This window comes from Pezoporus wallicus, unplaced genomic scaffold, assembly GCF_028554395.1.
Source record: "Pezoporus wallicus isolate ANWC-B61680 ecotype Strahan unplaced genomic scaffold, APGP_CSIRO_Pwel_v1 scaffold_6446, whole genome shotgun sequence".
Lineage (NCBI taxonomy): Eukaryota > Metazoa > Chordata > Aves > Psittaciformes > Psittacidae > Pezoporus > Pezoporus wallicus.
The window spans coordinates 9,213,332-9,469,219 of NW_026636264.1; the positions used below are offsets into that span (position 1 = coordinate 9,213,332).

General features: G+C 44.4%; 2 protein-coding genes and 1 long non-coding RNA gene across 7 annotated transcripts; 2 read left to right on the top strand and 1 right to left on the bottom strand.

Moving 5' to 3' along the window:
- Positions 1–719: 719 nt before the first annotated feature.
- On the bottom strand, positions 720–2,920 carry LOC130594102 (uncharacterized). The gene is made up of 3 exons (XR_008970978.1): positions 2,826–2,920; positions 2,240–2,348; positions 720–1,544 (listed from the first exon to the last, which is right to left on the bottom strand). It is a non-coding gene; the product is annotated as an uncharacterized LOC130594102 (long non-coding RNA).
- Positions 2,921–6,474: 3,554 nt separating this feature from the next.
- Positions 6,475–23,501, top strand: CCDC82 (coiled-coil domain containing 82). Of its 3 annotated transcripts, XM_057399805.1 has the most exons (7): positions 6,482–7,086; positions 7,747–7,969; positions 9,091–9,183; positions 11,224–11,348; positions 12,220–12,390; positions 19,554–19,739; positions 20,301–20,566. In XM_057399805.1, exons 1-7 carry the CDS (start codon positions 6,544–6,546, stop codon positions 20,364–20,366), a joined length of 1,407 nt encoding a protein of 468 aa, XP_057255788.1. In that variant the 5' UTR covers positions 6,482–6,543; the 3' UTR covers positions 20,367–20,566. The 3 variants fall into 3 exon arrangements, with proteins under 3 accessions (XP_057255790.1, XP_057255789.1, XP_057255788.1); XM_057399807.1 differs by lacking the exons at positions 19,554–19,739; positions 20,301–20,566 and adding an exon at positions 23,094–23,501 and having other exon boundaries at positions 6,475–7,086; XM_057399806.1 differs by lacking the exon at positions 12,220–12,390 and having other exon boundaries at positions 6,476–7,086.
- Positions 23,502–26,704: 3,203 nt separating this feature from the next.
- On the top strand, positions 26,705–237,093 carry MAML2 (mastermind like transcriptional coactivator 2). Of its 3 annotated transcripts, none has more exons than XM_057399811.1 (6): positions 26,705–27,183; positions 27,854–29,020; positions 172,366–173,826; positions 226,553–226,756; positions 228,285–228,396; positions 235,934–237,093. In XM_057399811.1, exons 2-6 carry the CDS (start codon positions 28,610–28,612, stop codon positions 236,911–236,913), a joined length of 3,168 nt encoding a protein of 1,055 aa, XP_057255794.1. In that variant the 5' UTR covers positions 26,705–27,183; positions 27,854–28,609; the 3' UTR covers positions 236,914–237,093. The 3 variants fall into 3 exon arrangements, with proteins under 3 accessions (XP_057255794.1, XP_057255791.1, XP_057255792.1); XM_057399808.1 differs by lacking the exon at positions 26,705–27,183 and adding an exon at positions 27,302–27,546 and having other exon boundaries at positions 27,783–29,020; XM_057399809.1 differs by lacking the exon at positions 26,705–27,183 and adding an exon at positions 27,302–27,546.
- The last annotated feature ends 18,795 nt before the right edge of the window (positions 237,094–255,888 follow it).

A 255,888-nucleotide genomic window follows, 5' to 3' on the forward strand; every position in this document is an offset into this window, starting at 1 on the left:
TAAACACTTTTGCCACTACAGTTTATTCTGAGAGTTGGTTGATTTTGCTGTCCCAGGTCAAATATATTGTAGTAGCTAAGCACAGTTTTACAGGTGGAACTCCATCTACTCTTGGCAATGTTAATAGCACAGCTACTCTGGTCACATATCATGACTCATCACATTCTTCCTGGCAAAAGTCTGTACTCCAGCTATAGAACTGCTGCCAAGCAATTATATGCGGTTTGTGACAAAGAGAAAAGAAACCACCCAAAAGTTAACAGTAAATTCTTAAAGAAATATCAAAATGAAGATGAAAACATCTGAAAGTAGGATGAAATACCACTCCTTTCATTGCACAAAACCCCTGACCTTTGCTACACAGTTCTTGTGGATGTTCTAATTTATGCCTTGGATTGTTCTTGATCAAAAGTCAGCATTAATATGGCCAAATTATGGCAAATGCTATGTAAACATCAACCTCATTCAAACAGAATCTTTCCAGTAGCATTGTGTAGGAATGCTTCAATCTTATCCCAGCACCAGATAAACATCAAATCCTATTTACTCTTCAGTCTCCTACTACAACATGGAAGGATGCAATTCATACTCCTTGTGATTGTGAAAGACCAGGCTATTCCTGAAATCTTATGGCAGTGAAAACAGAATAAACTGAGTTTTACTGGAGTGGAACTGGAGCAAAATACAGGTGATCTTCAAATAGTGACAAGCAAACCTTAAGCCTTGTACTTTCCTACTATTAGACTGTACGTACTTCAGGAACTGAAGATAAAAGATTTTAACTTACACAATGGGAAAGTAAACTACACATTTTATCAATTATTAGGATGTTTAAATAGCAGGAACAAGAACTCCCAAAGGCATTGCAAACAACATAAACATGCAAGTCATCTACCATTGTGCTCCAGCCTACAGGACACACAAAGAAAACTTTTGTATATGGAACATGATTTCAGAATCTCATGAGACCAGAAAGCTCTCAGTGCTTCAGAAAGAGATTAAATACTACCTCTACTGGTCTCTTTTGTCTGAAAATCACTTTCTATGAAATTCAACCCTGCACAAAGAGCCGGAATCAGGATTAAGGATCTCATAAACCCCATTTAATTCCCTAAAAAGGCTTCTGTGCAGAAATGAATTCCAGTCTCTGAGAAAAGTTGTACTATTAATGAAAGTATGAAAAAAAGGTATTTAGAATTAGTTTGAAAACTCTATGCTCTGGACTAAAAACTTTTTAATTAAAAAAAAAATCTAAATGGAGATGTATGTTCTTTAAAATACACATTAAAATAGAATATTAAATATTTTCTTCTAAGAAATTGAAACTATTAAGGACAATTCCTCTGTTGCAACTGGCTACAGAGTAATAGCAAGAAATGACAAGGATCATGTCAAAGTCAGCCAGCAGCTGCCAGGGCTTTTGAGCAGGCTTGCCATTTTCAAGGATTCTGCCTAAAATTAGGGAAATGGTCTTCCATTGATGAGGAATAGGAGGCAGAGAAATGCAAGAAAATGAGTCTCCAATAATATTCTCTTCACATACCCTGTAGGAAGTTGAATTCAACAAAGAGAGAAAGAATGAGAGAAAGAACAAAAGAATGAAAGAAAGGAAGATGATCCTGTATTCAATTTCTACACTCCAGGCATAGTCTTAATTTGGGGCCTCCCTATGTGTCCTAGCAGCTCTTTCTGGTGATAAAACAGTTATTGTCTGGTTAATTTATGTCTCTATTTAATGCATGACATAAATAGACTGACCAGTGTGATTGGTGAAAGGACAGGGAGTCCCTACTGATATAAACTGGTGAACAGTAAAAAGAACAGTCCCCTTTTAAGGACCTGAAATGATGAAATTCTTCGTGCTGGCTGCAAATGCATTTCAAATGCATTAGAGCTCATTGTTGTGGGTTCCCTTGGCTAAACCTCTTGTTGTCAAACTCAGAGGTGGCTTGCCATTCCGGCTCTAACAACCTGTTGAGCTATTCTTATCTATCAGTCAGCAAGAGCCACATCAGTTGCTGTGCCAGTTCCAGACAGGCCTAACCTCTTTGTGAGTTTGGGTGCATTCCTCTTTAAAAAGGATTTTTTTTTTGTTGGTGGTGTAAATTCCAGCATTATTATTTGGGCATGAGCCAGCCTAATGCTAGTATGCCTGGGAGTCACAGAGGGCTTGCAAATGCTACACTGCTGCAGGAAACAGTCCCTGGGAAATGTGGGCTCTGAGCTTCCCATTGCTTACCTTTGGGAAAGGAGAATACCCCAAGCAGGAAGCGCCTGTTTTATTGGAAGGGATGTCTATATAATCCTGTACATCACTGAACCCCAGAAGAGCTCAAGCCTCAGAGAAACTGCAATATGGACATAGCAATAGTCAGACAACTAACAAATTGGTTGGAAAGCAGCATAGCAAATACTCAGTGAAAGCAGCTAGCAACAGAAGTGGCTAGTAGGGGCTGCTACTTATAGTAAATTCAAGTTTCCAATACACTAATTCCTCTATTATTTAAAATCGTAGGGAACCAGAATAGCCCAATAAAATAGAAAGCTTGGTACTAGGGAGACGCTGTAGCCATTACATGGCACAGTGATTCCACAAACCCAGTAAAAAGGCTATGGTATACATGAAAATCACCGGCATTTATTTGTGATGTAACAGATGAGTTTGCTTAATGTGTAGGGAACATTTTGAGAAATAGGAGCTTTGAGGAGAATCGGCCTGTTAGGAAAACTTCTGTCTATTGACTGAAAATCCGCTTCTGAAACCTGAGGACACAACATGCCTTCACACTTCACACACTGCAGGCTCCTCTGGGACTGGGACTCACCCAAAAAGTTACCAGAAAAATCAAGACAAGACCTTTCAGTGTTGTGCATAAGAAAAGCATCTCAGCTGTCCCTCAGAAGCCCGTATTCATAAGTGGAAACCTTCCTGTCATTTAAGTAAAAAAAAACAAAAAAAACAAAAACCCGTATTTATTATTTTATTTATCTTCTTCAGTCACATACAATATTCTCCCTGCAACTACCTCATTCCCGTCTCCTGCCCTAGACAGCTACAAGGTTTTCTTCACGCCTTTTATCACTAGGTGGCGACGTTGGAAGCAAGAAACGGGATGAAGACCAGGGACAGAGAAACACCCGAAACGTTAACTTCCACCACAGCTTGGAGGAAACATTAAATCCTGGGCAAACTCTGATCCGCTTATTTATCTGAAAATTCACGTACTGACTTTAAATTTAAAGCAATTAAAAGCAATCTCAGACCAGGGGTATAACTCCCTTAATGCAATATAATCCTTTATTATAACCATTGTAATCCTTGCAATATAAACCTTTTGGTGGGAATTCAACCCACCATAACACCTGGCCACACCTCTTCACCATGTGAAATCCATTGCATTGCTATGCAAATAAAGTGGGAAAGAGCTGTGCTTCACTTACAGATATTTCCTTTCCTTGTGGTTTTGTTACCACCTATTTTTAAAGAAATACATGGAAATGCTTACAAGATCTTGTTAAAACAGTACAAAAATGTTAGTAGAATGAGTTCCAAGGTAGCAGCAGTTTTCTGCCATTCACCAAGCAAAGCAGAGCAAATTTAAGACACGAATCTTGTTATTAAAATTCATCTGTACGAGTATTAGCTCTGAACAGAACCCAGCATCCTATTCCATAAACATTTCAAGCAGAAAACCAACAGAAACTCATTATTGTAAATCTTGTTTCCTGCATATACTCATCCACAAAATGTCTTGTTCTTTGAGCAGTGAAAGTACTGCAACTTACTTCCTTATGAATTTATTGTTGAGGGATATTAGTTATTCAGCTTAAATAGCTTTTAAATTGTTTGAGTCAGAGTTATAGTATTTTGTGGTTTAGTATGCTATTTGCTTAGCTTTACTTGTTTAGCATGAGCAGCTAGATTTGCTGCAGCCTCAGGCTGTAAGCTGTGGTCTTTCACCTAGATATGCTTTCAGCTGGAATAAAGTTAGTTTTCTTAGTAATTTTCCTGTTAGCTGGTACAGTGCTGTCTTTTGTCTTTAGTGTGACAAGAATGATAACACACTGATGGTTTAGCTGTTAAGTTTATGTTCGTCTGAGGTCTAGGACTTTTTTAGTGTGCACAAGAAGCACAAACCAGAAAGAGCTCCTATTGTCAGCAAAAGCTGCAACTCAACAAGGTAAGACAGCCTGTCTCTATGAACACAGAGAAAGAATCCAATAAGGTGTTAGAAGACCCCAGACCAAAAAAATCACTATTGGACTAAAAAGACATGTGAGGGGTGGGTGCATAAATCATAAGGGCATAACTGCCCAGGGATTTCTTTCTTTGTGTCGTCCTTGTTCCCTCCCCCCCGCCCCCTCCCCTGAGGCAGAGGGACCTGTCCCTTTTGCTGCATCACTGTTATTAAGCAGTTTTTTCCTGGAATCGAACAATTGAGACTCTGCAGTAGGAAACATGGGGTTGAGCCTGAAGAAGGAGGATGTGTGCTTGTGAGTGTGAGTGAGTGCGTGAGTGAGTGAGTGTGTGAGTGAGTGAGTGAGTGAGTGAGTGAGTGAGTGAGTGAGTGAGTGAGTGAGTGAGTGAGTGAGTGAGTGAGTGAAGAGTTGAAAGGGGCACCCATCAGCTCTGTGGAGCTGCCCGCTGCAAAGGGACTCCAGTTCTAGCAACTAAGTCTTGGGTGCTGCGTGAATGCTCATGCAGCAGCTTCTCCCCTAATATTATTGTACTCTCCACCCTCCAAGCTCCTCTGCTGCAACACTCCCACTTTCCCCCGTGACTAAGACAATATCAAGGCCATCCTGAATCAAGCTCCCCATTCCCTCACCTCCATTTCTGGGTGTCTCCACATGAGGGCCAGCCCCAGCTGAGAACAGCACACGTGTTCAGCAATTCAGTGCATGCTGCAAAGCTGCTGTTAGCAGAAAAAATAGCCCCGTGCTGAAGGGCAGGTGTCTCCTTGAGGACCAGCACTTGAAGGACCTCTCTGTGTCACCCAGCCTCTGATTTTCCATGCTATATTGCATGAACCACAGAGAACCAAGGCCCTCAGCATGCTCCTGCTTCTGGTTGAGGCCCAGTGAGGAGCTGCTGGTACCATACCCAAAATGTGCTTTACAGACACCAAAGTAAGAGGTGTTTTCTTCTAAGAGGCCCACAGAGGCAGCTGGCAGGGGCTCTCCCAGGAAGGGACACTGCTGGAATTCCTGCTCCAGATGCGCCCAGCCAGACACCCCCACCACATCCCGCAGTTACAGTTGCCACAACCCACTTTCTTGTCACCCATCATTTGGGGTTGAGCACAATAAATCTAGCAGGTTTGTCCCCATCAAAGAGGTGAGATTCAGGTTGGATGTGAGGAAGAAATTCTTTACAATGAGGGTGGTAAAACACTGGCACAGGCTGTCCAGAGAGGTGGTGGAGATGCCATCCATCCCTGGAGACATTCAAGGCCAGGCGGGATGTGGCAGTCCCAGCTCATTGCCGGGGGGTTGCACTAGATGACTTCCAGCACAAACTATTCCATGGTTCTGTGGTAGCTCTAAAGAAGCCGCTTTAGCAGGGTAAGCCTCAGGCCAGGCCAGACACCAGAGGTGTTCACCCACGATTTGAGGGGGCCTACACCGATTTTACTCAAGAACGCATCTAGGGCGAGACAAAGACGCTCACAACGAAAGTTCCACACCCGAATACTGCCGGAAGGGCGGAGAGCGAAGCGTGCTTCCTCATACGGCAGGATTAGGACTCGAACCCGGAACTCCGGCTCTCCAGCACTGCCCGGCACCCCCCGCACACCACATGACGCGCCTCCCGCCAGCACTTCCGTAAACATCACGACTGCTGAGTGGCAGAGGCGGTGGCCAATCGCGGCGCGCGGAAAGGGGGTGGGTCGGAGTCTCGCCTCAGCGGCTGCGGCAGCGGAGCGCGGGAACGCTAACGGTAAAAGTAACGGGCGCTGAGGGACGGCGGCAGGTCTGTGTGCGCCGGGGCGGCTGGGGCGGGAGGAGCTCAGCTCGCCTGGGGCCAGCACTCTTTGTGCTGTCGCTTCGCCTCAGGGAGCCTCTGGGCATAGCGGCGGGGGCGGGAGAATCGGGCCTTACAGCTTGCGTGGGGAGGTCCCTTACAGATGAGGACGCTCCCCTGTGGGGCCTGGTGAGGTGGGCTTGAAGGAGCGGGGTACGGCTCAGGGGCAGGGAATCCCTCTGCCTCAGGTGTAGGCTTCCTGCCCGTGTTGAGCGGATGATGGGGCCTGTAGCTGCACTCCATGCCTGATTTTTACCGTTCATCCACCCTGGGTGTGGGTAGTTCTGCTCTTCATCTTCCTTTTGAGTAAGGCATGTCGTCTACAGAAGTTACTGTGCATGCTTAGTTTTGGTTGGTGCTGATTTCTGAGTGTGTCTGTTAATGATAGTAAGTCATAAGTATATGTGGCAAAATACATATGCCCTTTTACTTTTTTTTTCTTTCTCTTTTTAATGGCATAATGTAGTAAGTGTTCTATTTTACTTGTGTATGTTTAAGTGTGTTGTTACAGCCTTCCAATGGAGATAAAAGTAGTCAGAAGGTATGAAACAAGAAATAAAACAGCAGCAACAGAACTGTCATCATCCAAATCCCGAGTTGATTGGAGACGCACTAAGAGGGAGCTCATACTACTTGACAGTAATGATGAATCCTCGGGTACCTCTGAGGAGGAAGAGCCTAGTACATCAGAAGATGAAGTAGATGACAAAGATGAAACTGCTGTGAAGAACAGCCTTTCAGGTCACAAAGAGAAAAGTCACAATGGGGAAGTAACAGACAGTAGTGAGGATGAGGAGTGCATTGTGCCTGGAAAGCGCAAAAGGTTGAACTCATCTGTCTTGTATGACAGTGATGAAAGTGAGGACAGTGATATACTTGTTAGAAAAGTTTTTGCCAAGCGCCACTGTATAATAGATGAAGATGAGAATTCCAGAGAACTACAACCTGATAAAACCTGCTCTACAGAAAATGGTTCTACTAATAAGAAAGTGTTTGCAAAATTGAAACAGCTTGCAAGACAAAGAACAACCTGGAGATCTGGCAGAAGTGAAAATTGTGAGGTCTGGATTTTACCTTTGAAATTCAGTTAGAGAAAATATTGAATGTAAGGGAAGACAAATCATAGAATAGGGTATAAAATGGATATAAAATCAAGTTGATATAAATCAGTAGGATTTTAGTTATTTTGAGGTTTTTTTTTATTTCTGACAAATCAGTAGTTCTGTCACATTTTAACAGTTGTCACATTAACAAGAAAACAATATTGACTGCTGAAAACCTTTCTTTGGTTTAATTTTAATCACTGAAGAGTTAAGAATTTCATTTGCTCTTTCAGGCATTCTGATGACTAAGCAGCTTAGAATGCAGGTATCTTCTCTACGTAGTCAGAAACGAAACACTTCTGTATCATGAAAAGGACTCTCCTCTTTAACGTGAAAGGACCATCAAGTTATTTTTATCAAGAAGCAAAATACCGGCTGAAGTAACTTAGAGAGCTCATGTTAGCTTAATTCGTACAAATAGCCTAAAGAGGGGTACATGGAGATGGCCAAGTAATTGTCCTCTAGCACGGAATGATGTATTTTTTGGAAGCAGTATTTCTGTTAATTGAACGGAAGGTGCAATTAGAAGGGCAGAAATCTTATCCAGTATATGTAGTATTTCGTCACTGCAAATACTGAAAATTCTTGTGTTTGAAATACTTTTTTAAATTTCCTTAGGACTCTAGTAGTGAAGCAGAAATGGAGGAGGAGCCGTTCTCTCACTTGCCCCTCACGCCCACAGAAGGTAGTGAAACTGACTGCAACAGCTTGAAAGATTTTATAGTAGAGGAAGAAGAAGATGATGATGATGATGACACAAAGCATGTAATGGGTGAAAACGAGCCACAACACAAGGAACTGAATGGATCAAATAGTTTGCTGGCAAACTATGTCCCAAACTGTAAGATCAAAACTAGTGACAATTCTGTATGTACAGCTTGCTTGTAGTGATGTAATAAATACTAATGGACTGAAAATAATTATAACATAGGCTAGCATAGTTTAAAAGCAGATCCCTAAAAGGCTTGAATTTGTTGTGGAAGTACTCTGATTTCCACAGTAAACTTTTACAGTCTTTCTGTATCTTATTAAAGGGAGGGTATGATTTGGAGCGAAGAAAAGGAAACCCTATTGCAGTTTTTTTAAGTTGATCTAATTTAGGATGAAATAGGCTACCTATGAAGCAGTCATTCCTGTGGAGGCCTAAAAGTGTCCTCCATCTTAAGATATATGCTGAGAGCAGCTGTGTTAATTCTGGCCATATTCTGTTCTGGAGATTGATGTAAAATTCTTGCCATGGTTTTGGGGACTTGGGATTTTTATTAATTTCTTTTTTTAATGTATTTTCATTTGATGGCTGTTGAGATGGAGGAGCACAAGTCTCTGGGGGGTAGTGTTCTGAATTTAGGAGACGTTTTCAGCCAAACTGCAGAGAGTGAGATAAATGTTTCAAGTTGTTCTTTTGTAAAAACTGGTATCTAGATGGAGCAGAGGGATCCGAAACACAACTTTATGCTAGTCATCTTCTTGTGTATCTTGTTATTCAGAAGCAAGTATGTACTGACAGAACAGTCAGCACTGGTGTGGATGGTCACAGCCGTGTTATTTTGTCCCCAGTAAAGACCTGAGCAGAATATTTGTATTTGAAAGAAAATTAGAAAACAGAAAAATGAACAAAAAAAAAAAGCAATAAGCCTGGCCTTCTCTGGTTTGCATTATTTCCTGCTATTCATAGAATTACTTTCTTCTTTTAGTGCTTGTAGCTCTTCTTGCTGAAAGGATGTGTGACTTAAAAATGCTAAAATTCATTAAGATTTTTGGGATGAGAAGCACTGTGTAAAAACAAGGTCTTAAAGATGTGGATGTTGTATATTGAAATGAGTTTTAAAGCCAGTTTTAAGTGACTTTAAAATTCTAAATTTGTGATAATGGAAGAAAGGAATTCTTCTTAAAAGACTTTTAACATTGCTTACTTCTTCTTTTCTCTTTTGGTAAACTCTGGTTATATTGCCTTCTTCCCAGTATCTCGCTGTGATCATTATGTACACTTCAAAAGAATAGTAAAGGCTTTCCTCATAAATGCAATTGATGACACTTTTCTGAGCTCATTATATGGTAAGTAAATCACATTAAATAATACAATAGTGCATTCAAAGTTATATAAAGACATTTATTCTAGGGAAAGATGTGTCTCCTGATTATAGCACTGTGAGTCCTGAGATCTGGTTTTGGTTTTGCTGCTCTCTGACTTGGGGGCAGCGGGAAATCTTTCTGAAAAGGGATAGAGTAATTGTGGAAAAATGTGTAGACTTAATTCCTTTAAGCCTAGGAGGCATTCTGATATATAGGGAAGTGTTTCTGTCTTACTGATCAGCAGTAACAGTTCTAGCATGAAAGCAAAATTAGTTTAGAAGTAGATATCTCAAGGAAAACATTGCGAGATCAGCTGATCTGTCGTAATTTCACACGCTTCATAGCTTTTTTTGAGGAATATGATAGCTAATAAATAATTTTATTTATGGAGATTATTCCATATCTGATTTTTTTTTTTTATTATTATTCTTTTCTTTAAACATTCATGCTTTCAGATAAATTTCAGTGGCAGTCAGTTCTGGCCTTGTTCTTGCTGAGGAAATGCTTTTTGGCACTTGGCCTAGTGGTGTTGAATGGCAACCTCACACGTAGTTTCAGAAGCACTGTAAAGATGGGATTAATGGGAGAGGATTATCAGCATCAGGTTGTGGAAGGAGTCAGCAGAGTGCCAAAGAGAGGAAGTTTTGGTGTCATCAGGAGCTAGAGAGAGCAGAGAAACTGAAGTATACCAGAGACTTCAGAATAAAGGCTCTGTATTCCTGAAGCTAAAAATGTCTTTCATCTACCACTGCTAGTTCTTTCACGTGTTAGTTCCGTTTTGTTTTACCAAGTAAAAACAAGCTTATGGAAAGTAATAAGTAAACTTTGCCAAACTGATGTTGTAATAGCTTCTTTCTATTTCAAATTGTATCTGCTCTATAAAGCTAACAACTTATTGCCAAGATGCTGCAAGTAGAGCAGTGTGTGGGTGAGTTGGAAGTTGTATTCTGAAGGTTGTATGTCTTTCTGAGGAACATGGTATAGTATGAACGCAACCCAGCATTACAAAGATGTATTTTATAACACAGAGTGGATTTTTTCTGAGTTAATGGAAGTGAATATCTGACAGAGTTTGAATCAAGTGCAGGCTTGCTTTTTTATTGCGAAGGATTTCTTTATGGTCTGTCACAGCCTCTTCAAGCTCTTAGCGTAGCTGACTTACTGAAAATGTGTAAAGTGTATATGGAAAAACAATTGTAATTATGGTGTCTATAATGACAGCTGGTCTTATATAAAAAGCTAGATAGCCAGTAGTCCATCTTGGTCGTGTTTCATTTGATAACAGCATTGCTAAAAGACACAGGAAAGTAACTGAATTAACTTGCATGTCTGTACGTGCTGAAGCTCAAGATAAGTATGAATTAGCCTAGACCTATGAAAGTCCGGTTTAATTCCTAGAGTCCAGCACATTTGGGAGACAGTTGTGGAATAGTGGTGGGTTTACCCATCCTCACACTCATTTATTTCTTTTGTTTAGTAAATATTTAGAAGTACTTATGCTGATTAACTCAAGGCATCTGCCTGTGCTGATGTAATGTAAAGGCCGGTTCCGGCATGCTCTTTCTTAGTGATGAAGAGAGTTCTCAGAATTTCTTCTGTGAAGCAGCTCAGAGGTGTTTGTTTTCGTGGATTGCAATCTCTTCCCTTATACATTATGAACGCTTACATAAACTGGACAAAAAGCAGGACACTCATTTTCCCTCCCCACTTTTCCATTCTTATAAATAGGATTGAGTGAATGGCTCTCCATTTGGGATGCCAGCTTTTCACTGTAATATTGATTGTAGAGTTTACTCATGTACCTCTTGTGACACAGACTTTTAAAATAATTAAATATGTCATTTTATCAAAGCTGCATGGATCACTTTTATGGATAACAGTAGCAAATGTATTCAGGGATAATCTAATAAAATAATTCCTAGTTCTTAGCAAGCAGAAGCATAACATCCTTGAAAATTTCATTTGAAGAAACTTGTACAACATAGAGTTGGCAGCAAATTAATAACAACTCTCAATTAACAGATGGAACAAGACATAAGAAGTATGCACAGGATATGTTGCTCTCACTTCATTATTTGGATGACCGCTTCATTCAGCCTCGTCTTGAGAACTTAGTCTCTGGAAGTCGTTGGAAAGATCGATACAAGGTATGCAGCTTCTACTTTCAAGAGAGACGTGGTCTCCAAGTCATACTATTACTGATGGGGCGGGGTGGGGGGGTGTTATACTGTAATTCTCTGTAAAGATACAATAAGTGCTCTGTGTGTGTGTGTATATATGTACTCATTTTTAATAGAAAGTCATTCTTTAACTTATGTAACTTGTTTTGATGCTTCTGTTATTTATTCTGATTATTTTGATATTTATATCAGAAGTATTTTATATGTTTATAACCTGATAAGCATTCAGGTAACAGAACAGAATCTCTTCTCAATTACCTGAATGCTGCTTCTGCTAATTCAGCAGATGACTTTCTGAGATTTTTTTGTTACCTGCTAAATGTTATAACAAAATTTCTTCTTCCTCTCACAAAAAAGATAAACCAGTATGTTCATAATGAACCTTCTACTGCTTAAAAAACCCTGAAGTGAATATAAAGTACCCCAGTCATTGCATACAAATTGCTGAAATAGTATTAGGGTAACCTTTGTCACTGTAATAAGTGTGGCCAGTGGAGAGATACAGTGTATTTATTTGAAGCAGACCAACTGATACAGTTGCACACCCACCCCCTCCAAAAAAAGAAAGGAGGTAAGATTAAAGTAAGTGCAAGGATGCAGAATCCATTCCTTAGGTCTGAAGCTAAAAGAAAGTATTAATGAACTAGAACTGAGTGGAGTTTTGGAAAATGATTGAGGAGGTACATGTTCACAACTTAATGGTGAAAGACTTCAAATTTTTAATCTCCTTGCTTTCACTTACACTAATCTTGTGTGAGTACAGAGTACTCAGCAGCCGAATTCAGGCGTCTTTCAGTTCAAGAGGATTCTTTAATGTTATTTGAAATCTGTTTTTCAGGAACGTGTGGATTGTTACCCGAATGTTCGCATAACCTTGAAAAGCCCAAAATACATGTCTTGTCATGCCTGTGAATTGAATCGTTATTGTAAGTTTAATGTGCTGCTCTCTGGAAAGCTTTACAATAGCAGAACACTGGAAACGGATGACTTCATGTCAGATGACAAACAGGTAACTTCAAACAAGCATCCTGTATTATTATTGTTAAGCTTTGTCTCATGTTACAGAAAATCATACAAAGAATAGAAATCTTATCAATACATCTAATGTCTGTAGTGCTGGAGACAGGAGTTAAGCCACTGCACTTCCATGTCTAAACCCTATTAATTTTTTTAACTATTATGACCATTTTGCAGTCTAGAGAAGTATATTCCTGGATTTAACTAGGAATTATGAAGGAAGTTGCTACGGAACTTGAGAGGGTGGATAAAGGCGTACGCCTCTCCCCCAACCTCTCTTATATGGTGGGAAGGCACTAATGAAAGGTATCCTTGAATAAACCTAACTCTTACAAAGAAGATAAATGTGATGAGTTTCTGTGACCTTTGTTTTTGCCTGCATCACAGTAATAGACATGCTATTTCCTTCCCACTTTTGCCACTTAATATTAGCACCTGATGCAGCACATGTACTTGCATTATGGTAAGTGCTAGCAAGTATACCCAGTTGTGAGCTGGACTTCATGATCAAAAAGACGTACGATAGGGTTTATTGATATCTCTCACCCTCAAGTCAAAAACTGACATTTGCCTCAATTTTTTCTCTGCTTCAAATTTCTCAATTTCTAATCTCAAATCTAGTCTGAGTGTTATCCAGGCCAAGGAAACTAGGTACCTGCCATCCTGCACATCCTACTCAGCATGCTTGTCTTTTGCGGCACATGGGGAGGCAGTCTGAAACCGTGTGTCAAAGAGGCTGAAAGCATGCATGAAGTTTCACATACTAACCAGAGCGCTGATAGAGCACCCAGTCAGTTATTACTAAGTAGCTTTTTGTTTGGCCAGAGAACATTTAATAGAAGACTCAAAATCCTAAAGTGAATGCAGATCTTAAAGAAAGGAAGACCAGAAGAAATTATACAACCGTGATGCTCTGAACATGCCTGGAATACCAGGTTTCACCCAGGAAAAATACTGCAACTTTTTTTTTATCTTGAATAGATCTGATGCCTGAATCTGGGATTTTAAATCAAGAATGACATTTGCCTCAGATTGACCTATATTTTAAATATCAGAATGCCTTTTCACTGCAATAGGATCATTTGAAAGCCCTTTACCTTTGTGTAATGCCTGTAAGACTTTCCCAGCAGGAATCTTGCATTGATTATCTTTCAGAAATATTATAAAATTAACTTTCTGTATGACAGTCATCTCCATTGAATGATTGTGTTTTCTGTTTTGTTGCACGTGAGGTTTGTTCTGCATTGGGTCACTAGATTTGCTAATTCTGTGCCTGCTGTGCCTGTAGCATTTGGAGCACCCATGTGCGCTCCAGTAGTTCTTGTTTGCTGTAGGTCAGAGCACTGAGTGAATAGAGCACTGTCATTCTCATAGTCCAGTTGCACCTTAGTCAGAATTTATGGCTTCGTGGTTTGGATTTTTTCACATCCACTCTTTACCATGTATCTCTTCACTCAGGACAAAGTATCTTGACATCTCAGTTGCATTTACACTTGAAATTCACAGAATAATTAGGGTTGGAAGGGACCTCTGGAGATCATCTAATCCAACCCCCTGCCAAGGCAGGGCCACCTAGAGCAGGTTACACAGAAAAGTGTCCAGGCGGGTTTGAATGTCTCCAGAGAGGGAGACTCCACGACCCTCCTGGGCAGAATTACTGATCTCCTTTTGAGAAGACTTGTTCCTAACTACTTCAGTATGTTTTATTAGAGCCTTTTTCTTATTACTGCATTATCAGAATTACTTGTCCAAACTAGAAGGTACATTTTTGTCACTCAGTTGTCTCTACTAAGGCATTTTGGATTAAATTTTGTTCTGGGAATGAAACACACCTTTTCTGTTGTTACATAATGGGTGTTCCTAATATTTAGGGATCTTCCCTTCAAATTTACAGCTACCAGTAATTGTTACGATTAAGTATGCATATGATCTTCTTACAATGTAATTCATGACCTTACGATAACTCAAAGCACACAATTTGTCAAGAATAAAATATTGCTAGTTGTGTACCAAGCTGATACCCAAGTTTTGAGAAGCTTTAGAAGATATATTTCTTTTCTTTGTGAGTGTAAATAATTTTTGAATACAGCTCAAGTTCCTCACAGTATTTGCTAAAATAAATGTCAGAACAAGTTATATTTTGAAATGTTGTATAATAGGATTTCTTATATACAAATGAAGTGAATCCCGCATCAAATTGGAAGTACACCTTGCTGAAGCTCATGCCTGTCTTGTTTAGATCTTTGCAAATATTCTAACTTAAGAGATCTGTGGGGTGCCAGTGTGCTTTTCACAATATTGTCATACTGGGCTCTGTGTGTAATGCAGAATCTGGGAAAATCTGTGCTCCCATTTTTCTTAAATAGATGACAAATCCTTCTGAGCAGCAGTTGTTCATACTCTGCTTTAGTTCGTCTTGTGCATGGTAGTTAAGAGAGTTAGGCTTTTCCAGCAAGGCTTTTCCCCACAATTACTGCAGAAAAACAGTAAGTCTTTGGCACATATACTAGCACTGATAACTGCATTCCATTGTACAGTCATTATTCCTTACATATGAGTCTCTAAACTTAGATTAGGTTTTCATGGGGAGGTGCGTGCCTTACCTAACCAGAAATAACAAGTGAACTAGCACAAGAATTTAATCTTAAGTGTGGAAATAACAGTAGAAATTCCGTCTCTGCTGTCCAAATGTTGTCCTACATAAAGCAGTAAGTATTTTTCACTTTGGAAAAAAAATTGAAATATCCTACTGAATATTGAACTAACTTCCTAGTTCATTTTTGTCCTCTTCAGCTTAACAGTGGAAAATGAGAGCTTTTTCTTACCCTGCATACCCCAGCATCTGGTAAGATGCCTGTCAATATAGATCAGGGGCTGTACAACAGATCCAGGAGATGAAGTTACTGAGCACTTTCCAGTAACTTTCTATTGTGCCTTTGTAATGCAACATTCATGTTCTTATGATGACCTGTAATTTAGACTGCTAAAATCACTGTTCTTAAGTAGTGTTTGAAGTTCTGCTGGCAACACATTGATCAACTCATCCTGCCAACTGAGAAAAAAAGGAGGAAATAAAGAGAAAAGGCACAGAGCTATATGAAACTGGCATTTCAGGAACTTAATTGACTGAAAGAGGAGGCAGTTCAGCACTGGCAGGTCAAGTTGAATGGAAGCACGTAGTTGGACTGTTTTCTAAAGTTTTGTTTGAAAATACCCAAGAAAAGTGGATGCAGAGAGAACAAAAAACAGACGTCCAGCCCTCCTCTTCTGCATAAAACTTTCCTTTTCTCTCATCTCTCAAGTATTCTGTTTTGCCAATAGAAAGAGAAGAGAAACAGCTGTTCCAGTTTTGCTTAGGCTTGCAGTGATTGTTGTGTGTGGCTGCCAATTCTCATTCCTCCATGGTCAGGAAGAATTCAATTGTTTAGAGGTATATGTGTCCCCCACACCTCTTTGTTCCTGTGTCACCTGGATTGTAAACCTTTTTCTACTCTTAGTCTTGGTGTTCTGTTTCTGTTTGTAATCATGCTTAGAGGACATGGATTCAGTCATTACATGTTGTGCTGTTGTCAGGCTGTGCTCCTGCATTCCATACAAAGTGATTTAACACAACTTTGGCTGATATGGCCAGCTTGAGGAGATAAGTTAAGCATTAGGACACAGTCACTGAGAGGAAAAAATTAGCATGAGTACAGTACTGAGATTCTTTCCAAAGCTACATTCAGAAATAGCATTGTATTTTTAGACAGTCTTTCTTGCTTTAAAAACACAATACAATTACATTATACAATATTTAGCTATTTGGCTCTGGCATTTCTCCAAGGTGGAAATACTTTACACCTCATGCATAAATGAACTATAAAATTCCTTGCCATAAGATGCTTTGGAATCAAAAAGTGTTAGTGAGTCCCAAAAGGAATTAGACAGGTTCTTGGAGAAGCTTTTTCCACACTTACGGAACTTGATAGTTGGGATGATACAGACTGGCTTAACTGTTGACTCTTAGAAGCTGTATGGTAATGTTGTGATTGATCTGGTGTTCATCCTGCATCTTATAGTAACTTCCTAAATATCTCCTGTTAGCTGTTGTTGCAGGGGAAGTACTGGGCCATCTGCTGAATGCAAGATGGTATCTTCTATTTTACATCACGTAATGTTCAAGATGCTGCACCTCATGTTTGGGATACTTGAAAAGTTATGAAATGCCCTATGAAACACCACAGCTCAGTTCTTGTTTGTTTCAGTATTTGGAATGGTGTTACTGGAAATCTGAGTGAATCAAGGTTATGTATTGGTTGGTAGGTCTTGCACTTTTGGAAGCACCTGTAGCACCAAACACAGCTTTTCAGTTTTGGGCAGAGTAGAAAGTGGAGCTGTACCTAAGTACATGCACATAAGCAGTAGAGGTTTTCAATATAGTGATGGGATTTTTTATTCAGAGCAGCCCTGCGGAGAGGAACTTGGCGGTGTTGGTTGATGAGAAAATGAATATGAGCCAGCAGTGTGCTCTTGCAGCCCAGAAAGCCAGCCGTATGATGGGCTGCATCAAAAGGAGCGTGACCAGCAGGTCGAAGGAGATGATCCTACCCCTCTACTCTGCTCTCGTGAGACCTCACTTGGAGTATTGTGTGCAGTTCTGGTGTCCTCAACATAAAAAGGACACGGAACTGTTGGAACAAGTCCAGAGAAGGGCCACGAGGATGATCAGGGGACTGGAGCACCTCCTGTATGAAGACAGGCTGAGGAAGTTGGGGCTGTTCAGCCTGGAGAAGAGAAGGCTGCGTGGAGACCTCATAGCAGCTTTCCAGTATCTGAAGGGGGCCTATAGGGATGCTGGAGAGGAACTCTTCATTAGGGACTGTAGTGACAGGACAAGGGGTAATGGGTTAAAACTTAAACAGGGGAAGTTTAGGTTGGATATAAGGAGGAAATTCTTTCCTGTGAGGGTGGTGAGGCACTGGAATGTGTTGCCCAGGGAGGTTGTGAATGCTCCATCCGTGGCAGTGTTCAAGACCAGGTTGGACGAGGCCTTGGGTGATATGATTTAGCGTAAGGTGTCCCTGCCCATGGCAGGGGGATTGGAACTGGATGATCTTAAGGTCCTTTCCAGCCCTCACGATTCTATGATTCTATGACTCTAAAACATGTGATCTAGATCACGTTAAACCACTGGTTCTTTGTTCTAGAAAGAAGCACCTCCTATATGAAGACGGGCTGAGAAAGTGGGGGCTGTTCAGCCTGGAGAAGAGAAGGCTGCGTGGAGACCTCATAGCAGCCTTCCAGTATCTGAAGGGGGCCTATAGGGATGCTGGGGAGGGACTCTTCACTAGGGACTCTAGTGATAGGAGAAGGGTTAAAACTTAAACGGGGAAGCTCCATCCCTGGCAGTGTTCAAGGCCAGGTTGGACAGAGCCTTGGGTGACATGGTTTCGTGTGAGGTGTCCCTGCCTATGGCAGGGGGGTTGGAACTTGATGATCTTAAGGTCCTTTCCAACCCTAACTATTCTATGATTCTATGATCTCAAGATGGTTAATATTCCAGTTAATAACCATCTGCTGAAGATCAGATCAAAAGGTCTTTTAAGTGAGTGTGACTTAACTTCAGTGATGTTATGCCTGCTTATATCAGTTGAGCTGCTGGTTGATGTATTTAAGAAACGAAGCATATTCATATATTTAAGAACATATATAACACCGATAAATATCAATGTAGCTTATAAAATCATTATAATTATGCTTTTCTGTTGCTGTCATTGTCAATAGGTCTAGATACCAAGTAGATTGGGTGTTTTGGGGAACTGCTCACAGATGCAAACTTTTGATCATGGACCCTTTTTTTCTCAGTAAAACTACATCAGTTTCTCCTGTGTGTATCAGGAGCTGATTTTCTTTACACATGTATTAATCATGTTGCTTTTGAGTGTAGAAAACCTAACCTCTGAAAACCAGCCAAAGGTAGATTTCTTACCTGATAGGCTTTGTCTCCATGGGTAGGAGTAGTAATCAGTGCACCTGTGGTCATTCACAGGGAACAGATTTCCTCTTCTGATTTGCCATTGTATGTACTTGAACTCCTGCTCTTGTAGAAATGGAACATAATTCACTCTTGTGAAATGCAGAATATCTGTCCTTAAGTGCAGATGAACTTTTATTCTTTCTCCCTCCCCACACCTCCAATTTCACCCACTCTTTGTGAAGATTTAGGATGGCCAAAGATTCTTGTAACCAATTAGTATATTGCCCAGTATTTTCAGGTATTTCTTACTTCTTAACGTCTTTGAATAACATCTGAGCTCAAGATACGTGCAAACACTTGCCTGTATTTAATGTTAGTGCTGAGAGATGATAATGAATCTACTCTAATCCATGCTCTGATTATGTATTTACATGCATATTTACCACTTGTTTATCTATAAAGATTGCTGTAAGAAAAACTATTAAATGAGACAGTTGTGTCTTTTCTGCATAGATATTGTACAAGTAAAACTGGTGATAAGTAGGAGATGCAGCAGAGGCTTTGACTTCTACAGTGTTATGGCTAGCTATACCTCCCAGGCAGTTGCAGGTTAACATTTGCATTGTATAAAACCTCAGTTTTCAGATTTTAATTTTATGAAAGACAATCTTTCTATATATTTATTAAATACATGTTTCTAGGTGTGTGTCTATTTGCATTCATATGTATTTCTTGAAAAAATATTGAATACTATGACACTACAAAATGCTAAAACTGGTATTTCATGTCTCGGGGAAGTAGCACATACTGAGCAAAAGTAATCAAATAATTTCTCTTCCTCTGCTTTCACAACATGGTGGTTGCCTAAATTGTTAATGATTTTGTAATGAAGTGCCACCAGGAGATAGGAGAGATACTACCAACTATGAACATGTTGTGTGTGCAAGAAAACGGTACCGATAAGCTGCCATTGCACAGACTCGCTGGCTGCCTGCTTGCTCAGAAATTATTCTGCTGTGGCTGTAAAAACTACATGGAGTTTACGCTGATTTTATGTGTGTGGTGTCATTCTGTTTATTTCATTATTCAAAGCATTTTCCTAGACTGGCATAAAATCTTACTGGACTGACTTAGCCATTCTTTATATTGTCAAGAAAATCACAGTTCTATCGCAGAGTGATTTGTTCGCTTTGGCCTAGGTTTTGGAAGTTGGCATGGTGTGTGCAGATCGGACAAGAGTTTACCATAATTTGAAGCACTTCAAATACAAGTTGTACCTGCATTGTAGCTCCATTACCGAGTTAGATGGTTTTGAAGATGAACCAGTCAAAGACACAGTAGAACGTCTTTTCAGCCAGCTGGAAGACAGTGGGTGGATTCAGAAGGTACAACTGAGTTCTTTGATGTATCCTTTTCCAAGTAGATAAAAGCAAGCTGAGATAAAATGTCTGATTTAATTGATCAGTTCTGAATTACAGGGTTTCAGTAATACAACTCAGCTTAACCATTCATCCACTTCTGCTGACCCTATCTCTCTCACGGTGGTATGTTGCTGCGCTCACGCAGAGTTTGTGTCAGCTTGTGACATGAAGCTTTCTGACAGCTGCATGATCTCTGGGCTGTGGTGGGCAGGCTCCCATTTCATGTGGCAGCAGCAACACCACAAACTCAAGCTGTAACTTAGAAGCACTGGGAACGCATACATGAGGCACAGCAAGACTAATTTATTCTTCTGTTTAGGCTGAAGTACTTTGAATTATTCAGAAACACTTTATGAACTATTTTAAGACAACATGTAGTGCAATTGTATTTAGCAGGTTTTCAGATATCATTACATCTGAATTGTTGGCATGCTTGTTAATGTATTGAAGTACAAGAAGAAGCAGTCTTTATGTAATTCACTTATGAAACATTGATAAAATAATAAGTTTTTATTTTATTTGCAGAGATACAGTGATCTTGAAGACTGTATGAATGCTGCAGACAATTTCCAAGAAGAGAGAATAGATTAAGTGGTCACATCACATTTTGAAAGACATCTATAAAAAAATTGAATGACCTGCATTATGTGTGCACTTTATCTCTGCTTGGTCTTCAAGATTCTTTCTAGGCTGTTACGTTTAAATCCATATGCCTTCAACCGACTGTTTGAGAATTTGCTCTATTTTTTGTCTTATTTGCATCAATAATAACCCAAAGTTATATCAAATCAGTCCCTCCAGCCTTACTGCATAGGTCACTATAGGCTTCCTTCTGTTCTTAAAAATAACATCTCAATATCTGTTTATTTGTGAAATGTCCACCTGTTTATATTGAGCTGCATCTTAGGGAAGGTAGGAGATCATAGAATCATGGAATAGTTAGGGTTGGAAAGGACCTTAGGGTTATCAAGTTCCAACCACCCTGCCATCAGCAGGGACACCTCACACTAAACCATGTCACCCAAGGCTCTGTCCAACCTGGCCTTGAACACTGCCAGGGATGGAGCATTCGCAACTTCCCTGGGCAACCCATTCCAGTGCCTCACCACCCTCACAGTAAAGAGCTTCTTTCTTAAATCCAGTCTAAACTTCCCCTGTTTAAATGTTAACCCGTTACCCCTTGTTCCATCACTACAGTCCCTAATGAAGAGTCCCTTCAGATACTGGAAGGCTGCTATGAGGTCTCCACGCAGCCTTCTCTTCTCCAGGCTGAACAGCCCCCACTTTCTCAGCCTGTCTTCATACAGGAGGTGCTCCAGTCCCCTGATCATCCTCTTGTCCCTCCTCTGGACTTGTTCCAACAGTTCCATGTCCTTTTTATGTTGAGGACCCCAGAACTGTACACAATACTCCAAGTGAGGTCACTCCAGCACCCTGGCACCCTGGTAAGCCCTTTCAGATATTGGAGATGCTGAGATCTTTTGAAGAAGGTGCATTTGGAAATGGAAGGCTGCATTATGCGAGAACGTATGGCTTGCATCTACCTTCCTTGTTGCTCGTTATCTGCAAGTAAGTCCAACCACTTAGAATGGTAGTTCTAATAAACAGGACCCAAATGCAAAGATCTGTTTCCCCTCTGAGGAGTCAGTATAGACTGTTGCAAGGCAACAGAGGAAATATGCTGCAGTCCCAACTCTGTTTGCAGCACAGCAGTCATCCTCTCTTTAGAGAGTAGGTGATGAGTCACATTATAGGCGTCAAACAGACTGAGTCTGGCTTAGCCTCTAAACGAACACTTGGGCCCACGTTGCTGCCTCTGATAAGCAGCTGGGGCAATTTACTGAGATTTTAAACATCAAATTACATTGTGCAAACTTAATGGCAACAACTTGCAGTAACTAAAAAAGAGAATGAATTAATGTGGCCATGCAAGATAAGAATTTTTCCAGGATAGCTTAGCAGAAAATAGGAGTTACTCAGAAATATGATGTATGGCTTAACTGGATCACATGAAGCCCAAATCAGACTTTTTGGGGGCCAGGGGAGTAGATTTTTGAGGATTTGGGAAAGGTCAAGTACTGTATTGTCCGATTTAAAAGCTGGACGTTACCTGGCAGTGTGTACTTGCAGTCCAGAAAGCCAACTGGATCCTGGGCTGCATCCAAAGGAGTGTGGCCAACAGGTTGAGGGAGGTGATTCTCCCCCTCTACTCAGCTCTCATGAGACCCCACCTGCAGTCCTGTGATCAGCTCCAGGGCCTCCAGTATAAGAAGTGTTCTTTCAACAAACTACTCTCTCAGAAGCAAAGAAATTGAAACCTTATTTCTCATGGATTTGTCCAGAAGAAATCCCTGCATTTGCTCTGCCCCTCTACTGGTAACAGATACACTGATTTGCCAGGCAATGGTGAACATGTGCTGCATTTTACCATAGAAACTGTACCTTTGATTCATTGTTCAGTGCCCTTCTTCCAGCATTCACTGTAAGAAATGAACTGCTCTTATATTTTAGCAGTTCAAATGCAGCAATGGTTTGTGCTATTAGTGTGAGCAGGTATCATCAGTTCTCCCTTGCCCCCATACAGATACAAGATTTATAAAACTGAGATAAAAAATCCCAGTAAACAGATTCGAGGCCTACTCTTAAATAAACTTATGTTGCAGAAATTATTTCCATACCTGAACTGCAAGATATGTAAATATTCTGAGATTTGATATATCTTATACCTATCTCCCTGGTTACCAAAGCAAGCACTCAGGAATCCATCTCAAATATATCCCTTTTAAGAAAGGTAATGTCCCTTGATGCCCCACTTCCTTCTGTTAACAGAACATCTGTACACTTTTGTTGACTTCTTTAGAATAATAAAATAAGATTCATGTTTGGTGTAATTTCGTTCTTACCAAGGAACAGTGTTCTGAACTAACTGAGGTTTGTACCACAAAATGGAGTATGTCCCCTCAGAGCCTTCCTGACTGATCTTAATTTCTGCTGCCTTTGGAATTTTCTGGAAACTCTCAAGACTGTACGATTTTTATGATTTTTATTTAAAATCTTTGCTGTCAAAATGGTTAATTTCTCATTTTGCCACATTTGAACTGTTTGCTGATAAATCACAAAATAAGTTTATGAAATTTTGCTTGCTGATTACTGATGCTATTTCAAGACTACATACATTGTGATCAAAAAGAAAATTCCTAGATTGTTCCAGTGATTAGTTTTACTCATCTTTTGATACCTACCGCATCCCAGATCACGTTTATCACCTCCTCTTCATTAACCTAAAAGGTGTGAGCTCTTAACTTCTTGTTCCCACAGGCATTTTGTTCCAGATCTGGGTTTTTTTTTTAAGAGGGATATAAAAGTATGCTGCTGAGCTTCTTGGAAGAAAGCACCTCCATCAGTGTATAAATCTTGTCTGTGACATCACCAGTTGGACTAAGACCGTGCCTCAAATCAACATCACTGATTCCTATTTCATTAGGAAACCAATACTCGATTTGGCTTGGCAGGGGCTGACATAGTGTTTGTGCAGGTGTAGACTTTCTTCATCTTTGATATTGCCCTCACTGAGTGTCATGGTTTAAGGAAGTATTTTATGGCTGTTGTTTTACCTGAAGAGTTTCTGCAAGACAGAGACTGAAGCATCATGACATCACATTTACATTTGTCTTCACCACAGGAAACAAAAAGATTGCTTAGAAGAACCATACATGTAAAACTGCAGATCCAGTTTTCCAGGACAGGCTGTAAATGGTGGTAATACAGCACACAGTGCAAAGGGGGCAATTACCCCTATAGAGTGTTTATATATAGAAGTACTCAGTATTTCTGGTAGAAAAAAAAAATCTGTGTGGCATTCTAATGACAGAAGAAGTCAGAAATCTGACTGGTCTTTCATACTTCCTTTTCCACACTAGAGAATTTGATGGAGTTAGGGGGTGAGAGAACATAATGTTTGTTCTGCTAGGCCATTTTTAATTGTCTTTAGTGTTAATTTTTGAAGTAGTAGTTCTAATTAAGATAAAGTACCTGTCTTAATGGAACAATGAAGAGAGCTCAGTAGGTGATTAGGCTTGGCAGGGGTGATTAATGGTCATACTTGGAAATTACCTTTGTTCCTGCAATGTTTCGATAACCTGCTTTAGTTGAATTTCTGTAACCGGAGACTGCGGTTAAGATAAAGTTCACATGAGGTATTTACGCAGAGGATCAGGGTTACTAATGTGATATACTCCTGGGAGAGAAGGCTCTCCTCAGCCTATGTTCTGTATCCAGTTCTAGTAAAATAGGAAAAGTTTTCACTGTGTCTATCAGTTTGGGGAAAGAAAGTCTTTGTGGATCAATAGTAGATAGCTGTTACTGACAGTGAAGTCATTGCCTGTTTCCCAAAGCAGCGTTTCTAGCAGTTTGTCAGGCAATTGCAGGCAATTCCCATGCTTACCTCCTCTAGTTTGCTTTTATACAGGGAGACTTGTATTTTTATCCTTTTTAAGTCTGTCTGGATAAACAGAGTGGGTGTGTTAGATAAACGTATAAATACAATACCACTCCAGTGCACACAAAACAGGCTTTATAAAGTTGACTTTCTGATTCTCCTTTGAGAAAGAAGTAGTACCAATTCCTAATCTCTGTTTAGAGGTTATACAAAAAGAATGTAAGAAAGTATGATCTACCAGCCAGGGAATAATGTGAGAAACATGTGAAATGGTATTGAAAGAACCTGGTAATAACCCCTCAGTGACTACACTGCCCTCAATTTTGGTATTTTTCTAGGTAAAAAGTGATGGTATGGGGTCATTTGGGTTATTTTTCCCTGTTTATTAAATAGGATGTAGACAGTTTCTTTAGATTGCTCCAGGGATTATATTCTTAATTAAAAACGTGGTGTGGGTGTGTAAAACAAGCCATAAGATTACTTATTTCACAGTTTAAACAGAGCAATTGCATGTACCTTGTGCCCAAAACTTAAGGACAAGAAAGCTTACTCAGGTGTAGTCAGACAGTCAGGCTCTGCCTCAAAGTTAAACAGTTCACCAGGTGAGCTGCCAGGCACGTGAGCCTGCCTGGCTGGGAATACCCCAGGAAATACATGTACATGTAACTGCAGTTGCTCAAAACGGCCAAGAACCTTTGCTGAAAGGCAAATAATGGACGTAGCTGAAGCTGTAAAGGTCCGGTTTCCAAAATCCTCCATAGGACTGATTAAGTATGTACCATTCTGGTGGAACTGATACAACTTGGAAGCGATTCTAAACACAGATGAAGAGGTGTGTGCCTCAGTTGGAGCTCATACTCAAGTTTTTAAGCAACACTGGTTCATCATAGTCTCTGTTCCATTTTTGGGAAGTTATTAGCACAATGGGATGTCTATGGTGAGAATTCCTGGCTGTGAACCCAGCACAAGTGTGTTGCTGCTCTGGAAGAGACTGCCGATGAGGGGAACTCAGATCTTCTACAGCAACAGGGGATTCACACAGAAAAAATGCTCAAGCATGACAGCTTGTGTGAGGGCGCAATGTCATGTAAGTGGTCACAAATCAGTGAAGGAAAAAGTAATGAATTATTCAGGACCTGTTACATTAATGTTTTATCACATGTATTAGAAAGCCTACAATGTGAATTGCGAGTATTGTTACAATAATGTTAGGAACTGCGTTTAAGGAAACTGACAACAAGCCAATCCAAACGCGACACCGGTGTCCAGGGCTGGGGACATTCACCAGGGTCTCCTGGGGAAAACCTGAAGAGCTGAAAAGACGGATTTGGGGCGTTTCCTCCTCGGGAACACCAGGGGCAGCATTTGCTGCGTATTGAGCCACCGCCGGGACTTGCAGCGCTGCCCTGCAACCAGCTGCCTCTCGCCTGAAAGGGCCGTATCAAACCACACAGCAAATGAGAGGCTGCTTGGCAAAAAGCGCATCCTAAACCTCTGGAGTTAAAATACAAACATCTTCGTTTTGAAAGATCATTCTCTGAGCTCTCCAAATTCATGTCAGAAAGGGAGAACTCCCACAGGTACCCTAGTACCTTCTGGAGCAGCACCACTGGTTTAATATTGAAACAGCCACTTTGAAGACCCCAGCCCAGATTTTGATTGAAACACCCTTCCTTCCTCTCCCTGAGATGTGTGTGTTACTGTTACACGTGTACTCTGTGACTGACCCTCCAAAACACAGCGCTGACATCTGAGCTGTAAAGAGCGAATAAAAGCCTAAGCGAGGCCTGAAGCAAAGGTTACATTGTCCATTATTTTACAATCATTAAAATTTCATTTTATTTTCCACCTGTGCCAACCCATTGTTCTCAACAGATGCACAGTGCTGTTGTCTATCAAATAATAACCCACTCTTCCTCAGTTGCTCAAGGCTGGACAAAAAAATCCCCTTCTCCTTCCTCTGAAGGTAGCACATCCACAAACCTGGCTTCCCCACACCTCGTCCCACAGAGAAGAATCCAAGTCTTTGCTGGGGTAAATCTGAATGCGCTGGAGGCTCTGGCTGGTGCCAACAGAGCCAGATCCTGGAGACCAACATGGATGTTTGTTCCTGCCTGAAGGAGATTAGGGTCATGGAAGGGCTTTTGCACTTCCTATATATCCAGTGCTGCAGATCTCCTATGTATTTTGGGGGCAATCTCCAGGAATGTATTATTTCATCATTGGCATTCAAAGTATTTATGTGCATGACCTTGGAAAGGGATAGAGCCACCTGAGAGGGTTATCACTAGATCCTCCTCACTCACAACTTAATGCTCCTGCTATGATGGGATGAAATTTGTAGGTTTTTCTGACTGGCTCCCCACAGCAGCGCTAAATGAGATGATGCACCCTTATTTTAGGGACTCTTAACTCCTGAAAGGCTTTCCATAGGGGCTGTGTCTCTGCACGCTTGAGGGGGGGGGGGGGGAGCATTTTTCTTCCCAGGTAGATATTAGGGAATTCTGGAGATAAAGCCACGGCAGCACGACAGCGTCTTGCTTTTAATACAGCCGACCAGCTCTGAGCTATTCCTGCCGCCTCCCTCGCAGCTCACCTCCAGCACCCCGCCGGCCACCCGTCGCAGCAAGGCCAGTTTCGGGGGCCCGGTCTCGCAGCAGCGGCCACCCCTGCTCTGCCCGGAGGGCTCGTTCAGGACAAGCGCACGGCCTGGGCTGTGCGGGAGCAGCTCCGGACCCGCTGTCCCCAGCTCCAGCGTCCCGGGGCCGTCCCGTGCGTGCGAGCGCCCGGGGAAAGACCGCTTGTTTTTCTACCGCCTGTTCCAGAGGAATCCAGCCGGTCGGGGAGCGCAGCGCCGCGACTGATTCGAGGGCTTGCTCCTTCGCACTCGCTCGCCCGAAGGTCTCGCCACCGGGAGGGAGGAGGGAGAGCGGGAGGTTGCGCTCCGCGGCGGCGGCTCAGCGCACCCAGGTACAGAGCGAGGAGGCGAAAGGGGATTTCCTTGGCTTCCTCCCATGCAAATACCTCCCGGAGAGCGGCGGCGGCAGCGGCCCGACTCCCCTCCGCGGCCGCTGGGAGGCTCCGCGCCTCGCCCCGGCCTCCCCGGCGGCCGCGCCGCCGGTGACACCCGCCCCCCGCCTCCGCGCACCGCGGACCCGCTCCGCGCCGCACCGCGCCGAGGGGCAGCCCGGGCAGGCGGCAGCGGGCGGCGGCAGCGGAGGCAGCGCCGATAGCGCACCGGCGAGCAGCCGCCCCAGCGGGTCGGGGATGGAACGTACAAAAACACAAAGGAAAAGTGGCCGGACGGTTCTGGGTGCAAAGTGCTGGAAGTTTGTAAGTGCAACTCTGCGTTTGTAATTACGGTCTGAAGAGGGGCTGGCTTTTTAGCTTGTTTTTTTCCCCCCCTTTCTTGAAACTGTACTTGAAACTATTCAATATCTGGGAGTATAAGGGAAAGTACGCGAGAGGAGTTCTTTGCCTGGGTTCGTAGATTGTTGCTTTTATTACTAAGGGGGGAAATAAGCGCTGAAAACAGTACGGATTTTATCCAGTGGCTGGATTAACAGCAGGCGAAGCGTGGTCTGGAAGTCCACTGACTGACATTGTTCCGGAGCGGGGGATCCGTCTCTCTTATTTTTAGAGGAACTACAATTTAGCGGCAGACAGTTGGACACGGTGATAAACCGAAGAGTGGCTAGCAAAGAGCGGGCGAGAGAAACGAGAAAGCACAAAGACTAAACTAAGCCGAGCAGCCTCCACCTCCTTCTCCGGCTCTTTATTTGCATATTTACTAAAGACTTTAGGAAAAAAGAAATAAATAGAGAAAAAAGAACCCACCACCAACCCCACTCCACCAAATCGGGATTTTCGGGCCGCCGGGGGTTTCTCCGTGCCGCCGAGCACGCCCATGCCTTAAATTTCCACTTCAAGGAATAAGCCCCCCGCTCCCCCGAAATGAAATAAACCCAATAAACCTGCCAAGTCTCACTCATTCCCGAGGGAGATCTCCTTCGCACAGGGATTCATTTCGGAGGCAGCGGCTCGCTTTATCTTTTTTCCGCCCCCCTTCCCCCGGCGGATCCCCCCCGTACCCCGTTCCCCGGGCGTCCCCCGACCCCTTGTCCCCTGCCCGGCCGATGCTGGCCCGACCCTAACGATCCCCCCCCTTTGCCCCGTCCTCCCGCTCTCCCCGATCTGTCAGCCCCCCGCGGGGCCGTCACCGCCCGGGGGCCGGGTCGGGGTGGGCCGGGGGCGCGAGGCTGACCGCCCTCCGCCCCGCCGCCAGCCCCCGGCTCGGGCTCCCGCCGCTGCCCCCGCCTCTCCCCCCCCTCCTCCGCCTATCTCCATGCGGCAGTGAGCACCGACCCATCCGGAGGGCCAGGACCGGCAGGCAGCGATGGGCGACACGGCTCCCCCCCAGGCCGCGGGGCTGGGGGCCGGGCTGCTGGGGGGGGGCCCGGCGGCGCCCCGTGTGCACAGCGCCATCGTGGAGCGGCTGCGGGCCCGCATCGCCGTGTGCCGCCAGCACCACCTCAGCTGCGAGGGGCGCTACGAGCGGGGCCGCGCCGAGAGCTCCGACCGTGAGCGGGAGAGCACCTTGCAGCTCCTCCACCTCGTGCAGCAGGGGCAGGGCGCCCGCAAGGCCGGCAAGCACCACAAGGCGCCCGCCGCCGCCGCCGCAGGACCGGGCACCGCAGCGGCCGCCGCCGCCGCCGCGCCGCCGGACTACCACCAGCACCTCCTCAGCAACGGCGGCATCAACGGAGAGCAGCCGGCGGGGGAGCAGCGCGCCTCGGCACTCCTGGCGGTGAGTCACAGCGCCCCCTGCCCGCGGGGAGGGGCTGCACGCGGGGCGGCAGGGAGAACCCCCCCGGGATCCCCTCAGGGCACCCGGCCCCGCAGCCATCCCTCCGGTGAGGCGCGAAGGTGTGGCCGGCTCCGAGGCCTGTCCCCACCCGAGGGCGGTCCTGGAGGGCTGTCCGTGTCCGCCCGGCTCGGCCCGCTGTGCTTCATGCCCCCTGTGTTGGGTCCTGCGAGGCGGTGGGCCCCGCTGTGGCACGGAGGGTGTGAAGAGCAGAGGGCAGGTCTGCGCGGCCCGGGGCAGGGCAGCTGAGGCACGTGTCTTCCCTCAAAGCCATTCTGGGACTTCTGGGCTTGGTTTTTCGTCTTTGAAGCAGTTTGTGGTCCTAAAAACGTGTTGTGTGCCCCTGTCATTACCCTGTGAGGCGGTGACAGCAGGCGTCCCCGAGGAGGGGCACTGGCGGTAAGCTCATAGCGCATCCCCAAGCAGGGGTGAGAAGTAGTGCTACTGCTTCGTTCGTGCTAAGATTTGCCCCCCCTGCCCCATATTATCCCATCCAGTAGCAGCTTCAGACAGTGATTTCCACTCTAGGCAACAGTTTGTTGCCACCTCCCTCAGCCTTGGCCGGTTTATATGCATGAGGCAGATGGGCAGCGCTGAGAAGCAAGAGCCAGTGTCCGGCTGTGCCCAGCCGGTGGTTGCAGGCAGCTCACAGTGACGTCCCCCTGAGCTGGCACCTCCAGAAAGGGCTGGGTTGTTGTTACCACCGTGCGGGTTCCACCGAGCAGCGTTACATGAGTTTTCCAGGTACCGCCGCGTTGTAAATGGCAGGTTGGACCTTGTTCAACTGGAAATCATTCTGAACATACCAAGGAGGCGAAGCTTTGTCTCCTGTTACTTTGTTACGAGCAGTCCGCGTACCTTGCTTTTGAAAGCGTGTGCTGCGCGGTGCTGCCGTCCAACCCCTAATTCTCGGCACACATGTGAAATATTAAGAGTGACTGCGTCCTGATAGGCCCGTGCCTGCTATTGGAACGGCTGAAAATAGATCTCTCCCTCCGCTCCAGACTTCAAACTTATCCTTCTCAGTGCCTGACGTATGCTAAAACGGGACCTTTGTGGTTGTTTCTCCCTTCTTCCCTGGGAGCTCGCTGCGGTGCGTGGATCGACGCTGGGGGCTGCGTTGCTCAGCATCATTCGTGAGAGTGATGATGTAAGCGTGAACGCGATAACATTGTGTCCAAAGGGAGCTTAGGCGATTCGACCTGACTCAGTGCTCAGATTAAATCTCCCCACGTTCCTTGTCACAATCAAGAAAGCCATTATCTTATTTTTCCAGCGTGTATTGATGAAATGCATTGCACTTGTCATGTGGGGAGAAAAAGGCCTTTTGCCTAATAATGTATGTCCCAGAAAAAATCCACTTTCTGAAATCAGGGAACAGGCCGATGTGTTTTGTTTTGGTTTGGTTTTTTTATTTCACTTGTTTTGCTAGTTGTTACTATTATCATGAGATAGCTGGAGGCAGCTGTTTGATAGTGCTAAATGAAACAGCTCCAAAGGAAATACTGGAAGATTTTAATCTTTGAAATTCAGAGAAGTTGTCCTTGTTTCTGGAATACCACTTGTGATTGTTACCCAGCTCTCTGCTGGACAGTGCCACGTAGGACCCTCACCCCTCATTGCAAGATGATAACTCCATGCAATGCCTGCCTTTGACAAGAGAAAGGTCTGACAAAGTCTCCCCCAGTTTTGCATGCTAGTGTTCAGTAATCCTGCTGACAAGGTACGTGACTTCACTGAGCATGACGTTTGAGGCCCTGAACCATGTTTTGACACTGAAGAAATCCTGGCTCATGAAGCAGTATTGTTGTAATGGTATCACTGCACATCACTGATCCTCCCACTCTGTGCTTGACACAGCCATTCCTCATTTGCTGCTCTGGTAGGACTGCCTAATTAAGCAGCAGAGAAAAGCATGGGTTCAAAGTCACGTCTCTGTGTCACAGAGGCACATGTTCCCATCACCGAGAGCTCCTTAGAATATTGTTGTGAATACTGAAAAGGAAAAGCAAATCACAGTGTCTGGGATGAGTTCAAGGGGCAAAGGGTCATACCCCAGGTAGTGCAGCACTGTGCTCCTGTACTTGAAAATGCAGAGGGTGGGGACAGGCCAGGAAATTCCAGGTTTTGGTTTTGCTCCAGCCATAGCTGAAGGAGAAATTTGCTCTACCAGTTATTCCAAGGGTGCTTGAACAAGAGGAAGGACAAGGCAGACTGAGCCTGTTGTCCTGTGTGTTATAAATAGGTGGAGAAGAGAACCATCTTAAGCAGAATTCATCTGCTGTGGGGTGTTTCCCCAGAGGAAATCCAGTAGAAGCTTTATATGCACTGTTCCTCTAATTCTAGACTTTTGTGTACAACAGACAGCAGGTCTGGGGTGTGCAGGGTCCTGGAACAAGGTGCACCTCTAAGCTTCAGTTATGGCAAGTGCAGCTTCAGCATAGGGAAGCACAAGAGGAGTGTTTGTGGGTCTCACACTGAGCATGGGAGGTTGGACACACATCTCTGACTCCATGGGGGTATTGCAAAGCTCCACCTGCCTTGCTGTGGGTCCACCAGTTAAAAAAGCCGACTCAGATAAGTACAAAGGCAGCCATAACTCTTTGGGGAGTTCTGGCTATCAGAGCACTGGCTGCAAAACCGAGATTATCCCCATGCTTCCTCTCCTGAAAATAGCTGGGTTGTTTCTTTAGCTCTGCAGGTCCCACTGCTCTTGTTACACGTGTGCCTGTCATATTTAGTGGCATTGGATGGGTCGTTTACGCAGTTGTACTCAAGAGTAAATATTTGACACTTGATAACATTTGAAACAATGTTCACTTGAACATATCAAAGAGCTTGAAGTGATTATCTAGTTGTTGATACTATTAGTTGATAATGATCTTTTCCCAGTGGACAGTTTAAAACTGAAGAGAGAGTTTTTAGTGGGGTTTGGTTTAGGCTTAATTTGGCAGCGTTACTTTGATTTTTGAGAAGGCATCTTTGGCAGCAGCATGTTCTAACTGGGGAGTGGAGACCAGATTTTTTAGGACCAATGGATGTGGGTACATGTGAAGGAGAAATTTATTCTCCAGGACATGACTAGGAAAGCTTTACTGCTTTCTGCCTCCCTGCATTTCCCAAGAGCTGACATTTGTTTATTTATATGGTGGTGTTACTTTTCATGGTGCAGAGTGGAGCAGATAAAATATTCTGTCTTTCTTTTATACATACATCTCTATGTATGTATATGTCCTCCAGCACTTAGCTGTTTATATTATTTATGTTACATGTAAACAGTTAGCTTTGGAGGGCATTCCTCAGTGGCTTAAGCGCTGAATTGGTAATACCGAAGCTCTTGCACTGCAGTTTCAAATCTCCAGCAGCCAATTCATTCCTTCATTCTTCTGACACAGGCTGAGCACTGTTCGTTTTGCTCTGTGCATGTTGTGGACCCTGTTTCATGGACATTGTTATATTAGTCTGGTCATGTTCTTTCATTGCAGCCATCACACCAGTAGCTCTGAATGTGTTAAGTGATGTTTGTCATCAGTCACATGGGATATGTTCTACTTTCACCCACCTCAAATTTGTGCTGAATTTATTGTTATAAGGATTAGTTTAAAATGTTAATTAAATATATTAATGTTTTCAGTACTCATAAGAGTGGCTGTGAAAGTGGCCTGCTCCCCAGATGTAGTCTGCAAGCTGGTGAAAGAGAGAAGGGAAAACAGTCCCATAAAGACAGTGTAGCCAAGGAAGAGGGTAATGGGTTAGTTCCCCTACTCCCCTAAATTCTCATCAATGGCAGAATAGATCTGGAAGAGTCAATGGGTTTGTCCCAGTTCCCTGAGGACCTCAGTGGAAGACAGGGCTGCCTGAGTGGGGCCAAGTTTGGCTTGTGAACCTCAGTTTAGGCAGTTATGTTATGCGGAGATCCTTTAATGTTCATGGAAGCCCTGACTTTGTTTCCTAATAACTTTTTTTATGATCCGCGCTGTACTTGCTGAGGTTTGGCCTCCCCTGTGCTAACATTAATGATCCTCAACTATTTTAAAAGGGAGGATTGTGCTCTGGTATCTTTGGCCCAAGTTTAGACTTTCCCCATCTCCCAAGCTCTTTGTTTGCTAGGTGGCTGGCAGGGTTGCCTGAAGGAATAGGTGTGTTTTCCGGTTCTGGACATAGGTGACTTTTGGAAGTGCTCTGAAGGAAGCAGTATAAGGTGAGCAGCTATGGGGTAAAATGACATTATGGAGTGGTGAGCAGAAGTGGGTTCTGCAAAGCTGGGGTGGGATCTTTTGACTAACAAAGTTTGGTGCCAGAGCAATGAAATGTTCTGTTTGTGAGGTGAAGGACCACTGTCTGCCCCTTATGCTTCTGCTGGAGCAAAGCTGGGTTCTGATAAATTCAGTGTACGTAACCAAGTCAGGTAAAATGAGTAACTTACATTGCCTGTGGGGGTACAAAACTTTGCGCTGCTATCATGGGCCCTCTGGCCTGCTGGGTGCCATTTGGTTAGGGTAGACATGGGCACCATTTAAAATCTTTGCTGCCCTTGACCGTGAGACATTTTCTGAGCCAAACTCAAGAAGACCCTGGAAGCTGCATAAAAGCTATTCCTAATGAAAAGTCCAGCAAGTTAATTTGTAAATGTATGCCCGCATAGGAGCCTTTTCAGTCCTAGCTCTCCAATCAAGTCACTTGCCTCCTTTGAAGCCTTTCAAGTTTTGAATATATTTGATGAAAGTCTCCTGCATTCTGAAACTGTTTAACACTGTTTCCACCACCAAAGTTTCTGTAGGTAACAACCAGATCAACAGTTTGTCTGACAGGACTTGACATACTCTCCAAGGCTAACCCATGGGCTCCTTAACTTCCGTGACTATTACAGCGGGTCCTCTGATAGAGCCCTTGCACCCCCTCCAGTACTCAGATTGAGTTCCTGATTTGTAGCACCACAACAAAGGAGAGTGATGCACAGCTTCTCTTCCTTTCGTGCTAGGAAGCGTGACTCCAGTAAACTGCTAGCCACTCTGTGGGGAAATCTGAACCTTAGGAAGGTACACCTGAGTCAGAGAAGCTGCTATGCTGAAACTCTGACTTCACTATCATTACTTCTCCCCTTGCAAAGAACAATGCCTGCAGAAGGTGTATGTGAGGTTTGGTTAACTTGCAGTGACCAAAAAACCCCAGCAGCTAGGTTAGTCATCAGATTAAGAAAGGCATAACATGCCTCTTCCTAACTGCTGTCAACGGTCCTGTCTACCAAGATACCATCTTCAGAGGCTAATTGTAGTCTGCCTTTCTTATCAAATATGTTGGCTCACAAAAACTTCACCCATGGCTCATTACTGGAGAAGAAGGGGGCTCTATCCTGGTCCCTTTGACAACTTTGGGAAGGGTAGTATCTTCACTGATGCATTTATATTGCACCTATGTGGTGTAGAAGGAGCTGGAAGCTGGCAAGCTGCTCCTGCTGACAAAGCAGTGGCATAGAGGTGCCAGCCCTGCCAGCAAGCTTCTCTGTGACCTTGTGCATGTCTCCTGTTGTGCCACTGTTTCTCTTCTGTGCTTGAGCTCTTCAGGCGGCACCGTATCACTGCCCAGCCATGGGACACTGGTCTCTGCTGAGGGTGGAGTTCTACATGACAGTGACCTAACACCATCACAGGAAGGTAATTAAACCACTATGCAACACTTTAGAGGGCACAAACTCAGTTACACGGTGTGCAGAAAAACTTTAGCCACCTGGCTGCTTGAAGAGAAGAGGAACAAGATCTTTGGCGTCTTTGGCCTCTTCATGGTGTCTGCATATGAGTGTTCCCAGGGATAGTAATCCCAGCAGCAGTAGCATGAAGCTGATGGGATTCACGACAGGGCTGTCTTTTCCACAAATCTGAATCAGCAGCTGTAAACCTTACTCATATCATGCTGCTACAGTTTGGAACAGCTTTGAGCAGTAAAAGAGGCAGTGGTCTTGGCTGCAAAAAAGGAGTTGGTGCCAACTTAACAGTATTAAGAGACAGATTTATTTATTTTTTTTAGATGAAAGCATAAACTATTTATGGCCCAGATTTGCCATGAAAAGCTTCCTATAGCCACTTGAGAGCCAAATTGTGAATTTTTCATGCCTTGTCAAGTTCTTCCAAAGTATTATTAGATGCAGGTAATCAATCCGTAATTGTACTAAAGTGCCAACACCAATACATAACACAAAATACCTTCAACTCTCAAGCAACAGTTCTTAGGTAAGAGTGCTAAACCCTCAGTGTTTCTACTCTGGTCTCTAGGATCTATTCAACAGATTACTCCTGTTATTTCACTTCCATAGACCTAAGTTTCCTCTATTTATCCCCTTTGTAAAGTGCATTGAGATCTGATGGTTTGATGACTTAGAAGCCAAATTCATTATTGATGGAGCCTAAGACAGGAGATTTGAATGTTTGCTTTGGCAAAGCCACAGGCAATGTTTACAAGTTGATGGATTCTTCTTATTTGACTTCTGTGTCTTCGGCCTTAGAGGTGCACTCAAATCACCTTTGACCCACAGGCATGACTACTGGAAATACAAGCCCAAATGAGTCTTTCATCTAATCAAATTACTCCCAGAGCTGGGTTTTTATGGCACCACGTTGCCAAGATTCACAGTAAAAGTGCAAGATGTGGCAGTGCCCCTTCCTTTTAGGAGAGAAAAGCGTTTTCCAACTTTTCATTCATAATCACAAATGTACCATTCATATTTTCTTGCTTTACTTGCTGTTGATTCTGCACCAGTTTGTACTCAAATTAGCCTCTCAATTAAGTTGGATGTGTCCAAACACTTCATGTTCTTGATGCTCCAGCAAAGTGGGAGCAAAGTGGGACTGGAACTGAAAGCATACACTTAAGAAGTCATCTGTGCTCCATTGAGGCTGCAGCTGCACCACAGCACTAGCAGGTGGGAGCCACCTTGTCCTGCATGTGTTGCCTCCCATCTGGTAGCAATGGAGGAAGGTTCATGTTTATGGCTGAAGGTGGGAGAAAGACTCAGAAATACTTCTTAGTGGAATACCTTACACAGAATTCCAACACACTCACTGAAAAATTCATTTTGGGATTAATTTGAAAACACGTCATGCCCATGGCTTCACATACAGGTGTTGGCAGTTCCCTGAAGAAATTCCTTTTGTTCAGAAATGGCTCCTGTAGCTGTTCTTATCTGTGTCACTCAGTTACGATTGTGCTGCACTTGCAAACCCAGATGAATCAAGGTGCAGAGATATTAGTACTGATTAAAAACGGGTGTGAAAGTGCTTCTGTCACAGTGAGGAAGCTGGTCTTGCGAACCTATTTACCTGCTGCCTGAGCCTACAGCGGGCTGAAAGACCTGCTAAGTTCCTGGGCTAACAGATGAAACCCCAGGAAGGTTCATCCTGGCTATTCTGTTTTGAGACAAAACATGCTATTGTGCAAAAGTCATCCCCGTGGTACCCTGGCTTTATTACAGAGCTCTGCAGGCACCTCCCTAGAGTAGGTGTTACACAAACACCCAGTGAGGACTGTGCCCTTCCCCACATACCTTAGGGCCTCAAGAGACAAGATAGACAAAGGATGGAAGGAGGAACAGAAGCACAGAAAGGTCAAGTGTCTTGCCCAAGGTCAAACAGCAGGTCAGTGGCAGAGCTGGGAACGGAGCCCAGATTTCCTGACTCCTAGTCCAGCACTCTATTAATCATCTCTTTGCTTTGTGTTCTGTGGCCTGTTACTGTCCATAGGAAATGTGAGGATGACTTTCCGACAGCTACAGATTTACTTCTTAGTTTTGGAAACTATTGATCATCAACAGATTATTGAGATAAAGGGGTCATGTACTGGGCATATGCACTCAAGGATTCAGAACTAAGTGCTTTAAGTATTGATTTCATTCCGTGACATTCAAAAGCTGTATTTCGTAATCCCAAATGTCTCTTCTAAGTCAGTTTTTTAGTCTTTTTCCCTTACATTGTGTACCAAGTGGTTTGTTTTTACAGAGTTACTCATCACAGTTGAACTCCACATTGGTGCTTGCCCTATAAATTATTTCTTCCTTGAAAATAAGTTACAGCAGTTATTTAGTTAGCAGGGCTTTTCTTCTCTGTGGAATTTACCGCTGAAACAGTCAGAAAAACAGAGTCAAAAGTCCTGAGACACTTCTGATTCTTACTTATTTTCATTCCTCACCATGCAATGGATTCAGTTTTCAAAGGATTTCAATGGAATTATCTTGACCACAAAGTTAATTACACCTGTGAGATTCCTTTTATTCTTCCCCAAAACTGTGACTTGAGGCAAAACTCTGGCTACTGTGGTAATGACTTACGAGAGGCTCTTGTAAACAATAGTATAATCACTTTCTTATAGTCATGGCAACAGTGCTTAAGCAATGAGCTTGCTGAACATAATGTGCGCTGTCTCCACTGAGTAGCTGTAGCAGTGCTGAAGTGTGTATGCTGCTCATTTTCAGAGGACTCGGGGACATAAATTATTCAGGAAAACAACACTGCTTCAGAATGCGTCTTTGAAACTGTTGTATTTTGTACTAGCCAAAGAAAGATGCTTATTGGTGCTGGCAGGGCTGTGTCTAATTACTGTATGACAGTGCACTCCTTGGGTCAGGTCCTCCCCTCCTGAATTTAAGGGTCTGTCTCAAACCACTTGAGAACTGTGCTACCTGTTGGCAGGGTCATGCTTCCCCTGGTAAGGTTTGCCGCAGTGTGAGATCCCTGACGGGGAGGGCAGAAGGGCTCAGGAGGATGCATCCTGCACATATGCATGGTGTGACAGGCTGTGCCTTGATGCTGAGGCAGGAACTTATTTAAATGAACAAGGGGTTCACTCCAGCAGGGCTGATGCCTTCCTTGGCCCAGAGGATCACCTGGATCCCCATTCAGTGGGTTAGGGAGGCACCTTGGACAGTGGACGGCTTCAGAGGAAGCTTCAGAATTGAACCCCAAGATGAGGAGTTGTCTCTGATGTTTCTGTTTATTTTGTTTTCACAGCTCTCTCATTCAAATAACTAGACCTGGAGGAAAGACCTTGTTGGCAACAGTTGTTGTTTTGGGATGAGTCATTCCACCAGATTTCTGAAATGCCACCCCAGTGACAGTTGGCGAAAATGCTGCATGGGCTGTTCAGTTTATGTTTTTCACTTTGGAAAATCAGACAATTTATTTAGGGTTCTGTTGCTTTAGAAACCATCTCAAGACACTCCAACATCTTACCCTTTCCCATTCCCTTTCCTATTCCCATTCCCTTCTTCCTTTTTCCTTTCCCTTTTTCTTTTCCCCTTCTTCCCCTCTCCTTCCTTCCCTTTCCTTTCCCCCTTTTCCCTTTTTTCCCTTTCCCCCCTTTTTCCTCATTGTTGTGGTAGCTCAATATCTGAGCTTCTGAGTCTTTATTTTGATCAGATTGGCCCCTCCTGAAACCGCCTATAGGAATTACTGTGCACATGGCACTGTGGATTCATGAGCCTAATGCAGGATCAGGCTCTCTATTCCTTGCCATTGTGCTAATTTATAGCTAATTATTTTGTTTTCCAAAGAAATGCACTCTCTCTGCTCCTCTAAAAGCTTTTGCTTCATCATCCTTCCAAGCTAGATACACTTGGTCTTCAACGTGGGGCTGCTTACCTCTGTGGCCCAGTTCCCGGAAACAGTTATGCATGTGGTTAATTGTGCACACATGGGTAGTCGCACTGAAATCAAGATGTGTAGAATTAAGCAAGTCTAGAACTATTTGCAGGCTTTGGTCTTTGTTCAACAAGCAGGCCTCAGCCTGGCTCAAGTCCATGACATGCTACAAAAAGGAGTCAAATTCAAAAGTAAGTAGTGTATTAATTACCAAGTGACTGATTTCCTTAAACCGGTTAATTCTATACTTTTAAAAGCTCCTTTCCATTTTTCCTGCAAATCTGATTGCCCTTCCTTTAGCACTCATTTTTCCTCCTCGCTGCTCAACTCCCAGCAGACCTGAGCTGCCAGCCACATGATCCCCTTTCATAATGATTTGAGTTCCGATGTTTCTTTTTTCCTATCAACTTTGTGTATAGCCATGATGGTTCCTAGGACGTATTTTGGCCAACTTTTAAGGAGAGAGAGACCCAGTGTTTCAGACATTCATTTCCAAGTGCAGTATTAAATATAATCCTTATAATTATAGCACTGCCACTTGGACCACTGTAGTTCAGGCTATGTCAATATGTTGTCAAAAGCTCTCTTTTTCAGGAGCTAGAACTCAGTCATGTTGCTTGAATTGAGATGTGATGGCCAGCAGCTGCAGACACACACTGGCCCCATCCCCATGCCTCCCTGCTTTTTCTTTCCTTTTACCACAAAATCCTCTTGCTTTCCCTCAAGGTCATGAGTTTACAGAACAGAGATAATGGTTGATTACAGGCTAAATTATTATGAGCCACCCTTTTGGGTAAATCTAGATTGTCCTTCCAGGGGCTCCCTGAGGCAACCTGAAGGCACAATCTGCTATCTGTGATGATGGAGCACAGCCCCAGGTGCAGCTGAAGGCCGTCCTCAGGCTATGCATGGCTATCCTCTGTGTTGGAGCTCTTAGGATGCCATCAGTGTCAGGATCAGCAGCTAAGAAAGCTGTTGGCATGCCTGCACTGGAGTCTGTGAGGCTCCTGTGTGAGCAGGGCTGGGAGCACCGCAGTCTTTTCACCTCTCATTGCCTTGGTCAGTGGCCATACAGACCTTGCTATTCATCTATGCAAAGGCATCATGACCAGGGTAATTCCCAGCAGCAGTTTATGCTGCAAGTTTAACGCACACCTTTTTAGCTCTTTGGGACCTGGGAGGAAAACCAGCTTTGAGCTGGAAACAAAAAATGGGAAAAATTGGTATCTGGTAGTTGTATAACACAATCCTGTCGGTTTTGGTACTTAAAAACCAAAACAAAACCCCAGCATTCAAAGATGAGGTATCCAGGCTTTTAAAAGTGTCACTTGCCAGTACACAGTAACTACTTTTCATAAGGCCCTTTAGTCCATGTATTTACAGGTGGACCAGAAAAGCTCTGCAGAAGTTAATCCAGGCCTTGAGTAAACAGTGTGAACTTCTAAAACATCCTGTATATACCAACCATATGTAAGGCTTTTGACGTACATTTGTACCACACACAATACATCTGAGGGGCCTGACAGAGCCAGGATGGCTGGTGAGGTCAATAACCCCCTTGCTAGTGTACTAGATTGTATGTTCATTCTGTCAAGCCCCTGAAGGGTAACTGCATTTGGATGACCAGTGTGTCGAAAGGGCTGTTTACTGAAATGGTCCATTATGTGGTTTTCAGAGCCCTCCCCCAGGATGTACTGTCTGTGCTCGGGTCTCCCAGGCTGTCTTTAAAGCAGGCTTTTTGTCACAGGTCAGAAGGACTCTTCACCACAGCTTCTTTTGGTCATAAAACTCACACTCATCTCCTTCCCCTGGTAAAGTCCTTCTCTGCTGCCCCCCTCCTCCACTTCCCAAAGCCATCAGCCATTCCTCCTCCTCCACAGTCACCACTCTGTCACCTGGTCTGTTGCCCTCCCTCCTCTCCTTTCATGCTCCTGACACTGCTTCTTAATGTTGTTTTTCTAGCTTGGAAGGGCCATAGGGCCAGGCTAACAGAGAGATGCTGAACACATGGCTTCCACATGTTCTCATCTTCCCTCACACTGCTTCTCTAGCTGTCTTTCTCTCTGTGCTTCAACTGGAGATCTAATGACCATGAGTGCATTCTCTTCTCCTCTCATTAGTTTTATAAAGGCTGAGCTGAAAGGCCCTGCATCATTGTCACAAGAAACTTAGAGCAAAAACTTCTGAGTTAGCGTGCATTTGTAGGTTCTCTGGTGTCTCGCCACAGGCCATGGTTGCTCACAAACTGGGCATGCAGTTGTGTATGCTAAGGCTCCAGTTCAGGAAAATACTTGTTTGAAGCTAAATATATGATTAAATGCTTTTCAGTTTCAGTGCTACTTCCTTGAAGTGGGACCCTGTACTGGAGAAGCCATCTTTACTGGCCTCATTCGGAGCATGCAAAAGGTTTCAGAACAGTAGTACATCCATTATTAAATTGGGCAGGGTGGTGTGGGCAAAGCAGAAAACGTACAGGCTCTCCTGGTCATCTCTTATATTTCAACACATGCTTTGGAATCTGAGAGTCTCTCAACTCTAAATATGTTTTGGTAGTGCTGCTGCCTGCATGCAGCTGTAATGGTCTGTAATGTGATTGTGTTGCTCATGTGCAGATCATTTAAGTCAATTACAATTAAATGAAGAGCAATTAAGTCTTAGAAAGGAAATGTTCTTATCAATTTAGTAGTATTTTTATGACTGTGCTTGATGGTGTGTTGGGCCCTTGGACCCTTGGATTCCTCTCCTGCATCCCCATGGTCAATCTGGGAAGTCCAAATCTTTTTGACATAACATCTAGGCATTCATCTTCTCTGTATTGAACTGAAACCAATAGGAACTGGACACCTAATCATGTTTTTGGATCTCAGCCTAAAATCTCTGGAGTGCTTTGGGAAATGTATCCCTAGGAGATTTTGCTTGAGTCAAGAACATAGACTTGAGCCATTGCTCACAAAAAAAAAAACAAACCCAATATGAGACATCAGTGCATCTGTCAATGAGTCATCCATCAGTGCCAGAGGTCAAAGTATTCTTTGTATTGACATAAGAAGTAGTCACCTATTTACTTTCTGAGATGATGCTTGTCCTACTAACATGACATTTTGGTTTGCTGTACAGTAAAACCACTATTTTTAAATGCCTCGTATAAAGACAGGCATTGTTGTTTCTTTAGAAGTTAGAAATATTAGAGTACAAATGTAAAAGGCCCATTTCCTTCCTTGCTTGCATGTGTGGTCTAGGAAAAATCCCAAATTGTGCTAGCAAGAGGCTGTCCAGTTTCGTTTCTTGCCAATGACCTAAGTGTTGCTCCTTTAGAGTGGGCTGAATTGTTATTTTATCATTGCCTTCTTCTGATCTGTCACTGTTTCTACTTTCCCTTTGCTTTGGCTTCTTGTTCTTCAAATATAATACTGAAAATATATATTTAAAAAATGAAGGCAATAATTTACTAAGAAGGCATTTACCCATAAAGGACTCAAGGCATACCACACACAGGCAGGTCCCAGCCAGGAAATCCAGTGTTAATGCTGAAACTCCCTCTCTCAGGCTCCCTGTTTCTCACCAGTGCTTGGTCCTTGCTGGGTGCTGGACTTCCCTGCACATGTGGAAACCGTCGATCTGAGTGTGGTGTTAGAGGCCAGTGCCAGGAGCTGAGGGCAGGAGCTGAAGGGCAAAGGAGGAGAGTGACATTTTGCTGTTAGTGCCCCAGTGTCTTTCTCTGTACAATCCTATGACATGTTAGCAAAGGAAGCTTGAAAATTACCCTGGGAATAGGAGAGTGAATTGTTGCAGAGCAGAATAATCATCCTTTCCAGGAGGAGAAAAAGAATTTGGCTCCTGCTGAGTTCATTTTTATATTTTTCAAGGAAAAAAGCCCTACTGATCCTATTTGACCAACTGCACAGCAGCAGTGCAACAGGCAACAAGTAGTCAGATCTGCTGTTTCATCAGCCCAATTACAAAACTTTCACATGTTTAGAACTTGTGCCCTTCCTTCTCTTGATACGCTTGGTTTCCTCAGATCAAACTTTCTCCCTCAACACTTAATCCCTCTTTAGCCATCACCTTTAAATGCCTCACAAACCTCTCTGTATGCTCACTTGGAAGCTTCTGTGGGCACCAGCTCCCTGCGAGTGCTTTGTCGGGGAGTCCAGAGCCATTGCCTCTCACAGGAGACAGTAGCTGCCTGACAGGACTTTGCTTCTTCTGAGATAGTCTGTAAGGGTACAAGATCACAGGAGCAATGCACTTGGAAGCAAAACAAAGCTGCCTATAGCAAAACAAATTTAAGTCCTGCATGAAAAACTGCTGGTCAGTGTCTCTTGTAACCCCCTCTTATCTAATCTATCAGTATCTTTACTGTGTTTATTACCTTGTTATCAAGGAATGACAGGAAGGAGGCTGGAGCCTTGGTAAAAGCTCAAGGAAATGAGATGCGCTGTTGAGCAAAGGTTAAAAGCTGTACAAGCAGGGCACTGAGCATTGCAAACAGCAGATCTTGTCTTTCTCCTATCCCACTGACTTCGTGGTGGTGAGGACATGGTTGATGTTTGGACATGGACATGGGCCTGTTTGATGGGGGAAACTGAGAGACCCTATAGCCCAGATATGGGTTGTTTAATGGTTTCCTGTTTCTCAGAGGTTTTTTCCCTGCAAAATTCAAATGCAAGGTCATAGATGTCAGTAATACCTCTGATCATTTGCCTAGGAACATTATTAATGAGATATTTTTTTCTGAACAGGTCCTGTAGCTTCTGCATGCTTGGATTTCATTTGGTTTGCCTGACAGTAATGAGCAGCAGCTACTTTCAGTGTTTATTTCAAGTTAATTTTACTTATGGCACTCCTCAGTAGCCCATGGTTACGATGCTCCAGTTAATCAATCAACCCTCCTTTTCACTGCCTCCCCCTTTCATTTGTTTGTCTGCTCTTGCATCAGAGAAACACTTCCAGCAATTCCTCTTACACAGCAGTTGCTGAGGCAAAGGACTGTCTGGTTACCCCCCAGCAGAAACTCAAGAGAGCAAATGCTAAGACAGACACACACTTTGCACAGCAAGTGATTCCCAAACCAAGCAGGGCAGTTCAGCGCCCAGAGGTGCTTATAAGGGCCCACTAAGGCCCTCAGGCTTTCAAACAGGGACTGTACTGCTAGGACACAGCATCAGAAATAGAGTGGCCTCACATGAACCTCTTAGCCAGGTTGGGGATGGGGTGGTGCCAAGTCTTTCTGCAGTAGCTAGGATGAGCTGAGCAGCAGACACAGTCAGTGCCTTCCCTGCGCACAGCAGGCAGAAGGTCTGCTTGTTCATGAAAACTGACCTGAAAAAGAGAACAAAATTAAGCAGAAGCATTTGGTTCTTATTTAAACAGTCACAGCTCACTCCAGTGATGCTGCCCACTGGTGTGTGTAGGAGCTGTGGGCCAGCAGTGAATAGCAGCACTCTGATGTGGTGGTGGGTGCAGACATGAAAACCAGAGCGAGAGGTACCTGGGTCTGCTGTGACTAATGACAAGGGACACCTTTGATGTGATGTGGGCAGGGTACACCCTGAAGTAGGACAGTGGTATGAAGGACTTAACATTTTGTTTTCCCAGTGTGAGCTAAGTGATTCCTTGGCTTGCACAGGAACGTGAGGAAAATGGTTGAGAGCTTTCACCCCATCAGCCTATGAAGAGAATGAGTACCTGGTGCTGCAGAGTGAAACTGCCTGATTTGCTGACAGGAAGTGGCTTTGTGAACGGAAGGGCGCTGAAGTGGCTGGGTACAAAGCAGAAGATGAACATGTAGACCCTTGGCTAGGGCAGGACCTTCAGTTTTATACCCAATTTCGTTATTTTCTTCTGATTAACACCAGTGAGGAAAAGAAGAGAATCTGTAACGATAGCAGCAAGGCTGAAATTTCAACTCTGGTTAATAAGCCATTTGATCTTTGCTCTTGTGGTCCTGCAGGAATCCAATCTCATCTCTGGCTGAGGCATCCCCCTGGGGCTCACATCGCAATGCATGTCTGCAGCCATCACCAGTGGCACATGAGGTAGTGAGAGGGGGAATGTCATGTCCATCCTTAAGCTCCCCAGCCTATTGAAGGGAACCCTCAGCAGCTGAGGCAGACTTAACACAAAGCTCCACACTGCTTCTCTGGGTCTGTAGGTTTTGTAGGTCCTGAGGCTGTTGTGGTAGTGTATCACACAGTCCCTGGAATCCCAGGAGGGAGTTGTTTTGTTGTGTCACTGAGGTTGTGCTAGTGACCCTGTTCACAGAGAAGACAGTCAGTGCTCATGTTGCCAGTGAAATAAAAAGGATCTGGCCCAAATCTAAAGTGAAATGTTATGTTCCTAAGATAAGGAAAAATAAAATCAAAACACATTTTATAGCAGAACTCTGCTTGGATTGACTGGCTTTGTTCAGTTCATCAGTACATAATCATAGGGTAACCTCTTTCTTTGTGTCCTTGCTCATGTTAACACAGAGACTTGCATGCTAACCACTGTTTTCACCACCACCAAATTCTAGAGGTCAGAGACCTCTAGAATTAAATTTACAAGCCATCATAGTGTGGGCTGAAGAACCAGCTTTTTTAGGGTAGTAGCTGAGAGGCTCATTTCCTCTGTGGACGAGCCACAGAAATGAATGCATAACACACGCTGACCAGCGGGTTGTATTTTGGCACCTGTACTGTGCAGATGTAACCCAGCAGCTGGGGTGAAGCAGTCTTAAAATGGCATTGAATATCCGCAGATGTAACCCAGCAGGCAGGGTCAGTGGCAGAGTGAAGCAATCTGAAAATGGCACCAAACGTATCATCAGCAGGACCTCATCACACTGTGGGCATCATTCAAAGCACTGTTGATGTCAATGAGAGTGAAACTCAGTGTTAGGGTATCCAGCTTTGTGTTAGCTGCTGCAAATCCTACCAGAGCTGTTTGTGTCTATTGTGTAGAACGCTAACCCTTAAGCTAGTTACTATCCACACCAAAATATCTCTAATGCAGGTTTGAACAAGTTCATCTTGAGGGCATGGTTTAGAGCAGTTCCGCACTAACTTGGACTGAAACCTATGTAAATTAAGTGTTGTTAGTGCACCAGAATCCTGCCCATGGTTCTTGTTTGCACCATTCACCCCAAAGGATGGATACATTCTCCAACAAGTTGTACTGGACCAAGGCAAACTGCAGACCCTCTGTAGGAGGGACCATGGCCTGGAGTGCCTCAGTGACATGTGCCAGTAAAGAAAGACCAACAGTGGTGGCATTTTGCTTTGGAGACTGGCACCCTCAGGTCACTGTTCCAGCAGCAGAGATTCATACCTCCAGGCAGGCTTACCCCAAGGCCAGGCTTGCTGAAAGCACAGTCCTACCTAAGCCTCCATTTAAGCCTGAATACTCGGTGTATTATTTCCATTTTGAACCTATTCCAGAAAAATTATTTTTTCAAATGTTATAAAAATAGCTAAATAATTTTGTAAAGCCTGAAGAACATTCTTTTGCACCAGGATTTGAATTGGAAATGGCTGTTTTGGGGTCAGTTTGCCTTCAGAATTCTATTTTGTCCACAAGGGCTATGGCACTTCCAGCCTACAAAGCTTTTTTACTTTAATAAGGGCCTGAAAACTAAACAAGGAAAATGATAGCCCAAAGAAATTATAATATTGCTTATGCCAGGAAAACTGCATCCACTCTTTGTGTTTACACTGGTGAGGTTTAATAGCAGAGAACTACCCATACTGTTATCCACACTGTCACATGTACCCTCAAAGTAACCGAAACAGAGGTAGCTTTCCTTGCACAGAGCAGGTTCTTGCCATGTCTTTAGGGGAATATAAAGCCTGTGGGCATACCTGTCAATCTTTTACAAATTGCAGATCCTCTGAAAGTTCTCCAGTGCATATGATGGTTCATTTACAGCTGATTTAAGTCTTGTGGCAATCGATTTGCTTTTCTTGCTTAGCTTTCACAGACCCTTCAGAAGTAGTCCTCAGACCCTCATGGGGCTGCAGACCACACCTTGAAAACCGCTAGCTGTTAGTTTAAGTAAGATATTTTGGGGCCTTCTGGGCCTCGTTTTCTATTGCCTCGCAGCTTGTGAGGTCTTATGTACCTATTCAAAATGCGAGTAAAACGCTACCAGATGAGGATGGTGGCGTTCTGGTGTCGGCCCTTATTTGGCCAGGTGTGAAGGACTCCAATGAAAAGCAGTAGCAGATCAGGACTCAGCGCTGTTACTGCTCCCTCTGTATGAAGATCAGCAGCAGTGCTACTCACAGCACAGAGCTGAGGAGCAGTCCTATGTGCAGAGCCATCAGCCTGCTGTTAGCCTCTGAAAGCCGGGCACTGGCCCGGCAGAAGCACACAGGGATAATCGCAGCAAGGATCAGACACCTTGGAGTGGTTCTCTTGGGCTAAGGGACTCTACTCAGTGTTGGTCTCCCCTTTGTCATGCTGTTTGCACCCCCTCAAGCCACTTACACTTTTTGGTGTTTCATGTCTTGTACATGCAGCAACAATCTTTAAGCAAAAGTACCTTAAGAATTGAGTGTTTCAGTTTTCTTCCCTTTAATCTCACCTAAAGCCGTTACAGAGGGTAAGGCGATCTCTGTCACTGTCTCCTTTCATGCCCAGCAATTAGCACAGGTCCATGGGCTGGGTGCAGTGCTGTCCTTCCCTGCACTAAGAGGGGAGACATGGAAGGGGCTGGAGCGATTGTTTGCTGTGTTGATGACTGTGGTGTTGCCATGGAAAAGCTGGAGACTTCAGGGGAGTTTGTGTTTTGTTGGGCAGGGAGCCAACCTGCTCTGACTTATTACAACTGTGTGAGTGAGCAAGCCATGCAGAACTTTATCCCTCTGTAGCAATTCCAAGGCAGGGAGAGAAGAAAAGGACAGGACTGCTTTAACAAGGAGGAACACAGTGCACTTTGCTGAGGCTGATTGCATTAAATACAGGAGATGCAGAAAAAAACCCTTTGCTATTTTCCACATTTTTTTTCTTTTCCTTTCTTTGGCAGAATGTGTCCACTCTCGTCTAAGGGCTGAATTCAGAGCGCTGCAAATAATGAGATCTCAAGCAATCTTCCTGGAAGCCAACAGGGCCATTTAATTGGCTGTATCTGTACAGAAAGGAGCATTTAGAGCTCTGCTGAGTTCGAGTCCATTAAAATCTTTGATCTGTTCCAGAAACAAAAGTGGAAGCAGACTATACTGTTCTCATTATCTATCCTGAATGAAGTGCAAAAAGTAAATACATAGAGCAAACAGGGAAAAAAATGAATCAAGGCCCCGTCAGGGCCAGCAAAAAGTAACTGCATATGAGCTTCCCAGAGCCGGAGTAGTGCCATTATTCCCTGGAGGTAGAATTAATAGTGATGCATGCTTTCTACGAGTCACTTTCTATGGGCAGATCTCAAAGCAATTTACTAAAGCAGCCAATCCCATTACTCTCACATTAGAGAAGGAGTAACAGGGGCCACAGGGCTCATGAAGAAGTTGGACTCTGCCCGAATCCCTGGTTAGCCGCTGTCTTCTCACCACACTCTGAGTGCACAGGAAAGAGCTATAGGTTGTCAGGGTTATTCTGAAGTGTTAAACCACAGCTGCATGGTTTTATTTGTTGGAAGTGCTACTTTTCTCCACAACACTGATTGCCATGCCGTGTTCTCATGTTGTGTCTAACTGAGATAGAAGTACATGCTGTGCATCTTCCCAAAATGTATTGGAGCAGGTGGGAAATGGCAGGGTTTTGTTTTAGCCTCTTCTTGCTTTCAGGGCTTATGGTTGTTTAAAATAATCTGTTTTCTATAGGAAAGAACTTTTGTGGTGGTAATGTTCTGATTTTCTTTTCTTAAATCAGAATTTCCTATCTGACTGTTCAGTGTTACAATAGATGCATCTAGGAATGCTATTTTAACATACACTTCTCAGGGAAAGGTGTCAAAAATGTTCATCATAAGTTGTCATCTCGCAAAGCTCTGATTTATGTAAGAGCAGGAGAAAGCAAAATTGCTTTCTGTAGGATTTGGTCAAGGAACACACAGGGAAATCTTGGCTCTTCAGCAGCCAGTGACTAACCTGGTGCTTGCAGTCCTCCCATGATCATGCTTAGGAGGTGAGTCCTGCAAAACCTCCCACAACAGGAGATTCCTATGCACTGCAGCTGACAGCATTACCTGGTTACTTCCAAAGGTAGAAGGCTGCCTGGATGCCATCTGATGTTAGGCTGGCTTGCAGTAGTCTGTGGTGGAGCTGGGAGCTCTAGCTGAAAAGCTAGGGTCAGATCTTGCCAACATGGGAGGTGGCAGAAAACTCCTGTTTATTTCACTGTGGTCTAGATAAGGGCTAAAGATTAGATAACACCATGGTTCACCAGTGAACCCATGGCCTCCTCCCTGTATCTCACTGCATTTAGCAGGATTTATCCTGGGAGCTGATTTTCCAGTTACTTGGTGGCTGTGATGTCTCAAGAAGCTTACCAGTGCTGCAACAGGAAGTGGGCTAACCTTGTGTTCCAAATACAGCAGGACAAATCAACTGGTGTAAATAATTGGGTTTGATGGAACTGTGACAGCTTCTACCAGCAGAAAACTTACCCAGTGAGTTGTTGCTTTAAAGCTAATCATCTGCTCAAAAGAAGTTACTTTTATCCTGCTGTTTTTCCCCCTCTTTGCTGTTTTGTGACACTGCAGGTTTAGTACAGAAATTTGTGTCCTCCCCACAGAGTTGTAGTAGCTGTGTATTCAGGGACACTCCAGATTAATGAGATCTGCAACATCTTTAATCTTTCCTCGCAGCATGCTGTGCTTGGGATGCAGCATGTGAGCAAAGCCACAAGTGAGGGATGCGAGAAATGTATTCACACAGGAAACTGAAACTGCCCTGTCATTCATTCCTGTAGTGCAAGTATCCCTTTATGTAACCTCAGCTTCCTGATTCTCGTGTGGCTGGGGACACTGCTGCAAACTGGTGCAGCACTGCTCACGTCGGCTGAGATACGCACCGGTTTACTCCAGGAGTTTGTTCCAAGTCTTTTCAGCAACAGCAGCCAAGGGGACAACAGATGCAGATGAATCTAAAAGCAGTGAGGTCTTAGGAAATGAAGGGATTGTTTTTAATATTTGATGAGGATGGAGGCTGGGCTTCTTGCTGACACTTGGACCCAGTTCTACCACTGTCTTCCAAAGGAAAAGCTTCGGCTGACTGCACAGTGAAAGTATCTGCAAAATTGTTTATCTTTCAGGGAGTCATCCTTAAAATGAACCACATCTTGAAAACACACGTTCTTTTGTATGCTGCTCCATCCAAAGAACTACTGATGTTTCCTTCTTTAAGGGCCTTAACATTTCTCACCTTTTCCTCCACTAGCCAGAGAGGAGGTGTCTGGTATAAACTGCAGCAGCAGTTTTCTGGGGTCATGCATGCTGTGGTGTCAAGAGAAGTTTGGAAAGTCAGCTTCTGGAGCTCCTGCTTTATTTTCCTTCCCCAAGGGAAAAAGTGGTCTTAATAGCCATTAAGACAGGTACAGTTAAGGAAATGGCCAACAGCAAGTCTAGCTCTGTTAGCTTGTACTATTTCCAGGCCCCCAGATACGGGTGTCACTGGTGCTTATGTTGCTCTGCAAGCATCAGGGAAGGAAAGCTGGCAGAACTGGGGTGAGGTGGACAGAAAAGGGAAGGAAACCACTGTGCACTCCTTCCTCTAGCCCCAGGGGATTTACTCTGTTTGCACTGGGCTTGCCTGAGCATCAGGGCAGCAGGCAGAGGGGAAGCTTGGGTGAAGCTGTAAACTCACTTCAAACATAACTGCATCTTTATCCTAATGCATTTCTGTGTTAGGCAGCAGTGTACAAAGCTTCCCTGGCACACACTGGAGTTTTCTCTGTTTCTTTTAGTGATGTCTTCTCCCTGAAGTCTTACCTCTTTCCACCTAGCAGCATTGCAGGCTAGCTATGTGAGAAGGAAATGTCATGGTTAAGCAAAGGCTAATTACAGGGTGCAACCAGGGGTGCTGCAGTAGTGTGGACAGGCTGCGGAGATGAAGGATGAGGAGATACCCATGTTCCCCAGCCTCCCCCTAACAGAGCCTTCCTGCTCCGATGGCTACTACAGACTTCTGCAAGGGCTGTGAATTCCTGCAGTGTTTCTTTACCCCTGCCTTAGCCAAGCAGTAGGTCTGTGGAGGCAGAATAACTCACGCTACACATCAGCACAGCTGCAGGAGCTCACCTTCCTTCTCCTAGCCATCTCCAGAGCTGAGTAAGGCAGGTTTCTGCCTCCTTGAGATCACCTAAATCTCTGTAATGGGGAGAAGATATCAAAGATAAGCTCTTGAAGTGGATATCCTGGAGGCTCCTGGGTGCTTGGGGACTTCTTTATACTACTTGGCAGTGCTTTTACTTAGAGGTTGACCCATGTGTAAACCAAAGTGCTTGAGGTCCTGCCACATTCTTCACTCAGCTTATTGCAGAGACTCTGTTGAATTCAGGGAGAGCTACACCAACCCTGCATTTCTTTATGCTGTCTTAAAAAAGGTCCTCAGCCCAAAAACACAATCTTAAGTTGATCCAAAAAGGATTTGGGGCTGTGCTGAAAGCTGGGCACAGTTAGGATGGCTTACAGCTATGCTCGTGTACCCCAGTGGGTGACTTTTTTGTTCAGCAGCTGGAAAGGGATGTTGTGTAGGACTTCATGGTGCAGGTGTGCAGGGCACGTATAGCTACGCATGAGTGTGAGGGAAGGGAGAAGAGATCAGACCACTACAGTGCCCTAGGCCTCCCTGACAAAATTGCAGAGGATTTAAAAGGAGCAATAGTCTAACATTAAAAATAACTGCATTGTGCTGCTTCGGTTGTAACCTGTCCCCTGTTCATAACTCCATCAGTGACTCGAGTGCCCTGCAGTAGTTTGGACAAGTGAAAGATAATAAACTCTGTTGCGAGGGCTGTTTGCCTCCGCTTCAGAACTGAGAGTTCATCTGCAGGTGCAGCAGGGCTACGCAGGGAAGCACATGCAGATTTACAGCTGTTGTGGCTTACTTCAGTCTCTGCTACAACAAATCACTCTGTTCAAGAAAGGGGCTCTGCTGTTGGCCAACCAAGACGTGATCAAGCATTTGAAACGCTGCTTTGTTAGTTTGAAAGAGAACATCGGCGGGGATGTCAGGGTGGGCATTTTATAGAGATGTAGTGAAATCTGCCATCAATCAGAGACTGATTGGGATGGAACAGAATGTGCCTTGTTTCCCATTGCCGTTTGCTATCTTCTTCCTTTGCCACTGCAAGGGTGAGTGAGAGCAGGGGTTTAAAGTGTTCGGCTCTGAAGGCCAGTTATTACTTCCTCCTGAGATCCTGTTTGACTTTCTGAAAATGAGTCAGTCCTTTTCTGCAAGAGTTTGGTGCAGGCTGAGCCTTTTTCTCTGAGCTCCCCTCTGCAAGACAGAAAAACATATTGCTTCACAGGCAAAGCAAGTCTGCACAATAGAAGACTTCCTTACAACTAGGCTCTGCCAAGTCTGCTCTCAGCCTTGCACGGAGTCATGTTACTCCTCAGCAAGGTCATACAGGCCTAAAATAATCACTGATGTTTATCTTTCCCAGAGGATATTAAGAACCCCCAAACACCAAGAAAATCTATTAACAACAAAAAAACCTGGATTAAAAATAGTCTACACCTCGGCTATCAGTAGAAGAGCATTATGGTTTTGCCTGTTCCCGTTAATGTTTTGTGATCTCACACATGAACTGCTGAATTACACCAGCAGTGGGGGAGGAACAGCTCTGCTATTTTTCATTGATGTTGTATCTCTGTATTTACTTGGATCAGGCTATGTACATTTCTCATCATTAGCGCTCACCTTGGCTGGTGGTTTTACTCCTGTCATGGGGAGAACCCACAGACAGCTTAGTTAGGGCAGTGCTGTGGCTACTTCACAGCCTAGACACTAGCCTAAAGATGCACTAGCTCAGTGCTTCATGGATCTAGATCTTTGCAACACCCCTTGAAGGAGCAAGGTGCTGTCAGCCTGTTTCCACAGATGGAGAAGGAGGAGGTTTGGGAGGAGCGTGCGCTGGCAGCATCGCCAGTGGCTGTCACACCACAGCTCCATCACCTTGCCACTGCCTCCTGTGCTCCCGAGCAGCCTGGAACGGCTCCAGGTGAGCAGAAAGGCTGCAGGAGGAGCTGGTGGTGAAGAAGGGAAGGGTGAGGGGGCCATGACTACAGTCAGGCTTCTAGAGAATCAGACTGCTAGATACACAGGATCTGAGCTTGTCACTGAGACTCCCAAATCACTGGGATTTTAACCCATTCAAGGGTGCCAAGAACTGTGGTTGATGATTTGTAGAGCAGGAAAGCAAACATCCAGACATTCAGCAGTCCGTATTTCCCTGCCATTCATGCCTGCACCTTCGAACACCCATTTCCTTCAGCCTTCCCTTCAACACTGTGTATTGGCACATCCTCTCATGCCTACAGCCCCGGATTCACAAGCCTCCTCTGAGTGGCTGGGGAGCGAGAGACATTTCCTCCTCGCTGTGGCGGTGAAGATGTGCGCGCAGGGGGATGCAGCGAGCTTCACGCAGGTTCTTTGTGTTCTGACAGACTTTGCTGGATGATTTCAATCCGACTTGAGCCAGACGTGGCACCGGCAGATGCTGTGCAACCTTCCCACGCAAGCGCTGGCAGGGCCCCTCCGGTCTGACCCGCGACCACCACCCGGCATCCCCCTTCCCTCTCCCTTCCCAGCCCAGGCCAGCTTCTATCTTGAGCAGAGAGAGCTCTCCCTGCCAGATTGCGTGGTGGTTTCTGATGTGAACAGATGGGACTAGGGGGGCAGGCTACATCTGTTCCCTGAATTCTTCCACCTTCGCAATTGTTTGCAAATGGGTGAGAGCTGAGGAGGGAGGCTGGGAAGCGATGGGTTTGGGCTGAAAGTGCTCTTTTCCTATAGCATGCCCAAAAGTGAACTGGTGCTGCGTAATTAAAAGTTCGTGGCTGATGAGGAAAACACCTGCTGGTGCAAACAGCTTTGCCTCCTTCCCTGCAGAAGCACAGATTCCCTGCAGGACTGGTCCACTTTAGAAAGACCCAGGTGATGAAACATGCATTGGGATGCCATCCCACAGCATCACAGCATCAGGGTGTCTTTTTCTGAGATGCACCATTGATGTAATTCCTGTTTCAATTTCTCATTGCATTTATGTAACTGGTTTTCAGAAGGGCTCAGCTCCCAGTACTAGTACCACTACTCCCAGGCTAGTACCAGGCATTGGCAGATGTAAATAGCTGAAGGAGGTTGAATACTTTGTGGAAAGTGGGTCATAAATTCTTTGCCTTTCTGATTGTTTTTTACACCCTTTAAGCATTTGCAGGTTGTTACCATCCATGTTAACTTTTCCCACTTATTTCTTGCCAGATTCTCCATGTAACTCTTCTGTTTTCACACTGTCTTGCCTCCTGGGCACAATCCCCTTTCTTCATCCTGAGCTTGCCAGGGGATGAACAGCCCCCATCCCTCCAACCCTGCCTTCTCTCCAGCATATCATCACTTTATGGACCATCAAAAGCCCTCAGGGCTGGAGCTGAATGTACTGAGCCCTAGCAAACCCACTGCATGCCAGCGCCAGGCAGGGCAGCTCTGTCAGCTCACTTGCAGCCAAGGCTGCCCCTCCAGGCACCCAGCATTGGGGCGATTCAGCCACTTGAAACTGTTCTGTGTGTCCATGCTCCCTGGGCCATGTCCACTGGGACAATGCACTTTCCTCTGGTTAGTGATGCTGTGCCGTGGGACTGATTTCTCAGGAAGACAGAAGTACCTACCTCCTGTAGAAAGGAGCTGGAGCTGAGAGTGTGGATACCTCTGAGGCTGTGGGTGTGCGTGTTTATGGCACTCATCTGCTTTTCCTCTGTACTCTCAGCTTCTCAGAATCTGCACTTGGACTCCACCTTGCTGAGTGTATGTAAGCCAAGTAATTATTTTCCGTGGGCAAAAATTTGCCATTTTTGTGTCCTAATTAAATTGCAGCTTCTTACACTTTCTAACTTCAGGTTTCTTTCTGTTTGCAGCATTCCTGTTCTCATTGTTTCTTGCAGTTTCTCCAGTTCTGTTAGCAGGATTTCATTCCTGAACTGTGTATTTCTTCTTTCAGATCATTAATAACTACTAAATAAAAAAATAATCCACCTTAATACACTGATTCATGCATTGCCTCACAGGGCAGAACTCATTACATTTACATGAACATTAGCCTTTGGTTGTGAACCTTCATCCAGCTTTCAAACCGCATCACAGTGCCCCTATTCTGGCATACTGAATTACTTCTCCTTTAAGATTTTATCCATTGGTAATAATGTGTGTTTTAACAAAAAGGGAAACACTCATTTTAAATCTATGCTGCCTATTACTGGGGTTTCCTTTTCCCTCTTCATGTTTAGCAAATTATTATGTCTTGACATCGTTTTCATTATTTTACTGTGAAGAGTGGCTAGATATAAAAGATTACAATTGCTACAATCACTCCAGGACCAAAAATCAGCTCTGTGCTTGCTTTCCATTGGTCTTTCACTTCCTTCCCATTTTAAATTGACTTTAAAAAAATTGCAAGCAGTTTAGTCAGTCCATTACCACATTCCCTGCATGCCTTATGAAGCTGCTGAGCAGGGCAGTCAGCACTGCGGTCAAGCCCGGTGTTAGGGGATTCAGAACAACAACTGCCTTTCATTCAAAGCCTGGCTCAGTGCTCTCAGTGAGCATTGTGTCAGCTCCCTCTCTCAGGAAAACAGGAGTATCCATATTTTGATCTTCCTGGTGACACAGATTCCTGTTTTGGCCCCGTCAGAATAATTATTTACTCTCTACATCTGAGTTGACTGAGTTGTGTTTGAACCTAGACCTGAAAGAGGCTGAGGTGCTGAGGGAGGTGGGGTTATTTTCTAGAGTGTGTTGTGTCCCCTAAATTCCAGGTGTATCTTTAAAACCTTTGTTCCCAGTGACTATTGACGATGGAGCTCAGTGCTGTTATGTGCGACCATATTAGACAGGAGTCACTTTCGGGAGGTATAGTAGCCACTCAGTCCACCCAGATGTGACGCAGGTTGCTTATTTATGTAGAGAACTCGTACAGACCTTAACAAAATACTCAGGACAGCAAGGAGAAGAGGCTGTGATCAAAAATGTCTTTGTCTTTTCATCAGGAAGAAACTATGGGCCCATAATTCACACAGCTATGATCAAATTCTTACTGGCTTTACTCAACTCTCATTAAAAACTGGCTGGGGACAGTGGTTTTCATGTTGTCCAAAGAGTCCAAGAGGAGACATATGACGCTCTAAATGACATTTCAGGCATAGTGCTGTTTTCTTGAGCGGAGGAACAGTTTATATCTGAGCTGGATGCAAAACATGCTTTGTTGGTGTTACAGGCTTGGCTTTCCCTGTGGTTAGGGAGTGACTGTGGGATTTGAATGCTGATGTGGGAAATGGCTATCTCTCCCTGTTCCTTAATAAGGCAGGTGTCAGTCCAATTGTAAACCCTTGCAGGAGGTTTGGCTTAAATAAGGAGGTCTTACTGTATATGCATCTATTGAGTCCTCCAATGCCCTTCTCCAAAAGACATCTGTCTACAGCAGAGCTGGTCTCCCTGAATCCCACTGTGTCCTGTGGAGAGAAATAAGAACACCTTGGCTAGGATTTGATCAATGAATACCCAAAATAGGTTAGAAAAATGATACCTTAGAAATGCTTACTTGTGTCCACTGAGTAAAACAAAAAATAGTTTAGGGTGATTAGCTCCTGCCTTGAGCAATATAAATAGGTGAAACATGCCCTGCCCCTTAGTGTTTGCCAGAGGAGGAGAAAGACAAATATGACCATTTAAGACAGAGGTAAAAGCTTTTGGGGTACTTCTATAATATAAATCAAACAGGTCCTGAGGCAGTCCTTGAGGTTTCCTCTCCATACTGGCAGCAAGCTCATGTGTAAAGGCTTGGTCTGAGCCAGAACATATTATCCAAGCTTCCGAGCTCTCACCAGCCTGATCTTGCTCCATGGCTCAGCATGCCATCATGCATGGCCAGAAAAGCTCCGTGAAATCCAAAGGGACAGGAGGCAGTCGTGGGGCACAGCATGGTCCTCTTTGCACCACACTGGAGGCTGCATGGAAGCATGGCCTGGAGCTCCCAGTCTGAGCTGCTGCTGTCCATAGGGAGAGGAGGCTACCATAGGGCTGATTTGACTGGTGCAAGCATACATATCCACCTTCTTTGGCCACACGGCATGCCTTGTGCTCAGGATTTATCCCAGTGTCTTGAGCCTGAATGCCCTCACATCCCAGTGACAGCTCCAGGAGGGCATTGAAGTCTTCACAGTTCTCCAGTGCAGCTCTTGCTCTAGATGACTCTGCTGGTGAGAAGTGATGGTTTAATAAGACAAGTTTGATCCCTGTCAAATTTAATGCACAGAGCAGGAGTTAAAGAAAAGGTGCTTTTTATGCAAAAGGAGAGTTTGTTTAGAGCCTTATGAGCAACTCAGTGTTTTTTTCCTTCCTTGCCAGGCTTTTAATGGTAGGAGAAAAGTATCACACTAGTGGTGTTGCCAGCTCTGTGATTTTATCATGAGCCAGTGTTTGCTGTTTTGCTTAAAACCCCAGCTCCTAGAAACAATGGATTATGAGAGAATCTCTCGGCTCTTATTTGAAAAACAAAGAAAATTTCTAGTGCTTTTGGTGTCAGAGAAATGGTTGAAACATGACCCCAGTTATATCCTCAGAAATCCAAAACCATATTTGGAATCGATTACATTTTTATGTGCATGTTTTGAAGCCAATTGTGTGATTTTTCTTTTGGAGGGGGGCATCTGACTCATGGTTTTTGAATGCTTGGGGAGTGGTGCTGTGGCGTTGGGGATACCGCTGATGTTTCCAGCGCTGTTGAATGATTTCTGACACAAAAAGCTTTTGCTCTTCAAAGCAATGTTTTAAATTTGTAAAATATATAGGACACATCCTGCTTTACAAATATATGGGCCACACTTTTACTTTGCTCCTGCTGAGCAGCAGAGGCATTGAGCAGATCCCATGTAATCCTTAAAGTTGAATTGTAATGGTTTTCGGTATGCACTGAAAATACCCAAGTTGACCACAACATAGACTTGACCAAAAGGTCATGAATGTTCAGTCCCTTTAGGCATGGTGCTGAGCTGCTGGGGCTTTTGTACTTCCTAAGAAGCCCTCTTTGCACCTTCCAGAATTACGGTATTTCATAAAGACTGTGTACATGCTCCTTTTGTGCAGCATAATTCATTGTCATGGCTAGGCAGTAGTGGTGCCTGGGGAACAGGTAGGGTGTGAATTGCTGCTATAGTGACTCACTTACATGGCTCAGTTCTAAAGGGGCTGTGAGCCAAACTTCTCCTATTGAACCCCTGCCTCTATGGCCAGCCCAAAGGAGACCCTGTGTACACAGTTCGGGTGGGAGCTGGGCAGGGTTGAACATGTTGTTGTGCATCAAGTGTTAGAACACAATACCAGCCTTTGAAGGCAGCAGTATCTATTCTTTCTTTGGGTGGCATTTTTCGGTTCCCGGGTTTAAACAAAGGCAGGTGATAGTAGTAGAGGACATGGCTAATGAACCTGCTCCCTCTGGGAGCCCTGTAACACACAGTGTCAGCACCTGGTAGATGATGCTATTCACTGTGATGCCAGCATTCATCCAGAACACATGGTAGACCTGTCATTGCTGCTATGCATGCAAGAGCTACTAAAACAGTCTGTCTTTTATTTACTGGGAACATATACTCACTTGAGCAAACCCCCTTCAGAATTACCCATTGATTGAGGTAAGGAGCATTTCTCTTGCTGAGAGCACGACAGGCCTTTCAGATTTATTTGGGGAACCATGCATTTGCAAAAACACATCCTGAGTGCTTGCCAGTAATAATGGGAAAAATCACACACAGGCTATAGCTGTTCCAAAGGCCTAATATTCTTTCCCCCAATGTAATCAAAAGATACTGGCTAAGTCCTGGAGCCAGACTGTGTCCCTGATTACTTAATTTGATGGGGTTATATATATGGCCCTGTAATTAAATGAGGCTGGCAAGACTAGTGCTTGGTATAAAATTCATTACACTCTTGGATCGATTATATCTAGGAAGAGTTCGAACTATATTTTCCACTCTCACCCCCTTCTTTATATACTTCTTTTGTTATTCCTGTTTATCATCATTGTTTTGGATAAAAAATATCAGAAGTTAATAAACAGGCACAAATTAGGAGCAAGATTGCTTAATATGTGATTGCAAAATCTGGGATGTTTGAATTTTGCTGTCTTGCTAACAGTTGAGGTGGTGGTTGCTTAGCACAGGGAAAAAGCAGATCTGCTGAGAGCTGTTGGAAATGAGCCTGAAGACACTGTGTGATGGATGAGAATCCTGGTGTGGCGTGAGGCACCTCTTCCTCCTCAGCATGGGGTCAGAAGAGAGGTGCAAGACGGGCAGAGGCAGGAAGGGCAGTTGGCTCAAGGATCTAGAGGCCAGTTGTGTGTCTCCTATTGAGGTACCTGACAATGGGGTGGACTTGGGTCCTGATGCCACCTTGTATTGCCAGATTTACACTGAGACAGTCATTGTGGGGGAAATATCCCCTTGAAACACATCCAGTTGTTCCATGGGCTCTGAATAAGTGAGTCCTGGTTGCCTTGAGTGGATTCACTGATGTCTACTAAGGAGCTAGTCATGCTGCAGGTTTGCCTCGGTGGGATCATCAATACACTTCTGCTTTCTTTATCTGTCTATTGACAATACCCAGGTAGTTACCTAAAATATTTTCAGATTCATTTAAATCTCAAAGTTTGGTTAAAATTGGCCAGCAAATATTTGGAGTTAACGCTAGCAGATGCAAGTATTCTTGACTAACCCAATGTATGGTGACAAGTGAGTGACCTCCTTAACAAGGTAACCCACTTAGTGGATGAAGGAAAGGTTGTGCATGTTGTCTACCCAGACTTTAGTAAAACTTTTGACATCATTTCCTACAACATTCTCCTGGAGAAGCTGACTGCTCATGATTTGGATGTGTAAAAAACTGGCTGGATGGCCAGACCCAAAGGGTGTTGGTCAATGGAGTTAAATCCAGCCGGTGGCTGGTCACAGGTGGTGAGGCCAGTTCTGTTTAATATCTTTATCAATGATCTGGATGAAGGGATTGAGAGCACCCTCAGTAAGTTTGCAGATGACACCAAGTTGGGTGGGAGTGTTGACCTGCTGAAGGGTAGGAAGGGTCTACAGAAGCACCTGGCCAAGGCAATGGTATGAGGTTCAACAAGGCTCAGTGCTGGGTCCTGTACTAGGGTCACAATAACCCCATGCAACAGTACAGGCTTGGGGAAGAGTGGCTGGAAGGCTGCTCAGTGGAAAAGGACCTGGGGGTGCTGACTAATGGAGCTGAACATGAGCAGCTTGTGCCCAGGTGGCCAAGAAGGCCAATAGCATCCTGACCTGTATCAGAAATAGCATAGCCAGCAGTGCCAGGGCAGTGATCTGGAGAGCCCCCACCTTGAATCCTGTGTTCATTCTGGGCCTCTCACTACAAAGGAGACACTGAGGTGGTGGAGGGGGTCCAGAGAACTTCGGCTGAGGGAACTGGGGTTGTTCAGCCTGGAGAAGTCTCAGGGGAAACCTTAGTGCTTTCTACAGCTACCTGAAAGGAGGCTATAGTAAGGTGGGGGTCAGTCTCTTCTCCCAAGTAGCAAGTAATAGGACAAGAGGAAATAGCCTCAAGTTGCACCAGGGGAGGTTTAGATTGGATATTAGGAAAAAATTCTTCCCCAAAAGGGTTGTTAAGCATTGGAACAGGCTGCCCAGGGTAGTGGTGGAGTCACCATCCCTGGAGGTATTTGAAAGACGCGTAGATGTGGCACTTAGGACATGGTTTTGTGGTGGACTTGGCAGTGTTAGGTTTATGGTTGGACTCAAGGATCTTAAAGGTCTTTTCCAACCTAAACAGTTCTATGATTCACATACAAGTATACATGGAGTAGGACCACATATGCTTCTTTTCCTTAGAAAACCAAGCAAAAAATATCCCACTCTAGTAAAAGAGGAGGCCAAAGAAAACTACAATGCCATGTTAAGGACAGCTTTGTAGTGGGACTTGCTGGTTCCAGGGCTCATGAGGGCCTCATCCTCCACACACAGTAATCCCACAGAGCATCAGCAGTGACTCAGCTCTTTCACCGCTCACTGTGGGTTCTGTCTGTGGTGAATCCTCCTCACCCCTGGGGTTTTTAACACTGCATTTTTCCTCCTTAGCATTTGGTATGTTGTACTACGGCAGACATTTCGGTGTAATGCCCTTTTTGAAACATGACCGAGGCCTCTTAAGCACCACATTCCATAAATGGAGACAACTAATATTGTTTTCATTCATTTAATAACCCAAAATCAGTTTTTTACCTGATATATCTTGAATAGTTCGTTAGCAAGCATGCTGCTTCCACGTTTGCATCTGATAGCTTATACTGCTGGTGTAGCTTCTTTCATTGCAATAACCAAGGAGGAAATTGTACATGTGTTTAGGAGTGCAGTTACCCAGTTTGCAGGTATGAATGCAGTCCATGACTCCCTCTACAGTTGTTGAATCTGAGCCAATATTTAAGAAGACAAGCCATTGATAAGGACCTAGTGGAGCAAAAGGTATGGTCTTCAGCTTGCAAGTGGGCGCCAGCACTAATAAATAAACCATGTTGTTTGTCTTCACTGATTTCTGTCTTGAGAAAGGTAAAAAATACTGAGTCGTGATCCTGAAACAATCAGGTGGGTAGAGTAGGCTGTCATCTAAAGCAAAACATCCCTATCCAGTCCTCACCCCCAAATTAGTTTCTAGTTAGCAAAGTTTTAAGCATATATTTAAGGAAGTTTGACAGATTTTGCTGCTAAAAAATGGTTTTTGCTAGATCAGAAACTAGATCCTTTTAGAGTGCTTGTCTTGTGTGAGAGGCACATTCAAAACTCCTTCTGTTGCTACTGTGTTTTTGGAGAGATTCTATTCCCACTCTGTCATTTTTTGCTAATTAACTGACAATTAGCAGGTGAAGGGTTTATTGTTCATTATTTTGTCTGCTTTTCCCCTCTGTTAAATAAGTGATCCAGTTAAAGTTAAACTTTGTGGATCATACCTCTTTGTTTGCCGTTGTTGATGGATCGTTTTCTACTGAGAATGGAAATGATTAAATCATATAAGAAAGGATTATGCTTGCTGCTTATTCTCTGGCATCATATATGGAAAAATACTGCAGTTGGTTGAATTGTCTAGTTGAAATTAGCCTTTAAAGGAAAACAAAACAGAAGGGAATTGTGCAAGTGGGTTCATTAGGGCTTTATCAGAACAAGGAGTGAGTGGTGAAGAGGGAAAAAAGATGACGGAGTTCATGTTCCTTCAGATTAATTTATCAGTCTTTATGGGTACATGAAAAGAAAATTATGGCTACCTATAAAGGTCTAATTAGGGCATCTAGTGTAAATTCTCTGCAGCTAATCTGGTACAGTTCATAAAAAGCTAACAATAAAAACATAATGATGTGTTGCATTAAATGGGCAATCTTCAGCAAATGAGGCTAAATTAAAAAAGGTCTATTGGAAAAGTAGACTCTTTATAGGCCTTAAATTGTGGATAACTCATTAAATACACAGCATGTCTTGCTGTTTAGCTGAATAGTGACTAACATACAGTAGATATGCATTCCTGGGAATGTTTCTGATGTTGGGAGCAAGTCAGAAACTCTGGTAAAACCAGAACACCAGTCAGAACACCAGTGACCAGGAGCATTTATCATAGAATCACGGAATCATAGAATGGTTTGGGTTGGAAGGGACCTTAAAGCTTATCCAGTTCCAACCCCTTGACACAGGCAGGGACACCTTCCACTAGAGCAGGTTGCTCCAAGCCCTTCCAGCCTGCCCTTGAACGCTGCCAGGGATGGGGCAGCCACAGCTTCTCTGGACATTGTGCCAGCACCTCAGCACCCTCACAGGGAAGAGCTTCTTCCTAGCATCTAATCTAAATCTCCCTCTTTCAGTTTAAAGCCATTCCCCCTTGTCCTGTCCCTACATACCCTTGTGAAAAAGCCCTCTCCAGATTTCTTGTAGCCTCCCTTTAGGTGCTAGAAGCTGCTCTAAAGTTTCTCTGGAGCCTTTTCTTCTCCAGTCTGAAGAACCCCAACTTTCTCAGCCTGTCTCCATAGAAGTGCTCCAGCCCTTCTGATCTGATCATCCTTGTGACCTCCTCTGGACTCACTCCAACAGCTCCACATCCCTCATGCGTTGGGGGCCCCAGAGCTGAACACAGGACTGCAGGTGGGATCTCAGCAGAGCAGAGTAGAGGGAGAATCACCTTCTTCAACCTGCTGATCATGTCACTTTTGATGCGGCCCAGAACACAGCTTTCGTTTATCCCTTTTTAAAAATGGGGGTTATGTTTCCCCTTTTCCAGTCAGTGGGAACTTCACTGAACTGTAACGATGTCTCAGATATGATAGACAGTGGCTTAGCCACTTCATCCACCATTTCTATCTGAAAGGAGTAATTCACAATCACTGTAATTTGAGTGTGTAGAGAATGTGCTCTGAAAACTCATCTCTAGAAAGCCTCCAAATAAAGGCAGTGTGAACAGAAAAACAAATGAATTTATTCAAAGTGATGTGAAAAAGATTATTTTCCTCACTCATTGCTTTGACCACACCATCATCTTTTTGTCTCATGACTGACTTCCCCCTCTCACTTGCACCAGGCATAAGACTTGTCTCTGCTTCATGGGCTCTCTGATCAGTCCCTATGTGTTCTGGGTCTGCCACCACTAACTGCTTTTTTGGCCCTTTGGCCACTAATTGATTTTCCAAGGACATCTCTTTGAAGTTTTGGGAAGGAATTTTTCAAATGCATGAAACATGAACCACAGAGTGGTTTGGGTTGGAAAGGACCTTAAGATCATCAAGTTCCAACCCCCTGCCATGGGCAGGGACACCTCACACTAAACCGTGTCAGCCAAGGCTCTCTCCGACCTGGCCTTGAACACCACCAGGGATGGAGCATTCACAGCCTCCCTGGGCAACCCATTCCAGTGCCTCACCACCCTCACAAGAAAGAGCTTCTTCCTTATATCTAACTTGAACTTCCTCTGTTTTTCTCCCTTTACCTTCAAACCCTCTGTAAAACTGTCATGGGCGGATGCTTAACTTGGTGTAACAACCACCAAGAAGCCAAGACAGTTTCCCACTTTGCTGGTCATGGTGGTCTCCTTCTTGTCCTGCCTCTGCTGTCCTTTGCTGTCAGTCCACGTTCAGCAGAGACTGTTGCTCTGTGATCAGCTTTCTTATATAACAACAACATAAAAAGTGATAATAAATACACAAAGAAATACAAGAGTTCATGAGGGTTGGCAGTGCTTGCAGGGTGAAGAATAGCTGCAAGCAAGAAGTTCTTCCCTGTGAGGGTGCTGAGGCACAGTTGCCTGGAGAAGCTGTGGCTGCCCCATCCCTGGCAGTGTTCAAGGCCAGGTTGGACGAGGCTTGGAGCAACCTGCTCTAGTGGAAGGTGTCCCTGCCTGTTGCAGGGGGTTGGAACTGGATGAGCTTTAAGGTCCCTTCCAACCCAAACCATTCCATGATTGTGTGGTTCTATGATTCTGAAGTCCTGGGCCTTGCCAAAGTGCTGTGCAGAATTGGGGGGACTGTGTGAGCCCTTCTAGAAATGCCTTTGAGAGAAAGCAGCCCCATTCCCATGTCCCTGAGCAATACAGGAAGAACATGAAAACTGCAGAGGCCAAGCAGACCTTATAGGTAGTAGTTTCCTCCCTAAACCTCTCACTGCGTACACATCAGCTTGCTGCGTGGTATAAAAATATAGGTGAGTACATTTAGGGGGAATAAAAAAAGGAAGTAGCAGAGTTTTGTGTCTGCCAACTTAGAGAATTTTTGGTTTCAGACGATTGTTTGTAATTGGTTGTAAAATAAACTGTTTCAAAGAGCTGGCACTCCTCACATCTGCCGCTCTTGTCCTGGTGTGTTTGTGATGCATTTTCTGGTAGAGAAGAATGTTGCTGGACGTGTGTGCCTTGGAAAGCTGTAAATTGTTTTTCCTTTCTTTTGTTTCTGTTTATCTTGGTTTGCAAATACTAAGCAGACGTAGTTCTCAATATGGACAAATGTGCTGCAAATGCCACTCAGCTGAGGAGATTGTAGCTGCTTTTCAATTATTAAAAGCATATGCAGAGGAATAAACTGCACAGCTAGTTTCAGAATAAAGGTTTGCAGCAGATGCATAAGCCCTGGTGAGTCAAGGTTCAGGTAACAGAAATGCTGGTGTGTTTGAATACATAGAGTGAAATCCCCAGAGACGAGGAGGGTTGTAGGTTGGCACAATCGTCACAATAATAACTTACATGTCTGAGAGCCTGTTAAATGCTACGTAGCTCAGTTCTCCCAGTTACACTGTTGACAGCTGTGGAGTTTCTTATGTGTTTAAGTTGCCCTGAAGAGAGAACATGTCTATACAGGTCATGGATAAGCATGAGTTCTGGGTGCTTTGGTGAGGAGGGACTTTTCTTTCCCTCTGGGCATACTCCTGTAAGGGCTGGGCCAGAGGAAATGCAAGCAATTCCGTGAGCCAGGTACATCTGCCAAAATGAAACTCTCAAGAGGGGCAGAGATAAGGAAGGACAAGGAAAGATGTGGCTGCATTACCACCCTACAGCCCTACAGTTTCTTTTAAACAGACTCCTTGTGAGAAAGGAAAGGGCTATCCCTTGATAAGAAACACTGACTGAAACCCAGCACTTCCAGGACACAGCCCAGTGTCCAAGAGGATGTAACTCGGGACCAGTTGGGACGATGTTCAGAGCAGCTTCAGGAGATAGACATACACAACCTCTGCTCCCTCTGCTCCCTGTGAAAATCCTGGCCTTGAGGCCAGGAGAGTCCCACAGCTTCCACAGTGTAATGGGAGTCCAGAAAAAGCTTGCCCATCCCATTTCCAAGCCCTGAACAGTAGGAGAGGATGGCTGGGCTGTTCCTCCCACCGTAAGACGCAGCTGGACCACACTCTTGGATGGGGAACCTGTCCCATCTCTGTACCTGAGGGCACTCCATGGCTTGCTCATCAGCAGGCATTGGGTGTCTCAGGGCTAGGAGTTTGGGTTGTTTTGTTGTTTTTGAATCAAAATAGGCAAGTGACGTCCTTCAGTTGCATGTGGACTACTGGTGTCTACCAGAGCCACTTTTAAGTATTTTTATTCCTCTTGTTTGATCAGTTATTTACCAAAGTAAAACAGCTTAAGAATGGCCAAATATCCAAAACCTCTGGCACCATGGATGGATAAAGGAAATATCTCATGAAATCTAGGTTGTGATATTCCCTTTATGTGCTTCTTGCGCATAAATGTGGCATCTTCAGGAAAGATTTCCAACACAGATTTCAAGGCTTCCTGTAGGGACAAAATCCTTCCTTTTGCTTGTATGACTTTGTGTGCTGCTCTTACACAGTGGAAGGGGAAGATGCACAGTGCTCCTTTCTTTGAGACCAGACCTCCTGCTTGCATAGGGCTGAGCACATCTACCTACTCCATATAGACCTGGGCCAGATTCACCTTCTGTTTGGGCTTCAGTCTTCACAGGAAGGCTTACAAAGCCTTCATTGGTTACAGGGCACCATCAGGGGAACTACACACCATCACCTTGACCTAGAAAAGAGATTATTTCAATTCTTCTAGAAATGTTTCGTCCCCCAGCCAGCCACTTAGGGCCAAATGCTGCACAGAAGGTTCTGTAGACACAACTGCAGGTATGCAAGTCAGTATTTCTCTCAGCAAGTATAAATCTTTTCCCTCTTTATGCATCTTTGGATGCCAGTTGTGGGGGTTTGGAGGTCAGTTTTGACATGAAAATAGTCAGAATCAATAACAGAAGGCACCATGTGAGCAGATAATGTATTTTTTGTGCCAAGAGACAGACAGTGTGAATAGCAAACAATGTGAGCCCCTTTTTTGACCTTAGGTATCGAAGCAGTAGGGTACTACATTAGATTACACCTAGCTAGAGCGGGTGGTCTGACTACAGCCAAAAGTATTTATAAAAAATGAATAGCCTTTGTCATGGGAACGCTATGTACAATCACCAGAAGATGCTTGCCTTTCCCAGAGGAATGACTGGAAGCTGTTGGCTGTGTTATTTCACTTCCAGGACTGAACAGGATTTGGACAGCATGGTGCCCACCAAACACTGGTGTTCTGAAAGCCATCCTGCCTTCAAACGCTGCTGCCTCACAGCTGCATTCGTATGAGATGCTCCTCTCTTCTCACTTCTTGTTCTGCATCGTCTTCACCAAAGACCTTTCTCTCACAGACCAGAGTTATTCCAGTAAGCCGGGTCTTATTGCCTCACTTGCAGAATTTTGTGGACAATTATTCACAGGGAAAATATTTATCTTGTTTTTCCCAATCTCGTTTCTACACCTGCCAAATCGCCTCACCCTTTCCAACTCCTTCTAATGCCCATGAAGATCCCATTGTATCATTTTGGTCCATTTCGTCAGCTGAAGAATGTATTGGATTGGGCAGGTCTGGCTTTACTGCCAACTATGACAGCTTCTTCAAACGTCTGCTAGTATCCCTGGGACAATATAATGTTCTAATCTTAACCAGAATGGCATCAGACTTCTGGCGTAACTCCACCATACTCAGTTTCATTATTGTTCCATAATGACCAACTTCATTTGGTTTGTGCAGTGAATTCATGCATTTACGATGGCAAGTTCTAATAATACTATTTCAGCAGCCCCCAAAAGAAAGTGAGAAAGTACAAATCTCAAGTCTGCACAGAAGTATTTGAGCCCATCATGGCTAAAGGGAAAAAATGCTGTGAACATTTAGTCAGAGTGTATTATAGCTTCAGAAACCTGGTACTGAGTAAATGTTGGGTTCTTTTCATTCTTTTCTTTCTCAAATCTCCTGGATTGCTTTTTTTTGAAGCCAGTCTCATGATTCCGTGCATTTTGAACCCTGGGGGTTTGCAGTAATAATATGTAACAAATTTTATGGCTTATTTTAAAACAAGTTTTATAAACTATGGGTCTTAGGCCAGCTGCCAGATATTAGGAATATATGGTTACTTCTTGATAAAAACTTCCTATCACTGAAGAAGATTTATGGTTGCAATGAGATATGAACTGATAGGGGTTTAAGTCCAGCCCATGCAATAACACAATTTATGTGCAGTTTCCTCCTCTTTAATCAGTGATTAGAGTAGGAATGTGATGCATTTGAACCACTTGGTGCGAACTGTGCTTGTGGGAGTTTCTTGTTAGACATGACTAGGACTAGTTAAGACCTTCACCTAAAGATTTCAGCTGCTTCCCCTGGGAACTGAATGAGGCTCCATGGTCTGATCTGTCCCCACTTGGGGTGCTACTGTTTCCCACTTAGGGATGCTGAGCCTCTTTGTTACCCAGTGACTTTGACCTCAGTGGCCAGGACTCTGAGAAGTCAGACCACACAGGGGCTTGGTACATGGAAGTACCCCAAAATAGGGCATACTTTGACTGTCCTAAGGGCACAAAGCAGCTTGGGTCATTGCCTGTGGTGCTCTGGTGTAGCTGCTGTTCCCAGAACAGGTGGTAGGGAAAGGAGCTGAGCCAACGAGAGTGGAAAAACCAAGACACCTCCAGAGGGAAGGGTCTAGTTTCCAAGCCCTTATGCTGGGACAGTGGTACAAAACCGGGGCTGCTGCCCAGGGAGGCTGGTCTGAAAGACAGGCATGGATTAAACATGATCCAGCATTAGAACACATGGAGAGGTTCACAAGCTCACAAAGCCAAAACTGTGAATGGATAGAAGTGAAGCATTGACTTGTTTACAGAAAAGAGAATTGATGAGTATGTTGGAAACACAAGAAGGTGAGATTACAATCAGCCAAAAATGGGGAGGTGTGCTGGCCCAGCAGGCTGCCCTGATTCCAGCTGCATCTTGTGGCCTGAGCAAAGCAAGGCAGGCAGGGAGACAGGAAAAGCAAGGGCACATCTGGAGGGATGTTCATGAGGGAAAGGAGGTAGTGACCTGTCTTCTCAGCTGACTTCCAAACTGTTGGAGGGAAGGCAGGGATAGACGTGTTTATCCACATTCCAGGTTACAGTTTGGTGTACATAGACTGTATGATTTAGAGACTTCCCAGGCAGCGTTCTGGAAACCAGATTATCCTTTTACTGCCTTTATCATTTTCCCTTCTCCTACACTTGCCTCCTTCTAGTCTGTATCATGCCACTGGTACTCCAAGACAGAAAGACTCTGCACTATTCCCATAAGGGCAAATCTGATGGCTGGCTGCTCCTGTGGTCCCAGGCGAGTGGGAATTAAAGAAGGATTTCGATGGCAAGGAGGAAATGAGTGGCGGGGAGGGAGAGGAGAAAAACTGCATCTGGAAGATGAGAAAGTACCAGATAAGCACAGCCACGTGAAGAGAGTATTTTATCTTCAGCACAGTGTGCATTTGCTCAAAGTACAATGGACAGGAAATCTTGGAGCAGGGTTACGAAAGCATCTCCCATCCCCGGTTATCCACGCACACGTAAATGGCTTTGGTTTCACTCCTGCGGATTTTTATTGTATCACCGCAACCTTGAACTGTATTTATAGTCCTGTAAGCTGTGGAATTGCAGACCTGCTCCTTGTGTTTTCCTGGTGTCAGGCAGCATAGCCTGGAGGCGGGATCACAGCTGAGACTGTTGGTAGAGGAGCTTGGACTCCATCTACTCTCTGTGTGGCCTTAAGCAGCTCCCTGCTGCTGTGTACCTCAGTTTCCCTGCTGATAATAGCAGGAATAGTTATCCCCAAGGCAATCGTAAGCACTTTATTATTGCTTCTTGTACCTTTGGGGTTAAACAGCTGCTGGTGGTGGTTACAATAGCCGATAATATGTGGTAGCAACAGCTTCTTGCGAGACCGTGTCTTCAGCCTCTGATGCCTGTGAGACAGAACAGCACAGGACTTTGGTGTAGGTGCTCTATCTGCCTGCATCTTCGTGGAGCCTCCAGGTCTCATGTTCACTGGGATTTCTGAAGGGAAGACACACACTCTTGAAAGGCTCCACTAGCTGCAGGATGATGGGTAAGGTGCCATATCTGTATACTTCAGGAAAGCTAATTGTCTTTCAGAGACAGGCACTAAAGATCAATGACCCTAACCTTTTCTTTTCCAATCACAGGTTATAGTTAGGACAAGGCAAGAAGGTGCCAAAGAGGGGAACAAAGGTCTCTGGTAGGTGCCCATGAACAGGAGATGGTGGCAGACACCAGAGCTTGCCCTGGGGTGGGAAGCTGTGCTGATGGAGCCAGCTGCAGAATGGGTTCACTGCTTCTTGGTTCTCTGACGCAGAGTTTTCTCACATTACATGTGGCATGACCCTGCTGCCGTCGTGCCTGGCCTTCTGCACGGAGTCTTGTTTTGCCAAGGTTCATTCGAAGTCTAAGGCCTGAAAGGTCAGAACATTGCATTGCTGTAACTTCCATCTCCCAGATTGCCCTTTCTATCACCAGCTCCTCACTCTCTCTTCTAGTTCTTCTCCCTCCAAATGTGAAGCCTACAGAAACCTGCTTTTCCTATTTCTTATGATAATTTTTATCAGGATTGCGATGTGCACTAGTGTCCTCTTTGTAACTTCTATCTCTGATGGCAGCAGTGAAGTGTTCACATGATTAGATGATCACATATGGTTATACTTTTTTTCTTCATCTTTTTTGAAAGCAAATAGCTAACTTTTTTTAAATCTTCACTCCCCTCAAAGCTCCTGTCATATCCCTGACTTCAGGGGCTACTCAGAAGTAGAGAGGGCTTTCCTTTTTCAGCACATTCCTATTCTCCACTGTGTAAGTCCATGAGCCAAAAGATGATGTGATCCTGGCAGCCCAGTTTCTGTGTTGAAAGTGTGCGTTGTGCTAAGGCTCTTTTCCCCTGGAGTCCTCTTTGTGCACTCCACAAAATGATGAAATCAGGGACCGTAAATCAGCAGCTAATTAGGATTATGATAACACCTTATCCTTGGTGGCTTGCCAGCTTGCCTGACTGCAATCTTGCCGTGGAGGATGGTCTCGCTACAGACTCCAGGTCCGCGAGTCCTGTGATTACTCCAAAGGTTTAGGTTTGCTGTCCTGTTCCACCCCAGAGCTGGAGCCCTGTGGCCTCTGTTCCTCTCTGAGATCCCTGCATCAGGCTTAGCCCTGCTCCATGGCACACTCAAGGATCGCAGACAAGCAGAGAAGCTTGAAGTTGCATTGCCATGAGAGGAAGCACTTTAGAAGACACACAGACTGCAGGGCCCTGTCCCATCACATCCTATACCTGACATCTAGATCTGCACCAAGGGGAAGACAGATCAGAGTTGTCCCTTTCAGGAGCAGAGAAGAGCTTGGGAAGAAACACAGTCACTTCAGACCTTGGAGTCCAATAAAATACCTCTCTCCTCCATTAGCAATTGTTCAAAAAAAATAATAATTAGCAATTTTTGTGCCAGTTCCTGATTGTCATTTTTGGGGGTGGGGCAGGGGAAAGGAAAGGCTGAGTCACAGGTTCTGAGCACTCAGCTCTTCCATAATGCTTCATCACCAAGGATCCTAAAGTGGTTTTGGCATATGAATGAGTTAAATTTCACCACTTCCTACTCAGGCCAGGAAAACCTTTGTTGAGTTCATTCACAGATGAAATGGAGAAAACCTTTAGGTCAGAGTTTTCCAACCTGGATACATCGCGTTAGATATCAAAGCTAGAAATAACATAAAAATAGAGTGGGTTTAAAGTGCATTTATCCATCCTTTTACCGTCACAGTAACAAAATTACCTGGATTCATTTTGGATTTAACCAGACTGCTGAATTCATTAGCCTATTTCTGTTGTGGTAACACCAGACATTGCCCCCACCCCCACCATCATTATCTATGAAAGGCTAAAGAGGAAGCAGCTTTGCTGTTTTTTGTTGAAGGGAGGGTTTTTTCACTTTACAAAGCAGTAGCATCCCCCCTTCTTTCCTCTGTTCTTCCCTCCCTCTGGTTTTCTGTCTCCAGGATCATGGCAAAAGCATTAGAGATGCTGGAGCCTTCAGCACCTTCATCTCCAGAGACATCTCCCCATCAGTCTTTCACTCCTACTTTGCAGAGCTCTTGCATTGAAGAAGTTGGCCCTGTCCATGAACATTTCTGCCCACAGAGAATATGAGAGGTGCTGTGAATCTGCAAAACACAATGATGGCTTGGACACCATTAGGCCAGTGGGAATCTATGTAAAACCAGCTGAAGTTAGATGAGTTACCCTGGGATGTTGCTGGGGATGAGCTGTGAGTGGAAGCTCCAGGAAGTCTGGAATGCTCCTTGATCTGGCCATATGGCAGGCCTGGGCTGTGCTAACCTGCTGATGTGCACTGAGCCAGGGAGGCTGCTCACCTTGGCTGGAGCACTCCAGAGGGCTGCCCCCGTTTATCCACCTCCAGCTTACCTGCCTGGACCTGCCCCAACTCATCTGGGCAGAAGCTAAGAACCCTCCTCAAAGACCATTGCAATCTGCTCAGTAGCTTCAGAGGAGTCACTCTGGGTATATAAAACCAGACACAAACCTTTGGTATGAGACCTCCTGAAACGGCTGCGTTCTTTCAGAGCATGTCCTGCAGGCAATGCTGCGCTAAGAGGGTTTTTGTGGCAGTGGCATATCACAAGGCACCACAAGTACCCTCAAGGCTATGGGCTCCGAGTTTATTTTGCCTCTATATCCTGGTTATCTGAGCAGAAAGGCTGGCTTAGCTTGTAAATGTGACTTCACAGAAACATGGCAAAAGACAGAGATACCTTAAGCCAGTAAATGTTTCCAGATGGGGGCATTTCTGGTGAACTTTTTACTTCTGCCTCTAAATGAGGCACTGTTAGCTTTTTACAAAGATTGAAGAGATTTGAGCTTTAGGGTTAAGTGTAGAAGAATTTTCTTTTCTTTTCTTTTCTTTTCTTTTCTTTTCTTTTCTTTTCTTTTCTTTTCTTTTCTTTTCTTTTCTTTTCTTTTCTTTTCTTTTCTTTTCTTTTCTTTTCTTTTCTTTTCTTTTCTTTTCTTTTCTTTTCTTTTCTTTTCTTTCCTTTCCTTTCCTTTCCTTTCCTTTCCTTTTCCTTTTCCTTTTCCTTTTCTTTCTTTTTTTTCTCTTTTCTCTTTTCTTTCTTCTATTTTTTTGTTTTCTTTCACTCTGTTACTGCTTTCTTGTTTCCTTCTTTTTCATTTACTTCTTTCTCATTATCTTTTCTTTCTCCCCCCCCCCCTTCTCATTCCCTTTATCTTTCTTTTTTCTTTCTGAGCCTCTCTCCATTTCTCTTCTCTTCTCTTCTCTTCTCTTCTCTTCTCTTCTCTTCTCTTCTCTTCTCTCTCCTCTCCTCTCCCCTCCTCTCCTCTCCTCTCCTCTCCCTTTTTTGTAAGGCAAGGCAGCTAAGAAGAAGGAAATGCTTGGGTTTTAAAAAATACAGCTTAATACATTCCTAGAAGCCAGCAAGCAGAGGAAGAACAGGCTAAAGAGGGAGAGCAAGTTTTGACAGCAATAGCAGTGAGACAGTGGAACATCTTGAAAGGAACTGGCCTTGTCATAGGAAATTAAAAAGACATGTGTGTAGCTGTTAAGAAGCCTGAGAAAAGTGTCTATGGTTCTCAAGTAGGGCAGTCCTGCAGGAGGAAGTTTACAAGAGCTAGGAGTAGTAGTATCCGTGACTTTAATCTGGTCTTGGAAATTATTAGTTGTAAGTGTGCTGGAAGGAATTAAGACCAAACAAGGGTTTTCAGTTTAGAATCTGAGTCTTTGATGCTTTATGAAAGTAATTTGATTGCATCAAATGGGTCCCAGGGATAGGAACCTTAGTCCATAAATATCACCGATCCACATCATTAAAAAAACCTCAATCTGCACTTTTTTCCTCCTTCTTTTTGCAGTGCTAATACTCTTTGGACATAAGAGGCCCACAGCTGAATCAGCAGGGAGATTGATTTCTCTCTCTCCTTTTAAAAGAGGGAAAGAAGGTCCCTTTGGGTCAGGGTTAAGGGCTTGGAAGGGGCCTAATGGGAAAGTTCATCTCACAGCTGCCAGCGGTATATAGTACCAGGCCCATGGATAACAACAGGATGTGGGTTTTGAGCACTGTCAGCTCCTTCATGATATATTTCTTTTTAATTTTCTCCTTTTAAAATAATACACCAGCAAAGAACATTCTTTATTATCATAACAAAATCTCTGCTCCAGTGACTCCGAGATGTTCCTAATTGTTTTCAATCTGTCAGGAGCGCTTTTCTGTTTGCATTTCTGCAACCGCTCAAGAGATTGCTGTAAAGAAAACAAACATAAAAAAACCTGGCCTGGGCTGGCTCGGGGGCTGGGTAATGGGTTATAGCACTTTCACCTCACTCGCTGCTGCTGAGCAGGAACCAAAAGCTGAATTGGTTGGTACTAGCTCGAGTATCAGCTTTGCAACAGCCAATTTTGAGCTGTCGCTAGCACTGGAAGTCACCAAACAGGCACAGTGACAGTCAGTGGGTTAAAAATAAGCTCTGGTGATGGTGGAAGGCATGGAAAACACCCCATTCACCCAAGCGTGGAGATGGAAAGCACAGGGGAAGAGTGCGTGGAGCTTTTCACACTGTCATCCTACGAATGACAAATAGCAACACGTTTCCCACGAAGAAAAAACACATCTGATCTAACTTTTCACACTGTTTCATAAAAAGTGATCTCATTAACGTGAGAGCAGAATGATTTCTGGGAGCACTCTTGTCCTGACTGGTTGCTGTCGAGCCTGCAAGAGCAGGCAATGCCGAGCAGCCTTATACCATCCTGGCTGCATCCTCCTCAACACATCCCGCTGTGCGATGAAGGGAGAAGAGGGGTGACAGGGAAGGCCCAGGGCCCCCCGCAGAGGTCTGCTGGCAGAGCTGGGGCACACGGGCCGTGGGAGGAGCGCCGAGGAATTTTCCCAGCATCATTCCCTGCCTGTGTGGGTGTTGCCTCCCACCACGGAGCTCCTGTTATGGCACTCGGTATTCCAGCGGGAATGGTGGGCCCCCACCCCAGAGGGAGTCCCTGCTGCGCTGCAGGCTGTACGAGACAGGTCCTACCTTGAAGAGCTGCACAACTAAGATGGGAGAAAGAGCTGGCCTGTACAAGAAGCAAACTGGGCACTGAAGGCAGCATGTAGAAATGCTCATTAGCTGTCCATGTCTGTTAGTGGTACAGGGTCCAGTGGTCTATCTGCAGACAGTTTTGATCTCTTCTTGAGCTTGGTGGCAAGATGATCAGAGGGCTGGACTGCCTCTCCTATGAACACATGTTGAGAGAGTTGCTGTTTTTCAACTTGGAGAAGGCTCCGAAGAGATCAGTCTCCAATACCTAAAGAGAAGCTTCAAGAACACTGGAGAGGGAATTTTTACAAGGGCTTGTAGGGGTAGAACAAGGGGAAATGGTTTTAAACTAGAACAGGGTAAGTTTAGATTAGGTATTAGGAAGTTCTTTGCTGTGAGGGTGCTGAGGCGCTGGCACAGGCTGTGCAGAGAAGCTGTGGCTGCCCCATCCCTGGCAGTGTTAAAGGCCAGGTTGGATGAGGCTTGGAGCACCCTGCTCTAGTGGAAGGTGTCCCTGCCCATGGCAGGGGGTTGGAACTGGATGATTTTTATGGTCCCTTCTAACCCAAACCATTTGATGATTCTATAATTCTATGCAGTGGTCATGATGACTGTGGCCCACAGATGCAGAGAAACCTGAGTCCTGACCTCAGAGACTTTGAAGACAACCAGAAAAAAACAGAGGGTCTGTGGATCAAGTCCACTGAGGTTTATTCAGGATCACCCAAGAAGATGAAGACAGGACTGGGCACTGAGCTCCTCAATCACAGCTCCGCGCTGTAACCACGTGTTCCACTGGGACTGTCCTCCCAGCGCTCTCCCTGGCCATCAGGGCTCCAGATGTCTCAGTGCAGAAGGAGCTGAAGAAGAGTCAGGGCTGGTTTTGCGTGCATAAACAGAACAGCAGAACCACAGGAACTGCCTATCAGTATGTTTGGAAGGCACCCATCACCCTGGCATCTGGTATTCCCTGAGCTGCTGTCAACTGCCAGCACTGAGAAGTCCATACAAAAACTCTAGAGCTCTGGCCGCCTCTGGAGAAAGGACTAGGTGAAGAGTGGGTCAGTACAGAGTACCCAGAGCCGAGAGCCTGAGTCAGGCCTTTGTTACAAAGGACAGGAAGAAGGGCCTATGTCGGAAAGGGCTTATCGTGCCGGTTGGGAAGTCATGGCTCCTTTTGCCCTGCCATGGACTTCCCATATGTGCTTTAGGCGCATCCTTCAGTTCTCTTTGCTGCCAGCCCCCTGCATAAAATGGGAGGTGTTGCCTTACTCTGCCTCATCAGGGAGCTATAAAAGATGTGCTATTTCCAATATGCAGCGGCTCTCGTGGTTGCTCATGCAAGTAACTAAAACCTTATGCTTAGAGCAAACCATCTTTGGGATCTCTGCTTGGTCTCTGTACCTGGGATGAAGCCCACAGTGAGAAAAACAAGGAGGTTCCTGTTCCCTGCTGCTGCACAGAGGTGGCTGACAAGTCTTTTAGTGGGACATGGTTTCCCACCTGTTTTGCACCAGCATCAGGAGTTCTGCTAAACACAAGGCAGCAGTTGGGTCCATGATTTCCCACAGGAAGCGCTGGACATGGAGATAAGCTGCTCCACATCAACGCTGACATAACAGCAAACGTCTATCAGCTAGGAACATGAAGTATGGCAGCCACAGTATCCATGGGGTATGTGGGGGCTCTGTCACAGTTTTTATGAAGAAGCAAAACTGCTTCTCCTCTCACCTTCCTGGGAAGTGGGAGACATACCCTTGGCTAGCCAAGAGCATTGTTACTACTACTCCTTGTCCTTACCTGCCCTCCCTGACTGCCTTTGCTCTCTGCAGCAGCCTACAGAGATGCACAGTGTGGCTGCGGGCAGCAGAGGAGCAAACAAGCGCTAGAACAAAACAGAAAGTATGTTCTCATGCAAACCTCATTAATAATGGAGAGTGAGCAAAGAGAAATGCTAAATATAAATTACAGTCCTTGTTGGGAAGAGAGGGAACGTACTGCACCGCTGCAAGGAGGAAACGTGAAAGGTGAAGCCTTTCAGAGTTTACATCACTCTCCCATAAACAAATTTGAAGCTATTTCACAGTTACCGCAAGATGTAGCCAGGCAGTGGGGTGACAAACATCACTAAGAAATAAACAAAGAAATCCTCTGTGTGTTGAGATTTGTACTATCTCAGTTGCTTTTTTATTCAGTCTCTTTTTTTTTCCCCAGTCTATTTCAGTTCAAAGTCTCCAATTTTCTTTCTTCCTGCTGGCTCTTCAAAGAATCCAGATTCATGCTGAAATGATAAGGCATCTTCCCAGGTTAAGACGACGTGGCCCATATAGCACTGATCAGTAAATGTATGCCTCTTGGAGACATACTGCTATCAGTGACTGTGGCTTAGCAAGTAATTTGTTAGTCAGGGCCATCAGGCTCCTCTCTGACCCAGTGATCCAGTTAGGTAAAGATGCAGGTAATTGTAAGTAGAGAATAGATGTTACTTTGCCATAAGTTTTTGCCATAGTGTGACATAAAGACCTCCTAAGATTGCGGTCCATGTGTTCTTTTATGCTGGTCATTAATCTCAGAAATGCATACGAAATTGATTTCCTTTTCACAACATTGTTTTCAAATGACTCTTCTGTTTTCTTCTGCTTGTTTTTTGGCAATGTCAGAGGCTTGGGAGCTACAAGGAATATAATTCAGAGCTTCTCCAAATGTTTCAGTGCCAAAGTCGTCAGTGCCTGCTCCCTCCTGTGCTGTAGTGGTTGTGAGTGCACCAAGGAGACTGCAAAGAGTGGGGGCATCAGGGTGGTAAAACTTAATGCAATGCAAGAATTAAAGTAGTCATCAGAATTTAGATCCTTTTGAGCTTACAGAAGTAGAACCAAGAGCAGAACTTGGATGCTAAACCTGCTAGTCCTTTGGGGGGTTGTTGGGGGTTTTTAGCTACAAAGCCCAGAAAGAGAACACAGACGAGTCAGTTGCCTTCACATGCACTGCACTTCTGAACAGCAACATTTCCAAATAGTAAAACTCCCCCAGCAGCTCTCCCTTTGCCTGCAAACAGTGAGCGTACATGCAGGGAGGGGGAAAAATGCGGCCACATTCCTTTCGCACTCCCACTCGCCTCTGAGGTTCTTCCACTTCCTTCCTATGGCTTTTTTTAGAACTGTAGTGTTTTTCTCACGTCCGGCAACAAAGGATGTTTTGTGCTGCTGCCGAGGTTGTTGGCTGCTTCTTTTTTGTTTAACTTCAGATGCAGCTATCACATTTGAAAATATCACTTTTGTTTGTGTGGGAGCGCAACTTTCCCTGCTCTCCGGTACCTTGCAAGCGTGATCAATTGCTGGGAATTTGTTTGGCTGGTAAAACTCTCCCACCAGAGTCGGCATTTGGATTTTGCTTCAACACTCCTTATTTACTTGTGAAAATGACCATGCTGTAGCCCTAAAGGTAGAATGAACTTTGGGAGATTGCAGTGATTTCTCTGCGCTGTCACTGACTAAGAAATGGAATTGCTCCAGAATTGCTATGGTGTGGCTGTGAGCAGAGCATGATGTATAAATTGGTTCATAAAATGCATAGCTCATAAACCCCACAAAACTCTTGTGATGTTTCCAGTAAAAAATCAAATCAGTGACAAGGAGAAGCAGCTCAATAACAGAATCAGTCTCCAGCCCCTGGTGTCAGCTCTCCCATTTTACAATAGCGTCACATTGTGAAATCAGAGTGGAGAAATGCATCCAGGATTAAACCTTTGGGGTTTGATATGTTCTTGTCCCCAGTCACTATAGCTGGGTCTTTGTCACAGTGATAAATGAATCATGGTCACACATGTTGGCATTACTCACTTTGGGAAGCGAAACTCCAAACATCAGCCATTGCTGTGTCAGGGACCCTGGATATTGGATATTCAAGCATTCAGTGTTTCCAATTTATTATAATTTGTAGGCAGCCAGACAAGGTGGGTGGAAAGCCCATAGACAGCCTGGAATTATACCATAAATCTCCAAAAGCCCTAACATGATCTGTAACACCACCTTCAGTTCCTCAGACAGGCAGCAGGAGTGATACAGTGAGCCTGATTTTGACCTTTTGCTCAGCAGCACTGCATAGGTATTATTACACTGTTGGCTTTGGCTTCTGCAGGAGTCACTGCATAAGTGTCTTGGAAAGGAGGTATTCAGCTTAGTGAAAAGCCTAAGGACTGCTATCTCAGTGCCTGCTTCATCTCAGTAGTTGGGGTGAAGCAAAGAGAAAATGAGAGGCCGTAGGTCTCTGTTTCCCAGCTTTCAGAGTAAAACTAATATCAGCCCTCCCAAACAGTCAGCAAAATTCAGGAGCCTGTTGGAGCTCTTACAGAGTGAGCCCTGATTAAAAAAAAACTATTTGATTGCTATTTCATGGCATGTCTGAATTCCTATCCCTGCTGCCAGGTTTCCCAGAAAAGAAGGAGGAATTCTCCCCCATTATATTGCAAAAGCCTTGCGAGAGCCTTGGAGCCTGGTGTGAGCCCTTGGGTGTGCTCCAGTGAGCTGTAATGCCATGCACACAAATGGGGATACCTGTGCAGACCAGGGATGTCCCTGTGACTTCCTGACAGCTCAGCTGTGACTCCATTGCCTGCCTTCTCCCCTAACACTAGGCTGAGTGCAGGAAGAAAAGTCAGATATTAGTGGCTTGAGTTGCCCCTGGAGTGCTACCTTCTCTGGAAGGTTAGCTCCAGTAATTAGGACTGCAGTGCCCTCTGTCCCCCCTTTTCTGCTAGATTATTCCTCTCGAGCCCCACTGAAAGCAGCACATACCCAAGACATAGGCATCCCAGCAGCCCAGGGCTGTGACAAACACACAGAAGCTGCTTCATGCTGAGGTGACAGGCAGCAAACTGGGAAGCCCAAGGTATGTTTGCTTGTTTTCTCCAGCTGGTTCTGCTACAAGGGCTGTGACTCCAACAGAGTCAAACACCCAAGGTGGTGATACCTTAAACAACCACAGCTGGTTATCAGAAGTGAGTCAGCTTCCACTGGGTTTGACTAACGCAAGGTAGCAAACCTGCTTTAACCTCAGCCATTGCCTTGGTGTAGGTACAGCCACTTGTAGCTGCTTCCAGAAAGGCATTTTAGCTAATGAGTGGCTGGATGTGAATATCACCAGCTGAAAGGTCGTGGTGTCAAATGGATGTCCGTGGTCAGACTTGGCCAACACTGGAAAACTTGACCAACAGAAGCTGTTTTTTCACTGGAGTGGGGCACGCTGGAACAGCCTGATGGAAAGTCCTGGTTGGCTTTTCTGTGACCCAAACAGATTCAGATCCCCAAGCCACTGGTTCTGTTTAGGTGGTTTCTATCCCAGCAAGCAGAATGGTTTATGCCAACTCTGCGCCTCAGGGAAAAGAGGTGGAACCTCATGGTGTAGCCAGTGTGCTGCTGTGGGATGAGGTCAGTGCTCATCCAGACAGAGAAACTCAGCGTTGTCAACAGCCTGGGAAAACAGCCTGCTAGTCTACAGTCAACTCTCATTGCAAATGAAGATAAATCAAAAAAGTAGGTAAATCTCACTAGTGTGTTAACTTATATGACAGAAATATCCTTAAATACTTGACCAAGTAGCGCTTTCAATAAACAGCAAAAGAGTGGGAGATGCTTTGAAGGCTTTACCTTGCTCCTGCACTGCCCTGTCTGCCCCCCTTGCAGCCTCCAGCCACCCCAGGTCACACGGGCAGCCTGGCCTTGCTGCTGCTATTACTTCAATGCTGCCAGCTCACGTTTATTCTGATCCCATTAGAAAAGACACAGTTTAAACCTCTCCCTAGAGGCAGCTGTGATCCTGTTTCAGTAAAGATGAGCCAGTGCTGCTGTGAGAGTGGCTGGGACCTGTGCTGTTTCCCCAGCACTGGGACATTTCCCAGATCAGGAGGTGGATGCTCTCATGGCCCTCAAGTGAGTCTGGCACAAAGAGAGGAAATGCACCTACTTTTCCCCTTCCAGTGAATGTGATTTATGAGCAGGAAGGATGCACCTTTCAAGGCTGGCAAGTGAAGTTTCAAGCCCAGCTGAGACAGCACCCTGGGCTATGGCACTCCATCCCAGCCCTGAAGGTGCAGGGAAAGGGAAGCTGGAATTATGTGAGACTTGGCAAATCTGTACAAAGCCCCAGAGGTACTGCACCTGGGAGAGAAATGAAGCTTCTAGATCTGCTCTACAAATCCCAAACAATCTCTGGATAAATTTTGGCTGAAAAATGCCGGTTTTGTGCCTGCGATAATTGCACTTGACAGCCAAACAGAGACCCTTTCATATTTAAAAATAGAAAAAGCAATTAATTATTGGAGTCAATATAAGCCGGGAGCTGGCACAGTAGCAGAGCAGTGCCTGTAGCGATTTGACTGTAGCAAAGGCCGTACCGTTAAAGAGCTCATGCACCCATCAGCCCAGGAGGACCTGATTTACGGTTACTATTCCTCACATCAGACCGCCCCCCCCAGCATTTGGAATGCAAAGCTGCTCAAACATGGGCTCAAAGCGGATTCATGCCCCACAGCAGCAGGGTCAGAGACAGCAGAAAGTGAAGTCAGCCTTTGAACTGCCCCAAAGAGCCTGATGGAGTCAGTGCTATTTTGTCAAACCCAGCCTAGCTCAGCGTTTGGGCATACTCAGTGCTGGTGTGTCTCTGGTTTACTCTCCTGCAGTGATTGTGTGCAGGGAATATCAGTGTGTCAGAGGCAAGCCTTGGTGGTACAGCCACCAGCAAGCCCTGTGAGCCAGAGCCATTGACTTCTCTTTCCCATAGCTGGATAGTTTCGTTTGGTGTGGGATGAAGCACTGCACGCCAAAGCCAGGCTTATCCTTCTGCCTTGGTGCTTACCCAGGGTAGACAGTGGTGTGAGACAGTGATGGGACTTAGGGACTGCTGGCAGGGTGCATGCAGAGACCCAGTAGCATTTGACCTGAGTCCTTTGGACATGGGTGAATGCCCCAGAAGGGAGATTTCCGTATTTTTGAGTCTATGATTCTATTCCTTATCCTTCAGGAAAATCCAGCTTTCTTTTTGTTTGTTTCTATTAAATCCAATTCTTGCCACTTTCTAGCTATGAACTGTCCTCATGGATTAGCAGATCATTGAGGTAATGAAACTCAGCTGCCTTAGACACTTCATTTTCTGCTGTAAGATACTTGCACATTACCAAGCCTGCTAATGTTTGGTGAGCCTAAACCAAGTGGAGGAATGAAAGGAGAAGCAGATACTGAACTGGAGGAGCCTGTGGCTCGGAACTTGGGGTAGTGCTGCGACGTGAACTGAGGAGAGACCTTTGAAGTGCAGTCCTTGTGCCCAAAGCAATCACTGCACAGGACTTCCACTTTGGTAATGATAATGAGAGCAGTTCCTGGAATTATTTGCTTGTCCTGACAACAGCTTGGTTTGGTTGAAATATGTACAATTGGTTAAAAAATAGGGGATAAAAGAGGAACTTGCAGAGAGGGCTGTTCCATGGACCGGCTGTTCTCACAGCCTCCCCCCCCCCCCCCCTCCCAAATTAGTGATTCACAGCAAAGCCACGGTTCAAGCGCATGGTGGCTGCTCTTTTAACATGATCAAAGGAATAATTATATGCAGTGGAATTCTCCAAACACAAAAGTCACGTGTGATGCTCCCGGAGTGAGGAACTGGCTGTGTTTCCTGCAGGGAACTCCCATTTGCTCCGCACACAGGCAGCCTCAGGCTGCAGCCCAGAATGGTCCTTGCCTGCCTCCACTGTGCAAGCTCACTCACGGCTCGGGGGATGCAGAGGTCCTTTGTTTCTCGGAGTGTTCAGGGATGAAGGGGATGTTTCCCTAGAAAGCGACCACTGCTTGCTTCGTTTATCCTGGAATGGAAACTTTATTTATAGAAACAACAGCAGCAACAGGCACCCTGGGCCCTAGCAACAGCAAAGTGAGCTCTGCAGTTCCTGATGGGAAATAGCACAAGGTGCTGTGCTTCAGCAGCAGGTTTTGCTCATGGTTTCCCCTCTGTACCTGTCCCATTTTCCCTAGGAGCTGTATATCAGAAATCCAGCCTTTTCTTCTGCTGTACAACCTTCTCTTCCTCCCCCCTATGCAGTCAGTAATCCACATCCATGGAGGTTGTCCAAGCCCAAAGCCTCCATCCTTCAGGATTACTTCAGGGGAATCCAGCCTTAGCACTCCTGTCTACCTGGATCTGCTTTCCCTGAACCACACAAGCTCAAGCCTCTAGGAAATCCCTGGAGCTGCTCACATTCACCCCATTGGTAAAGCTCACCCAAAGTCTCCGACAGATGCACACTTGCAAGGCAGCAGTGCAGACTGTAGGCCAGTCTACACTTCACCGTGTACATGTGTCCTGTCTCATCCAAACTATTTCTGGCACATCTCTCGTTTCATTCAGATACTTAGGATGAGGATCTGGGGCCAAGATTGCCCATGTAACTGATGCCTTAAATGATGATATGGAATTTTGGAGTGGCCTTGAACTCAAGTAACTCTCTACACATTGCTAAATGGACTTTCACTTTGTCAATATATATAGTTGTCACTATCCATTCATTTTTTTTCCCTCTTCATTCGGCTATGCCTTAAACTGGCCACTGTCTCAGATGAGTACAGTTAAGATGCTCTTCACTGCTTAGTGGTCCACACTGATTTGTCCTCACTGGCTTTTCGTATCAGTTTCCACATGCGGCTGTAGATAATCCAGGTTGTTTTTGTTAATAGGAGACAGATGGGAATTGGGTGTCGAGTTGTGATTCTGAAGCGTAGGAGCTTTTTTAAAAATTCATGATATTAAAAGTCATTTAAAATGAAATTAGTTTCTGACATTTAGCAATTAGTGAAGCAAAATAGATGCTCAATAGAGAGGCTGGAGGAGGGTAATACTTCGGTTTGAGCAGTCAACTCTGAACCCTAGGCACACATAATCATAGGCTGTACAAAAGGCCAGATTCTTGCATGCTCTCAATCTCCCCTGTTTGCCCTGGCATTGCACACTGTCCAGTCTGGTGTGTTATATTGCCTTTCTCAATCAGGTTATACACAGCCCAGGAACAGTGGAAGGGGAAATGCTGGCAGGACTGATGTATCTAGGACCTTGTCCATTAGACCTACGAGATTTTGTGGTGCTTTCTTTGCTTGGGTCTATCCACAAGTTTTTCTAGCTGCTGTCTTAAGTTCTGGTCTCCACAGCAGCTGATGGGTGTGAGCTCTGCTGTTTAATTTGCACTGGATGGAAACGTGCTTGCTTTGGTTTGCTTGAAATCTGCTGCCTGCTAATTGCATTTAATGGCCTTTTTTTTGGAGAATAGAACAACAAAGGAGTTGTGGGAGACTCCAAACTCGCAGGTTCCTGGGCATGAGGCATCGGTACCGGCTTGTGCCTCACCTCATGCAATCACTGCATGGCTCAGCATCCTGCCCTGGTACTCCTTGTTAACTTCAACCTTCCCACAGCAGCATCCAGCAGGCAAAGCCACCGTGCAAGACCTTGTGTGGCAGCTTGGCAGGTGAATGGGCAGCAACTGTGGCTCCCATATTTCTCCACCCTGTCTCTTATTGTTTAAAGCTTAAAGTCAAGGTGGTATGTGTCTGGGATTTTTCATATGCATACGTTAGCACTCAGTCAGCTGCCCTGCACTCCTCAGAGGCCAGGTAATGCAGTGGGCAGGAAAATGGGATGCTCAAGAAGTCCCCCAGCTTGGGTCAACTGGAACAGAAGGATATTGCAAATCTTAAGAAACTGGTTTTCAGATGCCCTCCATTACCTATTAAAATTCACCACCACAGAATGGGGCATCACAGAAATGTTACCGTGGCCGTGTGGGGATGTGCAGCAGAAGCTCTGACAGCAGCTGTCTGCTTGTTTATTTAGAGAAAATAAGTTATGCTCCTGCATTCGCTGTCAGCTCCATTTTTTCTGCCCTAATTTATACCCCCAGAGGAATTCTTTTCTCATCGACTACTAGAAACTACTAGAGACTACCCTCATGATTTAGAGCCCAAAGTTAAATAACCAAAGTTATGTAGTACCTTGACATCTCCCTGCTGAAACCACCTTTTTGGAAGGATGCATTCCACCCCCATGTTTCATATTGCGTCCAAGGGGGACCTGTAAACCATAAGAGAGATTTTTTGTATTGGTACAAAAATACCATTGTGAGCTGGGACAGTGGAGAAATGGCTCAAGGGAGACTGGAGCTCTTATCTCCAACGGTCTGGAAGAGAAGGTGGATAGTGAGGAGACAATATTGGCTATCATAAGATATTAAGGGTTGTAAAAATGAAAGCTGACTGCAAAGACTTGCAGAAGACATTCACTATAGTTAGGAGTGAGACAATAGAAGAGCAGAGGAGATTAATTTAGATAAATGTGGAGTGCTGTGCATGGGAAAACTCCTAACTCATTCCTGAACAGACACAGCTAACATGCCAGTGGATAGACTGTGTTAGCTGTGTCTGTTCAGGAGTGAGAGATCCTGGAGTTGTAAATAGCCCTGTGAAAACAGCGGTTTGTTCCTGTGCAAAACCAATCAAACACCAGTAGTTATTAGTGAAAAAGAGGAAAAACAGAACTGCATGAATTCACTCTTTGTGCTTTTCCTTCTCAGAAAGGGTTTATTACAAATAAAAAGGTATTAAAGTTATAAGGATAACCCAAAGTATACGGCAATTTCTAGATGTTTGGGACTCCCTCATCAGAAAAGGGAGTGAGAGGATAGGAAAGAGGTGCTGACAACCATGAATGCCCTCCAGCGAGTCAGCAGGAAACAATTTGGGCTGTTTCTTTCAATACAAGACCTATGGGATATCCAATGTGACGAGGTGATGCAGAACTCCAGACAGGCAGAAGGAGAGAGCACAGTTAAACCATGGAACTCATTGCCGTGACGCTGTAAGTGCTAAACACATGCAAGGTGAAAAGCAGTTAAACATATCTCAGGAAGAAAATCCATTGACAGCCATGCCATGCAAACACCCCAGCTCTTTCTCAGGAGATCCCTAAGCTACAAACAGCTGGCAGTTGGTGGAAAATACAAAGGATTTATTCCTGCGCATTGTACCCTGTTCCCATCTTCTTCCCTGTGTACTTGCTGTCAGTCCAGGCTGGAGGTGGGACACTGGGACAGACTGATCTCTGGGCTGACCCACTGTAAGAATTCTGAAGTTTGGGATAACCCTAATTTGCATCACTTTTATTGAGATTACAAACCGTGATCATGAGGTGAAGCTATATCGTAGTAAAGAATCAAAGCAAAAGTGAGGTTTTCTTGCAAGAAAAGTAACCTATACTTCAAAAATAATAATGTTAAAATAAAAAAATAAAAAAAAAATACTGTGGAAAACTGAAATTAAAAAAAAAAAAAGCTATTTGAGCATTGGAAAAGGATCATGCCAGTATCCCTAATCATTTTCTGCTCCCATCTGTCGTCAGCCTGTTCCACATGCAATCTTAGCTTTCAGTCACTTGCAAGCAGTGTCTCACATTTTGAAAGTTCGAATGATGCAAAAAGCCATGAGGATGTGCTAATTGGACTGGCTCGTTATTCCCAACTTCTCAGAATGAGGAAGAATGCTGCAGCTCCACAAGACATCATCTGCCCATACACTGCACACTTCAGTCACTCTGGGTTATCCACCCTTGGATAGCTTTACGAAGAAGCACAGGGTGGGCACACAGTGTGAGCTGTGTGCAGGCAGACCCATGCAAGTACTACTGCATCATTCTAACACAGCTGCTTCTTCTCCAGTCTTGTATTTTCCAGCCTAATCCCTGTGCTGGCAGGTTTTCTAGGAGCTATTAAGGATTGTTAGACAACTCTTTGTCTTCACCCCAGAGTTAGCTTCATTTTGATGCTGAGCAATGCATCATCAAGTTTAGAAGCAAACACCCAGAGTGCTTTCAGAAGAACTAGAGAAAGCCGGGAATCAATTATTAAGAAGTAATTAGCAAAGAAAGAGGTTTACTTCAAAGTAGGGATTTAAAATTTCGCTGGGAGAGTGGTGTTCTTCCCTGTGGAAGCTTGTAAGGAAATGCAGGGCTGCTGATAGTGCCAAACGTGAACATAACCATGTTGACTGTGGATTTGTGAGATGTTTAAGGACAACAGGAGGAGGCTGCACAGCTGATAGCCATCACTTGTACAGATTGCTGACTAAATAATGTAGATGTGAGACTGCAGTCACTGCAATGGCTGGAAATGGGAAGTTAAGAAAGGAGTTGCTCGGGGTTTCTTTCCTAACCTGACCCTCATGCCAGGAGGAGCTGCGGTTGCTCCGGGGCTGAGGAGAAAGGACCAGTGCCACTTCCCATAAGCGGATGCTCATTCATCTGCAGCTTCACATGTACAGGAGAGCACGGATATTGGAGAAAGCTCTGCCCGGGGCACTGGATGGCTGCTTGGGGAGGAAGTGGCTTCCATTTAAGGTTCCTGGCAGGGATTGCAGCAAAGCATCCCAGACGCTGGGTCTCATTGGCAGAAAGGCCAGGGACAGCTTGAACACGCGCTTCCGAAGTGCCGCCTTTTGTTAACTTGAGATTTCCCAGAATATCCAAGCAGAAAAAACGGGATGGGTACGAGGAAGCTATTAAAGATACATAAAATAAACCTGAAGGGGGGAGGAAGGCATGCTCCATTGAGAAACTGCACACTTTATTTGAGGGATGGATCGGTGAATGCTTATTGTTTTAACAAAGACTTCTTCTGTCGCGAACAAGAGAAGCAGATGTTTAAAAGACGGACAGGAAGCGGCTGTGACAAATGAAAGGATTTTTGATTGAATTCCTGAGCTGTGTTTCCTGCCAGTAATTCATCCAGCTGTAGGCTAGATCAAAACATAATATTATGGTTTAATCAGCACGCTTTTTAACATGAAGCCAGAATATACAAGCTCTTGGTGCTACAGGTAAAAAGCCATTAGTACAGTTGGCTCCAAAGCTTCTTTTTAATTCATTATTCATTCTTTTACTCTTAAGCAAGTACTTTGTCTATCAGCAAACACCTGAGCACTCCTAGAGAGCTGTGCTGGGGAGTTTGCACAAGCAGGTGTAGAAAGGGGAAAGCACTTCCAGGGCATGGCAGACAAAAGAGGCTGCCTGAAAGTACAACCCGACGTCTGTTGCAGTCTGAGAAAGCTCAACTTCCCGCTGCCTGCAGGGAACATTAGAACAAGCTGGTTATCCTTGGAAAAAAAAAAGCCTGGCATAAGGATTTCTACTGTTTTTTTTTTCCCTCAGCACAGTTCTGAAACAGCAGTGTGTGTGTGTGTGTGCACATGTTAATTTTGATGTTTTCTGCTTCTCTTCCTTCCTCCTAATGAATTCTATTTGTTTACAGCCTCAAGGAAAGCTTGTCACTAGAAATTTCCTTTTGAGTTTTCAGCTGAAGATTTCACAACCGCAGAGCCCATTGCAACACAGTGATAAACAAGCTGAGGGAGGCAACTCTGGAGAATTGAGGCTTCTCTTTTTTGCCATTTAGTTAAGTAAATAGTTACCAAATGTGCCGAGAGATAGAGAACTTAATCCCTAGATGTAATGAGTATTAGAAAAAGTGGATTTCTTTCCCATCCAAAACCTTAGAGTAGGCACAGGAACTGTTTTGAACAGCTTATCCTTACACTACTCACTGTCAGACAGAGATGCTGGGCTGTGCTCCTTGGACTCTACACTGTGCTGCAGGCTGTATGCGAGCAGGGAGAATGGAAAAGAAGGGTTGCAAAAGCTGCCTAAAGCTCAGGGTCACAGTCTCAAATGTGCACGTCCCAAGGCAAATGCAGGACCTGGCTGCATCCAGAAAGAATAACCAGGATATGTCTCCTGCACAGATACCGGCTGCCCTCCATCCCCTTGGCCAGGCTTTTGGAGCAGGGATGAGGACACTACAGCTACCTCTACCAGGTCTCCTCCTCTGCAGGGTGCAGTCAGCGTGGCCTGGCTGGGTCACGGTCTCATCCTGCATAGAGTGTCTCCTGGTCCTTGGACTAAGCACAATATCCATAGATGTGCTGTGATAACCAGGTAGGCTTTCTCTGCTGCATTTAATCCAGTGTAAAGTTCCTATAGGTGACAGGTCCCGTATAAAGATAGGCTGAGAGTGTTGGGTCTGTTCAGCCCGGAGAAGAGAAGGCTGCATGGAGACTTCATAGCAGCCTTCCAGTATCTGAAGGGGGCCTACAAGGATGCTGGGGATGGACTCTTCATTAGGGACTGTAGTGACAGGACAAGGGGTAACAGGTTAAAACTTAAACAAGGAAGTTTAGATTGGATATAAGGAAGAAGTTCTTTAAGGGTGGTGAGGCACTGAAATGAGCTGCCCAGGGAAGTTGTGAATGCTCCATCCCTGGCCAGGTTGGACAGAGTCTTGGATGACACAGTTTAGTGTGAGGTTTCCCTGCCTATGACAGAGGGGTTGGAACAAGATGATCTTAAGGTCCTTTCCAAGCCAAACTATTCTATGATTCTACGATCTATGACAGGATGAAAGTGTATTGTGGGAAGCCTTGCAGTCAGGATTTCCAGGGTTCTCTGGGATAATGTGGCTAAAAGTTGCTTTCTGGAGGTTGGGATGAAATTCTAGGACACAGGCTTTCCTTGCTGCACAGTAATAAAATCAGTAAATTTTGGATCAACCAAAACTTTTAACCAGTACTTGGTAAGTTTAGCAAGTGGTTTTGGTGGCGGTAGAGCAGGCGTATCTTGACATTTTCAAAATAACTGAAGGGGTTTGTTTTTCCATTAGGAAACCAAATTTTGTTTTGAAATTTGTGTCGGCTTTGTAATAATAAAGAACAGAAAGAAAGAAGAAATCCTGTCAGGGAAACAGAAATGTTTCCATTTAAGTCGAATGAAGATTTTTCTGTTGGACCCAAGTTGAGGAGATCTTTTCACTGCTTTGAGGAATTAAAAAATGGGCTTAAAAAAAAGTCTGTCTGAGGAGTAATAATTAAAAAAACAATTTGTCTGTTTCTGTTTATTTGAGTGTGCAGTGAATTACTGATATGAGGAAACACATCGGATGGGGAGGGCCAGATCCCTCACTCATATAGAGAAGACTGGTAGCACATTTAAGGACTTACGCACTAGGCCAGTTGAGCTAAGGAGTACAGACAGGAACTAAATGTACCTTCCCTCCCTTCAGCAGTAAACAGAGGAGCTGCTTCATCTATTCAGTGCACAACCTGATCCCACTTCAGGGCAGCTAAAGGAGGTGCTGCCAGTCAGCTGTTTGAGGCAACTTGAATCATAGAATGGTTTCTGTTGGAAGCGACCTTTAAAGGTCATCATGAGCAGGAACACCTTCAACCAGATCAGATTGCTCAGAGCCCTGTCCAGCCTGACCTTGAATGGTTGCAGGGATGAGACCTCTACCACTTCTCTGGGCAACCTGTGCCAGTGTTTTACCACCCTCATCATGAATTCTTCCCTGTGCCTAGAGGTTTGAAAATGGTTTGAGTTTTGCACCAATCCTCTCTGTGGTGTGGCTGGGGAGGAGGCTCCCCAGGTCCTTTTGTCCCATAAAACATCTTCGGTGCCAGAGCTGTGCCCAGTAAGTGGCGGCCCCTTCATAAATAGCATAATCATTAAATGTCAGCTACTGCTTACCCTTTAATTGCTTTTGAATTCTAGCAAGCAGCTCCTCATTCATAGCAAATTGGCATTTCGTACATTCAAGATTGTGCTATTAGCTGCACAATAGAGAGGCTGGTTTTCTGTAAATATTGAGATTTGGTAATTATAACCCGACAGTTATTAACACTCCATGGCAGATAAATGCTTTGGCTGCTGAATCTGCTGTGGGCAAATCTCCTTCAGGAAGGAGCGTCTTATCAGTGAGTGGAGGAAGGCTCTAGCTGCCATAGTCCATTAACACCACGTTAATGAGCCAAGAGCCCACGCACCACAATGAAAACATACCCTGAAGTGTAGCAGATGGGCTTAGAAGCCAAAGCCACACAATGGGGAAACCTAGGAAGCGATAGCTAAATCCAGTAGAAAACGAAAGCTGGGCAGCTTGCCCCTCCTTGTAGTAAATGTCCTAGAGTAATAGGCATTCTGGGATCATACTGGGTGAGACTGTGGCCATGCAGGTCTTTCCACTGACTTCAGGAGGTCTCATCTGGTTACCGGCAGTGTATCAAAACCCATCCAGAAACCACTGCTGATTGCCTGAGGTCTGCACCGGTGTCTCCAGTGAAATCCTTTAGTGATGCTCACAGAGGATTTGTGATTTAGTCCTCAGGATAACTGTACTGCTAACCCAAAGGCAGGCTTCACACATCTTGTTGCTAGAGCTGCTTAAAATAAAATAGACAAAAGCGAGTTGACAAATGTGACTGAATCAGTGTAGGGGGGGAGTACTAACACGTCAGTCGTGTAAATGATTAACTGTCTATTAGTCATATGTGAATGACACATCCCCACATACCAGTAAAAGTGTTACAGCGCCATTTGTAATCGTAATGATGTCACAGCAGAAAAAGCCCTCACACTTTAATGTATTAGCTCAGGGGCAGTGGCTATTGTACATGGGTTTTAAGACTTTACTCTTTTACAGACTAGTGTAAGTCTATAACCTTCCCACCAGCACTGCATCGTAGCATCATAGAATCCACTAGGTTGGAAAAGACCTTTAAGATCAAGTCCAAACTTTACTCCAGGACTGCCAAGTCCTCACTTTTCCTCACTGTTGTTAGTGAGGATGTTACGTGCATGAAGCACAAAATGAAAATTAAGGAGCTTTCAGTTGTACATGCCAGACAGAACGAATGCATCCTTGAGGCCCTTTGATGGAGCTGTGTGTAACTCCCCTTTCTCCAGTGCTGTGGTTTGTAGACAGATGCGTTGGTATATGAGCATTCTATGTAAGCCAAGTAAAATGTCTCCTGTTGCTGCTTGTGAACACAGACTGATTTCACATGGAGGAAGGCACTGCCTGTTTTCCAGGGGGGTTGATATGGTCAAGAATTTTGGGGAAAAAAAAAGTGGTTATTGGGAAAGGGGGGTTGGTCAAAAATGCAATTTCCAGTCATCCAGAGGGATGCTATTTGCACAGAGATGCTGCCCTGGTCTCTGTGTCAGTGTGCCCAAAGAAGAGGCAAGTGCAGCTCCCACTGGACGGTGGTCTCTGCGCCATGGAGATCCTTGACTCTGTGTGTGCCTACTCAGAAAAAGAGCAAGAACCAGGGAGCAATTGCACAAAAAGGCCTTATTGAAAACAGCATAGGGAAGGGGTAAGACTCCAATGTACAGCTGATCCCACAAAGGCGCCTCCTGCCCTGGGTCAGTCCAGAAAGTGAGGCACACGGTAGAGCAGAACTTGGCCAGAGCTCACGGTGCCAGGGCTGGCGAGATGGGAACACAGCCTCAAACACATGCTTCCAGTTTCCAGTGGCCAAGAATAGATTTTGGTTAATAATACACATGCCTGTATTAAATATATTAAAGTGATAGCTCTGTGATCTTCAGCATCAGACCTGCCAGACAGTGGCGACCGTAAGGCACCTTCACCATGCTGTTTTGATACAGGATTCATGTCAGGGCCATTTTCTGATTAAACAGAACTTTCTTTCCCTCCCTCTTCTACAAACAGGGAATGTCACCTGTTTCTCATCTATTTTCATTACAGAGGAGAAGTAATTGGTACATCTGGGTGTTATTGGAGAAATGGCTAGGCTGAAGCCATAATGCGGTAATTACAGACTGAAGTAAGCCATGCCCATGCACTGTAAATGCATTTGCCTCTGAGTGTGTGATGCTGTCACTTGTCCATTCAGATGGCTTTTCTGGGGAGGAGGGAGGAGAGAGATATGGAAAGCTGACTATGCATGAACTATCCCGTGCATGTGCGGTAAACCTCGAAGATACAGAGCGCTGCTATCGCAGCAGGAAAACAGCAGTGTGCCTCACTGTAAAATGGACCAGAGGCTCATTTTCCAAGTGGCTTATTTTCCTGAGGATTCAATTATCCTGTGTATGACAACTTGCTTCTGGTCTTTTGTAACTGCAAGGAGACACCAAACCAAAATAGCTCGTTTTCACTGTTTTGGTGGTGCTCTGTGCTAAATAGCAACACATGACTGCTGGTACACCACAGAAGCCAGTAACCTAATGTAAAGCGTGACAGCAGGCTCTGGTAGCAGCCTGCGCTCTCTGAAGCAGAGGAGAGGATAGCACAGGGAACTATAAACCTCTGATGGCTCTGTGTGTGTGTGTATGCATCTGTGTTCATGTTGAATGGGGCTCCGAGGCACATCTCCGCAAACTTCCAGCCCTCCCTCCCAGAAGTGACACTTCTAGTGCAGGAGAAAGTGTTTAAAATGGTGTTTTACATGTGCATGACACAGAGCCATATAGTGACAGAATGGTTGGGGGTGGGATGGACCTCTAGAAGTGATCGGGTCCAACCCACTGTTCAAGCAGGGCCATCTAGAGCTGGCTATACAGGACCATGTCCAGGTGAATTGACCATGTCCTTTGTATCAAGCTGGTGGCATCTGCTCTGTGCCATAGGGTTTGGGTGCAGTTCTGCATAGCCCTGGTGTATGTTAAAGTTCAGAGGGTTTTGCCACCAGGGAGATTGCAAGCACTGGTATAAGATGCTGCTGCAGCAACTGAGCTGGCCCCATAGAAACTGGATGGGTAGTGGAGCTTTTATCTTTGCTTGTCTCCTGGCATGTCATTGGTGCGCTGTAGGGTCAGAGTGGTAAAGAGAAGCCTCAGGAGTTGGGCACATTCCTGGGGTCACTCTGGCCTCCAGTCGCTGTCTCCTCCATAGTTTGGTGTACTGCATTCACAGGGAGACGCTGTGGTCGGGAATGGGGTTATCCCAGGGTGAGGTTCACCCTCCACATCCATGGTATGCCATAGGCTGCAGTTTCTCCAAATGAGGGAGATGTTTTGGGGTAGTGGCAGTTTTTGTTCATACTCTTCCCTGTTTCCATTTTTCACATGAAATCGTCATACCTCTGATCTGTAGTGAGCAACGTATTAGCAAAACTGTCAAAATAGATGGGCATAATATCCTGTACATGTGGAAAAATGAGAATGGGGAGAGGTTCAGCCATGGCACAGGCGACAGTTGCATTTGCAGAGAGCAGAAGATAGAGCAGAGCAGGGTGGCGCTGGGGCTCTGCAATCTCCACACCAGTTGAATATCCAGCTTTATTTCCATAGCCAGAGAGCACCATTTCTGTTTCTTTCTTTTTCCTTTTTTTTTTCTTTTTTTTCTTTTTAATCAGGAAAAAATTACGTCCTTTTGGGCTTGACTGAAATGGAGTGATCTGTTCATTTAGCTGCTGAGAAGGGAAATTAACTTCATTCTTATCCGTCTACCTTATTAGCACAAATATTGCGGCTGCATTATCCTATCCCACAGAAAACCCTGTACAGTAGAGCCTTTTAATTGTCTGGCTAATTGTTTGGCCTCAGAGCTGTCTATTTCCGATTGTCTAATTCTCATTAGAATGCCAGCTGACACCGAGTCCTCCAAAGCTCCCTTTAGCTGCTTTTAACCACTTCTGGACTAATTTGGTGGCGTTGAAAGCACTTACAGAAAGGCAACCAACAATAAGAAACACAGTGCAAATGTTTCTCTTCTCTAATGCATTCAGCATTTAAAATCTTGGCTATAAAGGAGTTTTGATGCTGGTTTAAATGCATGTATCCCTAAAGAGTCACAGCATTGTTGTTAGTGTTCAAAAGTGTGTAAAATACATGGACTGGAAATCGAGGCACCAATGTTTCAGTCCTTGATCTGGCAGGGTGCAGGTCCCCAGCCAGAGAAAGGATCGGTCTGTATTACAGTGCTCTTTGTTAACCCTACGTTAAGCATTTCTGAGGACAGCCTACAAAACCTGAATGAGATGAAATCTTGGGTTCGCAGTCTGAATTCACTGCTGTATATTATTGCTGTGTAGCCCTTGTTTTCATTTCATGATACTTCAGCACCCAGTTCAGACTCTAGCTTAGTCCACTGCCATAGTCAGGAATTTTTCCTGTTGTCTGTTCCTTCAGTTATCTTCTCTGAACAGCTCTCAGCAATCTAATGAGTCACTTGAGACTGGCCAAAGCTTCCTCTATGTTGCCATCAAACTGGCCAAACACAAGCAGGTAGGAAAACTCCATGGGGCAGGACTCCTTCAGGGTCATGTTCCCTAAAACCACTGCTGCCCTGAGACAATGAGGGAAAATATGAATCATAGAATGGTTTGGGTTGGAAAGGACCTTAAGATCATCCAGTTCTAACCCCCCTGCCATGGGCAGGGACACCTCGCACTACTAAACCATGTCACCCAAGGCTCTGTCCAACCCCTTTGCCAGATTTCAAGTGACATTCACTACCCTAAACCCTAGAGAGTGGTTAAAACATGACCAGTTACTCAAACTGGAGGGTAGAGAACTTCTGTGGGTTTATTGCCAGTTTCAGCGCTGTATTTCTTGATCACAAACATGGGAGAAGATGAGGCATCAGTGCTGCAGTGGTGGAGGGTTTGCTGGTTCCCTGCAGATGGGGGGAACCTCTTGGTGACTCGGGAGCCGTGGCTGTTGAGAGCCAGTGCCCCAAGGCTGCCTTTTGCCACATCCTACCACTTTGCTGGGCACAATGAAAGGTTTCAGGGAGCCTGAAAACTTGGGAGACTGTCCCTTAAAGCTTTCCCAGCTTCCAGTGCAGCCTGGTGGGCAGATAGGCAGAGACAAGGGAAGCCCTGGCAGCCTCTCTGTTACCCCATGACAACAGACATTGTACCTATGATACAGGGCAGTGGGGACACGCAGCACCCAGGTCACCCATCGCTGGCACCCATGGCAGTGTTTTGGAAGCATTGTGTTCAGTAGCGTTCAAAATGAAATACTGCAAGATTGCTGCTTCATAAACATGTGGTCTTTGGGGATTTTCCTCACAATTTTCAGGGAAGAGTTTGGAAGGGTCACATATGGAGTTCATGAAACTCCTGCATGTTGTCCCAGCCCACCCCAAGGCTTGCCTTGGGTCTCTCTTCTGAACATCTTGGAACTGCCATCCCTCAAGGTATGTTAACTGCCTGCTGCATTGCTATCTACACCAAATCTGTTGATGGTGTATCCTGCCAGCAAGGGCAGCTGAGCCCTTATGTCTGGCGTATACAACTTCTGTTTATATCTTATTCAGAAGATGTAGTAGCAAGATTTTATATCAACAGCTTCATCTAACATGAAAGATAAAAGGGGAAGGAGAATAAATCTTCTCCCATCTTTCAACTTGGGGTGCCTTTATCTAGAACAGGTCTGGGAGACCAAAGCCAGAGTGATCGTGGTTCAAGGAGCAATACAAGGCCACTGATTTAGCCTGGCAGCTCTTCCTCCCATCCTAAGATGGGGCATTTCCTCCATTTTTCCATACAGTTCCATCTGCCCTGATAGGCTTCATTTCCCAAGCATCCTTTTTTAAACATACTTGAACTGCTTTTCCATGGATTTCTCTTCCTCATGTTTTTGCTTTCTAGCAAATCACAGTGTTCTCCCCTAACATTTTCTCCTGTCTCGTGGAAGAGAAGACCGAGTTACTGGTGTCTCCTTCAGCTGTGAACACAGATGGAATTTATGGCTTTTGAGGTTGTATTTATAACTGTTTCAAAAGCATGGCAAATGTCATCCACAGAAATCCCTGTTAGGCTGTTTCTTCCGCAGGCACCGCGCGCTTTGCAACTGCTGCGGCACATGAGGCTGGGATTCTCAACTTGGTGTGAGTTCTTGCCTTTGTAGCTATTGACACTTCTATGCGTTGCTCAGGGATTTACCTGAATGTGACACTTGAATCATACACTTCGTGTGAGCCACATCTTTTCCATATAGAGGAACCACACGCACCACCACTCTCGCCTGTCTCACACGAGGATGGGTTAAAACGGAAGACAATGCCACATATTGTCTGTTGTATGCAGGTTTGTGTCTGCATTTGAACTCCTAATAGCCTTTAGGTCTCACAGCCTTGTGAACTCCCTTTGTCTTTTGTAGGTTTCTCTTATTGGTTATAACTCAGTTCTCTAGCCTGAAATTTTCAGATATCCACAAGTTTCTGATTAGTTTTTCCTTTTAGCCAAGCTTCCTAAGGAAACAAATCTCATCCAGACGTGTTTCTCACCCCTAATAACTTCTGGGCAGTTTTTCAACCAAATTTGATAGCAGGTTAAAGGTCCACAACACGTAAGTTCCTGCAGTTTCCATGAAAATTAGCCTGTTTAGAAGAAAGAGGAAGAAATAAGCTGGCACTGGAGGAAAAGGCAGCTGTCACTCAGCTTTCAGTGGCAGCAGCCAGATCCCCAGCCAGCCTGCAGGCTCTGGGCACAGCAGTTTGTCCCCCCAAAATAAGCTTGGATCATGAGGGGCAGTTGAGCAAACTGCTGGTTTGTGGTGGGATTTTGAGGACAGAGGGCACCAATCGCTGAGAAACTGGAGTTTACCAGGTCTGTTGCTGATGGAACGGCTGTATTAAATAGGAAGGCTAAACAAACATTTTCCTTCCTCCTGATTGTGTGTCATTTCTTTTCAAGCCAATGCTTCTGAAAACAAGAGTCTAATGTTAGCACAGCTTCCCTAGAAGAGGTTTCCAAGACTCTGTGCTCCCAGCAGCTCTTACTGAAATTAATGGGAGCTGGTGGGGTTCAGTGCTTCCAAAAATAAAACCACTCTGCCAGTGATACAGATGCAGATGACTAAATTTAAGCCATAGTTTTTGAGCATCTGGGGCCTAAATCCATGTCTGAGCACTTCAGAACAAGTGGCCTGATTTTTTAATAGGTACTGAACAGCCTTACCGAAGTCAAGGGACTTATGGCTGTATGGATTAGGCTATATTTGGCAGTCAAGAGGTAGTTATAGGTAGCTGAAATTCAGACACACAAATTGGAGCACATGGGCCATGCACCTGAGAGCGGGGCTTTTCAAAGCGGTCCGCCTTGGCATAAGTGATCTTATTGAAGTTGCCAGAGCCCAGAGGGAAGGAGTTAAGTCAACACAGAGCACTTCAGAAGGCTCCTGGCTCAGCTTGTACATCTGTGCTTAAGAAGGATGCTGGAATAAAAAATACTTTGCAGGTGCAACGCGGCCAAATGAGAAGAAATGTGAGGGTTTTAAGATCCGTGTGCCGGAGCAGCAGCTCTCGCAGCTTAATGCTGCACACATACTGGGGGCTTTTTGTATTTATGTTCCCTGTATGCCTTGTTGTTTTAAGAGAAAGGAACAAACAGGGAGCAGTTGGCTGGCAGAGCCCACAGACTCGGCGGGAGCTGCCAATGGGCCTTGCTGGGTCTTTGCAGTCAAAGGAGCGGGCTGTGGAGTTACAACTGCTCTGCAAAGCCCTGCAGCCCGATCCTGCCCCGCTCAATGGGGCTTTGTGTAGAAGCAGGGGCTGCCCGGGCAGAGCAGCCTACTGATTCACTGCCTAGGATGGAGACAGGCTGCCTTTAACTCTTTCCTGGGTTTACAGCAGGGGGTTTTGATCCAAGCATGCCTTTTTGGGTTTGTTTTCCTTCTTCCAGAATCAGGAAACAAACAAACAAAACCCCAACCAACCAACCAAAAACCAAAACCCCAATTCCTACCCAACCCCCCCCCAGAATAACCAAAAAGGAAGAAACACAAAAAAGAAAATACCACTTTTGTCTGGCCCCAATTGAACACAAATTAAGCAAACAGGAGTTTAGATGTTGCTGACAAGGGAGCTGATTTTTAAGTGTTGAAAAGTTCAGTCCATATCTATCCCAGCCAAAGCCAACACCCCATCCTCAGCAATGCCGGAGAAGCACCACGGTTGAGCGAAAAGAGGCAGGATTTATTTGATCAGAGGTGGATGATTTATCACCTTTTGTTTGACAGCTTCAGGATTAAATGTACTATTGAGTCAGAGGTGGCTGCCTATAAGGAGATTTACCTGTAAATGTGCCCCCTGAGTGAAACAGTCTGGATTTAATAAAGATGCCAGATTTACCACAAGCAAATGAGAGGCTACAGAGGCCCACATGATTAAGTGACAAAATGGAGGTGGAAACTGGGAGGAAATTAGGTGAAACACAAGGGAACGACAGTTCGAAAATACGGACTGAAAAGCAGGAGAGGATAAAACATCTGGGTGGGAGACCTGAGAGGCTTTTAGGTGCAAAGAGGCAGGAGAAACACTGTTCAGATACCCTTATATATAGCACTGGCCTTGAGTCTTTGCCCATCATTCACTGGAAAATGTGGCAAAACATTGCCAAAGGTTCCTAGTGCTATTTATGGAAATGAGATAAAATTGAAGCCAGGTTTGGGGTAAGCAAAACCTCCTTATTCCAGAGCTGTAAAGCCAAAACCCTGGTTTGGATTAAGGACCTGCCGGATCTGCATCTTCTGTTCTGGTGAGAGGGGAGCTGATGGGCAAGCAATCCCATCAGTATGTCGCTCTGCCTTGGTGAACTGCTGGGAGCCGGCTGTCACGGGAATGCAGTACTGCAGAGCTCCAGTGATCTATGTATTTGTTTAAACTTGACAAAAACTCAGGCCTTAATCTGCAACAGTTTATTTGAACAGGCTGGGAAGGCAAGGTTATTGTTGTTGTCGTTTGAAAGCTCTGTAATTGCAAAGCTTATAGTAAAGATCTGTGGATTCATGTCAGCCTATGTGAGGATCTGCATGAGGAGTACCAGTGTTGGGACATAAAAACTGTCCACACAGGGAAGAGCTGGTGTCAAGGTCAGAAGACAGGCACATGAGGAGTCACCTGGAAGAGCTGTACATGAGCCTCCCCCACACAAAGCCCATGGGATGTGCCCACCCCCATATCCTTCCCATAGTATCCATTGACCCAGCAGGTTGGGAATGACCTGTCCCTTTGGCTGAGTTCACCTGCATGTGTGCTCAGCGGACACATCTTGGTGCTGCCTTCTAAAATCTGGCCCTAATTTCAGACCAATTTACTATCCCAATGAAATGAATCTGCAAAACATATGGTGCAAATAGCATTCGCCTAAGTGGACTGCACGGTTCAGGTTTGATTTGTGACTTATCTTTGCATTCCCATTCACGTGGGAGTCCGTGATAGATCTTTAAGTAGAATAAACTGAAACCCGTGCACAGCTGCCTTTCATCAGGGAGAGGGCTGCAGACAGACTCCAGAGCAGAGCCTTCGTCTGGGGCAATTGCTGCAACTACCGTGGAGGACGGTGCCTGCAACAAAGGAGGCAGGCTCTGGTGTGACTTGTGCCTGTTTGTCTTTGAGAGAAACATTACAGCCACTTACTTGCATTCGATCTGAGGGGGTAAAAAAAGAGAGGAGAAAGGAAGAAATCATTAATAAAACCCCACCACCACGATGGAAATTTCGTAGGGGATTTTAAATCACATTTAGACATAAATCCTTCGAGTTCACAATTTCCATAGATTACTGGCATCTGTGGACCCCAGATAGACTGTAATCACTAAGATTGTTCTAATCTTCCTATGGGAGGGTTTTCAAAGGAAGTATTGAATTACACCAGTTCTTAGCAGAGCCGGGTTTTAACTTGCAAGAAAGTGCTTTAAACCCAAATGCATACATTAGCGCCAGGCCCATAAAGTGAGAGTACGCTTGTGACTTTCATACATCCTGATGTGTAATTTGTTATCCCGACAATAAAACAAGAGACGCACATGCTCAGCCGCATGGTAAGCATATTACAATGGTCAGGCCTCTGTTGTCATCTTGGAACCTTCTGTGTAACAGTCCTTTGAAGCACATCTCTGCTCTTTCCAAGGAGCAGTGCTTGACTCCTGCACTAAGGTTGGGTTGTGCCCTAATTTGTGCTTCAGCAGAGCATTTCATGCCGTGGCCCATCGTGCCTGTCCCTAAACCCAGCCCCCATCACACTCTGGAAGTAAGCAGTTAGAAGAGGTGCAGTTATAAAGCCATCTACTTGATATGGAAAACTCTGTACAGAGAGAGCACAACTGTGGTCCTTGCTTGTGACCAGAACATGCAGGGGAACATCAGGACATCAGCAGAATAAACCTAATTCTGCTCACACCTATACGAATCAAAGCTAGAATTGCTTCTACTGAACACACTAAAGGGATGTGGGAAGCTGGTGTGAGTTAGAAATCCTGATTGCTGTGTCAGATTCACCACTGGTACTTGAAAATGAGTGGAATTACACCAGGGATTATACTGTCCCCATACGGGTTTTTATGCCTGGTAACTCCTCAGCTTTCATGGGTATCAAATTTGCGCCTGCTATCCTGGGTTGCAGAGCTGAATGCTTTTGCTCCAGTGCTAAGGGATTAAACAGACAATTGAGTTTTCTCAGAGAGGATGTAGAAAATGTAAATCAAAAAGAGAGTCACTGGAACTAGTTGCAGTGCTGACAGCCCTTACAATACATGCTGTCTCCTACCACTCGCAGTGACTAGCTGCAGCAGTGCCCGTGATGATGCAGAGCAGCATCAGGGCTGTACATGGGGACAGTGGGACATGGGACTGAGAGCCCATGAGTGCCCAAAAGCTTGGTCCAGGGGATGCCATCTGCAAACTGGGAAGCTGAATCTGGTCTTTCTGTGCAGCCAGGAGAGCTGGGGTGTCCCTGGTGTGTCAGCTGCCAGGATTGCTGTGCTGTAATGATGGACCTGTGCTCTGCAGGACCACATCTCTCAGCTCCTTGACTCTGCTTTATTTAACTTGCTGCTCATCAGCCAGACACCAGCATGGGCAAGTATTTGCCTTTGCATTGCATTTGGATAGCTCTGAAACTTCAGGGGCTTGTCTGAGGCAGTGCTATGCCCGCCCTGAGCAGAAACATGCTGGAGGGAAGGACCTGACCTTAAGAACAAATTCATGCTGTGCTGTACTACTCTACAGTCAAAATGATCTGATTTACCGGAAGGTAAACGTTTTTGTTACCTGCTTGGGAATCAGTCAGCACTTCTTTTATGACAATGAAGTTTCCAGTTTTGGGTTTACTTAGGGAGAAAAAAAACATCTTTTTGGTTTCATTTGGTTTGAGGTTTTTATTTGTTTTGGAAGAACACTGCTTCCCTGTGAGGGACCACAGAAATTCGTTCTCCACAGCTGTGTGAAAGCCAAGCTGTACAGAGGAAACCTGTTCCAAGCACTTGTTGGTGTTCATGCAGACTCCACTTTGTGCGATGGGACAAGCAGTGACCATGACAGAAGACTGTAGTGATAACTCCATGCATCAGTGTGATGTTGTCATCACCATGGGGTTGAGCTGGTTGCCTTAAGTAGAGGAAAAGAAGATAAGGAGGCTGGGAAAGACAGTGCCAAGCACCACCACAATGTGCTCAGTGTTGGTAGCTGTTCACTGTCTGCTCTCCTATAATGGTGTGAAGTGAATCCCTGGGCTCCTTTCTGAATAGACCTGTGGAGTGCAGAGGGTGGTTTTGGTTAGTGTGGTCTGCAGTGATGTCAAGGATGCTAAGAGAAAGATGATCACACTGTGGTGTGGTTTCATGAGGCAAGAATGCCTCTGTACAGGTTTGGCAGGCACAGTTACCTGTTTTACTTTCTTGTATGAGGTTAACAAGGTGACATCCCACCATGCCCCCATGTTGGATTCCCCAGGGTACTGCAGAGCTTGGAGTGGGCTTCCTGTCCATCCCCCTGCCTGAGGATATGAGTATTGGTGTGTGCATGAACAGGGGAAGGCCGCTGTTGCTTGTGTTGTGACCTCATGTTTGTAGGAGTGCAGGGAGTTTCTCCCCTCTGTCTCCCAAGGGAAGCTTGGCCTGATTTTGTGTGCAGTGACAGTGAGACATTTCCCAGGGTCCATCAAGCTGCTTTGGCTCCAAGTGGGCTTTCTCTAGCATTCTACTACTTGTTCACCATACGTGTCAGCTTGCACGTACGTCCTGGTTTACGCAACTTGCCATGGTATAACCCTGCCTGTGATGCACATTTGGAATGGTTATCTGTGCTCCCTCCTGGCTGAAGCAGAGCAGCTTCTGCCCGCAGGTCAGCCTTCTTGGCTGGGAGCTGCCGAAGTGACCTCTTAGGAATGATGATGAGCACAGAGCTTGTTGAACAGAGATCACTTTTGAGGGAGACACTGCCCATCATGGTTACGTTCAAGTGGAGCCAGACTGGGGGGTTATGGTGAGTTCCATAGCTCTGATTGCTGGATCTCCACAGCTGTGCTATGGAAAAGCAGCATGCTGCATTTCCTGCACATGCTCTTGGCAACTTAATTCACATCCTGTTATCAGCTTCTCTTGACAGCACTAGACAAACCTAGGTGTGTAGGAGCCACCGAGCTCTGTGCAGGTGGTTTGTGCGGCTTGAGGTCAGACCTGGGGCTTCTTTCATGTGTAACCAGTCTCAGAGGTTGGATTCCTTCTCCAATGCCTCCTTGCTCTGTGGGTCTTCTCTTTTCACCTCCTGTTTGTTTCCTCCTTGCTGTCAGCAGATCAGCAGGATGCATTAGCTGAAGTGTAATTCTGGACTAGAGCTGGCTCCCATCCACGCAGTTTGCAGTGGCCTCACTTCACACAGCCATATATGCATGTACAAAAATATTCTTCAGCAAAGACCTGTGGAAGAGAAGCATATATACATGCAACAAGAGGAGCAGTGAGACTGACTGAGCTGCCCACATTGCTACAAGCTCTGTACAAACCTCTGTCAGACTGGACTACGTTCATGACTTAAATGGCTGCTTTATCTTGATTTACTGGAGGTTCACTTACAAACGCAATAGTATTATGAAATACGGGTGCCCTCAAGTAGATTATTCTTCACAGAGGTGTTGTTTTCTCTGCCTCTTACCTTTCTTAGTTTATGACCAAGGATTTAGTATCTGAGAACTATCAGGGGAAGACAGTGCTGATTTTTCTCTGACGTATGCCACAATGAATTAATAATTCTGAGGAAGGCAATGAAATGGTAATAAGCAGGATAAATACCGGTGAGTGAGAAACATATGAATGCAAGTCCCATTTATTTCCCACACCCCTGAGGCAAAACCTTTACCCATTGTACATGGCAGTATCTACTTGGATCTAGTTCAAAAGATGCTGTGGTCAGATTGAGGCCCAAATTACCATGAGTGAAGCCACAACACCTTAGCTGAGGTGTGGTATCTCCCTGTGCATGCATGCATGCTCTTAGCCTGGAGCCAATGTAAGAGACTTATTTCAACCCCACTTACAGGCTAAACTAGGACAAATTACCTTGCTGCAGTCTTCCAATATGTGCACGGTGAGTTACCATGGCTCAGCAGACCCATGTGGTAGGATCCTGCTCCAGACTGTAAACACATCATTGTTCCTTAGTCAGTGGAGACCTAGGCAATGCAATCAGAGCAATTCAGCTGACCAAATACTGCTTTTTCCTGTGTGTGAATAGAGTTATGTTCATCCATCTGAGCATGTTGTGTATGTTAGAGCCTGCCCCAAACTCTGAGCTGTCTGTTCATGGTGTGTGTAGCATGTCACTTGACTTCCATTGGGACCATTTATAGAATCATAGAATCATAGAACCGTTAGGGTTGGAAAGGACCTTAAGATCATCTAGTTCCAATCCCCTGCCGTGGGCACAAAGCTTTATACATCCTGTATAAGAGTATCAAATACTCTCAGACAGTGAGATGCAAAGGACACAGGGCACACTCTTACTTGTATTTGAACTGTTTTCAAAGAGCTGTATGCAAAAAGTGGTGACACAGTCATGTCCCAGGCTAGTGGGACTCAATTGTCTGTACAAATCAGATCACCTGTTTAAATGGCCCATGAGGAAAGGTTGAGAGAGTTGGGGTTGTTCAGCCTGTAGAAGAGAAGGCTCCTGGGAGGCATTATGGTGGCCTTTCAGTACTTAAAAGGGACCTGTAAAGAAAGATTTTTTAGCAGGGCCTGCTGTGATAGTATGAGGGGTGATCGTTTTGGACTAAAAGAGGGGAGATTCAGGCTGGATGTGAGGAAGAAATTCTTTACAATGAGGGTGGTAAAACACTGGCACAGGTTGCCAAGAGAGGTGATGGATGCATCATCGTTGGAGACATTCAAGGCCAAGGCTGGATATTGTTCTGGGCAGCCTGATCTAGTTGAAGGTGTTCCTGCTCATTGCAGGGGGGGTTGGACTAGATGACTTTGAAGGTCCATACTAACCTAAATTGTTCTTTGATTCTATGATTCTAGATTTCTGTCTCAACCCAACTGAAACATTTCTCTGGCACAGCTCACCATTCCCAATAGACAGTTTGTATGTATATGCAGGCTCTACTTTAGAAGTAGAAGAGTGAAATGATTTAGATGTCGTCTGTGGTGTGGGGTTGGTGGTGAACACCAGAGAGCAACCCCAGGGGCATTTAATTTCCTAGTAGAGACACAGGTATATGGGTTGTCCACAAAGTTGCACGAAGAATTAGTGCACAGCAAGGAACTGAACTCAGATCTTGTGGCTTCTGAACCCTTGCCTTAACAGCAGTTTCATACACCTGCAACCAGATGTAAAGAAAGCAAAGCGTGGCTTGTAGGGAGGTGGAAAAAGCCACAGCACTTCCTCCTCTTGGAGAAAAGCACAGGACTGTGGTGCTGAGGCTGGTGGGGATCTGTGCTGGTGAGTCTGCATGGCACAGCATGGAGCACTGCTGAGAGCCATGAAAATGTCCGGGGAAAATGTGGTGTTTGACCCTTCCCATGTCTTATTTTCCTAATAGAACATTGTCATTTTGTTTGATGTTGTACAGCCATGATAGCCACAGACTTTCCCCTAGGCCTTAGTGAGGGGGGATCATTCTCTGAGCTTGGCATTTATTTTGCTCACAGACAATTCATACCATATCCCCATTTAATGTGGAGAAATACAGATGAAATCTACAAGAGAGGAGAAGCACAGTCCATCAACAAAGAACTGTGCCACTTCCTCCCGTTTCATAACTAAAGTCAGGGTTCCTTAAACTTTATCCCTTGGTACCATTGGATTCCTGGCAGCTCCACTCTCCCATGGGATGAGTAAATATCAGTCTGTTCCCAGGAAGATTAACTAATAAAATGATTGAGGGAAAAGAAAACAGTAACACTACAACTGTTTAGCCTGTTGCACTTAGACTGCTCTTCAGATTTCCCTTAGACTCTCCAGGCTTTATTTTTAAGGTGCTTTAATTTGCATACATTCATAAAATCCAGGAGTGTCTTAAAAAAAGCTTTTGTATTATATTGCGAAAGCAGCTAATTTGAGAAGGGATTTAGAAGTTTGAATAAAAGCCTGTGGTCTGTTAGGGAAAGAAATTAGTAAAACTACAGTCAATGGTTGCCTGCAACAGCACAGAATATATCTTGTTTGATTTAAGTCAAGCTCCGTACTTGAACAGTAATGAAGTGTGGAGCGCCAGAGAGGGATGAAAGCAATCTCTGTCCATTGCAGCCCCATGAATGTCTGTGAAGGCAGATTTCCCCTCAGCATCCCTGGGAAGAGGGATTTACTTCTCTGGAGTGATTAGACACTTGGCCCACTTGTCTGAGCTGCTTGTCTACACTATCTCTGCAGTCAGTGGAAGGAGACAAGCACTTTCAGAAAGTGCCTTAGGCTGGGTTGAACTGCCCTCGGGAGATGCTTCTCTCCACACTGGCTAAAGGGACTGTAGTCCTGGGACCAGGATGGAAGTGAATCCCATGCTAGGGCTTCACTTCAGGGCTGTTTAGTTACGGAAAAGGGAAGTAGGAAGTAACAAAGGCAGGATGCCAACATGACAAAAGCTTACAAAAGCCTCACAGTTGCCACCCTTTCTGTAGCTCTCTTAAGGGTTCTTTGGAACTTGTGTTCTCAAAGCTGACTCCTTCTCCTCCTTGTGTAACAGTGAGGCCCATATTGTCCACCTCTGCTGAGAGGATGCTGGTCTTTCTCTTCCTCTATGATCTGCTTTGCAGAAGGCACTTAGGCAATGCTGGTCCTAGGAGAGGGAGAGGCTGTGACAGGTCTCAGGGACCTCTTCCATGCAGTAACCTATCAGTTACTTGACCAACTTGATATTATCTCACCAGCTGGGTTTTCATTAACGTGGTCCATCCACTCCTACATGTTCAGAAATCAGGGTCTTCAGACGCTTCACTTGGCTTTAAAACCCAGTTCACTGGTGCTGGTACTATGGAAACAGGAAACATTACTAAAGCAGAGGGCTTAATTTCACAGGCACTTGGCTTTCCTTTTGCATTTGCAGCAAAGACTCAGTATCCAGCCTTTAAACTGAGTTCCTTAAGTGCGTTTCACTGAACACGAATTAAAATAGACATCTCAAATACAGTGACATGATTTATAGCACCTGACTCTACGGGCTTCTGAGATCTAGTTTACATAACAGATGCTCTACATATATCAGCTAATCCCGGCCATTGACACCAGCTGAGGACTGTTTACTTCATTACCCAAACATGATAATGGCATGCTCCCACTTCCCCAGACTCTTTATCCAAGGAATGCAAAGCTCTCTTCTAATGTTAATGAGTTAATCAGTGTGACACCCCTCTGAGCAAGTTTGCCCAAAGGTAAAATGAAGCATGAAGGACCTAGAAGACTTACCTCCATTCACCCTGTACAAACTGCAAATGCCTTTTGGTCCCTGCAAACTAGGGACCTTCCTTGTCCATAGTTGGTAGGTGCTGCCTCGCCTAAGGTAACATCGCTGCATACAAAGATATAGCTCTCCATTATTTGGTGGTGGTGGTGGGTTTTGTGTGTTTGGTTTTATGGTAGTGATACTGGTGTTTAGGAAGATCGCTTTTCATCTACAAGTCAGGTCTTTTGCAGTGGTGGCTAGCAAGGGCTTGGTACACTGGAACAGCAAGCTGAGTCAATTCTTCTTAGGTTTCTTCTCAGCATGACACACGAAGTTTTGCTTCTGAAATGCATAAACCTCCCTGGGACTCAAGGCAGTGCTGGGCTTTGGGGACAAAGGAGAGGGAAAAAGAGGACTTGGGCTTTCTCTTGGGATCTAAGCTTCATGTCAGGTAGAAAACAATTTCTATTACTGCAGGAAATTCCCTGGTTTGAGAAGGGGAAGTTCAGGAGTAAAATCTATATTTCTTTTTAATGTAATGGAGTGTGAACATCTGCCTTTAGGAGCTGATCAGAAAGATGGGTGCTACCTCTCCAGTGCAGCTGGTGGTTAAGAGTGCAACAGTCTAAATGAAAACACACAGTAACCAGGGTGATTCCTTGCTGATCACAGTGAAGGTTTCCAAATCAGATTGCAAGGGAGCTCTGTGCCCTGTACAACAGATGGAAAGCTGTCTCTGCTTAAGTGAGAGATAGCAGACACAAGGAAGCGGCTCTCCCAGCAGCAGTGCTTGTTTGAGCTTGTGCCTTCTTACTGCTGAGGGAGAGTTTGAGTATTAGAAAAAGAAAGTGTTTATCCTGAAGCCATGAGACATATTGTATCTGCTGTGCAATTGTGCATCACTCTGGCAAAGCACTTAAGCATATGCTTAGCTTTAGTGGTGGCATGTGGGTTTTTTCAACCTAAATATTGCTGCTCAGCTAGAATAATAGAAGATGGGGTTGGAAAGAACCTCAAGAAGAGGCCAAACTCCATCTTCTCCCATCTTACCTCAAGTTCTGAATAAGGTACTTGGATAGCCAGTTCCTTCATACCTCTAACAACAAGATTGCTCATCCTCTGAAGGCAGCCTGTCCTATGGTATTTACTGTGCTTCAGTCCTTTGGTGGCTTGGAACCGGATTCAAGGAAATTATGGGGTATTACATTTCAGAGAGTAGTATTTTGAGTGGTTTTACTCATTCATTTATTTCACACAGAAACAAGGCTCTAAGCTTTGGTGGTTCAAAACCATTAATGTGTAGGGGTGTTTTTTCTGGGTATCCTACATTTACCTTTATCAGAAGGCACAATGGGCATCAGAAAAAGCAGCATTGACATCTAAAGTGATTATAACAAACATAGGTGTAAACTTCGTAATGAGGTCTCTCCATGGCTGGTAATTTTCCACCAGCAGCTTCCTGGACTGTACTCTGAAACTGAGTAAATTTGAGGTAGTTTTAAAAATGGGGGTATTTAGTAAGAGAGTGCCTAAGTGTTTTCAATAAGCCTTTCATGCAATATATACATTCATTCTGCAAGAAAGCTAGTTATGTGGAGAAAGTAGCAAAGGCTGTTTTAAGGAGAAAGGGGTGTTGTTTACTTTAACTGAATTACTTTTCACATTATCCTGCTGTATTACAGAGGCACTATTAGGCACCAAAAAGGAATGAGTATTCACCAGAAAATTTCTCTGTATTGAGTTAGACTGGAAGTTAGTTATTGGTCAGAAAGACAGGAGGATAAATTTACACTGGGTGTTAGAAAGAAGTTCTTTATTGTGAGGGTGCTGAGGTACTGGCACAGGTTGCCCAGAGAAGCTGTGGCTGCCCCATCCCTGGGGCAAGGTTGGAACGGGCTTGGAGCAACCTGATCTAGAGAAGGGTGTCCCTGCCCATGGCAGGGGCTTGAAACTGGATGAGCTTTAAGGCCCCCTTCTGCCCAAACCATTCTGTGATGTGAAGGCAGACCCTTCGTTCAGCCACAGTGATAGAACCTGTGCCATTCACCCTGGAATGTGCCATTCCTGAGCTGGTTTAGGGTTACAGCTACTCCTCTCTCTTGCTGAGCTATGGTACAGAGCAGTTGATTTCACTTCAGCTTCCAGTCAATCTCTAGCCTGGGTGGCCCAGATTTGGCTTTGACTGTAGATGCACAAGATGCAGATTTAACCCTTCCATGTTCAAGGATGCAGTCTTCATTTAAGTGGAGAGCTGTGTTCTCTGTCCTAAACATGTTGCAGAAAACTTTCTGTTAGGCGGTGGTGGATGCCAGTACACAAGGACCTGGAAAGGGCACTCACTGGCAGGGTGGTACCAGGATGCTCTATCTGTCCCATCCAGGTGTTGTCCTGCTCGTGAGGGGCACCAAAGCCCAAGTTGTCCTTACTGCAGGAGCATGTCCGGCACCTCAGGTATGGCAAGGAGAGCTGATTGGATTTATTGTCCTGATGTCAATGCAGTGGTCAGACACAGGGATCCCCCACGAGGATCTCCAGACAGCACTGCTCACAGAGCTTGCATGCCTCTTGAAGCCTTTTCCCGTTTCTTCCCATTGTCATCATTGTTTCTCATCCCCACTCTTCTCCCAAATAAACAACCCAACCTTAGTCACTTTTCCCTTCTTTGGTCCCTTCCCACAGGGGCAGACAGGCTTTGTAGGCAGCATAAGTCTGGAGATGGTGCGGAGCTGTAAGCTGAGGTATAAAGCATCACCGTTTTTTGATGCACAAAGCCAGACTTTGCTCAGTTCAGGATTTGTCAAAGCATCTAGAAAATGACTCATTTACTTTTCCATTGCTCTAAAGAAGCCACTGTTGGACAACATCCCTGTGGTGAGTGTTGGCCAGATCCTTCACAATATTGTTTATAGATCTTTTTTAGGCTCGTTGCATGCAGAGAACGCTCGTGTCATTTCAGGCAGCAGCAGGTGAAGTACTGAGCAGAGGAAAAGATTAGAACTTCTGGAGGAGCACTCTGCAGCATTGTTGCTTAGCCATGCATGCGGTACATCTAAAAATAACAGCTAATGGAATGGGAAGCCAAGACGATCTGTTGATTTATAATGGCTTTTTTCCTGGTTTATTGCTTGAGTGCCCTGCCCACTGAAATTTGACATTGCAGCCAGACTGCCATTAGATAATCAGCCAATGCTCTTCTCTTCGTTACCGTATGGCCCTCTGAATTTCTTGGCATGAGCTATTCTTTTCTAATATCATCCAGACAAATTAGAAAGATGACTTCTAAACTAATCAAAAACATTCTGTCCTCTTCCAGTGATAGATACAAGAGGATGTGTATAGGCTAAGAACCAGTGTGAGAGATACACGTTTGAATCTCACTTGGATCTAAGAGAGATGTGCTTTGGCTGGATTTATAGCTCATTTTAGATCCGAGTTTGTATCATTGGTCTGCATCAGGAAACATGGGGATAATAAATGTAGGTGCCCAGACTTTCTTCCTTTCCTGTTTCAGAATTAGTACTTCAGTTTTTCTTTAGAAAAGGATTTTACCACTAGTAAAAGAAAAATACTCAAGCCTATTGATCTCTTTGTATATTTTATTTTACTTTTAAAGGCACAGTAGAGCATGCACTGAGAAAGTAATATTTTATATGGTTTGTAGAAAATAAATCTGTTTTATCACTGCAGTAAAAAAGGAGCCAGATGTTTAGAGGAACACATTCCATATGGAAGAGGCTTAAAGTTGTGGAACTTGCTAAAACCATGCAAAGCTGCAATTATGGAGAAAACAGGAAGACAGCTTCCTCCCTGAACATACACCATTTCCCAAGGAGGAAGCGAGCCTTTTTTCTCTGCTCTTTGTTGATTTTGAAGCACAGACACAACTATTAAGTCGTGACCATAAAAGGCTTATGCTGGCAATGACATCAGTAGTAAAACCGCCCTCCTTCCCTCCCCACAACAACTCTAACTACACTTTGGAGAGACTTCTGCTTCCCCTATAAAAGGGTGGAGGATGCATTGATTTCTTTGTTTTAGGGCCAATATGCTATTTAATACAGGGATACCGGCACTGTCCCTTTCATGGTCCTGCTCCCAATCTGCACAAAGCTGAGGTGCCTACTCCATTTCCATGAAACAAAACAAAGTGCCTCCTTAATTAGCTAATTTGATTTCACTTTTACAACCCAAACCCCACTGTGCCGAGGTGTGGCCTGTCGCATCCCCAAGTGTGCCTTGTTGCCTGCTGATCTGGGTGGAAGTCTGCTGGCTGGCTTTCACCCAGCGACTGGCGAGCGCTGAATGTTTATTGCCTGAAACGTTGTTTAACAGGAGGAGGAACAACATGGTACTATGCTATGGAGAGTGTATAATTGCATGTAGTTTTTAATGGGGGCTGAAAGACGTCTACGTGCTACTAGAGGAGAGCAGTGGTGATCCAGTGGCTTTCTGAGGACCTGCGCGCTCCTCTGCTGAACACTCCTGAGGGAGGTTGGATGCTGGTGTTGTCAGTAGTAGGGATTTGATCTGAAAGCCTGTAGCATTTTGCTCCAGTCCCTACAGTGATTCCATGAAAAACTGAGGCTTTGAAATCCCAAAATGCACCGAATGTTCTGTGCTGAGGGTTGTAATTCAGGCAATGCTGTGTCTTACCCTTACCTTTAAATCAGCATTTCTTAGTATAGTCTTAATTATCTAATGTGGCGGTTCCATAGGGAGGTGTGAGGAGCAAAGGAAACCTACTGGATCCTGACTCTGTTAACCAGAGTTGAGTCTTGCTTTTACAAAGTGTGCCCTGAAGCATCTGATTTCTGTCTGTCATTGTAGCTAAAAGTTCTGAGCAGAAAAAGGAGGCAAAATATGACCTAAACATGATCTTTATACAAACATGTCCCAGGAGGCCAGTAAAAAAATGCCAAATCAGTTGTCCTGCAACTACCTTTGGGTTTCCACATATTTTTCTGACTTTTGGGGCTTTATCCTTTGCCTTGTGAATAGTTGCAGTTGCCCATGCATTTCCTCCCCTGCATTCCTGCCGGGCAGTTCTGAGTGTGTGTTTGGAAGAGGAAATATTTTCTCTCTTTTAACCCATGCAGTGGGTATCTTCTACCTTGTGATGCATTTCCCCATCTTGCTGCTAGATGCTGCTTGTTCTTGATGCCATGTTTTTTTTTCTAACCCTGAGCTATATCTGCCTGCTAGGTGAGTGTACCTCCTGAGTGCTGTAGGGCTCACCTCGTAAACTGACCATAAGGTGTATGTGACCTTCTAGCAGAGATGAGGAGATGGATGAAAATGATATTATGATGTTTGGACTCAGTGCTCAAGCCTGACAAGGTACAAGTGGCTTTTTGAATCATGCAGTCACGAGGGAAGGTGTCATTTCATGAGTCACCACCACCACCATCTGACTTTCTTCTGTCCTTCACCCGGGACACACATGGGTCTCTCCTGAGGCAACCAATGAAATGATATATTTGGGATCTATGTAGGAGGATCTGGGCAATGATAAACCAGAAGATCCCACTAGGTTATTCAAGAGAAGTCTTTATAATCACCAGCACTTGCAGGAAAGGGTGGTATGTTTGTGGCCTGGAAAGGGGCCAACGTGAAGCGTCATCAACCTCAGCTCAATTTAACTAAGAGCATTTTTGTTTCTAGCTTGTTTTATCACACCAGACCAGTTACTTTCATGGGATTTGGAGTAAGTGCTGCCGCACTGCACTGCAAGTTTTGACAGTTCTTTTAGTACCCTTTAACAGGCTTAAGAGATAGACCAGCGAGGAACTGGGATGACATCCTCTGGAGCAAGGGCTTCAAAGCAAATGGATTCCCCCTTCCCTCCTCCCCTTCTCCCCTCAAAGTGCAGCATTTCAATGACTTTGGAGTTATAGATTTTGCAGCTGCAGTGAAAAAAAGAAAGTGCTGCAAGTTGTAAGGGAGCAAGGAGCATCTGTGAGATCAGAGCCAAGTGATTTATGAAACAGTGAAAGGAAAAGATGTAGCAGCTTTAAATTCTCATACCCACATTTCTTGGTTATAAGGCATTTTAGTGGGGAAACAAGTTTTTAAAGCACCACCTTTTCTTCTTCCCTCATGAGCTGATTCTCAGTGCTGTGCAACAGAAGCAAAGCTTTTCCTCCCTTACCCCAGCATCTCTGCCTTCCCCAAATGTATTTGAAAGTATTTTCCTTTCTTCTGCATTTTCATTTCTTAAACCTCAGTATAGAAGCAACCGTATCGGTTTTATTCTTCATCTATTTTCCAGTATTAACATAAATTCATTCCTTCAAAGATGTCTTTCATAGCCAGTGGTAGAAAGTAAGGCACAACAATTTTGAGCTCAGTTTGTTGAGGTTTCTTTAACAAATTTCTTCTTCTGTATTTGTTGGCTTCACTGGAAATTAGGCCCCTTTTATGAGCTAAAGGTATGGCATTATTAATATATACATGTAAGACAGAATGAGTTAAGGTACCGGTCACAGTTGTGATTTAAATCAGCAAGTAAATAACTTCAATTTAAACAGTCTTTTGAAGTCTTGGTTTGCTTTGTATAATTCAGATGTTTTCTGAAATAAGAATTGAAGTGATTGTTTCATAACACCTAAAATAGATTGATTTCCAGCTAAAAATTGATCTTACACTAAAATTGGAATGGCTTTAGCAATTTAGATGATATTTAATACATACACATTGAAACCGTAACATACTTTACCACATCTGTATTCAAATTTCAGTGTTACCTATAATAGATAATATTATGCAATAGAGCCGTTTTTATTTTTGGATTTTTTCTGTGATTTGTATCAAATTGTGCATGCATTGAGTTTGAATACAAAAATTAATTTAGAACAACACAGTATTAAGTTGTGTGTTATTTAAATAGGACAAATAATTCAAGAATAAGTATGTCAAAACTAACCTATTGTTTAAAAGCTACTTGTGTATTACATGATACAAAAACCATCTTTAGGAATGGGATTGGACAGATTATTTCAGGACATCTTGTCCTTCAGTTTTGAACTAGTGGGTGGAAATGTCTTGTGCAGAGTTTTTATTCCTAGACTAGAGAGGGAAACTCGGTTTGCTTTATTTCTCAAGTGGCATCTTAGCATTGAGTGAAGTAATTACTGAACCGAACTAAGCTGAAGGAACTGAGAGGGAGAAGAGGAGCTTTCTGCACCTGCAGAACAAGTTGCAGATGTCAAGAGCTGGTTTATCACTTCAGCAAATTCTTGTTCCAGGTGCTCAGCAAGTGACTTCCCCGAAGCCTGTTTTACTTTCCTACAGCTTCAGTATCAGCGTGTGCCACCTGAATGCTGCTTGTGTGTAATTTAAATTATAGAAATAGACTGCTTGAGTCTCACGTAAAAGATGTCAAGATTTTAAATGTAAACAGGTTTATTCTCAAAGAAAAACACACTGTTTAAATCGGATTAAAATAGCAGTATCTGAATAAACTGAATTATAAGGGTACAAAAATCCCCAAGAACATTCATATTCCCTTTGGAAAAAAGAATCAAATGACATTTTTCTTGAAATTATTATTTTTTACTAAAGCCAATAGAAGGAATGGGTGAGTTCCTGAAGGATTCTGTATCTCCTTTACTTGGTTTATTAATGCATCCTTAAGATTTTAATTCAGTTTTGAAGTATCCCAGAGGCCTTTTGGCTATGACATGGAGGTATAATTCTAAAATAAAATGTTATTATTTTTAATGAAGTGGATTCAGATGATGGTTTGAAGAACATTCCCCTCACTGCCTGTGCTGAAAGTGAACCCTAGATTCAAATTGTTCTTTGAATGTTTTTCTGGTAAGAAGTCACAGCTGAACTCATCTGACTAAGACAACCTCCAGCCAGGCTCACTTTACTGCACACAAAGATATCCCTAGAGGTAGCAATCAAAAGGTCCATCTAATCCCTGTGTGTAGTAATGACCAGGAGTGGGTATTTAAACCAGAGTGCAGGAAATTAGCTGATCATTCACATGGTAAACTTTTGTCAGCTTTCAGCAGTCACAAGGGTAGCGAGACCAGATGTAAACACCACTGAACCAGTCCTCTGTGAACTTGTCCCTTTCCGTTTTGAACCCACTTCTTCTTTTGGCAGCAAGTTCCCATTCAACCCTGCACACAATGTAGTCAGACTGTGAGGAAGATGGTTTAAGTGGTGTAAAATAAACCTGATAAATTTCTGCTTTTCATAGTGTCATTGAGAAATTTGTGGATGCCACTGAAGAAGTTGCATTAATTTCAACGCAGACCATGACATGCTATCTGAGAAAGGCATTTGTCTGGGAGGACAGGTGCATGACTACTCCAGCAAGCTTTGGTCACCTTGGAATTGTTTTATAGGTGATGGCCTTCTCTAAGTCTGACTGGCAGTTTTCCAGCGTTATTGCTGCCTTCAGAAGCACTAATTGGGGTGTGGAGCACAGAATGTGCTTTCAGAAAGGCTGAGGGGTGAATTTCCCACTTCATCATGCATGAAAGAATTATGGCAGAGAATCATAGAATGGTTTGGGTTGGAAAGGACCTTAAGATCATCTAGTTCCATCCTCCCTGCTATGAACTCTTACTCCCCTGTGCTGTGAAAGACACAGAGTACAGAGCAGCTCAAAGCACAACATTTTGGACCATAATCTAAAATTTCCTCAAATCTGAACCTTGAGCAGAGCTTTTGGGTTAGTTTTAGACCCCATGTGTGGGTCTCTTGCTCCAAGTACTTTCAACACCCAGCCCAGTGAGCAAAAGGCAACAAGGAATTAGGGATCACCTGGCATTTGTAGCACAGTTAATTACTTGTATAACATATAAGACTTCCCTGTAACTCCAGCTGGGTGGAGGAATGCATCCTTTTCCCTTGGTTTGCTGGCACAAATGGATTTTTGTCTGTACATTATGAACTGTTGGATGAGATAAAACAAATGTAGACCCAAAAGTTTTATTTGGTCAGATTTTCTAAAGCACCTAAGGAGCCAACTTGCAGTCCTGGCTCTCTAGCCATCTGATGGGGGACCAGGTTGAGGACAGCCTATTGCCCTTGCAGTGGAGCTGGGGGATCAACAGCAAAGTGGGAATGACGCATGCCTAGGTTTTATCCTAGTGCAACATCAGGATGGGCATGATGGTCATTCAGAGGGGCTTGGAATCCCTCCTAGAGCTTAAGCTGTGACCTCTGAGACTCCAACACCCCCATTAAGCTGAAATTATCCAACTGAAGCCCCTGGAAGGGATGAGAAGGCAATTAGGCAGGAGGGCAACACAGTCATATAAACATCGTTTTAGTGGGAGATCAGGCTGAAAAAGTGTTTGGATGTCTTTGGTTTAGATGCACAAACTCGTTGTGCATGAGCACTAACAGGAATTAATTTAAGCAAACAAACAAACAATATTACCAGCTAATAGGAGTGAAAGGTGAGGCCAGTTATCCTCATACCAAAAATCCCTGGTACTTACAGGAAAAGACTCACAGCTGTGTACAAAGGAAGGTCAGTCTCAGAAAAGGGAGTGAATTTTGTTAAAGAATCACTGTTCTTTCTGCTGAAAGGTAGAATGTATTTTTCCAAAGGGTCCAATAATTTGCCTTTGCAGTTATATACCAATGAACATTGGGAATAGCTGTGGAATGGGGATTGGTGTTGGCCAGCTCAAGTCTGAAGGCCATTTCTTTTTTAGCAGCTAAGGAAAATAAGTTTTACAGCCCAGGCACAACTCAACAGTTCCTTCTCTGAAGCGTAAAACATTCACAGAAATCAGTGGGGGTCCTGGCTGAGAAGGGAACAGAATTCCAGGTTGAGCTTGTAGGCTCATCCAGTGCTTTGGCATGTAACGTGCTGCAGATCTGTGCTTGGGCAGGCATGGGACAGACTTCATGGTTCATGTACAGATCGTGAACCGTGGGATTTGATGGTCTGTGTATGTACAGACATGGTGTTTCACTTGGTTGGTATGTGCTGCCCTATCAATACATCCATCATACCCACTGGAGAGCCCTGGTTGGTGGAAGAGATGATGGGTGGCCTATTAGACTCAGAAATGATTTACTGTTCACACCTGCCCATGGAAGGACATCCAGATTTCAGGTGCAGCCATGGGAGCTCACACACCAACCCCAAAGAGCACCCTTTCCCATGGCCTGCACGCGGAGGGGATGGAATCCAACCAGTGTACTGCTGTTGGCATTGAGCCTGCTTACAGGGGAGCAGTGAGAACTAAGTCCCCCTTTAATATCAGACCTTTTCATGGCAGTCATTGTCAATCTGGAAAGGAGAAAGACTGAGAGCAAGGCCTGAAGGGGGCTCATCGGGGCTTACAGAGGGGAATTGCCCCAGCTTTTAGCCAGGTGGAAGGAGTTCCATGGCAGTAAAAGGCATCATGCAAACGCCTGCACGGCGCACGCTGTAGGATGCAAGGATGTGGCTGGCTTCCAAGAGGAGTTTGCTTTGTGGCTGTCAATACAGCCCCTTGATTCATGGCTGGGTTTTGTTTCTCTCTCGAGTTGTTGTTTGAAACACATGTGCAAACTGGCCAGAGTTTTGCTTTTTGTACTGTTCAAGGATGATCAGAACACAAAGTGCTGTCTCATGAGTTTTGTCAACCCGATTCCATTCCAGAAATTTGCTCACATCTGATTTTGTTTCCTCTGCCCACTCTCTGTAGACAACCGAGTTTCCAGTGTCATTTGCCTCCTACGCACGCTCATTAACCCATTTCCCTCCACCTCCAACTCTACAATGCCCATTTTATCCAATTAATGGTAGGAAATAAGTGGGGGTTTTACCACAAGGGTGTGAAGTTCCGTCTGACACTTTGCATCTTTCCAAAGAACAATGCTTTCTTAATAATTGCGTTCAGATGACCATTAAGCCGGTGCTGCCATAGTTCTCCCTTCAGTTTTAATGAATATAATAAACAGGAGTGAACCTCAGCTATCTGCAGCTGTGCCATTGTCCGTGAACAGCGCGTTGCTTCAGAGAAGTTTATTTTAGCTTTAAACCTTTTTCAAACAATGTGCAAGAGAGTGAAGAAAAAAAAGCAGTTGGTGCTTTTCTGTCAGCTTTCGCCTTTCCCAGATGTTTTTGGCATGAGATATGCTATAGCACGGCTAAAAGAAGCCTCGTTTTCAGAAGTATTTGGGAGGCAGGACCCCAGGAATGTCCCACGGGTCTGAGAGTGGTCAGGAAATCATCAGTGCTGGGTCCATGCTCTCCCTAGTTGGATGGACCATGTGAATCCCAGCTCTGTCAATGGTAGGGTGTCACTGTATCAGTGCCGGTTTTTCAGTGCTGTTCAGACCTAGCCTGACAATCTCTTTGTTTAGGGGAAATCTCTTTAGCTTTTTAAATGTCAATCGATCCCAGCAATGCTTTGCACCTAGGACCCTTCAAGCAGAGGTTTCAGAGCATTTGATAATCATTTCCAGCATTGGAACAGACCTGTGTGAGACTGAAAAACCCACGCAGGAGATGTGGGTCCTTGCTCTGAGCACTAACGTTTAACTGACAGAGTAGTTCAAATGGACAAATTTTTACTCTCATTTCATCAGAATTGAGTTGCTACTCTGTGTATTTTGACCTTTGAATTTTCTATTCAATATTCAGACAGAACCAGTGCTTCATGTACTGCCTTTAGCCACCATATCCAAGTTAAATTGCTCTTCCCTAAATATTTTATTACTTATGTGGGTATCTGTGGGAGTCCTGAGAAGTTCTGAACACTGGAAACATTTAGTTTAACATTATTATTGTGTACATACAGCTTTTGCAGCATTGTGATTAAGGTTGTGTCAGCAAGTAACATTTAAAAGCCAGCTTTAGGGACTTACGGCTCGCTGAAGAAATTCACTTGGGGCTAAAAGTTGGCTTTTCAAGCAGTTCTGTGGGAGTTAGCCAATATCTTTGAATTCCTTGGCTTCTCTTGGCTTTGAGTCACAATGTGACTGAAACATGAGTTTCTTATTTTCTCTGTTTAAAAACCGATCTGTTGTCTTCCCACCCATAATATAAGGTAGCCCCAGTTGTTAATGTTTGACCTAAAAATAGTTATGTGTTTCTTATTCAGGGGCAGAAAATTGATCAATTGCAGACAGATTAACTAAATAACCAAACCCACATTGTGCACTGTTCCTTAGTTTTGTTTCTCATGAAGACAGCTGATACTGTCTTTGCTGTGACAATCAGTAATACCACTTCCACAGGGCTGATCATGAGCATTGCAAGGTGTTTTGAGGATTTATTAATTCTCTGAAGGGATAATATATATGCATTGTGTTATTTGTCTTGCTTAGTCATGACAGATAAAATCCAGATGGTTTCACCTCCAAATTAATATGGTAGGTGATGACTTGACCACTATTTGGTTGGTTTGCACAGCTGGTAGTTTGGGGGGGGTTCCCATTTTTATGTCTAAAGGAGTGAAACGCTTTGAAGCCTCTTTCCTTTAAGGCTTTTTAGGGCTTAAATTGAGTCTTGCAATAGCCCTGGGAGGCAGATTTCCACATCACCAATTTTATGAAACATATGCCAATATACCATCAGTAGGTAGGTGTGTTTTCCGTAGCGCTATGTACGTTATTGTAGGGCTGCACATACAGTTACCTTAAATTACTACTGTGTCACTGGAAACCTCACACCTTTTTTTTTTCTTTAGTACTAACATGAAAGCAGGCTCTGATTAGGAATATATGAAGTTACTCGCTTTCCCTTCATGGAGTTTGAAATATGTGGTTTCTGATAAGGACGTGTTCAGGGAGGATCCAGTCTTCTTATGGTTACCATGAAATCTCTGGTTTGCCAAAAAAAAAAACCCTTCAGCATCCTTTGCAAGCATCTGCCGTTCTTTGTCATGAATCTGTGTCAGTAAGCCTGAGACTGAATGGTCTCTTCTTCAGCAAGCCATCAGCTCTGTGCTCAGGAAATTGAGGATTGAGGACAGATCCTCCAATGGCTGCTCTTCAGCAGGCTCCTATGAAAGCAGCATTTGCGTTGTGTCAGCTCTGTGGTTGGTGATGACTATTTTGAGGACTCCCACTTAGCATGGCCCAAGGTTTTATTCACTCAAAGTGGAAGTCTGATGTTTAGAAGAAGTCTCTTAAGGGAAGAGCTTGTCTATTGGGAACAGGACTTTTGTGAGAACCAACGGTGATGGGAAGGAGATGTGGAGGACGTGGCTGGAGGGGGAAGAGGAAGGTTGCCCCTTCTGAAGAGGAGGGTGCCAGGGGAGCTGCTGCAGCAGGAGGTGCTCACAGAGGCCTGCAGAAACAGGTCCAGAGACACCTTGGATGAGGTTTCATCTGTTGTTAAGCCCAGAGAGAACTCTTCCGGCTGCTTTTAGTTTTTAACTTACATAAAAATAAACTTTAAAGTTTAACAGCCTTTTAGCTCTAGAACTATGTTATCAAACACCAGCATACCAGAAATCGTATCTATCCTGCCTTCCCCTGCTCCAATTGCTGAAGCTATGGGCAGACGTACCCCCAGTCCTTATTTCCCAAGTTCAAGAACACCGGTTTTCCTCCCTTTCCATCTTTTTGTCCACTTTGTGGCCATTTCTTTACATCTGCATATCTGTTCATTTGTCCTGTCCATCCCGTAGTGCCCTTCATATGTGGGGCTGGGTCTGGTTAGAAAGATGTTACCTTTCAAAAGTCATCCATGATCCTGTTAGGGTTGTTCTGCTGGGGTTTTCACACAACACCACTTCTTGAGGAAGGGGTTTAACACGTGAACATCATCAGCATAACATGGTTTAACACTGCTCACTGTTCTGCAGAGCTTAAGGTCACCATAATTGTTGATGCCAGCAAAGCCCAGAAGTACTGAGTTTGATATGAGCAGGTTCCCATGGGAGGCTGGAGATGTGTGCAAGACAGCACATGGTGCTTGTGGAAAGAAGGAACCATCAAACACATGGAGGTTTCCACCTTCAATCTCTGACACCATGGGGAGCAAGAGCTGCCTCTCAGAGAGCTAGGAAAGACATTGTTGAGTGACCTGTTTGGCTTGTGCCCATCAGGTTCAGCCTGGCCACCTTGGCTCTTGCCCTAGCACCAGGGCCAGATGTTGGTGCAGGGGCTGAGAGGGACCAGCTAATGAGAGAGTATCTGATGAAAACTCAACTTCATCATGTGCTGCTCTGGTGAAAGGTTTTCCAGTGGCTATTCCCTGGGATTGTAGGAGAAGGCGGGCAGCAGTCTTTGGTACCCACTAATTAGATGCAGTCTGAACAGTGTTGTGGTAATATAGTGAAAATCTGGCCCCTGCTGTGACATCTGCAGCCAGACAAATGACACCACCCAGCCTCTGGTCAAAGTCTGTGTTTTCAATTCTGCAAATAACAGCTAAAACACTGTAAGGACTTCACAAAGAGATGTACGAAAGAGCAATTTCTATTATTTCTATAAGATGCTCAATAGGGCTGTAAATGCATACAGGGTTGGTTATTTTGGTTTGGTTTTTCCAGAAAGGTGCTTTATGGAGAGCAAATATTCATTGTGATTTCTTTATATTATTTTTTGAGGAAAAGGGTGTTAGTATTCTGTTGAGCAGTTCCATGCAGAAATGAGCAGTTCTGAAGATTTAGGAGTAATTTCTTTGGGGTATGCGAGATCTTCATCCTAATGTGTAAGTTAATTAAAAAAAACAATAATTCACTGAGATGTTAGAAAAATGAAATTGAGGCTCAAGAATCAACTGTGCCATCTCCAAAAGCTCCCTTTAGAGGAGCTCAGATTCCTACTCTCCCAAAATGCAGGGCAGGTGCTGAAGAGTAGAGATTTTCGGAATGTTGCAACGTCAGAGGAAGTGGAATGACCTTCCCCACTGCCCAAGCTTAGATGAGTCGTTCTGGGGGGGTTCAGGGCTGAAAAACAGCTATAGATGTCAAAAGGGTTGGCTAAGAATGGTAGTTCAGCCAAATGAATGCCATACTATGCAGTGAAATCATACATTCAGTAAATGGGAGATCTTAAAATAGGCTTTTTAAGGCTTGAAGAATTATTAAAGGAGAACTGAGTACCTGGTTATGTGATCCTTCAAGAGCCCCATAGCTTGTTTTGGACCACAGCACAGAACCAGAGGTAGTGCATTTTACAGATGTGCTTTCAACCTCTGTGAACACGTTACTAGAGGTCATTACAGAAGGCTGCCAGGATGGTGTGTGCTATAGGTTTCCATGTGAGGCTGCTGCCACCACAAGAATACAGTCTGTTGGCTCACAACGTGACTGCCTCCCGGTTCATCTCTGGAGGTCTGTGGTCCTCAGTGTGCAAGGAAACACCCATCACCCGGTCGTCTAGTAGGCCAACCACTTTTCCTAACATTACTATCGATAGCCCCTCAGTTGCACACGGAGTATGGCGTGGGGCAGAGTTGTGCCTTCTCACTGCAGCTCCCATGGAGCACGTTCAAGCATTGTTCGATGCTGAAAGCTGCCTCCAATTAACCCAGCTGCACCTCCTTATTAGGAGCAGAGAATCACTGCCGTCCGACGTGATGCTCACCACAGCACTCCCGCCTGCCACCAGCATGGGAATCTGGTGTGTCCTCACCACATCAGCTCCACAGCCAATGGGCTCCTCTTCAATGAGATTTAACCTCCTCCAGCAGAAACCTGCAATGAGGTTTAGTATCCTAAAGGCATAGAGAGCAACTAGGGTTAAGACGTCTTTAACCAATCCCTGTTGACACCAAGGGGATCGAGATGCCAGCTGGTATGGAACTTTTGTAAAGAACAAGTCTGTTGAAGCCAATGGGACATGGACCCCAAACTAGAAGAGTAAAGAACCTCTTTGAGTGCAGTCATAGAATCATAGACTGGTTTGGGTTGGAGAGGATCTTAAGATCATCTCTTTCCAAACCCCCTGCCATGGTCAGGGACACATTCCACTAGACCAGGTTGCTCTAAGCCCTTCCAGCCTGGCCTTGAACACTGCCAGGGATGGCGCAGCCACGGCTTCTCTGGGCACCCTGTGCCAGCGCCTCAGCACCCTCACAGGAAAGAATGTTTTCCTTGTATCTAACCTAAATCTCCCCTGTTTAAGTCACCTATTTGCCAGTCACCTCTTTACATCACAGGTTCCCGCATCTTTTAGAAGCCTGACCCTTATGTGCCCAAGGGGTATTATTCATGATGTCTGACTTAGCAGAAATAGTTGGAGAGCAGCATTGATTGGGCATTGCTACTGCTTCAGCCATTTAGGCTGAACCCAACCTAGACCTTGCACCAGCACCACTGGCTCCCTGACCATAGGGCAGTGTAAAGTGAACACCCTGGGCTGAGCAGGCGCTTGTTGTATGTCATGCACATGGGTGCTGCCCTAAAGCCGCAGCCATTGACTCAGGGGCCCTGCAAACACTGGCTGTGCTAAATTGGCCTCACATGAATTACCAGTTTATGAGTCAAAGCTGGAAGGTCCTTTTGCAAATGAAACCTCAGGATCTACAGCACTCAGCAGCTTTAGCAATGTTAAACTCAGGCCACTTGGCTGGGTCTCACAAAAGGGGCCTTGCTCCCTTTGCACTCTTTTCCTCCTGGAGCACAGCAAGCAGGGATGCTCCCCATGGCTCCCTTGCTGGAAAACTCATCTGAAAGCAAGAGCAAAATACTGCTCTTAGTTGTGCACCTCCACCAGGCCTTTAGCAGGTCCCTTGAAATAAATCTTAACAGCAGCTTTCAATCTATGGGTTCCTTACCTAGAAAGGTGCCACAATGAGAGTGTAAAGTGCTACTCACTTGCATTGCCTGGCTTTGTCTTCTGGAAGAGCCATGTTGTCAGCCCTGCAGAGCCACAGGGAGTTCAGCGTTCTGGCAGGGCTCAGCGTCCACCTCTATAGCAAGAAGCTGGAAAGCACATGAAACCAAATTACTCAGATTTTCCCATCTGCGCTCATGTGCTTAGCTGGTGTTAAATTATCAGTGTAAAGGCCTAGTAGCTTCGTAATGTACACACAGAAAGATTCCCACAGATTTTTCTCCCCTTTTTTTTCCCTTTTATTGAAGCCAGCTGAGTAAATTCATAGGAAGTTGTAACAGGACAAGTGAAATGTATACCCACATTCCCTGGGAATCCAAATGCCTTTAACACGTACTGTATTTCATGTGAAATTTATTTTAGAAGACACCAGAACAACAGAACTTTTTCATCGCTGCGTTTTAGAGCTATCACTTTTGAGTGAAATAAGGTGACAAGAAGAAAAAGAAAACGTGAAAATCCCAGAACTTGATACCCTCCTCCCACACTTTAAGAGGAGAGATTAACTTCTCTGTTTTTCTGGGTCAATTTCAAATTTATTACTAATTACAGAATAGCTTTAAAATGCAACCCCAATTTAAACTGCCATGAGCGAGAAGCAGCTGGAATGACTTAATTTACTTTGGAGTTGGGTGCTGTCTTGTGCTTCTTCTCTATTCTCTCTCAGAAATCATTGCAGTCCCACTTCATTTAAATAAGAACTATTTCTGTCTTTGGCAGCAGAGTGCTATCTGGCCACCACATGAGCAGGGACCATTTGGAGGGGTGGAGGAGCTATCTGATAACCTGCAGGGTGGTCAAGCAGCTGATTTCCATGGGCTTAGCAGACCTGCTGTTGGTCCCAGCCACTGTGTTGGTCTGGTGAGCAGCCTGGTAGTTAGCAGCAGCTTGCCAGTCTCAGCGTTAGGGAGGTGATGGTACCGTAGCATCCTTCACCCATTTCTACCCTGTCTCCACTGCCTTTTGTGCTTAGCCTCATACAAATCTGGGAGCCAGACCTCCAGCCTGTTCGAGTCAGGGCTGATTTATGCTGAGGGATCTGAAGGTCTCCACAGTCAGTTCCTCATTTGTAAAATAAACTGAGCCGAGCTTAATGAGGTTTTGTGAGATGACTTTGGTGAGCCCTGTGCCGGGCGCAGTAACGCTGAGCCCGCAGCAATGGGGGTGATGCTGTCTGTGCTGCCTGCAGCCAGGAAGGCGGCCCTCATGATGAAGAGCCAGGCAGTGGTTGCTGATGGGAGGAACGACCAGCATCTCCTTGGGGTTGGCACTGCCTACTCATACAGTCTGTGCTGGGGATAAATGTTCAGAAGGGAATGATCTTTCTCCTGCTGAAGTCAATGCTTCTGCATTTGTTCTGAAATTAAGTGATTTGTGACCCAGCTACATGATAACTGCATGATAACTGTAGATGCCGCTAGTCCCTGTGCTGCTGAGCACTTTGTGCAGGCAGCTAGACCTTCTCTTGCTGGGCTCCCAACCCTTCCTCTGTTGAACTGGAGCAGGAATGAACTTTAGCAGAGCTGAGCTCAGGCTTTGATCCCAGGAGCTCCTCAGCAAACACAGCTTTAGTTGGCTTGTTCAGCACACACAGATCCTCCCCCTTCTCCCACACCTTGTCCTTCCTCAATGCTATTGCTTAATGTGAAGCCTGATTTTGAAATCACCCCTGTCTTCCAGATGAGCTCAGTCCCTGTGTGCTGGCCATCGCATGCACATCTAGCGAGGATTCCCCGCTGCCTTCTAAAAAGAAATGAAGACATTTAAATGAAGTGTGGGACAAGGCAATGCTTTAAAGGCTTTAACTTGTGCTTTGCAGTAGAGGTTCATTTTTGGAGGCTAAGATATCTCGTTTATGAGTGCAGGGAGTCCAAGTTACCAGGAGGATCTGCCCCACAGACTTGTGCTCTTTTGTTCTACGGCTGTGAGTTTCCTTGAGGGATGGGAGAACTGCTCCAGCTCTCACAGAGGCTCACATGCTTCAGTCATTTAGCAAACACAGTTTCCCTGCACAGCCATGCTCATGGCCGTGCATGGGGTAAGACTTTGCTGTTCATGTTTGGATGAATTCTACTCACTTCCACAACCTGTGGTGGTTATTGACATTGTCTGCATTCCCTGCATAAGGAAGGGATGAGCACATGTGCCAGGAGCAAGGCCTTCAGCAGTCTGATTTTCTAGCAGTACCACTTATCTCTTCTATTTGGCTTTGCTCCCATGCCAGCTCTTTCTATAAAGCCAGGCCCTATTCTTCCCACACTCTCTCCTGGGTTCTTTTTCTGTACCATATTCTCTGCTCCAGGGGCCAAGTGGGATTTTCATCTTGGTTGAGGGATCTCGGCACCAGACCGGGTCAGAAGAAAATGCAGAAAACGGGGCTTTTCTGCTGGAATTCGCTGACTCAGTGAATCAGAGCAGCCTTGGAGTGGCTTTGATTTCAGCACAGTTCTACTGGAGTGTGGTGGCCTCCCTGCCTTCTCCCCTTTCATTCCCCTGCTTCACCAGCATCCTGGACAGAGCCAGCTTTCCCAAGCTGTCCAAGGCCATGAGTCCCAGCCAGCAACACAGGCCGGATCCAGTCTTTTTCCTGGAGCATTTCCTTCGAAGTCCCCTGTGAAAGGGCAATTTCCAAAGAGCGAAATCCTCCCTGAGGCTTCTCTCTACACCACATGGGATAGGGCCTGTCTGCTATGTGTGGGTTCAGTCCAGCTTCCAGAGGCTTTGTGCCCTCTCACACAGCCCAAATCATGTTGACAGTCTGATGGGGGGCTGGCCCACCCCAAGGGACAACCGCAGGTACCGGCAGGGGATGCTGCCTTCTTCCTTCCCCACAATCATCTCTTGCTGATTCCTCATCCCCCCTCCAAAACACCGCTCTGGAGGTCTTTTTGCTCTTCTCATGGATATATCTGTGGATGCAGCTTCTCCCTGTTGGAAACAATAAATGTCTGTCCTTGCCCTGGCCCCCAGGAGAAGTTCCTCTCCCCTCACTTAGGGGTTATTGGTTGTTTTGTTTCTTTAAAGAGGTCACACATCACCCCAGTGCCTGGGTGAGCATCCCAGGGAGAACCCATCTGGGGTGGCTGTTATCCCACCAAACAGAGGTACCTGGTCACACACTCCCTTGGAAGAGCGTATTGTTTTTAGAGATCTTCTTTTCATGCAGTACTTTGTTCCCTTTGTCAAATGCTAGGAACTGAGAAGGTCACAGGCCTGATTATGTTGGCTATATGCAGGCAGCATTCAAGCTTCCCAGCAGAGCTCTGTCAGTGCAGTTCAGGCCTGACCATAACTCCCCTGAGCTAAATCTGTCATTTACGCTTAGTTTTCTATCCATGAAAAATAGTTACTGGGGCTTGAGTTAAAATTGCCAGATAAAGCCCTTGTTTCACACAATGGTCTGGTAGTTAAGGGAGCTTTCTTGGATGCAAACAGAAGTGTTCATCCTAACACACTCATGACATTCAGTAAAATCAAACCTCTCCTAATACTACAGGGGAGCTGAAATCCTCAGGTCCTCCTTGTCCAGCTTAATAACATCATCACTGGATTTTCTTGGCTTGTCTTGAAGTGAAACACGCCAAAATACTGATGACAAGGGATTTTTAAAGAGTCGGTGATTTGCTATGCTGCAAAATGGACGAGTGCAGAAGACAACAGTTTTGGAAAGCTCACCCTGATTGCCAGCCTCCCTCCCGAGTTTTAGCTGAGTCCTTGTAAAACTGGACTGTCAAGGTTATCAGCACATGGACAATAAACAGCTCAGGAATGCAAGGTTTTTGTGGGGAAGATACAGCTCAAAAATATTTGCTGGGAAGACCTTGGAGGAGGTTAGGTTTGAAACCTTCCAAAGATAAGCAGCCATAGCAATGTTTATTGTTTACATGCAGCTACCATCCCTGTTTCTTTTACAAGGGAGGAATCACTTTACAAGAATTTGAAACAGAAGCTCATATTCAAGGCCAGGTTGGACAGAGCCTTGGGTGACATGGTTTAGTGTGAAGTATCCCTGCCCATGGCAGGGGGGCTGAATCTAGATGATCTTAAGGTCCTTTCCAACCCTAACTATTCTATGATTTTATGATTCTTTGATTCTCTATATAGATGGCTCTGATTAGGAGCTCACAGAAAATGCTGTGCATTTCAGGTTTCTGCCTAAATCTGAACCAAGGTAGTGCAGTGGGTTTGTTTCTCTAAGGGTGTCAGTTGTCTCTGGTGAATCTGGCTGGATGCAAATTGTTGCCACCCCAGCCATCCACCTCGGCACCCTGGGAGGCTGTCCTGACTGTGAGAGTAGCCTGCAGAAGGAAGCATCTTTTCCCATTTCCTGATGCCAGGGCTCCAACGAGGGGGAGCTCAGCCCATGACACCAGGCTGGGGGGTGGGTGGCAGAGGTACCGACCCATATTCCCATCTATTGGCTGGTAGAGGGAAGGGATGGGGTGCCAGCAAGTATCTTGCACCGCCCCAACAAGATTCACCAGAGCCTATCTGCCAAAGCCCTCAGTGCCTGAGGTTCACTGTATAAAAAGGAATAAAGGGGATTTCTAGCTTGAAACAGTTTTATTTGAGCTACAAGAAACCTACACGGTGTATGTCAAAACCCCTTTAAGAACATATAGTGATTTGGGGGTGTTTTTCCTCCTTTCTGTCTTCTGCCTTGTGACATGTTTGTTCTGAGATCACCTCCTAGGCATCTTCTATTAAAATATATGTGACAAGCACCAGATCCACTTTCACGCAGCTGTGCAGTATGTTATTTTTCATGCTAATGCACTGTTACAATTCTACTGAGTGCAGTTATCTAGAGATCAAATTCACCACATGTGCACTGTGTTTTTTGGCTACCAGGTCAAGAGCAGCAGGGAGAAGGGAGCGATGCTCGTGTGTTAACTGTTCGCGTTGCCTCCATGAAGCATGGGCTTCATTTTCAGGCAGTCAGAGGAATTTTGCTTTGCCCCACCTGCCCTCTTGGTCTCTTGTTTTTCTGTCAGCACAGCTGACTTCTTCATCAAGATTTAAGACCAAACAGACTGTTATTACATGAGACAGAGTCACTGTCTGCCACCAGGAGATGATTTAATGTTATGTGATACACAGCCTTACTCTATGCCCCCCTACTGTTTTCCACACAAAATCATTCTCCAACTTGCTTTGCTGTCAGGTTTCACCTAGGAGGAAATTTGAGTCACTGACTGCAGCAATGACAGCAACCAGAAGTAATGATTAAAGACCTCCTTGTCGTCGTTGTGCCAGATAGTCCTGGGTGAAACAGGCTTATGAAGACACATTCAGATCTTACTTACCCCAAGCCCAGTGGCTGAATTCTGCCTTAGATAAGATGCATGCAATACACATCAAGGACTGCAAGCAGAAGTTGCTGAAATAGCCCCAAATCTCAAACTATATTGAAACAAGGAAGAAATACTAGCTTGGGTGAAATACCGGATATCAGTATGGTCAGACTCCCACTTCCAAACTGGTCCTAGAAATGCAGGGAAAGCTCTTAGGATTGCAGAAAGGACTCAGAGCAACAACATACGAGCAATGCAGCCTATCACTTGTATACCAAATCCCTCTTACAGCCTCTGGCTTCTTTCCTGCTGTGCGAGCTAAGATGTGCCACCATGTCTAGTGGCCTTTCTCTATCACAGGTTACTTAGTTCATCTAATTGTGAACCAAAGTTGCATTCCCTTGGGGTGAGAGGTTTGAAGTCTTATTAACCATGTTGGCCTTTGAAGAGGAGTAATTTCTCTTTAGCACTTGCCCCATTGATGCCTTCAGGGACAAGGGTGTCTGCAAACTGTCTCCCCCTTCTGGAGAGACATTTACCTTTAAGGCTTCCACCACTGTTACTTCATCAGACCTTGCCTCTTTCCCTCTCCTCATTTCCTCATGGTCTCTGATACACCAAGGCAGTGGAAACTACTTGCCAGACTCCTCTATGGCTTCTGTATTGCTGGGTGTAGAAGAAGATGCCTTTTAAGTTTACACTTGATAAAAAATCATGTCTTGTTCATAAGTTAATTATTTGAGAATGTCACAATAATAAACTTTGACTTCTTAACCTTTTCCAGAAATGATGCCAAGACCAAATCCTGAGGCTGCTTTCTAGCTACTGATTAGTAGCTAGAAATCTGACCTTTTCTGTCTATGCAGAAAACAGAGGCGGTTGTGCAGCTCTCCATGCTGCTAGAGCCAGCTTGATTGCAGCTCCATCTTTCTTTCCAAGCAACATTAGCCCTTGGGTGTCTTGGTCTCTCCCTTTTTTCTTTTGAAGAAAGACATGGACCTGAGCTAGACTTTTAAAAGCTTCAGACCATCACTACTGCTTGCAAATTAGGCATTATCTTTGTCTCCCTTCTTACCGATTGTGTGCTTATTGCTGTCACATCTTACCACCTTTGAGTAGCGTGTTGTGCAAAGGGGACTGTCCCTTGGTCACACGCTGTTTTTCATGCCCTCCTGTTCCAGAAGTGTCAGTGGTTGAGAACTTGGAAGGGGGCTTAATTACATGTTTGTTACATGTGCATGCGCACACATATATTAAACATCCTTCCAAGGTTAGGATGGAGAACGGAGTAGATGGTGGTGAGGTCTGTGATGCTCGGTAATTGCTGGGAGGGTTTGTACCACCCTATGGACGGGACCTGGGGTATGTGTGGTCTGCTACTCAGATGTGCTTGTGTAAGGAGCTGCATCTTGCAGAGGAATAAAGTTGTCAGAAGGACTCAGTTTCACCCTAAGACCCTCACTCCTCGCAGAGCTGCTCTGCAGTGCCGAGCTGGCAGCAGCGACTGCAGTGAAGAGCTTTGTTTATCACATCGTTGTGCTCTAATGATTACTCAGCCTCAAAATAATGTGTTCTTCAGGAGCAATGGGGTTTGGGACTGTCAGTCAAAATTTGTTACAATGAGTGATGTTGTTTTCATCTCAGTTTAGCTGATGCCAGTGAGGATGTTCCAAAAACTGTTGCATTTGTCATGTATGTGTTACAGTTTAAAGGTGATCTCTTTATGCTATTAGAACCCTGCCACTGCTGCAGAAACAGTGTCTTCTTTTTAAGGAGTTCAGAGTCATCTGCTTAGCACTGAGCTGATGACAGCTTCCTATTTGTCTCTGGACAAACTAACCCCTCACGGTGTGCCTTGTCACAGCCTCTTCTGGGAGGATGTGAGGTGGCACAGCAGGGCTTGGTGGGATTGTGCTGAGGAGCCTGAAAGATCAGGGCTGTCTTGCCCAACATCAGCTATTCCTGTAGGCTGAGGTTTGCAAAAACTCAGGGTGCTGACAGACAAAACCCTGATGAAACTCACCACAAATGTTAAAGCATCTCCCACTTGCAGCTCTTTGCTGACTCCTGTCCCAGCCCCGTGCAGCCAGGATGGAGCCTCCGGCTCAGCCTCTGCAGTGCACCATTCACTGACTGGGTAAGACCAGCTTTCACATTCAGGCTGAGCACCCCTCCTGTGCTCCTGCCTGCCAGCCTTGTGGTGGAGGCAGTAGTTTATGGCTGAGAAGAAGAAAGGCTGGTGGCAACATCTTGAAGCTCCTGCTGCCGTGTGTGGAGTGTCTGTGACTCAAAGCCTCTTGGCTCTGAAACTGCACAAGCTGCACCTCCGGGAGCAGTGTGATCTCGCAGAGTGCTGAGCAGCAGCCCCTGACTTCCGTGGAAACTCGTGGGGTTAGCATTTATCTGCACTAAAGCAGGAGAGAGCAGGGGCCGGTCTCTGATGTGAAGTTACTCACCCGTTCTCAGAATGCAATTACTTCCCAGTTACTCAAGCCCCTAGAAAAGGCTGTGACCACTTTTTACAGCCATAACTAGTGAAGTCACTTTTGTGTTACCAACATCAGTTCTGGTCCTTAGTAAGTTTAGATTGTGAGTAAAACCTCAGATGCTCAGTCAAATGACAGCAGTTTATAGCATACCTTTGGAATTCAGACCTAAACCAGTTTTGCAGTATAGGTATGATGGATTAATCACCATTTCATTCTGTGTATAAGCAAAAAGTCTTTCAAGTCAGTTTCTGTGCTGCAGAGGAAGTCAGCGGAGCTTTCCCTGTAACGTGAGTAATGAATCTTGGCTGGGATGAGCATTTTGGAGCCACAGTTCTGCAAAAATTCAAATCCCTCAAGGAAGTACGGTAGCATGGAAGCCTGCAAATAATGGATTACAATAATCCCGTCAGGAAGTGATAATGGCATGGATAAATATTTGCCTTACTTGGTTGCAAATTATGTCCTCCTAAAAGATGTTTGTCACTGTCACTAGCAGCTAGCATCTTTAAATGCTTTACCAGCTGTGGTATCATTCACAATGAGGGGTCCATCTCTACCAAGGACAACCAAAGCTTCTGAATAGGATCAGAGTGTTTTTTCCTAGTGTTTTTATTCTACTGATTAAAAACAATCCAAAATTCTGTGGTGTCAATCCGGGGTATTTTCCTGAGCAACGTGCAAACAGTGGAGTGAAATTGTGGCCATACAGAAGTCTGCATCTAGCCAAAAGCTGAGACGAGATTGGATTCTTATGCAAAGGGAGGGGTTTTGTTGCCCCCCCACACTACCACCCTGTTTTTGACTGGCTTGGCTCTTCAGAGTCCCAGCTGAAGGTGGGGATGGCTCTCATGAATGGGAACAACCTGTACCAACGAACAGCGCTTGCAATTTCCCAGTCAGAGCCCTGTCAAGCTGGGTAGCTCACAGCCTTTTACGTCTTGCAAATTCCAAGAGGGATTAAATCTTCATTGTCAGTCCGGAGAAGCAAGTTGAAACTCAGCTGAAGTTTTAAAGGAAGAAAGAAAGATCCAACAGTCTTCAACAGAAGCAGCAGACTAGGAGAGAATGGGATTTAGAACAGAAGCACAGCCAGAAATCAATGGAGCTTTTATGGCATCCCTCCTCATTTATCTATAAATCCCATTCTTTCAGCTATTTAGGCCTTATCTCCACACAGAAGCTGAATTAGGTTTATTTTGTAAACCAATTTAGGAAAGCTAGTGCAAAACCCTGTGTAGATACCCATATTTCAGGTTAAGAGTGGCTGCAGAGGCTAAGCTGGCACCTGAAACAAAACCTCAGTTAAAGTGGTACTGCTTAGGCTTATCTGCATGGAAGATAAGAGTGAAATAACTAAAATGTGAATGTAAAGTCCTTGAGGTAAAACCTATTAAACCCCTGGGTGGATGCTTTTATTCAGACATAAAGGAGCCTTTAGTTTGCTTGTTTCATTCCTAAAGCAAGTTACAGTTACTTTAATTCTGGATGAAACCTTCCGTATTAGGATTTAATGTGCTTTAACTAATCTACTTCAAATTCACATCTGTAATTTGTCTTAGTTTCCTGTGTATACAAACCCTTTATGCGTGGTCCAGGTCTGATTTGTTGGAGGAGGAAGAGGAGGGCAGAAAAATTTCCTCACTAAACTATGTGATAACTGCTCAGTAAAATGAAATAAAAGGTCCAGGTAGCTCCAAAGCATCAAGTCAGCCACGTTCTCACAGTCCTGTCATTTATACCATTTGTGGATCGACCCCATCACCCATGGTTTGCATTGCTATTTTCACATTATTCCCTGCTGGGGATGGGTTCCAAGTATCTAAAAAAAAAAGCAATTTCTTATCTTCTCCCTCATTCAATCTATCCCACCTGAGTGCAGCTTTGCTTTTGAGGTAGCAACTTGGTGCCTGTCTTGTGTTCCTAAGAGCACTGTATTTGTCTCCTCCAGCTCAGGCAGGAGCCGTTTGGAGCTCCTGCTTGGAGCAGTTCATGATTGCATGGGGCTCTTCGGCGCTGCGGACTTTCGCTTTCGCCGAGGTCTCAATGACAGGATGTGGTTTGCTGTGTGAATGTAAATGACAGAGGAGGATCTGGCCCAGGAGGTTTTCAACTCACTTCTAAAATACTCCAAGGTCTTTGGCTGCAGAGGTTATTTGGCTTTTTTTGCCTCTTGTTTGCTGGTGCTGTGGTGGCAACTGAACACTCATCAGAACATTTCCTACTGCCTAGAAATTAACCCACTAATTCAGGGGAACATTCATTTACCGAAACGTCCTCTCCATGACAGTGATTATTGGATGTATTACAGGAAAAGGTGCAAGCAAACAAACTGAGTAACCTTCAGGGTAGACAGTTATGAGTGAGCCTGCCAAAAAGTGCCTTGTGTTGAATGCTTTAACATGTACCCACATTTCTTCCCGTTGTTGTGTCATGGCAGAATTAAGACGCTGAATCAATTACTGTAGACATGCCATATTCAGGGACTCAAGGCTCTGATTCTGTTCTTCTTTACAATTAAGAGGAATGAGAATTAAAAGCTAAGAAATAAAACCTGGTCTGAGAGGGGATTCAGGTCAGCATTTGGTATTCATTTTCCTTATGACAGGCATCAATCTCGTTTGAAGACTACAGATGAAAACTGATATTCCTGACTTGTTTTCTGTCTCATGGACTGGAATTATACACCTGCATTTGTCTCCACATTGTCAGCACAAAATGGGCATAGTATTAACATCTCCAAAGTATTTAAAAATGCCTAGGTTTTGGTTTTCCTCACCTCTCTTCTTGTCTGTTTCTTTCTCTCCATCTCAGGTTTTCATGCTATACTGTCTTCATGATTCTCTGAGAACCTTAAGCAATGGAATAGCCCACAGCATAGGTGACTGTGGTCCTCCTTGAGCAACCACATATTTCAGATTTTACATTTTTGGAGCTACAACTTTTGCAGCTGGTGCTGCACCCTTATTCTGTGAAAGAGCAATGGGACAAAGTGCTCGTCCTCAGAGGTTCCTGAGAGCCAACCCATGGTGTGAATCCCACACCATGTCTTGTATCTGGCATAGACAGGCCTTACTTTTTCCATGGGCACATGCATCATCCATACTGACTACTGCTCAGTGATCTTTCTGGGTTTCTGACCCAAGCCCCTCGAGCACCTTGATCTTAGGGGCTGAGCCTGTGGTGTTGACTTGCTGGGCTCTGTAAAAGCTTGAAGCACGTATTTATTTTTTCCTTTCTCATTCCTGACTCCCATTCGGATGTGCTGTGCCCACATGGCATGTCTGACAACTCCCTGCAGTAGCAAATGTACTCACTCCTCTAAATTTCTTCAAATAGCTCTACAGCAAAGACAGTCTTAATTTCCTTCCAGTGTAGTGTAAATGGGTACTAGACGTGTGTGTCTAATCTCCGTGATCAGATTAGTGATCTGCACAAGCCTATAGGGGAGCTGGGTCTGTGCTATTTCAATGACTACAATAAAGTTGCCAATATAACATCGCAAGATGCTTTCCTAAGAAAGGTGAACATGGCAACATGTATGTATCACATTAGGAGAATCCTAATTCTTTGAAATGCAGCTATGGTCTCAGGGAAGAGCAGTGGTAAAGGGTATTTGTGTATTCACTGTGTATGACTTACAGTGAATCCCACAGCAGGATCGTGCCAATTTATGTCACTGCTTGTACCACCGAGGTCATTTAGACATCTCCTTCCCACTGCCTGTCCATGGCACATCGCTCACCAAGCATTTGGAGAGATGCCGTGTTTTACCTCTGGAAAACTGGGAGGAACCCTGTTCTCTGCTTTCCAATGCACTCGTGTAGAGGGGGGTGGCAGAGGTATGGGGTCTGCAATGCGGATTTCATCTGCAGAGAGAACATTTCCAGTTCCCATGGTCCGCTCGGACATGGGGAGGGGGGAACTCCATCGAGATGAGGGGAGGGATCAAAGAGCAGGGTTTTGCCCAAAGGGAGCAGTGGGGCAGCCCTGCCGTAGGTGATTTAACACCTGCACATTCCCATAGCTGGCAATCAAAGGCTGCATGGCCTGGAGCTGAGAGTGTCTATTCTTTTTGTTGCCAAACTTGTAAGTTCAAATAGATCTGGGGTTTTTAGTTTTTTTTCAGAGTTTTCTATAGCTTTTCTGTTTGTCTCAGTCACATGGATCATGACCTTTTCAGCCTCATTCAAGAGATATCAAGTACACTGGGCAGGATTTGCAGGCTGTGTTATAAGCCCTTATAGCCAAGGATCAGGCCTATCACACTTTTTTAAAAAGTCAGATGCTTCTTATCAGGAAATAAAACATAAACGGTCCTGATTTACCATTCCCCTAGCTTTAAGGCAGTGCATTTCCACTGAAATCAGTTGTAACTGTCATGAAGTGAGAGCAACATGGGTATAAACCATTTTTTTTCCACATTGTCCTGTCTAACGATATCTTGGGCATTGTGGTTTGAGGCAAAAAAAAAGCATGCTGTTCTCATGATCTTTAGTAGATGCAAGTTTCCAACATGCTAGTCTTTATATTGCAGTGTTTTAATTATTGTTTACTGTATTTAATTGCTGTTTTCCTTCCTAATTCTAAATATACATGTTTCCTCTTCAAGGCTTTTGGGATTTTTCCAATCAGTCTGGTATCAAAGAACACAGTCTTGTGTTTAGACTTCTCATGCTTGTAAACTAAAACCTGTGCAGCCCCAAGGCCAAGGCTTTGACTGTATGTTGTACATGGCTGTTTTTTTTTCTTATGTATATGCTGATCTTTTAGGAAGAAGGTCCTTTGCAGAAGTGAAACTCTTACGACAAAGCTTCACGTTTATGTCTTCTGATTTGGATTAAAAGATTAAAAGTGAAAAGTCTGAAGCTGATAAATGAAATTTCTTCATCCTTTATTTTTACCTTCTGTTTTTCCTGTGTTCTTCTTTTTTTCCCCATGATATCTCTATGAAAGGAGAGTGAGAAGAAACCTGTGAAGAACAAAAGCCTTTCCATTTCATGTTGAAAGAAAAGAAGTGTTATTCTACTGAACGGGATCACATTTGGGGGATAATAGCTTCCTTTTGGAATAACATATATGTATTTGTAAGTAATATCATGGCGGTGAGACACCCACAGGCTCCTGAGGCACCTCAGTACTAGTTGCAGTCTTTCTGTGATAGGTTGCAGGATGTGTTTTTTGTTTGAAGAACTCAAAGGCGCTATGAAGGTGATCTCTAAGGCTATCTGGTGGGGAAGCACTGAGCTCATTAAAGTCCACGGAGTAAGGCAAGGACGGTAGCCTCACTGCAGTGCTTGCATGAGTAGAAACACAAGCAGTCAGGCTATTAGCAAGTGATGCGATGGGATAGGAGAGCTCAGCTGGTGCCAAGGACACTCCCCTATATGTGTTATGGAGTGGTTTTGCTTTGGACTAAGCCTTATACAGTTGCATGAGCTGAACCACGGGCTTCTATGCTGGGAAGACAGAGGAGGCTGAGGGGTGTCCTGAGCTGCCTGCTCCCCACCACTGAGCCTGCCACTGCCTTCCAAGAGCTCCCCCTACCAGCACCCTCGCTGGCACTGCCCAGCAGCCTCACTTCTTCCACATGTTGCAGTTGTGCCTAAAACTGCAGCAGGAATGACAGACAGCTTTCAGGAGAAGCAGAGCTTGGAGTCAGTTTTGTCCATACTGTAATGCTGAGCAGAGCTTTGAAAGATGGGGAAGGAAATCTCTTGATAATAAACTTTCTCACGAGGTTTTTGGCAACCTTTGTGTCTTGTCCCAGCTGGAAATGCTATGAGAACATCTTTTCTCGGGGCATTTTGTCACTCCCCATTTCAGCCAGCAAGTGGGAAAACATTTCTTCTAACATCAGAGAGGTTAAAAAAATGGTCCACTAAATGGAATCCTGGAACAAAAGGGAAGCTGAGGGGCTTTTGTTCTATTTAGACTCTTTCACCCAATAGTCTTCAGAAAGTCAGCTGAAAGTCACAGAAATAAGAGATGAAGAAAGCTGTCTAGACCATTGGGACATTCAGCTAATCGTGCTGGTTCAGTTATTCCTTGTACACTGTCTTGTATTTTCTCAGTCTACTTTTAAACAACTCAAGCAATAAGCCTTCCACTTCTTCCCAGAGACACAATAATAAAAAAGAGTAGATCTCAGTTAGGATTTTTTTGCTAATATCCAGAATGTTGGGTTTTTTTTCTATTTTCCTTAGCACTTGGCTTTGTGAACAAGTTACCAAGGCTGAGCTCAGCTCCAGGGCTATCTGTGCACCCCCTCCCAGCATGCAGTGAACGCAGCTTAGTTCTAACCTATTTCAGGGCAGTTTAGGGCAAATGAGCTCAAAAGCCCAAAGGCTGAAAGTGCACAGATAAAGAGTTACCACGGCTCTACTGGCACCCACTGACTTGCCAAGTGATGTATGCCTTACTTGTGCCCAACTTTTTAAATCCATCCCAAGGTGTTTATATTAGCTGGACACTTTAATTCAGTGCTCAGGCAGGATGAATTAATCCTGCCTGAGTCCAGCGGATTCCAGTCCATTCTCATGCATTGGTCCTTCCTTCTGCCTCATCTCTTCTGCTGCTGTCTTCTGAACCTCCTGCTGCTCCTCTGGCCTGGGAGACCACAGCGCGCTCCTCCATGTGCTCACATTGCAGTCGTTTACGATCACATCATAAACAGGAGTTTAGTTTTAGGTATAAGCATAACTTTGAGTGACCTGAACAGTGCACTTTCTATATGTCTAATACTGATCCTCCTCAGGGCGGCTGTTAATTTCCAGACTAATATATTGGGTATTGCTCTCCTCAGGTTTCCCCCAATCCTTTCAACAGCTGCCCTTTTCAGAAAGATCCACATCTAGAGCTCTGTTGTTGTGTCTCAATTATCTACAGATCCCCTATGACCAATGAAAAGCTCCTGTCTTCCCCCTGCCACCTCTGCAAGCCTAACCCAGGATCCCACAATGAAACCAGGATCCTTTTCTGGTTACACATCATTCCCAGGAATCCTGTTTCAGCCTGAACTCTGTTATCAATACAATTAAGGTAAATTTGAGCTGGCATGTAAAGTTTTCAAAAGCACTTACATGACCTTAGAGGCTGAGGCTTGTTTTCACAAGTGACTCGGTGCACTCGGGGGCCTGAGTGAATTGATTCTCTATTAAATTGGTGCTCCCGTATGACTTAAATGCTTTTGAAGAGGGAAATTGGGGTTCCTTAGGCATTTCAGGCATTTCTGACAAGATTGCTGATGTTATTTAGGCTCCAATGTGTCAGACCTCCGCTAGCTCAGGAGAACTGGGAAAATACCAACTTCAGTTTTCAAACAAATTTGAGTTTAGGGTGTAATGCTCAGAAATCTTATGCTAGAAATGCAGACACCTTGATCCTGAAAGTAGTGAGAATAAACATTAAACCCTTAAGCTCCATCTTAAATACAGTCTAAGTGGCTGAGACACACTGTGGCAGCAGCTGTAAATCCCCAGTCGGGGACACTCACTGTAGCTGAAGGAAGCAACAGGGCACAGTAAGAAATAAGACACTCCATTATATTATAGGACATTTTATTTGAGGCTCTGGCATTTTTACTGGGTGCTTGTGTTTGTTTTAATGAGCTACTCCCTTTGTGGTTCCTAATGAACTTTTATAAATATTTCTAGTAAATATGAAATCTTTAAAATACAGCATAGGCATGAAATGGCAATGTTGCACAGAGGTGTACTGATTTATTCCTATTTGTCTTTTGTTTTGCCTGGGAATACTATTAAGTGTCCCAAAATTGAGGTCAAGAGAGTTTTCTGCTTGAAAGTTTTATACTCTTGTTCACTAAATGGACTCTGTTACTCTATCAAAATGCAGTTGTCAAACATTTTCTGTTTCTCAGTCCTGTTCGCTGCGGTTCTTCATTGCTTTTATTCTCTCATCAGACAACATTGCCCACAAACAGCTCACAAATGCTGCTGGGTGAAAGGTACATTAACAGAAAGGTGCATTAGAAAGAACCTTTAGCCCAAGTGGGCAAATTAATCTCCCAGAAAACACTAGTAATTCCCTTGGAGTTAGAATAGAGTTCATCAGTGCTATATATAATTGTCTTGGTGTGAGCTTCACATCTGAACCCAAACTGCACGTTATCCTACGCTATTAGAGAAAAGAAACAAGTCCGTTAGTGACCCAGTCTTCCCTTGGAGAAAGACAGGAAGAGCTACCTCACTTTACACGGATTTACTTTTGCATTTAGTTTCAAGGTTTTAGTTATATTCTTGTCTCTATATCAGTTCACACCTCTGCAAAGTGAGTAGCAGAGGTCTGGAAGGACAAGCACTGCCAAACTTTTGTGGGAAAACAATCAGTTCATCGCACTTAGGGTTCAAGATGAGAAATGTCATTTCAGATTTCTCCCTCTGCTTACACTTACAATGCTTACATTTGCTTATGGGGCACTCACTTGGCTGTGGCTGGGCAGCTCCTAAAGCCAGCATGACTGCAGGAGCCGCTGCCAGCTGTGTGAGGGCAGGGTGGGGACTATTGGCTGTGATGGGGTTGCATTAGGCATAAGCTGGGCAGGAGCTTGTCCCCAGATCTTTGGGGTTTCTGTGTTTTTAACCCATGTGTTTGGATGACACTGGGATGCCAGCCCCTCGCTTGTGATCATTTCATTTCTCAGCGATGCAAGTACTTCACGGTGGTTCTCGGTGTGTTTTTGTAATTAGGCATATTTAACTGTGCCTGGTTTTAGTGCTGTAGGAAGAATCTCATTTGTCAGCAGTTTTAAGCTTTGCCAAATAAAGGCTTATTGGCAAACTGCATTGAGCACTCTGATAATAACCCAACTTTAGAAAACACACACCCTGCTGTGTTGTATTCAAGCCATGGTGCTGTTGAAATTAAAAGGGGAGACAATGCCTGCTTTCAAAAACTGGAGGTTCTTTGTATTCTAATAAAAGCCTAAATTAATGTTTTAAAAGGTTATTGCTATTTTTTACCAGCTAGCTGGCACTGTGTATAAATCTTATTTAGGCAAGGTCCTACATTATTTCACTGTTTTTAACACGTCAGCCAGTATCATACTGCCGTGGATAATCAGTTCCTGAAATTCATTAGTCCAACCCGTTAAATCCCTTTTGTTTAGCTTTAATAGCAGAGTATTTGTGTGTATTTGGGAATCTAATATATGATGTACATGCTGACAACACCAGCAGGGACCACAAATATTTCTTACATAACCTAAAGGACATATGTTTGGCTTATGGCAAAAATAACCTCATCATTCCTATGCTTCAGGTTGAGGTGTCCATGTGAGGTCCTTTTATAAGAGCAAAGTAATAGGAACTATGTATAATTTAATCTCGTTGGCTTTTAATATGTTTCCTTCAGCTTTTAAAGAGTGCTCTAGGAAATGGAAAAACACACAGTCAGCTATGAAATTCTCTGACACTGATGCAGCCAGGCTGTAAAATATTCTTTGCATCTTAATTGCGTTTTATACAGCCATATAACCTTGTGTAATTCTTAACTCTATAAATCCTAGCTTTGCATCCCTCTCTGGCAGCTCGGCGAGAGCGGCAGAGGAATGTTTCCCACAGTTCATTGTTCAGTTCAGCTGTGTGGGCAGAGCACAAGCATCAGGACCATGCAGGAAACTTGCTCTGAACTTTGCAAACTGCTTTTTGCCGACAAAGGATTCTCCTCGTCCCTGTGGATGAACCTGATCTCGCAAGATGAGATCCCTATCTGAGCTCTCCCCAAAGCAGTCGTGATTTGACAGCCAGGCGGACGATGGAGATGGTTTTATGTAGCGTGCTTTACTTAAGGATTTGGAGGACAGTCCAGGCGAGAAGAGAAGGTAGTTTTACTGGTGTATAACCACTAGAACAAAGCGGGGCATGACAGAAGCTAAATGCCTATCAGGTGAGAAATCAAGCCAAAGCCAGCATAATCTTTCAGGCACCACCAACCATGTGAAACACTGACATAATGCAAGCATGCCTGCAGTCATGCTGTACCCAGCAACACAACAAATGCAGTTGCCAGTACTTTCTGCCCTCTGATCACCGTCTTCCAATAAGAACCTCATTCCCAGCCATCACCACACTCGCAGCCTTGTGCTTGCTTCTCCACTGTAAAACAGAGCCTGAGAAAGGAGACCCGAATGCAAAGAAGAGAGATTGTGGTTTAGAAGTGAGGAAAACAGTGGGAGGATCATAAAGTGATGATGGATGTGATCTGTTCAACTCTGTAGCTTATTTCTAATAATAGAAGGTTTTTAGAATGGATAGACAGAGACATAACAGGATCCAGTGGCTGAAAACTGAAGCTGGATAAATTTAGGTTAGAAATAATGCTCTGTCTATACTGCGGATTGCAGCGCAGTGTTGAGATACATGAACATTAAATGAGCTAATTCAGAGAGAAAAAGCCATCCAACAGCAGCATCAGGGAGATCCCAGATTGATTTAGATCAGTAGAATCAAAGAGCCAGCCCAGAGGTCTGTGCTACTGCAGCCCAGCCATTCCCATCCATCCAGCAATCATTTAACCTCACCAAATATCCCAGTGCTTGACCTGTGATCTGCAGTGGAGGCAGAGCCCATGTCAGAGTCCTCACGGGTATTGCAACATCTCATCCAGGACTGATGAAATCAGTGAGTGGCATTGCTGTGTCTGGCTTTGCACATAGATGTAGACAGATTCTGCATTAAGGACCCCTTCTGGCTTCAGGAGTTCTGTGCAGCTGCATAAGGTGGATGCTGTTGAGGACGTGCTGGGAAGTACTTGGGGAAGTCGAACTATTCACATGGCTGAAAGTTTTTGCTAAACCAGCTGAAAACTCTGAGTTTCTGTGTCATGATGTTTTAACATTTGGCTTCATTTTACCTCAGAAGACGTTTTTTTGTTTGTTTCTTATAACACTGAAATTCTGTAATGCTTTTTTCATTGGAAATACTTTCCACCGAATGTATTGGTTTTGACAAATCAGTGTTTCTGCAATGGAAATTGACTGAAAACTCCCCATCACACAATTTCAGTCGAACCTCAGGGGTTAACCTCCATGAAGTTCCACAGGACCACCCTCTGCAGGAGGGACTTTTAGAGCCTCTTTTGGAGAACAGAAATAAAGAGGAACTGACTTTGGCCCAAAGGGGTTAATTGGTACCCCTATTTCATTAGGTTATTTAAGGCAAAGATCTCATTAAACTTTCATTGGAATAATGTTAGGCAAAGTGTGTAAGCTGCAGCTGTTGGGAAGAAGTGAGAGGTCAGCAAATTGCCAGCTGATAACAAAAAAGTAGTATTAATGTCTGAGAGAGGGAGAATGGGGGGGAGAATAAAAGTGCAGATGGAGATTGGGGACCTCTCAGGTCTCCATTTTTATGTTTGTTGGATATGTGGATGCTGATGTACCATTTGCTCCATGGAAAATCTGTTGAGGCTTTCACAAGCTGAGGACACCTCACAAGCCTGGAGTGTCAGAATAAGACGAGGTGGTTGTGGTTCATCACTGAGGCTGTTTGGCTCTTTCTGGCTTAATTAGCTGCTGTGTCAGAGGTGATTTATGTTCTCCTAGGTCACGCTGTTGAACTGCTCCACATACATTGTGCAGCACTAATGGATTAGTCTTGGCACCCCTAAAATGACTGCATAGACATTGGGGTGAGACCACTACAGCATGGCAGCACAGGGAAGAGAGCAATGTAAACCTGAACTCCACGTGCCTCATGTCATTTGCAGCCTTTATGTTTCTGAAGCTGGTTTTTGGTATTTATTTTGTATTAGACATTTGGAAATTCAATTAGAAAGCATTTACACTGGGATAGCCTGAGGAAGGGGTGAATGGTGCTTACCGCCTGGTTGGGTTTGGTTAGATTTGTCACACTTTCTGTGTTGCTGGGACCTGTGTAAAGCAGTGTTTGGGCAGAAGGGGTCAGACTCCATACAAACAGTTTTCTGGGGTCACTGTTGCCATGAGATTACAGGTCCACAGTGCAGCTCCCTTGCATGCAAGGGCATGCAGAGTCTGCACTGAAGCTGTAGGACATGCTGGCCAGGGTGCATTGCCAACAAACAGTCAGGATGCCTGAGTTCCCATCACAGTGTCATGGCCCCATCCCTCCCCTTTCCTTTGTCTCTTCCTCTCCTCATCCTTCTCTGTGGTGGTTTGGGCTATGCTCAGCCTGTCACAGGGTGTCAACAAAGCCCAGGACACACTTGCCCAGCACCAAGGCACCTAAATACATCCACATGTGGGACTGGCTGCTGGTCTTTCCCTGTTGCTGGAGGGCTTACACAGGTGTGACCAGGGACAGTCTGCATTTGCGAGGATCCAGGGAAAAGAAAGGTTCAAAACGCTGCCCCATTTCAGCATCGTCTGCCAGCACTGCTTGGAGTAAGCAAAGTGAAGTAGATTATCATCCATCATATTTGCTGGAAAAAGTCAGATTTGAAGCCCTAAGAATTAAAGTTGAATTGATTGTCCTTCCTTTCTGGGACAGGAATGCTAATGGTTTCATACTTCGATGCCACTAAATGGACTTAATGCTTTGTTGCTGCAGCCAAGGAGGACTCTACTTCTTTCTCTACCCTGCCTGTGCCCCCCACTGCTCCCCTTCTGCTGGCACTGGCAGTTTTCTGCCCCCACCAGCAAACCTGTTCAGAAAGCAAACTCAGCAGAAAACCAGCCCTTACAGGAATGAGCAGAGAGCTGTCAGCTGGCTCAGATCTCCAGCCCAGCTCATCTGAGGCCAGAAAAATGCCAATGCACAAGGAAGAGTGAGAGGGGAGAAGCAGGACCATTTTCAGTGGCAGCTACCCTTTAAATCAGAATGATTTCCTTATAGATCCTAAGGCTAGAAAATGCCAAGATGGGTGCCCTGCTCTTACTACCCCTCCTGGGCTGTCCATCAGTAGTGCAGAACCCTCACATGCTCTTCTGTAATTCCCAGCAGCCGCCAGGGTATCAGCAGATCCGGTCTGCAGAAATTCTTGGCTGGGAGAATATTCCTATTTCTACTTGGTTTTTTTTTTGTGTACTTATATTGCATTGCAGATGCCGATTGTGTTTTTCCCTGGAGATTGTAACTCCTGACAAAGTACACTGAAATCATCAAGCTTTTTCAGTTAGAAATTCCCACCCAAAGGAACTTTGGGTTTTTTAAGTGAGGTTACAATCCGTGCTTGAAATGTGGCAACTGCTGAAGACCTGTGTAGAATCATCACTGAAAAAGGAATAAAGTAGTCATCAAGCAAATGTAGGGAAATCTGACCTATGTCAGCCAACACCTCTTCTGTATGTACACAGAGCTCAGATTCTCGATTAGGTTACCACAACTTCAGTAACTGCTCTTCTGATTACCAGTGGTTACTGTCCATGTGCACACTCAGTTCCTGGCAGATACATGGAAATGTGACTTAGAATAACCCGCTGTCATTGAATGTGCCCTGTGGCCACATGGATGGAACTAGAATGGGCTTTAATGGCTGGAAGATGAAGCCAGACAAATCAGACCGCGGGTCAAGTATGGTGTATATGTACCTATATATTGATCTTCATGAATCTACCAGTGAACTTGTATTGGCAGGGGGTCAGATTCTTAGTTGAATTATAATGAAGTGTGATTCCATTAATTTCAGCTTTCTCTGACATATCTACATCTGTCTCATAGTCATTGTCTTGGTTCTTCAGGAACAGACTTGATGACTCTGTTGCCTTTAAAAAACAGTCCTTGTCCTTGATGTCAGCTCTGTCTCACCTAGAGTGAAACAGTGGGGTGTGCAGGCTAATATACAGTGTGTTCCCAGAAATGCATACACATTGTGAATATGTGTGTGGAAGGCTCACACAGCTCACTAGAAAACCTGCTTTCTGCCAGTCCATCACATGCGATGAATACTCTCTCCTAGGTTTTTACATTACGCAGGGTGGTAGTAAAAGATAGTTTTAGTACATCTGAATAAATAACGCTTATTTCTGACTTCAGGGTTTGGGGTTTATCTCAGAAGGTTTGTACATGGGACTTGCGATAGTCCAGCAGAAGTGAGGATGCCTTTGTCCAAAGTTCCTTCATGTTTGCTCCTCTAGTGGTTGCAGAGCCAGAGCCATCACCTAGACAAGGCACACGCACAGACCTTCAGTTGCCATGTAGGCAGTGAATTGGCAGCTCTTTAGGGCCAAGTTTGCGCTGTGGGACCAGTTCCCTCCGCAGGGCTGGTCCAGTCTTGGTCCCATATAGACCACAGTGTGGGTTGAAAGGGCTCTGCCCATCATGAGGAAGATCCAAAGGGCAGCTCTGACATTTTCCTCTGCTTCTTTTTCCCTTGATGGAGAAAGCAGAGCATTCCTGAGTCAGTTCCTCAGCGTTGCCAACCTCACTCACTCATAAATCATTAACAGGGTATTCAGACTCAGTCATCTGTGATGTTAGGGCTGTTGCTTTAACTCTGTACCTTTTGCCTCCTAGGTTGTAGGAGCTTTGGGTGCCTTTCTTTTGTAGTTCCCAGTTTAAAAAGGCAGTAGTTCCACATTCAGCAGCAGCCTTAGCTGGCCTGTGTCTTCAAATGTAAGGCAGCAAATTGAGATATATATATGTAGGCTGGAGTTTGGGACTTCTTCAGCCACAGTTTGATCTCCTGGCTATTTTTCTGCTCCCAAACCTGGCTTATGTAATGTTTGGGTTTATAACCAACCTTAGACATTATAAAAACACATCCTGAGCAGAGTTTATGTGCTTTCTTGTATGTTACAATCAGCTAATATTTCAAACACACCAAAAAGCCCTATTTGCTGTGCTCTTAAATAGCATTAGAATTGCCATTTTGCCATTTTGCTACTATGAATCATTAGGCTGCAGCAATGTAATGGCCATTAGATCATTCGGTTCATGTCCCAATCTGTGTCAGATTGTTCTCTACAAATATTTTCCTCATACGAGGTCTTGCATTCAGTTTACTACGTCCTAGACTTTCCACTGCTTCCCTTGGAAAAGAGTGGGTCAAGAATACTAGGAAACATCAAATCACATTGAATATGTCATTCCAGACTGTAAACAAACAAAGCTAAAAATAATTTGAGGACCACGTACAGTGGAAAACTTCCACTTCCAAAGAAACTACCAAACAGCTATTTTAGGGGAGCCCTTGCATATCTGCGCAGTTGTAGGCTTTTCTTTGTCAGAGATTCTTATTTAAAACACAAGGCAAGAAAGAATATGCTAGAAGCTCAGAGCAGCAGTTTCTCTTGGAGAGATAGAAAATGAAGCAGACTCATCGTTCTGCTGCTTGTTTACATGTCATCCTTCCTATTGGCAAATAATTATAAGCAGAATCAAATGATAGATATCTGCTGTGCTGAATTCCACTGCTCTGATTTAGTTACACTAAGCATGGAGGTTTGGAGTCTGATGTTTAAAACTGTCAGGCGCCAAATGGCATGCTTCACATTAGCCTGCAGTTCTGTACCTAATTTGCATTCAGTTATGCAAATTAAACATTTGACTTGAGTAATCACACACAAATCAGCATGTCTGATCATTTGCACACATGCTTGTTCACTTCATTTGCTCAAATAGAAGATACACTCAAACTAAGTAAGACAGCTTAGACATTTTAGTAACCAGCTTCAGTATTGCTGAGGCTGATAATGTTGTTTGTTAATAGAGCAGCTGCAAGCAGTTAATAATATAGGCATCCTTTAATAAAATTTCCCTTGTGCATTTTTGCATGCCTTTAGAATCTGCTGGTGATGGACATGAGACTGCCCGAATGCATGGAAAGGCAAATGCATGGAAGTTCGCTGAAGTTGACCTTGAGTGGAATTGTTGGCTGTTGGTATATGTTAAAAGCGAGTAGGAAAAAGCAACCCTGAGGACTAGTTAAGCATGCATGTAGAACATAACCTGGTTTGGACAGCTTAAGCAGAAAGTGCATCTGCACATATGCTAGTTAGAAATGTGCAAATGTAGCATTTTCCTGTACTAAAATAAGCAAAATTAAAATTACGTCTGTACCTAAATATTCATTCTGTCAGTAGCATTCCTCTGTTCCAGGAGGCTGCCATACTATGGATTGCTATCTGATGAAAGAAGATCGGCTTTTGGAATAAAAGTGAAATTATTGAGCAAGTGAAGCAGAAAGTGGGGGTTCAAAATATTTCAAATACATGCAGTTCTTCAGGGAAAAGTGGCTGTTGGCAGAGGCACAGAAAAATGCCTTGATACACTAATGCTCAACAAATATCTTGTCTATGAAAAATACATTCGATAAGCAAGGTCTTTGGAAATTAAGTGGTTTTATTATTTCTTTGTGTGCAAAATTGGAATGTAACCAGTTCCTGTAAATTAGATAAATAAGCAGTTTAGGAATTAATCCTAAAAAAAGATCCAAAGAAAATAATATTATTCTCCTGAGGTCACCGTAAGGCATACTCCAGCTGCCCATTCAGGTGGTGCAGAACCAATGCTGCCTGCCTGCATGGTGAACTCTGAAGGACGATAAATGCTGTTTGGCATAGGTAGACCATTGCCTGTATTACATTCAAAATTGCTCAGGTAGATGAGGAAGGCTCAAACATATTAACCAAAAGGACCTCTGTACTGAATTACAGAAAGTTGAAGTCTCTCCTAAGCTGTAACGGTGCTGAGATCTCTTCTTGTGTGTATAGGCTAAGATGCTTTAGGGCATATTTATAAGCCTTTGGTACCCAAGGAAATGAGTTCTTAGGGGCATCAGTTGTTGTTTTCAGGCACTGTAGTGAACTGGCTCTTGCTTTAGGTAACCTGTCTGCATCCCTCTTGATTAAGCACATTAAGTCCATGGTGGTCAGGATGTCCTGATTCTGGCCAAAATAACCTGTGGTCAGGAGAGGAGTGCTGAGGTCTGTGAAAGGCACCTTTACTCACTTGCCCAAAAGATCCAAGATGGTCTCACAGCAGTGACAGACAGCCCAAGAAGCATCCACACCATGCCACACACCTGCATGGAAAGTGTGAGGCTGCAGGGAGTGTTAAGAAGGCCTCAGAGATAAAACCCCATAAGTGTATGAAGCAAACCTGCAAGGTAGTTTTCATTGGCAGGAGTCAGGCAAGCCCTGAGCATTGCTTGCCTTTGGAGGAGTCTGCGAAGCTGGCTGCATTCATGACCTCAGACTAAACAACCCCTTTACAAACAATGCATGAGAGAGATAAGTTTTGCTTTGTTTGGGCCCCCACATTAGTTGAGATTAAAAATAGAGCCCTCGGCAGCGTCAGGGAGCAAAACAACTGTGGAACTGTTATCAGGAGAAACAGGGAACGCAAAGGATAAAAACACGAGGCAAGTGGAGGCAAGGCACCAGAAAAACAATGTCAGGTCCAAGGACTGGGTTGGCCTGGACCACCAGCTCCCTCCTGGGTCAATCTACTTGCTCATCTTTAGTGCAGAACAATCATATGTTTTCCTTCATGCTTTGAGTTTAAATGAAAGCTTTAACATGTCAGTGTTTAGTGGCTGGAGATGACAAACCTGTTCTTAGATCACCCATTCCTTGCTTCCAGTTCAGGATTACACAACTACAACTAAATCATTTGGTGTTCTCAAAACTTAGGCACTGGAAGTAAACTCTCAGCCCCACCAGGATTTTCAATAACAACATATCCATCAGTTTCAACGGATTTCACCCAAGGGAAATAACATTCCAGATTATTCTGAAGGTCATGGCTGAGTTGATCTCTAAAAGGTGAAGACTGCAGCACTGTGGATTCAGCCCCAGAGCTGCGTAGGGAGATGCTTCTGACAGACCAGTACTTATGTTTTCCAGCAGTTTGTTTCAATGCTGTGATGGATGAATTTGGGCTTAGTGATGAGAGAGGAGTTTGGAAGCTCCCTTTTAAACAGTGTGGAACTGTGTCTGCAGAAGCAGATCCCTTCATTAGCATTCATTAGTGTTTGTTACATTACACCAGCACCCAATAATCTCTACCACATGAAAGCTCCTTTTTCCTGACTGTTGTGTGAACATCTGTGTATAACAAATTACATTTGCAGGCCATAAGATATGAGACCTTAAAAAATTTATTGCATTCCTTCCCAATGTATTTTCTAAATGCTCACCCCTAAACTGAATGCAGTTTGAATTGAACAGAGATAGTGAAAAAAAGTGATTTTTCATTTCACTTCATACCCACGTAAAAAGGTTGTGATTTAAATCTCAGAGCAAGCACAAGTAAGAGTTCTGGACTGGCTAGGACAAAAGGTTTGTCTGGTTCTGTGTGTGGTCACTCTTAGTGGTCATCAGTAGAAGAACATCATTACCAGATAGGCACACATTTTCCTTCCCCAGGATGCTCTTCCGGCCTCCAGTCATTCTTGGCTAAGTATCGAGAAATGGTGTATTTACATTTAATTGCTTGAATGTTTTTTTCTTAAATGAATTTATCCAGTTGCTTTCTGAACCCATTTAAACTTACAGCACATGTGACATCTTGCTAAAAATAGCTTCATGGCGATGTGTCACATAAGGACCTCCTTGTCTGGTTTTACCTTGCCATGTGCTCATTTTACATGATATCCTCCAACTCTTGCATCAGAAGATTCATTGATCACTGTTCTCCTACTCCATACAACAACTTTGACGCATTTACGTCATATTCCCCCCTCAATTTTTCCCTTCCTGGGCTGAAAAACCTTAGTCTATTTAACTAGTTCCTCTGTGGAAGCTGGTTTTTTTTTCCCTTTTACTGTCCTTTCTGCCCTTCTCTGTATATTTTTCTTTCTACTATGTTCTTTTTCAGACAGGGGGTGGATTTAAACAGTGTCAGCATGATGTGCCTTTGCTTTGCTCTCTATTCCTTTGCTGGCATTCAGCTAGCTATCTGAGCGCTTGCACTGCTGAGCACTGAAATGGTGTTATAGCACTGTCTATCCTGACCTTGGGGTCTCATTCCTAAGGAGTAAGATTGAGTTTAGGGCCCAGCACTGTAGGTAGAATCAGGACTGTTTCCCATGTGCTGGATTTTATATTTGTCTATATTGAATTTCATCTGCTCTTCTATGGCCTCGTTGCCGATAATCTCCTGTCACAGTGAAAATGGGTAATTTGCTCTTACGCTTCCATTGTGCCTTTTAAGCAATGTGAGGAGCTTCCCTCTTACAACAGCTTAGTTTCTTTAAGCACCTCTAACAAGTGATCTTGCTGAGCGCCTTTGGGCACAAGCTTTCCAGTTAAGCTATGTCAACTGAATTCCTCTTGTTCACATGCTTGTTATCTCCTTCAGAAAAGGGTTGGGAAGTACAATTTTCCTTTGCAAAAGCTGAGCTGGTCTTCTCCAGTATATCCTATTTATCCAGGTGTCACCTAAAGCTATTCTTTAGACTTTTGTATTTGTACATTTTGCCTGGTATAAGCATTTTTCCCAAGAACCTTTTTAGAAATTGGTGCCATATTTGCTACCTTTGAGTTTTCTGATGCCAAGATCGTTTCCAGCCAAAAGCTGCACACTATAGTTAGCAGTTCAGTTGAATCAAGACAGAAGCAGAAAAAAAATACAGACTTCTTTTGCTTCTTGGAAAAGACTTTAATTTTGCAAGATTCTGGGTGACCTGGCATTTTAGTTTGCTGCTAATGTCAACCGATAACATTTAGTGATTATCTGCTAGTTTATCTTTTCACTATTTGACAAATATTGTGATAAAGGACACTCAGCCAGCCAGCGTAGAGAGGCTGACCTGTGCTGAGAGCACTGAGAAACCTGGGATGAAATGATGAACACAGAAAAAGAGCAGTAAACCCAAAACAAAGTTAAATAAAAACTAGCATAAAATATAAAACTTGGAAGGAAGCAAAATAAAGCACACAAATTTTCTTTGAGTCATTCTCAACCATTTTCCATTTCAAAGAGGTTGAAAACACAACTTTGCTATAAATGTTTCTACCACTGTTAGAACTGAGCCTGTAGGAAAGCAGCGTGTTCAGCAGTATCTGTTACTCATTGGGGATGTTGTATATTTAAACTGACGTAGGACTGTGCTACAGAGGCTGGAAATGTTAAATAACATGCAGGTTTGTGTTTCCTTGTGAACATAATTGCCTGACCTCTACAGCAGACGCAATTTGCCAAGATTTTCTTAACAAAGGCAGTGACCTTAGTTTACTACATCATATGAATTCAAGCTTTGGCACCGGTCTATACTGCATTCCCTTTCTTTCCCCTGCAGTTTTGCCTATTGTTTAACTTGCTCTATTTACTTAAGGCCCAAAAGAACCGGCACAAGCTACCTGCTCCACTACCCATATTGATTAGACTGATATTGAATTACAGTTCCTTGTTTTAAGAAGTTCTGTCATGTGCAACCCTGCAGAGCATTGTTTATGAAATAAGGCTGTTAGAAGGTCAGAGGGCTAGGAGCCCCATGGGACAGTAAATAGCATTGCAGACCATATACTGTTAATTATTTAACATGTCTTCAGATTAGTGATTTGAACTGAACTGTCTCATCTTTCACAGCTAAATAGTGAAGATGACTCAAAAGCTTTTATGACCTAAATCATCAAGGGTAATTTACCTCTGAAAATTGAGATGGTAAAGACACAGAAGAAAAAAATGGGTTTCTTGCAGATTTGAGTCATTGTCCCTTTACATTCCATTTTCTTACCAACCACAACGCACCCAGCTTCTTCGTCTGTGTGCTATAGCATCCTCACCAGGCAAAACACATTAGCTGCTCTCTGGGTTAATTTCTAACTGTGCCAGCCTTTGCTGAACAAATACGGCTGGGTCGAACCAGCACCTCCCTTGTCTGGCCCCAGGCTGGATGTTCTCCTAATCCCAGCTGCTAGTTTTCATGCAATGTGTTAAGAGCTTTGCTTCCCTGAGACTCCTGCACCTAACTGGAACTGGCTCAACACTGGCAGGGACAGGAGGGAAATGCAAAGACCCGAAGCAACCAAAACTCCAATGGCATGATGCTCTTCCATGCTTACTATCTCTGGAAATTCAATGCCTCCTGTGCTAATCAACCAGCCAGGAACATGCTATTTTAATATAGACATTTAAAAATTAAAAGTAGATCATGACATGGGCGCGTCTTGCAAAGGTTCACTAATGACAAACTAATTTGCATGGGAGCTACTCCTTAAAACTTGAGGGCACTGAAGACCTGCCTGCAGAATACAGAGTAACAACCTCTCTGGGCCTGCCATCCTCCATTCCTTTGCTTCATTAACTGTTTCTTTCTTCTTTAGGATCTCGCTGCAGATCTCTTCCTTTCTGTTGTCCAGTATTCCTCAGACTAAATCATAAACTGTCACTTTTCCCATTCCTCGTTCTCTCAGATGGGTCTTTCCTTTCTTTTCCCATGTCCTTTAGATTGTTCCTTTTTCATTCCTTGTCCAACCTTTCCATCATCTTCCCTTTTCTCTCTGTTTTTCTACTTCTGTAATGTTTCCTTCTCATCCTTATCTCTGCACTTCATCATGTACTCTTTATTCTGTGTCCTGTTTGCTATTTTATACTTGAATTGCACCATGCTACATGAGCTCATGCCTTCCAAAATGCATGCCAACCATATGGGTCAGAAAGGGAAGTGGAGGTAAGCAGGACTGCTTGAGTGGGCACCGTCTAACTCAGTCTTAGATCTTCCAGGGGAGTTTAGGCAGCTGCTCAGCTTTGACACTTAATCCCCATTGATTTTGTGTAAGATTTAGGGGCCTGAATACCTCTGAGTCTCCGGTCCCAGGTCAACAACATCATCCATCCCTCATCGCAGTCCCTTAGCAAGATGCTCAAAGTGGTCTCACAAAACTTACGCTGTTTATGACAGTGTATGTGCATGTGGCCACTTCTCCCTCTGCTCACATCACCTGCTTCTTAATTAAAGTGCAGTCGTCCTGGTTGGTAGGGATGTAGTTATGCCTGAAACCATGATAAAAAGCTGCTGGGGAAAGAGGCCAAGAAGGAAAAAAGTCAGAGCAATATGGAAACCTAGGCACTGTGGTGATGTAGTTTGTGCAGTTTGTGGATTGCCCAACTTCACCAGACCTCAGGAGAATTAAGTTTCTACGCACATTCTTCTCCCTTTTGCTCTCTCGAACTCTACAGCAAGGAGAGCTGAAGGAAACCGTGAGTATGAAGGCACATTTTCCAGTCCCCTTTGTAGGAATGACCCACTTAACAGCTGATACAATCAGGGTATTTACTCTTTTTTTTTTGCTGCTTCCAGTAAGGGATGTTCAAAAGCAAAATGCCCATTCACTGAGATGCCCAGTGTCCAAATTGGTCTGCACAAAGGAGCTAATCTTGTCCTCCTCAGTCCTATTTGTTCAGGTGCAAAGCTGGTGCTTGTGGTAGTTACCAATCTAAATACAGATGTGGGGGCCCAAAAAAAGAAGGAAAAAAGAGGGCAAGAAAGAAAGAAAGAAGGCCATTTCAGACAAGCCATAGTGAGCCCAGGCAAGTTTCAAGCAAATTAATTGTGGAACAACACAGTGTACGATCTTGGCCTCCTGAAATGGAACATATTCCATATAAAATGGGCATGCTGTGCAGCTCTCTGACATTTCCAAGTGAAACAATAGGACCACTAGAATGGAAAGTCTGCAGGAACGGCAGACAAGGAAAGGAAGTTTAGGTTGAACAAAGGTTTAGTTCATTTTTACAGCCCCTAGAGGAAGAGCAGTGCTGTACAGAAGCTGTTAATGATGCGGCTGGATTGGACGGCGGAAACGTGTGCCAAGGTCTAAATGCGTTTTTACTCCAAGCTCCTCCCCAGCTGTCCAGATACCCTGCAGAATTTGCAGGGAGTGTGAACCCCATGGGCTTCTTGGACCAGCAAAAGAATATATGGGTGGAGGGCAAGCCTGTCCCTGGTTTGCACGCCACCTCCTCACTTGATAAGTGCAATTCACTCACATGAAGCAGGTAATCATTAAGCTTTGCCTGACTAACTTGCAAGCTGACCTAAACTCTTGGGTTGTAGGAAGGAACTGTGCCGTGCTGAGGGCTTGCTCAGGTAACTATGGCAACTCTGCTTCTCCGCTAGGCTTTGAACGAACTGTTCTTAAGTGAAAACAGCTTCAGCCTCCCATCGCTGTTTAATAAATAATCCGCCAGCAGAGGAGAGCGCAGGTCCGGAGGAGCTGTGCTTCCTTCCACCTGGGAGCTGGGAAGCGCAGAAGTAAAACTCAGCAAAGACACATGTAGGGTTTCCATGGCATGGCTTTGTTCCTTGGGCATGTAAACAAATGTCTCACACACAGCCCCAGGGCTCGGCGGAGGGATATGAGGATCAGGGACCTGCTCCTCACTGCTCCTTTCCCAGCAGGTGAATGCAGAATTGGAGCTCACGAGCTGCGGCTGCTCGTAGTCTCCCTGTTGTACCTGTAGTCGTTTCTAAGCTGTATGTCATCGCTTTAGATCTACGTGAGCAAAATGAGATGTTTCTTTGCATTAGGCGGTGAGGGAAAGGAAAAGGAGAGAAACCTTTTGAGATGTGTCGTTCAGGACTGGGAGGGTGAGATTCAGCCTGCGTAGTTCTGCGATATGTCAAAGTGCAGCGGGGTCAGAGTATAACACTGCACAGTTCCTGAGTGGGAATGATGTTTACAGGCTTCTTTTTTTTTAACAAGTTTGGATTCTGCCAGGGACATTACATGGGAACTTACAATTTGTTCTTTATAACTAAGAGCTGTTTTGAATAGTAGCCAGGCAGCGAGGGCCAGGTTCTTCTTTTAGGCTCTGATGCAGCAAGGACAGGCCTCAGGGTCCAATAGGAGTTTTCTATTGCCTTCAGCCAGAGTTGGTTTAATTGGACATCTCACATGTGGGCCACCTTAGTCAATGGCAGAGAAGCCTGGGGCATCTTTGTCCCAGCACATCACGTACATGGCAGCATGACCTCTCCTTCACAAGGTAGAGTGGGCAAGATGATATGTTCAGAGAGTGTTGTTGAATAAATACCTGTGAGGGTGATGAGGCACTGGCACAGGGTGCCCAGAGAAGCTGTGGCTGCCCCATCCCTGGCAGTGTTCAAGGCCAGGTTTGACAGGGCTTGGAGCAACCTGCTCTAGTGGAAGGTGTCCTTGCCCATGGCAGGGGGATGGAACTGGATGAACTTTAAGGTCCTTTCCAACCCAAACCAGTCTGTGATAAATGGAAGAAAGTTTATGGGGCCAGCACCTTCCATAGAGAGGACGCATGTTTTACAGATGATACCCAACAAGATCTAAGGTACATTTCAGACCTAAGCATTTTAAAACCAGCTTCCTGACCAGCGAGGAGAGCTCTTACCCCACCTGTGACCTCCTTTCCCTCTGTCCATGGGCATGCTCTCTGCAAGTCAAGCAAAGGCACTGAGGACCACAGTGTGCCCTTTCTTCCCATCCTGCCCTCTCGCTCTGTGAATCCCATCCAAGTTTGCCTGCCAATATCCACTGGGCTCTGCCAGCATAAACAGTGGCAGAGGGCCACAGGGGCTGCAATTCCACTTATGAGGAGAGGAACAATAAGAGATCAGTTTGGTGCAGAAAACATATGGAAGTGGCCAAAATGGAGGTGCAACCAAAGCAAAGAGCAGACCTACAAAAATGGTACCTGTAAGGCTCCTCTGAAACACTACAGAACCATGGTTAGATCACCTCTGCCTTCCCCAGCTCCACAGCTTGGGTGGAGGACAGCAGTTCAGACCCTTTGAACTTGGTCCCACATGGATGCAGGGTCCAGCTTCATCAAGGAGAGCCACCTGCCTCAGCACTGTCCATTGGGCATCAAGACAGTGAAGCCATCAGAAGCACCACGCAGGAATGGGACCTGGTCACCGCCCTAGGGCAAGCCAGGGAGAATCCTTGGGGCAATGCCAGGATGAGTGGGATGGATGAAGAAATGGAAGGAAATGTGTTCCCTACTCAAACCACCAAATTTGGAAGGTCTTCCACCCCGTCACGTCTCTGTTTTCTCAGGATCTACACAATCCTGGGCTGAAGATTAAAGCTTGGAGTCCTATGGACACTATCTGGTTATTGTCTATCAGACTGCGACATGAATCATTAAAAGTAATTCCTCTTGCCACTATCCAAATAGCTTAGTAGTGTTAAGGGACTGTAACCCAATTTGGCCTTTTGTCATTCTGAGTGCTGCTATTGCAAGGCTGCAGTTTTGTGGTTTGTGGAGGGCAAATTCCCCTCCAAACAAAGGCCAAGCCAGAGCCAGGGCTTCATGCACGTCTCTGGGAGAGTGGGGTCTGGTGGCCATGCCCAAGTCTTCAAGCCTCAAAGCCACTTTGCTTTTGGGCACTTTGTCACTGGGGATGGCTGAACACCTTCCCTCAGGAGAGTTGCCTGGAGTGAAGAAGCAGAGGTTTTTGGATAAGGCCTTGGGCAACATGGGTTAGTGTGAGGTGTCCCTGAGCATGGCAGGGGGTTGGAACTAGATGAGCTTAAGGTCCTTTCCAACCCAAACCATTCTGTGATTCTACACTGCAGTCTCTCAACATTTGGGCAAAGTGTACCTTTGTAGGTGAGATAAAGTTTCCTCTCCTGATAGAAAAAAGGAGGGTGAGGAAAGGGTTCAGAGCCTATGAAACCCAATGTTTTGTCTTAATTAAAGGTAAACTTTTGCTTTGGGGTGGCTGTGGTTAGAGCAGCAGGCAGGGACCTGACAACACAGGCTCAACAGTAAGAAAAAAGACTCTTTCTCTTCTTTTCTTGCCAGGCATTCACTTTGGCCTCTCTCTGAAATGGCTTTGGAGCTGCAGACACCTCCATGTAAATGTTCTTAATCAAGGAAAATAAAAAAGCCTACTGCAGGACATTTGTAATCCTTCTGATTTAGATGTTTTAATAATGTGCGAGTTTATCTTGGAAGATGGTTGCTGACCTGGAATTAAAAGTATGGCTCTGCCAACGTGAGACTAAGAACCCAGACAGAAGACTTAGATATAATAGCATAATATGTGTCTGTATATATATACACACACATATAAAGACATATATATGCATGTGCTATATAAACACATCTTTAAATAATCATAAACTCCCTTTAAAAAATTATTTCAGCCCAAATTGAGGTATAGACAACATCTGATTGGCTCAGACACTGCAGCAGAGTGGTGTCCCATGATAGATTCATTTCCTATTCTGGTGTGGTTAATTGGGTATTTCGATTTAATTACCACAGTCAATAGCACTTTCAGTTGAGTGTCTTAAGTGTTCATTTAATTTACTGTAGATTTAATAAGGCAGCGGTTGTATGTTAAAGCTGTTAACCATCTGGATGGGCTGCAAAGCCCATCTCTTCTCTAGGGTAGCTGGGGCCTGATCCAAGACACACTGATGTCTACAACAGTCTTTCTGTTGACTTCAGGAGCTCTAGACCTGGGCTCCTTGGGGAGCAGGGAGGTAGGCAAATGCCTCTGGCTGTGGGCTTCCTGGCTGGGCTGTGTGAGGGAGGCTTTTTCAAGGTACCATTTCTTTTCTGTAGGAGATTTCATAAAGCAGTAATGGCAGGAAGAGAGCCCGTGGCTCAGGGCTCGGTAATCGTGAACTATGAGATTGGTCCTTTTGGGTTAGGATTTTAAATGGAATTTCAAGAGGCTTCTCACAGCCTGGGTAAGGAGGCGAAGGGCTGGGTCACACCTAGGGAAACGCAAAATAAACACACCAGTTTGACAAGCCTCATGCAACTGGGTGATCTATGTTACCCCTGTCACAAGGTCTGGCAGAGCTGCTCATCTTTCTCCTGTGAGTCACCAGCTCATGCCATGGGTCAGAAAATGTGGAGGTCTGCAGGTTTTCAGATCACTAATGTACTGGGGAGCAAAAAGAGGTAAGCAGCAGATACCAGCATTGCTTCTCTTGATTTCAGAGGTTCTCTTAAGCAGGAGCATGATTTGTTTAGGCAAAGAATGGTATAGCATAGGGCTGTGATTGTAGGGGCTAGACTTGATGGCCTGGGTCCTGTCCATCTCTGCACAGTAATTACTTGCTAAGCAGGCTTTAGTAAAATGGTAAAATACCACAGTATTGAATGTTTCAAAGATGCACTGGTGCCTAAAGATGCTGGAGTGGATTTCCAGGAACATCTGGGTCAGAAGCAGCCAAACATGATGTGTATCAATACATCCTCCCCACACAGACCACATAGCCTTGGGTAGAAGAGGCGAAATGGGGAAAGAAGACAGGGGTTTAGACAGAGGATGAGTACCCATGTTCCACAGCTCTGCCATGGGACTAGCAGGAAGAGGGTGTTTTGGGTGATCCTAGAGTAGCCCATCGGTGCAGGCCATGGTGAGGCTGTTGCTTAACTCTTCCTCCAGTCAACGACTGGGTTTATCCAGCAACCCCCAGTCACATACTGGCAGTTACACAGTATTGCCCAAACCAGGGCCATAGCTGGCTGGCTGGCTGGCAAGCTGCATGCAACATGGGAGCCACAGGTTCTTTGGGGCTGCAGGCTCCCATGGCCCCCAGGCTTGAAGCCAGGCTGTGTTTAAAAACAAGCAGCAGAAACATCGGCAGGAGCAGGACTCCAGCACATGAAATCAAGTGGAGGGAAATTCTTCTGCTGCAGAAAGTAGGCAAAAGGCAACTGGAGATGAATAGGCTGCCTGACAGTTGGCAGACATGCAGACTGTCTGCCATAGATGGTAATATAGGCACTGCAGCTATTATGGCATCTGAAGTCAAAAAAGCAATGAAAAGCTTTAACCTCTGCTTACCCGGGAAAACAAACAGTGGCTTCGGATGCAGTCGGTGGAGAGAAGCCTTTGTGATGCTTGTGACAGGCAAATGGTCTAGAAAGCTCTGGTGGGGATTATGGGCTGGGCTCGTGCTTTACTTGTGCTAGTTACACAGCCAGCGTTAAAATTGTATCACTGCTGTTATTATAGCGATATTGCTATCACTACTGTTATTTTCTTAACACATCAAGGGAGCCCGGACAGCCTCTCTTTATTTCGTACGTGAATGCAAACGGCGTTTAGATTTTTGTGGAGATCAGACACCAGACACATTCCTACATTCTTGTCCGATGTTCAATATTTTTCCATGAGTCAAGGAGAACAAGAATGGGCATATTGTGTAAATGCAAAACTCTGCCTTTTTAAACTGACACGATGGATTTCAGCCCTGCCTCTTTGTCTCTCTCCTCCAAGCAGGGGCTTTTCAGCCTGCCAGATTTTGTTACTTGCTATCCTTGCAAACAGAGGGAGGGAAGAGTCAGCCCTTGTTAATTCACTGTCCCAGTTACCTAGCAGTGCTGTATCCTTAAGGACTGCTGGGGTATTTTTGCTCCTCTGAGTTGGTGAAGAGCTGTTGCTTTCCTGCCAGCTCCATTGTGTTCCCTTAGTAAAAGCCTGCAACACTACAGGAACTTTAAAAAGAAGCGAGGAGTCTGTTGCAATAGACATCCAACAAAAGTTCCTGCTTCAATCCACACTTCCAGTAAACGCTGGTTTGTAATCCAGATTTCAGGCTCCAGGGCTGGTTCTTAATAAAACACTGATACAGGTCAGTGTAGCTGCATCTGTTTATAGCAGTAGGAAATTTGGCTTGCTGTTGCACAGGGCTTCAATACAGACAAGGACATGTATGCAGGCAGATACCAGCATGTATGGGGTCCCTGGAATTTGGATTATACTCAGGGAATGTGGCAAAACACTTTCCCACCTCTGTTTTTTAAAGTACATGTGAAAGGTCCCTGATTGATGACCTTAAGACTTAACTCATGGATGCCCACCAGCGCAACAGCTCCCCTGGAGACCGCTCAGATTTGGTCCATGTCCCAGGCAAGACTTCACAGTCTGCCTTTCCAAAGGCTTCTCCTAGGCACAGACCGCCATAGATAGAAGTCTGTGTGTAAACAAAGTAAGACTGCTTTTCTAGACAGAGATCTCTTTGAATCTTTGTGGAGATTTTACCAGTCTATAAAATATGTATTCCCACACCATAAATGAGAATAAATATGCATCTGCCAAAGCAAGTCTAGTCTAGGTAATAAGCAAGCAAAGTGTCACTGAAGTGCTTGGAAAACCCTGAGGTTTTGGTTGGTCTTTCTGAGGTTGAAAAGTTGATGAGTGCCCTCTGAGTGTGTTTGACCCAGAGCTTCCTAGCTAAGGCTTATGGAAGAAAGGGGAGCATATGAAGGGTGAAAGGAACTAATTAGCACCAAGAATAATGTGGTCATTTGGCCACTAGGAACTGGTCTGCTACCTCCAGAGTTTCGTGCAGCCCTTCGCTGTAATGATTTCCAGTCACCATTAACTGGTGCTGTAAAGGTGAACGGTGTCACGTTAGTTATCAAAATGGAAATTATTTTTTATCCAGTGTAGTATTTTCTAAAGTATATTGGGATCCATATTTGGCACCTAAATGGGTGTCTGCTTTTCAGAGGCGCTGAATATGCATCAGTGTCTTTTGGAATTTAGCTGGAAAACAGGACTCGTTATTAATGCGCTTGACAGTGTCTAAATGCATGAAGAGTGTTCTTCAGAAAAATAGATAAAGTCCTTGTCATGGGATCTTACAATCAAAGAGAGAGAAACAAAGTCCATCAAAGTCCATTTAAAGACTTGGTGATCTCAATGGACCTTATATCGGTCTTAAGGAAAGCATTATTTAGCAACTCAGATTCATCTGGTGTGGAATCAATTTGCTTGGTCAATCCTTTGATTGCTTATGTCATTTAAAAGCTACAGATCTGACACCTTCTCTGAAGGGATCTGTATAGAAACAGAGATTGACATTTCTCAAGTGCATTGTCATTGATGGCTTTCATCTCCTCCTCCTCATCATCATATATATAGTTGACTTGGAGACAAGTCAAATTCATACATTTCCTCCATTCACTCTATATTCAAAGTTTTCCAGTTACATACCAGGTCTGTCATAGGAGTGAACAGCAAAAGGATGAGGGGCAAGAAACACAAGTTGCTAACTAGGCATAAGGAAAAAAGGGGAAGCATAGCCTGGAGAGGCTGTGGAGTATTCATCCTTGGATGTGTCCAACACTTGCCTGAAGAATGTCCTAAGCAATCTGATGTAACTTTGACGGTAGCTCTGCTTTCAGCAGGCCTGGACTGCATATATCCGGAGGTCCCTTCACACCTGTGTCATTTATGATCCTAAAGGAAATCTAAGGAACTCTCCACATCTCGTGATGGTTGTAGTGCCTGTGTCCAGTCTTGCAGGTGCATGTCCCCTTATCTTGATGTGTTGTGTCAGGAAGGACATGTTGCCAGTCGTTGCCAAATAGGCAGTTTTTCTCATTTTGGATTTTCAAAGCCAGTGAGCACAACTGGCTCTAGAAACAGGATCAAGACTGTTGTGGAGGCAAATAGGACTTTGAGAATGGCTGTTGTCTTTGAGGGGCCTAGAACTGCTCATTTTTCAGTGCTTTTCTATTTGCATGAATTCACATGACAAGTGATTAGTGTACACAGGAAGTATGGCATATAGGAAGCACGGATTGTAATGAATCCACTTCTTTCCCATTCACTGAAAACTTACCATAGTGGCCAAAAATACCTGAAAGGTTTGTGGTGGCCCCTCGTGGTTTACCACCACTGCTGGTGGGGAGGGGCTCCTATCCAGAACTACCAGGAGCATCTTCAGTGATGAGTCTAGGATGAGCAATCCCCTTGAAGAAAGCTGTAGTCAGGACAAAGGCATTCAGTGCAAAGGCTCCTTGGAGACTGGATGGCTGAGAGATGTGAGCATCTGCAACAGGGAATTGTACTGACAGTTTTAGTCACTGTGCTCCAAGCCACCAACTACGGTGTGTGCTCAGCAGCAGGGCTTTGCCTCAGAGGGGCAGGACAAAGGAGCTGAAGCGCAGCAATGTGCAAAACCTCATCACTGGGGAGGTTTGTAAATTCCACCTTGGTGCTGTTTCATCGAGGGTCTCCTCAGTCCTGCTGAGGGTGGTTGAAGACACTGACGCTGAACCTGTCTCCAGCAGACAGGCCTAGGCATGGCTCTCACATTTTCTTTCCTTCTTTTATGCCTTCCCTGCACCAGATTTGGTCTTCACATACTCTTCCTACCTATCCAGTGACGAGTGTAACACTTGCTACATTTTTGGTGCAGAATCACCGACCCTTGGGACACAAGAACCCTATTGCCATGTAATGTCCTTTTACCAAAGAAAATCTTTTACAAAAGCCAAGCTTTTGCTAGATGCTCTGTACTATCAAATATTCTCTTTGTTGATCAGAGAGAAGAAAGCCAGAAAACTTATTTTCACTTTCTTCAGAGATCTCTCCATGCATTTGACTTGTCTGCTTGTGCAAACATCTTTTATTCATCCTCTCAACGCCTCTTGTCATTTTTCACATTCCTTTTAAGCATAACCTCATAAGCTTTTCAGTACCTGAATGGTTAGGCTGGGTGTTTTTTAGCTTGTAGATGCTTTTTTTCTTACCCCATACTGCTCCTGGTTCCCTCTAACCACGCTGACCTCCTGGAGCATTCCTTCCTGGGTGGTTGTTTGTTTCCAAACCTTCCATTCACCCTCTCTGCTCATCTTCCTTGGTTTGGATTCTTTCAACCTTCTCATAAAAATATCAAGATGGTACTCAAAGAAAGACCAAATAATGAAAAATCACCTGAATGGCAACATGTGTTAGTCCAAAACAAGGCATTCGGGTTCCCAAAACCTTCTGATGATCTTCCCATGTCTCAGACTGATTTCCATGATTCATTCTTATTCTGTCATTCTGTCTGTGTTTCCAGGCTAAAACTGAAACTCAGGAGTACAATTAGTAGTAGGCATTTAGATACTGTTCAAATGACTCCCATTTTTACAGTTCTCTTCCAGACTTCTAAAGTGTTGGAAATACAGTAGGCTTGAAACACAGCCGGGCATGTGTCCTTTCTAAGCCCTGCAGCATCTCATCAATAGCAAGGACAAATATATCAGGGGAAGATACGTGATCACCTTGATAAGCCTGCAAAAACCTCCTCTCCTCCCCCGATGTCTTCCTCCCCTCCTCCCCCGATGTCTTCCTCCCCTGCCCACTGACAACCGTAGCAGTCCCCATGAACTGGTTTGAACCTTGATGTTTAATATTTCATATCCCCTTCTAAATATTTCATTGTCACCTTCTGTAAGTCAGCATCTTCCCATCTCCAAACAAATACTCAGTCCCTCTTTAGATCTTGCTGAGGTCTGGATCTGTCAGTAGTTCCTTAGGCTGTATCCTCACTGGAAGAAAAAGTTTATCATTTCATTGGGATTGAATTTGCTGCTGTTCAAGTTTGCTAAATACCCTCCAGATCTGCAGTTATTCTGTTAGAGTCTTGTTAAATAAACTTTCATAATTTTCTCTTTTATTTGTCCCTTCTATTGTCCATTCTCTTCAAAGGAATATCTTCGGAGGTCTTAAATTGTTGCTGTTACTTGTCTCCAAACCCCTCTCATTTTGCCTGTTCTGCTCATATAGGTCAGACTCTTTAGTGGGGTACGTTTGCCCTGTCTGACACTGCATGTTTAAGCTGAAGGTTTTGAAAATGTCTGTTAAGAACTGTTTTTACTTAATATCCTTCTTCATGGAGTGAACATGCATGATGGGGAGAGGCAGGGGGAAGATACTAATACAGGTCAAACCCAGCCATCAAGCAAGTGCAGCCACCTTGTTAGAGATGTTCTCTTACCACAGGCCTGGATTTGATCCTAAATATCATTTCTCCAGTGAAGTTTTTGGCAGAGGATCAGAACTCCTGCCTCCTAACAAGAAGCCATTTTGCCAGTTGCTCATTAAGAGTCTTAGTTGATCCAGTGATGGAAGGCAGTTCTTACTGAAGCAGACCCTCTTTGTCCTGGCTGATAGTCTGATGCTAGAAGCATGACTGGGTATTGTGCTGAAGGGATCTTTTCCATCCAAATGACAAGCGATGAGTGTATCTCCTGTGAACTGTAACGTACCCTGCAGAAGACCTCAAGGCCAAACAGTTGGCATGAGTGTCCTATGTGATGCATTGATTTGCAGGAAGAGAGAAATAGTCTAAATATTTCCTTGTTTTCCAAGGCTGGGTGGATGGCTGCTGCCTTCCACCACTGATTGAACCTTTGATACCGAGCGTTGCATAGGAGATAGATAGATGCTTAGGCAGGTAATAAAAGCCCATGTACGGTCATGGATACATGCTCTAATGAAGCTACAAAGCCTTTGCACACCAGTTTGGAAGCGATGCTGGGCATAAACCAGGACGAGAATGCTCTCAACAGTCTTTCCTTAGATGAAATCTGCTCTGCCATTGATGTCTAAAAGGCAAATCAAGTAACAGCAGCCACATTTTCGAGGATTAGGAGCTTCCTGTGCAAGACAGTATGTGTTTTTAATACTTTAAGCTGACTTATGAAACTGGTAAACAATGGGGAGGGTGGTGTTGGATGACCTCTTTTACATGCCTGATCATCCTGTCAACATTTATAATGAATTTGATATTTCCTTCTCATCAGGATAGGATCAGCTAAGCAGCCGCATTTCCCAAAGCTCAGGTTGCATTATGCTTTGTTCCACATTTCATGGTAATAAACATTGACATAAATTTCTGTAGGTTTCACATAAAGTGATGGTTAATTTATTCATGGTTGAAAAGGATCTTAACAAAAAAAGGAAAGAAACAAAAGGAACAGAAAAGACTTCTTCAGAAGACAAATACACAGCTTGCAGGAGAAGAAATACAGATCTTTCATGCCTATTTGTTTTGCACACAGTAATGACTGCTACATTCTGATTAGCAATCTTGACCTAGTTAAAGTGCTATTGTTTCTATGTGTTCCTATTCTTCTCAAAGACTGTGGCTAGACATGATATTTTATAATCCATCAGATGTAAAATCTGCATAAAAAACATAATTATTGTGCTTCAGCAACTTGGACCAAAGCCCTGGCGTTATATTTCTAGGCAGTACACTGTGAATAATACGGATGCATTTTTAGGCTGGTATGTTCAGTTGGCAAGATATGTGATTTTTCCATAAATGAAGGTGAATTGTGAGATTTCTAACATACTGATTACTATTCCAGCCTTGTTCACAGTTAATGAGAATTAAGTGGATACTTGTCAGCCAAGGAACATTCTTATTTGTTACTAAGAATTTGGTTTTAGTGCCACTTACTACAGTAAACAGGGACAAAAACTTGTGTTACCTCTCAGTCAGCATTGATTGTGGTGCTTAGGCTTAAGGATCAAGCAGGGCTAGGACCCAGTGCAAGAAGCCTGACTATCTTCCCAAAGAGCTTATAATCAGAAAGAGAGGGATGGGTGGTGGGAAGGTTTGGGATGTGTAGAACAAAAATCTCATGACAGTAAACCCTGTTCCTTGTGCTTGGAGTGATCTGAGGAACTGATTAGCCAAATGGGAGAGGAGCGAGGCCAAGGGGGGGGAGTGCTGTCTCAGGCTTGCTGGCAGTGCGAGTCGGAAGGCAACTGCATCCCCTCCTCCTCGCTGCTCAGAGCAAGAGGTTAGTCCCCTTCCTGCAGACACAGAGCAGGAAGAACGTGGAGTGTGAAACCGCATCTACTACTCTTGCACAGCTCTTTGCAACCATGACCCAGCTGTGGTGCTGTGCTGTAAGGACACACCAGCTCTGCTGCGTGCCCAGGGCCTCCGCTCTGTCACTCACTCCTGCGTGAAGAATTAATGCCATTTCCCAGATCAGCATCATCCAGCAGATTGGACTTCATGAGCTTGGAGTGCTGAAATCTCTCTGAAGACAACTGTCACGCTCACATTCTCAGCCATGTCAGGCAGAAGCTGCAAATGATGATGAAAGATTAAAAATAAATACCCTCTTACTGTGCAGAGAAAGTGCAGAGCAGAGGGGCTGGGGAGAGATGCTCAGAAGAGGACCCATGCTACAGAGATCTTCAGGAGAGGTATCAAGGTGAACCTGGGTGTGGGCAAGAGTAGGAAAAGCCAGAGGAACCAGATTTCAGGAGATATGTAGAAACAGCAGTGACAGGAGTCCTTCTGCCTGTTCCAAAAGAGCTTATCGGTAGTCAGAAATGGGCCACAAGACTGCATGTGTGATCATGGCATTAAGATCTGCTATGGCCCTGGAGGTGGCAGCTCAGGGCAGTGGCTCCTCCTTGGCCTTTTGTCAGCCCCAAGTGCCTTGGTGGCTCCAAAGCTGACCATGGTGTGAGTCCCAAGGGGTAGGAAAACAAGGATGTGCCTGGTCCTCCTGCAGGCTGGGAAGATACCTGCAAGAGGGAGGCTTGGTACTGATAAACCCCAGTTCCTGCCTGGAGAGGTTTAGACTGGATATTAGTAAAAAGTTCTTCACCAAAAGGGTTGTCAAGCACTGGAACAGGCTCCCAAGGGAAACGGGTGAGTTGCTCATCCCCAGAGGTATTTAAAAGACGAGTAGATGCGGTGCTTAGGGACATGGTTTAGTGGTGGGCATGACCGTGTTAGGTTAAAGGTTGGACTTGATGATCTGAAAGGCCTTTTCTGACCTAAATGATTCTCTGATTCTCAGCTCTGGACACAGGCTGGCAGCAAACACTGTATACCACTATTTCAACAATGAGAGCTACTGTTATTCAGGATCAGGCCCTGAGTCCCAGGGGTGGCTCACTGGGTCCAGCCCCAGGATGCAAAGGTGCTTTCACAGCATAAATAGGAGCAGTGTTCAGCATGTTTCCTCCTTTGGAATGAATTCTTTCTCTTTTTTTGGCCACTTCTATTGTTTGAATACTTTCTGTATTTTTCATGTAATTCCTTTACTCCTTCCCCTCCCCAGATACACGAAGGATTGTGTTTACAGTGCAGCTATAGATACAGTCAGCACATACTGTGAGAAAGTCTAGGAAGTGCAAAAGGGACCTTTTACAGTGGATTTGTCTGCTGCTTCTATATTAAAAGCATAAAAATCCAAAGCTGCTTTTTTAACATCAGAAATATTACTCCACATGAGCTGCTAACGCTGCCGTGCTGCTTGCTTCATGAAGTGTGATCATCGCTTGGAGTTTAAGTTAACAGCACATTATGAGTTTTGTCGCTGTTGTTCCACCAAACGAGCTAAGAAAGCTACAAACCTTAGTCAGAAAATAAGAGAGATGGGAGAACAAAGGTGATAGATCTTCCTTTTGTGTCTTCAGCTAATGAGGATTAGTGGAGACTTAAAACTATCACACTGATATTTTCTGTGTTTTTTACTTTGAGTATTTTGGTGTTTTGGTCCAGTCTTAAGTGTCTTGCTATAAACACGCGAGATGACAGTCAGATGGTGCTGCTTGTACAATGGCTTGCACTGGGAAATGAGTATTTTTGGATCTGCAGGCACTATGGAGGTACTTGGGCAAGTCAGAGGGACAGGCTGTCTTTTGCTTGTCCCATGAGCTGTGAAAATCAAGCCTGCTGCATGCTTAACCTACGACTTACGTCAAGCACTCTTCTCCTACTACACATCATTAAATGAAATAAAAAGCAAATTCAAAAGGAAGTCCAAGTGAAGAGGCTGCATGAAGCACACAAAAAATAAGACTTTCAGTGAAAGTGAGCCAGAAAGTCCTTATCGTTTCCTGCTGCCACGGCCAAATTCTTTTCTTGGCCACGATGTACACTCCCTGTGGAAAGGAATACAAGGCGATGGGTAATGTCAGAACTGGATCAAAGATGTGATAAAAATATTGTTAAATACGGATATTTTGGAGAAAACAATCTGTAACATTTCTCACTGAGAAATTGCTTTTGCACCAAAGAAGTTTTTGTTTCTTCTGAAAAAAACTTCTGAGCCAGAGAGAAAAATCAATATTCAGCAAAATCCACTAATTTTACATTTAGTAAGAAATGACAACCAAAAGAAAGGTGGTTTGCTTGGGTTTTGGGTTTTGTTTTTCAGAGGAATTATCTGATACCAGATTTCAGTAAGCCCCAGTTATTAGCTCAGTGGAGCTCCTGCTGGTTCGGCCTGGTGTCAGGGAGCGTTAAAGAAGCTGCCATCCTTAAATCCCTTTAAAGACTCAGAATAAGTTTTAAATAGAAACTAATTGCCCCTCTGCACAGGACATGGTGCACCCTGGGTTGTTCAGACTAAGTCATCTCTAGAGTTTTGCCCTCTGCTGTTAACGTCCTGCTCAGCATCAGGCTCATCAGGTCTTAAAATAACACAGGCTGCCAGGAAACGCGTGTCCTCTTTGATGGTTCATGCAGTGCTGCCCACCTACCTGTGGGATGGAGCTTTGCATGGGGAGCTTCCTCCTCTCCTGCTTACTGTCATGTCACTCATTTCCCATCACAGAGCCTTTCAGTATTGCGCGGTTTAAGCAGTTTGAGATGTGTAATCACCAGCCTGTTTGATCTGAGGAATGTGCCTCTGTGTTAGAGGAACTTTGTTTTTATGTTTACTGACACAAATCAATCCTCACTTGCAAAGTGGAAGAGATGGAGCTTGAAATCTGGCAAGGTCTGGTTTTACCCTCTCAAGTGCCTGTGTTTCGCTTGGGGGAAAAGGGCTTGAGCACTGACTTGCAATCAGGAGTTGAAAAAAGTGATTGCTAGAAAACTGCAGAGATTTGAGTAATGAACCTTGCTCCCTTCCCTTCTGAAAACAGATAAAACAGCAAGACAGAGGGACTTGTGATGGAGACTGCTCATCTCGCTGAACAAGCACAGAGAATCAGAGAATCATAGAATAGTTTAGGTTGGAAGGGACCTTCAAAGCTCATCGAGTCCAACCGCCATGCAATGAGCAGAGACATCTTCATCTAGATCAGATTGCCGAGAACCACATCCAGCCTGGTCTTAAATATTGCATAACTGCTAACAGCTCAGTGCAAGGGGGGAGAGGGAGCTTCATCCCTGAGGCTGCTCACATCCTTCCCATGCCCTTGCCCTCCACATCCCAAACTGGTGGGGGATGTGAAAGCCGAACCTCTCCAGCAGACTCAGTGAAGTCCCCTGAGAGTCCCTTTCACCTTTGCAGCCTTATTTCTGCTTTAAATGGGGGGCATCTCTTGACCAAGGTATTGTCAGCATTCAGAGGGCAGTGTTTGCAAGGTTTTGGGGAGGTGTGATAAGCCAGCACTTGTTACTTCTTCTTTAGCAATGCATGGTGCCCTTTTTTTGTGGCACAGTAGCAGAACAGATGTCATGAAACCAGGAGTCCTCCAGCCCATATCGAGGGAGGGAGCACTTGGTTAAGGGATGTGTCTGGAGATGGTGGTGCTCTCTCTGGCTCTGCTGCTGACTTGTGCGTGTCAGCAGGCAAACCACTTCACAGCTCCTATCTGCTAGCAGCTAGTTCAGCTGAAGATGAGAAGCAGCTACCAAGCACGGCGCAGTGTAATACCCACGTTTGTGATTGTATCAGAAAGCCTGGTACAGGTGCTCTGAAAACATGAAAACATTTTAAACAGCTCCCTCTGCTTCAAAATGTCAAACAAAAGCAAAATTAACTCAGAAATGCATATTAACCACATAAAGCATGTATGTATGCAGAGGATACATTATTCATTACCTGTTCAGCCTTCCTGTCAGCAGCACATCTGAAAGCAAAATGCGCTGCCAAGTCATGTATTCTGATGACCTGGGGACTTCCCTATTTCCCAGGAAGATGAATTTGGGGGCATGAGAATGATTTCTAATAAACACTGGCAGCAAAGATGATGGTAAAAGGAAGTGCAGCTTCTGTGGGTTTTTTTTTTTTGCAAAGGAAAGTACAGTGACTCATGTGTCAGAAGGAACACGATAACCAAAGACAGTCCATGCTCCTTGCAAGTGACCACCCAAATCTCTTCCCCTGGGGCACACCTAATGACAATTAATTGCTCTTGAAGGCACAAGGTCTGTGGACTTGTACAACTAGGCACCAACATGTCTGTCCTTCTGAAATGAAAACATCGATCTGTGATTCAAAAGTTATGCTGGAAACTTAACTTGAGATATGAGATTTTCAGTGTTGGAGAGAGAAATTATAAGCTTTATTTTTAAGGGCTAAACTCAGTGACCTACTGATGCAATGGAAGGGTAAGTGGGTACGGAGGAAATATGTAGTTGTCAGTTGAGCTCTTTGCAAGCAACTCACTGGTATTCACACCAGAATAAAAGTATCCACACTTGGAGTTTTCTGGGAAGAGCCCAGAAAGATAAGCCTGAAGTTGAGGGCAATAGAGGCCACAGCAGAGTATGAGGTATGAACTTCTGCACACAAAACAGCATGATACAGATAATGTGATGGGAAGATCTCATAAGTCATCCTTGCTCACTTGACTGGAAAATTAGAGTTCTCAGCGTTCCCTCTGCCCATCACCAACCACCTCCCAAGGTGATGTCAGATGTCCTGCCCTGCTGCCTCTGAGGCTGGTGCGCTCCTGCCCGGGTGCACAAAGGCAGGAGATGAGCTGTGTTTCCTGCAGCTCCCTGTCGTTGCTCACAGCTGAAACAGCGATGGCGTGTGTACCGACTGAGCGAGGGCTGCGTTGTGTTCCCTGCTTGCTGCGCACACCTCTAACGTGCTGTAAAGATGTGATTGCTGTGTTTGCTTAAAAGCAATCTATTCTTTTGTGAGCCATGTTCAGAGCATCTCCACTTGTGTCTACACCCTGCTTGAGAGCATATGCACCAAACTGTTCAGCTCACGGGACTACATCTTCATTATGTGTGTGGGGAGTGTGAATTTGTGTGCTCAACCGTGGCAGATCAGTGTGGATCGAGTGGACCAGAGCCATGAACCTCTTTTCCTTCAGAAGGTCCGCAGGGCCTGTGAGCAGATGAAACTAGTGCTCTAAGTGTTCAAGGAAAAGGAAATAGGGTTACAGTTCTCAGAGCAGTGTTGCATGGACTGTGTGGTTTTATAGCAGATGTTTCAAGACATAAACAATTAGGGCTTAACGTATTAATATACGTCTCTGAAAAATAATCCAGCAATATATCATGGGCCAGACCCTTGGCTGACATAGCCTGATATGGTTCCAGTGGCTTCATTTTCAGTTTTCAACATGCTGACATCTAGCATCTTTAACTATATACATCTCTGGTCCAGTACAGAGCTGTGTCAGATGGGGATGTCTGGATCTTGCGTGTGCCATTAAAATGTGTCCTAGGACCTTCGGACTCAACAGCAGTCCAAAATGGTCTTTTGGGTCGTCAGAGTGTAATTCTGCAACACTGGATAGGCACAAGTGCGGATTTCATGAGTGCATTAATCTCTGCTGTCTAAAAATACTTTTGATCTATCTGACACAGTTACATGGGAGCAAATCTAGGGCAGATATGCCCTAGGCTTTGCCAGCTACAACTCTGGCCACCTCCCTACATGCACTCCCATGGGGGAAACAGGGTCTGTGTTCAACAGTAGGCAGAAGTGCTTGAAAAATGCTGGTGTCTACAAGGACGGGGTGGTGGTTGCAGGGAGATGTCTCACAACATATTTTCCTACAGTTCTGCATAGTTTCATTGACTGAGAAAGCCCAGAATAGCTTTGTGTACTATGCAGTGCTTACTTTCCTGTTGTCTTCTAGCAAACAGACTACAGATTATTTCTTCAGTGTCATCTTATTATTTTATTTTCTCTGCTTCTTTCAGCTCCAAGGCTCCTTGAAGAGAAAGTTGGTGGTAAATCTGTCACCTGTCAACAACAAGAGGCCCAATGGTGTTTCAGAGAGCTCCTTCCTTGACATTAAAAGGATAAGAGTGGGTGATAATGTCTCAGTGGGACAAAGTGGACAACATGTTAACAATTGCCAAAGCCAGTCAATGTCAGGAACTATGTCTGTGGGGCAAGGATCACAAAGAAAGCCTAACAACCTAGCAAACAGTACACATGTGAGTGGGAATGGCATGTTTAATATGACTTTAAAAGAGGTAAAGAAAGAACCAGGAGAAACGATGTCCTGCAGCAAACACTTAGATGGACAGACATCCCATGAGAACATGTTCCCTAACAGATATGGGGAAGACTCGTGGGAACAAATGATGGATCTGGAGCTTCAGGAGCTATTTAATGAACTGACTAACATATCAGTGCCACCAATGAGTGATCTTGAGCTAGAGAATATGATAAACGCCACCATAAAACAAGACGAGCCATTCAACATTGACCTTGGGCAGCAGAACCAGAGGGGCCCTGTGAGATCTCTGCAGATGGATAAGATGGTGATAAAAAGTGAATATGCACCAGGCATGAATCAGGCTCCTGTGGGCTCCCCACAGATAAGGCCTTCTTCTACAGGTCCAGCCTTCACTATGGCCACCACTGCCATGTCCACTTCTTCACCCATCCCTTCGGTGCCTCAGAGTCAAACACAGGTATCGCAGGTTTCTTCTGCATCCGGTCGGCCATTGCCTAACTGGCAGGAGGTCTCTCATGCACAGCAGCTCAAACAGATTGCAGCCAACCGGCAGCAGCATGCCTTGATTCAGCAGCAGCAGCAGCAGCAGCAGAACCAGACAGCCAACTGGTCCACTCTGTCTCCATCAGGACCTTCTCCTGGACCCTTCATGCAAGAGAAAATCCCCAGTCCTTCTTTTCGCCAGCAGCAGTTCAGCCCACAAAGCTCAGCAATGCTTGGGGTACCAGTGAATGGAAACCAGTCGAAAGGGATGAACAACTATGTTTATAAACCAACCACTCCCCAGAGCAATCCCATGGACATAATCATGCAACAGAAGCCTCAGGACCTCAACAGGAACTTTATTAACAGCACTCAGCCACCACTAGAGCAGCATCATGGCAACACAAAGCCTTTGTTTCACTTTAACTCAGAGCAAACAAACCAGCAGATGCCTTCAGTTTTGGGTTCCCAAAACAAGCCTGCCCTTCTGCACTACACTCAGCAGGCACAGGGTTCAGCCCCTGTGCAACAGCCACAGCAACAGCAGCAACAACAGCCACAGCAGCAACCTGCTCAGCCTCTCCCGAACCAGTCTCTTCAAAGGCCACCTAATGTACCCCTAGCACTGCAGCAAAAAATGATGCTTCAGAAAATGCAGCAAAGCCAGCAAATCTCAGGTTTGCAGTATCCAGTCTCTCAGCAGCACAGACAGGTAAGGCAAATTCCCTCTTATCTGTTAGAAAATCATTCTGGTCTGAGTAGTCAGAAGGCTTTTGCAGCCTGGCCTCATTTCTCCAGGGTGTATGGTTGGCAGATAATGGCCATCTCAGCACATATTTCCACAGAACTGGTGATGGCACGTTTGGCACCTATTCAGGTATATTATGGATGCGCATTTATACGTAGTTCAAGAAAGACAAGTTCATAACACTTTTTTCTGCATGCGATGGAGTATATCGTTACTATATGTATTATGTAGATACTTGTCAGAAAGGTGAGATAGCAGAGCAGATACAAGCTTATTTTGGATACCTATCCAAGTATTCTCACTTACAAGAATTTAGGTTCTTTTGAATGGCAAAATTTTAATTAATTCCTGTATTATCTTAGATGATGTATTTTACAACATTAGTTTGTGCGCCATCATTTTCTCCAGGGAGGCAGGGTTAGGAAATTCTGCTTTTAGATATCTTTTGACTGACGTGACAAAAATACTGTTTGCACATTTGTTATCTGTTTGGCAGAGAAAAACTAGGACTTATCTGTGAGCTTTATAAACACCCATCACACTTCTGGGAATATTCTGTGGATAAAATATGTGCCTAGATATGAAGGTGAAGGTTGCCACAGATATGTCTGCAATTATATACCACATGGCCAGCTCCCACTGCGTTATCATGAAACAGTGCTCTGACAAAATCGGTCGTTATAGCTCAGTTGTGCTCTGACAAAATCACTGTGCACCAGGACCCCAAGTTTCAGACCTGCCAATTGAAGTTTGAATTTGCAGCCTCACTCTACCACAGAGACTGTAAACCAGGTGCAAACCAAGTAAGATGTATTTGATCGTGGGACATTTAAGCCACTCTGAGTAGTTTTGGTGGACTTGAACTCAGCACGTTTGCAGGTGTGGCATGGCAATATAGGTGTGGAAAACTTCTGTGGATGTGAAAAACAGCTCTAAGAACTTGCTAAAAGTGAAATCCTAAGTCTTCCATGAAGTTCCAGAGAAGCAGCGTTGTGAATGAATCATTCTGAACTGGAGTTTCTTCACCAAACTGGGTGAACAGTCTGATGTTTTTAAGAGAAGTAGATATAGTTGTGTGCATGGACACCTTCCTCCTTTTATCTCTCTTAAATTCCCAGGCCAACTAACCGTGAATTTGCCCAGCAGAAAATCCCTTAGCAAGAGGTGCCAGGTGAAACCTATGGGCGGCTTTGGGTGGGGAGATGTTGCTTGGTTGAAAGATGTTGGAGAATGAGCATTGGCAGGGAGCAAACACAGCTTTGCTGTTTTACGGGAGGTCTCTGCTGGCTGTTCCTCTTCTTCTTAGGCTACTCTGTGCTTTCTTCTTAGGCACATTTCCCCGTACTCTTAATAGACTGGCAGGCAGATGAATTTTAACAGTTCCTTCATTCAGCCATGATGAAGCTTCCAGCAATCTGTCAGCACAGGGGAGACAGGCAGGACTTCTGCAAACACTACTATTTGTCTGAAAAAAATATGCAAGGTCACATTCTGGAAAGGAACAAAAGCACTGAGAGCAATTCCACTTCAGGCAGTGTTAACTCCTTGCTCTGTGTCCTTTTGGGCAGCTGCTTAGAGAGTCAAGCCAACAAGATGGTACTTGGCCATAGTAGTGTGTGCAGGGTTTATCATGAGTGTAGTGGGATCTCTCACCTGTGCAGTCACAAGATCTTTTGGCATAGGAAACTTGTTCAAAATGAACTTCGCAGAGTGTGAAACTTTAGATATTTCGCCAAGGAAGGAGTTTTGCCTATTGTCACTGACTTCTGCAAGGAGTTTTCTGAAGTTCCCTGTCATCTAACCACTTTCTACAGTTGTGTCTGCAGGACACGGCTACCTGATCCACAGCACAGCTGAGAAGCATAGAAGCTTTGTAGACACAGATTATGGAGCTTTTGCAGCAAAAATTGCTGTTTTTTCTGTGGTCTAGAATGGATAACTCGATTTTTTTAGACATGCTGAGCAGTTGTTTCAAAGTTCTACTGCAGTTTAGAAAATACGGTAGTTCTCTCTCAGTGCAGTATTCTGTAGCTGCTGGAACAATACTTAGAAGTTCAGTTGGTCCATCAATGGCAGAGTTTTGGAAAGGTTTGAACTTATGTATTTATTGACTCCTTTAGCACCAGCCTGCACAGCATCAACAGCCCATCAACCCCTTGGTCAGCTCCTGCTTGCCCCATAAATGCAGTCTGAATGCTAAATCAGAGTGGGAGGAGACACTGCTAGTCTTATTTTCCAACAAAGACAACAAAAGCCAAAACAACCTCACAGGTCAACACTCACTGATTTTAGCAATGGGGACATCACCTCATTTAGGCTACACAGTTTTCTTTCCTGAAGGTTCATCTCCTACTCTAAGGATTCCTACACATCATTAACAGTAATGCATGATTAATTACCAGCATTTACTAATTATCTCCATGCTTAATATTTATTTTACTCATGCCCTCTTTCTTCATGATGAAGCAAGGTTTGATTCTACTTTGTGTAATTCAGCTCATCCTCAGAGCATTGTAATTTTCAAATGTAAGGACCCTCTCAAATTGGCTGGAAGGCTTTGTTGCTGGAACTGTGAGTGCACATTCATATAGGGCTGCTGTGACATTGCCATCAGATAACACTGACTGGAATGTTATAAATTCACATTTTTACCTGAACCAGCTCACACTATATATTTTTACTCTAAAGATCTCCAAAAACCATTTGAACTTGGCTTTATCAGCCCAAGCTGCTGACTGGAAATGTAAAGCTCCGCTTGTCACATTCACTTTGTGTCAAATCGGAGCAAACTTATAGTGGGATTTGGTAATTAGATGTCTTTTTCCTCCAGGGAAGAGTCATAAAAATGATGGAAATCATCTTGGTTTCCTGGAAGATTGATCTGAATAAAGGCTTTGTTTGCATCTTTGCTTTATTTTCCATTGTTGTGGGAAAGAGTCACCTTTCCATTGTCTATCATGATGCAACAGATGAAAAACTCTCAGAAATTGAACACTTTTTTGTTTAGGGAATAATTAGAAATGCCAAATTCTGCACAGGTTTAATCAGGTTTGCAATATTTGTACAAAACCCAGATTGCTGTGGGGAAAATCTGTAACTGGACTTGGTTAGAAGTTTAAAGTCTAACTTTCCCCTTGAGAAGAAATGTAGTCCAGTCAGAGAAAGATGCTTCTGAAGCAAGATTTAAGGGTTTTGAACAACAACAACAAAAAATCGTCGTTTTTAACTAGTATAAAAAAATTCCACATGTATTTTCAAAGTTTTGATCAGCCATGAGACTTCTTCAATAGGACCCATTAGTCTGCTGTGAAGAAGTAAAAAAACAATTGAAAAGAAAAAAAAGAAAATAAAAAGCTGTATCTGCTAAATAAAATATTATTCATCCCTTTCTGGTTTTGACCTAAAGCCAAATTAAACTCAAAGATTTCAAGCTGACTTTTTCTCCAGATTTTCTTATTCAACTTCGTTCACTCAAGGAAGGGAGGAAAGAAGGCTGAGCTCATGAGAACAGCAACCCTAATGAAGTAAGGCCACTCTATCTGCTGTATGGGAGCATGTGCTGGATTTAGTCTTGGCTTTGGGGGCAAGGATAACACAAGGGATCATGAGAGCTTCAGCCCCCACTTTACCAGAACAACCAGTGGTCCTTATTTTTAAGGCTCTGGAAGCGTCAGTGTTGTGTGTATAGTTACAATCCACAACAGTGTTTCCTTGTGAAGTGCTCGAGTCTTTGTTCCTTTGTAATTGCTTTGTGGATGGGATCATGGGGTCATGGAATCATGGAATGGTTTGGGGTGGAAATGACCTCAAAGTTCATCCAGTTCCAACCCCTGCCATGGGCAGGGACACCTTCCACTAGAGCAGGTTGCTCCAAGCCCCGTCCAACCTGGCCTTGAACACTGCTAGGGATGGGGCAGCCACAGCTTCTCTGGATGACCTGTGCCAGTGCCTCACCAGCCTCACAGAAAAAAACTTCTGAAGATCTAATCTAAATCTACTCTCTTTCAGTTTAAAGCCATTTTCTGCCCTTACTTGCCTTAACTGGGGCAAGCTTTAAGTCATTTTCTTCACCAGGCCTTAACAGGTCCCCTTTAAATCCAACCAGTCTCCCTTCCTACGAATCCTGAGTGTTCCCTTCTCCAGTACCTGCTCCAAGCATTAGTGTCCCATACATGCCTCTTGCCTCATGCCCCCCCACAGGAAGGCTTTGCATTTTGCAGCATGAGGCAAACGGCCTTTCAGGTGCTCCATGATCCCAGGACACAGCATGGGTTTGGACTGGAGAAAGGCCACAGCACTGCACCAAGGGATGTGCCACCAATGAGGAGCTTCTGCTCCAAGTGCTGAAGGGACCCCACCTTCCAGGCCTCTTCCATTACTGCCTTCAAATGCCCAGTAAATCAGTGCTTACCTGAAATACATGCAAGGGGTACAGATAGTAATTCAACTAACCTGGCAGCTTGGCAGAGATGTTGTGACAGACTATCCTCTCATTTTCTCCGGTGTAAACTTAAGGTAATTCCATGTAATTGGACTTAGAGCAGCACACTAAGCAGCAGGATGTGACCTTCTATATGTGTTTTTTTAAAGCGTGGGCACCATACGGATTGAATAAAAGGTGTATGTTGAATTGTCAGATGGTTATAAAGTGCTATGGGAGGAAGAAGCATCAGGAACAAAAGATCTAATGGCTCTTTTGACAGTGCAGGTATAAAAACTCTTGTTATCGTTCACTGCTGAGCGATAACTTACACCTCTCATTCAGCCTCCGAAATTCCACAAAGAAAATGTGGCTTCTTTGGATGACTCATATCAAACCAATGTTTTCCTAGACCTTTGTGTTTACCACTAAAGAAGAAACGAAGAGCACATTTTGGTGAGGCGACCTCTCTGTTTTCAAGTGTGAAGGAATTATTTTGCAAATATTTGTGCAATGAAGAGAGGAAGCCTAGAGTAGCTTGTGGTAATTGGTACAAACCAGGACTTAAATTTGACTTAGATCATAAATAACAGCGATTCCAGGCTTTTGGAATCTGCAATAATAGAAACTGTTCCATAGTGTAAGAAAATAACAATGTGACCTTTCTTTCAGTGTTCACTATAAAAATAATATTTGGATGACAACTTTTCTTGATAGCTGCATTTGGGTCACATTCCTTCATGCAAGGGCTTCTGAACTAAATATTTTGGATTAAAATTTGAGTATGTCCCATAACTCCATAACCACCATCAACTGCGGGATCGTAGCTGATTTATGATCACAAAACCAGAGAGAAAATGACTAAGCTGCTGTATTGTCATGGTGGACAGTTGTCTTGGTAGTGTCTTATATCATTCATGCTCAGTTTGCTGAATGGAATATATAGACTGTTACACTGTGGATGGTTAGTTCAGGAGGTCATTGTAATTCAAAGGCTCAGAGAGTGTGGCAGTTCCATAAGGTTTCTTGAACTCTGCATAAAGTATTTGTCCTGGTTAGAGTATTAGCTTCTTAGGTCAAATGCTGCTGGATTTGGGGATTTGGGAGGTAGCAGAGGTTGTCCCTGTTGTCTCATTTGGAGTGCTTTTTGAAGGTATCTATCTTTCTTGAAGATCTTCCTTGGTATCTTTTAGGAAGATACCAATAAAAACTATCATTGCACTTGCCTAGATGAGTTCTTCGCTAATGTCAGCACACTGAAGTCTTATTTATTATTTATTAGCATAGCGGAAATGCCTGGGAGATCCACTGATAGGGCAAAATGCATTCTGTGAAGAACTGTATAAACACAGATTTTAAATGGCACCTGTCTCAAAGGGACAACGTTGATCTGCCTTCTGTAAGAATCAAAGAAAAAATGAGTTTTAGAGAAGGAATTTGAAGGAGATCCTCTTCTACCTACCTGCATGTCTGGAACTATTGATCTAAGGACAGGCAAGGTACCTGGTGTGTACGCAAAAGAAGGTGATGGTGGCAACAAAGAGGAAAGGGTCAGAAGGTCCCCAGTGGTGGTGCCTGAGATTACAGTTTACAAACCTGGGATGATGGAGTAAAATAGGGAACCATCCCCAAAGACAGGACTTGAGTTTGTGCTTATTAGATAACTGGAGAGGAAGTGTAACAGGACAAGACTGGGATAAGGAACTGTGAAGATACATGAGGAAGGAAAAGGACCAGGGATGTTTCAAGTTTGGCTCTCTGCTACTAAGCAAGTTTGTCTGTCTTGACCTGTGATCTCGTCAGTAAAGGTGGGATATCCATAAGGGCTTCTTACCTGGTTGAAGTTAGGATTTCTGCTATTGCTGTGTGTGCATCTGAGGCCAGAGTCAAGCCCTGAGTCAACTTCCTGCAGGGATTTCGGAAAAGCAGCCTGGAAAAACAGTATAATTCCACAGCCATGTGGAGCTGGCATGGTGAAACCCCTTTCCTGTAAGTTTTTCTTGTTTGTAGGCAATTTGTGAATACCTCAAGAAGTCAAGGAACAAAAAAAATTAACAAGCCCCAGCTCCCATTTCTCTCCCTAGGGTCTTCTTATTATTTTAATTCCCCAAAGTCCTCAAGAGCAAGTCCCAGTAAATTGTCTCTCAGGGGGGTTGAAATGAAGGAATATTTTAATGGCAAATATTTATTCCTCCACTCAGCCACTTTTATCACTGGTGTTTTTATGGTGGAGACCTGCCCCAGGCCACAGGTGACTGTCATTAAGACAGCAACAGACCTAGTAATGTTCCTTTAATGGGAGTTTTCACGGGTGAATTTACCATTTGTATGTGATGCTGATCCAGAAAATCAGCCAGATGCCCCAACAGAACTATTCCAGAACCATCTGCCTGTTTTGTTTGCTGCATGCCTGTTTCTGGTAATGTACACGCATAGTGTAAGAGACAGCTTTTGCCCTGAAGAATTTATAATCTAAATAAGCAAGCCAGCCAAACCTTGAGAAGAAGGAAATGTTGATGTGTATTTTATGTATTATTATATATTTTGGGAAAGAGAGAAGGAAGATCTCATGCAAAGCCATTACAATCCACTGGAGCTGTTGGATACGGACACATTTAACATTGCAGAGGAATCCTCTGAAAGAGTCTGGAGTTGGACTAGACCTAATATCAGTCTCAGAGACACTATCCTTGTGTGCTAGGATAGTGCCTGAACCTATCAACTTGCATCTGCTCATCTTGACTGCCCTTGTCTCTTGGTCTGAGAGTCTTTCCTGTAGATCCAGCACCCACAGCTCTGAGCCTTCACAGCCTGCACAGTCCCCCAGAGGAGGCCTCTGAAGCAGTTACAACAATATTTGATGCCTTCTTTTCCCTCAATGCGCATACATTGATGGTAAACAGCCCACTGGTGCACCCAGCATCTTGTCATATCTCCAAGGCGCCTTTGAGACATCCATTCATAGGTGGACATGCAGTGGCTATGCCTGAGATTCTGGTTGCCACCTTATACACGGGGAAGGAGTGGGGTCTTGAGGGCAGCCCAACACCACATTGAAAAGGCCAACCATGCTGAGTTTGTGTTACCACTTCAAAACTGGTCCTTACTGCTCTGTCCCCTCTGACAAGGCTCTGTTTTGTCAAGCCTGAGCTGGGAATTGGAAGGGGGATGACTGCTTGAAGCAGCTGATCCATCTGAAAAGCCAAGCTCCTTTCACAGAGTATTTTAATAGTAAAAATCAGCCTTGGCATAGCTGTGGAAATATTAGAGTTGAATGATTCTCCAATTTCATAGGAAAAGGTGAGGATTTATGATGTCCACATCATGTCGTGAATCAGTAGAAGTGAAGAAATCATGGAAAAGGAGGGATATTTATTACCCTAAGTTTCCTACGTAACCAGTGAGGAAGGCACAGGTCAAAGTACTTACACCTGACACATACATGGGGCAACAGCTCACTGCAGAAGAACCTCAGTGCCCATGAGCCCAGAATGGAATAGAATGGAATAGAATAGTATAGAACAGAACAGAATAGAATAGAACAGAACCAGAGCAGAACAGAAGACTAGAATATTTCCATTGGAATGGACCTACAAGTCACCTAATCCAACTGTCTGACCACTTCAGGGCTGCCCAGAAGTTAAAGCATGTTATTAAGGGCATTGTCCAAAGGATTCTTAAACACTGATGGACTTGGGGCATCGACCACCTCTCTAGGAAGCCTGTTCCAAGGTTTGAAGCTTCTTCCTGCCTTGCAAAAGATGCACATGAGGAAGAATCATGAAAGTTGAATGGTCCTCTCAGGCCCTCATAAAAAGCTCTGTAGTCAACCTTGGTTGAAAACTTCCCTGTGATTGACTGATGCAAAAATACTTGCAATGACTAAGGTGTGAAAAGGAAGAAAGGCAGTGTTTCTTTGGAGCCAGTTTGTTCTGTAACCTGTAAGAGGGAGAGACATTCTAAGGGCTTTCCATATTTCTGTGAAGATGGGTTAGATGTACTCTCACAGTCTTTTCTTTTTCTAGTCCTTTCTATAATTTGCAGTGGTTGCAAGATGGGCCACAGCCTGACTCCAAGTGAGTGATGAATGACTAAAGGATTTAGTGCTTTGGTTCTGGTTAGAAAAGCATCCAGCTTTATCCATTGCAGAACTAGATTTCTCCGAATGACTGTAAACTGCAATCCCAGCTAAAGCAGGCTTTGCTGGGGTGACTCCAGTCTTGTCTGGTTTCAACTAGAATGGAAAAGAAAAGAATGGTGGGTTTTTTTCCTACTGGAACTGGTAAAAGACATGGGAAGACATAGGGATTAGCAGAAGTATTGGGAGGTTCACAGCCTAAGTGCAAAACAGAGTGGGAGGAGAGAGGGTGGGAGCGAGTTCTGGCTATCCATCCTTAATCCAAAGCTGCCTGCTTCTTCCCAGGCTATACTTCACTGTCATACACTTGCAAATTCACTCCAGGAATGAAAACAGACTAACTTTAAGCTTGTTCCCAAAGCTGCAAATTTGTCCCTGCTGGGTGTTAATTTAACTGCTTCCAGGGCACCAGGATGTCTACTCGAGTTCCCTTTGCTCGCCTGCTTCTCTTTTTTTCTTGCACATCTGGTGTTGTGAAAACTTCCAAGGCACCACACGGAAGAGTGATGAACTGGCCACTTTTAACCCTTTCTGCTGCATGCCAAGTATGAACCTGTCTCTCTCCAGTGTTTTCTCCCTGTAGCAGAGTCCATGGGCCTTGTTACGCATGACATTCACAAACACTGAGCATTTCACAGGGTGAGAAGTGAGCTTCCCTTCAGCTCCATCATCCTGTTTGTCCTGTGGACAAACCTGACTAAACAGTAGTAACTGGGCCTTGAAAATTTCCATCAGGAAGAAACAGGTTTGTGGCAGTGAGAGTTTTTTCCAAAATATTTCTTTTTTTCCTCTTGCTTTTATCTGGTGTTGCCATTTCCCAGCAGGGAGGATGTTCAGTGCAGCAGCTTTGCTCATATTATGGCAAGCAATGGCTTTTTCCTGTTGGTTTTTGATTGTTGCCATTTGTTCTGTAATGGCTGCGTTAACTGTTCATGTGCTGCGTCAACTGAACCAAAGCAAATTCAGAATGAGCTGTGTGTCTCATTTCCTTGTACTTTACTTGACTTTCTCCATTTTGCTTTCTGTTGAAAAGGTTGTTTCATGACAGGCTCACTTGTTTCACTAACGTATTCCTACCAATCATACAGACTGGCTTGGTTTTTTGTCTTTGGCTAGGGTTTGCTAAAGAAGAAAACCAGCAAAGATACTTGAAACCCAAATTCCTCTTCCATTTTAGCCTGTTGTGCAATAGCAGCCTTAAGGCACAAGAAGGGTGCAAAGTCCTTCCTTTGCTGTCTTTCTCTCAACCCTATCATCACTTTTAATCCGCAACCCTCCTTTCCTACTTCCATTCCAGGGTCTGTTCCTTCTGAGCCCTGGTTCCTCTTCAGCATCCACCTCTGTGGAGCTGAAACACCATGGGGAAACACCTGACAGCCATATGGGCTGCTGAACACAGCGAGAAAGCAGCCGTATCCATCTCACTGATGCAGGAGACCCAAATGTGCCACAGTCCTCGAGTTTGGCATCTTCTCTTCCTCATGTAGGGTTTTCACTGCTGAGTTTTATTTTTAAAAGCAGTAAATAACTCTCGATCCACAAATTACAGGCCTCTTTGGTAAACATGAAATCTACTTCATGGGCTAAGTACAGCTGTGTTGTCAAAATCTTATTTCATATGCAAAGTGCTATCAAATGCAGCTTTTTTCAGAAGCAGCACTTCTCTGTGGGCTGAGCTCTGGGGCCTCAGGAAGCATTGGAGCAGCTCTTCCGAAGGTTTTTCCATAGCCATACATACATTGCATTAAAAAAAATGAAATCGTCACATTTTTAATCCTCCTGAACTGCTTTCTGGACTCACCACCTGAAAATACCAATGAAATTTGGGTTGTGGAGATACAATTACTAATCTCCCTATTAAGCCCGAGCTTTTTTTAAGGGTAGGATTTACTTGTCCATAGCCAAATTATTTATGCAGATCTAGAGAATAACAGTCCAAAACCTATATAGCTTTAACATATCCATCCCTGCTTTTCTTCTGACAAGTTTTCCAACCAGTGCACCTAGTAACCACCTTTGAAATTGGTCATAAGTAGATTTAGGCTAGAAATTAGCAGCACATTCCCAGCAACAGGAGAAATTGGCTTTCCTGAGGAGATTGCTGATGGCCAAAAACCTATCTGCTTTTAAGATAAAACTTAGAATAAATGCTGGATGATATGTGATAGCAAGACATTCAGTTTAAAGATGGGTCTCTGCTCCTCTGCTGTCATAGCAAAATACAAAGCAGTCATCTGGCTGTCGCCTTGCGTGGTCCTTTCTTTGACAGAACCAAGTAGGAAGGCCACTACTAAGCGGAGTAGATGGCATGCCTGAGAACACTGGATAGATGCACAGATATTTAATTGCAGTGTTCATTTAAATACATGGTCTACTGTTGTTACGAGCCCTGAGGATGTTTTCCCTTTTCCTTCTGAAGAACCCAAAGCAAATCAAAAGCTGGTCAGTTGGTACAGTAATTGTATATAAATTTGCACATGAATCATTAATTAGAGTCAAACTGTGGAAGAAATTAAAAAGGCTAAAGGACATTTGTGTGAAGACCACTGTGCTTGGTACAGGGAACATACAAATATTTGGACTGTTTGCTGAAATGGGCACAATGTTAATGAATCATTGTAATCACCTTCATTATAGTCTTTCAAAGAGAGGAGGCTACTATGCAAAACCAAGCCTGACAAAACCATGCAAAACCCAGAGGCAGTAGAGAAGCTGCTGATTAGATAACTGTCTTGATATTTGTATCTGAGCCTGTGGATCTGGACAACATAATATGTTACTCTCAGGGCAAGAAGCAAGAGAATGGCTGCTGCCCCATGTCCTCTTGAATGACGTTTTTAAGGTGCCTCTTGGTCTCTTGCGACCCCAGGGTAACTATTTGAGATAGTCTTTATTGTGCTTTTCCCAAATTTTTCTTATACCTCTGGTCTTTCTGTGGCTAGAATTAGGCTATAAATATTAGTGAACAAAAAAGATGTAAAAGGTCCATATTTTGTGTTATTTTAGCCACTCAAATGCTACAAGCAAAACCTAAACCAAATTAAGTTCATGCATAAATATCAGCAGGAACACTGAGATAGTGGTGATAGCAGAAGTAATGAAATTATGTAATACATGCTAATTGTTTTCTACACACTAATTTATCCATAAAGCTTCTGTGCAGTAAGCAACTATTAACTGTTCTGTAAAGGTTAAAAATTGAGACGGTGAGATCAACACTTTCTTCTAACACAGCCAGTGAAGTTAAAGCATTAGAAATACATGTGGTGCATCTAAATAAGAGTCTTGGCGCAAAGTGACTGAGTCAAGGAGAGATTAAATAGATCAGTACTTGTGAAAACAGGCCATCTATTTAGATGCATATGTATGGCTTTAATTTTAGTCTCCCAAATAGGGTTGGATTCAGAATTAGCATAAACTTTGCAGTTTTTATAGATGTTTCAAACTACTTTTTTTTTGACCAAGCACTTCCCTGTCAAAAAATCAGATTCCTACAAAAGCAAAGATTCCTACAGAAGTCAATGAGCATTTTCAGAAAGCTTGCTTTGGAAGATTTAGATATTTCAGCAACCAAAGCAGTCAGAATTTCATTTCATTAATGTTTATATCTATATAGCTTAAAGCAGTTTAAAAATTCTCCATGCTGAGGGAGGCTGTGTGTGTTGATGCTCATGTGTTAGCAAAATGAGCTCATGTATGCTAGAGGAGCATCTTAACACTTCACAAAATGGCAAATAGATGCAAGGTAAGAGCTACACTTTCAAATGCAGATCACAGGAGAAATGGATTTCACACCAAGGCTTCTGAATTTGCATCTCAACGACTTTATATATGTCCATGTACACAAAAGGCAAATATATTTCCATGCATGACGATGCAAAAGGCAACTCTGACCTTATTGAAATGGTAATCAAAATATTGATCATAATGGTTATGTTGCATAAACAATAGTAAACATTTAAATATTTAAAGTTTCAAAAGAGGCTCTCAAAGATTGGGGAAAACGGGTTTGTTCATTGCTCAGATTCAGGTCTCCCTTCTTGTCCATCGGTTCAGAGTTTCCGAGGTCCTGCAAGAAACACAGCGCAAGTCCTTTAGTGCATGAGAAGGAAATGAAGTCTGCACTCACCTGACATACCCTCACCAAGCTCGCTCAAAACAGCAAAGTGAATGGTAGGAGTCACAGTGGTGGAACCAGGGAGAACACACACGTCTATACATGTGGGATAATGCCACTGTACCACAAGGTGATTTCTTCCTAAACACCACCTGCAATCTATGAATCCACCTCGGGCAGCATACAGAAAGGAAGAAACAGCTTCCTTGTTATTAATGTGGGACTTTTCAGACAATAAGTAGGTTTGAGAAAGGAGATACAGATCGATTTCATGAGTGAGATGGGGAAGATGAACAAGGAAGAATTAATCACTGTTTCTCCTACCAGAAAAGCTGTAGGCACCTACTGAAGTCATCAGACAGCAAAACAAGCAAGAGGAAGGCATCTTATACCTAACACCAGGGGGCATCTCCTGTAGGCATCTTTGCTGCACAACATTGTGGGTGCCAATTTCTAAGCATGGATTCAAAACTGGAGTTGTGCAAATTCAGAAGAAATATTTGTGAAGGGCAGCTCGACAGTGTGATATAGATGTAAAGTTGCACTCAAAATGCCTAAATGGCAGAAACTAGAAGATATATTGGATGCACTCCTAGTGTATCCTGCCTCTGTTCGTATAGTCCATCTCTGAACATCTTGGTCACTCTGAATGTGGCCACTGTAAGACACAGTTCTGGTTGGAGAATAACACTGCTTGATTATAGCAGAAAAGGTTATTAATACAAGGAATGCTAGAAATGGTACCTGGATGAAGGCAATTCATCTTAGCTAAGTCTTCCCCAGTGAAGTTTAGGATCACCTAACCCACCAGCCCCTCATTGTGGCAGTATGTCAGTTGACAGGTCTCCAGTTGACCTGGCACATTCTGGACCAGCAACCCCAGGGCTTGTGAAAGTGGATCTACTCTTTGTTTTTCAGCTGTGAGGGAGCATGCAGAGTGATGTGACCATGATCCAGGCTCTTGGAAAGGGGTTTTTGAAGATGGAAGCTCTAGGAGAGCCTACCTCCCCCCAGCAGTTTCTCCTGATGTATGTGCTCCTCCTGTTGCTCCCTTCAAGGAAGGTTTAGTGATCACTTTCATGGGGTTGCAGAAATGTCCCAAGGGACACAAGTAATGGAAGGGAGATGCTGGTTTTCAGCCATTTATAACTGATCCAAACTGGAACGGCATTCCATGAAGAAGCCAAAAGCAACAGTGTTGAGGTACTAACCTTGCACACTTCCAAAAGTCTTTTGCAAAAAAAGTGAAGGTAATTAGATATCTAAACTCATTATTACAGGACCCCTTTCAAGCAAGGTATGTAAAGCCCCCATAATACTTGGGCCTGCTTTTTACATCATGTTCAAAAGGCTTCAGCCAATTACTAGGGTGATCTGTGGAAATAGTGACAATGAAACTTGTTTACTGCTTACTCTTACAAGTTCCTAAGCAAAAATTTTGTCTCTGATTCTCCTTCAGGCTGAGATCCCCTTTATGTCATTCTGACCCCAGAAAGGAGCCTTTAATGGAAGAAAAATGTAATTACATATTCAGGCCACTTTGGTGTAACAGGGACTTAGTGTTAATAAGAATCACACTTTAGGTGTTCCAAATGCTCTTTAAAAAAAGAGACAACAATGTGCAAAGTAAACTCTGAGCTATTAATTCAAGAGCAGTATGAGCAGCAGCAGCAGTAAAGAAACCCGATATATCCATCAATCAACACTGTGGAACCCTGTTTGTTTGCACTAGTTAGAGAGTGATGAATAGGTCCTCTGTGTAAAACATTCAGCTACAGTGTGAGAGGGTAATAAATTAGGTTTGTTAATTTTATATGCCGTACATACAAAATCACTAAAAATTGTCAATACACTGTAATGGTGACAGGAAGGTCTGGTGCTATAGGAACATGAACGCAGTGCTTTTTCATCTGTACGAGTGAATGTCTCTTCTGGCATTTCCTGCATTTCAGGGAATATGATATAATCAGCCTGGAGGGAGAATTTCACCTACTGATCACTCAGGTTCCCAGCTGCCTCACTGGACTACACTTGTCTAAAAATCATGCTTCTCACACTTACAATCCCCATTACCTCAGCAGTCAGTGAAAGACAGGGACCTCCAGGGAATGAGTGACTCTGTCCCCCAGGAGGTGCCCAAGAGAAGTGGTGTGATGTGTGGTGGTGGCACAGGCAGGGACCATGATGCTCACCCCATGCCTCCAGGGAGCTGAAGGTAGATGATAGAATCATGGAATCATAGAATCATAGAGTGGTTTGGACTGGAAAGGACCTTAAGATCATCCAGTTCCAATCCCCCTGCAATGAGCAGGGATACTTTACACTAGACCATGTCCAACCTGGCCTTGAACACTGCCAGGGATGGAGCATTCACAGCTTCCTTAGGCAACCTGTCCAGTGCCTCACCACCCTCACAGTAAAGAACTTCTTCCTTATATCTAGCCTGACCCCCCCTGTTTAAGTTTGAACCCAAATAAGGTGGATGCCCCATCAGGGTGGTGCACAGGCAGACCATGAGATCAGCTGTGGGGCTGGGCTGTGAGTACAGTCCCGGCCTTTAAGCAACCAGCAGCGAGCACTGAGAGTCTGATCTCAAACCATTCCCTTCTGGCACAGATAGAGACCTGGGCACAGACTACGTAACCACCTCAGCCTGGTATTTCCCAGGCTGCTTTCAAACTGCAGCCCAGACTGCGCTCAAGGGGTGCAGTCTTTTAAACCCAGGTTAGAGTCTTGCGATTTGTTTCATCTTCATCCATGTAAGGTTTTCCCACTTTTGGCTATGAGCTTTGACCAGGACAGAACTTTGCACACACTCCCACTGCCTTCTGTCCTACGGCTCCACTGTTGTATGACTGCGTTCGTGTTTTCACACCCACTTCAGTGTCAGCCAAGGCTAAGCAAGTGCGTGCAGCCTCAGTTGTGCTCACATAAACTGGTGTTGCTGTTCAGAAAGCTTTCCTCTCTAGATAAGCTGGTTGACAGTGTCTAATGTGTACTGCGGAAGGGTACAAAGCCTCCAGTGACACTAAGCAGCACAGACACAAGCATGTTTGAGCATTTTTTAAAGCACCCTCTCAGAGGGGAAGGCAAGCTTGACAAATCGCTTCGCTTTCTGGAAGCTTGCTTTATGGCAGTATGTATTTCTCAAGTCATGGCAGTGAGGAAATGAGTCCGATGCATGAGAATGTTGCCATGTTATTAAACGCTGGTGCTGGTGTAAAAGCTGTGCTTACTTCCATGGGAATGAGTTTCTTTGCCAAAAATGAGATGCCTCAGCTGCCCCGTGGGACTGCATCCTAGTTTGGAAGGAATGGAGGAAGCTGCTGTGAGCGGCCAGAGCAGATAGGAGTGATTGTGGCAGCCTGTTTGTAAGGATGGAGGAGCAGCTTGGCACTTGCTGTACCATGTCCTTGCCCTAGCACCCCAGCAAGTATGCCACAAAATGCTTCTTGCCCCTGCCAGTGCTTGGGTGTTACACCTGGGTGCAAATCCAAAGTAACTGCGCTGGAGCCCGCTCACACTTGGCAGGGTGCTGTGACAGGGCAGCAAACTGGCCAGTCCCTACAGGAAAGCTTCACTGATGGCAGCACTGAGCTTCATCGCCCAGGCTGTACCATCTAAATGAATGTAAAAATAAGACCGGCTTTGTTTGACTTGTTAAACACAAATCATTTCAACCCTCCTGTCAGCAAAAAAGTGATTTTTTTCTCCCTAGCTATTTTTGTTTTATCGGAAACAGGGAGAACTCATTAACACGGGTGTTTTGAACTGTAGTTTAATAGAAGGCACGCTAATACAGTTCATTAAATTATGCATGTTTGATGTTTGAGGTAATGTTTGCACAAATCCTCGGGGAGAGGATACTGTAGAGCTAAAACGATGTTTTTCACAGCCAAATGGCATAATCTCATTACCAAAGTTTTGTGATCAAGATGAAAGGTACACTTAGTAATTGCAAGGGATAAACAGTTTTTCCTCTGTAACTGCCCTTATTACTCACAGATAAGAGAGCCAGTGCAGACTGTTACATTTCCTTCTTTTCTCTTTCTCTCTTCTTTCCTTTACCACCCACTTTGCTTATGATTCACCAGCAGTTTCTATGGACTGGATGGATGTAAGCAATGAGGGCAATTTCTGTTTGCCTGTTTCATGGCAAAAGAACATCCTCAGGAGATGTATTTGCTCACATTCAGTGTGGAGATGCAGGTATTGCTTGGTATGGTGGGGCGTCAAGGTTTTAAGATCTGAGATTCTTTTCCATGAGTGCTCCAGCCTGTAGCTTTCCAGCAGGCTGCTCAGCACGCTGCTTTTCAACTTCTTCCAGCTGGTGAACCCACGTTATTCCAAGGAAATCCGCAGACCCAGCACAGCAAATCGAAACCTTGCTTTTCTTAGTTACCTTTTGACCTCCAGAAGTAATCTGTCGACTCCCAGGCATCTGATCTTAGGTTGAAAACGTGGATTTAAGAGATCTGAAGGAAAAGGAGTACATCTGCCAGAAAAGTGTAGCTCTTCTAAACATTCCTCTGACCACATTGTCTTTAAACAGAGGGGAGAAACGCCTTACCTCGCTTGCTGGGTATGGGAAGAATCCCTTTTTTGCCCTTAGTTCAGTAGTGCTGTGACAGCAGTTGGGGTGGCCTTTGGGCTGTATTGTTGCAAATAGCTGAAAGGAAACCACAGTGTAGGCAGAGCACTGGACCTTGGTGAACATTGATTTTACATGTTCTGGTGGGTGTTTCATTGCGTACCTGCTGTCACTTTGAGTTCAGAAGGCAAGATAGATTGTAATGTGAATTTTATTCTGCTACTTTACAGCATGTCATACCTGTAACTGAGGCCTTTAAATCAGGAACTGACACTGTTCCCGTGTCCTAAGCGATTATATGACCCTTTAGGATTGAGTGATGTGTTAATCTCTTCTAATTACACTATACTGTATCTCTTGCATTCAAACAGGGCTGTTTCTGCTCCTATAGAGGCAGAAGGCCAACTGGAGCTGCACCAGGTCCCATTTGCAACCTAGTGACCATGTGTTTGGGGGAAAACTGAAAAGCTTAGGTCCATTGAAGACCCAAGAAATAAAGGTGCTGGAGCAGGATGAGATCTAAAATGATTTTTTAAAGGTTCTGTCTCTTTTGCCATATGATCCCTCATTTATCATGCAAATTTATAATTTTCATGCAATTAAAACCCAGTTTTTGCCATGGAGGTGAGTTTGATTAGTTTGTGCAGTTGACAGCTAGTAAAACTGTGTGAAATACCACAAAAATTCTACTTTTCACTGGAGAAAAGGAACATTTCCCTTATCATAAGCAGAGAGAGAGGATGAGAATTTGTCCTTGTTTGTCTCATTACTGTCTGTAACCTGAGCACTGTACCTAGATGATCCAAACCTGTTAGTGTCATAACATAAAGCCATGACTCAGGTATGTGCCTGGCTGCATCCTCGCTGATGATGCCACAGTGGCTGTGCACAAGGACATCAAATTAGCTGTAGAAATCACAATCACTCCTTGTCTTAAAGCTCTTGATGCTCCCAGCATGATATAAATGTGGGTAAATAAAGCCCAGCCACATGCAGTTCAGATATAGAGTGGCCTGACCCCCACTTCTATGGGGGCCAGCACAGCAATGACAGCTGCAGGAGTGGGTATTTACTGCCATCCCTTCTCCTTCTTGCTGGTCACATCATTGGCTGATGTACTGGGGTGGGTACATCTATGCCATAACAGACAAGCATTATTATCATCTTGGTTTATGTCATTGAGCAGCGGTAAAGCTGCCAGCAGAAGGACTCCTGTCAGTATAAGGTATATCTATGCTGGGGGCTTTACCAGTGTCTGCTGTGATGGACATATCCTCGTGTGGACAAGCCTGGGTCTCCTGCTATCCTGAAGGAGCTGTGGAGCACTACCTGGTTGTACCACTCCCTGAGTAAAGTCCCTTTCACACAACAGAGGGGTTTGTCCAAGTCAGACAAAGTGTGGCTAGTCTTCTGAAGCCCTCAGCGTACATGGTACATCTCCAGAAGTGCTTAGCAGCTTCTGAGGCCATGCAATGGAGGTGACAAATACCTGCCCAGGACCCAGTCCAGGACTACAGGACTCCTTACTGGAGTGATAGATGCACCTGGGTCATGGCACTTCCATCATCTCACCATGGTCATAGGCATGCCCAGATCCAGCCCTCACGAATCTCACAAGCTTCTATTCCATTTCAGGAGTGTGCTGGCCTCTTTCTTGTCTCAAGAGAGCCCATGCCTGGCAAAGCTTCTTGGGTGGATCTGTGATCCCTCCAGAGCTGTATGCACTGTGGGCCGGAGAGTCTGGGGCAGAAGCCAAGCCATGGGGAAACTGCTGCTGGAGACACAACATGCTATGTGCTTGCTATGTGCTTGCCTGCTCCAGCAACCTGGGCAGAAGCCACACCATGACCTAGGTCTGTGCTTTGAGCCATCTCCACGACCAAGGTTGTTGCTATGAGGCACATCTGTGGCCAGGGTTGGTGTTGTGAACCATCTCCCTCCATGTGACTCATGTGCATGACCAATACAGCAGATGAGTCCTGTGTGACTCAGCTCTGTGGAGCTGTCTGGTGAGGGAAGGAACAAGACATGAGAGCTGTTGCATGTTGAAAGGTTGCAAAGTGAGAGCTCAGCCAGTAAACTTTATTGATGAAAATGCTTAGGCAAGCTGGAGGTCAGGTTTTGTAGAGTTTTTCACTTGACAGCTGTCTCTCAGATGCGTGTAACTTGATTTTAGCAGGCAGCGTGAACCTGCCATATCCACCTCTTCCAAAGACATTGATGCCAAAAGTCAAAACTGGGGGATTTTGAAAAGCTGATCCCGAGTTGCTGGTGGCTGTCATCCCAGGTTTGATGTTGAGTAGCTATAGTTTGAAAGGCTGGATGAATGATTGGTTCATGTAACTGAGAACTGCTACAGAGGCGTTAGCTACAGAATACTTGCTGTAAGTAAGACTACTGCCTAAGCACTTAGTTTAGACCTCACTGAAGTCCCTTCAGAGAGGGGTTTGGACTACTGCCTGATGCCTTCAGCTAGAAAAGTTCAGTGATCCCAGCTGATGGCAAACTTGAAGGTGAAACGTAATTCCATTCCAGCCCTTGGCAGCAGGTCTCTATCAAAACCTGGTACCATCACCCCAGCAGAACCAACTGTATCCTGTCTAGTTAGATCTGTCAGAAGTATAGGAGAAAGAAAGTAGGTAAAATAAAGGAGCAGGAGAATAAAATTAATACCTGTCTCATCTAAATTTCCATTTGACTTCCAAGTTCTAAGGTTTTTGGAGAAAAACATCTAAAATAAGCTTTTGAGTGTATGTAGCACTATTGCAACACTCATTTTGATGCCAACACGTCACTGGTTATGGACAGAAAAGAAAGGAATGAAAAAGATACCTTCTTACTCAACTGATGGGTCCCTGGTGTGCATTGTGAATCATATCTGCTTATTTCACTAACAGAAAGAAATTTTTGCTCTTTTTTTCCTTTCCTGTTAGCAACACATAGCACTGACAGCTAAGCAAGGACTGACTGGATCATGCTCTGGCTCTCAGACCGTGAATAGGAGAGTTAACTATGCTTTTATTGCCATGACGATGCATGGGCTAGAAGAACACAGCCTGACTCAGGCATCAGGTAGCCTTCACAGACCTGGCAGCTAGAAGACAAAAATGAGGGATTCTTGCAGTGGAAAGAAAATGTGAGCTCAGCCCTCTGAGTGTCCACATTCATAGCAGATACTATGCAAAAGCTCTATAAAAACCCATGGATGGATCAACAAACTGCTTGACAAGAGAGAACTGTGGGACAAGTCCTACCCTTAGTAAACCCTAAGCCAGTATATGCCATTTTTGAGAACAGAGATATGGTCTTGAGAGGGCAGAAACAAAGCTGAAAGAGAAGTCAGTGGGTACAGCAGGAGGCCATATAGAAACCAGAAGGCTTTGCTGGCCAAAGACTGGGCATCCATTCACCACACCAGGCATCACTAGCTGGGACATGGTGTGGAATGGCTCTTCTCCCATCCCAATAAAATCTCCATAGCGAGACATGGTCCATGCAAATGAGTGATAGAATAACCAGCTGGTTGATATGTCAGCTGAGGAGTGCATGCTAAGAAAATCCTGTTCAGTCTCCTAAGTGTGTTGTGTCCCTGCATTAACAGCCTAAGGGTCAAATACTTGTCTTTCAGTGTTGGAAAACAAGATTCAACCAAACAGGTTGGCTAAACTGGGATTATGGGAATGTATTTCACACTGTTGAATCTGTCTCTGATTCCATTTAATGAAGGAAACCAGCTGGGCTATGAGGTGCCAATTTTGCGTGAACCTTTTACCTATTCTTATTTTCCTACCTCTATCATTTCCGCTTTCCATAAGTTTGTTGTATGTGGATGGATACTGGTGCCAGCAGTCTTTTCTTCCTCCAGTTTCTACAGAGCCATTCACGTGCATGCTGTGTACACTTATTTACACTCACTAGGAAGCGCTCCCAATGGAGGCTGATCTCAAGCATGCTGCCAGCACAGAGCAGAGGTGAAACCACTAGGCTGCAATAAAAAGTTTCACCCTTGAGGCAAAAAGAAGGATGGAGACAAAAGCATTTATCATTTCCTGTCACTATTATTGTCTCTTGGTTCCTCCTCAGCTAATGCCAGACCTCTGGCAGTGGAGAGAGGAGGGATGGGAGGACTCATGCTGTGTGCTCATTGAATTAGCAGTTTGAGAGAAGAGGCTCCCAGTAGCTCCTTGAAGAATCAGTTAGAAATGAACCTTGGGCAAATTTCCTACTCTTTAGGTAGGTCCCTTTGAAGGGTAGGATTTGCCTTGTGAACTATTTAATTTCGTTTAACAGCAAGGCTTTAATTCATTCAATTAAATGCACCTAAATCTGCAGGATTATCCTATGGACCCACTGGAGTCAATGGGAACCCTTCAATGACTTCAGTGACTTTGGTGCTATAAAATAATTTTTCTGATCATATTTAATGTATGTAGCTGTATTAAAGATTTCTGGCATAGGAAAAATACATCTTTCACTTTCTGAACTGAAATCTAATGCTAACTGTACCTTTTAAAAGTCATGTTTCAATGAAGGACTTAATCCTTTCATCAAACCATTTGATGATAGATGCATGGATGCATCAAATGAAGCATCCATGAAGTCTGTTCTCTCCTAATGTTAATCAAATGCGGAGGCAACTTTAATGTGTAGTAGAAATAAAGTAAAACTTCCTTTGTATCAGAACTAGAATTTAAAGTTTCCCTCTGCACTTTTCCTGCATTTCAGTGTTAAAGATTTAATTTAAACTAGAGACTTGCCCCCAAAACTACTAAAACAAACCCCTCAACAAAAAACATTTTGCAATATCAATGTCTCCACAAAACACTGATGATTTGAAAACAATATGCCTGACCCCTTCAAAATGTGCATCTTCACTCCTACACCAGTAGCACTTTTATTTTTGTAGCAGCCCAAAATCTGGCAAGACACTCATCTCTCCCATTGACATCACTGAATCATGGAGCAGTGCACATAGGCTGGAAGCTTGTGATATTCACGCTAATATTTATACACTTGCCTAATTTTACTCCTAAGAATAATCCAAGTAACCTCAGAATTTTTTGGTTCACAATATAACTAGAAGCAATTGCAGGTTTTTTCACACTTCTATTGTAAAAGCTGATAAAGGCAAGACTGTCACAGATCTGTTTTCCTCAGTGCACTCAACAATAAAGTAAATGGCAGTCTGTGCACCAAAAACTGTACATGCTCTTTGCATTAATTGTAAACTGTGGTATGGTGCTGTGATATTTCATGTGTGTAATAACCAGAACTAGTCATGCATATATTGCTTTAGTGGAAAGTGTCACAAAAGCATTTTTGTTTCCTATCCCAAAAGAGTTGCTATTACTTTTTACATATACAAAGCTACAAGACCAGTCAAAAGAATTGCAAAGATCACTCTTCACCAGCTCCAAATTATTTCCTCTTCAGTCAGGTTTCAGGGTTGGTATCTTTCAGTTTTGAAATAGCACTTTTACCAGTTCAGCCTGACCTCTCAGTTGGTATTTCGTAACTGCATGAGAACAGGATCTCTGCTGGGAGTCTGCAATGCAAAATGAAGTCGCTTCATTAAAACCAGCATTGAGGTGGCATCATGTTGAGGGGACAATAGTATCTTAAATAGCACCAAGTTGATCCCTTGCTGCTGTCTGCTTGTGGCCTGAGCAGATGCTTTTGTAGGACACTTCACTGTTACTGCCATGCCCTCTCTGGCATCTGTGTGTGTCCTAAGCCACAGGAAAAAGCTTCAATGGCTTGGTTTTGCTTGCCTTCATTTTGCACTACTGCTTTTAGTACCAGAGGTGGTCCCAGGCACTCTGCAGCTCTTAATGTTTTGCATTTCTTTGGTATAAACTTTTGTTCTTTCATGCTTTAGCTGTGATGGGGAAGCAGGGTCTTCATGCCAGCCATGTAGGCAAAAGCAAAACTGTGTTGGGCTCCGAAGGCTGAGCCCGAGACAAAGCATTCCCAGTAAGATCTGTTTCATATATATCATCCCTTAAGTATCCTTTAAATGCTGCATTAATTATGAGGCATTAGTACAGGGAGGAATAGATTTTCACTTAATCATTCATGACCAAGAGGGCTCTTGTAAACTTGATTCACTTTCTCATCTCCAGACTTTTTATTCTTCTATCTCGCTCCTCATTTGAAGTAGCAATCTGGTTCTTATCCTGAAAACAGCTCTTTCCAGGCCAAAGGAAGTGGTATGAAGCTGCTTTTTCCTTCTCCCAGGCCTGCAGCCAGGACAACCGTGTCCAGAAACTCACTACTGAGTGTCAGACACAGAGTCCCACTAGGGACAGATGCTGTTCAAGCCCACGACCTGATTCAGAGCTGGGAAGATGATGTCTTTCCCCGATCGCAAATGTCTTGTTACCTAAGAAAAAGAGCTGGTTTCCCCTTTTACTGTCGAAACAAGAGGGAAATCTGGTGAATTCCTTTCCATAAAGTTTGTTTTATTACTTACCTTGCTGGCTGGGTGATGATTCCTAATGAAGCTCACAACTTCTATTCCTTTCAAGTTGTTTTTTGGGGTGATGGGACCCCTTTGAGTCAATGGGTCTCCTTTGTCACCCTCGAGCTAGAAAAGTGAGGAAGAAAAGAGGGAATTAGAATCCTGTACAAAGGTCAGAGAAAGCTTAAAGCCTGCAACTTGAAACCACTGGCACGGAGCTGCAGCACTTCATATTTCTGCTGGGAAGGGATCCCGCTTGTGGGATCAGAATAAAAGAAGTTCTTGTGACCCTTGCAAGTGAATGCAGTGATATATGGATGCAAACTTATATGTATGTGTGTGTACACATGCATGCATATTTGTCGTACATATGCACATGCATATAAAGATGGAAACCTTTAGAGGTGGTTTTCATTTGGAATCCTTGCTTACTCTTGGGTGATTAGAAAGGATATAATAACAATAAAAAAAATAAACCTCAAATGGGGATTAAGTCCTCAAGAGAAGAAGTGCTCCATTTATTGGAGCCTTGCTTATCTCGCACAGAGTAAGGGGATTATGCGATTGCTTTTGTGTTCTGAACGATTGTGGCTAGACGGTTTCTGACATAATAGACTTGCATACTGAAATAGAAACATTACTGTTAGATGGATTTGCAGCTGGCTGCAGAAACGCATTTGCCTGAACAGAAATGTCCCTTGTAGCTTACTGAAACATCTGATCCGAGTGTGGAAGTCAGGCCTTTTGGGGAAGACATACACTGCCTTTTGTTATGCGCACGAGACGCTCTAGCCTCTGGAGACACCGGGGCTGGCTAGTGCAGAGAAGGGACCTGAGTTCATAAACCGTTTTGTATTGAAAGTGTAACCCAACACTTGTGGGCTGGAGGCTGGTGTATACAAATAGCTGGCTTTTGGGACATGTTGCTAAATAATGCAATGGCATCTAGCAAGGTGGTTGATTTGCAGGAGTGCAGTGGAGTTATATGGTCAACTAGCATGGGTTGTCTCCGAGAGTAGGGTTTGGAAGTATTTCTGTGCTGGAGCTCCATCCCTCCAAACACACAGAGTACAGGCTCCTTTGTGATAACCATCACTCGCTTCAAATACTGCTTGGGAGAGTTTGTGCTGCAGGACTCCCTGCAGAACCCCCTTGCTCTTCTGATTCAGACGGACCCATGTGCTGTCCTCCAGGACTGCTGGTCTACATTTTCTGGCTGCTAATGCACTCCTTCAAAGTGTTCAGTCCTGGTTTGCTCTGGTGTCACAATGCAAAGGAGCTTTGAGTGTTAGACACAACTTTCATAGGAGCAAAAAGAAGCCTTCATATCCTTTTCCAGCCAAGGGCAGAAGTTCCTTCATAAAGGTGACACTGAGGCAGGCAGAGCAGGACTCAGTTCCTCTCCCTCTGTGTTTCCTGTCTTTCCTTGGGGCGCTTCTTTCCCCACTTTGGTAGCTCAGCAAATCCCATGTGACAGCAGAGGTGCTCCCATACAGAGTGGCTGGGTGACAACAGAAGGGAAATACCCAAGTTGTGGCTTTCGAAGCTCTCAGTGCGGGCAGGGGCTGTTGGCTTGATAGGAGCAGCAAGAGGCCAGTGCAAAGCACGTGGGAAATACCCTCCCCCTCTAAGTCTGAAACACTGCACCGGCACAATGCCAAGCCAGATATCTGGGCTGTGCTTTGCTATCGCTCCCTCCAATCTCAGGGTGTCCTTTCCAGCCAGCAATCTCGTGTCCCAGGAAAGGACAGCCTGGAAGGGATGTGCCTCAGGATGGTGCTCCCTGGGGGGTGACTGAGCCTGTCTATCCCTTCCATAGTTAGATCACACTCATGGGTTAGAATGCCTTTTGAGACAAGCAGCCCAAAGTGTCAGAAAGGGACAGCAAAGGGTTAAGGTGCTCAGGCCATCCCGCCACATCAGAGCTACTCTCCTTTCCTGTTTTCATTCATCTCTGGCCACTTCCACCAACACACCCACTCCCACCCCTTCCCATAACCTGGTCACTTTGTTTGGGGAAGGCATTAACTTTCTGCAGTGGTGCTTTTAGCGTGGTAATGGTTTTGGGGTTGGTTTTTTATTTTTTTCTTGAAGATTAGGTCATTTTAAAATCATTTCACTTCTAAAAATGACAATAAACTTTACACTTCCCTGCTGTAAAACAGGCCAGTGCTGTCACTACTCTGCTCCTTCTGGAGGATTTATGGCCCCGTGTCTGATGTGATGCAATCCTCTCAAATGAAAAATCATCGCGACTGAACCCTTAACACAAAGAGACGATTTAAGAGGAACGGGAGTAATTAAGGCTGCCCCTTACGAGCCCAGCACAAAGGCATTGCTCAGAGCAGCCTCTACTCTTAGTGAATAGGCAGAAGGGGATTTTAGCTGTCCAAGACACAAATCCCCCATGGTCTCCACCACATCTGTGATTGAAGGCAAACCGATGTCTTTGCATTTTAGCCAGTGGTTGGGGGAAAAAGGGACTGCAGTTCTGGGAGGATCCTTCCTTCCTCCATGAGCCCTCCAGACCTTTCCAAGCCTGTGTTGGGGAGGGGAAGGAGCTGAGCATGTGCCAGTTGCAGCACACTCACACACACAGTGCTCTGCATCACCCTGCTTTCAGTTGTTCCCTCAAAAGGAACCAAGAGCATCCTGTGGCCCTATGTGTTTGCATAAGCAGCACACAGGACTTCAGTTCGGCCACATGTGTCATCCTTTGCTCAGCAGCTGCTGTTTCACTTGAGCCTTTGGATTGAGTTTGGCATCCCGTGCATTTGGAGACTTCTGCTACCATGTCTCCTACATGACCTGCTCAGTTCATGGTGCCAGTGCAGGGCAGGAGTCTTGGTGTTCCGTAAAAGCCCAAACCAAGAGCTGTTTAAAATCTGTGATCCTTTCCCAGGGTCATGGGGACTGTAGCCTTCTGTGTTAAACCTCCCAATGTCTCTCTTCCCAAAGGTCCCCTTCCCCTCAGGGATCCAGGCAGCAGGTCACCACGTCCTGCTGTGCTGCTGCGGGATCAAAAAGGGTCCTGTGGTGCACTAATCTTCTCCTCTGACTTATTTCCTAAGGCACCAAACTGCCTTTAGGGGGGGGAAACTGCAACAAATGTCTGTCCTCCTGCCCATTTACTGTGTGCTTGAAATCAGAGCAGTTAAAATTCAAACAAGGCATTTAAAGAAAAGAAAAAGCCATGTTATAACTGAAATGCTCATTTAGGTTATGTTTTAGTAGTCCCCACCAAGACAGTTTCCTCAGAAATTCAGGGGATTTTAGACAGCCACTTTAAATGAGCTACTGTAGGTGCTCCGAAACTGGCACGTGTTGCATTAGCAGCTCTTGCATTGAGCTGCTTTCTCTTTGGGAATGGAATTCACGTCCAAAATGTTAAAGGAAATGACCACTCCAGTTAAATGACAGGGTGGTAATTTAGAAAACACACAACTTTAGTTTATCCACCCCTCTCCAACTAAAAACAATGACCAGTGATTGCAGCAAGAACACACTCTGGCTGAAAGCTTTATTAAGTCTCACTCATTATGTAGAAACATGACTGAACAGAGGACCAGCAAGCATGTTATAGAGACCCCGATTTTATTTACACAGGATCTGGTACTAAATATATATATATTTTGGTTTTCGTCTTCAGTTTCTGGGTTGGCTTTTTCTGCCTTTCCAACAGGGAGGCTTCAGATTATAAAAGCCTTAGGTCAGTTTATGGCTGAAAGCACTCTATGATCATCATGTTTGCAGCATTGAGAACACAAGTGGTGCAATTTAATAATGATAATAAATGTAACAAATATGAGAAGTGTGCCAATCACATTTCATGTGAGCAGGCTTTTTTAGCCTTAATGCAGAAAGAAGATGTTTCTTTGATACAGCTCCTCTTGGTTCCTATAATTTCTATGATTGTTGTTTTAGGTACTTCTTAAATCCAATTAGGAACGTGACTCACTGGTATTCCCAGTAGACTGCATTCAGGGAGACCATCTTGCCAAAAGTTAGACCCGAGAAAGTGTTTTGCTTACTCTACATACCCCTTTTCTGTTTGTAGATGCCTGATATTCAGATAATTGCATTGCTTTTTTTCTCTGGAGGCATGGTTTTCAAACTTCTGGCTGTTCATGAAGAACTCTCTGTTAGCATGGTTAAGTTGTGATATGTGATCACACCAGCCCAGCAGCATCATTTCTGTCTGTTCATCTGATAGCCGTAACAGCTGAGTTTGAAAGGATCTGTGTTCCTCCAGTACACTACAGGTCAGTGAGGCAATGCCAGCTGGAGATAGAATAGAGCTGGACTTAACCAGCACCATGTCACAAGAAGAGTTAGTGTCCTCAATTTTTCCTTCAGTGCATCCTATCAGTGTCCTTCAGTTCTTTCTAAACACTTCTGCCACCATCCTCCTCCAAAACTTCCCTCTTCAACCTTCTGCTCCCTGTCCCTCGCTGTTTCTCTCATGAGCTACAAAGGAATTGGGCTCTAAGGAGCGCCTGGAGGTGGATTCGCAGATGTGCAGAGCTGGCAGGGATGCTGTGGCTGCTTGATCCAAATCCTGCCCACCTGAACTTGCCAAACCACTGGGAAAAAGTTCTTGGGTGTCACTCAGTCATGCTCACATTGTCCTCAAAGATGAAATGAAAAGACAGTATGCAGCTACACTGTGGGGCATGAGGAAGTGTTCTCCTACTGTGTGTGTTCATGCAGGATCTGGCTGTGGGTTGAAGGTTTCAACTGCTCCAGCTCTACAGCACTTGCATAAGAAGGGAAGATCTTGTACATAGGTCTCATTGCCCTTGCTATTGTTGCTTTCATTTGGCTTCATTAAGTAATAGATTATACTCCATTTTAAAGTTCCTATCATAATAGATGCAAATGATTTGCTCTCTTTAGTTGCTTTTTGTGTGCTGACCTGTGGATTATCATTGGTCCTTCTCCAGAGGTGAAAAATCCATAATTATTTGAACATTGAGAAAAACACATTAGCTCAAGCTGCAAAACGAACGTGCAATGGTGTCGATCCATTCCTTATTGCACTTTCCTTCAGCACATTTCCTGCAAGGACAGAATGTAAAACTGGTTGTTTTAGAAGAAAGCGGTTGCAGGCTCTGTCTTTGGGCACATGGTGAGCTTAGGTAGAAGTTAGGGGGAGATGCCATCTGCTGGAAAGTGTGGACATTGTCAGAAGGAGAAGCGGAGTTGAAAGCAGCTGCAGGCAAATGATACGGAAGATTAAATTAACACTCTATGTCTAGCCACCAGCTAGGGGGGAATCCACCTCCTGCTTTCTCCACAGCTTGGAGCGCTGAAGCTGCTGCTCTCCTCCTGGTGGGATGGTTGTCCAACCCTTGTTGGCCAAGCAGCTGCCAAATCACGGCTGCCACCACTGCTTGTGGTTGCATGAGGCTGAAAAGGAGAGTGTGGAGGGGAAGGGGGAAAGAGGTCAAAGAAGAAGGTTTAGGACAATCAGTAGGGGTGAGCATAAAGGAGAATACAAGGTTAAGAATCTAGGAGAGTACGTGGGAAGAAAAATGAGCCTACAGAAGCCTTGGAAGGGAAAGCTTTTAATAGCAGGAACCACAGTAACAATAATTGTCATCAATGGGGACTGATAAATGTGTGTCTCTAATCCAGCAAAATGTTGACTTCACTGAATAATGCTACTGACACCTTAGTTAAGCACTTATGCAAATGCTTGAATGATAAAATTAAACGAAAAAGCAGGAAACAGCATGTCAAGAATAAAACTGTTAATTGTTTTTTGATTTAATCCTCTGATTCTCATTACTGCTTCACTCTACAACCCACTGTGTTTTCACTGTAACTTTCAAACTTTCAAGGTGGTTGTAGAGAAGTAGGTAGAGCTTGGTGCTTTCTTCATTTCCCCCCAGTGTGTCATTGCACTAAATGTGTTTTTAATATTGCTTTTTACCACTTTGATTTTTTATTTTGCTGTTGTTGTTGTTCACATCAGAAAACCACAAGGCAGACATTAGATATGATTTATCAGGAAATATCTGGGGCTCTGCCAGCTGATTAAAAGAGAAAAAGAAAACAAGCACAGCACACATGGGAGCCCATCTGAATAATATCCATTGAGCAGCAGTCATGTTTCTCTGTAAACTGGAGCTGGATGAGCCAACAGTAACAAAGATACCTGAGTCGATCTGTCATGGAAAAGGAGAAATGGAACCTCACAGCACATATTGATAGGAATAAAAGATAATAGGCTCAAGCATCCTTCTTTAGAGTCAGAGTTTGAACATACACAAATGTATATTGCTGTGGGGCTCCGCTTTTATATGCTACCTGAGATTTGGCTCAGAACTTTACAGGAATGCATTTAAAAATGGATAGGTTCAGTGTGATTCTGCTCCTGGTGGAGTGGATGGGACTAGGAATGCACAAGTAGATGCTTCTGCTGACTCTAAGGCCAATGTTAAGCCCTTGAGAACCATGAACCATGGGTATTGCTTTAGCAGCAGGAGGCCTTGATGTGATCTTTGGTTAGATCTTAGAGCTAAGAAACAGAAAGAAGATGGCCAGGGTAAAGAAGACAAGAGTGGGAGAGGGAAACAAACAGAGAAAGAAGAGACCAGAAATGTAGGTGTGTCATCTGTGTTGTCAACTTAATTCAACTTGGAAGCTCCATGTCTTCCTTGTCCTGGCAATTATCAATAGCTCATAATAATGACTTGGAAGACTGTGAATTGCTAGAGACTTGTAAAGTTTATTGTCCAAAGCTCTTCAACAATCGTATCTCAAAGACCTGGAGGAGTTAAGACATAATGGTGATGAAAATAACAGGCAGTCACACAGGTAGGTGGGTAGATGATGGGTGTGTAAACAGCTAACCAGCTGGCCAGGGATTTAAGAAAATGCTATTTTGATGACCTGTGCTTCACTTGCTTGAAAGATCAAAGCTTTTCTTCCTCACCTGGATCCTGAAACTGAAGGATGTGCAGTTTTCTGGGGCTGGTCTCCATGAGAGGCTGATCCATGGAGCTCTTCACCCTCAGGCATGGGCTCATCTGCTCCTTTGGTTGGGGTGCACAGATGAACCTGCTTCATCAGAGGGAATCCATGCTATTGGAAGCATCATTGCCATCCATCATTGGGTGATTTCTCCTAGCAACGTGAAGATGGGAGAATAAGACCATTTATGCTGTCCCTGCCACTAATGAGTTTCACATGGGCCCCAGACAGCAGCACCGTGGAAAGCTTAGTGGTTATTTCAGTTAAAACAAGTGGATGGCTGGGAAGGGGAGGGAGGACAAACTTGTGTCTTTTGAGACTCAATTATTACTGCAATTCAAAGCTCTCCAAGCTTCCTTAGTTCTTATGTGTGACAAGTTTCCTTTGTGCTTGTCCCAAGACTTGTAACACCATAGAAGACAATAACACCAGAGGACTTCTATGTCAGAATGTGATAATACACCCAGTGTAATTAAATTAAACTAGTACAATACTAATAACAACTCCAGGAATAACAGTAGCCAGAGGAGGAAGGGAGGTTGTGAATCCTACTGTTTGAGGAATTCTACATATACCCAGAGCCCATGAGCAATGTTGTTGTTCTCAGTGCTGCGATGCTTCTCCCTCCTACTGAAAAACAAGGTACATCGTCCTTCTACAAAATGTGCCAGATGACATGTGAGTCAGTCCTAGCACTCTGAAATCCTATCTGGAACACCAGGGGAGTAGTTAAGCAGCTGCCTTCTTATTGTCATAAAACCTGATAGCTTTTTGCCAATATGTACAAGCAAATGTTTTGTTTACTTTTAATGTGTTTGAACACTCACACTGCCAAAAAGCCAAGTACCTCCAGCTAAGTTTGGTACTAATTCTTTTCCATCTTCACTCCGTTGCTTATTGATTTGGCGGGAGAAGGGATTGACAGGATTTAGGACAGAACAAAAAGTAGCCAGAATCTCAGTGTTGAACTTGATAATTTTTAAGAAATAATGAAAAGAGTGAACATTTGGAAGTAAAAATAAATGTGGTGGTTTTGTGGAGTTGGAACAAAAAAAAGGCAGAAGGGTACTGGAATACCTTCTTTCACTGTTTAAAACAATTGCTCCAAGCAGGAAACTTGGCACTTGAAGCTTTTATTAAATCAATTCGGAGGGATCTGTTTTCAACAAATGAGATAAATGTCAAGATGAAGTTTTTAGGCACTCGCAGCACATCACATTTTCCTTCCCCAAGAAAGTAGAACAAAAATGTGCACAAATGAAATTACTTACATATGTAAAAATCACATTCAGTTTAAATAATCTTTTCTTCTTGCCTGGATGTATCAACAGTGTATCAAAGCTTAATGTAATCTTTTAAGAGTGTGATTATTTGAGAAGGTTTTCATCCTCTCTACTCCTTATTGTTAACCTACATCAAAGCAAGTATGACAACACATGTTTATCTGGATAGCATCTTTATTTTGGTCACTGTGGTTCTGGGTTCTTCCTATGTGTATATGGAAAGGGACATTCAAACGAAGCAGTAATAATTCTTTACTCTCATCCATTTTGCAGTCTTTCTCTTTGCTCAGTCTCTCAGCTCCCATTATGTGCTTTAAGACTGTTCCAGCTCATGGAAATGTCTGTTTTTCTCCTGCCAGTCTTTGCTAGTACAGCCTAATGCTACCAGGTGCAATAGGCAGCCGTTGTGGTGGATAGGAGGGAAGACCTGGCATGGAGACAAGGGCTTGCTACTCTCATCTTCAGCTTCTGTGGCCAGTTAATCCAGGGGCTTTCTGGCAATTGAGTGCTTTGCATTTCAGTAGAAATACAGCAACAACCTCAGGTGCTCATATTCCCTGTTCTTTGAGAAGAGAGGCAGAGAAGGTGCAGTCTGAGAAAACACTAAACCACCTCCGGGTCTTGTGAGGTCAGAAACTGTGGGATGATGCTGGTCTCTTCATGCTGTATTCCCTGCAGATCCCAGCATGGCACCTGAGCAGCCACAGGAAAGAGGGAAGTTTTATTTCCAATTTCTTATCAGAGTACCATCTGATTATGCCTTTGCAATGCAGAGGAGTGAGGGTGCAAACAATATATAGATCTGTGAGGGTGCTGAGGGAATCTTTCAGTCCCAAAGCACTGAGATTTGTAATCCTTATTCAAGCTAGGGAAGGCTATTGTCAATAGTCCCTTGATATTTAAGTTCTCCAAACCACTGAGTCATTTGGCCTACTCATCTGAGTCATTACAAAAGGGAGGGAGTGCTGCTGTTGCACAGAGGACTTCACCACAGGCCAGTTTTCAGGGAATGTCCTGCTGGACAAATCCTCTCCCGTATAAATGTGAGCAATGTTCAAAACTCTGTTAACAGAGTAGGGCAGGAGAGAATCAGGGAGAGGATGTCAGGTGGGAAAGCAGCGATGAGCACCATGGGCCATTTGATAAGAAGCAGACCTTTCTGAATGAGCTTTCTGGCAACAAGCAGGAAGGCCCAGTGGTCACACAGATTAATATGCTGGGCATATTTGGCACAAGTGTTTGCCAGGTTGACCCTGGCCTCAGATAAAACAATGCTGTTTGGTCTTGTGATGGCACTGAAATACAGAACTCTGTCTTCTGAGAGGGAGCTCAGGGAGGTCTTAGAAAGCAGATCAGGAAGTTTCCCCCTGTATTACTGTCACTGGATGCTTTCTTTGACAGATCACCTACCTGGGAGGCAGAAGCTTGTCTTCTGGATCTTTCCTTATCTCTTCTAAATTTGTACTCTCTTCTTTCACCTCTTCCCCTTAATGTAATGATGCTCCAGCCTGACATAGCTAGTGAGAAAGAAAGACCATAACAGTCTTGACACTTTCAGAGCTTATGGATTCAGGCTCCCATCCATCTTCCCTGCAGAGATACCAGCTCTATGCTTGGTTTGGTCCAGAAGATTGCAGGAGAGGTCATGATGACAGGAATGTCTTGGTAATGATTACATTTTTCTCACTTCTCAAATCATGCTTTAACAGTAACAAAATGTTAAGGTAATAATCCAAATGTGGTAGCTTTATTTCTCCCCAAGATATGAGCATTGGGCTCTGTTCACTGTATCAGCACCTCACATGCTGGCTTTCAAGGCAGAATATGAGGAGTTTATTAAATGTGCCGCTCCAATGCTATGAAAGCAATGGACACTTGTTCTTGGAGGGCAACTGAGTTTTTCAGGTACAGGCATCCCTACATAGCCAGGAAGCCAGCATAACCAGACTTCTACTCTCCATTGCTTTGTAGACACAGGGAACATTTCATGGCCAGGGTCATGGAAGAAGAGTCTTGGCCTGAGACAGCAATCCCTGCGGGACCATTCTAGGTGGCATAGAATAGAACAGACTTCAAAATTCTTTATCTCACATGTAGGATTGTGTTGGCATCTCTAAATGTCAGAATGTAGGATATTGGGATCCTTGGGTTTTATCCTGGGTTTTGGAAGTGATCTGTTGGTTTGTTACAGAAAGTACAGCCAAGAATGTAATTTGGGAGTGCCAGTGTGGATCTTGGGTCTGCTTTAGCAGATACCTGTTTTCTCTTAAAAGGATTTTCCACTTCCTTTCAGTTCTGTTATGTAAATAGGAGATGTGGAGACTCTTATCTGACAAAATTGAGACTATCGATGGCTCAGAGAGACATTAGATCAACTTAGGAAAGAAACTGTGGGGATAAATGGTCAGGTTCTTAATAAAGAAGTTTCATTATTCGGATTAAGGCCAGGACCTTCGGTGTGCAACAGACACATAGATCTAGAAAAGGGGATAACAGAGTGATAAGGTTTGCTCATAACACAAATTATTCAATGTAAAACCAAAAGCCTGCTGCAAAAAAATGGAGAAAAGGTTTCTGAAAACTGAATGATTATAGAAATGGTGGATGTCTATAAATAAACAGTAGTAGACATGGTTGAAAGAAACAATCCTGTCTTTGTGTACAAAACTGACTTAGCTGCCACTGCTCAGGAGAAATATATGGAATCATTATGAGTAGTTCTCTGAAAATATCAGGATCAACAGTTATCAGAAAGGCAAATAGCAGGTATGAAGTATTAGAAAAGGAATAGAAAGTAGGCTACAAAACATCATTACCCCAATGTTTCAGCCCATGATTCACCCACATTTTGACTGCTGCATTGCAGTTCCATTTTCTCTTGAAGAGAATCAGAGAAAAGCAGCAAAGATGATCAACAGATTAAATAGTCCAGTACTCTTCAGCTTGAAGAAGAGAAATCTGGGAGAGCCTGACAGGCGTACAGGAATGACATGGAAAAGGTACATGAAGGGAAGAAACACTCTCTTATCACTCTGTTCTTTGTGCTGCAGGTATGTATTATCAGTTGCTGTTGGAAACAGGATACTCAGGTAACTGGAGCTGTTTGCTACTTCTTATGGTCTTTTCAATAGAATAGAATAGAATGGAATAGAATAGAATAGAACAGAACAGAACAGAATACAGGATAGGAGGAAACTGCTATAGGCAACTGTAACTCATATGGGAAACTTGTACTGGGTCTTGCTGTATTGTGGATGTATCACTAACTTTTGCACAGTATAAAGGGCAGCAGAGAAGGTCAGGCCAGGGTTTCTGCTGAGGCATCAGTTACGATGAAGAGAAACAAGCTGAAGTTTAGCCTGTGGGCAGAAATTTCCCAGAATACATTGGCGGCTGGGCAGGATTAGTGCTTTGGCTTGGCTCCCGAGCACACTGGCTCTCCGTTCCAGCACAGCAACAAACCTAGGCAGTGTTTTGCAAGACAGGTCAAATTCCTCAGAATGGACCTGATTCAAAAGTATCTGTTAGTCCATGACTGCACCTCAAGTCTAAGGCTTGTAGCAACTCTACTAGGCAGGAGTAAAGGGAGTCACGTGGTGCGGCTTACTGAAGATATCTCAGCCCTATCAAGTTGTCAGCTACCTATCAGCAGTTCAGAGAAATGTAGAAATTACAGCAGTGTTGTTGTAATTATTGGTATGCATTACCTGTCATCATCACTGGTAGCACTCAAGCAGTTAAAATCTTAGCATTTGTCAAGGAGCATCATGAATAATTGTTTTGTCACATTGATACTGCTAATGAAAGCTAACAAATTTTGTGCGATTACTAGTGCTGTCAAACTGTGTTCTTAGCTATTTTGTCTATCTTATCTTACCTATAGCTGTTGTTATTTTATCACCAATGTTAAGTGATCTTAATATTTGTAAGGGACATCAGTTCAGATGAGGATCCCACTTTCACTACCCCAGTACCACAACACTGTGAAGACTCACCTTACCATGTAAGAGTGTTTCATCACCATTGTCATCTAAGAGATGGGAAGTGGTAGGATGAGACATGGCACACACAGCAAGGCTTTCATTGATGGTGGTCTTGAATTTAGGGTAGCTCTGTTTCGTTACATCACAAGAATGCTACAGGAGTGGCTCTGATGCTGGTGGACATGCTTTCCTAAGCAAGAGGGTTCACCTCTGTGTGTGATTTGGGCACCTTAGGGTTAACTTGTGTCACTGCTTGGGCTGGCAGCAGAGAAACGTGGAGTGTCTGAGAAGCTAATCTGCATGCTGGAAATGATGTGCTAGAAACATTAGCTCTACCCAAATTAATGCTCCTTATTCCTGAGCTTGCTCAGGGGTACCACAGCATCACTCCAAGGCACAACATTTGCAGCTCTCTGATGGTACCTCCAGAAATCACATGGATGTGCTCCGTTAAAAATGGGAAGGAACTAAAGGTCCTTGCCAACACACTTTAGAACTATGTCTTAATTTATCCATGGCAGAGGCTTACTCAGTAGGTGAGAATTTAGCTATGAGTATACTGAATGGCAGCCAGCTTGGAGCATGAGTCTAATTTACTGTAACTCTTGCTACATTCTGTCTGATCATTATCGTGCTGAACAAAATGTTTTTAAAGTGCTTTTATAGGGTTGAGTGACTTATTCAATAATTTATACCAGTTTGGAGGGATTAGAGGATGAATTTAAGTCATCAAATAATGTCATTATGGCTCAATGACTACATTCTTTATCAGGAAAAAAAAATCAGTTGTAATTATGCTCAAAGAGACAGAGACTCTTTATTCAGCAGTTCCCCCAAGAACAATGATATCAAAGATGCTGATAGGTCTCTCAGATGTAGAGGGCTGTCCTTCTTTGTTAGGAAGGAATATATCAGCTGCTGTCTGCTTATCTATATAACCATTGTGCCATTTATACCACATATTTTCAGTATGCCATGCCTCTGAACGTCTGCTTGCTGCAGAGGCTCGGGTCCTTCTGCATGTGGAGCTATGCAAACTCCTGGGGAGCCCATGTACCATTTAATTGGTAGGAGTTTTGCACCTAATTTCAGCTGAGAATTCTCTCTGCCAGAGCTCACAGAGCAAAGAAAAGTCAAAGTCCTTGTGGTGCCTCTCTGGAGACCTTTACTTACACCAGCTTGTAACGTGTCAGCCTGGCCCTTTCATTTGTTTTTATACATGTAAACTCATATCTGCCCTGGCTAGAGGACTGCTGGTGTCTCAAGGTGGATGTGCTTTCCACCAGTGGACTGAGCGCCGCAAGATTTCATTGCACCCAGCTTATATCTGATGCTGGCAGACTGCAGTGTAACCCAAAGCTTTCATTTTTCTCCTTAAAGATATCCAGTGAAATCATGAAATCCTGCTCACTTGACCCCTGAGCTGGCTTTTCAGACGAGTTTTTAGCAGCTTAGTAAGACTTATCTCAAAGAGAGGAAAATCAGGTCACACAGTGTGTGTGGACAAAGGCTGGATTAGTCTGATTTGAGCAAGGGAGGAAAGCACTTTAGATCATCCCTTATCCTTGCAAAATGACTGTATGAGCAAGATGGGCATTAGTTGGAGTAATTCCCCAAGAAGAGCTCAAGAGGTGCAGGGCAGAAGCAAAGATGTCTCTTCATGAGAGTGCTTGGGTTTGGAGTTCTCTGCGCATCAGTCTCCATGTCCGTCACTAACAGCATCAGCCACAAGCAGGCAGGCCACAAAGACTCATTAAAGACAGGAGTAACGAACAAGGAACACATTCGGTTTAATGTCTAAAGGCATGTAAATTACTACTGAGGTCCACACCATAACAATATTTTATTGCAAGCGTTCCCCTCCATCCCTTTTGGTGTAATCTGACTTTTCTAAAATACACTTCTCATTCCAAATGCCACCTGGATGCTCCATGACTGTGTCTCTGTCCTTCCAGATCAAATGCACCCTGCCCCAACAGCCAGTGAAACCTGGAAGTCTCTATGCTGTGTACAAAGAGACACTTCCCTCCCCTCCAGCCATGCTTCCACAGCTTGAGCTCTGCAGGAGGTTGGGTCCCCACATTCCCCGCGTGTTGCCAGGACCAGAGTTTCTGCAGGCTAAACAAGACTATTAATGACAGTTTTCTTGTCCTATTAACAAGTTAATGTTTCCAAAAGAAGAAGAAATGGAAAATTGTATGTTGATGACTCAATAATACCATTCAGGCCCCCTGTCTGGTAATGGTGCTGGCTGTACAGGTCTTGTAGGAATCAAAGGCAGAAAAAGATGATACTTTGTCCCAGATTCGCAAAGACATTAGTATTCCTAACTTCCAGAGTCTAACTGGTTTGCAGCATCCCAAACAGATCATCCCAAACAGAATAAACTTCAGTTCATCTTCATAGCTGGGAAAAAGGACTTTAGTGTAAATATGGGAAATGTCTTTGTGTGAACACATTGAAAATACCCAGAATTGTGAAAAACAGTATTTTAAGTGTAATTATGAAGAACTTTTTGGACTGCAGTGATATCCTACTGATATCAGGCTGAGGAAATTAAGAAACTTAAATATCTCATTGGGTCATGGTCTTAATTGTTAACTTTAATACACATGGAAGCAGGGTTACAAAGTGCCGTTTTAGGGATTTTGGCCTGATTCCCCTGGAGCATATCACAGCAGACAAGAACTTGTCTTTATGATAGAGAATGGTACAAAGCCCCATGGGATCTTTCCAACACATTTGCATTTCTATCCTAAATCTGTTACTGCAGAGTTGGTGCCTGTGCAATTTCTGCTTCAGATTTCTTACCATCAGGTGAGAATTGTCTCATTTCAACATACAGTCTCATGTCCAAGTTAGCCCCCCATGATCCTCAACTCAGCAGAGAAACAGGGACAACCCAGACTCACCCTATCTATTTCAGAGGCCAGAATTGACCAATAACCCTCCGGATGGAATAAATTGACTTCGCTCCATGAACGACAGCTTGAGCCTAAGTAGAGACCTAAGTTTCTAATGACATACTGACATTTGTTCAACACCTTTGTCGGTGACATGGACAGTGGAATTGAGTGCGCCCTCAGCAAGTTTGCTGGTGACACCAAGCTGTGTGGTTCGGTTGATACGCTGGAGGGAAGGAATGCCATCCAGAGGGACCTTGACACACTTGTGAGGTGGGCTGATGCCAACCTTATGAAGTTTAACCATGACAAGTGCAAGGTCCTACACCTGGGTCGGAGCAATCCCAGGCACAGCTACAGGCTGGGCAGAGAAGAGATTCAGAGCAGCCCTGCGGAGAAGGATTTGGGGGTGTTGGTTGATGAGAAAATGAACATGAGCTGGCTTCAGTGTGTGCTTGCAGCCCAGAAAGCCAACCGTATCCTGTGCTGCATCAAAAGGAGCGTGACCAGCAGGTTGAAGGAGGTGATCCTGCCCCTCTACTCTGCTCTCCTGAGACCTCATCTGGAGTACTGTGTGCAGTTCTAGTGTCCTTAACATAAAAAGGACATGGAACTGTTGGAACAAGTCCAGAGGAGGGCCACGAGGATGATCAGGGGACTGGAGCACCTCCTGTATGAAGGCAGGCTGAGGAAGTTGGAGCTGTTCAGCCTGGAGAAGAGAAGGCTGCGTGGAGACCTCATAGCAGCCTTCCAGTATCCGAAGGGATCCTATAGGGATGCTGGGAAGGGACTCTTCATTAGGGACTGTCGTGATAGGACAAGGGGTAATGGGTTTAAACTTAAACAGGGGAAGTTTAGATTGGATATAAGGAAAAAGTTCTTTACTGTAAGGGTGGTGAGGCACTGGAATGGGTTGCCCAGGGAAGTTATGAATGCTTCATCCCTGGCTGTGTTCAAGGCCAGGTTGGACAGAGCCTTAGGTGACCTGGTTTAGTGTGAGGTGAACTTGCCCATGGCAGGGGGGTTGGAACTGGATGATCTTAAGGTCCTTTCCAACCCTAACTATTGTATGATTCTATGATTTTATGATAAATTGAATCCATTTCTGTCTCCTGGATAGGACAATACAGTAATTCTTGTGCATTGCATGTCTAGGAAGGCAGGGACTGGTGGGCCTGGCTGTTGAGATGGCTGTCTAACTCACTCAGCACTCTCTTAAATTTAGATGCCATAGTAGTTGCGACATCTAATTATCCATTTATAGTAGGTGGTCCAAATAGGAGTGCACAGCAAGGCAGCAGATGGGGGTTGCTGCTGTCAGATTAGATTGAGATTAGATAAAGCTTAATTAACACTTTATTTTCATTAGATTCAACTCTGATTAGTCACGCAAAAGTTATTGCAGAGAAACAGGGCAGAAATCAAGAGGCACAGCTAACATCCTTATTATGAAAATCAAGGAAGCATTTGTAAAGAGCAAGACCTTGCTAGTAAGGGGCTATTCCCTGAATTTGACACCTCTTTGGTCTAGAGAGCAAGATGAACTTGGAAAGAGCTCTTTACTACATCAAGCTACTACTTCATAAACCTGCCCTTTCTAGACCTACACGTCCCAAGTGATGTAATTTACACAATCATACATATTCCAGCACTCATTTAAGGTCCTTTATGCCATTGGTCAAAACTCACATTATTTCCCATCATATCACTTCTATATTTGTAATAACAAGAAGAACACAGTATTTTAGAGATGTTTTATCAAGATGCAGGTGAACTCTTCTGTGTTGGAGTCTGTTCCTGTTGTTTGAATCCACACAGTCTCCATCGGCTTCTTCAGCCTATAACATCTGATAAACTTACCAGAAAATTTATGTGGCCCAGAGGGAAGGTCACGTGCAGGAGCAGCCCATAAAGCAGCCTTTGGGTAAAATCTGTTTCTATGCAAGATAGTACAAACCAATGAGCCAAGTAAATCCCATTTAAACCTCATTTTGAATTTAAAAGATGCATATGCTGTCTGTTGCCCAAGAATGAATCCAACTTTTGCTTTTTAGGACAGGGAAAAGGATGTCACAGTTCAAGATATTTTTTCAGCAGAGCAAATATGCAGGCTTAGAGTATCTAAAATCCAAAATAGCCCAAGCTTGCAATAAATGAATAGTTCTGTCTTGTCAGGACTGCAAAGGGATGACCTCTACAGGCCAAGCCAAGTGAAACCAAGCCAACTCCTTCTTTTACCTCTGTGCTGTCTAACCAAGTATTTACGGAATGTAGTACAACTCATAGAAACAGTTCATTTGTTCAGCTGGTTTCTCCTTTGCTTTCCCTCCTTGCAAGCATAGTTAAGTGTTGGGGGTTTTATAAGGTGTTTCTAGTTCAGTGTTTTATGTGAGCTGTCTGGTCCATAACATCTCAACAGACATTGCAAATGCCCGCGAAAGGCTCCTCACTGAACTTGTGTCTTCTCAGTCCTGCCCCAGACAGTGAGAAATATATAGTCTGTCCCCTGAAAAGCCTGATAGCAATAAATTGAGTCCTTTCTTATTTTACGTGTTTATTAGCTTGTGTGACTGTGACCATCAGGATGCTGAACATCTTCATTCTCAGTTCTGCTTGCTATCTTGTTCGTGGAATGTATTCAAGCTCTACAAATTGTTGCAGAAAAGCTGAGCAATGAAATGTTGACAAAGGATTTCTATATTAGTTGCTTCTAAAGATAGTACTACCTGTATATTTTTAGTATGTGCTATGAGTCTGAGGAGGAAAAGGGCTGGTGTAGAGAACACAACGGCAGCGGGGGAGGCAGTGAAACAATTCCTCTTCATGGGGCTTAGAGTCTAGGTGCCAGTTAAAGCCAGGCTATACATGCAAGAAAGCAAGGTTCACAGTGAAGTTTGTGTCATTGGTGGTTTAGATGACACATAAAACAAGGACCTCTCCAGACAGAATAGCAGGAACATGGAAAACTTAAACAAAACATTTAGCTATGGCCACATTTAGCAGCAGAAAAGAGAACATATTTGCTGCCAGGATGTGCTCGCTAGTGCTTATGGTAGCTTAATTAAGAAGTCATTTTAGATGAAAGGATGAGAGAAAAGAGAAAGGTCAGCTCACTTTTCAAGCCATGGACCAAGTTCTACCTCTATGCAAAGGTGGGGCCAGAACTTGAATCTCCCCAATGCCTCTTCAATGACCTTTCCAGAAGAGAATGCAGTGTCCCCCATAGCAAAGCCCGGGGTTTGTCTGACATGAGAGACAGCATGAGTATAACAGGCTAACCAGAGAGACCCTTAGTCCTTGTACTGTGGGTTACTGAACTTTGCTATTTCTCAAGTGTGGGACATGCCACAGCATAATTTGAGGATGATTTGCAGACACAGGCAATTGCGTTTCTGTTTTCCCCTCCTGAAAGCAAGCAGGACACTGATACCCTGTTCACCCGCTCTTTGTCATGCATGAGTAGGTCTGTTTAAAAACACGGATGCAAAACAGGTTTTCACTGCTCTTGCACAGGAATAACACAAAATGAGCTGAAGTCCAAGAAGGTTTTTGTTGGCACCAACCACCCCATTCTTCAGAGTTGCTAGTTATCTGGTAGCTGGCATAAGGCAGGCTCTGGATAGTCTGTTATTCTTTCCCACGCTGCAAGATTTGGGCAGTAAATAGCTCAAATAAATGCCAGAAGTATAATTCTTTTTGACTTCATCTGATTTAAAGAAGCCTTTCCTTAGATAATTCCTCACAGGCATGCTGTCCAAGGTAGGGCTAGTCCCTGGTGGATCAAGCTACTCTGACCTCTGTAGCTGGCTCCATTTCAGCTTTCTAAGAGCTAGAGATAAAGAACAGAAGAAACAACTCACTACATCCAAGTACTGTTGCACCTTTCTTTGAGCTCAGTGAGATGCCAGGCTCTCCTTGACGGGCCTGTGCTGTTATACAGTGGTAGTGGCCCTCTGTCATCTTTGATTAATCTTTTTCCCTCTGAAACCGGGTGAAAAAGTAACAACCATGCAGCATTGCCATGTGCAGTAATGCTGCCAGAGGGGCAGTGAGGCAAATATAAACTCCCATGATGGAGATCCTGGCCAGGCAAAGAGCTAAACTCTGCAGGGGTGAAAGTGGAATTGGGTGACCTTTGTCGTAGAATAATAGAATAGTTTGGGTTGGAAGGGACCTCTAAAAATCATCCAGTCCAGCCCCCCTGCAAGGAGCAGGGACATCTGCAACCAGACCAAGTTTCTCAGAGCCCTGTCCAACCTGACCTTTGATTTTTACAGGGTTGGGGCATTCCCCACCTCTCTGGGCAACTTGTCGCAGTGTTTCATTACCCTCATTGTAAAACCTTTCTTCCTTATATCTAGGCTGAATCTCCCCTCTGTTAGTTTAAAGCCATCACCCTTTGTCCCATAGCAACAGGACCTACTAAAAGTGTCCCTATGTTTCTTATAAACTTGATCTTCTCTTACAGTGGGAGGGAGTTTGCTCTCCCAGTACCCGCCTTGTGCTCCATCCACTCAAGAGGTGTGGGAAGAGAGAGTGCCAGTGAAGACCAAGGCAAAAAGTTGTTGAGCACCTGAGCCTTCTCCCCGTCTGTCATTACCAGTTTGCCAGTCGTGTTCATCAGGCGTTACACTTTCTTTGCTCTTCCTTTTCTGGCTGACATACATGCAGAAGCCCTTATGATTATTCTTTGTGTCCCTGGCCAAATTCAGCTCCAGCCATTCCTTTGCCTTTCTGACCCCATGCCTACACAATGGAGCAGTGTCCCTCTACTCTTCCCAGGATACCTGTTCCTGCTCCCCCTGCCTGTCCATTTTCTTCTTGCCCTTTAGCTTGACCAACAGGGCTCAGCCCATCCATTCCAGTTTCTTGTCTTCTTTTCCTGATTTCTTACACCCATCAAATTAGGTTGTTTTATGACAAAGAAAGTGATCATTATAAAGGAAGCAGAAGGCCCTTCAGCAAGAAGGAAGACAACACCTGAGCTTGTGTTCTAGGGTCTCATTTAAACCAAGTAGATGGGCAGTCAGATCTGCTCCATTGAACCCTGTGTTGTGCACTCACACCAGTGCCATGGGCTGTCACAGTGGGGACACAATAAATTGTGCCCAGTGACACTTGGCCCTCAGCCCCAGGTGCTGATTTTGGTTAGCATCAGTCATTGTCCTAGGATGGGTGACTTGGAACAAAGAGATCCGGTCCCACCACGGGTCCCAGTAAAGGCTTTAATCAGCACATGGAGACAGAGGTCAGAACCATTCTTCACACATTGCTTTTCAGTATTTGGCATTGTCTTCCATCAGAGCTCAGAGCTGTTGGTTTAGAAAGCTGATCCCAAGAGGCTCTGGTTTAAGGATGCTCATGTTCTTGCTGTGTATTCACAGCAGGAAGGCTTTGATCTTAATATGTGTCTCTGACAGTCATGTCACCCATGTTGTGCCCATTTGTATTCAAACGCTTGGTCCCAGTGATGCGGTTTTTCTGTTGCTGTTGTTGTTCTTTGTGTTTAATTATTTTTTCTTTTTCTCATTAAGTATTTTGTTCAGGTTGCCTGTTTCCTCTGCAGAAAAACTGGCATTTCATAGTGTTTGCTTTGCTTTGCTTTATTGCTTGAGGAAAATGTTCACATTGTGTCATTATCCTCTTCATCATCCTTGTTTTTTTCGTTTGTGGTTGCTATTTGGAACTGACACAAATGTGTTTAAACTACAGACAATTAGTAGGGAGGGTGAATCCTATATAAGGAGGGGTACGGAAGGTGCAAAGAAAACCAAGATAAATGACAGTGGGAAAAGTTAAGGAAACTAGAGAATAGCATGGAAAACAAGAGGATAATAAATTAGTTATTTCCTATAGAATTTTGCATTAGTATTTATGATCAAGAAGAAAAGGGACAGATTGTTTCATTCTGTTTCCTTTAGATCTGTTAGAAAATAATAGATTGGTGAGGCACTGGACTGGGTTGCCCAGGGAAGTTGTGAATGCTCCATCACTGGCAGTGTTCAAGGCCAAGCTGGACAGAGCCTTGGGTGACATGGTTTAGTGTGAGGTGTCCCTGCCCATGGCAGGGGGGTTGGAACTGGGTGATCTTAAGGTCCTTTCCATCCCTAACTATTCTATGATTCTATGATTTGCAAATGTGGCACCAGTGTTGACCTGATCTTACAGTGACAACACTGGGCAGGTTCAGGTCTGGAAGACATTTGCATTCACACAATGTCCTTCTGAGCTAAATGTCCCTCAGCAGGGTTTATCTTTGAGAACAAATGGTTGGCTTGGAGAAAACATATTCCACTCTTAGCTACTTGACTATGCACTGCTCCATCTGATCTTAGCAGCCCAGCTCTCCTTAAACTCGGGAACCTCTGGACCATACTCCCCTGTATGGTGTCCATATGCCCTTGAGCTAGTGGGACTGTCAGAGTTACTTCAGGGAGAAACATGAGGATGACAAAGAAACACGTTACATGTAAGCCTGTTGTATGTAAGACTTCAGTGTTGGTTTTAGTACTGCTCTTTAAACTGGACATTTAAATACAAGCATGTATGTATGACAGTGCCTCCTATTACTGAATTCACCCAGTGCTTCCTCGTACAAGACCCTGGTTTTGATTACTTCTAGTTTTTCTAAGTGGGCTGAAATTTTCTGTGCTCTGTATCAACCTCAGGCTAGATAATTTGGGGAAAGATAATAAACATATGGCAATGAGACAAGAACATTTAGATGAATAAGATATACCTATAGACAGATAATATATGCCCACACCAAAGACACAGACAGATGATCACAAGTGTTTAATTCAGTCAGTTTAGGAAGTTTTCACTGTCTCAGCTGGCAATTACCACTCCTTAACGGGAGCACAAAGCCTGTGAGTGTGCACGTCCCTTCTCCTGAAGCACTAGGCAAAACAGGTCCACTCACACCAGCTCTTGCTCCAGATAGAGGAGTGTCAGTTTCTTAAACCTCTCTAATTTTCTTTCCTGCAATTGTGAGGTGATAAACTAAAGGGCTTGGCATGTTGCAATGTGGATATTGCATATTACAGCCGTTGCAAGTGATAATGCTGAAGTAGAACAAATCATTATGTGTCTGATCTTGTCAAAAGCCCGATAGGAGTCTTCATCATTCATGCTTATTGGCATGCTTGTTAGACACATGAGACATTTAAGACCAAAGCTCCACAGAGACCTCAGCATAGTCTTTGCTCAGGTTCATTAATGGAGGCTCTTTGCTGGTCTGTGGATGAGGAAAGTGTCTTGTCCAGAAGGTGCAGGCTGAGGTCACTCCAAGCCAAGAGTACCACTGTGCCCCTGCGGCTGGATGGAGGCCTGGGAGGAAACTCTAACCCCGTTGAAATCAGCTGGAGTTTTGCCATCGCCTTCGACAGAGCCAACATTCCTGTTCTGATGCAGACGTTTCACAATAACCTCCTCTGTTGAACTTTCAACACGTGCGTGTTATTTTCATTGCAAATAAACAAAACCTTTCGAAGATGCAGACCTTCCTATGTACATTATGCCAGAAGATGACATTAAAAGTTCATCACAGTACACGTGGTAAAATACCAATAATCCATCCTTGCAGTCGCTGGGAAAACTTCTGACGCAAACGAACCCCTTCTAGGTCGTTCTGCCTCAATGTACAGCAATCAGATGTACAGCTGAGGGTTTATTATTTTTGCAGAATGCACATGCATTCCGAATTTGCCGTGCTCAGAAACAGAGACAAGACGTTCATCTGTGTGTGCTTGGCTTTGGGAAAAGACATCTCTGTGTGCGGACACGGGCCCTGGTACTGCGCAGACAGGAAATCTGCCAGACTGCCTCGGCAGGAGGCTGCCTCCAACACGTGCAGCAAGGAACAAGAAATGTCTTAATGATTAATCACTGTCAACCTTTGTTCTCGTTAAAGACTTGATTGTCGGACAGGGCTCGTAATGAGACCCTGTTCCTGGGTCTGTTGCTATGTGATTGTGCAAGTGCTGAATCTGGGCCTCAGATGCAAGATGCAGCTCCCATTTTGCCCAAGTCTAAGGCATTGGGATGGGAATGTTGTTGTAAGAGTGCCTGCTAGTGGCTATAGGGCTGTGCAGCTTTCCAGCAAGGGATTATGGGAAGGCTACAGATAAATCACCGATGGCTCAATGTCCGTTCACCAGGATCTCAGGAGTGAGCCGCTTCCTTGTTAGTGCTGAAAACACAAAGTTCCAAGAAAGGTTTCTATTAAGACCTGTACAAATACCTATCCATCAAAGTCTCTTGCTTGTGGTTTCTCACCAGTAGTGGGGATTGGCTCCTTTGAGGTGTTTGATCACCCATTTTTACCTAGCAGATTGTGCAGTGTTCTTTTCACTATTTCCATGGGTAATCTTTTGCCACACTGAGTAGCAGAAGAATTACCTATTTCTGAAAAGAATTATGAAGTCCACCTAAATTTCAGTGTTTCTAAAAACTGACCTTTTTAAAAGCCTTGCTCTGCCATTGAGAGCTGCAGCAGTTGGTTGTGCTGAATACCTATTCCTCTGCATGCTGGGTATCAGCTGCATCACTGCAGATCCAAACCTATCACTCCAACAGGTGACTCACACCCATGAGGCTGCAGAAATCAGGTGCATGCTCCCTCCTGTCACGATCGTTTCCAGCTTCATAGCATCTGAAGGGATCCATCTACATTTCCTCTTTGAGCTCCATCACTTGGGTTGTTGGGAGCAGTGACACAGCATTTGCTTCTTTTCCTGGTTGGATGAAGGCACAAGTATTTCTGGCAGGCAGCCTGGGCTTGTGAAACTGCAAATGGTGGTGTCCGTGATTCCTTGTGTATGTGCCTTGCAAACATGGTTAGCCCTGAATTTTTATGTCCTGAGAGCTCAGATGTTCACAGGAGAAAAACACAGAAGATAGTCCCATGTGGCAGAGCCAACTTCTTATAAACACTCTGCAAAATCACTGAAGGGAAATACTTCGCGGTCTTCACCCAGCTGTATCTCTGGGTATTAGACACAGCAAAACCATGTCTTGGGATCTTGCAATATTCAGGTTTTTCAAATGCTATTTATACATACGAAAGCAATCTTGCTGGAATGTATGAAAGTACTCTCTGGAAGGGTATTAGGAGAAATTCAACCTGTAAAAGCATCTTCTGCATGATTAACTTGAGAGGCTTTTAGGTCACTCTGTACAACATCCATAGAAAGTGATCCACTGCTGCTTGGCAGATCAAGGGCCGTTCACACTCACTCTTCCAGGCATCTTACTCAAGTGTGACTAGAAGCATCTAAAATGAGGAGTGTAAGGGAATGTTCCTATCATCTAATCTGGGTTCCTAACTTAGTTGTCTAAATTAGGCATCTAGGGTTTAATTATGCATCCTGGTCCCTCTGTACAGTGAAGGGAGAGCTCCAGCAGGCTGTTCTTAGAGAATCTGGTCCAAGTTTTTGTTAGAGACCTGAACTTAGAAGAGGGTCCATCCCTGGCAGTGTTCAGGGCCAGGCTGGATGGGGCTTGGAGCAACCTGCTCTAGTGGAAGGTGTCCCTGCTGTGGCAGGGGGTTGGAATTGGGTGCGTTAAGGTCCCTTCCAACACAAACCAGTCTGGGATTCTATGTTGCAGACATGAAAAAAGGTGAAATGAGTTTGAGGTGCTCAGAAGATGCTGTTTTCCACCCTCACTGGGCTGTTACGAGCAATAGGTCAGGGAAGACTCAGGCTGTGTTTCTGCCCAGTCTGTGTTATTTCCAGTCCTGATACGTAGATCAGATCCTCAGCTGTTGCAGACCAGCATACCTTCAGGAACTACTTGGCGCTCCCACATTGTACACTGGCATAGAAGGAAGCCCTGTGTGCTCCAGTCAGGAGTGGGAGTTGTTCTCTCCAGCTTTTCCACTATAGCTAAGGCACTCTGCCATGGTCCTGCCAGAGTTCTGTGTTCTTGTTTGAGGCAAGGACACAAGCAGGCAGTGCTTGGAGTTCAGATATCCATGGAAACCCCAGTGTTTAGCAGAAAGGGGTGGGTTTGCTTGCATTAATTGTAGCAGAAAAGAGGTGGCTCGGGAGGCCACCGGTGGGTGCCAGGACTGGCTGTTCAATGGAGCACCCTGTGCTTGCCTTCTAAAGTTGCATGAGTAGATCAGCTCTTCTCATTAAGCCTGGTCCTGTCCCATGGCCCCTGGGTCCACTGGAGAACTTCAGTTCTGGAATGCTTGGGCTGTGGAAAGGAGCATGCCCCAAAAGGGGCAACAGAGAGGATATCCAGACAGACCCTAACCCACTGGCAGGGTGTGAGGGAAAGAGAAAGAGAAGGGAAGGGGAAAGGGGGGGAAAGAGAAAATGGAAAGGGGAAAGGGGGGGGGGAGTGAGAGAGGAGAGGAGAGGAGAGAGGAGAAGAGGGGATTGCAGAGGAGAGGAGAGGGGAGGAGAGGAGAGATTAAAGAAGAAAAGTCTATTTGAGAAAGTTCATATGTATGTTAGAAGCCAAACCCTCCCTTCATTTGTCTGAACACAAGTCACCTGCAGCAGGGACAGTGAAAGGCAAACTCAGTCTTAAATGTTTTGTTTAGCTGCTAGTTTTGAGCATCATGTTCTTTGTGACGCTTACAAACAAACACCCCAGTTGTGTTACCAGCTCTGAGGAGCTTTCACCATCCCTGCCTCTCCTTCTGCTTCTCATAGGTTTTATATCTCACGCCAACATCAGAGAACAGGGTGCCACACACCTGCTTTGCATCTAGAGCATCTCTGTGCTGGAGTTGTGGCACCTCCAGAGCAGATGGGGGCTTGTGGTGCTTGGTGAGCACTAGCTGAGCCCTCGGCTGCTTCTCCTTGCCTGTATAGTACCGGGCAGAGCCTTGCAAGAGCTGCAGCTGATCCACAGGAATGCAGGACAGTGCAGCAAGTGGAGCAGGAGCTGGGAGCAGACGCTTGTACCTGTCAGAGGTGTGATGATCCCAGCCCATCCCTGACACCCAGCTGGCTGCAGGGATGTGCTCCGGGTCATGTCACCTCATTGGCAGCAATGCTGAAAGAAGGTTCCGTTCCCATGCAGGGAAGCAGCATGGTGTGACCATGCAGGAAAGCACACAGGGCTCTCTGGCTGGGGTGATGCTGGGCTGCCCCTACACCCCTTCTGGGCAGAGGCACCCCTTGGTGAGGGGACATGCATGGCCCACTCCAGGCTTCCTTTGGTCAGGGGTTTCTGAAGTTAAAGTGCATAAACCACAGGCATGGGAACCAAGTTCAGAAGGCCACCGGCAGCTTTAGAGGGGTGGAATTGTAGTAAAGCTGCTTCAGGAAAGCCAGTTCAATGAAAGCAGGATAGTTCCAACCCAGATCTGCCCTTCTCAACAGGAAAGTGTGCTTTGTCCAAGCAGAGGGGAGAACCCCAAGTCCCCGGCAGCGGTGTAGCCCTTCTGCCATCCGATCTGCAGCGATGAAGCACTGGGTGAGAGTAAGGCTCGATCTCGCTGGTTCATGAAGGGTCAAACTGCTGCGCAACTAATCCCTGATTTATTAAGGAACAGTTCTTTCTTCTCCCATCACATCACTGCCGATGGAAGAGCAGCAGGCAGAAGTAACACATCGTAGATTCATAGGCTCACACTGACATTTCATGAACAGCAGAGAAAGGACCAAATGCAAAAAAAGAACCCAAACTGGCTCCAAGTTATACTGTTTTCTCAGGGTCTGTTTGCCAAGCAGCTGGTGTTTTGTGCCAATTGCTGTTACAGAAGAGCTTTCTTTGATAGGTACCATGAATGGACACTACACAGTTTATCTTAAAACAAAATCCCTCCCCACAGCTTATATGAGCTGGCAGGGAATGAGAGAGAGAAAAAGTTGGGCTTTGTTGGGGTTTTCTTTACACAGGACTCTGAAAGCACATTTGGGGGAGCCTGCATTATCTGTGCAAGAACACAACAGATGAATTCTATTAATGGCTGTAACATGTGGCCGGGTTCAGGCTAGAGTTGTCGTTTGAATATAGGAGTCAAAGCCAATTTATTGTAACATATTTTTCTTTTCAAAATATTTTAAGAAAGACAAAAAAGTTTGCACAACAACTTGGCAAGCAGGTCCATGGAGAGGAAGGAGGTATTTTCTACATTGCAGCTAACATAAGGGCTGAAAAATGTGGCAGTGCCGAGCAATGCTGGATTCCTTCTGGAACTGAGAGAAAGTGCGCAGGATATAACTGTGTAAGAGCCCAATAAATTCTGAAGGGTGGGTTTGTAACACTGCCCTGGGGGCTGCAGGTGGCTCCAGAAGAAAGTCATGGGTTTTATTTCAGGAACAGTCATCAAATGCTGTATGTAGCCAGCTATGCACTCGTGTGGCCCCATCTAAAAGCCACAGAACTGTTTTAAAATAGAAATACCCATAACAATCATTGCATGTCTTCCATGGCAGATGGTAGAAAGATAAGTTGGAGTAGTTTGTAGTATGTGTGTGTGTGTGTGTTACTGGGGGTGTGCAAAAGCTAAGGCACAGAAATGAGCTTCCCTGGAGCTTGTGAAGTGATGAGCATCAGTGCTCCATGGTCTTCAGGGCATGGGTAGGCTTCACCTCACCATTGCTTGTTTCAGTGTTGGTCAGTCCATATTTCCCTGGATGCCATGGTGAGAAATTGCCATGGAGCAGAACTTTACTTAAGTAGCAGACCAGACCCTGGCACTACACCTTGTTATTGAGAGAACCACTGCATAACAGGGAGCATCAGAACCCAGCTGTGGATTCCTGTGTGTGGGGCAAAAATGCTGCTGCATCTATAGAGAATTTTGTGGTTGGGTTCCTGTGATGAATTGCAACAAAGTGGAGTCATAGAAATGATGTTTCTCATAACGGTTGAGACCTCCCCAGTGTATCTTATTTTCTTTGTAGCTGGGTGGCTAAGGAATACCTGACTATCAAGTGGTCCAACACAGGCTGAGTATTTTTGTCTGTGCACTGCAAAAGCTACTTCCTAGATTTTGTAAAGGACTAAGTACCAAACACTGGTGGAGCAGACAGAAAACATATTGCTCCCCACGGAAACCATGGCTGAAAGAAAACAAGTAGCATATTGTCATCCCATGTTTGTTCTCATTCTATGTGTGTGTGGTTTGAGTCCCCAAGTACTCTCCCCATTGCCTTCTGAGATAACCTTTTGCCATCCCTTCCTCAAGAAGCTGCACACAGGGAAGAGGAAAGGAATCTAGATCCATCACAAAGACCAGGGAGACCTTGAAGCACTCTTCAAAGTCCTGTCCAGTTACACATTCATTTTACCAAGGAAGTTGGTAAACTCTAAACCTACTTAATCCTGCCACTAATGGGAGTCCATTAGCAGTCTCTCAGAGGTAATGGGGCAAATGAAAGCAGCACCATTCACCCCACTGGGAAGTAACAAGGCTTCTGTGTTTTCCAGGAATAGATGCCGCTTCTAGCAATGAGTCTGTAACTTCTCACTGCTGCTCACCAGATGGTGGGAACCAGCAGATGCAGAGTTGGCTCCCTTGTGGTCAAACAAACTGCCATAGGGCCCGATGCAAGTTTCCTGAATGATCCCCAGCACGGCCCCGTTACTTCTGTTAATGTTTCTCCAGCTCCTGGTACAACATTGAGGTTTTCCACTGGAACCACCTGGCACGTTTTCAGAGCCTTCCATGAGCGATGCAGTTACTCAATCCCCTTCTTATTTTGACAAAGCCTTTGTAATGGTCACTTGTCCTGAGAGCCTGTGGTCTGTGTGTCCTGTACTGGAGCTAATTGCATAAAAAGGATTACTTCCCTTTCTTGATGCTTGTTATTATTTTCATCCTTCACAAGCCATTTCTTCTGTTTCAGGATCAACACTCTGTGGTAGGCCAGGGAGCTGGCCCCACTCCAAGCTCCAGTTCTTGCTCAAATCCAAACACTGGAAGTGGTTACATGAACTCATCCCAGCAATCAATGTTGAATCAGCAACTGATGGAAAAGAAACAGGCTCTGCAGCGGCAAATGATGGAGCAAAAACAACTCCTTCTACAGCAGCAGATGTTGGCAGAAGCCGTAAGTTTTCTAATTCCTTCTTTTACATGGAAAAGATTATCATAGAAACAATAGAAAAGAAAGCTAAGACAGGGAGAAGAAAGCCCTCAAAACTTTGAGGTCATTTTGGCAATGCCTAGGCCTTCTAGAGTGTGCCTCGTATTTTTCAGCACTTTGCTTAGCCCTTTTGAAACCTTCTTAAGTTTATATGAAACAACTCAAGTATCCAAGCTACTGTGGTTTTGTTAGGAGAACAGTCTAAGCATATGCTTAATTTGAGGCACATGAATATTGTCAGTGGTTTTCTTTGCAAGATAAGCTAAGGTGCATTGCTATGCTACTGTGACCACAGAGGATGGCTGGGATGAGTTCTTCTTTCTCTATTCTTCTTTTTGCATTTCCAGATATTTACAGCCAGGTTCTCTCTCCTTTGGTATCTGAGAGACCAGTTGGGAGTTTCTGGTCATTTTAGGAGGCATGGGGAGTATTTGCAGTCTTGCTGGCAGTGATATGTGCTAGAACCCACTAGTTAAGTTCCACTAAACTGGTGTTGCCATTGATATTGCATGAAGTGAGTCAGCTGAAGGTGCTTCATGTGCCATCACCCATGGCCAGTGCAATGGGGCAGAGTCCCTGCTGCCAAAAGCAGTAGCATGTGCCCTCTGCATCCTCATATTCACTGTTCCTTGGTAGCCCTTCTTGCCAAAGCATAGAGAAGAAGTCCTGGAAGAGGAGCTGAGCTTGGCATGTCCTTGAGGCAGGCAGAAAGCAATGTGGGAGCCTTGTGGAAGCCAGGGAAGGGCTGCAGAGAGGACGCTTTGTTTCCCCAAGGCTGCAATGGCAACACACCCCAAGCCTGTGGCTTATTTACCTCGACCTGCATCTCTCAGCCTACAGGGCAGACCCATTTATGCTGGCCTGACATTTTGAATCCAAAACTCTATATTCTCTAGAAAGATGTAGACACAATGATACACATTTAATGAATGCCATTCAGTAGTTACAGAACAACACAGAACTGGGAAAACATTCATGTGTTTATGGGGATGTTTTCTAAACAAAAATTACTCAGTTTTTTAATAGAGAATATATTTTTGTTTACAAATTTATTGCCATTCAAAAAAAAAAATCCATTCGAAAGCTTGGCTTTGAAATTAAGGATTTTGTTTATCCAGAGAACTAGTGGATGCCCCATCCCTGGAAGTGCTTGCACTCCCTGTATAAGAGGAAAGACAGCACTGTGTACATGTAAAGGGAAGCAGAGAGCAATGGTCAGTGGCATGAAAACCAAGTGGACCAGCAGTGTCCTCTCAATGGTTTTAAGAAAAGTTAGGCCAGACTAAAAACATGCAGCCAGCAGAAAAGTTTCCATATAAACTTCAGTGGGTGAGGGCACAGGTTCCCAAATGCATATCCTGTGGACCAGAGAGGGTGAAAGGAAGGAATACATCAGATTTGTACATAATGAGAAAAGAAAGATGTGGGCAAACACAGAGCCAGGAAAGCATAAAGCAAAGGAAATTGATATATTTCTACTCTAATCCTCTAGGAGAAAATAACTCCACAAGATCAGCTGAACAGACACTTGACACGACCACCACCAGATTATAAAGACCAAAGAAGGAATGTGGTCAACATGCAACAAGCAAACCAATATCCTGGTAAGTGCCCATGGGCTAAATAAAGCTATTTCCTTCCCTTCCTTCCTTCCTTCCTTCCTTCCTCTCTTCCTCTCTTCCTTCCTTCCTCTCTTCCTTCCTTCCTCTCTTCCTTCCTTCCTCCCTTCCTCTCTTCCTTCCTCTCTTCCTCTCTTCACAGAATCACAGAATCCCAAGGGTTGGAAGGGACCTCAAAAGATCATCTAGTCCAACCCCCTGCAAGAGCAGGGTAACCTAGAGTACATCACACAGGAACTTGTCCAGGAGGGCCTTGAATATCTCCGACGTAGGAGACTCCACAACCCCCCTGGGCAACCTGTTTCAGTGCTCCTCCTCCCTTCCTTCCTCCCTTCCTCCCTTCTTCCTCCCTTCCTCCCTTCCCTCCCTGACTCCCTCCCTCCCTCCCTCCTTCCTTCCTTCCTTCCTTCCAGCTGTAAGACCATCCAGAAGATCCATGCATGCACCAGGTCCTTATTTTCTGGGTATCCATTTACACCTCTGCAGAGACAGTGGAGTGGTGGCTGCTGCTCTCATGTGCTATTTACCTTACGATCCCACACCACTGAGAAGTGCTGATGTATGATCTGGAGAACCAGCTCCTGGCCTATCCAGGCTGATGCTGCATCTCTCAGACATGGAGAAGGAGGGGCTGGTACCCTTCCCATTAGCCTGGGGCAGGTGTGCACTCAAACACTTGATACTGAGGTGTCCCCTTGACTACGCAGCCTCACCCCATCCAGGTAGCTTCTCTTGTGTACATGGTACATCTTGTTCAGAGACTGAGAACCATCCCTCCCTTTAAATGGCAGCTCATGTACAGCGTGAGGACCCTCATACTGATTGTACTGATGTACCTTGCATGACAGCATCATGGGCAAGCAGAGCAAACAGACCTTTTGGTCTGTTCAATATGCCACAGGCATAGCCTCAGTGCTGTTCTACAAGCAACATTTCATCAGATCAGTCTAACAGAGGAGTAAAAGCTGCTACTTTCTACCAGAACTGCCCAAGGCAGAAAATGTCCAACACTTCAGGACAAGCCCTTTGTTCCAGCACTTGTGCCCTCGCCCCCTTGGAATCTAGTTTTGGGAGCACAGGACTGCCTGTTTCACGCCTTTCATGCTGTTCACCTTGCTGATTAGCTGAAGGCTGCACTGAGAGCAAAGACAGAGTAAGGGAAAGATGCTGGGAAGAGGGAGAAGGTGGGGGAAATGCAGCAGATGGATCAAAGGATGTCTTTATACTGCAGAGCGTCTGTGCATGTAAGTATAAAAAGGATCCTTCGCCTTCTAGTGAATCTTTTTATACAACACACTGAGGGGAAAAAAGGATGTTTTGGTTTGTTTGTTTTTTGATAACTGTTGGCTCTGCAGATTCAGCCGGGGATCTGAGTCTTTCCTTCCTACCTGTCATTTGTAGCATTTCAGCTCCTATTAGGAATTTAATGAGTTCCCAAGTGCAGCTCACTCACATCCTACCCTTCTGCCCAGCATCCTGCCCCTCTGCAGACCTTGGCACCAAGAGCCCAGCTACACATGGGAAGGGCTGCTCAGGCAATGTTCATGCTCTCCTTTGCTTTGCTTATAAGTTCTAGCAGCAATAAACCTGCTGCATTCTGGAAACTGCTGTTTTCTTACAGGCCTGAGTGTTTATTGTGTAAGTTTGCACAAGCATCACTGATGCAAAGTAATAACCCATGGTGAGGGCAGAAAGAGCCCTACTTGCTGGCTTGGTACCTCCTCTGCTCATAAAGCAAATGCTTTGGTAACCCCAGCAATTTGTTGTGGAATCCTGTGATTTGGTGTGTTGTTTAAAGGTTCATTCCTGGAACCAAATGACTAACTGAACCAGTCAATTTCATCTCTGTACCTGGAAGCATCATGGATCAGATTCTCATGGAAACCATGCTAGGGCACATGAAAAACAACAAGGTGGTTGGTGACAACCAGCATGGCTTCACTAAGGGGAAATTGGCCAAACTGACCAATCTGGTGGCCTTCTATGATGAAGCTACAGAACTGATGGACAGGGGTAGAGCAGTTGATGTCATCTACCTGGACTTGTGCAAAGTGTTTGACACTGTCCCACACGACATCCTCGTCTCTAAATTGGAGAGACATCAATTTGATGGATGGACCACTCGGTGGATAAAGAACTGCCTGGATGGCCGCACACAAAGAGTTGTGGTCAATGGCTCAAGGTCTGGCTGGAGACCAGTAACGAGTGGTGTCCCTCAGGGATCGGAGTTGGGACCGGTCTTGTTCAACATCTTTGTTGCTGACATGGACAGTGGGATTGAGTGCGCCCTCAGCAAGTTTGCCGATGACACCAAGCTGTGTGGTTCGGTTGATACGCTGGAGGGAAGGAATGCCATCCAGAGGGACCTTGACACGCTTGTGAGGTGGGCTGATGCCAACCTCATGAAGTTTAACCAAGCCAAGTGCGAGGTCCTACACCTGGACTATAGCAGCCTTCCAGTATCTGAAGGGCCCCACAAGGATGCTGGAAAGGGACTCTTCATCAGGGACTGTAATGATAGGACAAGGGGTAATGAATGGGTTTAAACTTAAACAGGGGAAGTTCAGGTTAGATATTAGGAAGAAGTCCTTTACTGTGAGGGTGGTAAGGCACTGGAATGGATTGCCCAGGGAGGTTGCAAATGCTCCATCCCTGACAATATTCAAGGCCAGGTTGGAACAGAGCCTTGGGTGACATAGTCTAGTGTGAGGTGTCCCTGCCCATGGCAGGGGGGGTGGAACTGGATGATCTTAAAATCCTTTCCAACCCAAACCATTCTATGATTCTATGATTCTTGGCTTTTACTTAAAAACAACTCATTTCTAGCCCAAAAGGGAAAATGGAAATTACTGCAGCCACATTTTTGAAGGGCTCCAAAATAAGTAGATCACCATTGTTATGTGGCTCTTCTTGTTGTTCCTAATCTGATGGACTCTTTGCCAGTCTCATGGTATTTGGAGCCCCATCTCCTGGATTTGAAACATGTGGGATTGGCAGCACTTGTCCATTCAAATCTGCAGACCCTGATGAGTGAGCCCAGGGACGACAGCAGCTTTTTGGGAGAGCCTGAGAGAAAGGGCTGTGCTGGAAGCTCACAGCACAGCTACCAGATGGAGCGATTAGGAAACTCTTGCATAAGGGAATAACAGCAGGGAATCTGTTCCCTTTTCTGGGAATAGCTTTGCTCAGGTCATGGAAGAAGAGACAAGGAGTTGAATAAAATAACAAGGGCTCGGTGACACTTGGTTAAGCTTTTTATTGCTCTCTGCTTTTCACGATAGTGCCATGGTGAAAGAAACCCCAAGACAAGAGCAGGTGAATCGGTCAGGGAAGGCATTTCTGGGAATGGCTGCAGCCTGGGGTGCCCAGCTGCTGAACACAGCACTGCCAGGGAAGCGTTTCTTCCCATCTGGAAGAAATCAGGATGGAAAATATTTGCGTTAAAATAAAAAAGGATTAAAATAGCAATGCAAAGAAAGGGGAAGCTTCGTCTGTTGCACAACAAGTACAACCCATGTCCTGACTGCTTGTACTCTTTAAGGAGAGTGGCATTGGCAGGGCAGTGTGACGGTAGCCCTGGGATCACGCCAGGAGGGGCTTCATGCCAGTGGCACACTGGCACACGACAAGTCTACACAGACTTGTAGTTCAGATGGAGAGAACCAGCTCTCCCCAGATGGCTGTTCCAGGTCTTCTGAAACACCACTGATTCATAGAACCATAGAATACTTAGGGCTTGAAAGGACCTTAAGATCCTCAAGTTCCAAACCCCCTGCCATGGGCAGGGACACCTCACACTAAACCATATCACCCAAGGCTCTGTCCAACCTGGCCTTGAACACCGCCAGGAATGGAGCATTCACAGCCTCCCTGGGAAACCCATTCCAGTGCCTCACCACCCTCACAGTAAAGAACTTCTTCCTTAAAATCCAATCTAAACTTCCCCTGTTTAAGTTTGAACCCATTGCCCCTTGTCCTATCACTACAGTCCCTAATGAAGAGTCCCTCCCCAGCATCCCTATAGGCCCCCTTCAGATACTGGGAGGCTGCTATGAGGTCTCCACGCAGCCTTCTCTTCTCCAGGCTGAACAGCCCCAACTTTCTCAGCCTATCTTCATACAGGAGGTGCTCCAGTCCCCTGATCATCTTCGTGGCCCTCCTCTGGACTTGTTCCAACTCTTCCATGTCCTTTTTATGTTGAGGACACCAGAACTGCACACAATACTCCAAGTGAAGTCTCATGAGAGCAGAGTAAAGGGGCAGGATCACCTCCTTCGACCTGCTGGTCACGCTCCTTTTGATGCAGCCCAGGATACGGTTGGCTTTCTGGGCTGCAAGCGCACACTGAAGCTGGCTCATGTTCATTTTCTCATCGACCAACACCCCCATATCCCATTCCTGTGCTGGCATAAGGTAGCAAAGAGTCAGGGACCCCATCTCTCTCAAAAAGATGTGCCAGTATTTCCAGAAAGCAGTGAACAATGCATAAGGCACTAGCAAAGTCAAAGACAGGGCTAACTGTGAGGGTTGCTGAGCCCTGATTGTGAGTATCTGACTGTCCTTGTGGGAGTAAAACCAGGTGGATCCTCATAGCATCTCCTGTCCCAGGGACTGCCCAGCCTGGAGACTGAATTTGGGTGCTTAAGCTAGCACAGATTGTCTTTAGCAAGTGCCTCCAGCTTAGCTCCAGTTGGTGGGAAAGCTTGCCTTCCAGGATAACGTGGGCTTCTTAAGCTAGGCCTCTGTTTCTATTCATTTGGAACAAGCAGCTCTGCTTGTGGAGTCACACTCAGTGTTAATAATGATTTAGGAAGAGATTATTTTTAAGTACTTACAAAGAAGGAACCCTTTGCATCCATTAATAAATGAGAATAGCACATAGATGTATAAAAATAATGCCGAAAAGGCAAAAATAGATGGCAATTCTTTCTTCAGTCCCAGTCTGAGGGAACTGAACATCGTTATGGTGAAATTTCAACAGGAACAGTATATTAAACAGCTGTTCCTAAACATAGACTCTTTAAATATGTATGTGCATGATTTGTCTTCAAGAGTTCTGAAAGAGCTGGCTGAGAGGTTCTCCAAATTCTTAATGTCATTCTTTATTTAGTCTTGAAACTCCAAGGACGACTGCCAATGCCATGCCAAAAAATTAGAAGAGTGAAGTAGGTAATTGCAGCCCTAGTGACCAAATGCAGAGCTCAGCAAAAATACTGGGGAGCTGATACAGCCTGAATAAGAAACATTGGGAAGGGAATATAATGAATGTCAGGCAGTATGGGCTGATGTAAAAGAATCTTTGGAAACCAGCATGGTATCATTTTCAGTGAAACCACAGTTTTGGTTGATAACGTTAATATTTGTTCATTTTGTGTCCTTTAAAGCATCTGACTTTGTACTGCCTGTAGTGATTAAAAAAACAGAGTAATACAAAATCAGCGTAACACAAGGAAATGGCTGATAGGTCTCCAGATATCACTGCAAACAGGCTATCAACCAAAAGACAAACACAGTCTGAGATGATGCTGAACTAGAACAGCTTACTTTGCATCCATCCTGGAGATGTGCAAGAGCTGTTTCTGTGACCAGCTGTGATGGTCTTGAAATAGCCTTGAAATCAAATGTTGAAAACTGTGAAGTTCTGAAAAGAGGTTAGAAGGATTGAAGGACTGGAAAACATAGAATTATAGAATAGCTAGGGTTGGAAAGGACCTTAAGATCATCTAGTTCCAACCCCCCTGCCATGGGCAGGGACACCTCACACTAAACCATGTCACCCAAGGCTCTGTCCAACCTGGCCTTGAACACCGCCAGGGATGGAGCATTCACAGCTTCTCTGGGCAACCCATTCCAGTGCCTCACCACCCTCACAGTAAAGAATTTCTTCCTTAAAATCCAATCTGAACTTCCCCTGTTTAAGTTTGAACCCCTTCATTACCCCTTGTCCTATCACTACAGTCCCTAATGAAGAGTCCCTCCCCAGCATCCCTATAGGCCCCCTTCAGATACTGGAAGGCTGCTATGAGGTCTCCACGCAGCCTTCTCTTCTCCAGGCTGAACAGCCCCAGTTCTCTCAGCCTATCTTCATGCGGGAGGTGCGTCAGTCCCCTGATCACCCTCGTGGCCCTCCTCTGGACTTGTTCCAACAGTTCCATGTCCTTTTTATGTTGAGGACACCAGAACTGCACACAATACTCCAAGTGAGATCTCAGGAGAGCAGAGTAGAGGGGCAGGATCACCTCCTTTGACCTGCTGGTCATGTTCCTTTTGATGCAGTCCAGGATACGGTTGGCTTTCTGGGCTGCAAGCGCACACTGAAGCTGGCTCATGTTCATTTTCTCATCAACCAACACCCCCAAGTCCTTCTCCACGGGGCTGCTCTGAATCTCTTCTCTGCCCAACCTGTAGCTCTGCCTGGGATTGCTCTGACTCAGGTGTAGGACCTTGCACTTGGCATGGTTAAACTTCATAAGGTTGGCATCAGCCCACCTCACAAGCGTGTCAAGGTCCCTCTGGATGGCATTCCTTCCCTCCAGCGTATCAACCAAACCACACAGCTTGGTGTCACCAGCAAACTTGCCACAGACTGAGACTGCTGTGTCTGGAGAACGATGCAGGCATGACCTGCACAGTAAGAAGGACTTGATGATGGACCAACTAATGAAATTAATCACACAGACTAATAAATATTGAAGATAAAGTCAATCAAATTCAGTGTGGTTTTGTTGTATATATGAAGGCTCAAACCAAGTTAGTGTCCGACAATTGCTACTACAAAACAGCAAAGTTCCAGGGCTGTATGTTCTTCCATTCCTCTTCTGAGTTCCTCAGGGAATTCCCAAAATCTGGTGGTACCTGTGTAGTAAGCCTATCCAACAGCTCTTATTACACTTTGGGAGCCACCCAGAATGGTACAAGAATTTAGCTTGTACTGTGCCATGTGGCAAAGATTTCCTCATTAACCCACACGCTGGGTGAAGAAACATCTTTCATTTGGCTTGAATCTGACTTCTTCTTGTAGGGCTTGTACTGGAAGTGACAGTATCAAAAGGGATTAAACTATGGAGCAGCTCATTGTGTGCCATGGGGGGCTCTCCACAGTGCCATCTACACTGGCTATGTTTAGAAACGTGGTCTTCTTCAGCCAGTCTCTCAGGGATTAATTCAGAACCTTGCACTGCATAAGCAATCACCTTACATTGCATAAATAACTTACTGTGGCCTCAAAATAGAGAGTATGTAGCTACAAATTTGCCACAAGTGAGCCTGTGTGAGGTTTGTAGGCTCTTCTTGTGATTCGTTGGCACGTGTCAGGGCAGAATGGCTTCATGCAGGCCAAACCACCTTTGGAAGATAGGCATCTTTAAGCCTTGAGCAAGTTCATGCAAGTCTTCTGAAGAGCAAAGTATCTTCTTCAAGAAATTCTGCTGCTAGAAAACTGGATTTTTAACCTGTTGGTATCTGAATCGCACCACACATTGATCTCTTGTTTGCTTTAACACTTCTGTTTTCTCCTTTCCAGGTGGCTCACCAGCAGTGACTATGAGCTCCAACATGTCCTTATCCAACCCAATTTCAACTCATAGCATCATGACCCAGAGCTCCAGCATCATGTCCACTCCTGCTGGGACCCGAATGCCTTCTGTTCCTGCCAATCGGAATATGGGCTGCTACGGGAACCTTCCTTGCAACCAACCAAGTTCATACAATGTGACTTCAGGAATGAATCAGATGCAGCCACAGAGGAACCAAAACCAAGTCCTGCCCGGTCAGAATAACCCCATGATGTCTCGACAGCAAACCATGGCACAGGGAAACAACGCAGCGGCTTTTGGGACGGCGTCGGTGGTCAACTCACAGCAAGTAAGGCCAAGTTTGAACCATGGAGCTACAGGTATCCCTGCACAAAGGCCGGCCAACGTGATGATCACAGCTACTGCCACTGCCCAGAACTGGGCGCCGCAGGAGGCTGCAGTGAAGCAGCAGGATGCACTGAAACCCGCAGGAGTCCGTTTCCCCACTGGCACTCCATATCCTAACCAGTCTTTACAACGCAGCGTAGGCAACCAGCATTTTCCTCAGCGTGCACTGGCACCTCTTAATCAGTTAACAACGGGAGTCCAAATGAGGCCTCCTATAAACCAAATGCAGCAGACTCTAAATGGACAACCCACTGGCTCACTACGAGGTCTCAGCATAAGACCTAACCAGCTGAGAGGACAGACTGTGCCTACCTTGAATCAGCCGGGAACGAGTATGACACCTCCGTCATCTCTGCCATCAACCAGTTTCACACCTACCAACCAAAACTCCCGGGCTTACCAAGGAAGTGACCATGGCAATGACCTAGCGTTTGACTTTCTGAACCAGCAAGGTGACAGTATAGGACCTGCACTCAACAGTGACTCAGACTTTATAGATTCTTTACTGAAAACGGAACCTGGTAACGATGACTGGATGAAAGACATCAACCTCGATGAAATTTTGGGGAACCACTCGTAAGTGACAGTACCAAGGGTCAATGAGATGAAGAGGCAGTAAGGACATTAGCTTTTTCTTTAGATGCCAACAACCTGCTTTATTAATTTACACTCCAGTAATTGGGCTGTCCTTAAAGATACCATGCAGGGCGACTGCCCTGTCTGAAGCGTTGCTCTCGGAATAGAACTGAAGTCTCCCTGATGAATGATAACATAAGTGATATTCATGCCTGCCACAAAGAAGTGAAAGCACGTGAAGGGTCTGTTCCCCACACCAGTGCCCAGCACATTGCAAACCAGTTCTTTCCAAGGAAGCAACATGGAGAAAAATGTTTACCCTCCCACACATGCAAGTACCAGACAGTGGTTGTGGAACATCATTTCTCTGTGTGTAAAGTATGAGCCCAAGTGGTCCAGAGCTCTTCAACCATCATGTTTATGGCCCTTAACTTCCTCAGGACCACTCAGCCCTGATGGCATCAGACCCTGTGTAAATCTTATTGTGTTAAAAAAACTGTTCACTTCTACACAGTACAAACTCACATGTGCTTTCCCAATGATTTTGGTTTAAGCCCTCTATGTTTTGTAGCACACAAAAGGGTAAGTGGTCTTGTCCAAGGGAAGAAGGAAACAGATCATCCAGTGCGTTACTTGGTGTGCTCTGGAGTTCACTTCCTCCCTTTCATCAGTGCTTGCAGCACCTATCAGAGGACGCTACTGTCCTGCCAGCAGCACAATCACTTTGGGCATTGAGGAAAACATGAGATGAACTACACCAAAGCTCAGGATCCTCACTTTGCCACCTTGCCTACCCCAGGGACTCCAGGGACTTAATGGACAACTTAAGTGAGAAGGGTGCTCATGGTTTGACCCTCACCAACTACTTTCCCAGCCCAGCTTAGAGGAGGGCAAATCCATGAAGTGGCTCAGCTAAGCTGCTATCCTCTTTAGGTAGTTCAGCCTGGTCCTCTTCAACTGAACAGGTTTACCCCAGCAGAAATGCCAGCATCTCTGTCTGGGAAAAGCTACAGTTCTGACTGCACAGCATTTTGGCTCTATCCTTCTATCCCTTCGCCATATGGGGAGAGCTAGAAGAGGTCCAGTTGTGGCCCAGGTCCCCACAGCCTCCATCAGGCAGAGTCTGAGTGGCTCTGCCCCTGAAACTGGCATGAAATCAGTTACAACCACCTGGGATACTCACAGTAGGAGGCTCTACTCAGCCACATCTGTGTATGTAAATGAGGCAGTTTGGGGCAATATTTCTGGGTGCTGGACTCAATCATCTGTTCTGGGTTTGGGGATGGCCCAGTTAACCAATGCAGCAAGAGGGGGTTAACCCTAGGCAAGGACCATACCTGTAGACAGTTGGCAGCCACCTTGCAGCCACCACAGGCAAACAGCAGAGCAGGGAGGATACAGGTTGTTCCAACCGCTTGGTGACAGGGAATAGTCTCAACCATGTTAAAAGTTTCTCCTATAGACTTGGTCAGTGACATCAGAAGGAGGTGCTGTGTCACTGTAAAGCAGCTCTGCAGGGAGTCACACAGGAGAATTCACAGAAGGGAACAGACCTTACAGGTCAAATGAAAATGCTGTTCTTCAAAATGATGTGGTGTGATGTCTTTTACAGCCTCCTCTGAATTAGCTAAAACGATATGTGGCAAAAGAATACAATGCCTGCATTCACACGCCTCGGTGCCAAGAGGCATTGCTCTGCCCCATGCAAGTTCTTTATTCATCCTTGTTAGTGACACTGGGATGAGTAGACTACTTGACAATAGCATCTGCACTTATCTGACCTAGTTCTCAAGACAGGCTTTAATAAGGCTTTTCCAGTCATTTCACCCTGTCGTTCTATGTCGCACAATTGTTCATGATGTTTCAAGATGTTTCAAGAAGCTGGTGCACAAACAAGCACCAGCACCTCCAGGAAAGGTGTAACACAGCATTTAGCTAGATGTGCCAGCTAATGTGGGCTGGTCCGTGACACATTTGTCATCGGAGAGACAAGAAAGCCTGCTGAAGAGTCCCTTCTGCTGTCCCAGCTAGTGATGGTTGCACACCCCTGCACTGTGTAACGTGGTGGCTCAGCTGCCCAGAAAGCTCCCTCTTGTCTCCAGTTTGGCTGCGGTGCACATGGTCCCTTTGAAATGCCAGTACAAGATTTTCCAAGTCTTTAAAGAGCTTTTCAGCACAGGTCAGCATCCCACCTCATTTTGGAGAGATACAGATGCAGTCCAACAAATGAGTCCCCAGTAAACTAGACTGCAATAGCAGCTACATCAGTTCAAAGTGGAGGGAAGATGGGCTCATGTGGCTCATACAGAGGCAAGCACCACATCCATGAGCAGGTCAGCACTGACTGCCAAAGCTCTGGTAGGAACAGACAACTGCAATGACGCTCATGCCAAGGCTGAGTTAGTATCTTCATGCGCAGAGGGCACTGAAGTCAGGTAATTTCAACTACCCTCACATGCCATTGAAGAGGCCACCACTGGTTTCTGTATTAAGACAAGACTGTTTTCCAGATCCTCAAATGATGTAAAAAAATTGTTCAGCTGAGGAGCTGGTCCCAAGGATTCAGGATATCATCCAGTGGTGGATTCAAAGCTGAGCTTTGCCCTGTTGGCCTCAGCATGGAGTGAAGAAGACACTGGGATGTGAGTGCCATCCCTGGGATCAAAATGTCAACCTGTCTGAAGTAAATTCTACAAAGGCAGAGGCCATTTGCAGTCCTGATGCATCTGGAATGTGAGCTCAAAAGACTCTTGCAACCAAAACTTGAATCCAGTATCATTTCTTCAGAACACCTGTATCTGAACAGAGCTAGTGTCTTTTTCCTCCTTCTTTGCCATGGCTAAGTGCACTACCCTTATAGTCTATTTTTCATCATGGACTGGGCACTCTTCGCAGTATTGGGTTGTAAATATAAAGAATTATTTGTTTTGTAAACTTTTGTAAAAAAAAAAAGAAAAACCAACCAAAAAGTAATAATATTTTGGTAGGAATAATAAAAATCATATTATTTGGGTTATATTTATACATATGTGAAATAAATATACTATCAAAAAAGTTGTATTTTATACAAGAAGTCAACGGTTACCTTTTGTATTCTATATACAAAGTTTTGTATGATACAATTGTTTATTTTTATCTGCAGACTTCAACTTTGGGTTCTGGGGGAGGGCAGAATGGGATCGTGGTTCAACAGCTGGGTCTGACCCCAAGCTCACCGAAACCAATGGAGTCTTTCCATTGCCTTCACAGGGCTTTGAATCAAGCCTTTAAATCACCTTCAGATATGTTTGACATCTGAAGCTCTCTGGAAACCTCAACATGAAAACATTCCAGGTTTCACATTTTTTTCCCTGAAAAAAGGCTTTTATTATTAATATTATTATTGTTACTATTACTGCAGCTCTTGGGAGGCAGGTGGGACCTATGTAATTGTCATGTCCTTGTTGCATGTATGTCTGCTTTATATTTTCCCCATATTATAAACCAGTGTTTCTCTATACAGACTGAAATGAAAAGTTGCTGTACAGAAATGTTTGTGTTTATGCATTTTTACGTGGCTGTATATACCTCCTAGTACTATGCAGTGACACTTATTTGACTCCATTTATTTTTCACCTAAACATGAATAGTATGTTTTTCAGTAGCTATCAAAACTCTGCCAAGTAAATCAATCAAAATTATCCCAAGCGTCTCATTTCTTAATGTGGATTTTATAATGGATGTCTGTTTAGTCAACTGCTGGTTTGTTCTGAGTACATTAAAATTGCAGTGATATTTTAGGAGGGGGGTGAGAAAAATGTGCATCTGGCAGCTTCTGGGAGCTCCGTCTGCCTCTTTGCAGGAGAGCTGTGATGTTTTCCTACTGACTGAAGACGTGGTTTCATTATCCACAAGGGTTAACAAGTAACACATGGTATTTTATCTCCTGGTGAATGGGGTGGTGTTGTCTTGCAGCACAGTGATTTCCTATGGGATCCTGCGAAAGTTGAAGCAGAGAGCTGGGTACACCAAGAGGGCTGACCAGGTCCCTAAGTCCATGCCCTGCCCTAGATCATACCCTGGAGATATCTGCCCTTCTCTCCCCACTAGCAGCGACCACTAATGAAATGCCAGAAACCAGGCAATGGGCTTCTCCTCCTTCCCTCCCTGCTTGCCTTGCTTTATGCCTCGTTTTAGCCTAAAGAAATGCCAGCGTGCACCAGATCACATTAGGCTGTGGATTGTATTCATCCCTGCCAGACTACTTTTAGCAGGCCAGCCCTGAGGAAGTGATGTCCTTCCTGTTCCTTGAGAGGCTTTCCTCTTTATCCAGGCTCCATCTCCAATTGGGTGGCTCTTCCTTCCTCATGAACTGAGTGGCAAGGGGTGGCAGAGAAGATGCTTTGAAGGGATAAATGTCAGCACAGCACTACCCATGCTCGAAGTCTGTGCTGTTTTCAGATGTAGCAAATGAAACGGGGCTCCCCACACTTCAGTTGCTTCACTGCTGGTGATGCTCAAGGGCTTCCATGAAGCACATGTTTCCCTGTGCCCACCTTCACCCATGGGGCACGCACAAAGGCGCCTTCCATGGCTGCCACCCAGGACCCCAGCTCTGCTGGCTGCTTCCCTCCTGTATTTTTATCCCAATATATCTGATTCCCACCCACAAATAGCTCTACAAATAGCATCTGGGGCTGCACAGGGAGGGACAGGGGAGGGATCCTGGCTCGTGCTCTGTGCCCTGCCATCCCGGCTGTGCCCATGCTCTCCATCCCAACTGGAGATGCTGAAGCACCAAGAGGTGCATGGCCCTTGCCTTGCTTCAGCATCTCCGACACAGGTGGCAGACAGTGCTCCCCTTGCACTCCAGGGTCCTGGAACATAGGGCACAGCCCCACCTACCCAAGAGTATGTCCGAAATAGGTCAGTGAGCTGAAAACCTCCCAGGCCCTGGAGCACAGCCTGTGCCACCAGGCTGTGAAGATCCCTGGTAGTGCTTGTGTGCAATGATCATCCTCACAGACAGGTCCTACAACCAGGAGCAATTCCAATTTGGATGCAAGATAAGAGGTGTAAGAGGGTATAATAATATGGACACAAGTCACCCTGTGCCACCTCCATGCCATCCCCAGGTCAGTCTCCTGTGCCCAGGCTGACATTTGCAACAAGAACACATGGAGGGGTTGGGAGACATGGGTGGCAGTGAATGCTTTCCCTGCCCAGCCAGATGCAGAAAAGCAGGAACTGCACCAGGTCCTGGCGAGCGCTAACCTTTCCCACTGCATCCGAACACAGGGTGGGAAGCACTGCGACCTCGACTGGGCGAACAGCCAAGAGCTCTGCTCCCTCCCATGGCAGCACAGCGGCCTGACAGCCACAAGAAAGAGGGATGACGTGGAGAAAATCCTGCTGCAGTAAAAGCTTAGACTATAGTAAGAGCTTGCATCACCCTAATTTTTATGTTAGGCATCCTGGGTCACACAGACCACTTTGACAGAGCCCCTTTAATGGGGTTCCAAATCATATCCCAATTATCAGTTTAAATAAGATACAGAATTGATTTCATTATTTTATTCTAGCTCACAAAGTTGTTACAGACCAGCTCAGACACAAATTACTGTCTTACTGGAGGACTCACAGGATGAAATCCCAATCCATGTGCTACAGAACCCATCAGGTGAGCTGAACCCACTTGGAGCACTGCATACAGTTTCAGTGTCCCCAACATAAGAAGGACATGGAGCTGCTGGAGCAAGTCCAGAGGAGGGCCAAGAGAATGATAAGGGGGCTGGAGCAGCTCCAATACAAAGACAGCCTGGAGAAGAGAAGGCTGCATGGAGACCTCAGAGAAGCTTCCGGCATCTGAAGGGGGCCTATAAGGATGCTGAGGAGGGACTCTTCTGCAGGGACTGCAGTGATAGGACAAGGGGTAATGGGTTAAACAGGCAAAGTTCAGGTTAGATAAAAGGAAGAATTTCTTTACTGTGAGATTGCTGAAGTGCTGGCACAGGGTGCCCAGAGAAGCTGTGGCTGCCCCACCCCTGGCAGTGTTCAAGGCCAGGCTGGATGGGGCTTTGAGCAACTTGGTCTAGTGGAAGGTGTCCCTGCTCATGGCAGGGGGTTGGAACTGGATGATGTTTAGGGTCCTTTGCAACCCAAACCATTCTATGATTCTATGAAAGCAGCCTGTTTAGGACTTAAAATTCTGGTTTTAAGATGACAAAGAAGAAACCCAACCCCAAACTAGGATTTGCCAGTCTTGCATTATCATTATAAGGAACTGCTATGAAAGAGCTGAAGCTTAAGTTATTGTTTTCCTGTAATGATTCAACCTTCTCTCTGCTGAAGATCAAGATCCCAGCATGTGGCTGCAGCTGCTGGTGACTGTGTGTTGATGTTTGTGTCGTTGCTGCCTGGGTGCCAGGTTAGAGGAGCTGCTCAGGACATGCAGTGACAGATCCAGCATCTCCTGCAGCAGCATGGCTAAAGCCCCTCTGGCTGCTGTGTGTGTGCCTGGTGTGCAGCTCACACTCCCCAGACATGTTCTGCATTCCTGTACACGGATTGAGACAACAAAGATGCTCTATCTATGTTTTTTGGAGGGCTGCCTGCGATGTTTTCACTCTGGCTGACTGTCTGCCTTGTTCTACAAGACACAGATCCTCTGTTTTATCCTTCGTGTGCAGGAACATCAGGAAAATCCTGTGGTGCTGTGAGGCATCTGGGTGAAATGCTGAGTGCAGTGCATGCATGCAGCTCATGTTCAAGTTAACAGATCTGATGGCAAAATCTACCCCTCAGTGTTGATTTGACATGAAAGGAAGAGGTTCCTGGTCATTGTGAAGGTCAATGAACATTCACAGAAGGGCAGAGATTGCCCTTGACACCATTATGTGGAGTGACATGGTGAAAATAAAACCAGGAATGTATTCAAATTGCGTTTTGTGCTGAGCTGGTCTTTAAATACAACAGGGAAGAGCACTAGCTCCAGAGAACCATCTAACTGAGGAATATTTACTGGAAATCATTGTGATAGTATTTGAGGATCTAATTTGAAAAGCTCCTTCTTGCAGGAGTAGCCCACAGGGCTAGTTCCATAAACTGATCTCATGAATAACTGGGCACACATGCCAGTCAGGTTAATGTATCAGTATAATTCATATACAAATGTAATTTCCATCAGTGAAAGACATCTAGTTTCTCTAGGAGAAGCCTATCTGGGGACTCAGCAAGTTGCTGCATCCCTTTAAATCTATTTTAGAAGGAATTTGATAGATTTTCCTTAAGTGTAGTTTTTAAAGAGAGAACTGTGTCAGAATGCATGTGCCATATTATTTGATTCATCAAACTTAGCATTGTCTTTAAGGTGAATACTGAGGAATGTCTCAAAATACATGCATTGGCCAAAATAACACTTTGTGAATCCTCACAACAACTTTGCCAATGGTGGTTTATTCTCTTGTTGAGTTCCTTCTTCTCCTAAGGACCTGCTTTTCTTCCACGTTACTTGCCCTTCAGCAAGACTTCTAGTGGTGTATGTTACTCGTAGTAACTCTGTATCTGAACTCTACATCAAATTAAAACTGGTGTAAAGAAACCTGTTGTACTCTCTCCTGTGGTTTCCTTAGTGTGAACATGCTAGCCTTGGTCTGTTGGATAGCCAGGCTCATAGGATGTCTACAGCAGAGGCAAAACCAACCTCTTGTGTTCCCAAAAGCCTCATCAAAGCTGCAGGGCTACATGGTATCCCCATCTACATGTGAGCAGCAAGTTAACTGCATTAGTACAGCTAAAACCAGGATTTCATGCATAGCACTCCCTCAGGGCCAGCCCTTCCCTTAATTTCAGAAACTAATCCACTAATCAAAGGAGTTTGCCCATATTCATGTTGCATCTTTATATTATAATGTGTCACGGTGGTCTTGATTAATTGTGTAGATCTTGCTATAGTAAAGCCATTGCATGCTAATCTTATGAGTTAACTTTCCTTTCAACCCCAGAGACTTAGTCCACTCTGTTTTACCATATAATCTCCTAGCTTCTTATATCCAAATACCAACAGACTATCTGTTTATGCTGGGGAGTTTAAAACCTTCTCATAGAAAATGTCTGGAGTGTTTTAGAGGGTTACAAAGAGAAGCTTCCCAATGTCAATAAGATGCCAGTGCCTTTTAAAGAAGTGCATCATGAAGAAACAGGGAAAAAAAAAAAAAGAAACCATCCTGAAAAACATTTCATTACTTTTTTAACTCTGAATGTAGTCTTTTTGCAAGTGACTCAAGTGCATAAACGAGTAGAAAACCGCAGAAATACTCTTTTGTTACAGCTGTGATTTTAAGACTCAATAGTGGCCTATTTTGGTTTTCTTAAAGAAAAAATAATAAATCAAACAGTGTCCTTTTCATACCCTTTGCTGTGCCTCCAAAGCCTCCCGCTATTAGAGCAGGTTTAGCTTTCAGCAAACGAAAGCGTGCAATAAAGTCTCTCAATGACCACAACACCTCAAAAGTGCAGTTGTGTATCTGGATGGCAGATTAGCCCCAGAATTTCTACTTTATATTAAGCTATTTAAGGTGCCATCAGAGGATGCTGACACCAGGCTTTGCAGCCTTTGTTACAAGGCAAGATTTTCTAAATGGAACCCAAAGCCTGGCTCCCATGGCCACGCTGATCAAAATGGGGATGCCTGGCTCTCAGATTTTAGCCCCACCAGTGCTTGCAGAATAGGAGCACCATGGTAGTATGAAGTACTCCAGGCAGAAATAAGCAATGCAAATGATTGATAGAAAAGAACTAAGGCTGGTTAGCCTAAATAAGAAGAGGTTTGTGTGGGGATAGGATAAAAAGTCTTTAAATGGATAAATCCTTGCTGCCAAGAAAAAGGATTATGTATTTCCATGTTGAATTGTACAGGCCAAGAAATAATGGATTCAGGATAGATGACAGACAGAAGTTTTTAACAGAAAGCATAATATGAGGGTGGACTGTCTGAGGAGGGTATGGGGTCTGAAGGTCCTCAGGACCTGGTTAGGCAGCTGACAGAAATAAACTGGTACAGTTTACCTGCCTTCAGCAGTGGAATGGACTAAATGTCTGTGGGTCCTCACAGAAAGACAGAAAAAACTGTGGAAAACAAGCAGAAAGATTTCATGTTGAGGAAGAAAAGGGATAAAATCAGTAAGAGTTTTGTGGGGCTTAAATCAATGACTACTCACCAATTCATATGAATATCAACACCCTGCCCCCTATCCTGCAGTGCAGCTACTTGAAGCCCACTCTGCTCCCATACCATAAAATCACAGCAGGAGGCTTAAGAGGGTTGGGTTTGTCCCAGCTGTCTTGCCTGCCCCTTCAGGCTTTTTCTGGGGGGTGAAGTTAAGGAAATCTCCCATTTGAGCCCCATTTCGTGGAGAAAAAGGGTTTGATTCTATGCTTGCCCTTTTGTGTTAAAGTTACCAAGGCAGGCTGGCTAATCGCTGGAATGATCAGAAGATCCCAGAGATACCCGAATCCAGCCCAGAGCTTGTCTAAGTTAATGTCTTTGTTCACTTCACAAAACCAAACAGGAGTAGCTTGTGTGAGGATTAGATATCTGCAATTCAATCCAGATGATCGCTTTATTATGGAAAACCATCCCTCTCCATACCACCCAGAAAGACAGCCACCACAGGATGAAGTATCGCGCGCTCCTGTTCCACCCCAGTTGAAGTTGCAGGCTTTAAAGGCAGAGTTAAAAGAAGACGTACAGCTGCTACAGGAGACGGGCTTAACAGTGCGTGAACACCATGAGCTTGTAGGGGTATTTAAAGGATTAGGGGAGAATTAAATGTTTGTCTGTCTTTGTTGTTCAGCACAGCTTCAAAGCTGGAAGACGATATTAAAGAAGATATTTCCCCTTTTTAAATACCGGAAGGGGACTTCTAAAACAATAGCTGGAAAACGCTGGCATGACCTAACAGATTTATACACAAAGAAGCTTGATGATTCTTATCAGACGGGTGAAGAACACACTATTCTGCAGGATAAAATGGTGATGTAAAGTTCAGTTTAAAACACCAGTGAACAATTCCCAGCATGGACAAAAAAAAACCCGGCTCAAAATTCCTCCCTGGGAAACAGGAGGCAAGTATCCTGGCTGGTGGTTTCGGTTTATCCCACTACACTGTGGGTTCACTGGCCAGTAGCAGAGCGATGCTTCCCATGGCTTCCCCTAGGAGCAGTTCCCTTGGGCAAGCAGGGGTGGTCACCAGTTCAGCTGCTGCTGTTAAATCTGCCTTGTACCTGGAATCAGAACTCTGAAGTTCTCTATAACCATATCAAAAAAAGCAGATGTGAGACAGAAACACTCCTGGTGATGTTCTAAGGTCAGCGGGTGGGTGCTTTCTGAGGAGTAGGCTTAGTTAAGGATTCAAGTAAATTCAGTGCCTTAGCTTGAAAGGAGAAGAGACATCTTTCTCTTTATGAGAGATATTATGACATTAAGTCAGATTTTTACAGAACTGAGAATCTTGCAGCTCCAGGAGTAAGGCTAAAGTGGCCTTAAGATACCTTGGAGTGTTCCTTATCCCAAGCTATTCTGCATAGCTTAGATGACTTAGCGGACATCATTGGCTAACACAGCCCACAGCAACAGCCCTCCAGACAGCAAAGCTCTGTCTGGGGCAGCTACTCTGCTCCTGCTCTGCACCTTTCTGTCTCCAGCATCTTCTTCTCAAAACAGGAGGTCCAGTGCTTCTGAAAGCATTTTCAGAAGACAGACCAATGGCTGTTTCTGCACAGGAGCATATCTCTTCCAGCTGCATTTAGTGCTGGATTCTTCTTCACTGTTCTTTCATTCATTATAGAAGGGGCAGAGCAAAGGTGAAAATCTTGCTCATTATATCTTCCCCCTCTCCTGCTCCAGCCTCTCTGTCTGAAAGGTGTTATCACTGAAACAGTTAATTTGGACTAGCAGCAATTGATATAATCCTTAGAGAAGAAAGAAAAATTCTCTGAGCAAACACAGCCCTGATTTCCTAAGCTGCCCATCACAGCTACGTTCCTTGTGACTTCACAGGCCCCGCAGTGAAGAAAATAACTTTGTTCATATTCACTGTAACCATAGTATAAATCTGAAATGGTTTTGTGTTAGGTTTAATCAGAGTGAGAATGTGCTCCATAGAATATTATCCAAGCATTTTTATAATGGGCACTGAGCTAACTGTGTTAGCTGAGTTCAGGTTATTGAGCAACATATTCATACAGCCAAAGGCTTTAAATCTTACCCATGAAGATCTGTTTGAACAGAGCAAAGACATTTCTCTCCTTTTCTTCTCTTCCTTTCTAAAAGTGAATTAATATATCTTGCTGGGAACACCAGTCCATCCTACATTAGTGTAACTTAATCCTTGCCTTTACAAAGGATTCTTGTGACCTTACTCTGGGAAGGGATCAAACCTCCATTTCTTGGAAGCAGGTATTCACACTCTGCACAGGGAATGCCCTTGGGGTAAAGAAGTATCTTTGCCCTGGGAAATTCCACTCTGCTTTGGCTGAGACTTTTAATGTTAAACCCCTGTTATTTCACTTTTCAGTTTCCTTAGGCATGAAAACATGCTGGCAACACTCCAGCAGGACTGAAGCATCCGAGGGAGCTGTGAGGCACACACTGACAGTTCAAGCCAGGGCTCATTCCGAATTCCTGCTGGCTCAGGCACTGCCAACCCCACAAGCACCTCTGCTCTCTGCAGTTGCGCTTGTAGCAGAGTTGGCCAAAGCAAACGTGTCCCAACCAAAGCATCAGCCTTCAACCTGTCTGCGCTCAGGAACCACCTGAGCTCATCTATCAGCACATTGAGGATGGGCTGAACCTGTTGGCAGATATTGCCTGAAGGTATTGCTGAGCTGCCAGAGCAGCTGCAGCTGGGAAATGGTGCTTCACAATCCCATCACACCACTCTGGGGCCCCCATGATGGACAGAGGGGTGCCATGCCCAGGAAGGAAGAAAAAGAAAGTTTCTCTTAGGCTTCTCCCTCTGCAGTGGTGCAAACAGGTCTGGCACTAAAACTTACTTCTCATCCTTCCCCTTCCTTGTCAGGGGCAGGAATTCCCCAGCTGAGAAATTAGGGCTATCACTTTCCTTCATAAACAATCCAACAGTAGCATATGGAGGCCCTTGCCTTTGAAGGGCAGGAAAGAGGATTCTGGATTGTACTCCTCCTCCTTATCTTTTGAGCCAAACACATGAGACAGCAGTCCTTTTCAAACATCCCAGACCCAAACCACACAGACATGTACAGAGGAATGAGGCTATCAGGACCACCAAAGCCTCTCAGTTACAGTACTGAAAGCTCAGGAGTCACTCACTGTAGATGATAGTAATGTAATTTATTACACACACATAAGATAATTAATGCTTATATTTGGCCTTCACAAACTGCAGAAGTTTATACATCAGCACCACATCAGAGTCTTGCTATGCAGGGTAGAAGCAGTTGACATCCAAATCCTGGAATATGGCCAGAAATGGCATATTTGGAGTTGTTTGTGAAGCCTGAATTCAGCCATACTTATGTGCAGGCACCAAACTGATTTTTAATTACACTGTCCCATAATGCTTTTTGTCCTGAACCTTCATTGCATCCAGCATAGATATGGGATGTCTGAGTAGCACCCGTTCAGGTTATATGGGGAAATTCAAACCAGGCATTTCCTAACTTTTGGTACACATGGCATTACAGCGTAGATATTTCTTTCATGCATTAGTCTGGAATACAACATAGATTTGACTACAAACCAAGTGGCAGGACAAGCACAAGATGAATGTTGCTTCCATGAGCTGAAACTAGCTTCAGAAGGAGGAAAGTGGTGTTCATGTGTGTAAGAACAGTTATAACAGTAGCTGGTCCTTTCAGCTCATGGCAAAACTTCAGAGTCTGACATCACTTGTAGGACACTGCTCACTCCTGCATCTGTGCCCTTCCCTTACCACTCGCTACCACCTTCCTGGGAGAAGCAAACACTGTTCTTTGCAGCTGCCTGGTGCTCCTAGAAGTATTGGCCAGCATCCCCATACTAGGTGTGTAAGAGCCTTGAAGGCAATGGGAAACAGCTCCCTGGATACGTTCACATTGCTAAATCAAAAGAGGTCAGGGAGAGATGCTGGCCATGAAACCACGTGGAGCAAATTGGCTTCTGCTCACACTAGAACGGGTTCCTTCTGGAGCAGCCTGTCCACACCCACTCTGTCTTGAGCCTGGTTCTCTTCTGGCCCCAGTACAGCACTAAGATGTCACTTCTATTTTGGAGGCACGCTGCAGATACATTACTTAAACAGAGCAGATAATCAAACACCTCTCAAATACTTCACTTTTATGTTGCACTCAACTCCCCAAGCCTTGTATTACTAGACCTGATCAGCCCATTGCTTCTAAAAGAAAGTCAGACAACTGCATAAGCTTTCCTCATGGAAATTTGTGTCATTAAGGTAAATAAAAGGGAAGCCAAAAGGGATTAATTCCTACTGTATCTTATATTCTATATGTGTCCTTCTCATTTTTAATATCACCTCCGTATCTTCCCATCATCATTTTATTGTGTTTTATTAAAACACTGACACAAATACACAACTTCCTTAATAAGAAGCATAAATAAGATAAAACCAAATATTCTTAAACATTCCTAACTGTGGCTATTAAACACAGCAGCTGTAGATTAAGATCTCTGTGTGCACACACACTATACAAAGACAGCACTACTTCAGACAATGTAGACATAAATTTACCTGTATTTAAAATGACTGTTTGCCTGAAAATTGGTATATAAATCAGGACTGTGAAATAAAGATTTGAGATCCAAGATGTACAGAGATTCTTACTCTGCATGTGAATGCTTATCTCCATCCTAACAAGACTGCTCAGTGCATGTGCTGCTGAGACACCAGGAAAATCATGTTCCTAATGGTTCACGACATCAAAACCAATTCTTACCCCTTTGAATGTCCTTCTTTCTTGCCTGATCACCCTACAAGTTCTGGGTATACATTAACTTCTAGCAGTGGCGGTTTAATAAGCACCAGAACTTTCAAATTTAACTCCTGTGGGTAATTCTAACTTCAAGTTTGCTGGACTGGAGACCATTATACAGATGGCAAGGAGTTGCTGGAGTGTTGCAGCCCAAACCTGTAGACAGCCAGACAGCTGCTGTGATGTATTTAGTCCTTTAGGAGGAAAGATACTCTACTACTTTATTTGAAGTGACACTAAAAACTGATCTTCTAAAATTACAATATGTTTTGCAGAGTGTAAAGGAAGTCCTGCCTCTGGAGCCTGAGGAATGCAGGACACAGGAGGTGAGGCAGCTGCACGTGAACAGGGTGCCTGCACCTTCAGACTTCACAGCCTGTTACAGCACTGAAGTACTAACCTTGTCAGCCTTGGCTTGCACAGGTATCATTGCTTAGCTGTAAGCAAACACATGCTACAGCACATTGCAATAAATCAGTATCTGCAGAGACCATTAAAAACTAAAAGCATAAGGCAACTAAAAGATGGGTGAAATGCCTGATTCCAGACAGTGGTCTGTACACACTGGGATGAAATCTCACGTACTCATTAGCCTGTGCAATATTTAATGTCTTACTGCTCTGTGAGCAGCCACGAGCTGGTGATGAGAGTAAGGACAAGAAAGCACTACACAGGTAGAGCAGCAAGCAGAATAAACATTCTGCTCACCAGACGAGGTCTGCAAACAGGTAGCAAGCTACAGCACGCAAAGCTACCTCCAGGTTGAATCCGGAGGTCCACATCTGTAACACCTTGCACCAATACATGCATGATTGCATGAGAAAAACCCCAAGCAAGTGGCAAATAAAAAGTGCCAGAGGCTCATTGACCATTAATTTCTGCTTCTATCAGACACTTGGAGGGGTGCAAGACAAAAACAGTGTCAGGATGCCATCACAGCCAGTAAAGAACCACATCATGGGTGAGCTAAGGTGATCAGTCTGATCAAGTTAACCTCAAGTACAGCAATCTTGAAGATGTGGTGACAATTTAAGTGTAGCTGTAAGTTCTTCTCTTGGTTTTGACTAGTTTCCAGCTTCAACAGCACAGGCATCATGCATCAGCAGGACTGAATTCATGCATGTGCCCCATGACCATCTTGTAACAGATGTTCTTGCCACCGCAAGCAGCTCTAGCTCCAAATCACAGCCACAGCACGTTGCTCTTCATCAGCTCTCTGTGTGTGCCAAAGCTCTTGCTGTTTCTGACCTCATACTTTATCAGCTGATGGAACCTGACAAAAGGAACACATGCCACCTCCAGTGTGATTTGATGATCATACATCACAGTGGGATCTCACCAGCGACAATCCACTCTTCCCGAGGCGCTGAGAATCTTTTATTGGCTGCCCACTGCCCTTAAGCTGTACATCAAGGAGACAAGAAAATGTAATAAATCTGAGAACCGTTTTAGTAAATCAAAGGGAGAAACAAGGGTGTCTCTGGTTGTGTGGTTTTCAGCACAATCATGGGACTCAGTCATGCTCCAGACTTGTTTGACTCACTGATGTGGACTACTACAGAAGAAGGCACAGTGTGTGAAGCTGCCATTGCCATGAATAATTTAATGCGCTGGCTAACAGGGCACAGGAATGTGTGAGCATAGTGGGGAAAACATGTGAGATCCACAGAGCTCCAGCAAGGCGGGAGAGTTGTAGGATGGATACAATTCTAATGTTGGGGCTGCAGTGAAGGGGACAAGGCAGCCATCTTCAGGAGCGATTGGAGCTTTTCCGCCCTTGTTATTTATAGGTGTTTCAAATAACCATGTTGGGTTGTGTGATGGGGAAGAGGAGGAGCGAGGGGAATGCCTGATGAGCTGTACCATGTAAAGGCAGGTTATAAGAAAGACTGCAGCAGGGGAGCATGCTTTCATAGAGAGAATCATTTCAGTGTGTGGTCCTGTTTCACATTCCACTCCTTGACCACTGCAGAGGATGATTCCTCCTCTGCTCTGGCACCCAATGCTCCAGGTACGTTTAGTCAAGGAGTCACAGACCATGACCAAACATCCCCACCAGACCCTTACGAGCAGGCTGTGCAAGGATGCCTGGGATACATGACTGTCCCTAGCTTTGGGGAGCACTATGCTCACAGTGTGAGACATGTCAGGCCTGTGTTTGGCTATGCAGCAGCAAAGACGAGGAGTTCCAGGGATGAGAACATTTGGGTTTATAACATCTGGCATATTCACCTGTCATATACCAGATACAGGACTACGTATACACAGAGCTAGAAAGCCCCTTCCTTAAACAACAGACACGTAATTTAGATACAATGCACACAAATACTATCTCCCTTTCACACTTAAGGAGCAAGGCAGACATTTTACTTCCCACACTTAATTATGTTTTACATGATACATAAAATTATCCTCTTTGTGCTGTATCCACTACAGCTTTGACAGCCTCTACACACCTAAGAAAGCCAGGCTATGGATTCTACACTTCTTACATACTACAAATAAAAGTTACAACTATGTACAGGTTCAGAAAGTATTGGAGGATGTCTGCTTATCCTTTACTTGGACAGAATCTTTTGCACCTTTGTTTCAAGAAAGCTCCTTGTCATTCTCTCTTTTAGGATATCATTTACCTCAGCTGTGTCAGCCACATGACATTAAATATGAACATAGATAATTTTATTACTTAGCCATGATGTTAATTTTCTTTTACTGTTTCCTGTGTTCAAATCACAAAACAGCAGAACATTCCCTCATAAAAAAACCCCAAATGATGATACTTGTAAGATAATGGTAAGGGATGTGGCAAGCAAAAGTAGGTTAACAGACTGAACTACGCTTGTTTTACATCAGTTATAAAACAGTCTTGTGAATTGTCCTTAATTGGTTTTGGTTATGTCGGGGCTTTTATTTAATTCCCCAGCACTCGTAAGAGCCCCGAGGTAACTCACTTCACAGAGAGAAAATTCTGACTGACTTTGAAAATGTGGTATTGTTGAGCAGACTCACTGAGCAGACTGCTAGTTTCTTTCAGCAGCAGGAGAGATCCAGGAGGTGATTAGCTTTGTTCTCATTTACAAAGCACCAGTGGGAATTTCTAAAGGGTTTCACAGGCCCTGGGGATAAAGCCAAGAACAAAACAGGGCAGTGAAAAGCAAATAGAGCACTTCATCAATAAACTACTTAGAGATGCCACATCAATAGCAAATTAGGAAGAAAGGAAGGCACTCTAATACTTTCACATAGCAAACGAGGTTTATATATTGTTTTTATTCCTACTTGACTTTTTTTAAACAACTGCACCTCTATCAAACTAAGCTTAGCAGAAGGAATGGAGGTAATACCAACTCGCCACAAGGCTATTTGATAAGATGTAAAAGGGAGATATGCATTGCTCTGTGCTAGGTCTACATCACTGACCTCTCCCAAGGGTTACCACTCTAAGGAGCTCTGTCCTTGGAAAGGCTGGGAAAAGAGCGCACCAGCGGGAAAACGAACTGCATGGCTGCTTCTCAGAGATGCAAACTGCTGCTACAGCACCCCCTGTCCGCTTGTCTCCAAAGAGGACACAGTCTGCTTGCCCAGAGAGAGGTGGGGATGCAAAGCTGAAGAGAACGGAAGAGAGAGTATCTCATTTTCCGTTAGTAAATGGTACTTCTGAAAGATTTATTGCCCCTAACTAGAGGAGAAAAAGAATTAAAAATCAACATTAGAAAAAAAATGTTACAGCTGGAACAAAGTCATCCCAAACCCATCAATCTTTCTATTGTAACAATGTCAAAGCATTTTGTTTGGATTTTAACACTGCAATAAACCACTAGCAATTAGCTTATTTTTTAAAAACAAAAATCCCATTTCTAATCATAAAACAGTTTCCATTTTAGAAAAGCCTAAACAAATTAAATTTTCTAGGCTGAAGAAAAAACCAGCTCGTCACTAAACAAACCCATTTGTCAACTTAGAAACATTTTGTTCAGAAGATTAAGTAAAAAATACAGTCAAAACACCCTGCTTCGACAAAGCAGTGTTTTGAAGTTTAAACCAGCTTCTGAGACATCCTACATCAACTGTGCTCAACGGCAGCTGATAGGGACTAAGAGTGATGGAAGCAATCTCACAGCCTCATTGTGCAATCCTGCTTCAGCATCCTGCTCCTGTTCATGGGCTTCTGCGTGATTTAAACTGCTCTGGAGTTACACTCTGATGATAGGAACAAAACGGAAAAAAACAGAAGGAAATACATCAACAAATTTAGTCCTTGGAGCACAAAGAAAGAGGATGTTTCAGTAAGCATTTTACAGCCACAGAGTATTCATATATTTAGAAGATACAGGGTTAATGCTGTTTTGAGGTAGTGTTTCAAATGGAAAGGTCCATTTGGACTGATGCTCCTGATACCGTGTGCTCTTTATCAAGAGGGACTTACTTACTGGAAGCCTCAGTAAACTTCCCCAGTGCTTCAGTTGTTGCCTCGTGTGATATTTTGCCAAAACAGATGTGCATTTGGAAGACACCTTTGTGCTGGGTAGAGGAGGTTTAACATGCAATTCTCCAGTCTCCCTAAGCAATACCAACAGCTTTTCTCTTGCCCACCAAGTAGTTCTGAGGAACTGAATGTACCATGGCTCTTCCTGCAGAACACTTGATAACGAGCTGAGAATGCAAAGCTTCCTGGGCACAAACGGTCACGTATATATAAGAGCTCATGGTCAGGTAACTTCTCTCCCTGTGAGCATGCAGAGGAGCCATGCAGGGCCCTGTGAACTCATCCTACTTTGAGCTGCGGTGTTGCACAGCTCCTGAGGGATAAACTCAAATGGGATGCTGGAGCAGATGAGGGCAATTAAGAATTTCAGGAGCACAACTGTTGCAGTGAGGCTTTGAGCAACCTGGCCTAGTGGAAAATGTCCCTCCCCATCCAGGGGGATTGGAACTAAATGATCTTCAAGGTCCATTCCAACCCAAAACATTCCTATGGTTCCAGGTGTATAAC

Coding starts and splice junctions, on each gene's coding strand:
- CCDC82 (XM_057399805.1), top strand. CDS start 6,544: ATGGAGATAAAAGTAGTCAGAAGGTATGAAACAAGAAATAAAACAGCA. Junction 7,087..7,746: donor GCAGAAGTGAAAATTGTGAG/GTCTGGATTTTA, acceptor AAATTTCCTTAG/GACTCTAGTAGTGAAGCAGA. Junction 11,349..12,219: donor GTTGGAAAGATCGATACAAG/GTATGCAGCTTC, acceptor TCTGTTTTTCAG/GAACGTGTGGATTGTTACCC.
- MAML2 (XM_057399811.1), top strand. CDS start 28,610: ATGGGCGACACGGCTCCCCCCCAGGCCGCGGGGCTGGGGGCCGGGCTG. Junction 173,827..226,552: donor TCTCTCAGCAGCACAGACAG/GTAAGGCAAATT, acceptor CTTCTGTTTCAG/GATCAACACTCTGTGGTAGG. Junction 226,757..228,284: donor AGCAGATGTTGGCAGAAGCC/GTAAGTTTTCTA, acceptor CTAATCCTCTAG/GAGAAAATAACTCCACAAGA.